Source organism: Ciconia boyciana, chromosome 7 (assembly GCF_034638445.1).
Source record: "Ciconia boyciana chromosome 7, ASM3463844v1, whole genome shotgun sequence".
Taxonomy (NCBI): Eukaryota; Metazoa; Chordata; class Aves; order Ciconiiformes; family Ciconiidae; genus Ciconia; species Ciconia boyciana.
Genome location: NC_132940.1, coordinates 33,317,722 through 33,553,537, shown reverse-complemented (window position 1 = coordinate 33,553,537; position 235,816 = coordinate 33,317,722). Strand labels below are relative to the sequence as shown.

General features: G+C 43.4%; 3 protein-coding genes across 3 annotated transcripts; 1 reads left to right on the top strand and 2 right to left on the bottom strand.

Moving 5' to 3' along the window:
- Positions 1-73,236: 73,236 nt before the first annotated feature.
- Positions 73,237-86,507, bottom strand: TSEN15 (tRNA splicing endonuclease subunit 15). The gene is made up of 4 exons (XM_072867442.1): positions 86,350-86,507; positions 85,429-85,510; positions 84,057-84,192; positions 73,237-73,670 (listed from the first exon to the last, which is right to left on the bottom strand). Exons 1-4 carry the CDS (start codon positions 86,473-86,475, stop codon positions 73,466-73,468), a joined length of 549 nt encoding a protein of 182 aa, XP_072723543.1. The 5' UTR covers positions 86,476-86,507; the 3' UTR covers positions 73,237-73,465.
- A 4,577-nt stretch (positions 86,508-91,084) lies between these two features.
- Positions 91,085-147,349, top strand: COLGALT2 (collagen beta(1-O)galactosyltransferase 2). Its single transcript, XM_072867023.1, has 13 exons — positions 91,085-91,499; positions 126,504-126,614; positions 128,113-128,230; positions 128,990-129,124; positions 133,777-133,981; positions 138,976-139,095; positions 139,575-139,651; positions 141,596-141,702; positions 142,417-142,549; positions 143,854-143,981; positions 144,499-144,705; positions 145,157-147,035; positions 147,122-147,349. The coding sequence occupies exons 1-12, from the start codon at positions 91,234-91,236 to the stop codon at positions 145,431-145,433; spliced, it is 1,884 nt and encodes a 627-aa protein (XP_072723124.1). The 5' UTR covers positions 91,085-91,233; the 3' UTR covers positions 145,434-147,035; positions 147,122-147,349.
- Positions 147,350-150,601: 3,252 nt separating this feature from the next.
- On the bottom strand, positions 150,602-235,159 carry RGL1 (ral guanine nucleotide dissociation stimulator like 1). Its single transcript, XM_072868121.1, has 18 exons — positions 234,768-235,159; positions 233,675-233,785; positions 204,426-204,634; positions 193,487-193,564; positions 176,564-176,748; positions 173,435-173,559; positions 172,549-172,764; positions 168,602-168,705; positions 167,343-167,427; positions 164,783-164,872; positions 162,846-162,932; positions 161,620-161,652; positions 160,123-160,244; positions 159,180-159,269; positions 156,900-157,086; positions 154,734-154,973; positions 153,309-153,423; positions 150,602-152,644 (listed from the first exon to the last, which is right to left on the bottom strand). The coding sequence occupies exons 1-18, from the start codon at positions 234,792-234,794 to the stop codon at positions 152,457-152,459; spliced, it is 2,292 nt and encodes a 763-aa protein (XP_072724222.1). The 5' UTR covers positions 234,795-235,159; the 3' UTR covers positions 150,602-152,456.
- Positions 235,160-235,816: the final 657 nt, after the last annotated feature.

The window sequence follows — 235,816 nt, the reverse complement described above, 5'->3', positions numbered from 1 at the left end:
AATTTTGCTGTCTGGGTATTTGGGAAAGGGTTGAGTTGGTGTGATGGGAGATAAGAGTGGCTATGTAATGGTTCCTTGGCAGGATGGCGATAATACAATAATAGCAGTTTACTTGTTATGATAAGATCTTAGCTGCCGATGTTGAATATTGAGACAACTACATTAGGAGATAAGCATTGTTAAATTCTAAGTAAATCAGTCTTTTGGGGGTCCATAAAAATATTGTTTACAATATTTTTATAAATATTGTAAAATATAAAGCAAAACTGGTGGCTATAACAGTAATTAAGAATTAGGGGATTTTTAATGTATTTTAATGCACCAGAAAAAAAAAAACATTCCAAGTTCATAACTAGTTGAAGGATTGCTTTGAACAGTAAAAGCTGGCTTAGGTGAAGTCATCGTTTGTATTCTACCCAAGCCATTTATCAGCATTGCAGTGAGGAACTGTGCACCATGTGCAAAGTTAAACCTGAACACAGCTTTTATTAGATCAAGGTCTCAGGTCTCAACATCTCTCAGATGGGCAATGATTCAGTAAGTAGCCTAAAGCACAGTGTGGGCCTGAGAAGCAAAGCTACAAGCTGTGGCTAAGAAGCCATGTTTTAACTGCTAGCACAACTTCCTTCTTTTCATGCACTGGAAGTGGGCATTAAAAAGAAATATATAAATGGATTTGTCTGCATCACTTTTCATACCAGGAAGGAGAATACACTGACTTGAGAATACTGCTGTCCATATGGGATTGAAGGTCTATTTCATTGTGCAACATTGTATGTTATTCCCTTTTAATTTCCAAGCTGAGGAAATAAAGAAAAACTATTCTTTGTCATTATGCTGTTATTATGGCAGAGAATTTAATTGCATTCAAATCAAGGCAAAGTTATGATTCCCTTAGAAATTGTAACTTGGTCCAAAACACTGAGCTCTTTTGGAGCGATTGTTGCTACGCACCTTTACAGAAAACATTAAACTGACAGAAAGTGTGTATTACAGATGATAAGGGAACTATTATGTTGAATTTCACAACTTGTATGGATATGTGATTAATCACAAATGCATATTTATTGTAATTTTTATATATAGGTTATGATACAGAGCTGTAGGGTAGGATTTGTCTGCCTTATCCTATGCATCTCAGAGTTAGATGTCCATGCTACAGCTAGTCATCCATGGCTCCTTTTGAAGTCAGTGGAGAGAAATAAGGACCTCCAAAGGCTGATTTATCTTAAGATGAAATGAATGACCTCCCGGAGGCTTGTGCTTTGCTGGGATAACTAGCACGAGCACAGGCACCTAAGTTCTGATGCCTAAACCATGTGAGGTGAATCCATCCTCAGGGGGCAATTCGACGATCTTTAGGAAGGCAATCATTCCATCACCATTTTTGGGAGCTTTCCCTCAATAAACATGTAAAAAGTTTTGCCTTTCTTGCTTGTCTGCTTTGTTAGTGTCTATTTGTCCATCTTCCTCCAGAACTGTCATTGTTCAACCTGGAGATATGTGGAAATGCTACCACTTCAGCAGTAATTAAAAAAGTGTTTTCAGTTCATTATCAAAACAAACTTTCTTGCTCCCTAGGCTGCTCAAAATTTTCTCTCTTGGAGGAAGAAGAAAAAAGGTTAGTAGAAAGAAGGATGTTCCTTCCAAAAAGGCAGGGAGGATATTGCCAGCAGTCTTGTCTTAATTAGCTCTGTAGCTTAAAGGCAGAGAGAGGAATTGGGATAGCAATAGGAGGAATTAAAAGGCAGGTATCTGAGACTACACTGTGAAAAAATCTACAAGAAAGTTGTAATAGACACTCATGGTGATTAAAAATTGAAAATCACTTAGGAGTTCACTCTAGGTAAGTTTAGTTTGGTTTGAGGCCAAATCAGAATTAGTGTTTCCATTGAACTGTGTTAAAATATGACACACAGTTTGGGTGTTATTTACACATGTTTAAGCAGAATGAAAAAATGGGCTTTCCATCATTTTGAGCTAATGTCCAAACAATGGGAACTATTTTGGATCTAGAAATTCAGATTCAATGTCCAGCTCAAAAATTTATACATCCCAGTGAAAGGCCACGGTGGGGCTCATCTTTCATGAAAAATGGCATGAAAGCATTCTGGCCACTCTCAAACCAGTGAAGGGCAGTACCAAAAAGTAGTTCTGTGTTATTTCTTTTCACAACATTCGATTATATTCCTTTTTTTGAAGTCCGAAGATCTCTGTGAAGCAGGGTGGGTACCCAGTGTTCTCACCAGCTTCTTCTGTTGCTGAACAACAAGGACAGGTGAGGGGAAAGCCAAGTTAGGTCTACAGGCTGGTATGGGGAAGGTTGAACATCTTGCCTAGTCTTCCCTGACTCTGTTTTGGTATAACCTGTCTCTGAAGGGCTACGCAGAAGATCTACTGGTGTCCCTCATTCTTGTGCAGGATGCCAAATGGATTGAGGAGGGTGCCCATCTCCTGCCCTCCCCCATCACAAAAAAAGTCCAAATTTGAACCTCCATGAGGAGGAGAGATGCAAGTCTGCATGTGGGTGAACTTGTGCTTTTTGTGGCAAAAAGACAGTGTATACCCAGAAGAATGTCTGTCACCAGTGTCCATGGGGAATGGAAGGGAATGTGACCTTAGGAATAAAAAGGTAGGCATTTCTTCCACAGTCTAAGCCTGTGACAGTCGATGTTATTGTAGTTTTGCAAAACCAGCTGAGGGTCACTAACAGCTTCCTTAAATTGCTGAGCCACAGTGGAGGCAGGAGTCAGGCACATGACTATATGAAGCATGTGGTATTAATACCCATGCAGGTGATCAAGCTAAATATAGAGATAATGCAGCCTTTTCTGGGCGGGGGGTAAGAGATGAAAGTCTTACAAACAGCGATACGGGAGAAGAAAGGAAAAGTGCAACCTTTCTGCATCAGCTCCAACAACATCTGCAGCCTGCTGCTGGTGGGATGGTGTGCTCCAGGCTTCAAAAAATACAGAGGCATCTCTGCTAAGGTGAGTACTGCCCTGGGAGTCTGAAGAAACTATAAGCCAAGCTAAATAATAACCTACCTCCAAGCATTGTACCAGTGTAATTTTTTACAACGTACTGTCCCTGAGATGGTGCAAACATCTGTTACTGGGTTCATTGTTTGTTTTGTGTCTGTGTCTCTGTGTGTATGTGCTCTTCAGAGAAGGGAGAGGGAAAGAACTGCCAGTCTCTGAAGTTCGCCATGACTCAGAGGTCCAGGTGCAATGCTAAAGAAAAGTTGAATTGAGCCAGATTGAAAGAAAATGCTTTAAAGATACTTAAACAAGCCTCTGTTAATGTTCAGAGGTGGAGCACTTCATCTGGAGTTTAAGAAAACCTTGCTTTTCATCGTCTGTGCAGCAGTAAAGGGAGATTTCCCAACTTTGCACAGCTATGATAAAGAAATACAAAGCGTTATTTCCTCCCTCGGTTGCTGTGGGGCTGTGCTCTCCCCCATGAGCTGCTGTTGGCAGTTCAAAGGTGTGGAGCAAACCTGAACCTCCAGCTTGTGCTGTTTGTGACTTCTACTGTTGACCAAAAAGGGGAAGGCAGTTCTCAGTACTCTATGTCCATCCAGCAAAGCCTTTCAAAAATGAAAGAACATTGTGCTATCAGCTTTGTTCAAAACCTTTCTCATGGTCCCTGCGCATCTCTGTAACTCCTTTCCACAAATACGTTTGAGTGGTCTGAAAAATCTGATTAAATCTGAAATGTAAGGATTGGTTGAAAACAGCATGTCTAAAGGTATCTGTCAGCAGCAGGCCTCGATGGTCACTCAGCTGTGGTGTTGTGTGGTCTGAATGGATGTCGCCCTGTCTTCAAATGTCTTCTTTATGCTGATCTACTCCACGGCAGGCTTTGAGGTATCTGGATGAGCAGGACCAGATATTTTATTAGCTCGTTTAATGTGATGAAGGTGGAGGAAAAAGGCTGACCTATTTGTATTCTTTAGCAGACACCAACACTTGTGACTTTAGCTGCAGGTGGAGCAGTTAAGTGAACAAAAAAACAGAGTAACTAAGTGACTGAGCAGATCCCAGTTATCAAGAAGCAGAGGATGAGTGTTTTTCTGTTTTCTGTTTCAATGAGAACCAAATCAGGCTCCTAAATGTCCTAACACACATCCTGATAACTGGGGAATGAAACTACCCAACTCATCTCTGCAGCCACCTGTGTTCCTGTACTTCCTTTCAGAAAATAGCTACCTCCATTAATCTTATTCCGTGTAACTGGATTAAGTGTTATCTAAGTGTTATCCATATTTTGTATACTGTGACCAGAAGGGAGACTGAACGCCATACATAAGCTTGTTATATATTTGTGTGTGCAACTAAAGAAGTACTGGAGGAGGTTCCCCCTTGCCCAACTCCATAGTGTTGGACAGGGAGAAATTTAGCCCAATAACTTCTGAGACAGCATGGGAACACCCCCTTCCTTGTCATGCACTGAAGGTTGTGTTTCTATGGTTTGAAATAGGATTAGGGCTTCTTTGAATGCAACTAACCACTTGCAAAATACAAGGACCCTGCTCGTCGCTCAGTGTGGTGGGGACTGCGAGATGAGGATCAGCTTTGGGGTCCCACCTGGGCTGTGTGCTGGGCTCATTTGGGCACCGCGTCAACTTTAGCCACTTGGTTTCTCAGTCCCCAGTGAAACAGGAATAAATACTTCTTGGTTCCTCACCCAAATGGTGCAAAGTTTTATTTTGCTGTATTTGAACAGCACTTTGAAGATACAAATCCCTAGCATTACGATTTGTTTCAACATGCATGTCCTGCTAGTAAAGTGCCGTGTAAAAGCCCAGCTCTCATCTCAGCTATAATGGTATTAAGAATAATGCAAACAATTCAGAAATGTGAGTGGTTCAGAGCGCATAAAAGATACCAAATGTAAGCGAAGCCAACAAAATGGGCTGGGGCCAATTGTATGGGGTTCAACAAGGCTAAGCGCAAGGTCCTGCACTTGGGCCACAACAACCCCATGCAACGCTACAGGCTTGGGGAAGAGTGGCTGGAAAGCTGCCCAGCAGAGAAGGACCTGGGAGTGTTGGTTGGTGTTCAGCTGCCTGAACATGAGCCAGCAGTGTGCCCAGGTGGCCAAGAAAGCCAATGGCATCCTGGCTTGTATCAAAAATAGTGTGGCCAGCAGGACTAGGGAAGTGATTGTCTGCCTGTACTTGGCACTGGTGAGGCTGCACCTTGAATACTGTGTTCAGTTTTGGGCCCCTCACTAGAAGAGAGACATTGAGGTGCTGGAGCGTGTCCAGAGAAGGGCAATGAAGCTGGTAAAGGGTCTAGAGCACAAGTCTTATGAGGAGTGTCTGAGGGAACTGGGGTTGTTTAGTCTGGAGAAAAGGAGGCTGAGGGGAGACCTTATCACTCTCTACAACTACCTGAAAGGAGGTTGTAGAAAGGTGGGGGTTGGTCTCTTCTCCCAGGTAACAAGTGATAGGACGAGAGGAAATGGCCTCAAGTTGTGCCAGGGGAGGTTTAGACTGGATATTAGGAAATTTTACTTCACTGAAAGGGTTATCAAGCATTGGAACAGGCTGCCCAGGGAAGTGGTTGAGTCACCATCCCTGGAGGTATTTAAAAGATGTTTGGATGAGTTGCTTAGGGACATGGTGTAGCGGTGGTCTTGGTAGTGTTAGGTTTACAGTTGGACTCGATGACCTTAAAGGTCTTTTCCAACCTATACGATTCTGTGATTCTGTGAAAAAAAGTCTGTGTACTACAAAGCAGTATTACAAAAGACTATCATAAAAATATATGCAGAACATAATTTGTATTGTAGGAGAAGTGTTCAGTATCCTCTCTGGCAGAAAATTGTATGTAAATCACAAAATCTTTTCCAAGATGTTCTATAAATACATAAACCTTGTGGGCTAGGAGGTGAGTTGGGGACTGTTACCCAATCTGCCCTGGAGCAGGCCAGGCAAGTAGATCTGCTGCTGAATAAGAAAGTAATTTTCCAAGATTTATAGACTGTAAATATTTTATTTACCCTCCAAAGAAGGAGTCCATACTTGTTGCAAAGAATGTGTATAAAGTGTGTGTAGGGTTGGATCCTCTTTGGTTTTGCGTGACTGTCAAAATAATTTAAAGCATCCTTGGAAGCCAAAAGAGTTCAGGTGTCTTTGGGTCCCACCCCATTCATCACAGGGAGGTACCGTGAGCTTTCTCAGGCACATCTGTCTTGGGAGCACTACAATGTTCTCACACACCTGTGACTACACGGAAAACTTTTCAGACCTTAACTCTGAGCTGAGAAAATAGAGATGAAACATGAATAGAGAGCATTTTGATATCATTTTCAATTCACAAGCTACTGTCCATCATAAACTGCAAGCTGTTTCTGCTTTTAGCTTTCTTATAATGGGGTCTAATCTAGCTGAGATACAGCACATCACCTCCAAACTCTCTGTACACTCTAAGAAATGTGTAAGGGTAATGAACAGGGGTTTTTTGGTGTGTGCATTCTCCAAGTCTCATTAGAGGTAGCACTAATATTTACTTGTTTGCATTTCAAATGATAGGGAGTCTATTTAATAACATCAGCGATTTGGTCAATATTGGCACAGTCCAAGTGCCAAGTGGAGAGCTGGATGACGTTTTCATTAACCTCAGCACTCTCTATAGTGCTGCAGTTTTTCTCGGGAGACTGTGTTTTCTGTCACTGTAGTGTGACCAGGGCTGCAGAGGAAAAGCAGTTAGTAGGGCTGTCTGCTAAAATCTCAGGTTGGTTCCTGAATGAGGTGCTAAAAGTGCCTCCAAGCTTTACCCTTCATCACCATTGGCTCTGTCCCAGAAACAACCTTGTGTGTGCTGGTCCATTAAGCATCTTCTCTTCCTCCTTCTGCTCCACCTTCTGAGGTTGAGCCCCACAAATCCTCAATGCCATGTGGGAGACCTCAATTTTTGCCCCTTACCTGCCACACCAGCCCTGCCTGTCGAGCAACTGATACCTGTTTTGCAGGGTCTGCTTTGTGTGACTATAACTTTCTGTTCCTAAGATTTGGTTAGCTGGGAAGAGAAATGCAATACATTTATTCATTCATTGATAAGCACGCTATAGATTATGTTGCTTACATAGTTTTCTGTGGCAGTCATCACAGTACCTTGCAGATAGAAGTGGGTTTGTTCTTAAAAGAACTCCGAGAAAGGGAAGTGTACTGATTCCCATGTTAGAGATGGAAAAGCAAAGGCAGGGAAGCAAGATGACTTACTGAATGAGTCTGTGGAGGAAGAGTGGGAGGGGAAATCACATCTGCCAAAGAAGGAATTAATCCAGACTACAGGAAGCATGGAAGATGACTCAGTTGCAAATGACAAGAAGGTTGGAAGGCAAGTGAAAGCTGGCCTGAAATCTGGATGGATGCAAGAGAGAGAGGAACTGTATTTTCGGAATTTACTCACAAGAAAGTACCTGTACATATGCAGATGAAAGGAAAACCAGTACCTGGGTTGGGCTAGGACTTATCTGTCAGAAAATAAGGAGACTGTGAATTACAAGGTCATCTCTACTTGGCTTGAGTGCACTGCTGGGCAGCATGCTTGGAGTAGAGCTGCCTGCTTACAGGGAGTCTGAACTCAAACCTCCAAGCAAAACATCCTCTCTTGGATCAATAGTTCTGTTCACAGCAGAGGTTGCAAGATGGGGTCATGAGAAAGAAGTAGTTATTTTGCTACTGAAAATTCTCAGTTTCTGGCTAGTAACCATTGCTGGTTTCCACCTACTGTATGTTACTGTGTTTAAACCATCATTATTGCTCATGTTACTTAACATATTTTAATATTTTTTATTTTTAAAAGTGGTGGCAAAATAGTCCTTCAGCATGCTCCTAATAGTTCTTATCATTCAGATTTTTTGGATAGTGATATGATGGCAGAGATTTAGGTGCTGAGAACTACAGAAGCAGTTAGACTATTCATATGAGTTTAGTTAAGTTAATCTGCACTGGATCAAGTCCGTAATTCATCTAAGATAGTTTTTCACTTGTCAAGTAATTCCCAAGCAAATAATTCCTAAGAAGATTATTTCCTCTCTTAACTCCAAACTTTGTATTCAGCCGCAAAAACACACTTCTATCTCTGCATCGTCTGATGGTCCTTTAGATAAGGACCATCAGTTCTTTAGATAATATGCACATTGGTGTCAGTAGTGAAAAAACTATGTCTAAAACCAAGAATAAAGCCTGTCTTAGTGAAAGGATGAAAATTCCCAGCAATGACTTGCCTCAGCAACTGTTATCTCTCTGGGATCAGGATTTCATGGTGCTCTTAATAAAGAAATATTGTACTGTATGAGTAAAACTCCAGACTTGTATCTTCCAACATCGGAGGAAGTTACCCATGTCTTCCTTTTAGCTGCTGATGGAGCGAATATGTCAATGCAGATAAGTACCCGAAGGTACAGTGAGTCTATAGGAATAAGTAAAAAAAAAGAGTGAAATGTGAGCCAGTATGTTTTCCCTGGGAACATTTCAGGTAGCTCCTATTTCTATGTGGGCTACAGATTGTGAGCAGAGATAGCTTCACAGTAGCTTTGCTGGTCTTTGCCTGAACTGCAGAGTGCAAAGCAGAAGGCAAGTGTCAATCATCAGGACAAGGGAACTCAGTCATCTGAATTTGGAAAGAATCTATGGCTCATTTTCAGGTTGAGGTTTGCAGGGAAGGTTGTTCGACTGACTCGAAGAACTTCCTTGTCAACCTTGTGATAGATCTAAACCAGGTTATTTTTGTGCCATAAGGTGGTTGCGTGTGTTTGTGGAGCTCTTATTTGTACACATGTTGGTGCTGCAATGTGGTGCTGCTTTTACTTTATCTTCTGCTAAAAGTGAAAAGGAGGAACACTTGCCTCCCTCGTCTTCGTGATGCTGTACCTCTCCTGGGCCAGCCCAGACATTTCCTGAGCGCTCTCCTTTATTGTCCCACATGTGCTCGGGCATCTCTTGTGACCACTGCCCAGAATGTGGGTTGAAATGTGCTGTCTAAATAAATGCAGTATTTCTACTTGATGGGAAGCAACTGTCCTTCCTGGTATTCACAGCTTTCTCACAGAGGCATTTACTAATTTTATTAACAAAAATAACTCTCCCTTTTTGGAGTCAGTTTTAATTTACCTCAGCCCTGCCACAAAATTTGCTTTGGATGCCAGTGGGAGGTGAAAGAAACTTCTTTCAGTAAAATATAGATAAAATGTAGCTCTAAAGGATGAAATATTTTAGGTGAAAGGCATCCTTCAAAGCAGTCCGGTGTATAGCGAGCATGATGCCTTCAAAGCTGGCAAGTGCCTAAACCAGCTTCAGCATTTAGATAACTGAACATCCCTCTTTGAAACTTGATGGTGGGAGAAATTGATGCAAAGATTAAAAAATTTTTTTGCAAAGGAAAGATGGACTGGAAGACATACACATTTTGAGACATGAAGAAAGAATTTCTTCAGAAAATTACATACTGAATTAGCTTTATCGCTTCAGCATGCCAAAAAAGTCTTGAATGATATTATAAATGTCCCTGTGTATTTGCAGTCCCTCACTACGTGTTGTGTTAATTGCAAGTCTGTCACCAAAATTAAATGTTTTAATATAGTTTAGTTCCTTTAGTCCTTCAGACAACATAAAGGAAAGGGCCACAACGACACTTTTATCTCGAGGCATTAGCAGCACCCTGACCTTGGTTTACAAGCAGTTAAAATAAAATTTTGCCCTGAGCATGACAAAATCCTGTGTTTTCCTACATATAGGTGAGCTGTAATTCCCACCTCTTTGCAGTGACCTTTGTGTGAAAGCCGAATGGCAAACTTGGGATGAGTGCTGGACAGGTGATGGAAGTTCATTAGAGTGATGGTGCAGGCAGTAATCTTATTACCTAATTTAAATGTCTGCATTAGAAAGCTGGTTCTACTTACAGTCAGTGGAGCTTAATTCACGTGTGCTTCAGTCCAGCTAACCTATGCTTTCTGGTGACGACTTTTTTTTTAGCATCTCCTAAGGCACCAAAGCTAGGTGCATGAAACCAGGCAGCGTGAATTAACCTTCCTGAAGGAGATAGGTACCTTGCATCAAGAAAAAAGCTTACAATACCAGCCTCCCATGAAAGGACAGGGGTCGGAAGCTCTGCTTTTCAGATGGGTACAGTCCCACAGGAGTGAGGTATGAGAAGATGGAGAAGTCAGTGAAAACACAGGAGGAGGTTTCAGAAGGCAATACATGGCCAGGAATGGGGCAAGGGAACAGACAACTGGCTTAATAACTGGGAATTTATTAGTTTTCAAAATAAAAAGTCTTGTAGATTCACTCCTCAGCCGTCACTGAATGTCCCACTGCTCCTCCATACAAGACCAAGGGTTGTTTCTTGCGACAGGCTGAAAGAGCCCGTGCGTTACCGCACAAGTGCAGTGAGGTGGGCTCCAAACCTACCTGCCAGCTATCGCTTTTTAATCCAATGCTGCGGCAATTCCTTACTGGGAAGAAGAGAAAGTGAGTGAGTGAAAATGGCCTTTTTCTGGTAATTCTATGTTCTGAAGCTCAGCTTATGGATAGAAGGATCATCTGGGGGTAGAAGAGAAAATGCAGCTGGCAGTTTGACCTTTTATTGAATATAGTGGAGAGGTGATATGGGACATGGTATTTTAGAAGAGCAAAACAATACATTAGGCATCAAAGAAGATAGCACTAGAAGTGCCTCTGATGTACTTCAGATGCACGTCTGGGTGAGTTTAATGCACGAATGGGGAAGAAGGGGTCGCAGTCTGCTTTGGGGAGAGGCAGCAAATACACAGCAGGGACAGCCTGTGTGAGCCTTCATAGATAGCCACAAACTCTAAGCATGGAGAGGGCAGTACCATGACTAAGCTTCCCACCATTTCGTAGGTGATGACCCTGCTGTGAGCTCTCTTGGTGCCCAGAGGAGGCAAGGCTGACTGGCTGAGAAGTCTGCAATGGCAACTGCACCTCCCCTGAAACCCCACGTGGGATTTTTGCTTTCTGAGAGCAAAAACACACCGGAGTTATGACCTCGTAGGAAGTCAAGTGAAAACAGACCCAGTCATCAACAAGAAAACCAGATCTGGCAAGGAAGTGTGGTGAAGGTCAAAGCACAAGGATGCTAGATAAATTAAAAATACACATAGTCTAACTATAAAGGTGTAAAGGAGTAAACTCCTTTGGGGCAAATGAGGGGAGATTTATAAATCTTCTCTTGATACACAGAAAATAACTGGTATATTAGGAAGAATATATTTGAAGCAGCTTAATGTTACTTAAGGATGTGCCAGCTTAATCATATTCATTTACAACTCTTTGTAACAGGCAAAGTCACATAGATAGAGAACCAAGGAAGAGAGCAGATTTTATGCTCAGCCTTGAAAAAAAGCAAAGAATAGTAAAAACAATGTGGAAAGAGAAGGAACAATTTACCAGTTTGGCCATAAGTAGACCCTTGTACAACGTACGCTGGATCTTCATCTTGGGGAACTCCTTTGGTCTGGTTTGTGTGTATTTCATCGTTTCATTTTCAAACTTCCTATCTGATAACGTGTAAAGGAATATGTATTCTAGACACCTGACACCTACATCATTAGAGTACAGATTTGTTTCATAGAAAGCCAGATGTTTTCGATGACATGTAAGAATGGCAGAGCTAAAAAGCATTAAAATAGCTACAGTTTGTGGCGCATGTTAACACAGAGGGAGCCTACATGAGTACACTGTGCAAATAGCTGTGCTTCCTTCCAGTGGGCCGGAAATCTTTGCTTGTTAAATGGAAAATGTGCTATGCTAAATATATGTTTTTGCATCTTATAGAATTTTATTTTCCCCCTTGAAAAACTGGAGAATAAACTCCTCCATTTTCAATAACACTTTCAGATGTTTTCTGAAATCTGAATCCTCCTCATTGCCCTCCCTCCGTATCACTTTGGAAGGTGGCCTTTAGGGCTTGGGGCGGGGAAGGGATCGGTCAAAGCTCTCCCACAATGTCACGAGTAATTTAAAAAATGTCTTTTTAAAATCTCATAGAAATAATAGGTATTTCTGATTTAACTCTCAAATTTGAAATAACTGTTCATTTACAAACTTCAAAGTGTCTCCACTGCAGAAATGCGGGTTCCTATGAGACAATAAGCAGCAGCTCTTTAACATCATGGACCAACATTTCAGAAGTTTTTGTTAGAGGAGGAATCTTTCAAATTATAGGTGCCAAAGATAGTAATTTTCTGATTTATACTGTATAGATAGATATGTATCACTCAAGTATGAGAACAGGGAAGAGCTGAAGCATCCCTTGTGTGAGGCAAACATACAACTAACTTGCATTATTTTCTGTTTTCTAAGGATATCAAAGAAGACAATATCGTGGCAAGGAGCAGCTCGTTGAATGTATGTAATGATCAGGAGCTTGCCAAAAGCCTCCCAGAGACATGTTTAGTATTGTTAATTCTTGTGATCACATCAAGTTATTCATCTTTTATCAATTCAGATGGCTCTCCTTCTGGGGACAGCCCATCTCTCAGCTGACATTTGATGTGTACTGTGTTAGCATCGCCTCATCTCCAACAATGAAGGAAGGGTACAGTAGATTAGACGAAGCATCAGAAAGATATTGCTGCAGTGCCACTTGTCAGCAGGGAGGGCCAGTGTGGTGACTGCAATTGAAAAAGAATCAGAGACTTGGGAGAGAAAGAGACCTGCAAGCTGAGAGCATCAGTCTGAGCTGTAGCTCCCTTTCGCACATCGTTCTGCAGTACAGTGCTGGCATGTTGCACCAGCAAGACTCCCAGGGAGATCTGTGTCTCCAGACTAAAGATGCATAGATGATGAAATATGCCACGACGTGAGCAGTGTGCTCTGTTGCTCCTAGCTAGCAGGGGCATTAACAGAACTCATTTCCTCCTCCCTTTCGCAGGAGATCAGCAAAAGGGAAACAGCAGTGACTGGCTGGGGCCAGAGGAGGATGTGTCCCTGGGAGAGCAGTGCTTTTCAGGGTGTGGTGTAGGGCTGGCATAGGATCCTGCTGGGGATGTTCTGTTCACATCCCTTGCATCAACTTACATTACTTTCTTGCTATACACACTGGCCCTTGAAAAGACAACTCTGCTGATTGCAACTGCTCTTGCTGCAGTCATTTAACTCTTTCGTACTGAATCCAAAGAAGCTGTCTGGAAGTCTTCTGTAAGTGTATCATTTTCTGTAATTGATTTTTTAAATATACTGGGCTTCCATACAATGACAGCAGGCCTTTGAGCAAGGCCATCAAGAAATTAAAATGAGACATAGCCTTGGCAGTTTCTATGACACAAGTAAGGTATATAGACAATTGAGTAGATTAGAGAGAAATGTAATTTTGTTTGCAGTGGAAAAATGCTAAGGAGGAAATTTTGAGGGCTGAGCAAACCACGCCAGAAATGACTGTAGCTTCTAGATCCAGCTAGGGCTGAATTTTTTTCCTCTTGATTGTATGTGTCTTTCAGATAAAAATTCCAGCTCTATAGAACAAAAGAATTTTCTACCATAAGGATAGAGAAATACTGGCATAGGTTACCCAGAGAGATTGTAAAAACTCTGTCTTTGGAGACATTCAAAACTTGACTGGACATGGTCCCAAGCAACCTGCTGTAACTGGACCTGCCTTGATAAGGAGGTTGGGGTAAAGGACCTTCAGAGTTCCCTTCCAACCTACATGATTCTATGCCCGCAGTAAAGTGATCTTTTTCATTTGCCTATCAAATACTAGTAGAGGTGTATCTGTTCAATGTTTAGTGATATTACCTGTTAATATAACACTTTAAAAGATTATAGGTCCCTTTCCATATTATCTTTATTATAGTCTTAAAATAAGATAAAATACTGCTATGCTGGTTCAGTATCAGCTAGGTGAGTAGATACACAGACAAGTACATGCTGAAAGCCTTGATTGGAGCAGTTGCATGTACAGTCACGGCTCAAGGAGCAGTAACTAGAGCGGTAACAGCAGCTCTGATTTCAGCCCCCAGTTAAATTCTGAAACACAGACCTGCCAGGAGATGACATTAATTTGTTTAGGGCCATGTCATTATATCATATAGAGCAAACACGTGGACACACTGTGTCAGAGGGACCCTGTAGGGCATCTCGGATGACATGTACCTACACCATGTGGATGGCTTCACGCTGAAAGAGGAGGTGAAGGAAGGTGATGAGCATTTAACCCCACTCAGCATTGTCATGCAGGACAGGATGTGAAGAAGGATATGTTCCTCACTCAAAACAATGTGAGGCTTTTTTTTTTATCTAGTCAAAATATAATTATAGAGATTGGAATTTGGCTGCAAAACCTAGGCTAGCCTGTCTACAAAGGTGAAGTAAGCCAAGTTATTGAACCTTGGTCCTTGGAAGTGTCTTTGGGTTTTTAAACCATGAGATTCAGAGGCTGCCCAGTCTCTTTTTGAAGGATGCCTTTATGATTAAGCTGAAAAGTTAGGTGAATTTTTTAAAACTTTATCTACTTATGCTTACATTCCTGTTAAGCCTAAAGTCAAACTGCTTCTACAGGGGTGACAGCTCAGATGTGAGTGAAGGGCCAAATGAAAATTATGTTGAGATCTCATTTGACAAGGCCACTTCAGACAAAAGAAATGTTAAACAAATAGTCTTACACAATGGGAAATGGTGAACTTCTGCTGAACCTTGCTGATGGCTGGGTGCCAAAGGAAAGTTTGAAGCTACCCACATGTTCTCTTTTGGAATCTCTCTGGTTTTAATGTCCGGTGTTTGTACACCATTTTAAATGGAAAATGAAGAGTGTTTAATTATCTTTCCACAGTATGACCGCTGATAAAAATTAAAATGTCTACCCAGAACTCCTATGCTTCACAGAGTGAAAATCCTGCATACTGGTAATTACTCAGTAGATATAAACCTAGGCCATATTAAGCCGTAAATGAAAAATAGGAGAGACTAGATGATTTTGCCACATAACGATAGTATCAAAGAAAATGAAAACATTCAGGTATATCACCCTGGATGAGTGTTGCTTTCAGACTGCAATCTGCTGCCACAACCAGTAAAAGCGGTCATGGTCTGGGTAGCTTTCCAGAATTGTCTACTTGGCTAGGCAATGCAAGGCAAGGGCTGTGGGTAGAAGCAATGTCTTTTCTTAGGGTAGATGGAGTTAGAAGAAGCTTTCCAGCTTTCAGGACCACAAGTCCTTCTTCAAATTTTAAAATGAAACTTCAATTTCTCTACCTAATATAAAATCCTGGCCACGAATATGAACTCTGCTGTCAGGAAAAGGCTCTAACATCCAACCACCTTGTCATTACCTTCTGATATTCCAGATTTTTTTCTTTTTTGGCCATTGCAGAAAAGCTGCAGTCTAATATTTTAAATATTCTGATCATTACTATCTGCAGTAACTGCAAAGAACAAATTACTAAAGGGATCGATCTCATAAAGTAAAATTAACTATTTGAAATGGAAAGCTGCCATCACAATCTGATGACACCAATTACAGTTGCAGAAAATGCAGCTCACTGTTTGAGGCAAAAGAAAGACAGAGCCTGGGCCAAGTTGTTTTAAGGTGTGTGCTGGTCATTATCTTTTTAATTCAAGATGGGTCTGAGCTTCAAATCTGAGATTCAAAGGCAAGTGTCCTGAGAGGCTGGAAGGTGCTTAGGTGCAGTTTGCATCCCACCCCAGCCCCCATTTTTAGCAAGAATATTTCATTCTCCTGGTAGAAGAAGGAGGGATACCTCAAAAGGCTCAGAGCTTTGAGTCAAAGATGCTTCTAGCCATAGTTGGCTGGAGAAGTTCACAGATTTGCTGGAATTACAACCTGTTTCTCCCCATCCCTCTTCTATGATGCCTACAAAATGCTTGGCCATAACTAGAGCTCAGGAGCCCTCAAACCATGGCTTAGTGCGCTAGTGAAGACAGACTAACTCTGCCTGCATGCTTCCTCGTCCTCCCAGGCTTTTAGAGGATCAGGTCTTCAGAGTGAGTTTTCTCATTGGGGTCCTGAGGAGCTGCCACAAACCCAGCTACAGGTAAATGTTTCCCTGGTGAACTTGCTGGGTTTGACCTGTTCTGCTCAGAGAAATGTTTCTGCTCTCCTCACCTGGCACAAGTTCCTGAAATGAAGAAGGGTGGCTGATTACTTGGTTGCACCGGTGGCTGTAGGGGATGCCATTACATTATGGGACAGGGCTTGCTAGTCAGGGTACACCCATGCCAGTGCAAACCCTTCTACATGAAATGGGGATGTGATGTAAATCTAATAGAAATTTTGATTATGTGAAATTGTCCTGACCAGTAGTTTGTCTTCTGAGGAGATGCTGGTTAAAATTTCTTTGTCAAATAGCAGAAGGAGCAGGATGGGTCAGTCCTTCTCATTAAAATCTCCTACGCAGAGAGTATTTGACCCCAAGGAGTTGTAAAAATAAATCGCAAAGCAGCCCAGCCTTTCACATGGGCCAGACTGCAGCGAGCAGTGGGTATTTTAATACAAGATATACCTGGATCCACAGAGTCCTTGCAAGATAATTGCCTACTTCCCATACTTCAGCTGACACCAGCTGAACACTTTCCAGTGCAATGACATACTCAGGGCTGTTTTCAGGAACAAATTATAAACATTTCTAGCTACAGGCTAAATACAAATTGGTTTGCCAAGTGCAGTCTCTTCCCTTGGTTTGTTAAGAGCAGCTGAATATGACATATATTTATGCTGAAGCAGGAAGACCCATGAACAACTCGCCCAGCTTTCCATCCCTTTTCTCTGCAAAAACACTAATCCATGGCACAAAGATTACTGCAGGAGCTAAGCTAAACACTATTTTTCTGCATGAGAGCCTGTTACTTAAGTGCTGTCCTACTCTGATTAATGAGCATGGGCTCTTCCACTCCCTGTCCTTTCTGCCATTTACGGTGCTAAACATGCTCAGCTAAAAGTAAAAAGCTTTGAGGCTGTTTTCTAGCCGCTAGCTTTAAATTTAGTCAGATAACATACTGCTTCTTGGGCACCCTCTCCGTTATAAAGATTGTATCTGCCACATGAGTCCTACCTGCTCTAGCCCATTAGCTTCAGTGCTGGTAAGAAGGTTCAGGGTAGGAGAAGATCCAGCTTGAGGTCTTCTGGCTGACACCTGTTGCTGCTGAGCGTGCTGGGCAAGAAGGGAAAGCATGAAAGTCTTTGTTCTCTTCTCTTCAGGCAGAAAACAACCATAAATTCAGGCAGATCAGATCTGCTGAAGAAGGTGACCTTCAGCACTGAAACCGCACTGACAGTCAGGGCCAGGATATGGCCCTTCCCCACACCATGATCATGGCAAAGTCATAAACGGACCAGAACATTACTGAGCCCAACGCACCTGGACCATCAGTTGCAACTGAGGTTGTGACAGAGGTATGGGAAGAACAAAACTGTCTCTAAAGCTTTGGTGAAGTCAATTTGCTATCACAAGCCAAAGGTTTCCACTCCACCTCTGAATGAGCAGGTGAGCAACACTCACTATGCAGAAATGTTTGTAGCAAAGCTGAGTCCTAACATGTCCTTCCTGAGAAAAAAAATGTTTCTTGAAGTATAGACTATACTAGGAAGTTTTTTTTGCTTTGGAATATGTTGGATAGGGAAAAAAATATCTGTTATGCCTGAAATTGATTTTCTACCTGGATTTCTTTAACTGTTTTTTCATGGCTTTGTACAGTATGGTTTCAGGGGTCAGTGTGGGAACTAGAGCAGTGTGGGGATCCAGTTTGGCTCTCAGTGTCAGCAGGCTCATTCTCTGGCTTCAGAACCGTCCGACACTGTGTGAGGTGGACAAGAAATCTCCAAGCATATTATTTTTCTCCTGGTTAGTAATCAAAGAGCCCAAAATTATATCAGAATCACTTAAGAGACAGATTTAAGCTAGCCAACTTTCTAATCCTCTCCCAAAAAGGGAAAAAAAAAACCCAAAAAGGTTAAAATTAAAAGAAGGAATATTATTAATTCCTACCAAAAAAAACCAATAAAACCCCAAGCAGTTCCATGAAGCCTGGTTTCCTGTGGGCTGTCTTACATTACCACACTTCTTGCACTGCCATAGCCCGTAGTCCAGCAAACCTTTTCTGATACACGGTTACAGGGCCTCCAGATGCTAAGCTCTCTGCAAAACAGCTTCAGCTTTCCTCTCCTCATCTCCTGGACCTTTCCTTTCACCAGTTCCTCTCTCAAGACGCCTGTGGCTCCCACAGCAATCACGTGTCTCTTCTTTTCCTTTAGTGTCACCCAGGCAGAAGGCAGCACAAGCTGTTCCCTGGAGCTTTGTGCCTGTGGATTAGTTGGTGAGTACATCCATGGCCAGCAGCGTCTGCTGAAGACAATATCTAGGAGGCAATTTCTCCCTGCCTTTCCCTCTGCGGCAGCATCAATAACATCACTTTTCTCTACATGCTTTTCTATTTTTATGAAATTTAGAGGACTCCAATTTTTTTAAGATCTTTACTGCAGCTTGCTAGCTGGTTTGGGTTAAAGCCGATCACAATCTGATCGTAACAGCCTCGTTTCCACAGGAAACCAGGCTAAAAGACTTCTCGCCTGTACTTAGAAGCTGCCAGTTTGACAAGCTGCCAGAGCCTGCCTGACAAAAGCAGACCTCTCTGCGCTTCCTCCTGCAATTATTTTCCCATGGAGCCCAAAGGTGAACTGCCAGGCCATTGATCTCACTGCAAACAAGGTATTGGCAGTGGTGGCAGGAGATTTCCGTGGGGATGAAGTATCTGGGAATGACATGCGCTGGCTGCTCGTTACATTGATCTGGTACTAGCTGGTCCCTAAATGAAGAGGAGTCACCGAAAGTAAGCCATAGGCTGTTTGACTTATTTTCATTAGTAGCTCTGAAAAAGTCACCCACTCAAAAGTTAGACAAGGCACATCACAACTTTATTTCAGCTTCAGCTCCCTTGCAAGTTCCTCCAGCTTTTGAACAGAACCCTTGCTTTAATCTTTAGAGGAACACTTAATGCCAAGTCAACATGATAGCCTGCTTCTTCCTCATTATTTGGTGACTGATCCCATTTCTCTCTTTTCAGCACAGGATTGAAAGGCTGATGTGAGACGGAGCTATTCATTCCTGCATGTTCTAGTGAGTGGCATGGCTCGGTCTGCTGCCTTGCGCTGCACCAGCGTGAACTCTCCACCACCACTGCCAAGCTGGGGACTGGCACTGTGACCATCCTGTGGACAAGGAACTAAAGACCCTGAAAGTAAAGGCACAGTTCTGTGTTGGTTTTGAATGTCCATCTGCCTAGGCTCTGGCTCTCCAGAGAGACCCTACACCCCTTGCAGCAGCAGTGACAGAGCTCTCAGTGACTCGAGTTGCAGCTGTGAACGATGAGTATTTCTGTACATCAGACAAGCAGGATCTCAAGCCAGTCAGCAGAAATCTGGGGAACCATTAGCCAGCAGATGCCTCTGAGAAACGTGTTGTACGAAGTGGTAGCGGTGGCAGCTGTGGACTTTCCATTGCCTGGACCATAAGGTCACCACTTGCCTCCCTGCAGACTCTGTCTCACCCTACAGCAAAGAGGATGGGGTCCCACAGGACAGAGTTTCCATCCTCACACAGACCTTTTTACCCTCAGGCTGACACAGAGCAGGTCCATCCTAGGCACTGCATGAAATGCCGCATGTGGGGGCAAAGCCATTCATTTTTAAACCAGGTAATGCCCATAATTGAGCTGACAGCCTGGCCCCACAAAGAGTTGTCCTGGCACCACCTGGGGACAAGAAACTGTGGCACAGAGGAAGTCCTAGCTGGTGATAGCAGGATTTGGGACCATTACCCACTTTTGCAGCTGAAGCCAGTGTCATGTCAAACCACACATTAACCACACATTCCTGAGGTCTGTCTACTCAGGGGAAAAATGTGTGTGAGCCAATGATCAGCAGCTGAGAAAACCAATTTAAGTTGGATATGAAACTTTAATGCTGGCACTTCTGAAGTGCTTGTATTTGCAAATCTAACAGCACCAGTCTAACACCGATGTTTGTAAGTGTTCAGGCTTTTTAAAAGGAAGCTGAGCTCCCCACTGTACCCTGAAATCCCACCCTGTGCTCATCAGAACCTGGATCACCAACAAGGCTGAAATACTTCAACATGCTGCCCAGACCTCTGCCACATGCGCTTGCAGAGTAGCTGGTCGTGGTGGTTGTCTCTCAGAGGAGATGGATGGGCCACTTTGATGTTGGCCCTCACAGCTGCTTGCTGGCAGCAAAGCGATAAAAAGATGCAGTGAGGGGAACGTGCTCACCAAGACATGAACACAGCACGGGAACCAACAGGAGAAATGGGAGGTCTGCGTGAATTGTAGGGCTACGAGCACATTGGTATGATGGGGGCATGGTGGAATAGCTCACTCAACTAGAGGGTGTTTGGGAAGGACACCCTGGGAGGGGGAGTTGCTCCATCTGAGAGGGCAAAGGGAATGGATGGAGATATGCCCTGGGATGGGTGACAAGCCAGTTGCAAGCTTGTGGGTCAGGGTTACTGAGCAGACCAGCACGGGTGATTTCGTCATGGGTGTCAAAAGACTGTGATCAGCAGTGCAAAGTCCATCTGGACGCCAGTCACTGGTGGTGTACCCCAAGGGTCAATACTGGGACCAATCCTGTTTAACACTTTCCTTAATGACCTGAATGATGGGACACAGAGTACCCTCAGCAAATCTGCAGATGACACAAAGCTGGGAGGAGTGGCTGATGGACTGGATGGGTGTGCTGCCATCCAGAGGGACCTCAACAGGCTGGAGAAACAGGCCAGCAGGAACAGCATGAAGTTCAACAAGAGGAAGTGCAAAGTCCTGCCCCTGGGCGGGAACAACCCCAGGCACCAGTATGTGCTGGGGGTCAAGCATCTGGAAAGCAGCTTGGCAGAAATCCTTCCATGGCTTCCACATCCCAGCTGGGGTGTCCTCATTGTACCCTGATGAGGGGAGCAAATGGGTGACCTGCCTGCCCTACGCCCCCCACCAGAAACACCGTGGCAGCTCTAACTGCATGGATATGTGCAGATAACCATGTAGGTAGCTTAGATGTTACAACAATCATTTCAAGAGCTTGGCATGAATTTTGTTGCGCTGTGGAAAGGACTCAGGTTTCTGTTCAAGGGGTGCAAATGGAAACCAACAGGAGCTTGAGCATGATCCAATTAACAGCCTTCTGCTCTTACCTTGTACCTCCAAGTCATTTGCTTATTTTAATTAACCGAGAGATGGGATCAGGGCCGTGCACCATTTTTTGCATGATGCCTGTCTGGGGCAGTGAAATCACAACAACATTTTTTAACATTAGAAACAGAACAAGTTAGTAACTGTGCCCAGAACCCCAGGGAGATCGATTTCTCAATGTCTACAGAAGTCTGCAAAATGCCAAGGTTTCAACATTTTCTTATTGAAAGCTGGGACACTGTGTGAGAGCACGATGGAAATGGCTGGAGAACCTGACTGTTGTCAGATCCCAGTACAAAATGTGACTGAAGATATTTCAGTACATCCCAGTATGCTCTTGCAACTCTGTTTGCAGGAAACTTCTTCGTCAGAAGAGGTGCTCAAGGAGCAGGATGGACAAGAAGAGTGTCCCACTATTGACTTGCATCTGCCTGAATGCACAGATGTCTGTAATTGTTCTTGTTAACCAAAACCTCACTCAGTAGGAGAGATTTTTAACTGCAGCAATTAATTTATTAAAGCTACACATCAAGTTAACCAACAGGGTTTATTCCTAACACGAAGAAGGATGCATGTGCAGAGCTGGCTTTTACCTTTTCCGTTTATCACATGGAAGTGCCTAACCAACACAGAAGACAGAAATCTCATTTTTACACGTCAGTCCCCTCCTACCTGTGCAGTGTTGCCCTCCCCCCTGCCCCAGGTGGGCAGAATCTGCCAGAGGAGCGAGGAGCCTGGGTTGTGCATACTGAAGGGGCTGGTGGCGCTGGGAACAGTCTGCAGCAGTAATTGGCAGGAGAGAGGCTTTCTCCTGAATTATTCAGAGCTGTCAACTAGAAGCCAGTCTAGGGTGAGATGAGACCACAGCATTCATTTTGGTTTAGTTTAGACCTAGGCCAAATTAGTGGTAAATTAATTTTCACTGTCCACACACAAACACAGCTGTTCTGGTATGTCGAGATGTTCAACTTTATCATCCTCTGATACCCTCTTGTCAAAAAAAAACTTGACAAATTAGTTGCCAAAGGTCTCATCATACCATAATACCGATATTACTAGTCTCCAAAGTCTGCATGCACAAAAATGCTTCGCAATTCACATCCTATTCTTTCCTGCTTCATTAGTTTTTGAGTCTGTTCGGGGAGGACAAATTACATGGTCAAAAATTATACTTGGTGGGTTTCATGGCTTATCCAGAAAAGTCTGCACTCAAAACATGGCACTTAGTCCATCTGGCTGTCCTGGTAAGCAATAATCATAAAAAAACTCTGGGGGAAGCAGCTGGCTTGTTTTTTATCTTGGTTTTCTAAATTATGCATCTAAGTCATGTTTCTAAGTTTACCCTCTGTAGAGAAAGGCAGAAGTTTAACTAGCTTTTCCCTCTCTAACTGCTTCAGCCACAAAAGTTTCCACTGGCAGAACAAATTCCTTCCAAATGCCAGTGAGCAGCCTCAAACTCAACAGCCTTGTCTGCAGTCCCATGGGGGAACCTCGCCCCACAGCAGGACCTTCGGCTGCTGCATTTTAGCCCGGTGGTACTCAGGGGAAGGAGTATTTATTTCCCCTGTTCCCCTGGGAGTTTCAGAGACATCACTGCTATTTACAGGCTGATGAAGCTCGGCATGATGCAGGTACGTACTTCTTGGGTTTTTCCACTTGGTCTGGGTGCCTGAGGCACTGCAGTTGTGTCGTACATCTGCCCAGCACAGCAAGTGTTTCTTCATGAGAAAAAAAGGGGGGAAAAAAAAAAAAGTGTCCTCAAGTTTCGTAGTCCTTGGGAAAGATCTGAGCTGTGTGACTATAACTTTAGCAATTAAAATTGTGCCGTGGGAGTTAGTCTGGAGATGATCAAAGAATATAGTTGATGTTTCTCGTTCGTTAGATAATACGATCCCTTTTGCTGGATCAAAACTGGAAGTGAAGCCCAGCTATTGCTAGGGATGATGGCCAATGGCTGGGCTGCAGGAGGTGTTGGTCAGCAGAGGCGCTTGCTGGACTCAGCTGGAGAAGGGGGACAGGGCATCCTCAGTCTTCTCGCTTCCCCCTTGCAGTGATGCTGCTGAGATCAGCCAGTCAAGAAGACCTGACCACTCATTTACCACGGGGTTGTCCAGCCTGTTCAAGCACAGAGGCAGGAGCAGGATGCCTGCAGGGTCCTGTGGGCAGGAGGACAGACTAACTAGGGATGCTTCTGAAAAATCCACCGTGCAGCTTGCCAGCAAGGCATGGAAGACTTGTATTCAGGGTCCCTGCTGCTCCCTGGCTCCTCTCAGGGATGAGATTGTCAGAGTTATTGCTTTCCATTTTTGCTTTTGCTTGCATTTGTAACTGGTGTCAAAGACCCCTCAGTCCATGTCATTGCTATCTCTTTCCCTTGATGTTTCCAGTGACTCTCATGATCTGTCCCTTTGGGTTTGCAACTGAGGTCGTGTTCAGTCAAGGTTTACAGGTGGAGAAGGATGATAACACCAAAACCAGGTTTACCAAACCAGGATCTGCTTTCTAATTTCATCATCAGTTGTTCTAACACTGAGGACACTTGAATTGTCCAAACAGCATGTCCAATTAGAGAGACAAAAATAGCCTTTTGTGGAGCATTGGCTTGGGGTGGCATCTGAGCCATACTGGTCCTCCAGCTCACGGTAACCTCAGCTCAGCATCCCTTCGTTTCAGTAGGCTTCATGCCAGTTTCCCTACAGAGGTGGGCCAGCCTCAGCCCTGCTAGAGCTGAGCAGGGCCAAAAGGAGAGCAGAGGAGAGCAGGAACACCAAAACAGTGCCAGGGTCTGTTTTCCTTTCAGCACAAAGATGACTCCCATCATGGCTAATCATAGAAGTCGTGCCTGCAAAGAGAGGTCAGAACAGACCCCGCTGCAGGTAAAGGGCTGAAGTGATGGCTCAAGCCTTTACTGGTAGCAGCTCCTTGGAACAGTGGAATATCTGGACATGTGACAAGTGCCATTTTCTAGGAGAGCCTCTGAGTCACTCCTAGATTTCACGTCTCCATTCCCCAGGGTTTCTGGAAACAAATGGCGAGTATTTTTCTCGTGATGTTTTTAGCATTCACATGCCAGGAACTGACAGGAAAGACTGAGCACAGTATTTTAATTTTTTTTTTAATTATTTTTTTAAAATCTCATGGAGACTTTGTCTATAGCAGGGTGATGACTCAGGACATGAGAGGAATATCATTTTCCAGCCTGCTGGACGCAGCGTATCAGAGCCCAGGGCGGTGCCAGCATTTTGATGGTGATGACTTGAGCTGCGAGGAGCCTCGGACGTGGCCAGACTCCCCCAGCCCTGCCAGCACCACTTGTCATCCTGACCTTATGTTCCAGTTTGAGGGCAAAAGGGCCTATTTTTTCCTTTCTGTTAATTTTAAAGTGATAAATATAGCCAGTGAAGTGGAAATCTTTAAGTTTAAAGCTGAAAATGTGAAATTTAGCAGTAGCTCTTTTTTATTTATAGGCTGCTCATTGTTTTGCTTAGTGTGTTGTGTGCCTTCAAACACAGTCAATTAGCACAAAGTCAGCTAGCTTTGCAAAACAATGAAACAGATCTTTATTTTGCTAAAAAATAAAAAATAATTTTTTACCAGCAGCAAATAAAGAGTGTTCAATGTTGAAATGTGATGGAATATAGTTTTGAATAAGGTTTCCCAAATAATACATATTTTTGTTTGAATAGACATCTAGGTAATTCTGGCCCCACTGAACTCACTGGGGCTCGGGTATGGATTTCACCCTGACTCTGATATAATTCCCACCAAGTAAGAATCAGGCCTCCACTTTTATCACCCAGGACGTGAGCCACAGGCAAGGAGAAGAGATGGTCATCTATAAGGAAGAAAAGATGTTTCCCATAACAGCAGCTCTGAGGAGGACCCGAAAGAGCAGCGCTGACCAAAAATAGGCTGTGATACAAAATTGGCTTGAAATTGAGACCCTTCCTAGAACTGTCCAAAGCTTTTTATTTTCCCCGTGGTGACTGCAGGACTGCTAGGACACGTTTGTTAGTCTGTAGGAGGTTATTGTAATGAATAATAATGGATGTGACAGAAGCCTGAGGTAACTCAGTGACTCTGAAGCTGCTTTCTGGTTCTCCCATGTTTGGCTTTAGTCCTCTCTGATTTCTGCCTTTTGCCACACACAGAAGGATGAAAACAAAAAATGATTGGGACATTACTTTATGAAAAAAATAACGAAAATTAAACTATAAACTAGACTGCTGTTTAGGAAAGAATTTGCTTAAGGGTCAGGGAAAGGAGCATGGTTATGGTGCCTCCTTGGAGATACCAGCTTTTTCCCAAACCTCAGCCAAAAAGGCTGTGAAAGTATGTCCATGTGCTACAGAAAGTCGTTGGCAACTTCTTTCAAGAAAGTTACAATGATGTTTTTGGATGAAATGAAACTAGTAAAGATCACCACATTACAGAATAGTTGAGGTTGGAGATGTCTCCAGGTGGCTCTGGAGATATCTAATCCAACTCTCCTGCTCGAAGCAGGACCAGGTGGAGCAGGTTGCCCAGGACTACATCCAGACAGCGCTTGAATTTCTCCAAGGTTGGAGACTCCACAACCTCTCCTGACAACCTGTTGCCTTGCTCATCCACCTTCACAGCAAACAAATTTTTCTTATGTTTAGGTGGAATTTCATACATTTCAGTTTGTGCCTGTTGCCTCTTGTCCTGGTGCTGGGCACCACTGAGAAGAGCCTGGCTCCATCTTTACACCTTTCCATCTATTTTTAGGTCAGATGGAGTCGGGTGAAGTATCCTCACTGAAGATGAACCTGAAGGCTGGACCTGAGGAGGATTTATGTGGAGAACCAAAGTTTAGTTTGCTAAAATGGGAACTGTCACTGTCCTTTGGTTGCACTGAAGTGCACAGCTTTTGCTTTTGGTATACAATTGCCGCTAGTTTGTATAAGCGAAAAGGCAGCTTTGCAACCAAAGGGCTGCTTGCTGCCCCTCTGGGTCACTCCTGCGAATCACGCGGGAGGCTCGTCAGGCTGCACCTCGACGCTGCTGCTGCCGGAGAGCACAGTGATATCCTGAAGCTTTAGATCTCATCTGTGACTCCACGAGAGCCCTGATCGCCATCTTTTACATCAGAGGGAAGCACAAAAGCCTGTTTGCCGGATTGTCTGAAATAATGGTACCAGAGAGCTGAAACCTGCTTCCTGTTTCCCCTGGAAAAAGCAAGAGCAGCTTTACCTGAGTTTGGATTCACCCCAAAGCTGCTGCCAGATGGAGGTGATCCCGGGCTGTGACCGGAGATGGGAGGTCCTTGGCCCCTCTCCAAGGGCTGGCGCCTCCTGTTTCCCTCTTCATCCAGAAAAAGGCGATTTGGGGGAGCAGGCGCTCTCAGCACCGTGTGGAGCTGTCAGCACAGCTCGGGGAGGCGCAGAGATGCACGAGGGGAGACAGCAGAAACCAGAGCTATGCAGGGACTCCTGCCAGAGATTGGATGAAAGCAATAGAGGCTGCCGGCTCTTCCCAGGCTGAGCCCACGGAGGGGCTGCACAGCTTGGTAAATGCCTGCAGAGCCATTGCCAACCGTGGGCAATGATGTGGGAGGGGAATGAGAGTCTTTTTGAGGGTACCAGATAGAGGACTGATGCTAGGCTGCAAGTATCTGGTCATGAAAAGCTCAAAGCAATGCCTGCTTGCATACGGTGTCCTGCTACCCCCGGAGAGGGACAGTGTCTCCATCCCTCACCTTCTGAGACGTGGCTGTGCAGGATGAAGGGATGTTCCTGGTGAAGGAGGTTGGATGACCTGGGTGCTGCTTACTTTGCTTTGGTGCTTTCACGCAGGGCACCTGGGTGAGAAAGAAGAAAGGGACCCAGGAAGCTCAGTTTGTATTAATTTTGCGTGGATCCCTGTGTTCAGAGTAGCCATCCTATTTATTCTGGACTTTCATTTCTCTGGGAAGAAAAACATTTGGTTCTGAGATAGTTTTGAGTAGTACTTTATCTCCTGGGTGGTTGCTTTTTCTTTGACATGGGAGGCAGTTCTGTACCCGTAAGTGACGTGCCTTGTTATAAACATAGATTGAAGTTCCATATGTTATGGAAAATGTTCCCTCAGCTACAATACACAGAAAGCATGGTACGCAATTCCTGCTAGACCACTAGCAGAAATGCTCATTTGAGTCATCACAACATCAAGCTTTGAGCAAAGGCTGGAGGGTTTGGTTCCCAAGCTGAAGCACTGGGGCCCCATCTTCCAGCTGGGTGTAATGAGGTACACCTTTCCAGAGCTCATTAACAGTCTTGTGTCTTGCAGATCCAGCTTCTTAGTAGGCTTATCTTTGAAACAGGCTCCACAATGAACCATCATTACTAAACAGACAAAGAAAACATGAACAGATGAATGCTCGTGGTGAAATGGAGTGTAAGACAGTCAAGATGATGCAGCCCTTCCAGAAGGACTCTTTGGTAAGGTAGGAAGTTCAAAGCCATAATCTGCTTGGAGGTGGTTCTCCATGTGAAATTAAGGACTGAGCCAAGTGGTTGCAGACTGAAATCCTCTCTGTAGGTATATGTGCTCTGCTTATCCTGGTGGGGTAGGCCCTAGATGGATGTGCACAACTCAAGCTCAGGTAATTTGTTTCAAGTGCCCTACTGTGAATTCTGTTTTCATGGCGTCACTGAGTGCCATAAGTATGAGCAAAGTGATTACAGAGCCTGGGAATTAAATAGATTCAGATCATCATTTTGATTTCCATGAGGGGAAAAGATTTAGGGGCTGCACCCAGCTTTATGTAGTTTTTGAACCTTTACATGAAAAAATAAATTCCAAGCATGGAGTTGGGCTTGTTCAGCCTTTTAATTAGAGTTAAATTCCACATCAATTGTAGTCTTGAAAAGTCTTTCCCCCCCCATCTACATTAAAGGCTGAATGTACAAATTGTTTCTGAAAATACTTGGTATTTTCAAATAAATTAATTGTTTAACTTTTGAATTAACAGTCAAAATCTATTGAGCAGTGTCATTGTCCAGTACAACCACCCACCGCCTGCAATTTAAATATTGACTCTAGATGGATACCACAGGTCCTTTTAAAATACACAGCATGCTATGATATCCTAAAAGTTCAGATAGGTTTGAGATTGCTGTTCTTGTCCTCTGGAGACAGAAACTAAGCACAAAATGTACCAGCTTGGGATGTACCAAAATCGATCTGTATCAGAAAAATGTTACTTGCTTCTATGACAACATTGGAGACATACAGGAAATAAGACACTATGCATCCCACACATTAAAGAGATGAAACCGCCTGCTATCCTGAAGTGACCATAAAGCTTTCTCATCAGCTCCAGGACTTAAATTCTTAATGTTCCTTATTTGCATGTTTGCATGACTAAGATGGGTTGGTGCAGAGCACCATCAAGTCTGCCATAACTTCTGCTGCAGACTGACATCTTCCACCATGACCCTCAAAATAGGGAGTCTTGAGTTGACTGTAGCTGTGGTGCTTCCGATCTGAATTTTAAGAGCCCTCAAGCACAGGGAGGCTGGGAGGAATGACATGATGGCTGAGGAAGGCTGTCAGCAGCCCTGTCTTCTGCTGTCCTAGTTATATGGGGAATAAGACAATCTCCCATTCTACAAACAAGAATATTATCCATCAATGCCCTGGTGCTCAAAAGTTCAAATACTACCCCTGCCAAAGGTGGTCCTGAAAGCAAGGTCCAACTGCTTGACTTCCCCACCTGGAACACCGAGCCAAGAGTTTTGGTATTTTCCTTTTCCCCCCCCATCAGGGTACTTTGAAGATAAACTGGCTTGCTTGAACCTCGTGTACTGTAAAAACAGTATAATGGCGAGAAGAGCATGAGGTAGCACTTCTGTGCCCATGGAAAGCTTTGGTTTGAGCCTGGCTTTGTGCAAAAACTGTCTGCAATATTCCCGACCTCCACAGGTGATCCCAGCGTCAGGTCAGGGAGACAAAACACCACTTTTGCCTCAACAGTGTGGACCCCAGGCCCCCCAAATCCACCAGCCAGCTTGGGGTTTCCCACCTTGAGGGGCTCATAGCAGATATGACTAGCTGAGACAGCAGGAGATGAGGTTCCTGGGCTGCCTGGACCAGGAAACCTAGCAGCGGTACTGAGGGCAAACAGGGATTCAAAGTGTTGCGGGGTGGCCCGGGGCCAGCTCCACCTGGGACACCACGCTCCCCCGCCCACAGGCCTGGGGGCTTCTCGGAAGCCCCTGGAGCTTCATGGGGGCCACAGGCTTCACAGTGATCAGCTCAGGGCTTGAGATGGCCTTAGCTGATGTCAGGGAGCAGCAGGAGGCTGCCCCAGGAGTGGACATGAGCCAGGAGCTAAGGGTACCCACAGTGACCACCTGTACCCAAGTGAGGTGACAGGGCCAGCTGACCACAGCAACAGGTTTCCAACAGCCCCATAATCGTGCAGAGCAGCAGGTCCAGGCTGAGGTCAATGCAGGAAGGACAGACAGCAAGTCAGGAGCACAACCCATGGCATAGCTCAGCCATGGCCTGGGGGCTCCTGGGCAGACAGATATGTGTCCCAGGTGAGAGTGGTCAGGGCAATCAAGGCCCATTAATGTCCTCAGTCCTACCAGTGGAGAAGTGACTCCAGGTGTAACCCTAGGTGTAACTGGACCCCTAACCTACACACCCCCACACAGAAGGTGTCAGTAGGAATTAAGGATGGAGTCTCACAAGTAAGAAACACTGTGCTTTCCTGACTAGGACCTGTCTCATTAGTTCAAAGGACTAAAAGCTGTCTGCTGCCCTGAAGGTGACTGCAAGCGAGTGCCTTGCTTGGGCTGACTTCTCATTATCCTCTGCTGCTGCCCTCCAGGAGCTCTCGAGATGGAGAGGTTTGAAGGTAAGGTGCTTAATCAGTTTTCTGCTTAGTCGGTGTAGTGAAGTGGAGGGTTAGTTTGCTGTCGCTGTATATCTTCTTAGTTCTCTTCTTCCAACTCTGTTTGAGCCAGTGGGAGCGGTGGGAGAAGCTTCCTTATTAATGGCAGCTCATAATTGTGAGCTTGGCATCTAGTGGATCAGAGAAGATGAAATCATTTGTGTTCCTGTCTGCACAAGGCTAGAAATGATGCAGAGGAGGCAGCTTTAATTAAAACCAGCTGCTGCAGATCATGAAGCAGCCTTATCAACTTGCAGGCACAGCACACCATGCTCCAGAGAGCACCAGGCTGTGGGAAATGGAGATGGCCCACAGCATGAATTGTAATAATGAAGTGTAGGCAAGGACTGGTGATATCTACTGCAAAGCAAACCTATCGACCCTGCTTCTTGCTTCCTCGCCTGAGGAAGAGACCCCTAAACCCAGCCTACTCCGTGATGTGGCTGTCAGCACCGTGCAGCACAGATGAGTCAGTGCTTCTGGGACCACGCTGTGAGGCTTGTCTGTTTGTCCTGTGATCATTGTATGTGGTTAAGGCTTTGGGTATCAGAAGTCCTGGAGGCTCAGCCACTCCCAGCCTGGTGTGTATGTAGGTCTGAAACTCCTCTAGACTCCTGTTGCTTATGCACTGAATGACCTTGGGTATTTGAAGTGGTGCAGAATTATTGCGTACAGAGTACAAAGGATACTATGCTGTGATTGTACTGAAAGATAGTATCCAGTAGTGTAAGCCAATACATATAAATCATTCTTTTTAAAAGTGAAGTAGCACCTTTAAGGCAAAGCTTTTGGCTTTCTGTGTGCTTCAGGCTAAGCCAGGCTGAAGGTCTATATTCTGCTCCTGACGGTGGATTTGCATTGCTGGGATCTGACCTGATGCTCAGCAGACCTCAAGCTGGGAATATGCCTTTGCTTTTCATTAGAGATTTAAATTTGCTGAACACAGCTAGATGTATTATTCATTGGTATCTCCTGTAGAAGTCACAGACCAGCTTTTCCTGGACTGCATTCAGTGAAACAGATTTCCGTGTAGCACGGCTATGGGGTTGAAAGGCTTGTGTGAAACTTCTGTTAGCTATGCGCAAAGAAACTCATGAACGTCCCAATCCACAAGAGACTACAGAATTACTAAGTTTGCTACCTCCAAGAATTTCAAAATCATGAGTCAGGCCTCAGTCGTAACTTTTAAAAAAAAAACAAAAACAAAGAAACCTCAGGGTCTTTATTTGCTTACTGGCTTCTGAACCTTGAGTTCTTGTTCTCAAACACCCAGGCCCTCATAGCTGGGGAAAGCAATCTACTTCTAAATGAAAAGCCAGATTCTCTTGCAATAGCAGCCTTATAGAAGCTGATCTTTAGCTGCAAGTTTTTTAACTTTTTGGGGGGGAACTGAACGCTCCTACAGTCTAATGCTACCACCTAATGTGGACCTTCTCCATATGGAGAAGTGTGTAGTGCAGGTTATCAGCATTGACGTTAGGAACTGGTAGGTGGTTTTAAAAACCTCCTAAACTGAGCTTTCCAAAGCATGTCAGAGGGAATAGCTGCGTGAATGTCTCTGAATAATGTCTGTGAAAAAGGATGTTTCTTGCCTCCTGCTTGTTCAGGAGGAGCCAGACCTCACGCAGTCTGTGCCAGCAGCCGGGGCAGAGCAGCTGGCAAAGCATAGAGGTGCCCTCTGCTCTTGCCTTGGGATGACACGAAGCAGTTATTTTAATCCTAGGTCTGAACTGCTGCCAAGCTTTATTTAAAAAAATGTACATAAAGGAAGGCAAGCATGCAAGTCATGGGAAACTTCCGGGTACATTTTAGCCATGTGAATAATGCTGCTTGTGTTTCCATTTATCCTTCACTTCTCTGGTCCCTAAACCTGATACTTTGGACTGATCTCTTCACTCTGCCAGAAGCATGGTGGCAAGCACATCGAGTGCAAGTGCCCAGGGACTGTGTTTTGCTGAGGTGTTGGATCAGCTGTAGCAGGGAAAAGCAGGTGCCAGCACACATAGAGGACTCAAAACTTCAAATGTAGGAAAGTTTCTTAACAGAAACCAACAGCTACCTGGCTTGTGTCCTTCCCTTCAACCTGGAAGACAACATAAGCAAAATAAGTTATTTAAAAATTCATCCGTTTCTGTGAAACGCTGCCCTTAAAGGTCCTTAATTGTGGAAAATTTTGGGTTGCAAAATGCCTTCTGGAGAAGGTACGTTGCACTTGTCCAGACCTGATGTTGGATCAAGTTCATCAGCTGCCACAGTTGCATTTAACCATCCAACACTTCACCTGTTTTAATGTGAATCTCACTTGCTATTAAGCATTTTGTTTCAAAGCCAAAGATCTCTTGCAACCAGGTCCCTGTTTGCGAGGAAATGGTGCATCTCTAAACCAATGTGAGCTGTACTTTCTCCTGTGCTCACCTGGGCTTAGAGGTCAGTACCTGAGTCTCAGGTTTCACCTAAAACATTCAGCACAGCTTTGCTGACAACCTTTTCACCTTAACGGTTAATCTCTCCTGCTGGCAACCGTTACTGTTTATCTGTCCAAATTGAATGTCCCTTCCTGGAGCGTGTCCCTGCTAGGAGAACCTGGCAGGATGGGGACAGCTGACTCTGAAAAACTGAGTTAGAGCTAAATCTCTGCACCAAAGGCTAATCAGGCTTAACCATCCAATGCTGCAGTCACGTTGTCAAAAACCAGGAGCTGTGTTTACCTTCTTCCAGAAGTAAAGCCCCCCCAGAATTCAGCTTTAGCATTCCTCAGTGCTGAAATAGCTTTAGGAAGAGGATCAGGGTGTGAGGACCAGGAGTGCCACCTCTTTCAGAGCTGGCCTAGGTGTTGCAACTCAGGGCTTGTAAAAACACACCATGGTGGCAGGTTGCCTGTTCTCAAATGTTCCTGCAGCTTTCAGGAAGGATTAAGTAAAGGTGGTGTGTGACAACAGCAGCATCACTTGGCTGTGGGGTTGTGAGCAGCTGGGCCAAGAGGAGCAGGATTAGTGCCTGTGGGAAGCTTTCATCTGGAAAGCCAAGCACTGACTCAAGCAGCCATGATGACTTTGTGCACTGACCTCCCATTGCTGCTGACGACGGGCATTCAACGTGCACGGAGATGCTCCTTCAAATGGGAGATGTTCCCTTCCTGCTCAGGGCAAGCGTGAGAAGAGACTGAGAAAGGACAAGGAGCGGAGAAAAAAGAATGGATGCTCTGTTAGCCTGTCCTGAAGTGCTAAAATGTTTAAAATAAAATTGTATGAGCTTCTTGAGGACTCAGGAGATTCAGGTAGGGTACATCATCCAGGATGAAAGCTCTCCCAGCTCTCATTTGGTGCGGTGGGACTCTTGGATATCCAGAGCTTTTGAGCTGCTGTAGTCTGACAGCAGGCTGAGTCATTGGTTGTTGAGTATTAAAAGTCCTCTGCCTTTCCTTCACTACCTCTATTCATGTGCCTGGCTGCTTCACAGGTGTCTTCAGGACTTTTGATGTAAGCAGAGACATTTATACTGCTTGAGTTCTCTCCAGTGTAGTTACAATTGATTTCTGATTCAAAGGTGGGGTTTGTTTTTTGTTTCCTGGGTTTGGAGGGGTTTTTATTTGTTTGAGTGTTTTTCCTCAGTAAAGGAGCCAAACTTCTCATTTCTTCAAGAAGACAGCTTCTTCAAGAAGATGACAATCATTAAGGTGGTTTCAGAGGTGCTGAGGTTCCTTGCTCGCTTCTAATGGCTCATCTGGCCAATATTTGACCTGTGGTGCTTGAGACTCCCTGCTCAAGCATCAATAGGAGTCACTTTTATGCAATTCATCATAAAGAATAGTTTTGATACTACTCAAGAGGTGGGTGGGGTTTTTCTCTCTCAACGTTTGTACGGTATCAAATGCCCCAGGGGCATCTAAAATGGCATGGATCTGTGTATGCAATGTGTTTCTTAAAACATGATCACTCAGCTCATTTGGTGAGAAATGAAATGTGTCTGTTAGTTACCTCTTAGGGTAGTGAACACTGAAGCTGTCCCATGGTTTGACCTCTGGAAAGAAGGTGAAGAGCCATCAGGAGGAATCCGACAGAGGCGTAACCAGCTGTGATGGCACTGGAGGAGCTGAAGACTGGAAAGTTGTAAGGGATGGTGTTCACAAAGATGTTTTCTAGTACATTTTTACCCAGTGTAGACAACTGTTAAATGCTTCAGCACTGAAATCCTCCATGCTTGAGGTTAGAGGTAGAAATATACTAGGAAACATCTGTGTGCAGACAGATCTTAAAAAACCCCACACCACAGCAATGAACATGAGGTTAATGGAGCAAAATGGAATCTAAAATGGAGTTGCAGCGATCACTTCTACTTCTCTAAACAAAAGATTTTGACTCTCCAGTGGGAAGGCAGTCCTTTTCCATAGGTGTGTATGAGCGAGGAAAGAAACAAAATTATATTTTCTCTTGTGACATTACCCTGCTGACATTAAGAAAACAAAACTGTTATTTTTACTGTCTCCTCAGGATTTTATTTCAAAGATCACCTCACTTCCAGTGCTGAAAGACTCTAACTTCTTCCAGCTTAAAATAATAATCATAATTCGTGACAGCCCTGTTTACTGGAGTGATGTAGCAAAACGGATCCTATCTCATCCCAGCTGGTGAGAAAAATGTCTGGTAGTTTTACCTAACACAAGGTGCAATCCCAATAAAGCTCTAAAGCTTCTAAACATCAAGTTGCAAGGCAGATGGCAGAGGTGCCATGCTAGTGGAAATCACAGTTAGAGGAGGGTCTGTTGGGGGCTTTGGAAATTTGTTGGGGTCATGGTCCATTCCTCCCCCTATCAGGCTTGGTCCATCAGCATGGGATTTGGAGACAAGGGAGGTCCAGTGTTACTTCCCTCCATGGAGTCACAGTGCATTACTCAGTTTCTGATGGTCAACAAGTGATATTGCTTTTATTCAGGCTTTTAAAGGTCTGCGTATCTCTAGGTTTGGTGTGCAAAGTGTTCTGTGTACATATGTCTTTATTTTCTCTTTGCAACCTCTTTCTGGCTTTGGCCTTTGAAGGGCTGTAAAATGAATCTATGTTTATAAGAGTGCTGAGCCAATGCGTAGACACCTGAGTTTTGTTACTTTTTTTTGTTTGTTTGTTTTTTGGGGATTTTTTGGTTTTTTGGTTGGTTGGGTTTGGGTTTTTTTGGTTTTTTTTTTCGGGACCTTCAGCAAGTTGCTTAGTTTCTTTTGACCTCCCTTTCTTCCTTGGCTTAAACACTTGGTCAACTTTAAAAAAATATGCTGTAAGATACTCAATAGTACTGTAAATTGTGAGTGAAAAATGGGAATTACTTAATGATAATAGATTATTAGCATAGTGGGAATGTCTCCTGGAAACTTAATGCAGGATATCAAATGTACAGTATATTTAAAATGTACATAAAATTGGCTTTTTATTCTTGCAGAACTTTTAAATGACTCCTAAGATTAATAAATGCTGGCTGGCTGCGTATGGGGGGCCACAGAGACTTGCCTGGAATTTCTTTAGATTTCCTTGGAGATTGTGCACTGTTCATGAGGCATGAAATCCTGAATCAAATATTTCTAGTGATAAACAGCACATTTGTCTCAATGCATTTGTGACCGATGTAATCATGCTATTCTTCTGCTAAAGATAAATCTAGTGTAGGGCAAAGCAATGATATCATACTCCAGTTAAAGACCTGGATAGCAGGCTGAGAAGGGCAGAGGACAGCCTGTTCTGCTGAGCAGGACTTGCTGCGTCCCCGCTCTTGGACAGGGCTTGCATAGCTTGGTGACATGGATTATAAATGTCCACAACAGGTCTGCCTAGGCTGCTGGGTTTACTAGTTGTAAACAAGTCTCCAAATTCACGTGATGCAAGCTTGGATATCCCTTAAGCAGTTCCTTCAGATTGGGAAATAGATGTTTAATGTGTGACTGTATCCTATGAACCATCATAGCTCACCTCTGCTTGCAGGAGGATGCTGAGCCATCCTTGGGGCAAGGACCCCCAGTCCTGATGTGGCCCATCTGAAGCTAGCTTTTAAGAAAAATAGCAAGGGCTTTCAGATCCAGGTGCAAAAATAGATGTTTCCCATGTTTGCTCTGAGCAGAGCTAGGAGGATGCCATCAGATGCTGAGTATTCATTATTGGAGCTTTGCTTTGCTGGTGCAGAAATTAGAGACGCCTAAGAACAGTCCACTTTATTTCTACCTGCAGGGCACAAATTATTTCGGAAAGAGCTCAGATCTGTGTTTGTGTAATGAAATGCTATCCTGCCTTCATTTGGTGTGAAAACCATGCTGGATGTCCCAGCTGCACTGCCCGGGCAACTGTGCCGTCCTGGAGGGACTGCAAAACACAAGCCACTTCTTACCTCAGCCTCTGAAATTCAGGCTGAAGAGGTGGTTGCATGTATTAAAGATGCTGATTAGGCCTCCAAATAAATTGTCTTATGCAGATGCTAAACAGCACCACTAATTACTAATACATGGAAAGCTATATGGGTGTCAATATAGACTTCAAAGAGCCATTTGAGGCAGATGTTTTATTCCTGGTGGACTCGTTTCCCCTGTAGACATTTGGTGTAAGGACGCTGCTTGTTCAGAGGTTCCCAGTGAGGTTTTTAAAGTCAATATTGATTAGGGACATAGAAGGTGTATTTGATGTATTCATGAAGAGGTGCTCCGTTTGTGATACCCTCTAAAGAGTCAAACAATTATTTCCTGCCTGTGGTCAAACAAAACATTAGAGCAACAAAATACTAAAATCTTAATATGACCCCAGTGCTTAATTGTAATTTAGGGTCCATCTGAAGAAAATGTAAAGACGTCTACCTTTTCATGGACCAGAAGTCATAACTATTGCATTATTTTATTCTAACTTATCTATACCTGCCTTGTGGTCTGTTACTTTGTGTGCAAAAATGGTTCCTTCTGGTGCAAAATTCTCACTTGTAAGCAAATAAATGAAAGGATCATTAACAGCAAACCATCCTGTGGGTATTTAGTTAAAGAATATTTGCATTATTCAACTAAAAAAAGCAAAAAAGAGGTTGGTAAAACCTCTGAAAACTGGATTACTTTACTGGCATCAGTCATCTCTTGAGTTAATAAATCAAACTTGCCAGCTAAGATATCTCATCAGGAGTGTCAGTAGCTAAGGTATGAGGTTGTTCTCTGTCAGAGGCTTGACGTATGTGCGTGGTGGGAATGAACTGATGACTTTGGACTCGTTAAGCATCAGAAGTCCCCTCTGGAGACCCAGATCCATCTCTTTTCCCATCTCTGCCTCATTTCTGTACTTGGTTACGTGACTTCCCCTTGAGAACATTTCCTCTGAATATTGTTCATAAATATTTCCAAGAAACCAACAAACTATTGTTTGGCTTCTGTCTTTTTTTTGTCCCTTTTTTTTTTTTTTCCTGGACAGTTTTTTCAACAGGGAACATTACCGCTGTTGGTCTTTTCAGCAGGTTGGGAGGGAGGGGGTTATTGTTTCTGGGTTTGGGCAGTTTGTTTGGATGGCTGTTGACTTTGTTGTTGCTGTCATCATCTTTCCCCTCCATTTTTGGCAGTCTGGGGAAGTGGGTGGTTCCCTGTTTTGGTTTTTTTTGACTCTTTGTGAATTATTTATACAGGCAGGCTTTTGTGGGGGTGAGATTTTCTTTGGGTTTTGGTGTTTGTAGGGTTTGTTATATCTCAGGGCAAATTTTTTTTTGTTCAGCTTTTGTTATTCTGAAGTTCAGCTTGCTCTTGGTAGCTTCCAAGTGGCTTCTGCAGCTGGTAGCTTCTGTAGCTGTTTCTTCACAGTCTGTTTTACACCTAAAAGTGCTTTTCCCTTCAGTCCCAGGCTGCCCGCTGCCCAGGGAGAATGGGGCTCAGACTTGCTTTGCTCCTTGAGAAAATCATGGAGCCAGTCCACAATTCTGGGCAGTGTAGGTGACTGGGAATAGCCAGCATGCACTTGCTAAGGGTTAATTATGTGTGACCAACCTGATTGCCTTCTGAGAAGAGATGACTGAATCTGTGGATGAGGGAGAGCAGTGGATGTTACTTACCTTGACTTTAGCCAGGCTTTCGATGCAGTTTCCCCCAGCTTTCTTGTATCCAAGTTGGGATGTTATGTTATGGTCTGGATGGGTGGACTACTAGATGTGTGGGAAAAGTGGCCAGATCATTGGGTCAAAGCATAGTGGTTAGTGGTTTGTACTTTACCTGAAGGCTGGTTACAAGTGGGGTTACTCAGAAATCCCTCCCGGGACCTTTCCTGCTCCTGTTCTGGGAAGGAGGTTGACTAGAGACCTCCCGAGGTCCCTTTTGACCTGAATAATTGTGTTATTCAAACAAGCTGGTGTCAATGTCAAGAGCACACAGTGCAGACTGCCTGTTACAGGCAATTATTTTTGTGTAGCGGTCTAGTTGCTTTTCAGCTGAAGGGCTGGAGAAAGACTTTGATTCAGCAGCCAGCTCTGTCGTTGTGAAGAGGGCCATGATGATGGAAGATGCACTGATGGACCATTGTGTACTAGCATTCTCGTTCATTCCTAAAATAAATTCAGTGTACACAAACTGCATACACACTTCACAGCACTTTTTTTACTAAACTATAAGAGCGGAGTTTTGCAGCCATATCTAGAGCCTGAGCAGGAGCAACAACCAGGAGTATGCAGCCCTCTCAATGGATTTCCTCCCCTTATTCACAATTGAAAACAGAGGAGCTTCTGCTTTCGTATGCACAGGAGGGATGAAGGGAAAATACCCTTCAGCTGGTTTCAACGCACTCATGGCCCATTGAGAAAAGCTAGGAGAGAATTTAGATCAGCTCTGAAGCTGAATTTCTGCTTTGAAGCAAACGGTTTGGAAGAGCTGAGCAGTGAGCCCACAGCCAGGTCATGAGACTTGCATTAGCACTATTCCTTGATTTTTAGGCTCTAGGTAAATTTTTTTGCCCGGCTCCATGGTATCCAAGTAGTGCCTCTGAGGTTTATTTCCTGAAGTGCTGATCCTATAAGGTGTTAAAAAAAACAAACCAAAACAAAAAAAACCAAACACATTTCTCCATTTGCTCTACATTGCTACATGTACCTGGTAGACATGCTGGATATTTTGTCCACCTGCCTTCGCCAATTCCCAAAAAAGGCCACCCCCAGAAAGTGTTTTATCCCTAAAACATCCCTTGAAATAGGTTTCTTCCTTTTTCTCCCCCTGCCCTTCTGAATGAGATGGGGGTCTCCAGTGTAATAAGCCAACTTAAAAAGATTGAACAAAGTTTACAACTGGTTGAAAAAATGGTGAAAACTTGTTTTTTCTGGATTTTTAGTTGAACAAAATTTAAATTTGGAAGCTAAAGTATTAGGGTGGGTTTTTTTCCTCATTCCTTTTCATTCCTCCCTCATTCACTAAGGGTTACAAGAGGCAGGGTGCTTCCACCTGCCTTGCTTTCTTGCCTCTCCATCTTCCCAAATCCACCTTGAAGATTTGGTAGGTGAAGATCTGGAAGGTGAAGATACGGACTAAAAGAGTACAGCTCTTGCAAGTCTGAAAGAAGCAGTACCACCTCTCTTGCTGCACCTTCATCCTTGAACTTCCAAGTACAGGAAAACTTGTCCTAGCCTTCTCAACAAAAACCCTGACCTGGAAGTACCAGGCTTATTTAAACCCAAGCTGCTCTGAGGCTGGTTTAGCAACTCTGCCAAAGCCCACAATTCCCCATTGAACTCTTCTCCTAGGTGGAGCCTGTTTTGAGTTTCCTGACAGCTCTGTAAGTGTAGACTCCTAAAGTCAGTATTACAGCTGGTCACAGGCTCTAACAGGAACCTTCTGGGCAATAAAGGATTTTTTTTTTTTTCCTGCAGCAGTGATACCTTAGTTGATAAAAACACTTTTATTCATGTTTATTAGTCATGAAATGGATAAATGTGACACGGTGGGGTCTGCTGGGCTTAGGTAAATCAAGGTTTCAGTCTATCAGTGCTTCAGTTTTGATTCTTTACAGCTTTCAACTCACTTAGACTTGCCTTAAATGGTTTATCTTCTGACTGCTTAATTTAAGATGGCTGAAGGCTGATGTGGAGGTGTTTGATCCCCCCATTTGGGTTCTCTGCACTGGCAGAGGGGAGAATTTTAAACCTTAACATCTGCCTTGGTTCTTCATCTGAATGAAGCCTTCCTCACTTCCAGCCCCCAGGGAGATGGTGAAGCTTTCTTTAACAGCAGCCTACTGAAACCTGCCAGTGAAAGACACTGAGGGAAAGAAAGTGCTTATTCGCAGGGTTTGGTTTTTTTCACTATTGAAATAGCTTTTTTGGTTATAAATGGTAAAAATGAAGGAATACTGTTTCATTCATATACTTCTGGACCGATTGCCAAAGCAAACTGAGAGTCTCTTCCCATCACAAGCAGCAGTTCTTACTGAACAGAAGATTAATTACATTTTCATTTGATTGCATTTGTATCTGTATCTGTGATATTGTATGGTACGAGGGGATTTCTGACCTAATGCTTTCTTAAGGGACTTGCATGAAAGCCAGAAAAGAGGTCTGATTCACTGTTGTCTTAAACAAGGAAAGGTGGTCTGTGTCTGCATGGATCAGAAGGGGACATATGCTTCGAGTAGCACCAAGGGATGAACCTCTGTGTCCCCACTCCAGGAGAACTGACCTTGTAGTGTGAAGATGAAGGATTGCAATGAGCAACTCACTTCTGCAATGTGATGCAAGGAGGGACTGAGGTAGCAAAGCTTTCTTCCCCGGGTGGCTTTGCCTGCCCCCAGCCAGCTATGGTCGACCTGGAAGCTCAGGGTCTTTGTTAATTGAAGAAACTGCTCAGTAGCACCATGGTACTAAAACTTGCCTAAATTTAAAATTTAGCACTAGCAAGAATCCCTTCATTTCTAAAGGGGAGTGAGGGGAAGCCTGGGGTGATGTTGGAGAGCAGAGGAGGCACTGTTACATTAAAGCTGGGGGTTTTTTCTTGCATTATCATAGAATCATAGAATGGTTTGTGTTGGAAGAAACCTTAAAGATTGTCTAGTTCCAACCCCCCTGCCATGGGCAGGGACACCTTCCACTAGACCAGGTTGCTCAGAGCCCCATCCAGCCTGGCCTTGAACACTTCCAGGGAGGGGGCATCCACAACTTCTCCGGGCAACCTGTTCCAGTGCCTCACCACCCTTATAGTGAAGAATTTCTTCCTTGTATCTAATCTGAATCTACTCTCTTTCAGTTTAAAGCCATTACCCCTTGTCCTATCACTCCATGCCCTTGTAAAAAGTCCCTCTCCAACCTTCTTGTAGGCCCCCTTCAGGTACTGGAAGGATGCTATAAGGTCTCCCCAGAGCCTTCTCTTCTCCAAGTTGAACAACCCCAATTCTCTCAGCCCATCTTCATAGGAGAGGTGCTCCAACCCTCTGCTGGCCCTCCTCTGGACCTGCTCCAACAGGTCTGTGCCCTCCTTATGTTGGGGGCCCCAAGAGCTGAGTGCAGTACTCCAGGTGGGGTCTCATGAGAGCAGGGTGGAGGGAGAGAATCACCTCCCTCAACCTGCTGGTCACGCTTCTTTTCATGCAGCCCAGGATACGTTGGCTTTCTGGGCTGCAAGCGCATGTTGCTGGGTCCTGTTGAGCTTCTCCTCAACCAACACCCCCAAGTCCTTCTCCTCAGGGCTGCTCTCAATCCATTCTCCCCTGAGCCTGTATTTGTGCTTGGGGTTGCCCCAACCCATGTGCAGGACGTTGCAGATTTAAACACAGTGTAACTGCCACCAACAGTCACTTGCAGAGGCGATCAGCTCCGGTGCAGGCATGTTCCGCAGCAGAGCAGGGGATCGCAGCATACAGGGGCGTTTCCTGAGCCAGGGAAACCCCATTATGTAGATGTTGAAGGCTGTACATTAAACCCAGTGTATTGTAACACTTTGCAGGTACATGTGCTTATATTTAACCTTAATAAATCCAAATATGAGGCCAGTATGACTTGGAAGAGTCCCCAGAACTTGGACCAAAGCAGGGTTTGAAAACAAATTTATCAAGGTTTGAAAAGAAGAGGCTATGGACTCTGGAGGCTATGGACCTGGAGCCCTGTTCCTGCCTTGCAAGCTGGGCTCATTCCTTTACCCATGCTGAGATCTCCCAGCTGGGAAGAGACACTGACTTTTCATTTCTCTGGTATTTATCAAGTCTTTTTTTTTTGTTGCCCTAAAATACATTTTAAAAAAGTAAAAATGAGCAGGCAGTTACTTCAACACCTCCATGAAAAGATGTAGAACTATTACAAGCTGATTTCACTCCTGTCTCCTTAAAGGGAAAGAAATAATCTGTGGTATAAATATGCAATTAAAAATAGTAGCAATTAGAGAGTCTCAAGAATCGAAATAGGAGTTTGCTGTGAGGTAGAGCTGGTTTCCCTTTTGTCTGTGCTTCTAATTTGAAACTCTTTGACATCAGGATCTAATCTTAATAGTTGATGCTCAACTTCTGGTTTTGTCACACAAGTTAAATGTCATGGGCCAGACTGTAGTGTAAACTCAGATCTGCTTCAGACCTTTGCTGTATGTCGGTGGTGCAAGGACATCCACGTCTGTAAATCCCTATATGCAGCAGTGAATGCTTTTGCATGAATTGCTTCATTTGTTCATGAACAAAGCATGAAGATGCCTCTTATGCCTATAGGTGCCTGCATGCATGCAAAGAGAGGCATCGGCAGGTTAGAAAGGTGTTTTCAAGCCTGCCTGTTCCAGTTATGGGCATTTCAGTATTGCAGGACACAGTGGAGGGTCTGAACATCCGTCTGCCCAAATCCATCCCTGTTGCAACTCGGTGCAAGCCAGCAGATTGACGGCAGTGCTCTTGGTGTGACATTAGAGGATGGAGGGAAGAAACTAAAGTGATGGAAGATGCCCAGCGCAGCTCTCTGGAGAGCAAATCACACATGGGGAGGACTGTGTCTTTGACACTAATCTCCTTTCTGCCCATCTCCAGTTCAGTAAGCGGTGGTTGGGCTTGTTTGGAGGTGTGCGGTAGCCTTTTCCCAGCACTGTAGCCTAGAGTGCTGGAGCTTGGGAAATTTTACACAAAAGCATAAAAATGACTACTGTTTTATGTAGCTACAATGGCTCTTTTTGAAAGTGGAGCCAAGCCCTGGGAAACAGGGATTTTTCTCATTTTATCAGAAAGATTTGTATTGAGTGGAGCTGGTGCTAGGCTGCATCTTGGCCAAGCCTGACCTACCCAGCTGTGCACCTGCAGAACCCATTCTCCAGCCTTTGGGAGGTTCTGCAGTTTCTCTGGCTACACCTGCACTGCTCAAAGACACAGGCCAGGGCCTGGTGGCCAATCCTGAACACAAGTGGTCTTGTGCAGGCTGTGTCCGTAGGACTGCATTTTCCTTCCCTGCTCCCATGCCTTTCTTGCCCAAAACAGGGAGACTTCGTCCCTACTGCCTTCTGGGGTTAGCCCAGGGCTCATGCTCTCCCAGTAACCAGCTAATGCTTGGAAGAGTGATATTTGGTGCAAGATGAAGCCTCACCAAGGAGCTCACTAAAGATCAAACAGCCCCTGCTGTGGCCCTATTCCATTAGAGCTATTTGGTCTAGTACTGACCAGGGGCCTCTGGAGCTGCAGCTCCAATTCTGCAATGTCCTTAAGGCTGTTTTGAACTCTAAGGCATTTCAGTGCAAATACTTTTAAAATGAACCCCCAATCCAGATGCCCAGCTGCACCCCAGTTGCTCAATGTTGGCACTCGGGGCTGCCCCAGTGTTTGTCCACCACTACCTCTATGTCGTGCTTTTCTAGCTGATGTTTCAGAGCATGCTAATGCAGAGGTCACCACAAAGTATATATTTCCATTAATTCTTCCCATGCCATGCTTTTGGACCCAGCTGCTACTTTTGCACCAGTCCTTGTCCTGAGGTGCAGCCATTGGGGATGGGCAGAAGTAACAGTAAATGGAGGTTTCAAGCCCCTGTGTTCCTCAACTAGAGCAGCAGGCACCTAATTCCTTGTGCCCACAGCCGGCTTCAGTCACAAAACTAGAGTGCTTTAAAAACAGTGCATTTTCTTCCTGCTTTCCATTATTTTTGACACATCCTAGTCATATTTCTAGTCTATTTTTGACATATTCTTAGTACAAATCAGAAGCTTAAGGGATGGCTAGAGAGGAAGCAGCAGCCAGGCTCTGTCTTGAGGAGTGCTTTCCGTTCAGGGATCAAAGCTCAGTGCAAAGCATGAAGGTTCCCAGACTTTTTAAGCGCTCTCTCCCATCTGCACTAAGCAATAATATTGGGCACAAACCAGGATCTTGTGCCCCCAACATGTCACTTCCCCTCTGTGGCAGTCTGGAGCAGGGCTAAAGAATTGCTGTTATCAGACTTGTGCCTAGACACTACTGGGTTTTTTGCATTAGTAGTCGTATACTCAGATCCTTTCTAATAATAACATTCAATGTGTGCTTCAGGTACTTGGCTGTATATGGATGACCCTGGGCACATGTATAACTTTGCACACAAGTGGGTGGATTAATAGGAACCGGACAGCCTGGATCCCTCGTTACCTGGGAAAACCCTGCATGAATTTTACGTACCTCGGAGCAGTGTAAATCAAGTTGAGTTTAAAGGGATTAGGTGTTGGAGTGCAGCTGGCTTCTCAAACAGCTATTTCAGTGTACCCATCCCCTACGCTGCGGGCAAATGAATGCTGACTCAACCCTCTGAGCAACCCATGTGTCCATGTCTGTTAGCATCATCATCTTTTCTTAACTTCTGCTGTAATGTCTGTGCTTGTCCCCCAGTGAGATGGCAATCTCCTTGGGGCAGGGAGCGCAATTCACCCAGAAGAGTTTAATTACCCCAAACACGCTTTCCATTACTCTCAAAGGGATTTTGGCTTCCACAGCTCAGATTGGATGAAGCTATGGCTCAGGGGAACAGCTCTACCAACAGATTGTGTGTCTGGGTTGAAGACAGCACCTGCAGCCGTGCTGAGTTCCGGTGCTGCTCCTCACCGCTGACAGGACTGCAGATACTGTCCTCCACCCTCTTGGAAGGAAGAAGAGGGTCAGCGGTGCTATGGTGAACAGAGAAGATACAGCAGAGCAAGCCAGCAGCAAACGGGTCACTGCAATGCCTGGCTGCCAATGGAGCTGAGGTGGGCTGCCAATGCTCTCTGGTTGCACGTTTTTTTGAGTATTGGCAACACAGTGCTGAAGGTCCTTCTGTGCACGCAGAGTAGACGTGGGAACAAAGCAACTTTACGTGCTCCTGTTTTCTCTGGTTGTCCTTATTTCTACTTGTAGGGTGGCCGGTCTTTACAAACAAATGTAGGAGGCAGGCCACCCCAAGCTGGGTCATGCAGGGTGACCCCGAGCATGGGTAATGACCCTCCAAAGAGACGTCTGTCCTCAGCTCCAGCCAGGAGCTGGGAACAAGCTCGTTCCCAGGGCTGCAGCCTGGGACAGAAGACAGTGTGAACCCTCTGCCGTGAGCAAACCCCAAGGCAGCATGCTGACTAATCTTGCTGGCATGCCGGGACAGACCCAGTTAAACCAGGACATCTGGGCATGTCAGTGATTCCTCCAGTCACACTGTACTTGAGCCCTGTCCCTTCTCCAGCGCTCCTGAGGACTTTGCTCCTAGCCTTGGAGAAGCTATGATCCAGGCTCTTGTTTAAAAGCTTGGAAGAAGTGTATATATGTCCTGTTGTCTTGTTCTCTAGAGGGTTGTGTTTAACTGGCCATGAGGTGGGCTAGAAAGCTTGGGAGGTTTTTCCTACTGTAGGTCGAAAGGCAACTGAGAAGAATTGAATTTTTATTTAAAGCAGTGCCTTGTCTTCTGCATTACATCAGACCAGCAAGTATGAAGAGGCAACACAGTCTGAGGTCTGAGACACGAGAGATGTCTGCAAATGGGGGCCCAATCCTTGACGCTACCACCCGTCTGCTTTTTGATAGAGGCCTCCTGCGTCTCCACTTTGCAGCCTATAAAATGCAGAGCTGCCCTATCTGTGGGGTGATTTCACCCATGCTCGCATGCTCTCTAACACTACTCGCTCCAAGAGCACTTACAATGTTTTCCCTAACTCTTCACAATTCTCATGCTCTGTGTACATCTCCGTCAGGCCTTTAGCTGAAAGCACAGCAACATCTCCTGGAACTGAGTGGCTATTGCAAGTTCAGTTGTCAAAGTGCTGTCCTTAAATCGCAATTAATTCGTTCAGTTTGAGAGACTCTGGATTTGTTCCCATTGTACAGGTACCGGGGATGGTGCAGGGTTAGCGTGTGTCCGGCACATCTCCCCACCTTTGTGAGGAGCAGGAAGGGACCATCTATCAGAAACTGCCCAGTCATTATTCAGATGTCCCTCAGGGAAGTTTATCACACCTAATGAGTCAGATTGCCATGTCAGGTGATACACTTAGAGGGAAACCAGGGAGAGAGAACTGGACTGGTGATACCACACCAAAGGAGGCAGGAGGGATTCACCCCACCAACAAGTGCGTGAGCTGCCAGATGTCTGGATTTACTTACCAAGGAGCTGGTCTCCTGTAAAGAAAAGCAGCTGGGCATGTGGACCATGGGTATCCTTGAAATTGGAACAAGAAGCCACCAAAAAAGGTTCTCTGCTCAGAAATAAGGCAAACTGCTCTTCTTGCTGACCTCCTTTGTAAGACAGACAGCACTGGAGGAAGAGGCAAATGCAGAAGGACAAAAATTGCCACCTCCGAGGAAACGTAAGAGACAGCAGCAGTAAGGTTGGATAGGATTTGTCTGTCCAAATTGGAGAGACAAATTGTCCAAATGGAAACTGCATCTTCATTGTTTCCAGTGGCTGCACATCACAGCACACCATCTTGGTACACACAAGCTCTTGAAGCAGAGCAAAGCTGGACAGCAGCCCAAGCCCACCTGCAGGTTCCCTCCCTTCCCCTTCTTACAGAAAAAGGCGGAAAATACTGGAAAGGAGCTGTTGCTCACATGACTTAGAGGAAACTGGAAGTCCTGGTTGTCATATGAGACCCACATATTAAAGCAAAGGACAGTGGGTGAGGAAAGTGTGGCACTATGAGGCAGACTCTGGCTTAGGAAGAAGGATTTTTCCACTTGTGTAGTGAATCTGTCATTTTGCAACATCTCCTGTTGTCATGGAAAACATCTTTTTTCCCTGGCATGGCTGGTCAGTGCCTGACACAAGCTAAAGCCTTTGTTCGTTTGCTTCATGGTATGGCTTCACCCATCATACTTTGGTCATTGGTGATTTTATGTGCGCTAAATGGTCCAACTAACACACTGATAATCCTCACTTTATCCTCACCCTGACCTTATCAGAGAAGCTGTGTTGGCTGTGACAGCTCTTGTTGAAGATGTATACGTTAAAAAAAAACTCACCAGAAACTGGAGATGTCCCCCATTGAATTAGACCAGCACTCCTCCTGTTCTAATACCCTTTCAGCTGCAATGACTAGGACGAAGTATCTCCAAAGTAAAGGTGTCCAGTGGCAGCATCTGTGGGCAACATGTACAGAAGTTCCCACCAATCCCTAGTTAAGTGGGGGATAAGCAAATTCCTGAAGCAGGAGGTGCCAAATCTTTACACCACCTTTGCCATTTAGGGTGCAGTTTTGTTGGACAACTTGGCCAACCTGGGCATGAGAAGGGCAGCAGGTGGCTTTTTGTGAGACCACAGGCTGAGGTGGTTCAGGTGGCTGATCCAACAGGGTTTTTTTGTGAACTGGTGGCAAAGTTGGTGTTCAGGCTATGGTGGTCTGATGATGGGATTCATCATGCTGTGAACGAGCAAATCCTTCTTCCTATGTTGCATCTGAAGGATGGGGAAAACCATCATTGCTTTCTACCTTTCTGGAGTCTTCTCCTTTTTTTTCTCCTTCAAATAGAAAGAAAGGCAACAAAACCAAAATATTATTAGTGGAAACTTTTATTTTCCTTTTCTGCTGATATTCCAAGAAATACATTTCATCATAAAGGCATCGACCCAGCCCAGGTTGCTCCTTGACCAAGATTTCACAGCTTGAGTTTCTTGCTGCTTCTGTGCCCACTGTGCCCTGGGCAAGGGAAAGGAAGGGCTATGCCTTATTTAAAAATAGCTGGGCTTTTTTTGGAGAGAGACATCTTTCCCCTTGTTCTAACAATTAACCAACAGGATCACGTTGCAGAAAAATATAAGAAATGGGACAGGGAGAGCGAGGGTGGACATGAATGTAGATTTCTTGTCTGGTGCCATACAAAGGCGCTACAGCAAGCCCAGCAGCACTAGCAGCCAAATTATTTGCTTAATTTTAACTGCTGTCCTCGTTGCATCTTGACTTGCTAATTAGTATTTTAAGTGCTTGGAAAATAGTTTGGATGTATTCTTTCAGCTTTCACATGTCGCTATCACTATTGCTATTCCTCCCTCCTGTCCTGTGCCATCACCTAAGTAACATCATTTCTGCTTCCAGATGGGTTGAATTCTCTAAAGCAGGAGGAAAATAACAATCTTCTTTGGTTATTCATGCACAGAGTGCTCTTATTTGCATGAGAAGAGATCAGGCTGTGGAGCAGCTCTCCCTAAAGGCTGGGGAGAAGGGAACCTACGCTCACAGGCAGGGAATAATGAGGCACAAATGTAGATAAGCTGAATTTTTTTGTTCTGCAGCTACCCTGGGTTTTTATACCCCGTTTGCAGCATTGAAACTGCTCTGTGCAGCTGATATGCGGAAATAGTGGGCTGGGAACACAACTGGCAATCTCGGTTGGATTTCATGGGGCAATTGCCTTGGTGACATACATACATCGTGATTAGTACGATGCAGAGGAGGACGTCCTAAATGACTGGATTCAAAAAATAGGCATGGATTTCTGAATGAACACTGCGATCAGTGTGTTGTCATGTGGCAGGCTGCTAAATCTGGTACAGCAGTAATGCTGGCAGGCATGGACAAAGGTACAGTGATGGGGGGGGTACCTGTTGGACCTGAACATTAGCCGAGGAATTTGTTGAATCGCCCCTGCAAGCAGATGAACTTTGAATTACACTGACAGGGAACGTTAAACGATGCTTTTTTTGCAAGTAGTATCTGGCAGTTGTACAGAGCACCAAAAAAAACCCCTTATTTCACAGATCTCCTTTTAGTTTTTTGAATGTACCTTTCTGTAAGTATGCAGATAGTAACTACTAAAACCCATTTTCAGCGGTGCCAGTTTTCAAAGCACAAAGTCATCCCAGTTGCTATTTATGAATGGTGTTTGGGAGGTTCTGCAAATGGAAGAACAAATGCATTTTTGTACGTGCACAATTCTGGGTATTTGGTACGCAGAGGCCCTTCCCAAATGTTTTGTGAGAACAAAAATCCCTTTCCCTGGCTGTTTACAGATGACTTGCAAAGAATAACTGAGCAGCTGCTGAGAATTCAAATAAATGGTCTCAAACCCTGCTTTTTCCACAAGCTCCACTTTGGAAGATGCAGAAACAAGACATGTTGCAGGCTCATGCTGTCCATCAAAGCAGTGGTGAGAAGGAAACCTTGTCTCATTTCCATTCTCTTGCCTTGCTCTTTGGAAGCTGATTCTTTAAGCATTATCATTGCTGAAAGCTTTTTAGTGTTTAGGTTCCAGCCGTGATCTCATGGGCTTTGATGAGCTTTTTTTGAGCTGAAAGGAGGTTGTGTGAACAATGAAATGAAGATTGTCGTTTGCATCTGTATGCCATGTGCACTAGGATGTGTCAAACCATATGATGAATAATGCACGTATCAGCACCTTTGATTTTCCCAGCATTGATTTTCATCTCTTGCGTATCCTCAGTGGGGCCAAATCTGAATTTCCAAATTTTCAAGGCTCTCCAGGTGTATCTTCTATAGCAATAAATACTGCGATGAAGAACACAGGATTTCTTCCAAAGCCGGGCTGGCCCCAAATCCCTGTTTTGCCAATATCTGCATCCGAAAAAGCTGACAATAAAGTCACCTGTAATGTGTCCTGTACATCCCCCATCATTAGAGCTAATAAGATAATGCCCCCGTTAGGCCATTCAAGACCATAAAAAGATGTTTTAAATCACAGAAACATTACACTTCAATATAAGCAGTGTTTGTTTGTAAGCTTGTTTTAGTTTTCCTTGTTTGTTCATGAATTGGGAATCTCTCACGTCCTGTTCAGAAGCTGTTTGGGACATTTCTTTCTTTGCAGGTGGGGTTACTGAGCCTGTAGGAATACTTGGCTCAGACTTTACAGCAGGCAAACTGAGTACTCAAATGCTGTTTAAAACAAAACAAAATCAAAGTAAAAATGTACCCTTCTTACGAAGGTGTTTCTGCACAGCTGGTGTTGTAGCATATGCGGAAGCCTTCAGTGATGCTACAAAGTTTTTACAGGGCTCATTAGACTTGACCTACCTCTCTGTTGTGTTTTCAACTTGTGGAGAGAAACTCCTTCAAACGCACACTAACATCGATGTGGTAGAGATGTCTTCCCACTTCTGAAATATGGTTTTGGCCTGCTCCAGGCTTCAGCTTTGCTGTAGTGGCAATGGCGTCCTGAAGGGAGGGTGAAGCAACAGTGACTGCTTTCTCTAACACATAGTTGTGCATCAGTCTCTAATGTAAAATAAATATCTGTGCTGTCAGATGTAAGACATCATTTAATTTTTTCACTGTAGCTTGCTCTGGGGTGTCAGAGTTCCCACTGAATTGTCCACTAGAGAAAAAAGAAAGGACAAGTGGTGGTTGTACTCTACTGCCTTCATACAACAAGGGAGTGGGATAATGAAAATCTTAAATTTGCATCCTTACTGAAAGAGATATTTTTTAAAACAACTTGATTCACTCTACATGAGCTCCTAGCTTCACCCATGAATTTCTTAGGATACAGCAATTGACTAAATTTGGTCTAACCTGACATCACTTGGGTGGGAATGGGTGCCACATCAATCTCTGTCCTGCACAGAACAGGGACATCTTAAGGGCAGATACAAAGCAGGTGTTACTCTGCCTTTTGTGGACAGCTTTGGGGATGCGTCTCTTTTTTTGGTCCCCAGGCACAGTAAATAACCAAGAAGTAGGTTGTTACAAAAACCCTCTGAAGCTTGAGACAAGGTAAGCACCTTTCTAGACTGAAAGGTCAAGTGGTGGTGAAATAACCCTGGGGACAGGCTCAAGAGCACAACTTCAGCTTGCTCATGGGTAGAATTAACTGGGCTGTGGGTAGACAAAACCTTTGTCATTGGTTGCATTTAATTTGTGGACTTTTCTGTAATTTGGTACCAGCAAAAGGAGGATTTCTGACCTGAAAACTTGCTAGGGCTCCTGTCCATTTTCTTGGAGCAAAACCAGTTTGTCCTACTGCCCCCAGAGAGTCTGTGCTCCCATGCACAACAGTTTGCGTCTACTGCCTACACATGGTCACAACTGTAATCAGATTTCTTCAGGAAGATGTGCACATATTCAGTGTGTGATTTTTGAGCTGACAGAGGATAGCTGGGCTAGACTGAACTAAAACCTGCTCACTTGGTGTACGCTCATGTCATCTGTTCTTTGGATCGAAAGACTGATGGCAAAAGTGCATAATAATGAATTAATAGAGACCTAGGGGGACTCAGAAGTCAACTATTTGACAGCAGTGGTCTGCTTGCCCACTTGTCTGACAGTTTCCCTGTCAGGCCTTATTACACAGTCACTTCCAAGTCTGAGGGATGACAAAATGGATTAGCATATCCAAGCTAGATAATGTTGAAAACAAACATCTTTCATTTGCTAAGTATGCCCTTTTGGAGCCATTCCCATCCTGATGGCTGCAAGGCCCTGTTGGAGGCTGTACGCTTTTTGCTGCCCTTCTGCAAAAGGACCAACATCTCATAATGGCATCCCAGAGCTGAGACAGGTACATGCCAGTTCGAGCTCTTATCCTGGGATTGTCACCTCCACTGGGTTTATGCTCATGACCTTGCAGCCCACAAGCTGTACAGCTGGAGATAAGCAGCTTGGAAGTGCTCTAGAGCTCACACATTCCCAACCATGAAGACATGAATAACTCATAATGCACTATAGTGCATTAATCAGCAAAGGATGTAGAGGCTGTTGGAGTCAGAGGGAAGGTGCTCTATGGGCTTGAAATGCTGTCGGATTGCATCCATGCTCCCTCTGAAGTCAATAGGAGCTGGCTTGTTATACTATTAAATTTTTCTTATATTTGTCTCAGATGGACCCTAAAAGAATTGTTTTTAGATATCCATGCTGAGAGCATCAACTTTGACATGTGAAAACTTAGTCTTGGAAAACAGTCACATTCAGTGGCAGCGCTGTGGATTTGTAATAAGATCTGAGCAGATCCACTGTATGTGTCGGTGGTGTCTCCCAGACCTGTCATTTTTATGTTTTTGGGGGTAAAACCTTGCAAGACACAACGGAGGCAGCCAGGTTTAAGGAGGAGAATATTGAGGGGTATTGGAAACTATATATTCACTATGAATATCAAAGAATTCCCATCTTGCACAGCTGTGCAAGCTCACCTGGCCAACCTAGCCTGTTTTGCTGTAACCTTGTCTCCATGCTGAACCCATCTTTCCTTCTCACCTTCATGAGGCTTCAAGAGGATGGCATGATCTGCGAGGTCTTTCTTGCCATTGCCCCTTCCGCAATGTTGGCTGCAATGGTGTCAGTGCCCAGCAGCCTCTCTTGTTGGCCAGTATTGTCTTGTTCTTTTAGTCTTTTGCATTTATATGTGTTTTTCAGCTGGGACTGCCATTTCTTCTGTTCAGACAGGTTGGGATTAGGACAGGTTGGGATTGGTTGAGCACCTAAGAGGGTATGTATGTCAAAAGAAAGAGTAACCCTGCAAGCATTCATGTTTACTCCCTGCAAAATACAGTTTGAGGATTGACATTTGGTCTGTAGCATCTCAGCATGCAGACAAAGTAATGGCACATCTGCCAATGAACTTCACCTTTGGTGAGACGTTGTCTTTCCTAACCCAGCCCTGGTTTGCAGACCAGTCTTCCCCAAGATTTATACTCAAGGGGTCGCAAACAAAGAGCCAGGACCCTCGTCCTGTTCCCTCTGTGCAGGTGGTGTTTTTTAAGTGATCCAGACTTAAACAAGGAAGCCTGCAGGCTGCCGGAGAGCATGTTTGCCTGAAGGGTTGTACCAGCACAACTGAGCAGTGAGTGAGTGAGAGAAGGACCAGCACGACCTACATCTGCCAATGGCTTATCAGATAAATGTTTCCCCACCCCAAGCTGGTGTGTGGACTACATTAGTCATGCTGGAACTTGAATTAGTTCATTGCCAATTAAATTCTTTTAATAAACACAAACGTAAATGCAGACGAAGACCCAAACCCACCTCCAGAGTCCAAAGATGAGCCACCAGTTAGAAGACAAGTTTATCTAAAATGAGATCGATTGTCAGTTGAGGTGCCGTCTCTGTGTTTGCTGGATGTTCCCTGTTGACAGGTGGACTAAATCAGCTCATTTGCAACAGCTTACATCTGCACTAATACCAGGGGCATGCTCTCCATCCTCTGCAAAGTACCCCAAGCAAATGAAGCTTAGAACCTTGCCTGCGGTAATTCAGTGTAGGTCAGCAAGAAGTCAGCACCCACAGATCTATGAATAGAGATTTGGAGCATGAAGCCATAAGTGCATTCATGTTTGTTAACACAATCTCTCCACAGACCGTCGCCACTTCTTGTGTTTCTGCTGTGACCTGACATGTATTTGCAGGCTTGTGAGCTACGACATGAGTATTCCACTGCAGAGTGCTTGAGACATTTCCGATACCCAGCTCTGTACGTGTGATGCCAGAGTATCCCTGTGCGCTGGCAGCCATCGGGGTGGAAATGCCATGCTTGTGAAAGGGCTGGATTTGACTCTTGTGTCAAGGTCTCATGTCCTCCCCCACTGCCTGCACAGATATACCAATACCATGTTGAAAAGACAAAGTCATCCAGACGATGTCTAACACTTGCCCATGACAATGCTTCTCAATACTGCTATCCACAGCACCTCAGCTGGGATCAAATATCATGGAAGCTGCATTTCAACTCACTTGAACAATCAGGCTTGTTCCAGTACCGACAGTAATAGTCATTTTTCTAGACATAATTGACATTATAAATTGAGTTGTTGGTTAATTTGCTGCTTTCTTAACATTATTGATCCTATAGCTATGTCCGTAAGCAGCAGTGCCTGAATATAAACTAGCCAGCAGTAAAATTATAACTCCATTTGGATGCAGAGCACAGCCTTCTTATCACCAGACTTTCAATGCCGTCAAGAGTTTCAGGGTTACTCATGCAAAAATAGCTTGTCTGCTTGAGTGAGCGTACGAGGGCTGTTCATCAGCATCGTACGCAGAAGCATAAGCACTCGCCATCATGAGCTGGGGAGCAGGTTAGGAAAATCTGTCTTTTCAGAGCCGTACAAACCCATCTCACAGGGAACTCCTTGCAGAGCTCAGTGATGCAAATGAGCCCAAACATTAGCCCCATCTCCCATCAGCAGCACTGGCTTGGCTTGGTCAGACCCTCACCCTGCTCCAACGAGACAGAGCCAAAAGACATCCAGATTTGCTGCTTTTGATAAAGTCATCCAGCAAATATACGGCTAGTTTAGCATTTTGAGGAGGACATTAAAGTAGCGCAAGTTTTAATGCTCATAGTAGCAGGACCACGCAGGTGAGCCATGAAGATGCTGGTCTTCAGCTCAATGGGTTTCAGTCTCTCTTTAAAAGGCTCTCCTCCAAAATTTGGGCAGCTATATTTGATTATACCTGCTGCCTTTCCCATCCCAGCCTTATGGAAATGCAACCTATCCCTATGCAGGCATTGTAGAGAGCTAGTCTTGGCAAAGCTTCTGGGCAAAAAAATTAAGGAAAGTGGGTAAAAAGTGAAGGAATATCCCTCACAGGGGGAGCAGCCATGCAAAAAGCCATGGCGCCCAGCCATGCAGGGAGCATGAATAGTAAACCTGGACAGGGAGAAACAAGCCAAGAGCCCATGTCGTGAAGCTGCTGAAGCAGATAGCAGAGTGATGTTTTTTTTCCTTAAAGAGTTTGCCTTGCTCTCCAAGGGAGAGCATAAAGACCTTTTCTCACCTTACTGTGACAAGTTACAAATGGAGGTTAAGAAGAAGATTATTAAACTTGGCCACTCATGTCCACTTGAGGAATAAAAAAAAAAACTTTAAAACCAAATTATTTCATGTAAGTAGGACAGTCCAACCTTTTTTCTTTCCCAGGGGCTTCGTTAAATAAATGTTTTTCTCTGGGTGAAAAAATGAATCTTTACAGAAGAATCTGTCAGCCAGAAATTACTTCCAGTGGGCAAGCCACTGAGCAGCCATAGCGAAACATCCCCAGATACTCAGGTATACTTTTTTTTTTGCTTATTAATAGTCTGCTTTTGATATAAATAACCCCCTCTCTCACCTATACCTGTGTGTTTTTATGCACACCCACACACAGATATATATATGAATATAGAACTATTTACTCCTAAAACTTAAAGCAACTTTGAAATCATGTGATGAGGTGTAAATACTCATCTCACAGGCTCATACCTATGGCTGAAATATCAGGTCTGCTCCCACCAGTGTGGATGCAAATACTGAAATGCACCTGGCTTGGAGCTGGCGCTGGACCTATCAGATGGCAAGCGAGGGATGTATAGATCTTGGTCCTATACATTTCCAAGTCACTCTAGCTAAGATATGTTTCCTTGGGAGCTGAGAAGTGGGAAAATAAGATTTCTACTCCAAAGGTACATGCCCAGAGCACCAGGCCTTTAATTATGCAAAGAACTGGAGCCAGCTTCCTCCTGCTTTTTCAGATAAGTGGTTTCACCAAGAGATTACAGTAAGCAGAATTTGGCACCTGGCTCCTTTGGCACAAAGGGGCTTTTTTTTTGCCCACGTAGACTCCTGCCATGGAAATTTGTGCTTATCCAAGGATCCACCCAAGTGGATCCAGTTGCCATGTCAGCAGATTAGTGCCTACAAAAGACCAGCAATGCTGGGCAGAAATTTAGCATCTCCCAAAGCCTGTGAGCTGAATCGTAAGGATGCTTATTTGTCCTCTTCATCCCACGTGGGAAAAGTTGGCTCAAGCCCCATTTCAGTCCAGTCCCTCTGGCTTCGGGAGCTTGAAAGGCAGCGAGCAAGCCCTCCTCCTCCTGAGCTGGATGTTGCTGGAGGCTGTTTTACTGAAGAACAAACTGGTTATGTGTGTGCGAGTGATACCTGGGCTGTGGCAAATTGCGGAAACCATCAGAAATTCAGCAGGCGCTCTAATACTGACTTGGCAGCCTCAGAATAACTTTCACTGTCTGATAATTAGACAAAAATACAGCCTTGTTTTCCTCCTTTGCAATCTTGTAGTGCCTGGTTGTAGCAGGGCAGATGGTAATCAAAGCAAGGGGATCTTACCCAGGGAGAAGTAGGACAGGGATGCATCCGGACGCAGGCAGCTCCCGCTTTTGAACAGTTTCGTATCCAGAGGGCTGAATTTAGCTGAAATCAGATCTATAAAAAGTGTTTTTAAGTTCCTAGGGATACAGTGAATTGCTGCACTTGCATGAAATGTGCAGAATATGGCTTCGAAGACCTTGGGAGAAGCAAAACCTAGTAGCAGAAGCTTGGGTGGAGGCTTGCCTCGGTGTTGGGTTAATGCTGCTAATTGAAGTGAATGCTAAAGCTAATACAGACTTCAAGGGGAGCGGTTACCCCAAGGGTAAATCTTGAAGATAACTAGGATACTTTCTCTGTATTTCAATGTTTACACGGAGGAAAGACTTCATAGCTGTGTATTTACTGTGACTGTACAGGAGCGAGAGTGACATCTGAAGAAACATATGCAGGCTTTCTTCTCCAAAAAGAAAATTGGATTGAGACAAAAATGACCTAAATAAACATTGGAAGATCATAGGAAACTATTCCTTGGAGGCAGAGAGGAGGAATATATATATGCAGATAAGGATTGTGTGCAAAAGTTGAGTATTGCTCTTTGGGGAATTTCAGTGCATCAAAGGAGCCTGATATCGGTCCTGGAATAACATCAGAAGAAATGTTGTCTGAGGAGAAGAAGTAGAGGGGGTGAAAGAAATTTATCTGGGCAGGAGAAGGTACAATGGAGTCTCCAGCATTAAATCCTGAGGTGGTTTCTGGTTTTTCCATGTTTTGCTCACTAGGCTCAAGAGAGCATGACTTCTCTCTGCTTGGATGCTTTTGAGTGATGGAGAGATGGACAAGTAGACTTTGTAGTGGGTCCAGGAAATTTGACAATAATTTATTGGGTCTGTATGGGCTCAATTTTCCATTACAAGCAGAGGCCAAGGTAACTGTGCTTATACCTGCTCTATCCCTATATTGGAACGGTCGGCTGCCATCAGCCCACTGTGCCGGCTCTCCAGGAGTGATGACAGACCCCTTTGCACGAAAACCCAGCACTGGGGAGAAATGAGGGTATTGATGGGGCTTCTCCAGCCAGCATGACCTGCTAATTCCCTGGGAAGAGGTGCAAAGCTCTGGGCTGTAAATACACTTTGCAGATAGGGACGCATATCACCTTTCTGCACCCAGGAGTGCATATGGTCTATTTTAAGTTTCTAAATTAATATTTTAGCTGCTTTGCAGCTGAAACATTAGGTTTTGTGGACATCTTTAACCATCAAGATACCAGGTGGTATCTGCAGGCTCTGCGTGGTTTGCTTGAGATCCTAGATGGGAGAGCAGCCCTGAGCCTGAGCACAGAAATCCCAAATGGAGCTACACCAGACAGGGGAGCTGGTTGTCTGCCACATGCGAGCTGGTTGTGGGGATACTGGAAAACACTGGATCCCGGGGGTGTTCGCGCTATGGTTGTTCTTTGTATGTGCCCTGGGCCCTGCAAGGAGTAGGAGATGACAGAAATGTTCATAAACCCGGAGGATAATTTAGGAAGGAAAAAGCCACTGAAGCAAATAAGTGACGGACTTTAGGAATATTTAAAGAGTATGTACACCACAGAGCACTGATCTCAGAGTGCAACTGAAAAGGATATCATAACATGCCAGTTTTGGGGCAGAATTTAGGGTTTATTGCAAAGAAGAAAGAAAAATGCAGGGCAGAATTTGCTTGCTCCTCCCCACCTCAATTTTTTACTGCAGGTAAGCCAGATTACAAGAGGGAACATGCAGATTCTGAAATTATTGCAAACCATCAATGAACTGCTAGAAGCTGGTGATCCACTTAAGGCTGAATTGCGGCAGAAGGAAGACAGCATCCTGAGCAAACTGCTTGTCCTCATGAGCACGTTCCCGTGTGAAAATGGTGTAAGAACTAAATATGTCTTCAAGACAGTGCTGGGTTAAATACATCATCTTCAGAGGCACCAGTGTGCTTTCTATGTGAATGAATTTATGCAGCAAGTTACAAAGAGCAAATCAGCTTTTAAAAATAGACTGATGAGCCTGAATTCAGCTTGGCTGCTTCTCTCTTTCAGCTTGGCTGGACGCTAATGGCACGTCAGGCAGTGGCTTGTTCATGTGTGCCGGTCCCCTCAGTCCAAGAGGGCTTGGAGTAATCGCTGAGTTGTATTTTTAGCTTCAGGTTCCTCCAGTTCTCATGCCCAAGCCTGACAGCACCACTCTGTTTGCATACTTTGGGTGAGTCACTCGGTCATACGGGCTGAATTAGCCTGCTGTAGGCCAGCAGTATGGCTTCAAAAAAATGGAGGCAGAGAGCAAAATCTGCCCTGCATGGAATTTTCTTTCTTCGTGGCAATAACCCCCCCCCATTTCTGTTCCCGTGCTAATATGCTGTGATATCCTTTTCAATCACGGTCTGAGGGCAGCGTTCACTGGCATACATCCTCCTCAGATATTCAGAAAAAACAACTCCAGCCTAAAGTGTTCGGATGGCAAGGGGGTTTGGGTGGCCCGAAGTGTTTGGATGGCCCTTTTTTGTGCAACTGCAGCTCCTGCTTGGCCAACCCAAGTCACTGAGCATCTCTCTAAAAATCTCCATCTCTTTCTTCAATTCTATCACTTGTGCTGGCATAGCTAATATATAGGAATATTTAGGAATACCTCTGATGGTGGGCGAAAGCTGTTGCAGCCTGGAAGACCAGGTTCAGCCCTGAGATGCTCTTTCAGGTAGCTGCTGCCTGTTGAACACTAAGAAAGGGAAAAACAGCCTTACCTTGAGCACAAAGTACTAATGAGAGGCTCTCCAGGATACTCTACTGATCTGGCCACAATCTGTTGACCACAAGTTCAAAGAGATAGGAGGTTTTTCTCAGGCCAAAGAGATGCTGCACTACAGAGAAACCCTGCAAGGACCAGGTCGGACCCCAGAGGTGTGTTGGTGTTTTAAGCATCACTTTTCTCCTTTTCCTCTCTCGGTTTCATTTGCTGCAGCTGCTTGCAGGAGTCCCACAGGGTCTGGGTCTGCCAGGGCATTCCTCGACACTTCTCACAGCAAAGCCTTCGAAAGGCTTTGCATGAAAGATGTGGAAAGAAATGGGAGATTTAGGTACTTTTACAGCCTGAAAGACTAGCTGAGCATGTTGTGATGTATTTCAGGGCTGTATTAGGCTGACACATCACACAGTCATAAAAGGGCTCTTCACACTAAAGAAAAACACAGTAAAAGTCTGTTGCTGGAGTTACTACCCAGGGAGAAAGCTGAAAAACTGCCTTCACTGCGAGGTGGGAAGGTGCCCAGAGGGAGGCAGGTACCTCTGTGCTTCCCTGGGGGAAATTGTCCCAATCCCTCTGGATCTCATGCTGATGGTCACAGGGCCACAGTAACCAGTCATCATCTTTCCAGGGGACACTGCTGCTGGTGGATGTTTTTTAAGGTGTCTAGGAAATAACCCTGTGCAGCCTAAAACTCTCAGTCTGCCAAGAAAAAACTCAAACAGCCATGTGAATGATTTTTGTACAGATATTCCCATGCTGGATTTATTTGCTGTTGTTTCCCCATTGCCTTATTGTGCTTTTTATATACTATCTTTGTGTTTAAGTGCTACCTCCATGCAACCCCACGTGGGCAGAAAGTGACTGCTGCAATGGAGTACGACCCAACCTCGAGACCTGTAGTGCCCTAGCCCATGCAGACAGTGTCCAGATGGGCAGCTGGAGCAGGGATGGCATCAGGGAGGATGCCACGGAGGAGGAAAACCTTTCCACAACTGATTGCAATGGGGGCATGTAGGCAAGGAGGAGGAAAACCTTTCCAGGTGCTACAGGGGCAGGGGAATGGGCTGTGCATCGGCAGCCCAGTGGCACAGCTGCAGGCACAGGATGGACTGGCATCGGCACTGGCACTGGCACACCGAGCTGTGCTCAGGCCAGGGGGAATCACCCCAATCTCTGTGCAGCAGTATGGATGCAATCATCCACATGCACAGCAAAAATACAGCTCCTGCCTCCTGGTGCTCACACAGATCGGAGGCAGCTCAGCGTCTTTCCCGGGAAATGGCATTTACAAAAATAGAAAGCTGGAAATGCTGCTGTACGGCAGCTAAATATAGCCCCACCGACAGACGAGCCGCAGCACTCACTCCAAAAACAAAGGCAGCAAAAGGGGACACCCAGCTCCCTGCCGGAGCGAAGTGGGGCTGGGGGAGAGGTGGTGGAACCGCTGGCCATGGCAGGAGGCTTTGCCAGGAGGACGTTAGCTGCAAGCATCAGATGCACAAGCAAGGGAGTTGCTTGGAGATGAAACCTTGGCTCAGTGTGAAAAAATGAACTACAAGATGTCTCAGCTTTCTATTACTGTACTCTATTCAATACTATTTTTTTCCATTCAGTAAATGGGGAGTCACTCAATAGTCCTTATCCTTCTCATCAGCATGTTACTCTATATGGTATTAATCGAAGAGCATCCAGATACAGCACTGAATACGGAAGTCCTGCCTTAGGAGTGTTTCACCAGAATATCAAAACGATGCACAAGCATTAGTGAGCTGTAAGCATTGTAATCCTATATAATTAGATGAGGAAATTAGACAGGGGTGATGCTGCTCCCTTTTGCAGCTAGAGATCTGAGGAACAGAGATTAAGGCTGTAAGTGTCTATTAATTTCCAGTGCTCAGTTTCAGATAATGAGAGCTCAACTTTTTAATTTAATTTAATTGCTCATGCCTAGCAATTCAACTGCACTTCATTGGTTCAACCTGCTGTGGAAGCGATAGCTAAACCAAAAACTCTCCACACCTTGAAGTAAACCTCATTTTAGGGGACTGAACTGGGAACTGAGAGGAGAAGGGACATGTTCACGATTCGCATGTGCTCCCACCGCTTTGGGATGCAACGTGGTTCTTCTCCTGAAGACTCAAGAGTCGTTACATCCACCTTGAAATAATTAATCACACCAGTAAAGCCCATCACTGCCTTATTTTATTTTTTTTTCATCTCGGAGACAAATCATGTGCATTAAGCAATGTAAAGTTAGCTACAGGTCAAGGTCTCCTGGCTAGGGCTAAGCACAGCTTCCCAGCCCTTGATGTTTCCAGGACAGGGAGTTGGGCTCCAGCTGAGCGTTGCCTCTCTCAGCACTGGGCACCTCAGCCCAGCAAACTGGCAAAAAAATCTATTTTTTTTTTCATAGGATTGTTTTTCTGCCAATATATTCAAATCTTGTTGGGTTTTTCAACACATTTCCAGCTCTGCTGGTTTTCTGTTGGATTTTCTGTACCTTTCTCAGATGGTGGCTGCTCTGGGCTTTGTGTGCACAGTTTTGCTTAGGTCTGTTATTGCTTCTGGTCCAAAAGATCCCCTGTCCACGCCAAACCACCTTATAATGTCCCAGTGGGGTAAATGCCATTTGCTTTTCCCTTTCCTTCCATCAAACTTGCCTGACATAATGACTGCGCAAGGGCACAGGACATGGGCGACACACAAGGCGAGCAGGGAGTAGCTTTTTGCAGTAAGCTGGAGCAGAAGTAAAACAAAATATCCCAAACCCCAGCCTCCATCCAAATAAACTGTAACTTCAGACATCTCCGATTGGATTTGACTTCTGAGCCTTGGACTCACCTCTGTTGGTGATGTGCATTGCTTTGATATACATCTTTATACATCTACACGTGTATATATAAACCCTGTTCTTTAATACCTCCTACAGCAGCAAGCTGTTTCTCTTTTCCCAGAGTTTCCAGATGGTGCTGAAATCTTCAGAGCTTTGGGGGTTTATTTGTTTGTTTATTTTTAGATAATTTCCCACACTTGGGCCCTAATCAGGATGCCTCAGCCTTTCCATTTACCAAACAATCTTGCTTTTAGCTTGGTTTTTGTCTTCGCTGCCGGCCCCCTTCCCAAGCAGGTCTGCGACAAATTGTCATGGTTTATTATTAGTGCTGATGCTGAAGTTCATTTTCTAAATCTCTGTTGTTCTTCCCCTTCCCAAAATAATTTGCAATTTCCTCTGTGTTACAATCTCAGCTATTTGCTTACCTCCACACTGGATCGAGACCGAGTTTTGCAAGGAGGCTTGGCTATTAAAAAACAAAAGAGAGAACCACTGATCTCATGTGCTGCTGGAAGAGTACTGCATAAATTCATGTATTTCTCATTCTTTATTCTTTTTAGTCTTCTTTTTTGTTTTGTTTTGTTTGTGTATTTTCTGAAAAAAACCCATAACCCTATGTTGTTGAATCTCATTTTGGATCTCCAGAAATAAGTTGATCCCACCTCTGCGCTTGGGGTGAGCTGGGATGGGTTTGAGCAGCTCCTCCAAGTGCGGCTGAGAAAAAGTTTTCCTCAAAACTTCCTTTTAGATCAGATGCCCTTTGGGTTTGCAATGGATCTTCCTTTTTCTTATTGAGTTGTTAAAAAGAGGTAGGAACTCACAACCCCTCATCCTTTAGTATTCTGATTTGTCTTGCTGAAGGTATATTCCCAATTTTTTTCACACACCCCATTAAAGTTTTTGCCATGCTTTCAGTTACATCACCTCCTTTGGGATATAGCAATGATAATATATAACAATAAACACCTCTGTTGCATGTCATCCCCCAAATTTTCGCAAAGGTTGTTTCTGCAGAGGCAGCCTAATAACCAGTTCCTCCTGTTAGCCTTGTTTTTCCTTGCACAATTTTTGGCTTGTGATCTGACCTTAGTTTATACTGGTCCTATTTTAATTTTATTCTTACCCATGCTGCTAATTTGAGGGGAAGCTAGCCACCTACAAACAGTAAGCTGATTTTTGCTCACCGTTTGCAATGCTCACAGTTCACAGTCCAAACCACCGCACCATGCTGATGAGAATCGGATGATGATGGAACATCTGTCCCTCTGGGAGGTCTCTAAGGATGAAAAGCAGTACTTCAAGGCTGCTCGGATGCTTGGCCTGTACCCTCCTTGGGGCCCCGGCACCCAGCGGACCCTAGCTCTGGAGTGGGTGATGCTGGGTGACTGAGGACAGTCCAGCTGTGCCACAGGCTGCCCAGTGAGGTTGTGCCATCTCCATCCTTGGAGGTTTTCCAGACCCAACTGGTTCAAGCCCTGAGCAACGCGGGTGTCCCCAGAGCTGACCAGCTTTGAGCAGGAGGCTGGACAGGGAGCTCCTGAGGTCCCCTCCAGCCTGAACATCTTATGCTACAGATCTATTACCTGGCCAATCTGACAGGTGATGGACAGAATTTAAAGCCCTCACACTGAAAGGATTCAGAGGAAGTTTGATTTGTACAACTCATGGGATGGCTCCTACAAAAGAGCTGCAAACTGCCCTGCAACCTCCAGCAACGCTCTCCTGTGCAAGCTGCAGCCCCCAGCTATCCTTAGTGCTGGCTTTCTCCCAACTGAGACAAAAAAAACTATAGAGTTAGTGAGGGGGCAGGTTTCCCCAGTTTTTGTTCTTTAATGAGCATCCATGGAGAGAGAATTGGATGGGTACTCCGGATGAAGAGGGGCAGTAGCAGAAAAGGACTCCATCCATTGCTCTGCTCTGCTTTTCTGTTGGATTTGTTCAAAGTTTCAGGTCTTCTCCCCAGTGCCTTTCCTAGGGTGCCCAAGGTGCTGTACATTAGCATCAGGATTTTTCTCTCATATTCCTAAAAAACTGTGATTTTGTGGAATGGGAGAGAAATCTTTCTTTGACACATGCCAACAAAATTCACATCTCCCTGAAGCCAGCAATAGAAGCTGCAACGCCTGCACAGCACAATGCCAACACCCTTCCTCCATCCCAGTTCTCCCTTCTATCAACCCACTAGAACAAAATGATTTAACCAAATAATAAATGTTGAAAAGGCCAGTCCCTGTAGACTCACAACAAAGGTGAAAAAAATGCTAGGCTAATTATTATCTTCCTTTCCTTACACAGGCCTTTCTGTGAGGCTCTAGCAATTAAAGATGATGCTGGGGAACAAGCTAGATGGGAATTAGTGTGACTTGGGGAAATTATCACCCAGAGGTTTTTAGGATTTTTGTGCTGCTATGTAAATTCCCTTTGCTCAGCTTAAACTCTTTTGACCAGATGCATTACTTAGACAACATATTTTAATAGCTGGTTTTAAAAAACACACTTTAAAAATGTTTCCAGCTAGCTCTGATCCTAGCCTGTGTTTCTCCTGGTGGTCTTGAAACCAAATTCCTGGATGCAGATACTCTCCTGACCCTCTTTCTCAGCTGTCCCAGCAAACCTCCCTTGTCAGTCACGTAGAGCTCCAACTGAGACGAACAAGCCAAGAGGATAAATCATTTGCCCAATTATTCATATACTCCAGTCGTTTCCTTTCCTGTGAAAACAAACCCATAATCCCAACATAATGTTCACGCCATATGAAGCAGCCTGCATGTGGGAGCTGTTTTCTCTTGCTCCCGCCACAGTGCAAAAGTTCTCTGTGTGTAGCCCTCCAAGTAACCATCTCCTCCTCCAGCGGCAGGAGGGGCCAGCTGAGCGTTGGCCGACGTGACATTCCTTGCTATGGTGTTATACAACACCTGTGCTTCGATTTCCACAAGAATTGGTTTTGATCAGATGGTGAAGAAGCCTTTGAGCATGTTCAGCTCTCTTCCAGGAGGCATCCACTGTTACCCAGCTCGGCTAATGGAACCTGGATGACCAACATTGCATAGGGTATCCTAGAGATAGGGCAGGTGCCTTATTCAGTGCTGGTACCTACTGGATTACACATCTCTGCTGGAAATATTTTGCCTGAGAGGTCCTAGAAATTGCATTTGTCTTTTCACGGCCACATTAGTTGGTGGCATTTCACTGAGAGTGGCTAATATGTTCAGAGTCTGGTTTCCATCAGTCCTAACTGGTAAGCCAAAACTTGTACCTGGATGTGCAACACTGGAGGTTGGGCAGGGGTATCTCCCCCTGGCTCTCAGTGTCATTTGCTCCTTCCCACATAATATTCTCTTCCTCTTTCATATTTTTTGCTGCCTTAATTAACTTTGTGCTTGTGTTGAGTCTAACACCATCAATTAAAATAGCAAACAATAATAGACCGAAGATCAACCCTTGAACAAATCCATGAGTAACCTCCTTCCACCCTGATACTGCCCTTGATATATGCAACTCATGATTTCTTTCTGAAACAGTTTCTCATCTATCATAGTATCTCATCTCCAAACCCATTTTACCAGTAGTTACGATTGCTCTCTATTTTGATAATTTTGCTTTAGCAATAGCTTGGTCAGAGTATCAGCTGAGCCCATCCCTTCTTAGGACAGTGATGATTATAAATGTAGGAACTAGTAGCAACCTGGTTCTCAGGAAAATAAGCAATATGTTTTAAATGCCAGACTTCAAGTGATTTAATACTTTCCTTCTACTTGGAATTTTGGGTTTTCCGTAGATTAAATTTTCCTGTGAGAATGACCACTTTCTCTTTTGCTTTACTGTTTTCTGCAGAAGGTACCATGTTTTTAAGCACAGCAAGTGCTTCTAGTCTCTCTCGGCCACTTCTTCCATATGATACTATATTATTTATGTAATCCTATGTTTTTTTATATTAAATATGATCTTCTATGGCTAGTTTCAAGCTGGATTTTTCCCTCTAGATATTTATTCTAAGCTTTCAAAAAATACATGTATGAATCTAGAAGGTAGACTGCAAGGTTCCGTGCAGGAGGTGGGCAGCTGGGATTACCATCATGCTGGGGTCAACTTCCTAACACAGCAGATATAATTTTGTATCTTATAAGGGGGAATTAAATGGGAAAGAGTGAGGACTGGGGCAGGTTTTGAGAAAACCACCATGCTGGCTGTTTAGTTAGAGGATACCACAGTATCTAATATATGCAGACAGCAGAGGCGAAGCACGCTGGCCAGCTAAAAGACTCTTTTGTGGTGTTTTGCTGTAACACTTGGCAAGGCTGCCCTTGCTTCACATCCTGCCTCTCTTGCTGAGGCACCGAGGTGGAAAAATCAGCTGCGGAGGATCCAGACAGTAGGGAGGAATTTAAACACCCCAAAGTCTTGTTCTTGTGTTTTCTAATAGATGGGGAAGTGGGCAACAATCAGTGTCCTGAACCCTCTACCATTCAGCCTCATTAAGTCACGTAATGCTATTAATAAGCAGGGAGGCTTAGCTGAGCCTCTGGGGAATGCCAAAACCATATTCTCTTTCACTCCATTATTTAAAAATCCGTCACGATGGAAAATCACGCCCACTGAGTGGTGGTATCATAAAATGGTCATATCAGACCAGTTTGCAGAAGGGATGCTCACCTGTCACGAAGAAGGGGACACCAGAGTAAACATCTCCTGATCTGACTGTCCTTCTGAGGCTGGGCTGTGCTGGGTTGGGTGGGAGCACGTTAGCAAGGGAGGATGGGGAGGGCAGGAGGGCCTCAGATCCATGGAAGGATTTCGTACCCCCTGCCTGCAGAAATCAGTGGCATGGGTGGAAAAACACCTTCAGATGTATTTCGTTTCCATGATTTTCAATGCTTCCCTCTGTGAGAATACAAAATTACTACAGCAAAGTCACTTGCAGACTTCAAAATTAATGAGAAAAACCAAGTTATTGTGGCCTGGATAGCTCAGAGCACAGAATTTCACCTCACAAGACAGCATCACACTGGGGAAGGGACATAAACACTGTCCCCTGCCAAGGACGTTGTGTGTGTGTCCCAGCTTCCAAGCAGGAGGGCGAGGGCAGCCCTGGCCTCCACAGCCCTTTGGCCAGTTCTTTCAGGAGATCCAGGACTGAACCTGCCAGCATCCGTGAGTCCAAGTCTGGTTTTCAGACTGAACCACCATTTCTTTAGCCTCAACCCAGGCTAGCATTTTTGTAGTATCATTTCAGCGTTCAAGAAGGGAGGATTGCCATCACAGGGGTTGCTGCTTACATGGGGCTTTTTTCCTCCTTTTATCTTTGAGAACCAGGCAGCAGAGTGAGAGGGGAGTTTCGCAAAGCTCTGGCTTTCCCAGAAGAGGAAGGCTCCTGCTCAGCAGTCTGTAAGCGCCCTCTGGTGCAAAATGCAGCCGGCTGGCTTCGGCCAGCTCTGCCCTGCAGACTTACCCAGCAAACATCCATGACGGGTTTTAATTTGTGTCTTTTGGATGGTGGAAAGGGGGGTGACAGCCACCCTCCACCATGAAGGCAACACTCACCAAGATAGAGAGCCTCCTCTGGAGGCTGGACATCGGCACAGGGCTCGTGAGACCTTGCTCCAGATTGTACCAAGACTTTTGGTGGTAAATGGGATCGGTCTGGTGAAATTGAGACACCCAGTTGGTACCTGGATTAGGACAGAGAAAGGCATAGATGGCTCTTTGGAGACCATCTAGGCACCCCAGCAGAAGACAGGGTGGTAACAGGAAGGTTAGAAAGAAAGGGGAGCTTCCAGATAGCATGAAAAGATAAATTTAAGGGTAATTAAGGGATGGGGTGCTATGTATGAAACATGGGCCAGGAGGGCAGTGAATGATAGTAAAAAAATTGCTGGCAAGATGACTAGAACAGTGAGAAAGGGGGAAAAAAAAAAAAAAGCCATGAAAAAGATAAGAAGAGCCATTCAGGTTTGGCAAACTGAGCTTGATGGCCAGACAAGAAACATGGGGAGAAGCTTGTAGCTAGGTGGGGATGCAAAGAATGATTAATGAGATGATAAACCATCAGGGCAATAAATTATGTCAGTTAGGTGCTGAGAACACAACACACAGCATGTAGCTAATCAGGAGTTGGAGCGCTCGTTAATTCACTCCAGCAAATGGCTGTCAGGCAGGTTTGCTGAAGGTAGTGGCTGAGTCTGGGGTTCCTCGGGCTCACAGTGCCACCAAAGTGGGAGCATCTGAGAAATGAGGGAAAGAAAATGGAAAAGCGATCGACTCCCTGGGATACCCTGAAATCTGAGGTGCAGCTGCAGATATTTTTGAAGAGTTAGGAAACCCTAGTGGCTCATAATTATCTTCATTTCTGCACAGGGGTTACTTGCCAGCATGGCAATTTGCTGTTGGTTGATATAGTCTGAGAGTCTTTGCAATCCTGGCCAGCGCTGCTTCACTTGCTGCACATCTGCTGTAAGCTGGCAGTGCTGAGGCAGGATCCGCACCAGGGGTGTGCCAAATTCCTCCCAGTCCTGCAAAATCAGGGCACGCCAAGGTGTGATGCAGCAATATGAAAGGCAGTAAGAAAACGGTTGAAAAAGCAAAACAGGAGGGAGATGAAGAAAAGCACACATCTCTTAACAGAAGGGATTGAAAGGGCTGAAGAGTTCAATGCTACTGCTTTAGCCTTGCAAAGTTGATGGGACAATTAAAATAAAAGTAGAACAGGAATAAGGAAAGTAGAGGTGAAAGGCTATTTGGTCTGAGAATGTTCAGTTAGTAGGGCCTGAATTTATCTCAGTTTATTTGCTTTGGCTAATGACTTAAGGAAGTTTTAAACTATCAGGTTATAATGGAGGACTGAAACATCCCTGGAGGACCAGACGAGATTAACAGTAAACCCATTTATATAAAGCAGGACTTAGAGGCTAGCTGATGGATTTTAGACTACTGGGACAACCTATTAAACATGTAATTCCTATGGACCTGCAATAATAGTAGGATGATTAATAAATTCATACAGACCGTTTATTAGAAAAAAATGGTTTTAAATTAAACAAAAAAGCTTTGTTGGGTTGCTGACCCAGAAAAGAGAAAGATTAAGATTGTTTGGCTTTAGTAATATTATTTAGTATATTATTGATAATAATATTTAGTAATATTATTGATATGTCAATGTTGTGTCCAAGCAAAAGATCCTGTGGAAAACCTTGCCCAGCTTGAGAAGGGGTTAAAAGAGGAGACCATGTCTTTAGTCTTCTATTGATGTCTGAAAAACAGAACTGTTTTGTGGGGATGCTGAGGGCCATTTTGTAGGGGACAGGATCCTGCTTAGGGTGTGGTTTGGAAGCAACACCACTTCATCTGGTCACTGCTTGCTGGGCAGCACTACCAAGGACTGCATCGCTGCCACACAGGCATGCCCTGGCAAGCAGGGACAGATCATGAGCCACACAACACACACAGAGCCACAAAGGCGTAGGTGATTCAAATGGGAGGAGCCCGCTGCCCAAACATACAGACATGCTTCTGCTTATTCAGCATAGAGAAGGGGAAAGTTGCAGTAGTCGCTCACTTTCGGCAGCTGTCTGCTGCAGTACGTGTTTCTTGGCCACTTCTTGCTACCAGAGCTCCTCTTTATGCATCTGACAAGGCTTCCTGCTTCTTGACCGGTGTTTTTTCGCATAAAATGTTCTCTGTGTGTTGCAAACAGTCAGGCTGAATACAGGACAGTTCAGGTGACGATGCCAGAAATGGCTCAAGGAAACACAGTTTGCATAAACCAAAGCGGACGCTCACTTATGTAACCAGGCATTGATTCTCGCTGTCAAATCCATGCCAAAACATCACTTTGCTTATCTATCATTCTTTACTCAGTGGGGAAGCTTCAATGCAAATATCTCTCCAAAGAGAGAAAAGACTTGAAACAATAATCTACCAGAAAATTATACTCTTAAGATTTTAAAACATACCTTCTGTTGGTCAAGGGTGATCAGTAAAATAAATCAAGCTGTGCTTGGCGAATAAAACTTGGGAAAAAAAAAAACAACCAAACTTAAAAGATGGCAAGGTGTATCCTGTAAAATCTTCTGGAGTTAAATAAGAGATTAATTTGCAAAGGTGTCGTGGCCAGATGTCACGGCTCATGCTTCCACAGATGTCTCACAAACACTTAAAGGAGAGGAATGTTTGAATACTTTAGGCACAGCACCAAGATACTACGGGTTTAGGAATGTTAATGCACTACTGCTCTGAACTGATCCACTTCTAAGGGAAGTCTCTTCCCATCTTTATTCAGTGCCTGGAACACCAGAGGCTCTGGTCTGCGTGTTGACTTGACACAGAAATACTTCAGTGGAATGTAAAGGAACAGCACAGCTGGCTCTGAAGTCATTTAACATCCCCTTGTTTACATTGTAATACATATGGGACAAACAGTGCAGCAATATTATTTATTCTTCTATATTTTTTCCTTAGAAATAAAGAACCACCACAATCTAAGGAACCTGGAAAAAGGCCTATATAATCATTTCTCAATGGCACATACGGCAGAAATCAAAGCCTCCGGACACAGTTTCTCCAACTCAGCTTCTGAAGACTGGGTAAGCAGCTTTTAGTGTATAAAAAAGGAGGCTCAGGTTATGCTCCTCTTTCTGTGCCTAGAAATAATAAAATGAAGGAGAAAAGCCAAGCATCAGTCATGCAACAAACTGCAAAATGGCAGTATTTCCCAGAAATTGAAGCAAATGCCAAAGAACTTGCTTCTGAGGTTAAGCGTGTGTCGCTTAAATATAAATTCTGCAATGTGTAGCATTTGTTACAGCCTTCTTCACACAAAACCAGCTCTTTTCCAGCACATACTCACACTGGGGCTGAAGTATTTAACAGCGTTATAAAAAGGACAATTTACCTGGTGGTATGTAGCCTAGCAAAGTGTAAGATTTACTTCATGGAATAAACAGTAGAGTACATGAAACATCGATATTAAGGTCAAACACAGCATGTCAGGAGTCAGCACACAGCTACCCTTTTAAGGCAGTATGGCATCGGACCAAAACAAAATTACATTTTTCCTCCATGAGGGGAACAAGACTGAGAAAGAGAGAATTTTTCTTTGCCTTTCTCCATGACCAAAGCCCACACACCCATGGTCTCCTCTTGCTGTAATGGGAAAAAAACAACCATTTGTTTCTGACTGCATCAGAACATACAAAGCCTCATGCATGGCTTGTCCAATTACTCTAACAGATCAGGGTACCCATCCATACAGGTGTAACCCATACAAACTCAGCCTATGCAGGATCAGGTTAATAGCTGAAAGCAAAAACTGCCAGAAGCAAACCTTTCTGAATTGGTATTAGCTGCCAAAACTCTCACCACAGTGAACCACAGCTCATGTGCGAGGAGCTAGTTGTAAGAAACAGTACTGTCATAATGCACAGCAGTAAGAAGTACTACCAATAAAAAGATGAAAAAAAAATAGCACTAGTGCAAGGGACAATATCAGAGTTGCTTACATGCTCTGAGTAGCTTCCTGGATTGGAGACTAGGATGGGCTCAGCAAAGCACCTGGGCATGCACAGCAGCCTGTTCCCCACAGATTAACAAGTTCCCCAAGTCAACTTGATCCCTCCAGGCAATGGCATTAGTAGCAAAACTGATAAATGCGCTCCCCTTTGCCCAAAGGTGCCATACACAGCTCTGGGTGACAGTGCACCCTTCTCCTCCAAGTTTGTGCTGGGGAGGGGTTAGTGTGTGCTGCAAGCCCAGGAACACCCTGAGAGGCTTGAAGTCTGAACAAGCCAGAAAGCAGTTGCCTCCCTTACCCAGGCTAGGCGCCTGCAAAACACTTGCAGGATCAGCACCCAAATGCAGTGCCTGACATCACTCGGGGTGCCAGGGCCTTCCTGCCCTGGGCTCTCCCTGCTAGATCATTCTGCCTCCCAGTGTATTTGGCCAAACTAGGTTCAAACTCCACAACCATGAAAACATCCACTCTAGTCATAGGGATAGTAAAGCTTAAATGGTCCTTCATTTCCAGCTTGGTTTTTTGGATTCTCTCCCATTCTTATACCCGTGCAAAAAAAGAGCTCTTGTACTTCAAATTTTGAATGCGTGGCCCTTGGCCACACAAATGTCATATGGACATTTTTGTACTCAAGAAGCTGCTTCTGGGATGCTATTTGATTTCCAAGAAACTCTAAGTTTAACCTGAAGAAGATTTCTATGTGAAAGACATGGAAAATTCCTGTAAAAGAAACTGAAGGTTGGGTTTTTTCCTGTTAACTTACTCCTAGCTGAAGCACCTCTTGGGCAGCCAGTTTAACTAGCAGAAGCTATGCCAAAAAAAAAAAAATCCCAGACATTACAATGGGTTTAGAAACCTGCTTTCTGAATGAAACAATTAACAGCTAGTGTCCACTCATAGCATAGAAAATTACATACTTTGGTGACAGATAAAAACATGCCCCAATGTCATGCTCCTCTTGAGAGAGCTTTAAGCACTAACATCACGGTGAAGCACTAAAAGCAAGTCAAAGCTATTTCACACAGGAAACACAAGGAGAGGGCAGGTCACCATTTAGACAACTTCACCACACTGGGATGTGAACACAAGGTACCTCTGGTTCTTAAGACAGTCGTCCAACACTGTACGTGGAATGAGAGCCTGGTGGTGTCCCTGGATCGTGACCCTAAGCACGGTGTGCGTTCAGCTACACGGGTAACACTACCCTGGGTCAACACTTTCAGGTGTGGTTGGTCCAGTCATAACGTGAAGGGTTACCTCCACGTGAAGGGCTGGCCTCTGCTCGTGGTTCTTCAGGCAGATCAAGAGACCCCTCTTTACCAGTCTACGCTTTGTTCTAGTAGCCTCTGGTATTGCTATAGTCAGTTTTCCCTCTGCAGAGAAAAATTTAAAATAACGTATTTCTGTGGAAAAAGTCTCTTCTCCAAAAGCAGGGGAAAGAAGGTAAGAGTTCAGAAATGTAACCTGGGAGGCAGCATGAGCACTTCTGACGGTGTTAAGACAAAGACACTCTGTAAACTACAAAGCCCTTAACTTAGTATCAGTATTCCTGCCAGAAACCCTTAAGATTTACCTTTAATCAATATTTACAGTATGGGTAAGGATGTGTTTATTCTGTTATGTACCTGAACAGATATAAAGGAGAGACTAGCTTTGGAAACACCTCACAAGTATATTTATTAGTCAGGAGCAATCTGTCTCAAAAGTATGACCCATTTCATACTTTTTGCATTTGATTACAGTGCAGCTGTACAAGCCTCCATTCTCCCTGAACAGATGCTTGATATGCAGAAGGCAGACTTTAACACACTACTTATTTACATACATAAGTTCCTGGATTTGTTTAGGTTTGAGGACAGTAGTTCAAGAAAAGTCTGTTTGTCTTAATCATTTGAAAAGCTTCTTTCTTTTCTTTCTCCACTGTTTATTGTCCACATCTTCAGTATCATCAGGAGGATCTGGTATTACAAAGCCATCAGTCATTTTATAGTAGACTACTGTGGAATCTGACTCAACTATGGCCAAGGTAACTGACAGCGGGGTGTCGGGATCATCTTGTGGGAGAGACGCTTTCTTCAGGATTTCTCTTATCCTAGAACAGGAAACAATCGGTTAGAAAGGAGTCCACAACCACCTAACAATGGCACAAAAGTAGAAGTGCACCATTGCTATTTTTATTCAGCCTGGTTTTATTCTGCAAATTTGTCTTCACTAAAGAAAGCATAATATCTGTTCTAATAAAAATCCAAAGTTGTATAATCAAGCAACAAAATCAAATAACAAAGAATCTTATTAAAATATACTCAGTTACATACATCTCTGCTGGAAATGGCTCAATACATGCTTCTAAGCTTTGCTTAGATATACTACTGTGCACAGGCCTCGACCATCCTTCAACTACCACAATCACAGCATGGCAATCTCCAATGGCCTTGTTTTCATTAGATTAAAAAAAAAAAAAACACCAAACAAACAAAAAAAACTATCTAATGGAATAACAGATGGTGTTCAATTAGAGAACAAAATAATTAAGACTTGTTCCATTTGTAGAGTCTTACAGTCTCTGTGCTACAGTTCTCTGCCAGTCTGTGGAAGACCCAGGAAATGAAGCCAGGTTTCTCTACCTCCCTGTCTAGACTAGAAGCCACAAGACTAACGTTCTTCTTCAAAGCAGTCAGCATAAATAATGTCTTCCTTAAAAATCCAAGACAAAGTTATGCAATTTTTCCTGTTCAGCTTATTTTAAGAATAACATGCCAGTTGCTTTTCAGTTCAGAGCTGAGGACAACATTGATTCCTGGAGTCCTTGTATTACTGTTCTGACCGGGGAGCAAGTACTGAAGGAGTGCAGTGCCCCAGGGCAGAACAGTAACTCTCCCCATAGCTCCCTGTGGAAATGCTTGCTTTCTCCTTCACCTAAAGCTCGGGTGCAATAGGGCTCATCTGGGATTGCCAGGACAGGTTATGCTCTGGGGAGAGGTCAGCTCTGCAGTGGGAAAAACCACTCCTCGCTTCATGCGCCCCCGAGATCTCATTCACCAGAAAACATGCATTTCTGAAGCTGGGCACTGTAGTTGAAAATAAGGCTCTTTCTAAATGCATCAGCTTTCAAACTTTAATCATCATCTTTCTTCCAAACCTCTTTGATCCCTTAATAAAAGCCAAATGGAAAGCGGCAGAGAATAAGCAGCATCCTGGAAAGCCTGTGCTATTAAGCCCGTGACCCTCTTAAGTATCCATCTGTGTTCTGAACTGTTCATAATTCAACTTGGCTAAATTCAGCAGTGCCTTTTCTTTTGCTTTCACTACTGGCCCATATATTATGCAAGGCAAGGCAATACAATATAGTTAGTCATTTCATGCAACAGACCTAGTAAGGCTGTGAAAAGCCATATTCTGGTCCTACCATCAGCACATTTCATAACAAGAGAACAAATAAGCAAAGAGATACTGTACTGGCCACTGTCAGAAGAGAGACACCTGCAAAAGACTTATACTTCAAGCAATTTGACATTAACTTCTCTGCTCCCTGCCACCTTGGCACTGCTTTGTCTGCATGTTTACTTGGCAGGTGCCTCAACCTCAGGGCCTTGCTGTGGGAACACTAACTGCACCGCGGGTATTAAGGAGAGAGTAAACACAAGCCTGCCTTTCAAAGCTGTAGGCAATTCATGGATGGAGGTGCTCTACAACAAGAAAGAAATGAATCCCACTATGAGCAATGCCTCAAATACGGCAAAGCCTTCCAGTTAAAGCACTACCTAGTGAGAGGGGTCATGTGCCTGCTGGAGTTGCACCAGTAAGTACCAAGTGAATCACAAGTGTACAAGCAGGCACCAGGACTGCAGTAAGCAAGGACAAATGAACTGAACGTCTAAGGCACAGCAGTGAAGCACTGTATCTCTGTGCTGATGCTGGGCACCTTCTGCTCTTGTCACTTCCAGCCCTTCTTTAGGGTTACCTCCAGCACCACAAAGTCTTGCCATAGCTCTGGCAGGTGACAAGGACCCAGGAAAGGATTCCAGATGTCCTTCCAGACATGCTACACATGCACAGAGCAAGAATCCACTTGTCACACCTGGGTAGCTTGTGTCCAGAGGAAGCTCTGAATAAGTCGTCAATGGTGAGGCCAGGCTACTGGCAGAGACCCAGTAAGGAAACATCTGTTCATGGCTTTTATAAAGAAGTGGATATTAATCTCTTTCTCCTGGGAATGTGAAAAAGAAATAACAGTGAAAAGCCAAATAAAACGGAACAGCTACCCAGGAGAGATATTTTGGGACGCAAAGAAACCAAACTTGTGTTGAGTGTGGACAGTCCCATTCTGGAAGCAGACTCAGCCAGTAGCCTGTATTCACCTGTCAGCCAGGGCAGAAGCTTCTCCGTATTTTCCTTAGTAACTGTCACTGTTTCTCTTCCTAGCCTATTAGGAGGATGGGTGTAACAGTGAGGCCTTAGATCTAGATTTTCCATCACTCATGATTTCTTCTTATACTGTCAAGCACAGACATCTGAACCTTTATTTCCCCTCATTTAGCACTTAGACTTAGAAGACGCACCATGATCCCAGAAGCGGACAGGTCCTGACAACAGATTAATGACATTTCTTCGCATCCCTGACTTACTTCTCAGGAGACTGAGTTTCAGGCTTTACATAAAAGAGCACAAAGACATGCCATTGCCTCAGGATGATCTGCTAAGCCCAATGCTTTCCACTGCACACAAGGAATCAGCCTCTATCGCCATAGAGAATTACAACCACAAATGCAAGATTCTCCTCTTCTCCCTTTTCTCAACACAGGCAGCCCCAAAACAAGAGCTCTCATTCATGCATACCACAACTAGCCATAATGCAATGCAGCACATCTGCAGATTAGTGAGAGGGTATCTTTTAAAAGAATAAGCTTCGGAATTCAGGAAGTCTGTATCAGACGCCTGCGTTTCTTTTCCTCCCCTGAAGGCATCACTGTTAGCCTCTGCATCCAGCATGTTCACAAAGTTTCTCTGCAGCAGCGCACATTTCAGAGAAGGAGTCAGAGAACATCTGGGTTTGTGCTGATTTCACTGCACTTGCTACCTGCCACAAACAGAAAGATGAAATATTGTGGGAAAGGTATCGGGGTTTTTTTAATCCTTTTGATGTATCTAACACTGCCTATGGAAAAAAAAACCAAAAACCAAGAAGTGTTCTTGGCCTTCTGAAATTCAAAGGAATGCATGTTTGACCTCCTAAACAGGGCAAGAAGCCTTTATTTCAAGAGATACAGCCCTCTAGGCTGCCCATCTCACACAACAGCTGCATTCAATGACTAAAATGAAGTCCTAAACAAGAAGCCCATATGTAACACCTCCCCCCAACAAAGCTAGCTGACTTCATTTACTAAGTTAATGGTTACAGATAAGCTCCTTAATGACCAGTATGTCTGCTACACCATAAAACTGATGTCAGTTGTAAAAGATGGCTTTTGCTTAATTAAAAGTGGATTTAATGTTTCTGCAAGTGTCAAATATTAGAATCGTCTGGAACAGGGGAATTCAATACATCCAGTACTTTGGCATACTCCACCAACAGTCTTGATAACCTCCATTCATCAGCATCCTGACCAGCCTTTTCCTCATGAGTCACAACTACATTAGGACATATTCTGCAAACATTGTTCCCATTGATACCAAGGGTCCACAATGACTCTGGTTTTGGTTCCCCAGCCTTTACAGGCCATGCTCCAACAGCGTGAACCCCACAGAGGCTGTGGTGTCAAGCATTTGGCATGGGCTGGCTCTACCTTGTTCCTCCTTTGCAACAGGCATTCAGGTACGCCCACTCCACTGGCTAGATAGTGGGTGGCGAGGCACTGGAACAGGTTGCCCAGGGAAGTTGGGATGTGTTCAAGGAAGTGTTCAAGGCCAGGTTGCATGGGGCTTTGAGCAACCTGGTCTAGTGGAAGGTGTCCCTGACCATGGCAGGGGGGTTGGAACTAGATGATCTTTAAGGTTCCTTCCAACACAAACCATTCTATGATTCTACGACATCAAGTGTTAAGCAGAATGTAGAGACTTAACATAAGAAAAGGCACAGCTAAGAAACAGTTAATACTGTTCTGCAGTGTCTGAATAAAAGCTTACCATGTTTTCAATACAGTCTCAAGTAAAGCCTATGTTGGAAGAATGCACCATTTCACTTTGTCATCTCCTGAAGGACGCTGTACAACACAATACTCAATCACCTTAGTACATGTTCTTCCATAGGCTCTATCTTGTTCATTGCCTCAGACTTGTTCATCCACAGGCCCAGCCTGGCTAGGAAGATCGGGGACAGTCAACCCTATACATGCTGCCTTCTCAGGATTTATGCCAATGACTACCTGGTAAAAAAGCATGTAGAGCCCCAGGAGAGCACACAGAACGATCAAGACTGTGCACTGCTGCAGGCACAATGAGAAGTCTATGAGTTAAAATATCCTGCAATCACTCCCTTCCCTTCTCTCCCCCTCCCCATGAAGAAAAGGCATCGAATGTTAAAACAGGCAACACAGAAGCTTTAGGTTTCCCACACAAAAAGGTATGTCTCGAACAAAGCCACTGTGAAAGGAAAATAACATACATAAGCTAGGGGAATACAGACACCACAAGAAACACTGGAAAGTTTTATTTAAGTCCCATAAATAAATAAGACTATTTTTTTAAATAAGAATTCTCCTCTGTTGCAGATCATACAGTCCAAAGTTTTCAGAATAACTTGAAAATCCATCTTTAGAAACTGATGGTGTCTGCATGTTCGCTGCCAGCTAGGATCTGCTCCCACCGAGCCAAATGCAAGTAGGATAAAGCCCTCAGTTTCCACCTAGGAAGCAACCTCACATTCATCTCACATTGCCAGAGATGAAAAGGATTTCATGTGAAATCACATCTCAAGCACGTGAAGGAAACACTGTTATACAAAAGTAAGAGCTGGAATTTCTAAAGCCCTTTGCATCAGAAAAAGGGCTTTAGAAAAGGCTTTCTACATACCTACAAACTACAGTCAGTAGGGATTGCTTTTTTCCTACCAGAGAATTAGTCATAAGAGCAGGTTTAACTTACTTAACATCATGCAAGGACCACTGCAGCTAAGGTAACAGCACTATGAACATCATCCTGCATCTGCCTTTACTGCTGCATTCAAACTAAATGGTGACAGTGAACTTACCTGGTCTTCTATTACTGTTGGAATTAATAGCTTAAAAACAAAACAAAGAAATCCATACAAATCCATCCAAAGAAAAGAGGGGAATTTTCCATCTCTCCCCCATCTTAATTTTTTATTAACAAAAGACTTTCGTACTAGGTAGGCCTTCAACACACATCAGAAGTCTGTACCACGTTTCCTAATTATCAGCCCCTAACAAAATGCCCTTTTCACTCCAGAAAAAGAAACTGGTATACAACTGGTGAACTTCAGGCAATTGTAGCTTGAGGTTTTAAGTGACTGTCCAAAAACTAAAAAACAACAGAATCATAAAGGACAGGTAACATGGGCAGAAAGTTTTTTGACAAACAAAAGAGTATTTCAGTGATATATCCCATGCAAGTACCTCTGAGAAGCAGCAGAAACACTGAAAGCTCAGAATAGTTTTATGGAGGTTGCATAGTGCTCCATTGAGCTGAAATGGAACTACTGCCTTCCCTACCATAAAAGCCAAAGGCTTTCAATCTGCCCTTTATACTTGGATGAATAATTCATTGCAGGCTTGGCCAGCCCGAACAGCTCCCTCCCCTCCATGCAAGGCAGGGCTGGAGGGTCAACACAAGTTGGTCTCTGTACCGCTACAGAGATCATTACTCTGTGCAGTGGAGTGCGCCATTGTACCAGCCTTGTTCAGATAGGCCCCATGACAAGGGAACCAAGGCAGAGGAAACCTCCCATAAAGCACAATACCTTGAATTTAGCCAGCACTACAAAAACAGTGCAGCATGGCTCACCATCAGGAATGCTGCTCCAGACCTAGCTGCAGGGCAGGCAGCAATGTTAACTTAGTGCCTTGAAGTATATGGGAACATGATGGCAGTGGGAGATGTAAATGGACACCACTATTTCTTGGGATTTGTTTCCAAACTACAGGAACAGGGGATGCTAGAAGAAACTCATGTTTTTGTCATGGAAAAAAAAAAAAAAACAAACCCTAAAGAAAACACCACGTGCCTCACTGGTCAGGAAAAGGAACTGAAACCCCAAGGAATATAAAGTTCTTTTTTCCATGGAAGTTGAAAAAAGAAAACAAGACAAATTATGCAAAAGGGAGGAAGCAGGATTCAGCAAAGTTCTACAAGATACACCAACTATAGGACGTTCACTCATAGTATTGCATAACCAACTCAGCTGTATGAGCCACACCAATCACTTTTAAACTATTAATAAAGAGTTGCATTTAGAAGCCATTAATTACATTTTCATTGTGTGATTTACTGTATGAGTAAACTCAAATAATGCTTATAGCAGAAGAGCTACTGACAAAACTGTGAAGAAGATGCAAGGCAAGGAACATGTCACACTTCCAGTGCACTTAAAATAACAGTGCTTCTTACAAGCAAAACCACTTCAGATTAGAGGAAGATCTATTTCACAAACTACAGATTTAGAAGAGGATAAATCGCCTCCAGTCCTCAGATTTGCTTTTAATGATGCTTATCAGCTTTAAAATGAAACATTTATGTATTCTTTTTGAAAATTAAGTTACCATTTTAACAAAATAACCCTTTCCCTCTTAGCCTAAAACAAACTTTGCAGTCTCCATAACCTCATGCAACTGACTTCAGCCTTCATTTCCAGCACTTGCATACAAAAAACAAACAGGGCAGTGACATATCATTTAATCTGACAGTTTATTAGTAACATTTTGCTTAGACAATGTTATTTGTCTAGGACAGACAGCATGTAATTCCATTAGATCTGGCATCTAACTCCCTGGTCCTTATAAGGACCAAAGCTTTCAACGCCATCTAGAAAATACAGCTGTTAACACTGTGAGCTCTCCTACACTTGCTAGGCTTGATTTACACAAGCCATTTCTGCCAGCTTTGAAGTAGGACTACCTGTATTTAACTGCTTCATCTCCTTTGGGGAGCCACAATTCTGGAATGTACTGACAGTTAGGTACTCGGTGTGCACCAAGATGTCATCTGCAGTACTGAACAGCAAACACATCCCAGCCAATGGACCTACGAATTCCTCCTGCAAGTATAAATCACTGCTAAATTCAAAGGTGTACAAACACAAGGTTCTCCAAACCTCAGCCAGCTGTGTGTGGTCAAGAGAGTGGTCCAAGACAGACAGAAGTTGCCTCTTATTCTCCAGGTCTTTACTCACAGAAGATTCAACTATCTTCATTTTAAGAGCGTGCACACACAGCATGAAGCCACTTCTCAGATTGTATGAGACTACCGTTTTGCATCGGTGGTCACTTTGCTCCAGACCCCGTTATTTTGTGATTCAGTGAGTTACTATGCAGCCTTACACCAGCAGTGCAGGATGATCACCTTCCATCAAGCTGTTTGTAGAAGTGGACAGTGAGCTTAGTAAGCAGAACAGCTTTTGCCTTAAGCAGTTAACTGTCATGCCTACACTGGACATGATGAAATCTTATAATAGGCTAAAAAACTGCGCAGATTTATTTTTGTAGGGCACATCTTCATCATTTGCTTAGGTGTCTTGCTGGTAATTTCCACAGCAACTTTACTACGGCCTTTTAAGGACACAGTCCTCTGAGTGTCAGCCAAGCAGGAATCTTCATGAAACACTTGGGAAGGCAGGGCTTGGCTGAAGTGGCTTTGAGAGGAAAACCACCCCTGCAGCCCCTACCGAGGCCTTACTGGTTAAGTAAGGAAATGCTGCCCATAAATGCTGCCATTTGCTAGCTGCTTTTGCAGTCAGCACATTTCCAGGCCCAGCAATGAGGACAGAACGTTTTCACCTTCCTAACCCCCTCCGATAGCTTACTCGCAACATTAAGTGAGCTGCATTCACTTGTACTCATACCTCTTCCTCTACCTTTAGCAGGTAACACAAAAACCCAAAGCATTGCTTTGAACAAAAATGGCAAAGTAGCTAAGTATAAAAGCTTTCCTGTCCACCTATAGCTTGGTGAGTCAAGTGAGAAAATATCATTTAAAGACATAAGATACCTAACAAGCCTCCTGCTATCAACAATCACAATAAAATATTCATCACTGTCAGAACAAAGAGACAGTAGTACTGTAATACTGTTTCCAACTCCTGCTGTAGAATGCCTTTTTAATGGCCTCCCTCTATGCTACATAACTTTGAGCTACAGTTATTGCCTATACCCCCTGTTTTATGCCTACTGTTCCAGCAAAGGAGCTGAGGAGTTGATGCTGTCCATTCTCTACAAAGACAGACCAGGCCCCTCTGATCAGTGGTGACCTGGTAATGAAATGCCAAGCATGCATATGCACATGCACGTTCAATAACACAAATACAAGCATATACGATCTTCCTGCCTGACAACATCTATGGGTATTGAGCACACACAGGCTTTAATGGACTCACCCGGCATTACAGCCCAGTATTCATCTCACATTAGTGACAATACACTCTATGTAGTTGCTCTGTAGCAAAACCTAGTCACAAACTGTACTTTTAATCAATGTGATGCATTCACTCTTTGCTTCTCTAACACACATCCTTCCAGTAATGGATTCCATCCACACTGGTGCCAGAAGCAGAGCAAACAGTATCACCACAGTACAAACAAGTTCAGCGGCTCCAAATGAAAAGCCCCAATGAAACAGTAAAAGATAGGACATATATGCAGTGCAATATTGCACTGTCATTAAAAGCCAATTATAACATACTTGCTGGCATTGATCCAATGCCAGGAATCAAAGTTTCCAACCTAGGTGGAAACCTACTACATTAAACAAGCACAACAACTCAGCACATACGCATAATTTCTCAAAGATCCCATATCCTAATTTGCTGCCTTCTTTTCCCACCTAAAATCTAGTTTGAACTGTAAATAGCAATGTATCCCTTTCACACACATACAGTGATCTGCTTCTGGCAGGGAGGCTGAATGATACTCAGCATTTCATTCTGCAAGACCTCTCAGAAGCTTTCCTCTGTTGTGGAGATCACGCTATATTTCTCTATAAGACCAAGCCCACAAGAGTGATTGACCAATATTTGCAAACAGAAGATTTTTTTCAGCACATAGATATCACTCAAATCCATCAATATCTAGTAAGTAATTTTCTTCCCCCTCACAAATTAATTGTTTCTAAAGTTACTGTTTTAGGAAAACACAGCAAAATTAAGACGGAAGTCTGTTTGCAAGAGGCCGATCTGTCACTTCTAAAACGTAAAAAAAAAAAAGGGCAAAAACTATAGCATGTCCAGCATCATTCCTAAAGCATGCGCACACACGTCTGCTAAGTGCAATTCATTAGCTACCTACTACCGTGTCAGGCTGCTGCCAACAGGGCAAGAGGAAAGAGGAAACACTAGCAAGATCCGTAAAGCCAGCCCTGAGCACACGCTCCTAGCAAGAGTAGGAACAGAAGAAATTGGACAATGTACTACTAGATGATGCAGCTGAAATAGTTCAGGTCTTCAGAGGCATCATAGGAAAGAATGGCAAACACAAGCAAGAGAAGGCAGCCATTATCAGAGAGTAAATCATACTGTGTGTTTGAGACTGGTCTAAGGGCCAGTTAAAATATACTGTAAAATTACTGAAGTGGAATTTCTCTAGGCTGCAAATATCTGTGTTGTCCTCCTCTTGAGAATTACTTAGTCTTGCATGTGTAAGGAAAGTAAGTCAAAATCACAGCTCAAGGGACAGTTACACATTAGACTCCAGATAACTAAGAGGAATTTTCGGTTGAAAGTAGCCAAATTATACTTTCAAAACAAAAAGCAAACCAAACCAAACACACCGGGCTTATCCACAGATTCAACGATTAAAAAACAGTTTATTCTTAGACAGGTCCGAGAGGATTTCTTTCCTCTTAGGTACTTTAAAGCCCAGTGACACAAAAAGTATTGCTAGATTTCCCAGGCTGCAAAAAAGCAGCACAGGAATGTTCAAAATATAAGCTGTGAAGGTCTTGTTTTCTAACCTTGTCTCTCAAACACACACTTTGATATCCATTGTTATTTCCTAAAGCATATGCAACTTCTAAACAATATGAAGCGTTTAACAGCAGAAGGAGTCAGTTGCTGTGGGAAGCTGACATCAAAGGCGTACCACTTTCAGGGAGCGAGAAGCAGAGACTGATGCAGCTTAGAAAAGTAAAGAAATCTCAACTTTGCATGTATGTTTGCAGCACCCAAAATAACTCTCCTCACAGGCTGAGATACTGCTTTCCTCCTTTGTTTCCTCCCCCTTCCCCTCTTGATCAAGTAATAAACAGCCTGTTAAATATATCTATTCTTCATTTGATCTTATTGGTAATGCGAGCCAAACACTGACCACATCCTCACCTCTCATGGCTTAATGATATGTGCACAGGTACCGGCACCATCACTTGGAGACTGTCCTGTTCTCTTTCACGTGCATGTAAACATACGAGTTGCAGTTCTGATACTCCGACATGCTTCACTTCATGCCAGTTTCTCCCTGGAAAGGTTCATCATTGATGAGAAGGAACAGAACACAAAACACAAGTTTTAATCATTCAAATACCAAATTTGGTATTTAAGTTAACATCTTAGGTTCCGTTTTCCTTCCCTCTCCTCACAGGAGATTTCCCATGAGAGACAACTACCCCATTCAACTGTCAAGTTCCCCTTCTGAGAAACAATCCTGCTAAAAAAACCCACAGGAGCAATACTAGTCTGCTGACTCCAGAGCTACACTGATGGTGAATAGGGATCTGTCTGGCAAATTGTTTCAAAAAGGCAAAAAGAAGACAAAAAACATCTTTGGCATCTGCAGCATAAAACTGTAATCCAAATTTGAACTTTTTTCAGTACCTTAAACTGTGAAGGAGCAGGTGCTAAAAGCATGATTATTGATGATACACAGTTCTTCCCTTCTGCTTGAAAGGATAAGGCTAAAAGTTTTCACTGCAGAACTACAGAAGCCTTCTCTTAAAGCCTATTAAGGCATTTTCTTCAGAGGTGTAACAACAACAGACACAGTGCTTTCTGGCCTGTAAAATCCCTCCCTTCCCTGACCCTGAGAACCACCAGCCTCCAAGAGAAAATGAAGTATTTTTATTAGGCTGGCTGCCTGCCTACACACAGTCCCATTTCAATAAAGCCAACTTGGGAGAATCACAGGCAGAAGTTTATATATCACATAACTCGTTCCACTCTTACAAGACACCAGCAGACTACACTGCATTTGTCGTAATTATTGCCACCAGACTTCCAAATTATCTTCATTCCTATAGCAATCCTGCCCTTTCCAGAAAACAGCATCCTAATGAGGCCGGCACACATCAGCCATTTGCTAAATAGTAATCAGTAACTTTGACATTAATTTACAAATTAGGACTCTATTACCAGCACAACCACTGAACTTGTAGCTTCACCTTTCCATGTTCCTTTTCCTTCCCCTACTCCCCTTTTGCTTTTTTTTCCATGCCGAGTGTCTGTGCCCTGAAATGCCTGCACCTGTAACTGCTGGACAAAATGGGCCTTAATCTTTGTAAAGGCTCCAGGTAGGCACAGGATAGAAATTTTCAGTGCCAAAATACTATCTGTTTCTTAGGTAACCATCACTGCATAAAGCTTCAAAAAGAACATCAGGGAATTCTGTAGGAAAGGTCCTGCTAGAGCACAAACTTCAATAGCAGCTAAAGGCGAATACATTTGTTGAGTTGTCTATCCAGTCACTTCATTGAATTACCTTCTAAGAGGTCCAGGTATACCACAAACGCAGCATAGATTTGAGCACTGTCAGATATATCAAGAGACATCATTTCTGTGAACTGAAACCCAAAAAGTAACGTTGGTGAAGGAAAGCAGAAGTTATATTAAGAATTAACAGACTAAACCCAGAATCTGTACAGCTATCTAAGCCACTGAAGTCTGAAACCAGTTTTAAGGACTAACAAGCAATTAAAAAAACAGGAGTTGTTTTCTGACAGTATCTTAAGAGCTCTTTTTTCCATATTCCCCCTATTTTGGCCCTTAAGAAAGCAAGCCAAATAAACAAATAAGTGAGGAAAAGCAACTATTCCTGGAACAGATCTAGCTTTGTGGAGAAGGGCTATGAATTTTACCTATTTTTGCTGCAGTACCTCAACATAAGATGACGGCCAAATTAAATACCTCCATGTTTTCAGTATACTAAAAATTAAGATGGAGTCAAAGTTTAAGACACTTGCGTTTCCCAGCTGTGATTTCAGCATTTACAACCTCGTTCCCTACTGAAAGCGGCATTCCCCAACAATCCCACCGGCTCTCCTCAGGGGGCGGGAGACGAGCCCCCTCAACAGGCCCAATATAACGAAACACGTTATATTAAAATCTCCTCCTCGAGCACTTCTTCTCGGGGGGGACGACACCCGCTTCACGGGCCCTCGGCCTCGGGATGCCCGCGATTACCTACGTGCGCCGAGATGCTCCTCAAAGCTATGGTGGGGGGAAATCCTGTCAGGGGCCGGGGCAACGGGCACGGGCGGGAGAGCGGGACGCCCCCCAAGTGACTGAGGGCCCTTCGCCTCAGCAAGGTGGGCCCTAACAGTCGTGTCCCCCCCCGCCCCTCAGCGCCCAGGCAATGAAGGGCCGCGGAGCTCCGCGCCCCCCGCCCCGCGCACAGGCCTACCGTGGGATGAGTCGCCATCCAGTTGCCGCCAGCGCCCCCCGCCCAGTCCCCCGACTCCCGCCCGCCCGCGGAGGTGCCCCCCGCCGGGCCGCAGTCCCCCTCCACCGGGCCGCCCGCCGGCTCCATGCGCTCCGCGGTGTAGCGCGACTTCGCTCCGGGCGGCGCCACGCAGCCGAGCGCTCCCCGGCAACTGCGGCGCCGCTCCCGTTCCGCCTCCACTCCGTTCCGTGTCCCTCCCCCCGCCCGAGCCAAGGCTCTGCCTCCACAGCCAGAAGCGCTGCATTAAACCCTATTTACGGCCAGGATGACATATATACCTTATCACAGTGGGTCCTTTTGTAGCCCCTTTTTCTGATTGCAAGGTCTTATCTCGCAAGGAGGCTTGGGGATTTCAAATAACTACCTCAAGCAGGAGGAGGGGGCAGCCCAGAAAGCAAGGCCAGAAGCTGCCCCTTCCAGTGTGGAGACTCAGCAGGAGAGAGGAGGCCATGAAAGAGATGTGGAGCCTGGAGAAGAGAAGTTTTAGGGGAACAGGGCACAAATTTCAGCCTGTTTGGGTTTAGAATGTTTTCTATGGAAGGCAGGGAGCACTTCAGAAATACTTCATGCTACAGGTTTCTGTAGAGTACCTCCACACTTAATTTTTTTCTTTACCACTCAGCAGGTGCCACACAGACACCAAAGGACTGTCCATAGATCCCCCAAGCCACACCTGGGGGCAGTGGCTTTGCCATCCTCACCACAGGGCCAGCAGAGCAGCCAGCCCTGCTCAGCCTTCCTGAGCGGGGTGGGCCCGTGGAGCCCTGAGGTGGGAGGGAGACCTGGGGAGCTGGCGTGAATGGGCGAGAGGCAGGCAGCGAGGGGAAAGCAGCCATGTCCGTATTGCTGGAGGGCGGATTTTGGATTGCTTCCAAAAGATGGAAGATTTTAATCTCGAGGGAAAGAGGGGAATATAATCGTGGGGAGAATAAATGGCAGATGAACATAACAAAACCTAATCTGAGTGAAAGTCCCCTTGGAAAGACAGAGAAATGCCTGGAGAGAAAGTATGAAGGGAGAAGAAGAGTAAAACAAAAACAAAAGCAAAGAATATGTTACTAATGTATGGTGTCCAAAGCTTTTATAGACTGGTTAAGAGATATCTATTCAAGGTATTGCTATTAAAAGCACCTTGGACTGCTTTACTTAGAAATATCTCTGACTTACAGTGCCAGTACAGTTTGCCTAATGCAAAGTGTCCCAGGTCTGGCTTACCAGCTTTGTCTGTCTTGGCACCTTCTTTGATACATTTCAAACACTGGCTTAAACGAAGTCAGGCCTGTCTCTTACAGCATTTTGAATAGCTTCAAGCTGGTGTCCATGCACAAAAAAAGCTGCGTGCTGTTTTTAACAGATATACAGAGCATACTGTAACACGGGATGAGAGAATGCAAAGCCCTCGCTTGTACGCTGTGCTTGTTCTTGATCAGGCTACACCAAGAAAAATCTGGCTGACATTGGAAACTGCCAAACAGCTACACTGAATAGAGGAAATACCAAGTATGACCTTGAGACAATCAGGTTGATGCAGGGCCTAGTGAAAAATGAATACTGTTGTCTTTAACACGTCTTGTTTATAGGCTTAAATGATTATTATATAATAAGGCATAAATGAAAATTAATCTATATGTATTGAGTACATAAATTGGTGTGTGGTTTGTAGCCACAGGAAGTCATATTGGGTCAAATCTTATTCAAGCAATTTTGAGGAGGTTGGCCAATTTAAAAAGCATTGTTTTAGCCAGTACTTCAATTCCCTGGCCACAAAATAAATTTAAAAAAAAAAGAAAGAATCCAGTCTCTGAGACTTTCGTGGAAGAGTTGGCAACAGTAGCTCACTTGGCTGCTGGGAAAAGAATTGGATGGATTTGAGTCCTCAGAGGTGAAGGACCAAATGAAAGGAAATAGACTTGTCTGTAGATTCTTGTAGGTCCATATATACGATATGCTTTATTGAAAGGATGGATCCTCTGTTTTCTACCGCATGGGAAACAAGTCTAAATTAGAAGAAAGCTGCCTCTGAGAGAATTTGTTACCTGCCAAACCAAAGCAGTAGGCCACTGCCAGAGACAGTTCTTACAGCTGGACTGTTCTTGTTTGGTGTGGATATTTAGAAGAGACTGAAACAAATGGCCTAAATTTATTTCTGTGGGGCTTACGTCTGCAAAAAGCTGTTTCTTCCTCAAAGCTAGAATATTTCACCACAGCGTGGTTAATTGTCCTGTCGCAGCAGGATTGGGTCTTGGCTTAAAAAAAATACAAGATATAATTTTGGCCACTAATAAGGAAGTAAAAAATGTATACAGATTTCTTTGTATATGCACATAAAGATATACGCATTTATAGATCTAAGAATGACGTGAATTGTAAGGGTAACTGTTGACCTGAACTTTCCAAACTTTCACCCATGCTGTGTGGCTGGGAGTAAGAAATAAAGCTGAGTTGACTCCTTTCTCTTACGCATGGAGAAACATCTCATGTTTCAGGCATCTACTGTTTTCTCTCCAGGGTAAGGACAGATTTTTTCTTTTGTGTACCAACATAAGGCAGCCAGCAAAGCGAGTTGTGTGAGTGAGGGGAATGTAATTTTGAAGAGAAAATTCCCATTTGTGGGATGCTGCTGGAGGCATTGCATTTGCCCCCAGCAAATCGTTATGGTTCTGATGTTCACAAAGCAAAAAGAAGGGAGTAGTCTGAAAAGAGCTGAAGGCACTTTGGATTTCACTGAAGACATCAAGAGCTGCACAGGCTAAAAAGCACACTCAACCTTCTGCAAACATGCTGACTGCAATAACGCATAACTGGATTGCACTTTTACACTTTGCTTTGCATGTAGGACAAAGCCATGGCTTTGCAGTCTCTGCCTCCTAGGTCTTCCTTTGTTTCTGGGGGGAAATAATCTCTGCCCGGCTCTGACCCTGCTCTAACTTGGCCGTGCTGGCTCTGGGTTAATGGGGGAAGGCTGACCCTGCATTTGCTCATGTGAGCAAGGGAGTGCTTGGTACACAGCCCGTGTTGTTGCACCAGCATCCACAGAGGAGGCATGGCAAAGAGGAGTTACAGGAGGTGCATATTTCTCCTGAAGCTGCCACATAGCCTCCTAAAAACAGGATTGTGACACAGCTTGAACATCCAGTGGATGGAAAAAGCTGGCTGCCAGCCCTCCATGTCGAGCATAGTTCAGTAGCTTTAGTCTCCATCCTCCAAATGCGAGTGGTCCTGTGGACGACAGCAGCATTATATGCATGTGGATTCGGCTGGCTCCTGCAAAACCCTAATCACTTCATACAAACTACAAAGCTGTTCCTTCTATTTGGTTAATGAATCCAAGCATAAAAGCAACATGTGGCAAGCTAACCATGAAAGAAAAGCCTCATTAATGTATCATTCTAGAAGGACAATTATAAAGGTGTTGTGAAAGGCAAAAAGGAGGAATATATTTTCATTAATTGTTCAGGAAGATGCTTACAAATTGCAGAAGCTTTGCAGATTTTAGTGCAGATACTTCGACCTCTGGAGATTCTTTATTGAAGTTTACTGTTTTCCTACGATGTTCCTTTTTGCATTATTTTTTTGGGGAGTCATCTGATCAGGAAAATGAGGCAATATAATTTGGTGTGGGTGATAAGTTACGTTCTATAAACAAAGAACACTGCAGACATGAAAAAAAAAAAATATATATATGCTACCTGGGCTGCAAACAATTCACAATGAGATTATGGATAATTGATAAACAATTACTCAGTTGCTAAATGTTTCCTCCTATTTGAGTCTTGCAAGCACACAGGCAACAGTGCTGCCTGCTTAAAGTGGATCTGTTCACATTGGAGGAACTACCTACCCACAATAAAAACCGGATATGCTGTGATGGGGCCCTTAGAGTTAATTAGAGATTTCATCTTGAAAGGAGTTTAACATGCCCAAATCCTATTAACTTCTAAGAGAGCTGTGATTACTGTGCCCCTTTTAAGATCATGACCCAGTAATTTTAATTGCTGTAACATGTTTTATTTATTTTGTTGTTAAATTGTCGTGGGTCCATTCATGGGAACATTTCTGTGGAGGGTGAGTCAATGAAATACAGTCAGATGAAATACTTCATCTTCCTGCCACGTTCCAGCTGGAGCAACTGCACTCTGTGCATCCCTCACACAGTGTGGGATGGGTCCTGTGTGTGAGGGTGGGTTAGGGTTACCCATCTCCCAGCGTGGGATGGGTGCTGTGTGTGAGGCTGCTTCACACTGGTATCCCGGGGATGTTTGCAAAGCACTTTTTGACATAAAAGCGCAAAGTAAACTTCGTTCCCTAATGGGTGGGAAGGTTGAGGGGCGAGATCTTCACGGAGGCAGCAAACTAAGAGATCTCTCGGCGTTAGCACCAGCACTCGGACGGTAGGCTGTAACGGGAACTGCCAAACGGCTCTTTCAAACCCCAAACTCGGGTGATAAATGCATGCTCTGTGACTCTTGCTTCTACCGGCTCTAAATGTAGGCAGGTGCGTACAGGCTGTGCTAACTGGAGCCATCCAGGGGATGAAAGGATCCCACCCGGCTCACCCCACCCGCGCCGCGCTCGCCGCCCCAGCGCTCCGGGGGCGGCGGCGGGCAGTGCGGGGTCGCGTCCTCGCCCGGCAAGCCTGCTGTGGGGAGGGCCGGGCCGGGCCGTGCCGTGCCGGAGGAGGTGCGGCGAGCCGTGCTGCCCACAAAGGCCGGATTTGGGGGCGCTGGGCCGGGCGGGCAGGCGGCGGCGCTGCTCCTCCTCCTCTTCCTCCCCGCGGCGCCGGGCGCGCTGCAGCGGCCGCCCCGCACAGCCGGCGCGGCTCCCCGCGGCCGCCCCGCGCCCATCATGGCTGCGTGTGCCGGGCCCCGCGCCCCCCGTCCCCTCCTCCTCCTGCTGCTGCTGCTGCTGCTGGGCGGCTGCGGGGCCAGCCTGCCCCCGGAGCCGCCGCCGCCGCCGCCGTCGAGCCCTGAGCCCGAGCCCCTGCCCGAGTCGGCTCTGCAGAAGCCCACCGTGCTCCTGGCCATCATCGCCCGCAACGCGGCGCGCACGCTGCCCCACTTCCTCGGCTGCATCGAGAGGCTGCACTACCCCAAAAGCAGGATCGCCCTCTGGTAAGGGGGGGGCGATGCGAGGCGGCGGGGACCACCGGCGCAGGGGCTGTGGCCTGGCCGCGGGGAGTGTGCGGCCCCTCCGCCCCCAGGGTGCCAGCAGAGCCCGGCTGCGCCAGCCCCCGGTTTCCACCCTGCTTGTTCCCGGCGGGGGGCTCCCGCTCCCGGCGGGGAGAGGGGGTTCTGGGGGGAGCTGACAGCGTGGCCGTGCCCGGGAAAGGGGATGTCTCCGCTCCTCCGGCCGCCTCTTCTCGCTCTCTGGCGGGAGCGGAGGGCCGCCCAGCCTCCCCGTGCAGCACAGGTAGCCGGGGATCGGGCACCTCTGCCCGGCCAAGCCGGCGGAAAGGCACGGAGGGAAAGCAGCAGCGAACCGAGGGCGCAGCTCCCACCGTTGGAGCCGAAGAGCCGGCGTTTGGCACTCTGGGAAGGAGCCCGCCCGCCCGGCCGCGGGGTGAGGGACGCGGGGTCCCCCCAGGGCGGCCCCACGACCGCGTGTTCGGGGAGAAGGGTCCCACGGCGCCGGGAAGGCTTTGCTGTAGCGAAGTGGACAGCCGCGGTAGGCGGTGTGGTAGGGAGGTGAGTTTTCCGAGCGAAGCTGGCCTGAAGCCTGGGAATATTCACCGCCTTAGCAGTTGTCCAAATCCACAGACACGAGGAACTCGTGTCTCGGTACGGAGAGCTGGAGTGGGAGCGTGGTGTTTCGCTCCCTGACTGGTAAATACCAGGCTTTGTGGGGAGTTGGTCAGGGTTTGCCAGGGCTGGGGAGCAGACGTGCTGAGTAGGTGCTGATGGGCATTGAAAAGGAGCATTGTTGCAAGGCTGTCGTCTGAAAGATGGACTCAAAGATGTATTCAGAAATCACAGCATGGGGGCAGCTGTGGCAATCAAATGTGTGTCGGGATGGAGGAATCGGACCAGTTTGGGAACTGGTCAATCTGCCTTTATTTATAAGGGTGAAAAAAAAAATCTTTCAACCTGACATAAATGTTGGGAGGAACAGGAATTGCTTGGAATGACCCAAACCAGATTTTCTTTTTAACTGTGGTAATCGTGTAAAATAAGAAGTCGTGGTATAGGGCCTGATCCAAAGTTCACTGAAGTCAGTGGGGAGATTACCCTTAACTTAAAAAGTCAATAAAGTAAAGTTTTACTTTCTATAAAGGGATGTGGGGAGGACCCCTTCCCCAGTCACGTCACTGATACTAAAGTGTCATTAAGCAGACACCATTAGATGTTTCTGTGTGTGCTTCAGGAACGTGGCTGTTACTTGTCTTCAAGTGCTCTACAGGTCTTTGCAGAAAATCAGTGGCTGGTATGATCAGTGCATGGCTCTTTTTTGCCTTTTTTTTTTCCCTTTTGAATTTAGGGTGCACAAAGCAGATAGTGATATCAGCCCGAATGTGGCACGCCACACAAATGTGGCTGTGGAGTTACAAGCTGCTGTATGGCGGTGGGTGAATGCCAGACTCATCTGGGTGTAGGTCCATGACTCTGCTTTCATTTGTATCAGTAGGAATTTTGCTGTTTTGGATTTCATCTTAGCAGATGTGTGTTAAGAGTAGATCTTACCAGACCCTACATATGGACTGTGATTCAGCTAAGCTTAGTGTTTATAAAACATAGTGGGAGTTGAAAGTGCAGACCTGATCACCAAAGCAGGGTGGATCCTGAAATGCCTCTTGCTGTAGAAGTGCAGAATAAGTTTGGGGTTTTTTTTTTTAAGTCCTGCAGAGCATTGGTTGGCTCTACAACTTTTTTGGTACATTGCTTGCATTATCCTTACTTTACATAAGGTCTCTGCAGTATTGTGTGAAAGTATTTGTGGGGACTGTTCATGAAATAACAGTGCAAGATAACTTAAAATATGCTAATATTATAAGAATATCACTACATTTTTAAGAGGATTGTGCACAGACACAAGGCATGGTTAAACTGGAAAATCTGCTGTTGAAAATGTCAAGCTTTATAAAATGAGAATGACTAAAATGTCATGGCCACTGAAAAGGAAGTTCTGTAGATGCTCTGAGTTGCCACAGGGAGCAGTACCTGTAGGCTGGCAGCGATTCCTTGGAGAGGTTTAGTCCTGTTCACTTTGTCTCCTTGGTAAGACTTGAGCTTTTTCAGAGCTGGGGATGTTCAGGACGCAAAGTACCCACCAAGAAGAAGCTCACATACAGTATCTATCAAGTCTCTTGAGAACAAATGAAACAATACAGTCCCATTTCTGGAAGCATCTTGCATTTCAGACTCTGTGCCTGACGGAATCCTTTCAACAGATAAATTCCAGGATTTACCTGTGTCCCTGTGCCGTTGTATTACTGAGGTAGCTTGGTGTGAAGGGCGGTGAAGTGGTGGTTGTCAAAGAGTTGCATTCCTTCATTGCCACTTATATTCTACTTCAAAATTTTCTTGAGTAAGTCGGCATTTTAAAATGCCCAAATGTAGGTCTTGAGAATTAAAATTAAAAACATATATCATCTCTCAAACTCCCATATGCTCTCTGTATTGCTTGAGGGCTTAAATTCAACAGTGGATTCCTCAGACAGATTTCTAGGGTGGAAGTTTTATGAGTGACAGTTAAGGTGGGTTAAGAGACAATGAATGAGTTTGAAGCAGACACTGAATTTCCTTTTCATAGCCTATATCAATTAATCTCAATCTTTGTTAGCCTGATACTGAGCAAAAGATGTACACTGGACAGTCTCATACTCCCTTCTTCCCTTTGGTCTTAATTCTGATTTCTTCAGTTGCTGTGGTTGTGAGCAACCTTGGAAGGACTTGCTGGCTACTAATGACTCAAGCAGGCCATTTGGTCTGAGGCCAACTGCCACATTGTGACCCATGTCCTTTCAGTTAAATGCTTCCTTCCTTTCTTTCTTCCCCCTCCGAGAATCAGGAAGCTGCATCTAAACTGTCTCCTGGGGATGGTCCCTGGCCTGTATTAACCCCAGCCATCCTTGTCTCAGAGAGTACTGTTGGGCACAGGCCAGATCATCCCAGGATCACAGTAATGGCATAACGGTGGGGATTTCTGTGAAACAGTGCTCAGGTCTTTGCTCCTGGCCCTGCTTAGCTTGCTGGGATAGACTTGGCCATAGGCAGTCTGTCCATGAGCCTTTGGTGCTGGCCACCGAGGTGGGAAGTCTCCCCACCTTAGCAGCAGAACCCAGCTTCCCTCTCTGCTCTTCAAGCTGGTGCTTGTGTAGCCGTGGAAGGGTAATGCTGGAGATGACACTTGTCCCTTCTTGCAAAGGAGGAAAGGGTCACAGCCCTCCCCGCAGGTGCTTGTGGAAAGCCTAGCCAGCATTCCGAAATATGTAACATTGTGAGAAACAGGCTAGTGCCCAGCAACAGTAGAGTGCCTTAAAACATAGCTATTGGATCTAAGTCAATCTATTTTTTAGCTAGGGAGTGTTCTTCTAATACACTCCTCATGTGGCTGCGCTTGGCATGTTTACTGGGGCGGGCTGAGCTTTTCTCAGGGCTGTGTCAGTGACGCTATGCTGCGAACCCAGCCTAGCTGAGTTAGGAAACTTGGGCACGTTAGGAAGACTTACTGCATTGTTTGCGTTGGTGTAAGAGAACTGCAAAGGGACAGAAAAATGGTTGTCTTTCTTTATCTTGGATGAAAATGACCCAGAAGTTACATAGTCAGCATGCCCCAACCCTCTTTTGAGTGGTTTGGGGTTGTATTTCTTGTTTTGAACATTAGAAATGTTCAAAGCAATTAGCAAAGACTCTGTTTATTTGAGATCCATTCAATTATAGGTTAGGAATGTTTGTTTGTCAGACAGGTTCATCTTGGCTGTAGTGGGCAAAGTGAAAGCATGTGTATTCAGCAGTTTATCACACTGGCTTACACTTTCCTTAGCCTCGAATTAAGTGACGGTATAGCAAAGAAAGTTGTCTGTAATTTCATCTTTAAATACCTGCTAGTTCATATTTGTGGGCCATCTATTCTCCCATCTTTTACTAACCTGGGGATTAAGTGCCTGCATAAATGAGTTGGTGCTTGGAAGCAATAATTAGGTTCTTTTGTGCTTGAAAATCTGTGCCTGCTTTGCAGATTAGAGTATGCTTATATTTCAGAAATGATAACATGAGCCATAGGTGAGATTGGTGGAAAGCTGGAATAAATCCTAGATGAGAGATCAGTGGATATACTGTAACACTGGCTCCAGTAAGTGAATGGTTTCAACTTAAAAGAACTAGTTGTAGCTGAAAATAGAAGCTGATGAGATCAGTATAATAATTAACTTTCATAATTATATATTATTAGTCTAGAACTAGTTGATGATACTCTATCTGAGCATTTTCTTATTCTTCAACAGTTTACTTTTCAAATGTGAAAAATTCTACATAGAGGACAATTTCCGGTAAGGTGCAGGGATAATTTGAAACTTCAGTGGGTGTTATTACTCACTGGGAAGTGTTGGCTTTCAGATGCGCTGTGTTTTCTGTCCTTGTTTCCATCTGTGCAACAAGGTCACTTTAATCTTCATGGTCAGTATTAATCACTTAGGAACGCTGAAGTTCCAGTCTGCTGGCTCTGGCTCTGTTGCTTCTGTCCACTGGTGTTTTGCATCTATTTAAAATTTGCTCACCTGTGCTGTGACTTCCACATGACAATATTAAAACTTAAGTTTTAGAAATTAAATTGACTTTTCACTTGGTTTGTTGTTTAAACTTGTGGGATTTAGCTTCCCATTCATATTTGTAGATATTTTAAATTTATTTATTATATAGCTTTTATAACATAGTCATAGACTAAGTGGGGCTGAGAGAGAAATGGGACTTGCACAGCCTTGGAGTTATGATTAAGGTGATACTCCTGTTGTGCAAGATGTTGCATAGAGTCTTTCTTCCAGAGAACTGGCATTTAGATGACTACATCAAAAGAAAGAATGGGAGTAAAATACTTCAATTTACTAGCTGGGGAAATTGGGGAAGAAAGGTTAAGTAACCTACACAAGATTCTTGAATTTATTAAGACCGGAGATAGAGTTCGTAACTGACATTTGAGTCTTTGTTACTGAGGTCACTTTTACACTGAAGTGCAGTGAATTTACATAAGAAATGGAAAACCAGGGAAGGCTAAAGAAATGATCCCATCCCAATATCCACAATAACTTTTTTTTTGTTCTTTGGGTCTGTCTCCCTCATCTAAATCTTGGCAAACTTAAGCAAATGACATAATGAAATTGTTCAGTAGAAACATTTGAAGGGAAGCTGAAAATTACTACTGTGCCTCACTGAGGTCTACATGGCAAGGCTTAAACTGCTTTTCAGCTAAAAACTTTGCAGTTCTGCAGAGAAGCGTTAAAAGAAGCATCAGCTGTGTGATGGCAATTTGCTGGGTAGCAGTATTTTCTTTGTTTTTCCTACTGTGCTCACAAATTGCCAGATTCTGGTGCCTTTCTGATGTCATTAAAGAGCATCTTGTCCCACACTTTATATTAGGGTCTACTAGACATGAATGTGAATATTGGGATCTTTCATAAAATTAATAAATAGCCCTCTAGAGATGAGGCAATTATACTGTAAAGATGAAGTCTTGAAATGTGTAGGAATTCTATGAGACTAGTGAATATAATACATTGTGTGTGTTAGACTTTTTTTGTTTGGTTAGTTTTTGTCTGATTCCTGCATGCTATGTATCTCTGGGACAGAGCTGGGAGGTATGGCATGGGCCTGCCTTAGGAGAGGAAAACAAGGAGTTTTTGCTTGAGGGACCAGCGAGGGAATAGCAGGGCAGCTAGCCCTGTTGCCTGTCAGGATGTACGCTGAACCATAGATTGAAGGACATTTTTGATCTTTTATGTAAAGTATTACAACACCTGCAATTATTTATCTGAGTCCCCTGGGACTGAAAGTCTTCACATACTGGGTCAGGATTCTCTAAAAATAGATCCGTGATACACATGGTGTGCAGAACACTGGGAGCTGCCCATGGCCAGCACTTACTGTCATTCTTTGGTCCTGGGGGACTCCCTGAAAACCATATGAGCTACAGGGTAGAGAGAGACGACTGAGATGATGCAGGGCGCTGTCTGTCGGAACCTGGAATTTCCTTCCTGTGGGATGATGTCTCAGACTTAATATTATTTCAATATATTTATGTGCATCTCATTTCCTTTACTTTAGTGAAGCATAGTGTACGTTGATGATGCTCATCACCAAGGGTGGATTACAGATAAATGGGGCCCATATGCATCAAAATTTCAGGCTAAAGAAAGATAGGAATAAAAAATCTGTTAGTGTTCTTTACAAGGTGGATTTTTGGCCATCTTCTGCCAAAATGCCAGGCTCCTTCAGATGAGCACGTGGCACTGCTAATAGGCTCATCGCTACAGAAAAAAGGAGGACTTTTTTTTTTTTTAATTGAACTGCACAATTTGCGTCATTCAGTGCCTGAATCCAGTTTTTAAACATAGAAATGATTGGTTTTGGTTATGTGTGTATGCGCACATGCATATCTATCTATATATCTGTATCTGGTGTCCTTGGACCGGAGTACTTTTGTTACTGTAGAATGACTCCAGTTTTCTTCCTGGAATGTTAACAGGGGACCTGACAAATATGCGGTGATTTTAAACTTTTGCCAGCTGACTGTGGAACTGGTATATGCTTTCAAATGGAGTTTAGTCACCAAAGCTTTCTGACAATCACTTTGGTTGTGATAATGTTTTGTAATGTAACATGTTGATCCTCTTCTTGACAGGTGTGGCACTGCTAAATAAACGGCTTAATTTTTCACCAGAGACCCAATAAGGAGTTTTACTGCACAGGACTGGAATTATGTTAATGCAGTACTTCTTATGTTTCTTTGGGAGAGGTGATTGCCTGTTCAAGGTAGCTGTAAGACATGCTGGGAAATGAGACGTCCTTATTCAGGAGTGAAGGCTGGTATATCTTCTGCTTTCATTCTGACCAATTATTTACACAGGCAATATGTCCTCCCAACTTACTAACATATAACTATACTATCAGGTAAAGCAGCATGAAAGCTTTTAATGTTGTTTGGGGATGGGAATACATTTTCGCCAAAGTCTGTCGTTGCTCCTTTTCCAGAGACTCTTAAAACACTGGCACTGCTGGATGTGTCAGCTTCAGAGTTATCCCTGATACTCATGGGGTTATGATACATGGAAGTGAACAGGTTTCTAAGTGTTTCCCTTTCATTCTGTCTGCATGCGCTGATAGGAATAACGCACCTCTTCTAAAGATAAGCAGATCTTGATCTGGACCAGAAAATGCATTAAGCTTGACACTGTCCCCGCTGGGCCCTGGGGCTCGTGAGGATCTAAATTGATGCTGAAGCAGAAGATAGTGGGAATCCGTGTAAACTACAGTGCCATGGTAGGGCTCTCATAAGCTCTTTCACATTAGTTTTGGAAGGCTTCAGCTCCAACAGGGATTGATTTTTTTTTTTTTAATAATTTTTTTTAAAATATTTTTTTCCTGTAAGGAGGAAAAATATCATTTTTATTTATGCTTTTTTTATTCCCCCCCTCCTCCCCCCCGCCCCAGACAGAGTATAGGCTTCCCTTGATTCTAAAAGGATTGTTTGCTTATTTTTGCTCTTTGATCCCTCTGCAGAGGAAAGGTTATGTGTGGCTGCAGTCTGGTTTGAATTTTGCCCAGTGGCAAAAGCTAGGTTGCATTAACTGTGAAGTGTTAGTTTATATTCTGAAGTTGATAGCAGGTGGTTATCTCTTCAGTTAGAAGATCAGAATCTTGGTTTTGCTACTTGCTCAACAGCTGCTCTTAAAATGGATACCGCATTGTACCTTTGGGGATAGAGTAGGAATTTAAGGCTATAGTTTGAATTATTTCCTCAGTATTTTCATTCTTATTCTTACAAGGTACTTAGGAAAATTGGAGGAAAGGGCTGTTTTCCAGCATTCATACTTTGAACTGCTAATTGTGATGTAGAAGTTAAATGTTAAACTCTGACAAATGCAAATGCTTTGATTTTTTTTTTTCTTTTTTCTTCTGTTTATTGGTTGGAATCCATGAATTATTCTCCACCAGACTTCAGCCAAGTGAACTTAAGCAAGTTCCCCTAGTCAGACTAATATGCATGCTGTGTCAAAAGCCATCTTGCGAAAAGTCCTAGAAAGAGGTTAATTAGGAGGTGTGAGCTTTAGACAACCAGGAAAAGCTATGAGAAACTTTTTTGGTTCCTATAGTTTATGTCTAGGAAGCAAAGAGGAACATGGACTATAAAGCTTTGCAGCAAGACTCTTCTCTCTCCTTTAATCATCAGCACTTACCAGTTTATGTAAGGATGCAGGGATGTTATGTCATCTTTGCATCAAAAAAATAAACCAATGTGTTTAAGTGAGATTAAAAACTCATTAGAGAGGAGTCAGCGTGGTTTAATGTTTGCTGCAGAGAGGAGAACAGGTGCATAGCATTGACCTTGGCTGCACTGCCTCAGCCTGTTGCAGCTAGTTAGCTGTTTGCCCTGATGCATGCTAGAGTGTGGTCCTTGGCTGCTTCATCTTGCTACCTGCCAGTAGGGAAGTGACTTTCTGGGGTAGCTGTGTTTCCCAGCTGCAGCTCTGTGTGAGAAGATAAATAAATGCTGCAACAGAGGCACAGACCATGGAGAGGAGTGATGGAGGGCAGGCTGGTGTACTGACTTTGTAATGTCTCAGGGTGCCTATTTTCAGTGCCGTCTTACGTGTGAAATCCCAGGCTCCTGAGATTTAGCTGCAGATTTGCTACTCAGTGGAGTTTCAATGCTGGAGTGCATATTAATGCTATTAACTCCCCTTGAGGTTTATTGAGGGGTGTGCTTTTGCTCTTGAAAATTCTCCCTAAATGAATAGTATCCGTTCTTGTAGTCTAACCAGAATTCGTAATTGGCACCATAACCCGTAAAGGCAGGGACAAAAAGATTTAAAGCTAAGTGAAAAGCACAGCAGCTACATGTGCAAGTCGCTATGCTAGAATAGCAAGAATCCTAACAAAAAAAGACATCTTGAAATATGAGAAGTGAGAGTGGGAATTGTATAACTAGGGCAGAGGTGCTTTTTTTTTTTTTAATTTTGGAAAACAACAGAAGCCATGCTATTTCTCATTTCTGCAAACTGAGGGGTTAAAAAGAGTTCTGGTGTCTTCAGGAACTGATGGCCTGCGATTTTATTTTTCCTTAATTCTTGTCTAGAATTACTGGTAAGGATTGGGAAAAGGGGGATTGAAGTGCCTTGTTCATTACTGGATTCACCAAGACTTTGTTTTGTATTGCTCTATAAATAATATAGTATTACATTGGTATTGACCTTGCCAAGAGGTGTGCTCTACTTCAGATGCCAGGTAGCCGGGTGAAAGAGCAGTGGGAGGAGGTGAGCCAGCTGTGTGCCATTGGGGAGGAGGAATGGGAGGAAAACAGGGTCTTCAGACACTCTCCAGAATGAAGATCCTGAATCCCATGTTAGAAGGAAGGGGGAATGGCTAGACACTCCCTCAAAGGATCGGTGGATGAAGACTTGCAAGGGAGAGGCTGAAAACTTGGCACTCTGGCAACGCTACAAAGGCTCCTTGTCTGTGGTTCTGCAATTGCAGAATGGGTATAGGACTTGGAGAACAGCTGAGGAGGAAGGTGTCCCATCAGAGACTGCTGAAGCTTAATCAAGTGTCTGCATGAAGGAAAGAGGGTGATGGTTATCAGAAGCCATCTCCTGTGGAGGATGGGGGTACCTATCTGCCAACCTGACTTGATGTCTCGGGATGTTGCAGGGAGATTGCCGAAGCTTGTCCAGCTTTCTGTCTATGCTGCTCATCCATGTGGTCACCAGTGATACTGCCAAGGTGACCCTGAGTCCTGAGTGTAACAGAAGTAATGCACTTGAGGGGCCAAGTGATGTTTTCCTCAGTCCTTTCTATGAGAAGAGAGGTGGTTTTATTTTTATATATATTCCCCCTTCACACACACCCCCCTACCTCCTTTCAACCTATGTGATTCTGTGATGTTGACTAGAATCAAGGTTACAGTACTGGTAAAGGCTAAAGTTTGGGGTTTTCAGTAACCCACTTTATTTTCAGATTCTATAGGGCCTGCAGGATTAGGAAAGAGTCAGTGTTGTATGTTCTGGTTTAGTGTCAGGTTTGTTCCCTCATTAAGGTTACGGTCTGGGGAAAGATGAGTTGACGGGCCATGCTTGTTACACTAGTCTAGATCAACCACAGTGATTGGAAGGGATCAGAGTTGAGATTGAAGTATATATTTGGGAGAAAAAGGCTTGAGGAGGCAGTTTTAGGTGGCTTCCGGATAGATGAGAGAGGCTGTTGCTCATAACACAAGACAGATACGTTGGTTCTTAATGTAGTTTTGGTTCCCTGGGCATGGTTATGGTTAGAGTTATGATCTGAATTAGGGTCTGAGGAGAAAAAAAAAAAGTGTAAAGTGTTGGCATTATTGTTGTGTTCCGTCCTAGCTGTGAGAATTAAGAAATGAGTTGGTGTCCACACAGGCCAGTGCCCTATGTTCAGTTTTCTCTACAGATCCATCCCCTGGCTATGATTAAGGTTAGTCCCTAGGGGTGAGATGAGTTTAAGGTTTAGGAAAAAAGGATTGGGAAGTCTGTTTGCCTTGCTAGGGACGTAATCGTTTAGGGATTAGTCCCTGACATCAGTTATGGTAAGGTTAATATTTGGGGAAAATGTAGCTTTGGATCGATGTATTCTGTTTGCTTTTATTGTGGGAATTCCTCCTGCAGGAATAACTGAACTTAGGGTTGGCATTAGGATTTAGAAAAAGAGAACTTGAAAAGGCACTATAAAACAGAGGAGTTGAAGTTCAGATTTTCTCTAGAAATCTCTGTTGACCGGGGCGGGGGGTGAGGAGCTTGTGTGCTCTGTTACAGCAAGGAGTGCTGCTGTAGCTGGCACTGGAGATGGTACTAGGGTTTGGAAATCCAGCACTTCAGAAACTGTGTTTATTGCTGAATTGTGCAGAGCCCACAGGTTTGGGTAGGAGGCTGTTGCCATTTGGGGACCATGCCTTATGGTATGTTTTACTTTAGAGATTGCTCTACTGTGTGCAAGTAGGATTATGAGTAGGTCAGGGGATTAGATACACGATTGGAGAATGTAGAGTTTCAAGGCTGTTGAATTCAATAAGGCCTGCAGGCTTGGAAAGGAGTCTGTGGTCAGCAGGAGGGCAACACCTTGTTTTCTCCTTTATGGTACAGTTTATCTGTTATTTCTGATTATGGCTAGGAAATGTAACAGTTCAGGCACTCAGGTCACTGCTGGATTCTGCTGCTACTGCAAGTTAAGAGGTTTGTTGTCCAGGGGAGACTGAGGCCTTATGCCCTTCTTTTACAGTTTGGAGGGGGTTTCTGTGTCTAGAATACTTACATTGGAAACTCCAACCAAATCCTAGTTTGAGAGTCCTGTCTTGCTGCTGGATTTTACAAGCAGTAGCCTTTCTATTTATTTTAGTTCTGCATTTGTCAATGCAATGTGTTCTTTTTTGAATGGGTCTACTAGTTATAATTGAGGCTAGTGTTTGAGGCAATTGCAGATCCTGTAAAACCCAGCAATAGGAGGTGGGAAGAGGGTTGGTTTCAGTAGGCAGCAGTGTATTCTGTTCTGATGCACAAGGGACCTCTGTGTACCACAGCTGGAATAGCTTGGAGCTTAGCTTTCAGGTTTTGAATCTAAATGTTCAAGGACCTGTTTTACTGATGGATTGTACAGGCTTAAAAAGACAGGAGAAGGAGTGGTGTCAGGGGCCAATGTCTGATAATCTCTTTTATTATGGAAGTGATCCCTTACTAGGTGAGGGCTTGAACATCTTGGGAGTGGAAGACTTTGAGAACTCCAGTTACTTCTGACCTGTGCAGATCCTACAGATGGAGGAATGGGGCTTATAATGGTGGAGTGCGTGTATTATGATCTGTTATAGAGTGATCCCCCTGGATTGAACTGGGGTTCTTTAGGGGATTGTGGTTAGGAGTAAGATTTGGAAATCTGAATTTGTTGCTGGATTCTACGTGGCTGGCAGAGTTGGGAAGAATGTTGGTGTTGACTTGGGTGCATGGCATTTTATTCTCTGTTAGTGTATGTATGGGGTTTATGGTAATACTTTTACTAGAGTTAATGCCTGGAACTCTATAGCTTCTATAGTTTCGCTTGGTTCTGTCTTCTTCAGGGCCTTCAGATGGAGGTGGGGTGTTGGTAGAGGTGAATTCCTTCTGTTCTCTTTTGCTGTATGGAACAGCTTAGGTCAGGGTTAGGTTTTGGGAGTTTCAGGCTGCTGCAAGCTGAGATATGAGCAGATTATTCAGGTCCTGGAGGTTTAGAAAGAGACCTATTGCTGATAGGAGTTAAGTGCGGCATGCTCTTCTGTGCTGTTGTTGTGTACCCTGTTTGTATCTGGTTTAGGGGCAAGGATGGAGCTGACAAAATGAGGAAGAGGCCAGGGGTTGGTATGGGCTTAGGCCTGATGTTCCCTTCACAAAGTAAAAGGCTTGAAATTTCCTTGGGCCTGAAATGAAACAGGCAGTCCTGGTAACCATTGGGAAGAGGCACCAGCATAACCAGTTCTTGTAACCAAGCAAGGAACAACAGAGTAGTATACCAGCATTACGCTCATTTTTCCCAGTCTTATGCCATTAGATTTTCTTGACTCACTCGCATAAATCAGTTTATTTAAACTCGCAAAGTTTCTGGATGCTGCTGATGTTTGCTCCAAATGATACATGCCTCTTCAGTAGGAAGTTCTGGATGGAGTTTGCATTTAGTTGTCTGTGTGATGACTGGCTCCAGGGTTCTGGAGGAGCCTACCCAGACTCTTCTAAATAGGTTAGCAGAGAATAATAATTGCTTTTGGGTCTTTTGCCTCTTCAAATATTTTTTTCCTCTGACTCTGGCTGTCAGAGGCTTTGGTTACACTCATTTTTCAAAACACTAATCTGAAATAAGTTCAGTGTGTGTGACTGGAATATGAAAATGTCACTGCTGCTAAATACCTTGTCTTAATTTATGATTTTTTTAAATTTCATTTTTTTTACTTAAAGCAGGATTTAAATGCAAATTATAATTGTTAAGCCATGGGGTGGGCTTGTGATACAGGTTTTATCACTCCTAGCACACGCTCACTTCCCCTTCCCCCCCCCCCTTTAGTTCTCGCACAAACAAGTTAGTTGTTGCTTCCACAAAAAGTCTTGTCAATGAGTTGTTATTTCAGACTAGTGAGCTCATAGCTGTCTGCTGGCAGAACTGTGTTCTGACTTCATACAAACTAAGGCTGTTGCCAGGATTTTTTGCCTAATACCTGAGCCTTGAAGGAAGCGCTCTTTTACAGAACAAGAATCAAGCTGCTATCAGTGGTATTTCCAGCAGCTTTGACTACAGACATCACATCTGTCTTTTTGGATGAGCCTGTCTTTGTATACATGATGCAAATTTAAGTGGGGAGGAATATGTGTTCAGAGCTAGACTGGGGCTAATGAAAGCAGTAATTTCTGTTCTACACTCAAAAAATTGCAAAGCCAGTGCAATGGTGTCGGTTGATCCTGCTACCTGTGGAGAGCTTAAGTCACCTTCAGGTTTGCGATACTATCTGCTGCAAGGTGCATCATTTGTTGCTGCACTTGGATTACAGACTGCATCCTTATTTGAATGCAGGTTGCCCAACCACTGCAGAGTAGATGAATCTAAATCCCAAATGATAACAAGCATAAATTCAGTGTACCACAGAGGAGATTTGCTGAGGAGAAACATGGTTCAAGTCTCTCAATTATTTTTCCCTCTCCAATGGGGTGAGATCTCTAAGGGAAAGCAATTGTGTATTACATCTAACAGCAGTAATTGCCCGCCTGACAAGTCTGACCAGCTCCTGTTGCTGCTGCAGAATGTGTGGCCAAGTTGGTTACTACACATACGCTTTTGGAACAGCCCACAGATAAAGCAAAACATCTGGTTATAACAGTTTGAGCACATAGCTGGACCAAAAAGCCAGCCTTTTCTGCTCTGGAGGATGTATTTCTTCCAGATCTACTGAACCGACAAAGGCATATATATTTCTTCCAGGTCTCTTGAACTGACAATGCAGATGGAGCTATAAAGTCGTGCTAACTCTGGCATAGAAGTTAAGAATATACTTGGAAGAAACCAACTAAGGAGCCAAAGAAACTGAGATTTTAGCTTGTTAGATCTTGTATCATGTTACATGATCTGAAATGGTTAATGAAACACTTTAAAACAAAAGTCTTACCCAACTGTTACAGAGCAGAAATAGTTTATGCTGAAATGGTCTTTTAAGGTGTCTGCCATCCGTCCCGGGTGGTTAGGTTTGGAGCCTGAGAAACAGGGGCTGCTGACTGAAAGCATCGTCAGTGGCTGTGCTGGCTCAGGAGCCCTCTGTATGCTGCTCTGTTGGTTCTCCCAGGCAGTGACTGAGAAACTGGCAGATGTTTAAGAGAGAGCAGAATGATTTCTCAAATGGGACAGAAGTAGTCTCTCAGTTTTTCCATGAGGAAATTAACTGATTACCTTTATTTAATTTATTTAATAAATCCCTCTAGTGGCCAGTTACTTATATGACACATTGGCTGTTTGGTTGCAGCTGATCTTGCACATCAGTTGCTGCTGTTGTATGGATCTCGAAAGAAACGCATGATTGATTATTTGAAAGGCTTCAGAAAAAGGGCCTGAGACGGTTTCAGATGAAAACCAAAAAAAGGAACTTTTTTTTTGGGTGGCAGGCAGGTGATGCTAAAAATCTTTGAATTACTTATGGGGACATTAAGTGGTGCTTTGCCAGTGGTATACAGTAGGTCAGATTAAATCATCTATTGGACACCTTTGAATATAACTACTAAGAAATTTGGTAGCTTCAGCAAAGAAATTGAAATAAGGAATTAGGTTTCATTTTCTATTTGTCTCTTTATACGTGACATCTCTATGTAAAACCCAAAGTCTCCAAAGACAGCCTATGCTATTTTATGTGAAGTGGATACATATTTTGTAATATATGAAACAGTTGTCACATGTCACCTGCCATTCCCTATTGTAGTACTGGGATTGTGGTTAGGATGGTGTTTATCGCTGACAAAGGGAGAGCCTGGGATCGGTTTCCTATGTGCTCAGCTGAGGGACCGTGGGTTTGTTGAAGCTGAACTGTCACTTTCTTCTCTGCTCTTTCATCACTACCACAGCAATGCCTTGTGATGGGTTTATCAGGTATTAAAAAAATCCAGTTTTCCAGCCTTTGAAATTGCCTCAAAGGGGAGCTCAGATGTCCAGGCATGGGAAAGCTGCTGGACAAGTGTTGGGATGTGTGCAAGGGCTGTTTGGGTCAGAGCGTGTCCCTGTTGGGACAGGCAAGTCTAATGCCTGCAGATGTGTGTGGGAGTCTCTCCACTGAGGTTAGAAAGCACTTTATCCTGTGCACTTCATCCACTGGCAATGGCTATATCTAGGCTGTGAATCTTTCCCGTTGGCGATGGCATAGTTGGGAACCACGTTCTGCAAAATAAGGGCACATATGTATTTTATGGGACTTCCAATTACCCAGTCAATTTACGAGGAAGTGGCTACTGAGATTAAGTAAATGCCCAGTTCCTCTCTTCGTTTACATCCAGGCAATGAAGGGGAAAAAATTAGCTATCCTCAAACTGCATGTTTGTGGTCAGGATTAAACCTTAAGTAGTTAAAATAAATTGTGCATTTGCATTCTTCTCCGCTGTGCAGTTACCACACTTGCTGATGCAGCCTTCAGTGCTCGGCTCTCCCTGAGGCTTGCACCTCTCCAGTGACGCTCCCTGACGCCTGCACAAAGAGGACAGACCAGCAGAAGTGAGAATTGTGATGTTGGAGCGGGGTTGTGTAGCATAACAGAAGCAATCCCATACTTTGTTTAAATGTCACTTTGTTTCCATGATCCCTTTTCCTCAGTTGAGGATGAGAAATACACAGCATTACTTATAGAAGGCTGCAGAGCTATTAGCTTATACGATTAGAGAAATGTTGAGAACTCACTGTTTTTCTTTCTTTTCTCTTTAATCAGTCATCAGCATAGCACCAGTTTTCCATCAGTTTGAGTCCAGAGTCACTCTTTTCCAAGAGAAAATGTGTTCTAACTCTGGCATCTGTAGTATGTCACATGTGTTCACCAAACAGTAGCCATGTGTCCCGCACATGTGTGCGCATGTCTCCCTCCATACGAGAAGCCGTATGGATTCCTGTATGCGTGAGTGAAACATGAGATCACAAATGAAAGGGATTCAGAGTCAGAAATTTTAGCTAGCCCAAAGTATTTGGAATTTAAAAGTAGAAATGCTTTGCTTACACATAGCTCTGTTAAGTGATGAGGATTGTGTGGCGTTAGTTCAGACGACCATGTTATTCTGTGCTGTTGTCTGTATGAGATGACAGAAAAACATCTTTTTTGCCACCTGAGTGCTGAGTTAGGCAAGAAAAACAGAGGTTTAACTGCCCAGTTTGACAGCTTGCTTAGAAGCACACACTTCAAAGTACAAAAAGATGAAAGGCACTTAGTAAACCAACTCAGAATCACAGCCCTCTGTGATCTGCAGAAGGCTGCTTGTGAGGCTGGAGGTGGGGAGAGATCACCAGGTCAGCAAAGGAAGTGGTCTGTTGAGCAAGGAACTCGACAGATTTGGCCCTAATTTTGGGATACTCCAACGGCGGTAAGTCATGTTTAGCACTGTGGAGGCTGGAGTCTGGGCCTGAGCTCCTGGGTAGAGTTCATCTACTTGTTTCTCAAAAGTGTGTGCAAAGTATTTCTAATCCTGGAGATGGTTTTGGTTTTTTTGTTTTTTTTTTTTCTTTTTATCCAGTATGAGTGCTTCACTGCTTTAAATAATAAATCTAGAACCACATCTCCAAAAACTTTTTTTTTTATCAGTGAGGAAGGCAAAATACTTGGACAGGAAGAGAGACTTTGACTTTGAGCTTTTGAGAGTTTCTTAAAAACAATACAGAGGAAAAGTTGTTCTTGAGATTGCCATGGCCACAAATTTACCACTAGGCTGACAAATACTCTGCGAGTGTGTTAAGTAAACTGCTCTACAAAAGCTGAATATTTGTAATTTATTTCAGTGTATATTTTAGAAGGAGTGTAGGCTTTTTATCATTCCCAGCCCTTACACCCACTCCTTTTTTGTGACTTGTGAAAATCCATTAATCTCTTTGCTTTTGTTTCCCTTCCTGTAAAACGAAGCTATAATGTTGCCTCAATGCAGTGCTCGGGGAGGTTGAGACCTTTGCCATGGATTTCAGGGGCCTCTGGGCATGCCCTCTAACCTGTCTGATTCATATTGCCTTATTCCCAGAGGTACTGTGAAGATGAGTACACTTAGCCATTCAAAGCGAGAACACTGTAAAATCTTTCTCTGGTAGAAATTCAGAAAATTTTGATTGATAAGTTGACTATTTCATGCTTGCAAAGTGTTGTTTGTGTCCCGTGTCATCCATCCCCCATACTCAGAGCCCTCTCAGTATATAAGGTGTTGTCACCTTTCTTAAGCTGAAATGTGATGGACAAAATTACAGATGACATCCAGGAAAACTCTCTAGTTTGTATGTAAAGGTTGAGTATTTTTTTTCCTGTTTGGCTGCAGTGGTTGTTTTTCTGAACTCTTACTTAATTACGTATAAAACATTTTCAGCCATGTGCCAGCAAATATGACATAATCCATTTATTTTGAAGCACTGTACCATTCCATGCAATTCAGAGAACCTCCTTTTCCAGTATAACTGGCCACTTGAGAAAGGTTAGGCCAAAATTATGCATTCTCAAGTTCCATGCTGGCTTCAACAAAGTCTAACTCTAAAATAACTTACTGTAGGGTTTAGCTTAATATTGGTCAAAGCAAAATTTGGCATTAACTGCTTTAGGCCAAGTGAAACCTGTGCTAGTGAGAGGATAATGATCTTAAGGGTCTTTTCCAACCTAAATGATTCTATGATTCTGTGATAATGAAACCCACTATGTTTGTTTGCTGCAAATTTGCAATAGATCAAGAGAAGTGTACAGTCTGATGTCATTAGATGCTGCATATAATTAACTTCATCTTGTAGGTTTACAGGAATTATGCATTGGTTGAGCTATTTAAACTGTTTGGGGGGGTTGTTTATTCTGGGAGGGAAGGGCTGATTGTATCTCCAGCATAACACTTTGGTTTTGCTTATTTATTGCTGATTCCTCCATCCTGGAATACAGGAAAGTAAATGACTTGCATGTTTCTGGCTGTGTTCCTTTTCAAGGACTCTCTCTGAAGCTCTGATAATCCCTGAAAAGGCAAAAATCTTTTGTTCCTGACCCTGTGACTAACTAGGGTGCTTTAGCCTTTGGCTGTGCCACTTTGTGGAGTGTTAGTGGAACAAACTGTGTCCTGGCCATAGCCCTGGCTGGGCCCTTGTATAACCTCTGCGTGGCTGGTGGTGGTGGAGACCAAGTTTAGAGCAGGTGGTGAAGAGGAGAGTCTGCTAACCATTCAGAAGATGAACACAGAGGGAAAGTCAGGCCCCAAATGTCAAATTTAGCTTAACACTGCAGTGAAGACTTGACACAGCAAAGACTCTGAGCTTCCTGGAGTCACTGAAGTGCTTGGAAATGGAGACTGAATTAATTAAGTCCATGAAGGTGGCATGAGTAAGTCCCTAAAGCCTGGATGGTGAGTGCAATGCAATGTATGATGTAGGCTTATCCATGTGTGGGTACTGAGCAATAGGTAAAGAGACAACCTGACTCCCAAACCTTCCCCTCCTATGGTTACCCTGCTGATTGGGTAGACCTCTTCTCTGCTGCAGAGAAGAAAGCTCTGTAGCCATTTACTATTTTATCATTTGGAGACAGTAACTAACCGGTTGGAGCCATGTCGAACATTTGATTAATTTATTTTTAATTTTCTTGCGTTACCTTTTCTATATGGTTCTTTATAACGTTAATGCAAACTGTAAAGCCAGCGCACGTGCCTTGCCTTGAAGACAGATTGTCCTGGCCTGCACCCATCATATCCTTTCATTTCCTTACCATATGGCAGGCAGCAACATCTTAGGATGTAGGTTTTGTGATCATCTTTTAGCTGTGTGTTCAGCCTCCTTCATGTGGCTTCCATCAGCAGCAGCTGTTGTAAACACCTTGGATATCTTTGGAAGAACCTGGAGATAGTGTTGGGTGGATTTCATGCCTCAGTCTTCCCAGGAGCATCTGGTACACATCTAATTTTTGCTATTGTGTTTTGAAGTTTCTTTGCTTGTTTTTGATACTATGGGTCAGATTCAGACCTGTTGTAAAAAGTGGAAACTCTTTTCCTTTGGTGGACAGAGGTGTTAGCCCTGTGACTTCTTGGAGGGCTGTGACATTTCCCACCAGCTGTGCACCTGAGTGGCTGAGAATGTGCCTCAGCACGTCGCACTGTTATATGCTTCTATACCATGGGCTAAATAGTGCAAATCCTGTATCAGCTCTGATGCAACTTGCCCGTGATATGGCATCTGAAGCTCTTGTCCTAGCTGTGGAGCTGTGCTCTCTCCAGTATTCATCTAGAGCTATGAGCTCTTAGGCCACATTTTCTCCTGGTTTCTACCAGTGCGTTCTTGTTTGTGCTCTTGGTGTACAGGCTGACTTGGGGGTGCCCAGCAGTGCTGGGACATCTTGTGAGGAGGCAGGCTGGCAATCTGCTAGGCACAGCCTGGTGATGAAGATATCATGGTCCTTTTCCTTGTGTCACCTCATGCTGTGCTAGACAAAACCTTTAATTGACATGTCTTCTGGCTGTAAAAGCAAGGATAACATTTCCCTCGCCTGCAGACTCAAGCCTGATCCTTCTTAAAGGTCATGCTTCCAGAAGCATTGGAGTCGGTTGCCCCTTAGGACAGGTCTGAGGCTCAGTGCTTTGTGGTCTGTGGAAGAGGAGGTGCTCTGCCAGCAGGAGGAAGGCCAGCTTGCTTACAGATTTGCCTGTGGTGGTCTGTCGTGGGGACACTACATAGACGAGTTTTCTAGGCCAGTGCCTGGATCCTTTGTGAAGTACAAGACAAAAAACATGGCAACTCTCCTCCTTGTGAGGAATTTGTTACAGGTCCCTGGTTGACTTTTACTTGCTGTACCTCCTGGCCTTATTTTAAAAGCAGATTCTCAGTTAACACTTTCCATCCCAAAGGATGCTCACTTGCCAATATGCAGGCTGTAGAAGAAGCAGCCAAGAAATTTACTTCTGTTTCTACTCCTCTATGTCTGCACTAAATGTTATAAGTACCTGGGGTTTTATCATCCTTATGCTTGCCCAGTTTGCCTGTAGGCACCTAGTAATTCACTAGCCCTCCTAGGAAAGCAGGAGTGTTTATTATGTGCCTCTGCCAGCCTTGATCCTGTTATCTTGCACTGTAAGAATGAACTCAAGTTATTGTTAGTGTCAAAAGTTATATGAGCTTCTAAGTGCACCGATGGCTTATTGTGCTGCCTGTTGAGATTGTGCTGGGGATCACATGGTAAAGTTTTAGATTGGGTATTGATTCTGATGAGGGCATTGGTACTTATCCTTATAGCACAAGCAAAAGGGGAAAGGTATTCTGTCAGCTGAGCATAAACCCAACACTTTTTTCCTGTGGGAATGCAGATGCCTGCCTAGGAAACTTTGACTTATGTATGCTAGGCATTTTTTTAAGTTACTTTTCACAAACAAACTAGAAATAATCCACAGGTGTCTGCTGATCACAGTTTGAAAACCACCATTCTCAAGCCATCCTGAAGTTGAATTCCTTTGAAAAAGTCTTGCTAACTTTGTCTGCTTCTGTTTCTGAAAGTCTGATACCTGGTACAACACACCCATGTACCTGATATTGATCTGCTCTGGTAATTGGGAAGGAATTACCCTTCCTGGCTGGGCTTAGATTTGTATTTGTATTCCGTATCATCCACTTCTGGTGGTAGCATTGCAAATCATCAGAGTGGAGAGAGATTCACATGCATAAGCAATGAGGAAAAACTTATTCAGTTGTTGTAACTGCTTTTGCCTGTGCAAGGCAAGCCTGGAGCTCTATCTCGGGGTCTAAACCTTTAAACTTGGCAAAATTCCCTGTGTGAGAGCATGGCAAAGAGAGCTTTGCATCTGACAACAATAATCTCTGCACTTTGACAGCAGTGCTGAGATTTCTCCATGTGTCTCTAATGATCTATTCATCTGGTACATGCTCCTGCCACAGCCCTCTCCATGCCCAGACAGTGAGTCCTTTCATGAAGGAGAAGTGCAGAGTCATATTTCTGAGTGCAAATCAGCCAGGGGATTTATTTGTAGCGTAGGCTCGGCCAAGCTAATTTCTCTCAACAGCTATGCTGCGAGTGAGCCACTGGGAGCTGGAACTGGGAAGGTGTAAGCGAATACCAGTGTGTACATTGCCAGCAGACAGAGGAGCTGAGGGCTGGCCCTCATCTGTTGGAGGGCAGGTTATGCAGAGGGCCAGGAGTTCTTCAGCCAAATACTGAGCATAGTCCACTTTGTCTTGGTGTCTTTCATGATTAGACGCTTCCATAGGATGGTGCAACAGAAATACAATACTTTGCACCAGGCTCATTGGCCTGCGTGCCCCAGGAGTGCTAAGAAGAATCCCAGCCCTCTGGAAGCTGATGGTGTTGCCACTGGGAGACTCTCTTCGGTTGTGCTGCTGCACTCTGGCAATCCTGAACTTGGGATGGTGGCTGAGTCCAGACTTTCTTCCTGCCTGCAGCACCCCTTTTCCAAGTCTTCGTGGGCAAAGCCGTATTGTTGCTTCTAGTGGAATGGATGAGTACCCATGGGGCATATGTATGCCTCAGCTTTTTGTAACTCTGTGCAGGTGTTGCTTGAGGGAGCCTTCTCAGGAGGTGGGCACTAGGGTTGCAGAAAAGCATGAGGTCCTCCATTAAGCTGTGCAGGTTCAGTACAGAGCACTGTAATATTTCACTGTTGTCCAAAAGCCTACAGGGGTGGTATTTTGCAAGCTGTTGCTCATTGAGTGTGTACCTGAATCCTCAGTCTTCCAGACCTGCTGAACTGGAAGATATCTCCTAGCATTTGTGCCACATTTTTCAGAAATCACCTCACATACACAAAATGTTTTGCAGTTGAGGTTTTCTTTGTGATGTCTCTGTGCACCTGAGTATGTAGGCAGGTAGCAACTTGTTGGAGACTAGGTCTGGAGGGCTTGGTGCTGTTGTCCTATTGACACTCCTATTCAGCCTGCAGCAACAGCAAAGGAATTCCTGGTCCACTGGAGAGGCGCAGGGTCTGGATGGAAATCTGCCCTAAATGCCGAGCTGACTTCAAATAGATACATTGAGGTGGCAGTCCTATTGCCTGGTCTGCACAGGGGTTTTGTTGAAAGACTGCTAACAAAAAGTAGTGACTTTCCTGTAGAGTAGCCCTGGTTTCTTTAAACCAGGCTAGAGGCTGACCAAGTAGCAGGGGAGGTATGTCCTTGTAGTTCAGGGGCATTGGGGACTCTCATCATCGTGTTTGCCTGATGGCTCTTTCATTCATTCTTGCTGGGGCGTGTTCCTTGTCCTCTGACTATCGGTTTGGAAACCTGCACGTCACTCGCAGAAAGTCTGCAGGATGCTGAGAGCACTTAGTGCAGCACAGCTCGTTTGACCAACCTGCCAGTCCTGTTTCACGGGCTAGTGGGAGTCCCAGCAGTTTGGTTACATTGAGTTTATACCTGTGCTTTCAACAGGAGAAAGTCTGATTTGAAAATGAATGCAGACCAGGGACTTACTGATGTGTGACAGTGACATGTCTTTATTACTTATGCTCCACCTGCATCGCTGCTTGAAGGGAAAGCTTACACTTTTGGAAAGATAAATGAAAATTGTAAACTACTGAATAGAGTGAATGGCTTTCCTCAAATATCAGAAGGCCGGTGAGCTGTAATCTGAAGCTCACTGGAGGTGAAAGAAATCCCCTGCGTATTTCAGCAATGTTTGTGCCAGGCTTTGTACAGAGGTTGGAAGTTCCAGGGAGTCTCCTGCTGATGTGAAAATATGAAATACCGTTGATTTTCAGTGACTACTTAACTTTGAGCATCTCCTGCCCTTCTAAACATACCTATTTTTCTCTTTCCAGAAGCAAAATCTTTCTGGATAGCCAAGTATCCTTTGCCACTTTGCTCGTAGGAAGAACAGCTTATGGCCTGTTCTTACATTTCTCTTGCAGTTCTTCCCTACTTTGAAGCAGACCCCTTCTTCAAATGCTAAATTTGGGGTTCATCTCAGAGAACACTGTTGCTAGGACTTATTGAGTTCTTCCTCGGTCTTGTTCTCTTTTGAGATGCAAATCATTGTGTTCCTATTTTATATTTCCTGTGGCCTCAAAGAAAAGCTGGCTGAAAACCTTTGGGAAGAATGTCTTTATTGTTGCATATCAGCAAAGTTTTCACATGAAATGGTCAATTATTGTTTAAAACTCACTCTAGTGTTACATGAAACATCCTGCAGGTTTCCAGGTCACAGAGCAGATTCTCAACTGGTAAAAAATCTGAATTTTCCTTTGCTCCAGAATTACCTCGGTGTGTTTCTCATTGCTGCTCGAACTCCTCCTAATTAGTGACATGATTTAAAATACTGTGTTTCCATTTCCTATTTTTTTACATTGTTTCTGTCAGCCTGCACTGGACAAGTGACAAAAAATCACTTTTATTTGTAGCCATTTAATTGTACAGTATTTGGATTACAATAAAAAGTGTTTCTATGTGTGTTAAAATGACTTGATTAAGTCTTGTAGGATATGATTAGAATGAAAATCCATTCATAATGGAAAGGAAGTAATGTTTAATATTTTAAGCCAAGAGTTCCTAAAAATGTCTTGTCTGGAAAGGTACATGCTTAAACACTTTGGAAGAATGGAGCGTACCTGTCTGAACCACATAACTTGGTTATGTTCAGCTAATCCTGTTCTCTTCAAGTTGGTATAATCCTGAGGTAAGTATTCCATTATTCTTTGCCTGCTTCAAAGGAAAAGAAGTCTGTTGATCCATACCAGTACTACAGTATGGACAATGGCTTTGTCCTCATCTTGGCAAAAGAGAGATCTAGGTTTGCAGTAATAACAGCAAGCTTTGGACCTTTATTGTAAGCTCGGGAAGGAGGTGAGGTTCAGGGAAAGGCGGGGAAGGTAAAGGAAGATGTGGAGAGGTATTAGGTTTTCTTTCCTGGCATGTTGTAAAACCTACTTTTACATTCTGAAAGTCTCAATGTTGTATACGTGGAACTGCAAAGAGTGTAAGATACACCTCTGGATGAAAGCTCTCATTGGGTGGTGTGGGGGCTGGGAGGCAGGCACTGTGTGCTTACGGTTATAACTGTGGGCACGGTTATAACTTTTGGGGGGAAATAAAAAAAGAAAAAAACAAACCTAAATTTAAAAAGTAAGCCACTGAGTGGAATGACTTGAGTCTGCCTTTCCCTCCAGTACTGGGCCTCTAGTGGTCCATGGTCTGAGTCTTCTTACTGGAGGCAAGGCAGTCTGTGGGAACCTTGCAGTCATTCTTCTGTGAGCTTGGTACAATGACTGACAGCTCTTCAGATGTTTCTGTTTTGGGGGACCCTTGGTAATGTGGTATGGGCCCATATTCAATGTGTCCGTTGAAAAATCTGTGGTACTGAGCACCTAAATTTGAGCAGATTCTGCCCTTTAAAACCTATCCATTTTTGGTTACCAGAGCCAAGAATATTTCTAAATACCAGCATTCCTTCCCAGTGGCCTACACACTTTCATTAATCTTGAACAGCTGCATTAGCTGGTGTCTCAATTAGCATTGGTGGGAACAAGCTATCCCTTCAGCAATTACAGAACTGTTGCAATTAATTCCTTGTTTGAGCAAATTGATTTCAGAGGCTAGTCACAGCCCTGATCCTGTGCATATGTGATTTCCTGGGCTTTCCTTATGGGAGTTGTTCCCTTGAAGCCAAGTCTGCTTGGAAATATTCACAAGGCCAGATGCAGATGGTTTTTTTGTTTCTTTTAAAGCTTTGTCTGCAGTGGGGAGACCATGGGGAGAACTAAAGCAAGATGAAGAAGGGACTTGGGATTGAAGTGCCAGGAACCTCCTTTGCCCTGCAAGAGAATTCCCCTTACACGGATGCTAGAGAAGCTGTTAAACATGGATTTTTGACTATTGGCATGAGGCAGCCACAAGCAGCCCTAGCCTGATGGCTTTTCTGGGGAGATGTTGATTTCCCCGTTGTGTCTGTGCCCACTGGGCTTAAGCACAGACCTGTCATGGCACTGTACTATCAGAGACAACCTGAGGATCTTGGGGATTGAGAGACAAGAAAGTGAGAGATTTCTTGAGGTAGTGTGGAAAGACCAAAGATCCTGGTGTGTACGAAAGTATGTACACACTGACATACATCTGTGAATCATTCTCTCACTTGGGCTTGGAAGATCAAGTTTTTTTATGTTTTAAAATCGCTGCCGCTGCCAGCAAAATCCATTATCCACAAGCTGCTGAAGGGCACGGGGAAAGAGTTAGAGGAGAGACATATTTGTTGCATTCCTGTACTGTGAGGTCCTGTTCTTGTATGGCTGCCCAGCCTGGAGAGTGTCGCTGCTCTTGTTACTGGCTCCACACTCCCACACAACTCCCTGCCACTGGTCTGGGCTCAGACCGCCTCTCCGCTGGGAACTGACATCTTAGGGACCAAGTTAAAATAATTAAAAAACAAAATAAGGTGCTTCCAAAAGTCTGTCCTTAATTAAGGAAAACCCTAGAACAAATGCCAAGTCCCTATGAAGCCAAGAAGTCTTACACATACGTTAAGATTTTAACACCTTGTTTAAATGCTTAAACACTTCTTTGAACTTGGGCCTGAATGTTCAGGCCTTGTTAATGAAGTGTGTGAGCATAATTGTGCTAAAATAAGTGGTGGCAAGGAAGATTTAAATCTGTTCACAGTCTCTGAGCTGCATTGTTGTGAGCTAGCTCGGTGACGTCTCATAATGTTGTGATCCTCTGATCCCATTGGTACCTGTGAGATTTGAGGTATCGAGTCTCAGACTAATAGATGCAAGGTAGGGCTGGCAGTCCAGGGAGCAGCACAAATACCTACAAAGCAACAGCGTATTTCTAATGAAAAGAAAATTGTTTGTTAACTGAGTCTCCTCAGTGCTGGGTGAACAAGAGCCATACCTGCCTGTTGGTGGGGGAATGCTTGAAAAGATACAGTGGGCCCTGCATGGTTTGCTGCATTTTTGAGAAGCTCCTGAGCAGGAGACGGTGAAGTACGTGATAGTAACAACTCCACTTGCTCCCCTGTGGTAAAGAAGGACGTTTTCACAGCTGAAATGAAACACTAGAGTTTGGGAAATTGGGGTATACTGCCGAAATGGGTGCTGAACACCTCTTTACTTGTGTGTCAAGCCATGCTAGAGACAGTAAAAAAAACTAGCCAGCTGCTTTGGGGTGGGTAGTGTGCTGTGGTCCTCAGGGGAAAGGTGGTAGGGCCATAGCTACAAAAGCTTTGTTTCAGGCCGTTGTAATGGTGCATCTGCTTTCTGGTAGTTCTGCACTGCCTTGGGAGCCTCCTTCTCACTGGGTTTCAGAAGTGTTTTGCCTCCGTCTTGTTTTGAATTATTTTCTTCCCTTTTAGGATCCATACCTTCTCTTCCAGTCTCTCCCAGCTGCACTGTTTCCTAGTCAAGGTAATTCATCACTGGTTCACAGTGGAAACTGCCAGTTTGGTGGTTTTTATGTTTTGAATTGGTTTTCTAAGTTTGGCAGCATTCAAACAAAAAAGCAGGGAGAAATGACACGTCTGTTACTTTATTTACTACTTGTTTTGGGAAATCTAAATCCAAATTTGTATTTGACTCATATTAGGACTCCATTGCTGGATTTTATTTTTTGTTATTTTTGGCAGGGCTGAATTCACACCCAGAATAAGCAGAGTCATCAGTCAGGGTAGCCTGTGTGACACTGAGCTCAGTTCTCCGCTCAGACCAGGGAGCTCTTTGAGCTGCCCAAAGTGACTGAAAGCCAAAGGCTTTTGCTGCAGGATCTAAACAATTCGGAGGCCTCTAGCAAGCCTTACAAAGCTAGAAGTACCTTGCTGTCTTCCCTATTTCTGCTTTCTCTTTAGTTCAAGTTAAGTTGTTAACTTATACTGTACTCTGTTCATCACATGTCATTAGTGCTGTGGTAAAAAACATTGGACTGTTGTAGCAGCTTGTTAGTGATGGCTAGTGCTGGATGAAGTAGCATGGCCTTTCTAATGCTCTGGGGTTTGAAATCCCTCCTGGTGTCCCTCTGGTTTGAAATCCCTCTGGTGTTTCCCCAGAGCATCGGGGGAACTCTCTGTGCAGTGCACCGTGGCTGCTAGCTCAGGGACAGAAGGTTGTCATGAACGTGCTGAGTCCTGCTTTGAGGGCTGAGCTTTCCAGTAACCCTCTCGAAGCATCTGGTGGGGCCAGCTTTGGCTATAGGCCTTGTAGCAAGAGTGGGGGATGCAGCTTTGCTGACTCAAAGACCAAGCCATTTGGTGACAGCACTTTTCTGTCTCCAAGGCTTCTCCGGAGAGCCCAGACTAGCCAGATTCCTGATGAGGGTTTATGCTTGTGGGAGGTAACTTCCTTAGGAATAACTGTAGAATTCAGCGTTTCTTAATAAGCTGGAAGGTGGCAGGTCAAGTGGCCTTGCCAAACTTTAACAAACAGTAAGAGAGTTGGGTCTGAGCTGCCTTATTCCCCATGAGTCTGTATTATCTCTAATAAAACAGGAAAGATAGGGCTCTGCAGGTGAACTCCTTCCCATTCTGTCTCACTACCTCAAATGTGTGAGGGCATGGAGGGGTTTTAGGTTCAACCTGAGTATTTGGGCACTTCGGTTAGCACAAGTTGTGGAACACAGCATACAGAAGTATGCTTCCACCGTCCCTGTTTGTTTCGAGATGTAACCTCTCTCTGAACACTTTATTACTGCTCTGTTCTGTGGAAGATGGCCAAGGTGAGCTACTGGTGCTTTTGTCACCAGTTTCTATGTTACAGTTGTTAAGAGTGATCTACTAACAGGTTTTCTATTAACTTTGGGCTTCGCTTTGGACGAGACCCTGTGGCTTTAGGGCATGTGGCCAGCCTATGGCTCTTGTTTCAGCAGAACTCAACATTGGACTACATCCCATAGTAAGCTTTGTGGGTAGACTGAATCCCTGGCTGCAAGTGGAGAAAGCGCAAGAGACACAGCTAAAATGGATATCTCTGGGTTTTCCTGGGACTTGGTTACATGCCCAACTCGGTCCTGCAGTGTGCAGAAGCAGCAGGAGCCCTGGAAAGCCATGGACATCCTCTTCCTGTGAGCCATTCTCAATGCAACCCCAACCATCAGCAGCATCCTGACTGTTGTCAGCCGTGGTACATGCTTGGCAGAGCGATGGGAAGGGCCCACTTGAAGCTGGGTGTCTGAGTTTGGCTCTCATAGCAGGAAAGGGAGAACCCAACACCCTCCTCTAGCCCTACAGTCTTCAAAACACTGACAGAAAGGGAAAGGGTCCTCTTGTAGCTTTCAAAAACAAAAGCTATCTGTCTCCAGTTCTGACTCTGCTTTGCAGTATACACTTCTTGAACATGAAGTACTTAACCCTGCTCGAAGTCCTCCCTCCCTACATGTTTGCCAAAGGGAAGAGTTGGTAAATGTTAAATTCAGTAGGAAAATCACTGCAGGGCCCTGGCCATAGAGTTTCCCACATGTGTTACAATGTGACCCGTACCCTGACAAGCCAGGGGCACACGCTGTTGGTTTTGTCCTGTAGTACTTTTCCTATACAGATGGTGAAGGTGAAAATTTTATCCTCTGACCCAGTGCCTGCGGTAAATAAACTCTAAATAGTTTGGAAGAGCAGGCTGGGATGTGAAGAAGTGAAAAATGGTGATTTCTGGGGGAGGAAAAGAGGAGGACAGCCATCAAAGCCTAAATTAACTCCCTCTTGCAAACATAGTTTGAGGAGACATTATCAGGCTAAAAATATGAGCGGTCTGTAAAAGAAGCAGTTTTCCTTGTACACTGCTACTCACATGTTACTTAATTAAAACAGTAGTTGCTTAATGTTGTGCTTACTTTTCCACTATTCATGGTACTTGAGTTTTTTTGGGAGGGGGTACTTTGCTGAGCATGGACAATGAGGGCTTGTGTCCATGGTAAGACTACTGGTTAAAGCCAAAGTAAATATTGAAGTGGTTATAGTTGTGCCGACATAAGCCCCTGTATGAACATTCACACTCAAACTCTTTTTTTAAATTTAAATTCTATTCATTGGAAAAGGGTTTAAATCTGAGTGGAAGAAGCTGCCATCTTACTGGAATAGGAGTGTCCATCTGGAGGCCTGTTCCAGTTTAATAAATTAAGCTTTCTTTTCTAAAAAGAGTGGCAGGAGTTTAAATTTTTTCCTTGTCACTTCACCACTCTTTCCTGGCTGTGTCACACAGGCTTCAGATTGTAAATCTCACAGGAGAGCTTTTTTTCTTAAATTAAATTCTAGACATTGTTAATCAGCTCTTGAAAATGAAGTTGCCTCCCTTTTAGTGCAAAGGTTGTCGATATAACCTGCCCCTTTTGAGAGAAACCTGCTGTTTAAGTCTTCTCCCCCAATTACTAGTCCAGGCAGTGTTCTGGCTTTGCGTTGAGAGTTGCCTGCAGGGAATCTCTTGAATTTCATCAAGTCCCGCACCTGGGAAGGAAGAACCCTTTGCAATGATGCAGGCTGGGGAGCAGCTCTGCTGAAAAGGCCTCAGGGGTCCTGTGGACCAGCAACCTGAATGTGAGCCAGGTGTGCCCTGGTAACAAAGGTCAACTGCATCCTGGGCGGCATGAACAGAAGTATAGCCGGGAGATCAAGGGGAGGGATTATTCCCCTTTTGCTAGGCACTTGTTTGATCACAACTGGAATACTGCATCTGGTTTTGAGCCCCCTTGGTGAAGAAAGATGTTAACAAGCATGAGAAGTCCAGCAGAGAGCCATGAAGATGATGAGACCGTGAAGTTGATGAGACATTGGGGAATGACAGGTAAGGATTGTACTCCTTGCCAGCCAGCTCACCTCTCCTCTTCTATGGCCTTGCACTTAGCGTATCTTCTTGTAGCTCCTGCTTGGTCTTGACAGCAGGAATGTTTCAAACTGATCCACTCAAAAAACTCGATTGGAACCTGATGCTGGGCCAAGAGTAATGCTGATGGACTCAAACTCAAATAATAGTGCTGTGCTCACCACCCTGCTTTCAAAAATACACCAAAAAAAAAATCTAAGCACTGCCTTAGTCTAAGGGCCATGTGGACTGCTAAGCTGTGTTCTTGGTGAGCTAAGTGGAGCTGGGTTAAGATGGCCCACTCTCCTCACCCTATCAAGTGCATACCATGGACCAGTAAGGATCAGAGGATGTAGTAAAAACACTTTTCCAGGAGAGGCAGGTGAGGAGGGATGATAACATCTCTTAAGTGGCATGCTCTCACCATCAAACTTACTTGTGGGACATGCAGAGAAGACCTGTTGGCCTGTGCTGCCTCTCTCCACTGGCACTGTTGTAGGAGGAGTTTGGGCAGACTGAAATTGCTTTTCTGCAGGTATTGGAGGTACTGCTTTACCTCACCTGCTGTAAGCCTTTTCCAAGAGGAGTCAGCACAGGACACTGCCAGCACAGTGTCTTCCATGTGATGCTTTCTTACCCTCAGTTTATCACATGAACAGTCTCATCCCATGGCCATGTCTCACTGTACCAGACATGACCCAAGTGTTGGCTGCTCTGTCTGTGTGTCTCAACCCTTCCTGACTGTCATCACGCAGGGAAAAGACAGCCAGTTTTCCACAACTGGGGAGATGTGCACCATGGGCAACAGACCACCAGTGGTGGTCGTGAGATCTGCAGCAGAGATGGCCTTAGCATCTTGAAAATGGATTAAGAATGAACAGGGTCCAACTGGTCCATCCAGCTGAGTTAGAGCACTGAAGTTTTAACTGTGTACTCGGCTTCTTGAAGTCCTACAAACTGTCTATCACAGAAGAAGCACTTATAATGGCGAATATCCTGATGTGCCTCTTATGGCTTGAGGAGCTCTTGCTGCCAGTGGGAAGTCCTGCTCATATTTTTATTTGCCTGTTTTTCTTGTTCAGGGGTTGTTTTTTTTCTTTTTTTTTAAAAAGGGCCTGTTTTCCCATACAGTGGTATTGCAAACAACATAGCTGCTATTTTTTCTGGGGGGATAGGTGGACTGGTTCAGATATTACAACAGGAGTAAGTGCTGATTTTGTTTGATCTTAAATGTGAATTGTTCTGAAACTAATAGTGATAATTGCTTTTGGGAATGGCTTGGTTTGTTTGGGGGTTTTTTTGGTGGTTTCTTTTTTTGAGGCTCAAAGCTGGAAAAACAAAGGTTTGCCAAATTGCTAGTCATAGGGCATGTTTCATCCAGGGCGTGACAAACTTTATGGCCTTTGAGAACTTTTGGGCTTAGAAATGCTGCTGTGTGGATAGTCCTGGAGACTTCAGTCCTTTATTTTTGCCAGAGCTTTGTCTCATCAATGTCTTTGTAAAGGTGTACTGGGATGTGAATTTACTTTCTACATAACAACACCATTATAGTCTGGGCAGTAAAATGCCATTTTCCTTCTAGCAGTTTCCTTGTGGGTAAATCTAGAGGTTCCTCCAGGCTCCCATTCATGTGTCTCACGTCTGTCTGGAAGTTGGAGTCTTCTGGGGTGAATTTTGTCAAGGCCATGCTGCCCTACCAGGAGCAGGATGGAGAAGCCCAGGTGTGGGGGTCTGATGGGCTGTTGGGAAGCTCTTTCCCTAGGCAGCCCTTAGCACAGGGCAAGATCAGGTAGTAGCAGTATTTGGTGTACTGTGCCCTTTTCTCAGGATGGTGGTGTGTCCATGCAGTGACACTTGTGTGGTCTGACCTTATAGGAACTGGAGACAAAGACATGACAGGAGGAGCATCCTTCAGCGCCCTTGTCTTGCCTGGGGAAGTAAAGAAGGGCTAGCTATTGAGGGCAGCTAGCTTTTGATGACAGAGTTGCAGTAACTGTCAACCACTGTCTTTCAACTTTAAGGTTTCTTCTGCTAGTCAAAGTTTTGGACTTCATGAAGCAGCCCTGAGCAATTGAGGAAACAGCCTTCTATCATGTTAATAATTTTCTCTGAGGTTGAATGACTCTGTTCTCACTTTTTTTGTCAAGGAAATTGTCTTCCATTTGTGAACTTTGGGTTTCCATTGCACATGCCTGCAAGCAGCTCCCCCACTAATACATTTTGGGCTTGTGTGTGTGCAAAGCTGAATGGAGAAAAATCTGTCTGAGTCAAGGGAGCAGCCACCATAACACCAAGACTAACTTGACATGCACACAGCTGAAGCTTCCCCTTTTCCTCCCCAGACTGTAGCAAACCCCTCCACATCTTCCCACTGATCTTATGCCAGGTTAGAAGGACTGGGATGAGGCTTGCTGAGGGAAATGGGCACATGCACCTGACTCTGTGGGATTTGTGTGCTTACTTTAAGGGTTTGCAGGATCCTTAAGACTAGCTTGGACCTGACAAAGAGTATGGTGTGAGATGGACTCCGGTGTTCTTCAGGATGGCCACCATCATCTTCGCTTGGTTTGCATGATGCCTAATTGCAGTGTGGTCCCACTGTATGCAGGAGCTTCTTGGTGCCACTGCAGCTCCAGTGATGACCATGAACAAAAAAATATTTTCACAGTTGTCTGGTATTTTAGGAATTTTGCAGCTGTTGTTCACAGACTGTGCAGCTGGAGTGTGGGAGGAGAGCAGAACAAGACTAGTGAAATGTGCAGTGGCTGTGGGAGGCCCAAGCAAGTGTGCTAAAACAGGGGCTTGAGTGAATGAGCTGCAATCTATAAAATACATGGAGCAAGTTTGACTTAGTGTCTTCTACCAAATCAGCACTATGACTGTTTTAGTCCAGTTAAACATCCTTGCAAGCTAGATTTGCAGTGCCGTGCGACCCAGGGTCTTGGTCAAAAGCACACCCTGAAGTTACGACTAAACCCAGCCTTGCTCTGTCATAGGAGAGCAGTTCATAGCAAAGAAACCAGTCTCCATTCACTTGCTGAACTTTCATTATTTATTGTTTCAGTAGACAGGAATAAATATTCAACAAATAAGCTTCCTGTCCTTAAGTGATTGTGTTTTTCTGATTATAAATAAACTTAAAATCTGAATTCTTGATTCTTTGTTAATTTAAACCAGGCTAGACCCCATGGGATTGATATCTTCTGGTTGCATGAACTAGAAAGGGTTCATGCCCTGATTCTCATCTGGAGTATGATACAATGACTTGGGCTGAAGGTATTTTCCTGAAATAGCTTGGAGTAGCTCTAGGGTTTGGGATGTGCCCCCTTTGTCCCTTCCGTGTGCCTTCCCCTAACTACAGGTATCTCTGGCTTCAAGTAGGGTGGAGGATGCTGTGGGAAGTGCCTTTGGCTCTCTGGAGCTGGAGGACAAAATAGGCAATTTATAGCAGTTGATGGAGGCTTAGCACAGCCTTCCAGCGCCCTCCCGTTAGGGATGTGTTTCACACCATCTTTGCTATCTCTCCATGGGACCTTTTGGGAATATTTATACTCCCAGAGGAATATAAAGGGTTGTAAATTCTCAGTGGAGCTTGCAGAGCTGTGGCTGCACAGGCTGTGTCCTACAATGGGGCTGTGCTTTCCTGCCTTCTGGACAGGAAAAATGAGCAGCCCTTTGGCTTAAGGGAATTTGCTGTGGGATCTGCCATGACCACGTGAGTGGCCAGGTGTTGGATGTGCAAAGTCCTGGTCCCAGGGAAATGCATGCTGGAAAGGAGCAGCTGGGATGCGACTTGGCTCGCTTGCCCTGTAACCCGAAGGCTTGAGGATCCCAGGCAGAGATGAGCTTGTGGCTCCTTAGGGAGTGTTTCCACACGATTGCTGTCAGAGACATGGATCTCTGCATTCTGTTCCAGTTTGTGCAGCTACGCTACTCCACCCTGAGGAAAAAACATTATTCAGATGGTGCTTTCAGGCAGGATGGTGGAGGCCATAGAGGAAGCAGGCGGGTTTCTCCCACCCCATTGCTTGAGACTGAGTGCTATTGCAGTGTTTTAACAGAACATAGCATCTCTGCAAAGCTCCTCTGCGTGTTTTCACAAAGTCATAACCTCTGTGTCAGGAAACCATAAGAAAGCAAGCTGCCTGTCTCTGAGCTGCAGTCTTGCTGCTTGCTGGCTATAGTAGGGTAGGGGGAAAGAGGTCTGATGCTGATCCTGGTGTATGTTGAGCATCCCTGCCTTCCCCTGCCACCTCTGTGCTCAGCTTGGCCATACAGAGGGCAGTTTTGAGAGGCTGTGCTAATTGCATGTTGCAAATTGAAGGCAAGTGGCTTTCTAGGCCTTGGTTATAATTATCCATGCTGTAGAGCAGTGAGTGAGGTGTTCCTTCCCTCTGCTAGCAGCGTGTTAGCAGGGGGTCCTCTCAGTGTCTTAGCAGAGCCCTCGATCCTGGCACGAGTGATTCCTGGGCCGTAGGGTGAGGCAGCAGTGTACGCATGCTCGCACCCGGGCTGTGCAGCTTAAACGGTGGGCTCACAGGACGATACAGCAAGCAGAGCAAAATCCTGGTGCTTCTAGAGATAGGACCTTTGCAATTAGCTAACTTTGGGCCATTCATCTTGAGATGGCCTGTCTTGTCTTTTCCAGTGGATGAACTGAACAGAGAGTTCAGTCCTGCTTGATGATAAAGCTGCTGTTATTCCTGTGAGACAGGAGGAGATCAACGAGAGCGGAGCGGTGTGTAAGCGTGCCTGCGGTAAGGGGGTGCTCTGTCTTTGTGGGGGAGTGGGGCTCTGCTGCGTGCCTTAGCAAGGACTTGCACATCTGTGGAGCTGCCCTGAGTTCTGCCAGGAGCTGGATGCGCCTGTAAGAAATCAGTTCTGCCTCTGTTTGACTCATTTACCAGCTAGGAAAAGGCAAAGGACCTAAATCTTGTGTTAACAGGCTTCCTTTGTGCTCTCATTTTCCCAGGGTGGCCACTGACCACAATGTTGATAACACCACAGCAATCCTTAGAGAGTGGCTGAAGAATGTGCAGAACCTCTACCACGATGTGGAGTGGAGGCCGATGGAAGACCCCCAGTGAGTACTGCAGTGAGGGGCTGACTGAAGCTGTTTGGTGTATACGTCAAATTTTCTAGGTTTTCTGTGTTCAAACCAGGAGATGTACTAAATGTCCAAGCATTAAAATGTGGATTTTTTTTTTTTTATGGGGTCTGTCCCATTAAAATTGTGTTCTTATGGAGCCCATGAAAAGGTCTCTGACTTCAGTGAAGCAACTCACACAGAACGTCGGAGAAGAAAGCATTTTCCATTCAGTTATTTAGCATCTGCAGCTGCTTTCTTTGCATGGTAAACAAATCACTTAAAAAGCTACAGGGAATAAAAACTGTCATTCTTTATTTGCAAGGAAGCAGAGCAATCATAGCCCATTCCCATAGTGTCTATGAAAGTTCTGTCCGGGACATCAAATATTCAGTAAGTTTTGAGCCAGAGAACTAGATTTAATTCAGTTTATTATGCCTTTGCATGACTTGCAGAATCATTGCTTTGAAATACAATGTTAGGTGTGTTGGGTTTTTATTGCTTTATTTTATTTTTTTTTTTAAGGTCAGCTGTTCCTTGTTTTGTTCTGTTTTCTATTTCTTCCATTGGGGAGTACCTCAGGTTCCCCTTTCTTTAGGCTTGCTTTTACTTTCAAGGTCCTCAGTGCAGTGGTGGAGCATTTGTGGTACAAACCCACAGGGAATGCTTGTTTTATTGACTTTTTAAATCCTTTAATTGGAATTGAGTTTTCTTAATCCTTGTCAAGGTTGGCTTTTTTAAGTTCTGTAAAAAGTTTTTTAAATTCTTAGCCCCTTCACTGGCCTATGCTGGCACTGTTTCAAAGTCCTGAATTTTTATTCCACATAGGGATCTGTCCCTGCGTTTTCTTCCATCTTTGTTACGAAGTGTTTGCTTTTGGACCTGATCCTGAAAACAGACACATGCGCATAACTTTGCTCACATGATTGGACTCGTGGGGTTGGGTGTTGGGTGTTTGTAGATTTAAGAGCTGTTATCAGGATGTGTTAACAGTTACTAATAATGCCCAGACCCTGAGGGAGTCCAAATTGCCTTCATCTTTACGTCCTCGGCTCTGTTGATTCTACTGGGCTCAAGGAAGCTGCATTTATAGTTTTAAACTTGAACTTAAAGCCTAGCAGAGGACAGATGACTTTTTACCAGAGGGTCAGATGAGGTAAATCAGTTTTAGTTCATTTCAGTGGGGTAACTCCTGCTTACGTCAGGTGAGGACCTGCCTGCTGCAGAAGAAACTCCGGGTTTTGATAGTGCTATTTTGCTTGTGGCCGCTTGGTTGGCAGGAAATGCTGCAGTGCTGCTTGTTCTCCAGTGCCCTGTGTACACATGCCAGCACGAAACTTGGAATCGTTTTCCTCAAAACCTCTCTTGGGTTGCCTGAGGTGACTCCAACACTGTTTTTCTTTTGTAAGGAAGGCAGCAAGGGAACTCTTAATTTTTTTCTTAGTGTAATAGGGCCCAAACATGGGTTGCAGTCACTTTTTTTTTTCTTTGCTAGGTCTTACCCAGAAGAAATTGGGCCAAAACATTGGCCAAGCTCCCGATTCACTCATGTGATGAAACTCCGACAGGCTGCCCTGCGTGCTGCACGAGAGAAGTGGTCAGACTACATCCTGGTAAATACAAGGTTTGATTTATTAACTGTCCTCAGGCAAAAACTTCTCAGGTAGCCACTCTGATACTTGAGGCTGTCAAAAAGTTCCCTCTCCATCGAAAGACAAAGATCTCTTGCATTGAGATGCTGTGTGTCGTTTCTTGGTCTGGTGAGCAAGAGACTTTGCAGCTAGGGGGATAAGTCCCTGGGTAAGCCCAAGGCTTTCTCCGCAGGGGTCAGGATTGAATATAGTCCTGGTGGTGGGTTGGTACCTTCAAAGGTCCCCCAGATTTAACCTCCACCTGTTATTGATGCAATGTAAGGAAAATAGTTCAGCAAAACAGTTGTGGAAAGGTGTGTGCCTTTGGTCACTACAGCAGCAGTTAATGGTGGTGTTCCCACAGCCTCTGAACAAGGTGAGGGTGTGAGGCCATTTTTTAAGAGTTCTTCTTGATCCTCTTCAAAGTATAAACCTGCCCTGAATTTTCAGCAATGTTATTTTTTCCTCGCAGCTCCCTTGCCCCTGTGGCAACGTTCTATGGAGTCAGAGGGAAGCTCCGCATCTTTTCCCATCTCATAGCTTTGTCGTAGGGGCAGCCACCCCTGGGTTTACCTATAACAGTGATGTGCCCTATGGTATCAAAACTACCAGCTCAGTGCTTTTTGGGTTTTTTGTCAACTTCATGCCTCTGGCTGCCTTGTTCCCAGGAAAGTGTCAGGGGAAGCATATTGTTTAATCTAATAACAAATTTCTTTTTCTTTTTCCCTCTTCCTTCTCTAGTTTATTGATGCAGATAACTTACTGACCAACCCACAAACCCTGAACCTGATGATAGCAGAAAACAAGACATTGGTGGCACCAATGCTCGAGTCTCGCTCTCTCTATTCTAACTTCTGGTGTGGCATCACCCCCCAGGCAAGTGACCCCGTGAATGGTGCTGGGTGACTGTGCAAGCTATGTTTTCAAAGGCCTCCTGCCTTGTGTCTGTGAAGCAGTGGGCATCGTTTCTGTTCTGTGGGCTTTCCTATCTGCTTTTGTAGTGTCCTTCTGAAAAGAAGCTGCTGTAGCTCTGAGGCATGCAGAGGTGGTGTTAGCATGTAGTGAGGATAGCGGTGTCATGCAGTCATCTCAACTTGCGCCTCTCTCAGTGGCAGCATCCCAAATCTTGGGTGGGTATCTTTGGGAAAGGTCTGTACATTTATAGGGAATCTGAGAATAAGGGTAGAGAGGACATTGCAGTCTATAAGTGTTTTTCAGGCTTTGTTTTCTAATCGAGCTGTAGGTATGAGCAAAGCAATACATGTCCTGCAGGGTGTGCAGGCACATAGCTGAAACTTGCTTCCTTATCTGAGATTCCTCACTTGAAAAAGCTGAATCTGGACAAAGCTGAGCTTGCTTAGCCAGAAGTTCTGGGAAGTGATACAGTCCCACTAACTACATAAGAAATACTGATATATGCACCAGAATTTATCTGAGGTGGTTCTATATGTTTGTGTAATGGCCTTAAAACTTCTTGTGTAATTTTAGACTAGCTTTTCTGTATAGACACTAGTTTGAGAGGAATTTGCTTTTCTTTCTACAGCTCTCTGTTGTATATAGGTTATTTTTCTCACATACAAACAAGATTTATGTAGTGGGGCAACACCCTTTGCTTTGTAGGGAGTGTGTGTGCTGAAGTATCTATGTAAAGGGTACTGGTGTAAAGGATGGAAATGCTGAGCCTAGACATTAGAGTTTCATGTTACCTTTTCAAATCACATATACTGCAGAAAGTATCAGATACAAAAATGTTGTGTAGTAGAAATAGCATTATTTTTAGAGCCAGAACAAGGTTGAGCTATCACGTTACAAATTGATCCACATCATTGTGGTGTGTTGACCCTGGCTGGTAGGTAAGCCCCCACCCAGTCACTTGCTGGTTCCTGCCCAGGAGGATGGGAGAGTAAATTGGAAGGGCAAAAGCAGAAAAAAAGAAAAAACAAACCCAAAAGCAACGCTCATGGGTTGAGATAAAGACAGTTTAATAAGTGAAGGGGGAAAAAAAAACCCAAACAAACAAATGATGCAAAACCAGTCACTCACCACCAGGAGACCGATGCCCAGCCATTCCCTGAGCACCAGCTACTTTGGAAAAACTCCCCCCCAGTGTTACTGCTAAGCATGATGTTATATGGTATGGAAAATCACTTTGGTCAGTTTGGATCAGCTGTCCCAGCTGCGTCCCCTCCCAACCTCTCACCCACCCCCAGGCCTACTTGCTGTGGGGGACAGAGTGAGAAACAGAGAAGGCCTTGATGCTGTGCAAGCACTGTTCAGCAGCAGCTAAAACATGGGCATGTTATCAACACTGTTTTGGTCACCAGTCTAAAACACAGCACTGTATGGGCTGCCATAAAGAAAATTAACTGCATCCCAGCCAAACCCAGTACAATCACCTTGTCCATAAAAGGATTTTAGTAAGAGAATCAAATATGTAGAAGGGCAGATCTATTGTCACAGTCATTTTTTGCCTTTTTTCACTATTTTCCTTTGAAATGTTCTTGACTAAGCTCTAGATGGGCTTTCCAAGACATTCAAGCTGAAATGGGGACTGTAGTTAGTGCTTTTTTCTCCCAGTAAGACTCGATAATGAGCTTTTTGACCTCCAGTCTGCTGCTGGCATGTGTTTTGTCATCCTTTGGGGAGGCAGGATCCTAAGCTGCATGTCTCCTAGAACAGGAAGAGGTTTACTGTTCTCTTGAAAAGTTTCCCTTTTTGCCCATGTTTGCTCTGGAAAGCTTCAGGATTTCCTTTTTACTTCCATGCCTGAGTCTTATGTTTCCTCCTTCATAAAGACAAGCTTGTCCTGCATAGACAAATGTGTTTCAGCCTGAGCTGCACATACATCTTTGAGCTTCACTGGGGCATGTGAATAGGAGAGGCTTTAGAGAGGCTCCATGGTCCTGCCCTTCCCTACCCTCTTGCTTTATTCCAGAGAGCTACCAGATGTTAATTGTTGTCATTATTGCTGGAGTGAAATGAAGAGCAAACTCCGTTCCCCCTTTCTTCTATTTACCTGGTGTAAAACATCATTCTTCCTTCCCTGTATTACCAAGGACACAAGTAGGGACCACAGGCATGGTGAAAACATAACAACTGCACTGGGTTGGACCAAAGGTCCATCTGATAGCAGCGGTTCCTAGCAGATGCCTAGGGAATAGTATAAGAACATGGCAAACAAGTAAGTGAATGATACTTCCCCAAAATATTGTTCTGTCCTCTGGCAATCTCTTTCTCTATGATTTCTTGAGGAAGGTCTTTGTCTTTAAAGCTCTCGGTGATTTTTTTTCTTTTACATAAATCATTGTCTGAATCTTTTTTTGGCACCCACGCCGTCTTATGGCAAGGAGTTCCACAGTTCAGACTAACTAATTGAATAAAAATAGCAGAAAAAGTTCCTGAACTTTTCAAATTCTTGGGAAGTCAATATATAGATAAGAAAAGGTGTGTTTGTGGGTATGTTTACTTGTTTCTTCATAGAAACTTCATAGCGAAAGCATTGCCCTTTAAGTTTTTAAGGTTAAGTCCTGAGACAGCCAGGTTTTCCACTGATGTAACTGATTTTGCTCCACTGATTTTGCTCCACAAGCTGAAGTGGATCTTTGCCTGTGTGCACCAGCCTCAGCCCTGGCCCCTAGTGTTACCTCTCCAGTAGTAATTTTCCATCATTACTAGCATTAGCTGAGAAAAGGAGAGGGAAAATGCAGCAGCAAATGCATCTTGCAGAATTTGGTGAAAAAACCTGCTCAAATGAACAGGAAAGTTCCCACTTTATTTTTTCTTTTCTTTTAGTTGCTGCTTCTTGTTTCTGTGCTCACAGTCCCACAGCGTCATGCTCTCAGCCTTGCTCTCCCTGGGGACTTGGGGAGGGAGTAACAGCTGGAGCACGCCCTGAAACACAGCTTCCAGCACTGAGCAACAGCAAGCCAAACCCAGCTCCAGACAGCTTGACATTTAGTTGTCGTGAAGCTAACCTTAGGAGAGCACGGCAACAGTGCTGACAAGTTGGAGTCTTTCTTGACTACACATGATTTATGAGCAGTGAAAAGCCCCAAAACCCCATGGTGAGTGACTGGAGGAGAAAAGATTAGTTTCCAGCATCTTTCACCTGTGGGCATTCTCAGATGTCTGTTAAAGGTTGAATGTCTTAACCCTTCCTTCAGTGGGAATGCTAGTAAGGTCTGTACCCACTCACTCCTTTTCATGAAAATCAGACCGGCTGTGTTTGAGATACCTTCTGACCATACTGTGAGGGCTAGGTATCTGAAGGGCGCAGGGGGGGATCGACAGATGCATAAACAGACAAATGCACCACACCATGCTTCTACACAAAACCAGTGTAAAGTGGTTCTGCAGTGATTTGCTCAGCTGCTGCTAGGATGATTATGGAAAATATAACGTAAAAGTAACTTTAACTTATTTTAGTGACTCATCATTTCTGTAAAGGCCAGAATCTGCTCTGGATTCAACAGTCAGCCATGTCCGGATGTCTAATTCATGTGTTAGGACTTTCTTTCTGGAGGAATTCAGTGTATTTATTTCCAAATCTGATAGCTTTAGACATACTGCACCTGCAAAACCAGCTGTGAGCCGCACAATGTGGGTGTTGCACCCACAGTGCTAGAAGGCTAGCAAAGCTGGCGGTTACAGAGAAATGAGTTGACTGAAGTGCCTCCCCCATATAGGCTCTGTAGGGAGAGCTCAGGAGTGAATATTAAACCTGCTTACCCTGGGATGGAGGAAGCAGGGATTCTTACACAGCTGATGGAGTCTGAGGTGTTGCCTTTGCTACAGTGAAGCAAATTTGTTTTGTTTTTTTTTAAATCATGGTCAGAAATAATTTGCAGGTCCTATTCTGTGAGACACTGCACGTCCTTTGTGTCTGTTGAACTTGGAGGATGCCATGGATGCTCAGCAGCTTCCAGGGTCAGACCTGAGAGTCTATGTGCAAAAAAAGGTTTCTGGAGAGCCAGCAGAAAAAAGTCTGAGGTTTGAAGCTCTATTGCAAGGGAATTTTGCAGTGGAAAGGCTTGGATTTCCAATAGCTGCTAAAAAGGAGAGAGAAGGTCAAGCAGGACAAGGAGCAATGGTTTTAAACTAAGGGAGGGCAGATTTAGACTGGATTTAAGAAAGAAATTTTTTACAATGAGGGTGGTGAGGCACTGGAACAGGTTGCCCAAAGAGGTAGTGGAGGCCCCATCCCTGGAAACATTCAAGGTCAGGTTGGATGGGGCTCTGAGCAACCTGATCTAGTTAAAGACGTCCCTGCTCTTGCAGGGGGGTTGGACTAGATGACTTGTAAAGGTCCCTTCCAATCCAAAGCATTCTATGATTCTTTAACTTTTGGGATGGAGATTATTTCTAAATACTTGACTGAGCCCTTTCCAAAGGGGGGGACATTTCAAAAATCTGAGAATTGGGCACTGATCCATCTCTGCTGGGGATGCCTAAGGGTGAGAGCTTTTGCTAGGGAGCACCTATGAAACAGAAATCTCTTGTAACAAGCAGCCCCCTCCTTGTGTTTGCAGGGCTATTACAAAAGGACCCTGGATTATCCCCTGATTCGGGAATGGAAGAGGACAGGCTGTTTTGCTGTCCCAATGATTCATTCCACATTCCTCATTGACTTGAGGAAAGAGGCTTCCACCAAGCTGATGTTTTACCCACCCCACCAGGACTACACCTGGAGCTTTGATGATATCATGGTCTTTGCCTTCTCCAGTCGCCAAGCAGGTATGTCTGGAGCCTTTGCTGGGAAGGAGTCACTAGCAGAGATATGCAGATCTCTACTTTGAGTTCACAGGCCAAAAGTCATGTGTTGGCTTCAATGGTGAGTTAAGACTCTGTTCCCTTTCCTCTTTTGGATTTGGTCAGGGGTAACCAGCAGCAAGTGAGTGGCAATGCAGTTTTGAATCACAGCTAGCTTCAAAGGACACGAGAGCCATTCTTGGGACAGGGGCAGTGTTTCAGAGACAAAATATGTGGCATCCACCCTTGATTTGTGTCACAGCAAGACACAGGTGAATGCTGTGAGGGTGGAAGGTATTTTGAAGTCTGTAGGTAAGGTATCTGAAGTCACCACTTCGCGGAGACTCCATGAGGAAGGGGGCGAGGGCAAGAGACTCTTTTTAGATGTAGCAGCCCTTGTGGAAAACAAAACCCAAGTTGCTGACCCACAGTGCTGATGAGGCTTTGCTTCATGGCAGCTCAGCAGGAATTGTCTGTGAGGTGGGGTTTTTTGGGGGTTGGGTTTGGTTTGGTTTGGTTTTTTGAAAGCAAAATCGTTGCAACTTTCAGGGAAATGATGTGGAGTCTGTGGGCTGTGCTGAGAGGAGATCTCTTGCAGGCAAGAGCAGGTTAGAGCTGGTGTATGAGCAGTAAAATCTCTGCGTACTTGACATTGTATCACTGGTACTTTGGGAGAACCAGTTGAGCACTGAGCTGCCTTGAGATCCTTGGGGCACAGCAGAGAGAAAATATGTACCACTCCAGCTGATACTGGGATCAGTTTCTACTGGACAGTGGGAGGACTTCAGTTAGACCTGAAATACAGGAGTCCTTTCAGGCCAAGTCACAACCTCAGTGTCCTCTTCCTTTGCCTGGAATGGCTGTTGGTGTTTGCAGAGAGCTCCATGTGTCTCAGAGAAATCACTGTCTCTTAAGTGCATGATACTTCTGCTACTGCTGCTTGTACTTGTAGTGAGGATGTTTAGTCCCATTTATTTTTGGAGAGTGGATCTGGTGGGTATTCTGTCTCCAGCAAAGTCCTGGCTGGCAGATCTGTATGTAGCAGTGTCAGAGCTGAAAGGAGCTCCTGGGAAGGATATGGTCCTAATGGCCATCTGTGTGGTTCTTTGCCATGCTGTGTTGAAAAGGGGAAAGATTGGGGCCTTATAAGGAAAAAGGGACTGATGAAACCTCAGCAGCACCAATGAAATGCACTTCTGTTCAGAGCTTCACAATTGGTTTGCTGGCTGACTAAGGAGAATTAGTAGGGAAAAGTTGTTTGTGGGTCCTCTGAGTGATGTGCAGTTGGTGTTACCTGTCTTCTCTTTGTAAAAGAGGCAAAGTTAAGGTGAGAAGGAAGGGCTGTTCTTGGGGGATAGACAAACAGAGAGAAAGTGAAGAAGTATAGCTTGTTGTTGTTGGCAGTCACTTCTGCAGAAGAGACAGGCTGAGAAGACTGCCTTTCCCACCATTTCCAGACCAGCACAGCAGCCACCAGCTGTTTGTAGCTTTCCTTTTAGTGATGTTTCTGGTTTGAAGTTTTTGACAGCACTGAAAAAGATGGTGTTGTCTTGGCAGACTAAGCAGGGCTTTTTAAAACTCAGCTATGAGAGGATGAGGGGTATCAAATGAGAAAGACAAATGATGGAGGAGAGGCAGCAAGAGCTGAAATGAGAGCCCTTGGGAGACAGAGGCAAGATGTGAACTTGCAGGGCACCTTTGGGGCCCTGACTTTCAGAGTCAGGACATCGGTATATTGGCTCCAGAGGAGAATTGTGGTTTAAGTCTGGATAGCAAAGCAGGTTCCTTCAAATCTACCTGCCCCACTTGTTCCTTCTGACAGCTCTCCCAGGAATGCAGTATCCAATGAGTGTGGTAACTGCATTGCATTAGCTCCAGCTGCTTAAGAAATATTTCAGGGATTCAAACCCATCATTTTTTCCTTCCATCCTAGAACACTTTAGCTTTTTCCAGGACTGACCCATGACACGAAAGGCTTTGCTTCAGCAGTCTGGCCCATTGATCTGCTCAGATTGTTGGCTTGTGTCCTGGGCTGAGTTTTGTCACCCAAGATAAAAGGATGACATCCAAATTCAGAAATGTGAAAAATGTATGGACTTTGAGGTAAATTTATTTTAGGAGTAATTTCACATACTTCCCTGAAGTAATAAATTATGTTGGCTTTTGTCCAGGCCAAGTACTGCACTTAATGCCTCAAATCAAACCATCAGTTTTCAACAGTGAATCTACTGCTCGAAGCAACTGTTTTCTGATGCTCCAAAGAGACCGTCCCACTTCTGCTGAGAGGACGTGGCCTGTGGTGGGAGTACTGACTCCGAACAAAACTCACTGTGGGTGTTTTGTTGACAAAGGTGGACTCTCTAGAGCCCCTTGCACTCACAAGGTAGCACTTAGCCAGCAAGATCTCCTGAGCTTCCTTTCAGCTTGAGGCTCTGAAGCCCTAGAGCCAGCCAGCAGGAAGGTCTGGTCACAGGGATGTGGGGGAAATTTAGGTTGCCTAAATATGGCTGTGGTTTTAGGGCATGGCTGTGAATCCTGGTCACTGCCTTACAAAGGCTAATGATAATACAAGTATCTATAGCTTTTCTGTCCCTTGCAGCAATTGTTTGTTTTATTATGAAAACAGAGCTGGAGAGCAAGTCCCCCTCTCCATTTTAAAGTAGCTTTACCATTTTAAAGTGGCTTTTATCCCAGAAGGAACAGAAATACTGGTGTGAATCTATGCAGATTAACTGTGTTTAAGCCAGTGGAGGATAAGAACAGAGATCAGTGACCCAGATAAGATTAGTTGATTAGATCAGTGCCAAATCCATTAATGTCAGCAGGTAGTATTTTTTATTCTGCCATTTACCTAAATTGTAGCTGACAGCTGAATGTGTTTTGGCAAGTAGTGTAGCCAGCAATTTTACTTGCAGAAATTAAAATGGTAGAAACACCAGGGTCATTAATGCAGACAATTCTGCTCTGCTAAAAATACCAGGGATTAGAAGGACTAATACATGAAAGCATGAACACACCAGGTAGTGTCTGCATTTCGTTTAGTTCCTAGAGGGAGGGGGGTGGTTGTGCTTGTTTCATTTAAACAAAAAAAAAGGGGGGGGGGGGCAGAAAAGCTTGTAGGTTTGCATTTTTCTTTAAATCTGGCTGGCCAGTTGTATGGGTTCTAGCAGCTTTCAGATTGTGGTTAATTAATGAAGGATCTTACCAGAGCTCAGTGAAAAACAACAGAAAAAATTTCCCTTGGCTTCTCCAGATGTAGCTTTTGAGTGTGTTGCCTGACGTGACATCAGGCCCAGTGCTGCTGCAGTTATAGCCGATAATGAGCAAATGCTTGGTCAGTCCAGAGGGAACAGCATTTTGCTGATCACACGTTGCTGGGACATTCCCAGTGAACAAGCTCAGCAGTGGGTATTGCAAAGGCATCTGCTCTGAGGAGAGGCTTTGCATCTTCTCTTTGTTTCGCACCTTCAGATTCAGCTCCTTGAACAAGCAGTTGCAAAAGCTTTTGAGTAGAAAGATGTTATGTTATCACCTCTTTTTGAAAGCATCTGTTCTCCTTGCTGGTGTCTCTCTAGGATTTTCCTTTGATCTTCAGGGCACTGTAAAAACTAGTACTGGAGAGGAAAGGACCATGTTTGGTGGTAGACTAGGCACTTCCAAGATGGTTATCCTATATATTCCTCAAAGTCCTTTGCCAACACAGGTGAAAATGTTTCTTTATTTTCTAGCCAAAGCAAACAGAAGCAGGAAGATGCTTGACTGCAAAACCCGGAGTGAATCCCTTGCTAGGCTAGTAACAGACCCTGCAGCTATACCGATGCCTTGGGCCTTGCAGCTTCATCCCGTGTGATCCCAGGGGAGCTGAACTGCCTGGGCTCACATTTGGCCAACCGTGTGCTGTTAAAGCTGAGGATCAGACTTGGCTCCTCCACCCTGGAAGAGTCATTCCATATTTATTGCGGTGTGACAGAAAAGCCTTGCAAAGCTCAGACAAAAGCTTCCATCACCCATGCTGGGTTTGTCTGAATTTTTCCCTCTCTAAGGCTCTGATAGACCTGCACCCCTCTTTGTCCAGCATGCGGGGCAGGGCTTCCTCTCCCCACAGAGGTGTGGGGTATCCAGTAGGACAGCTTCCTTTTCGTCTGAACCACTTCACCCCTCGCAGGTGTGTAACAAATGCAGCCTTCTTGTGTTGCAAGGGGGAGTCCTGCCCACTCATGAATGGAAATGCCTCCACCCTTCACCCTGAGCTTTGAAACCTGTGTGTTTCCCCCACCTTTGAGCCCTGTTTTTCCCCCCACTGGTTGGGAGGCTGTTGCTGAGCCCTGGGTCCATGCAGGGAGAGAGGCCCCATGTCCCAGGGTCGCTGCTGCTTCTCCTTCAGCACAGCTGCAGGTGGAAGCCCATTTGGCTCCTGTGCCAGCTGTTGCATTGCTTGAGGCTGGCTTACTCAGAGGGTGAAAACCTGTTCCTGCTTTTGGCTCTGGGTTTGTGAAGGGATTGTCAGGTGAAGTGCCAGGTCTGAACAGTGCAGGTGGGGTTTTGGGGATGGGGGTTTCTGCGGTACTCCCCAGTTATCCGCAGTAGTCCTGCTGTGTATATCAGACACTGCTTTTGGTAAAGGCCGGTTCTGCCCTCTGCTGTAGGATTATTTTCATAGCATGAAGGCAAAGACCAAAAAAGACCCTTTCTCTGGTCTAAGAGGGGGTTTCCCAGTCTCTCTTAGGAGAAAACTGATTGCAGTTAAAAACCTGCTGTTAGGGAGCAAGTAGAAATTGGTTTCATAGGAGAGGCCACTTGCTGCCAGCCAAATAAAACAGAAAATGTCACTGGGATGTTTTTGAATTGTTTGCTTATGAAGCAGAACTTCTTGGGACTGAGGTCCTGGCGTAAGTTTGATTGTGGCTACATAGCAACAGAGCAGTGAAATTCGCTGGTAAAAGACCTGAGTCTAGTTTCTGTTTTTCTGTGATCCGCAGGAATACAGATGTTCATCTGCAACCGTGAACACTATGGTTTCCTTCCCATGCCCCTGAAATTGCACCAGACGCTGCAAGAAGAAACTGAGAACTTTGTGCACACACTAATCGAGGCTATGAGTAAGTTGCTGTACCCTGCCATGATGGACCCCACCAAGTTAATGTTTGTAGAGCTCTCCTGCCAGCGGCCCAGCTCTTTTTCCCTTGGGAGTCTGCATCCTGATCTGACTGCTCTCATACTGTTTTGATATGCAGTTTTCAATTTTCCACTGCTTTTGTACCTAGGGATGTAATCATTTCACAGTCAGGTCAAGCCTATTCACAAAACCCCTTAACTTCCCCATATTAAATGCAAAAATGCATCTTTAATGTGGAAAGGATGCTGCAGAATCTTGTTTTTGTCATGAGGTCTGTCTGGCACATGGCTGCTGGCTTCTGCTTTGCAACATGGACGCTTTCTGCTACACCCACTTCTGCACTGACTTCATATCGCAGCTCCCTGGGCCTTTTTATGCCCAGTGATGAAAAGACATGGGGATACATTATATCAATGCAGCTTGTACGTGAGGGTGATGCTTGGGATCTCTCCTCTCTTTCAGTCGATCGTCCTCCCATTGAACCCTCTCAGTATGTCTCTGTTCCTCCGAAGAACCCTGACAAGATGGGATTTGATGAAGTAAGGAACCTATTTTACTGCCGTTGTCTTGTCTTGTCTTCCTGTTTATCACTTGGAGGACCTGGGTTCTCCCTGTAGCTTAGCTTCCAGCCGTTTCCTTTGGAGTATATTATCTTTTCACATAGTTAGCTCTTTCCCAATCACTCATCTTTTGGACTTAAGCTTTTTGCAAGCAGAAAATAGCCATCCTTATTTGGGGAGAACTGCCAAGTTCAGGGAAGCAGATGGGAAAGGGCTCAGGGAGCGTTCTTTCCCTCTGGCATTTGCTGTGGAGAAACAAGGGCAGTCAGGTCTGCAGGCACTTAGTACCTGCTAGAAGACCCCTGATTAGAAGTGCAGGTCTGTGTGCAAGGGCAGTGCCCAGCAAATGTTTGGTCTTCCTGTCTTGATGGTATGGACGTTTTAATCCAGCCAGGACGAGATGGCAGAAGTGAGGCTGAAAAACAGGTTATTTAACTTCCCAGTTCTTGTGCTGTTTCCTCTACATCTGACTCTGCAGAGCAGCTTGGCAGTCCTTCCATTCTGCGACAAAAACTGGTCTTTTGGAAAGCCTCTCCTGCTTTCCAGTGACAGAAGGGAACAATTTCTTTCACCTGAGGGAGACACTGGAGAGCCTGGAGCAGCTGGGGGAGCCAGGCTCGCAGCTGCATTCTAGCTCAAGCTGGGTACATCCAGGAGTGATGAAAATCATGAGTGCTGTCTCCTTACTGTGGCAGCTCTCCCCCTGCCCTGCTTAGTCACTGCATTTTTCTGCTATGGCCTTAAGTTAAAGTGAACTAGAAAGATGGTTGCTGACACTGGTAGTGCCCCAAGACCCAGCAGAAATTCCTCTCCCGACTCTGCCTCATGTTGTGGAGGGAGCAAGCATTGAGGGGAGAAGGCTGGAGAGGGATCTGCTGTGCTTTAATTAACCAGTGTCTGTGTTATTCACACAGCCAGCAACCCCTGTGTATACAGCTGCCAGGGTGGCAGTGGCACCGTGACCAAGGGAGTTGTGGTGATCAGGGGAGCCTTTGTTTTCTTGGTGTATTCTGCTACATCTGTTTATATGACTCGTAAAGTCTGAACCTGATTTGGCTATGTGTGTTTGAGCATCTGTGTTTAGGGGACAGCTGGTGTAGGTTTTTTCCATGTTGTCCTTTGTGGCTGTGCTTTATTTATCCAATTTATTATTTTTGCATTTGTACTGACCTGGAATTTGATCCACTTCTTATTGGGATGAGGTTTTGCTCCACAGGCTACAAGGCTGCGCTTGTACTTGTCTGCCTGGGACTGAAAAATATCCCTGACCCTCTGCAGTTTACCTGCAAATGAGGGCTTCAGTCCTCTGCCCTCCACCAGAGAGTCTGTCTCCTCAAGGCTTGGACTGAGCCCTGCCCAGACATCTCTGTTCCCGGTCTTGGATCTCTGCTAGGCTTTCTGCTCTGGCAGGGGTAGCAGCGGAGTTTCAGCGCCCAAAGTAATTACAAAAATCCTCTCTTTGCTGTGTCCTTGTACTTGGATGGTGGCCCCACTGCTAATCCTAAATACAGGCAGCGGGAGCATTGTGGGGAAGCATGTGGGTCAATGTTGCTCTCGGACTAGAGCTGGAGATGGCCATTTTACTCTGTGTTTAATACAAATCAAAACATCCTATATCTTTGGAAATTACAGACTTGGCTGTAACTGGTCTCTTCTCACCTTTATTCATCCTCAAAGAGCAACTTTCCCTGTGACATAAAACATCCATAAAAAGCAGTTGTTAGACAAAGAATGAGCCTCTAACCTTTCAACTCAAAACCAACTCAAATTTTTTGACAAATTCTAAGCAACCTGGAATGAAAACACACCCGGTATTTTCATAAGAACTGCTTTTCCAGCGGGGCTGCTGGAGAAGAGTAGATCAGGACTCCATTTCTTCCTCGCTCCCAAGCCGGGAGGCTGATGTCTCTCTCTTCTACCCAGATTTTCATGATCAATCTGAAGCGTCGGAAAGACAGGCGGGATCGGATGCTGCGGACTCTTTATGAGCAGGAGATTGCAGTCAAGATTGTGGAGGCTGTGGATGGAAAGTGAGTTTTGGCTGGGGTTGCTGATGTTTGCAAAGAATGGGTTGTGCATAACTGCTTAACACCATCTCTTTGGATGCCTTGACCTCCCTTCTGGTGGGGAAGGGTGGGCTGAGGAGAGAGGTGAATACCACTTTTTTTCACCTAGCAGTCTGTTTGGGGCAGTTTTGCTCTGTTTCTTTCCTCTTTTGCAATTAGTCAATCTCCATGAGAGAACCCATGCAGTGTGGTTCAGACTAAGATGAAAATCAGGTTAAAATCATACTGATTTCTGTGAACTGTAACACTTGCACACAGTTAAAAGGAGTCAGCAGGTGTGTTAAGGTGTGTTAACACCTTTTTATAATGAGAAATCAAGGCAGAAATTTTTGGTCTGGGAGTTGCAAAAAGGCCTCGGGGAGATAGGAACCCACATGCCACCTAGTGGTCTTTGAGACTTGGGTACCCATCAAGACCTCTTAGAAAAATAATCTAAGCTGAGCACCTAACAAGTTGATGGTCCCACAAGTCGTTGGCAGAGTTAAGGATATGATTTGTCAGCTTGATTTAGAAATGTAAATGTTAATTTTTCTCTGAGTTTTTGAGCAAAACAAGTGCAGGAATTTCTTGAGATACGGCTTTTCTCTGAACATCAGCAACACTTCCCATGTTGCGTCTGTGTCTGATTTGAATTTACTTTTTTTTTTTTAATGGTGATAGATATTCTCTCTTTCTCAGAGCACTGAACACAAGTCAGCTCAAAGCTCTCAGCATCGATATGCTCCCAGGTTACCGGGACCCATACTCTTCCAGGCCACTAACCAGGGGAGAGATTGGGTGCTTCCTTAGTCACTATTACATCTGGAAGGAGGTAAGGAGTTTGTGGGTGCCTCGGGGTTCCTGCAGGAAGGTGCTGTGGGCAGGTGCAATAGGAAGGCACACAGCCAGTCCTAGGGCAGAGCATCAAATACAGTGCAGGTTTCTGGAAGTGTAGGATGGAACTGTTTTCCGTGGTTTGTAGGGGATCATGCACAGGGGTTTTCTTGAACGCAGTGTTCAGCTTTCTCACTCTACTTTCCATTTGCCAACAGCTCTGAGTGATTTTTATCAGAATATTTTCATTACTGTTTTTGCAAACCGTCCAATAGCCTGCTTGGAGCAAGTTTGCTTAGGAGAAAGGCAAGAAGGTTTTGAAGAAAAAATGGTGTTAAAAATACCTCCTGTTTTTTTTTCCCTTGTTCTGCATCTGGACTGAAGCAAGTCCCAGTAACTCTGCTGGTTGGGTTTTTTGAGTTGGCATATCATAAATACTCTTAACAGCAGGGACCTGAGCTAAGAGATCTGGTTTGGGTGGTAAAAGCCGTAGCTTCCATCTGTCCCTGGTCACCTGGGGAGTGACACTTGAAAGGATCTGGGCTGTGCTAGTCAGAGATGCTGGAGTTACACAGCCCAACATCAGCAGGAGGGATTATTTCAAGTAAGGTGTGGTGGAGGCAGGGAGAAAGACTTGGTACTAAAAGAAGACTGAGCAATGGCAGTGGTTACCCAAGTACAGACAGTCCTCTGCCTTCAGAGGTGTTAGTTGCAGCACCTCTCGGCAGGGCAGGGCACTGATCCAAACAGCCTAGAGCCAGCAGGAGTGACTTCAGTACTGAGAAGTCAGGCTATGCTTTTGGGCGTGAGACTTCTAAATCACCAACAGTCAGATGATAACATGGGAACTTACGTGCAGGATGCCTTTGCATGTGTGTTCTCTAAGTTGTTAGGGCCAGACTTTGGATATGCTAGATTGTCCTCCTTCCCAGACTTCAGGAACACGTTCTTCTAACAAAGAGGTTTTTCTGAGCAGCAGCTTTGGCATCAAAGGCTGCTGCACATTCCTCTGAGGAGGTGGTTCTGTAGTCATGCTAGATGGTAGCTCATGGGTTCTAGATGGTGCAACATCAGATGGAGGGTTTTTCTAGGTAGCAGATGGTCGGCCACAAGGTATTTTCAGGACTCTTCTCACTGGCTCTTGCAGTCTCTCCCAGCTGAGCTGTGAATCTGGGAGTGGTTCGCCTCCCTACCTGCATGGTCTAGAAGGCAGTGCCAGGTCAGGATGACCCCAACAATTTTGGGGTGCAGGGAGTGGCCCATGTGTGCCACTGTGATCACTTCTGAACCCTCTTGTTTCAGGTGGTGAACAGAGAACTGGAGAAGACGCTTGTTATTGAGGATGATGTGCGCTTTGAACACCAGTTTAAAAGGAAGCTGATGAAGCTGATGAATGACATTGAACAAGCCCAGCTAGACTGGGAGCTTATGTAAGTAACTGGCCCTCCGCCATCTGGGAACTCCTGAGCACGCAGGGGAGGTCAGCAGCACTTGCTGTATCATGATAGAGATGCAGGTTAATGCTGGAGTGCAGGGGAAGGTGGCAGAGACTTCTTGGTGGCTCTTCTCGTCAGAACAGATCTGCTCTCTGTGGCAGGCTGATGCTGGAATGCCCACTGGGTACTGTTACTGCCCTTTGTGGGCAGTGTTGGTTGATCTCCACAGTGTCTGGAGATGCTGCTGTGACAGAGGAACTGACACAGCTCAGTCCTGAGGCTTGAACCATGTCATCTTAGCTCCTTTATAAAGTCTTTCACAGCTATACCACCCACTGGGCTAAGACTTGGATATCTGGGAGTGGTGCAGGATAGAAATCTGTGAGCCTGGTCAGGGATTACTTCTTGGATTGACCCTTTGCCCTTCCCTGATTGACATGAACAGTCTTGTGGTCCTAATTGCTGCAGATTCACTTTGGTTCCAATTTCTGTGGTCTTTTCACCCTTTAAGCTACATTGGCCGGAAAAGGATGCAGGTGCAGGAGCCTGAGAAAGCAGTTCCCAATGTCATGAACCTGGTGGAAGCTGATTACTCATACTGGACCCTGGGGTACGCAATCTCTTTCCAAGGGGCTCAGAAACTCATCGGAGCTGAGCCTTTCAGCAAGATGTTGCCTGTAGATGAATTTCTACCAGTCATGTACAACAAGCACCCTGTGTAAGTAGGATGCCTTTGTTGCTCAGGTTGACATGAGCTTGGTCTTGCTGAATGATCTTAAGACAGATCATGTTGGTGTGTCTCACTTCTGTAGCCTGGCTGGTGGGGGACAGGGCTACTCCTCGTGCTTTTTGGTTGTCTGCAGCAGAGCTCCTGACACAGCTCAATGGAGGTGACAGACCTGCTGCAGAGGGGTTATTGTCCCTACCTGGTGCAGAGCTTGTGGGCTGGTTCTGAGACACTTGGCTATCTCTGGTGATGGAGGCTTTGGCTGTATAGGTTGTGTGTGGTTTTAAGGCACATGGTTCTGGCTGTAGAGAGTCAGACCCCAGCAACTACCTCCACTCCCAGGGACCTGTTTGCTCGGTGGATTGGCTTGTATCTCACAGTCATAAGCAGTGGCACTGATGAACATTCACTCTGTTACTGATGATTTTTCTCCCCTCTTTAGAGCAAAGTACATGGAGTATTATGAGTCCAGAGACTTGAAAGCCTTTTCAGCAGAACCCCTGCTTGTTTACCCCACCCACTACACAGGGCAGCCAGGCTACCTCAGCGACACAGAGACCTCTACAATCTGGGACAACGAGACCGTGTCTACGGACTGGGACAGAACACACTCTTGGAAATCCCGGCAGCAGAGCAAGATCCATAGTGATGCCCAGAACAAGGATGCCCTGCCTTCCCAGTCATCTCTCAATGCGCCATCCTCCAGGGACGAACTATGACTGCCCAATTCCCCTGGGGCTCTGTTGACAGCTGAACCTGCCTCACACTTTAGCTTTTCACCCTTGAAAGTTGTAGAGCAGCTCTTCATGTGGTCTCCTTCCCACTGCTTCAAATGGCAAAGCACAGTGGTTGGACCTGACAACTAACCAAGCCACTTAGGACTGGGTGGGAGATGAAGGAGGAAAAAGAACAAGTGTTCCAGACTGGCAGAAAAAAGGCAGAGATCTGAACAAAAGCCCTCATAAGCTTTTGTAAAAAAACAGCCTAGAATGATGTCTTTCTACAGTTCCTCATGTAGAATACTGTATTTATAAAGATTAATATATAGACGTGTATAAGTGTTAATACCTTTCTGGATAGCTGTAACTGGGCTGCTGTGTAACTGTTACTCCTTGTAGGTTTGTAGGCTTTTATAACCCTATTCACTGAGAAAAGCTGCAGGCAAGCGTTTGGGTTATTTGACTTTGTTTTTCAAAGGGATCCCTGTCAGAATCAAGATGGTTTCCAAAAATGTTCAGTGCACTGGAGCAGTGCCCCTCTATAGTGTCTTCTCCCTCATCACACTTCTATAGAAAACTATTGCTGGCTTCCCCTCTGCAAATTTCAAAACGTGATAGATCCCATCTAAACAGGCCTTCCAATCCAGAACTGATGTCTTGGCATGCCTAAAATCTTGGAAGCTAGCAGAGGAAGTGGAGGTTGCTGGTTTTATTTGTCTCTGCACTGCCTGAAGGGAACACAGGTGGAGTTAGTCCCTGTCATGTCCTGCTTCACTCCCTGCCCCAATTTATTCCTTCAGGAAAACAAAGCCTGACAACCTATTTGCAGGCCTGTTTAATTAGGCCATAAAACCAAGTGCAGGACTTCTAGGAACTTAAAATTTAAAAAGTTTGTTTATGAACTGCTTGACACTGTCCTTATAAAACCAAAACAACCTACAGAAATGTTAGTGTTGTCAACTGTACTGTTCTCGACAGCCTTGATGATAGAATTGCGTGTTACAGGACAGAAAGACAACTTGTCTTGATATTTTTTCATGTGAGGAGCAAACTTGTCTTTTTATTGGATGAGTTCTGATGTACTTGCTGTTGGTTAACATGTCAGCAGAGTATGGTGTTTTTTGTTTTTTTTTTTAAATGTTTCTCAGAGGCCAGGTGATCATGGACTACACTGCTTAGGTTAGCTGGCACAGACCTCAGCCTGCAGGCTGCTGTTGCAGTGGGAGGATGCCCTCCTGGACTTGCAAACTACAGACTCACCTGCTGGCAGATCTGTGCAGTTGAGTATGTGTGGCTGTTTTTTTCAAATTTTTGTTTGTTTTTAATAATTACTGATAAATGTTGTGCTTTCTGCTAAAGAAGACATGTTATTACCTGTCAGCCGGTCTGATAATACATAGAACCTGGTGCAAGATGAGCAGCTGTGTGTATTCTTCATTGGGTGGGAGTAGCCCTGTCTGGGAAAGGCCAGCTCAAGAGTTTTTCAGCTGTGTCGCTCTACCATGGAGTCACTGGCCGTATAAACTTGCCTGTTCTGCAACTACCACCTGGAAGCCAGGTTCCTTCTGCTGTCCAGGCTGGAGCAGGTGCCCATGCGACATGGTGAGTATGGAGAGCAGGTCTGCTGTTGGCCACCGCGCACAGCCTGGGTCATTCCTCTCCGACAAGCCCTCTCGCTTCATCCTCAGGTCTCGCTTTATGAGTGGCAAGTCTGACCTGTCTGAAGCGGCGTTGAGCATGGCAATCCCAGAGATGTGGTAAGAAGCTTGGTGTGGCCTTCAGAAGCAGGACATCTGTGAACTGGTGAGCATCCAGCATGTTGTCAGGTGTCACTGTAGATACGGTGATGTGCTTGTGCATCTGAGTCTGGCAGAACCGCAGGGATGAGCCAGCACTGGGTGGGTGAGTCCCTTTGGCCTGGTATCGTTTCTCTGATCTAATACTGTAGCTGCCTCGCCACCTAAAGGCTTGTTATGGTTACGCTGTGTTCATATACATCACCACTGCGTATCTCTTCCACCCTCATGTGCTTTTTGTTCTGTGACAGGCCCATCTCTGTGTCTACGAGAGATGTCTCTCTTTCCCCCAACCATGGGAGTGATTTACCTGTGTCAGCAAGAGCTCTGGTTTTTCCAACCCTTCCTCTTCTGACCTTTCATGATCATATTGAAGCACTTTCTCAATGAACATCTTGGCTGAAAACGACCCGGGTGCTCCTCATGGTACTACTCCCCGCTTTGTGCTGGGAGCTGGAGAGGGAAGGGACTGACACCCTCCTGAGGGGGAGTGTGCCATCCCAGCTCCCAGAGCTGCTCGCTGTGCTCGGGTCCTGCCAGGCTCGTGGGTGGGGATGTGGTCTGTGGCACAGCCTCACAGCTGCCCCTTTGGGCTCTTCCCCGGGGAGGTGAGGAGCACCGCTGTATTGGCCATGCAGAAAATACATAATGGATTTAAAAAAAAGAAGGGATTTGAGTCGCCCTGCTTTTTTAACCTTAATGTAGCTCATTCAGATGATAAAAAGAAAAAAAGGTCTCTGCATCACCTGCACAGCCTTCGTATTGGAGCCACTGGGCTACCCGGGCCTTACAGCAAGTCCCGCAGATGTGGTGAGGACAGGGGTGTGAGGCTGGATGCAGCTGGCACTGACCAACAGGTAAAGCTGCTGTACGGCCACGTCAGCCCGGTCGCCTCGTGTGGAACAGAACTGGCTGACAGTGGTCTCGGGAAATGATGCTGTCGGTGGAGCTGCTTTGGCTGCTCAGGGAGGCTGAATTTTATTTAACTTGATTTCGTTAAGTAGAGCAGTAGCAGTTTATTGAAAATATCTTGACAACAGCATTAGGGTTTTTTGGTTGTTTTTCTTTATCTGTGTTTTTTCTTTTAGTTGACTCTGGAAGCAAGTGGTACAAGTGGTTTGATGGCAGTTTCATGGGAGGGAGAAACAAATTAAGAATAAAAATGTAATGAATTAAATGCATGTGTCCACTTCAGAGCAGACACAGCCTCAGTCTAGCTGATTGTTCTTTTACCTATATGCACGTGTGTGTGTGTGTATACGTACACAATTTTCTATTTATTTACATACGCAAGACCTGGTGGATGGCCAGTGGTTCTATCTGCTATGACAAGTGCTGTTTTTCCCTGTCTGTGTTTTCAGTTCCTTGGCAGGTGTTGCCCAGGGTTTGCCCTGCTCAGAATTAACTGTGTTTTGGAAAAGTAGGAGCCAGCTGAAACACTTCTATGTTTTTCTGATATTTTTCCACTTTCCATGTACATATTTTTTTTGACTCATCTAATAGGCTTCAAAACTGAGTGCAAGTAGGAGCACCAGCCTGAACCAGCCTTTTGGCTGTGGCCGAGAGGGCTGTTTGCTGTGCCCAGAGCAGGGACTGTGCTGTCCTGGGGTATGGTGCAGCACAGGCACAGAAAAGGTGTCCCTGCTGAGCCTCCTGCAGGTTTAGCACCCACAGCCCAAATGTGGAGGTGCCTTATGCTGTGGTCATGCATTTGGTCATACATCATGAAAATGAGTTTCTGTTAGCAGAACTTAACAAGTGGTAAGTAAGAATTTGCCAGGCTGCTTCATGAACCACAGAGGGCTTTTTTTTTTTTCCCTTCTTCTTTTTTCCTCCTTTCAGTATGGGGTTTTTGCTCTGCTGTGGAGCATCTGAGCTAAGCCCCAGGAGCCCCCAACTGATGCAACAAGTGAGTGTGGTGACAGACCAGTGGAAGCTAGGAACAGGTTTTACAAAGTACAAGTAGCAAGCCAGCTGAAAAGGCAGCTTGTTCACAAGAAAGGTTATGGTGACAGGCCCTGAAAATGATTATCTGCAGTAAGACTGCTTGTAACCTAACACCTCTGTCTTTAAGAAAGGAAAAGTGCTGTTGTACTCTCAATATGGCAGTATGCAACTCCTAGTTCACAAATAGGTTGTATTTATCCTGAAGGAAATGGAGTAAGGTTATACTGTTGTGTTTGTTTTATCTCCCTAGGTAGTTTAAGTAGGGGGAAAGAAAAGGGGAAAAAAAAAAAAAAAAGGCAGGAGGCAGCTTAAATTCAGGGTAATCTTTCTTTTGCCTTTGTAACACGAGAGGCCCTTCAGTAACAAAGGCAACTGCCACAGTTCAGGGACTCATGGTGTGACTTTTGGGAGGCTCCCCCGATGCTGAAGTGACTTGTGAAATGGCAGGTCATCTGTGGAAGCGGTCTGAGGGGAAGAGGGACTGTGCTAAAAGGTAGAAGCAACTGCTGTGGTGTGTAAGCTCCAAATGTTTGTATTGTTTGCAGGGGAGGGGGAAAAAACCCAACAAGCTAATGGTTGTGAGGCCAGGAGGAAACGTGTAATGGTGGAGACAATGGGGAAAAGATGGAAATGCTCAAAACAATTTTTTTTTTAATTGACCTGCTGCAGAAATCATTCAGTGACCCAAAAGAGAATGATTTCATGAAGAGGTTGTAAGATCTGTGTATAATTTAAGTTACCCAATTAGTTAAATCATTAACTGAATCATTAAACTGAAAGCTCAAAAAAAGGCACTAAATATTCCATAGCAATAGCAGGTTGGTGTGCATGACTGATGCACTGGGATGGCTTTTGCTTTGCTGACATTTACCTTTAGCTCTCAACAAACTCATTGCACTCCTGCAGCGTGCGACTGGACTACGTACAGCTTGTCATTAGCTGCTGCCACTCGATGGGTAATGTAGGTGAGAGACTGGTTTACTTGGACAGCCCTTCCAGCCACACCGCTGAAGAAAGACAGAAGTCATCCTCATAAAAACTTTTAGGAATTAAAAAAAAATGCACAACAGTAATGCTGACAGTGTTACAAACAGTACAAAACTGTTACTGGATGTGATGTTGAAGAGTAAAACAATGCTGAAGGAAGGTTGTAGCTGATGGGCTACAGCTGAAGAGAATACAGCTAAAATGTGGTGTTTCAAGTTCTCTGGATGGCAGGGAAGATGAGTTGTGGGAGCTGGAAGAAGTTGAGAACAGTTAAAACAGTAAAAGTAATGAAGTAGAAGAGAGTGACGGTGAGGGAAGTGAAGAGGTGCAAGGTGTAAAAAAAAAAAACAAAACAAAAAACAAACACAACTGACATGCAGTAATAAAGTCTAAGAGAAGAAAATAGATTAACTCCAGGCAAATATTAGTGGAAAAAAGTTTATATACTTATTGTATAAAGATTACAGGTAAGCAATTAAAAAAATCTTTCATATATAACCTTTTGGAGGATGTAATTTTAAAATCAAGAACATTCACCTTTCAGTTTAATACAGACATACAACCTCTATACTATACTTTACAAATGATACCGTACAGACATCAATGAATGCTTACACTGAAATGCAAAGAAAACTGAACTTCTGTTTTAATCTTGCCCTAAGTCTGGGCAAAGGTTAAGGCTCAGTTACAAACTCAACATCTTCACCCTCTCAACAAAAATACAGTTGGAGTTCTTAAACTATTCAGACTAGGACCTGCATGGTGCTACTTGTAAACAGAGGTGATAAATCTTCATGTAGTGTAAAACGTAGTACAACCCAACATTATTTGCATCAAGAGTTTATCACATCATTAATGTAATCTGAGCCCAGTTTTGAAAATTTGTGCTACAGAACTGGTGGGAAAAAAGGCCAAGGCATGTATAAGATTTGAGTTTATTTTAACTAATACTAACATATCTCAAAGACAGCCTGTTCAGTAATGGCTGCTTACAATCCAATGTCTAATTTATGGCTTTTTAAAATAAAACCTCTAACTATCCTTTCAAGGAAGGCTGTGTTCTGGGAAGAGACTCAAGAAGTATGTTATTTAAAGTTTCACAGAGAACAGATGATTAAATTCTTTATTCCAGCTGAATTCTTTATTCCAGCTGCAAGGATGTACCATGTCAGGAAATTCATGTAATAGATGTATATAAAGAGCAAGGGAGGTGGCTGTAGCCTATGCATAATAATGCTACAAGTATATAAAATCTCTGGTTGTTTGGGGTAATGCTTAAAACCTGGCTCCCTCCTCTCAATACCCACTTTTAAAATAAAAGGTTATGTAGTTGCTCCTCATGAATGAAAACATGAGTTAAAAGTTCTGCTCTTGAAGAGTGATTGCACATTACAAAGAGGTACATCAGTCATTTCAGAGTACATGCAAAAGGCATTGATTTCTGTTCAATGGGTTAGCAAAGGAAAACCACCCCGTAGTGGCATTAAGACAAGACCTAAATCCAGACAAGTAGTGTTTGTTTGCCTTGTTCATGAACAAACCATGACATTCATCCAAAAGCAAGTGCAGTCCATTCTTTTAAAGTTCTTTGGAAAAAAATCCAAAATAGGTAATTTTCTGGCGTGGAACAAGTGCAAAAATAAGTTTGCCAGCTGTGTGAAAGCAATACACACACTTGCAGTTTCTGCTTTCTCCAGCGATGAGTGCTTTGGGGACGTACCCACCCTGCTTTTTTGTGAATGCAAATGCCTCCTGGAGGCAGCAACTGCTAGTGGCACTCAGCTCACCCACACCTTCTGCAAACCAGTGCTCCCGTCAGTCAGCCGGAGGGCTGGCTGGGACCTCCTCCTTGGTTCAGGCAGAATTGTATTGAGACTTTTCTTCTCCAGTTTTATAAAAATAAATTTAGACATTCTTCTTCTGTGTAATACTGGCACAAAGGGAAAAAGTTATCTCACAAAAAGAGTTGGCTTGTGTGGTGTTCTTAAGACAAATGTTGCAGTCCTGTTTTCCCCTCTAACTGGGGCTCTCACCTTCCTAGGCTAATGTGCAAAACAAAAAAAAAAAAACAAACCCTCCAGTCTGTACTGTCCCGTAAATCCATGTCTGTCTGTCCATATCCAGCTGCAAGGGAGCAGAGACACAGCTCCGGCTGTAGTTCTACCAAACGCTTACTTTGCATTTCAGCCTCAAATATTTTCAAAGTTGAATACTGACACTGTGATTCTGTAATACTGGATGGTAGCAAAGGTACAGTTCTCAACCAGTCCTCCTCGCTGTGGCCTTGTCTCCTTTACAGTGTAATTTTGCTGGGCCTGTTGCTCCAGCACCCCCGTTTGGCAGTTCTGGGGAGTGTCAGACTGCAACGGCTCCTCATTTTCACCTGCGTGTTGACTGAAGCTTTTTTCCGCAGGATGAAATCAAAGTTCACGTGGCTGTTCATGGCGTAGAACACGTTGGCATTGCCAGGGATCACCAGCTCTGCAAAAGGGGGACCAGAACAAGTGTTAATTGGCCGAATTGCACGTAGCAGAAGGAAAGCCAGGAGAGAACAGGGACTGGTGTGAACAGACTGAGCGTATACAGCCAGGCAGTGCTGGGTCCCTTTCCTTGTTCTGCTGTGCCTCTTCAGCCAAAGCTGCATCGGGTGGCACCACAGCAGCTGTCCCACAAAGAGGGGGAGCCGGGTTGCAGAGGAGAGGAGATGGAGGCCAAACCCAAACCACGTCCAGCCTGGCAGCCACTCCATGAGGAAGCTGTGCTGAAAGCTCTGTTTGCACATCCTGATAACAGCGGTAGGATCCGGGCCTGCCCCGGTCCCTGGGGAGATCGTGCCCTGCCACCCAACCCCTGTGGCAGACTGTGCTCAGGGAGAGACAGCAGCTGCTCTTCGGTCAATAACTCTACAGTCGCAGTGCACATACGAAGGTCTACCTGGCAACCCACGAGCGAGCTCTGCCTGTATAAAGCGATGTGCTGACAGGCCGTGATAAATCATCTCTGTGCACCAGTTATCGAAGGGGGTTATTCTCACTGGCAGCTGTGACAACATGTCCATGGCATTTCTAACATTGCCTCACATTTTACTCTTTCCTTCAAAATCCAGCAGAACTTTTCAAGCAGCAGTAGAGTTGTGCTTCCCTACCTTTGTCCTCAGAGATGATCTGTACAAGCTCATAATCCTCAGCTGCGTCAGATTCCAGGTTGTGCTTCAACATAGCTCTCTGGATGACAGCAGGAGTTTTGTCTTGGCTAGTTAGCTGGAAAGATAGAGTTGCAATGAGAGATTCTGCTTATTCACTGTATATAATGATTTAATAATTAGCAAAGGCCTGCCTTTCTGCAGACCGCTTGGTCTTGGAAAAGATTTCAGAGAACTGAAAAAATATGATGAGTCAGTAACAAAGTAGTAGGTACTGCTAGGTATTAAAACATGGTATTTATGACATTGAGTGGTGGTGGTTTTTTAGTTCAAGACAACAGATACTGTACTAGAAGAGACAGCAGTAACTCACAGCGTCTGCTCTCCTGAGCAAACACTTTGAGAGATGAGACTTTGTTCTCACTAGCCGTAAAAGTCCACATAAATAGCTGCCCCATCTGTTGTTTGCAGACATCAATTAATCTGGAGTCTCCTGTGCTAAATACTTTCTTTAACGTCCTGCAAAGATTTTTGGCCTTACTGTCTGCTGTGGAAGTGCTGTGCATCCGGAGCAGACACAGGGCTCCCTCCAGAGCCTTATGTAGTCAAAAGGAAGATTTGTCTCACCAGTAGCCGAATTTGTCAGGCCCTCGGGGAACGGCTCTTTGCAATTTGGGGAGGTCAGACCATTAAAAAATCATAAGGTAGCTAAACGTGCTAAGAACTACCCCCCTGTGTGTTTGTTCCCCCCAGGCTCTGAGGGACCCAGAGTGGTTGCTCAGCAGCTGAGTCTCCGTCAGGTATCTGCAGAGATTGCGTGCTGCATCACCCACGGACCAGCACAGGCCCTGCACTCTCTTGGCCATTGGCCCAGCACTGCCAGAATCCCTCCGTGGAACCAGCATCGAGGGAAACACCTGAACGCTGGTTGCTGCTGGTCTGGCAACCTTTGCCGCAGGGAGAAGCTGCGTAATTAAAGGCCTTGTCAGCTTCCTCACGTATAGCTCCCTGTTTGCAGGAACCAGCTCCTGGGAAAAGCTTCTCCAGGCAAAACTTGGCATGTGGCATTTTGTATCAAAACTTGCACACAAATTCTGAGCTAGAGAAAAAGCAGCTAGCACTAGCAGAAGGGCAGGAACAGCAAAGCCTGCACTTGATCAGAATGCTTCACTTTGAACTTGTTGATAAAATAAAAACTTTAATTTCAAGACCAGAAACTTCCAGAAAGATGCTATTTTCAAACCTCTCGTTCATCCCGTGCTCCACATATTTTGAATTGTAACATTTGTCACTTTCTCTTTCAAGCCAGGTTTGATTAGTTGCTTCAGTGAATAGGTGTTTTCAAAACTAAAAGCACCATTTGTTTAAGTCACTCTGGATGAAAACGTCACCAACAATAACAGCATTTTACTGTTCCACACCACTCACCAGGATGCTCTTGTACATATTGCCGTTGTTGTCTTCTATGCTGATCCGGATGATGCATGTATCTTTGTTCTGCTGGTTGTAAACAGGAAGCAGTACTTTTGAGGTAATGGGTGTCACAGAGACAGAGCACTTGTCATTGGAGGACAGCAAGGGAGGGGATGAGATTAAAGATGACACCCCCGAGGAAGATGTGTCCATGGAATGGGTAGAGGAACAGGAGGAGGAGGAGGATTCAGAGAGCTACACAACAGAAAGAAAGAAAAAACACTGTTACAAACTGGACATTTGGTATCTCTGTCATTCTGGAGGAAGAACTTGAGAAAGCAGAAAGCACATAAAAAACCTCGGTCATCCGCACTCTGTCCAGCAGGCTGGCAGTGGTATTCCTTGCCTCCAGAAAAAGTGAACTTCACTTGATTAATTTCACCATTTTAACGAAAACTTATTTCCAATTCGGTGTGCCGGACACTGTGCGCTGCTTGCTCTTGCCTCTCAGTAAGAGCAGGCCAGGAGGTGGCAGCAGATACAACGAACAGAATCAGGTTGTGGGCAACCAGCCGGGGACTGGGGCCGAGCGGCGCGCGCCCCGGGCACCGCGGCTCCTGCACCGGGTCGGAGCCTTTACACGGGGAGCTAGACCGGGGTGAAAATACACATACGCCTCCCTCTCTGCCACTTCTCCTTGATTATTCTTTCCTCGATGGAAACTGCCCCCTTACTTCCCCTGCTGCTCAGGGTTTTGCCTTTCTCTTCATCTGCCTTGCTCAAAAACTGCTGAGAGGATCTTCCCTCTCCAACTTGCTTATCGAGATCACCGTAACAACTGCTACAGCTAAACAGTTTAAACGATTTATGGATGCCAGTGTCTGGGATCTCGTGCTTCATTTGGTTTAAGAACATTTAATACTATTTAATTTAAAATATTCATAAGCTAAACCCCAATATAACACTCTTAAGCAAAACATCCCTAAAAAGGGCTTCAACAACACAGATAACACAATTTAGTTCAAAAGGGAAGAGTCTGTAGGAAAGACGTCTCTGTGGATCCCCCCCATCAGATCCCTTCTGCTGGTTTCCTGTCTTTATAGTTTGTCTCTCTGGATGGTATCGGCACACACCCAGCCCATCTGCTCTCAGCACGAACATTCACAGCTTCAGCCTTAGACTCATTTTGCTGTGGGGTGTCTTGGCTGCCAAGGGTATGCAGGGTGTAGGGCTTTGTCTTCTCTGCAAAACAAGGGATTTCCTGGCACACTGGTTCAGTGCCTTTGTGTAAGACGCTGGCTGCGTGTGCTAAGAGTGAGCTGGCGTGCAGGAGGAGGTGCAGCAGCACAGCACAGCACAGCACCGCACACCGACTTCCCCAGTGGAATTAAACTGAGCCAAGGCAAGGTGTTCATCTCAGCAGCAGGGAGCTTATGGGAGGTCAAACCCACAGGGCTGACGAGCTCTGACTTCACCTGCCTATCAGTTGGTCAACTGCAGCTGCTCTGCCTTCCCCAGGATTTTGCAGTGCTGTCACTAATGCACGCAGCTGATTGAGCATGATGGACATGGCAGCAGGCCGCTAACAGCAGAATAACTCAAACCTGAGATATTCGAGGAGGAAACGAGTAGCTGTTGGTCTTACTCCTCTTCAGCTGATCCTCTCCCCCATTTCATTTGTTTTCATTTGTGGGAGCTTATAAATCCTCTTGTCCATGTCACTGCTAAGGTCACACTGCTGTGTGCTGGACAGAAGCACTGCCATCTGCAAGTGTGATGCTCAGGCTCCTCACCCCACTTCCCACAGGCTCCAAGGCAGAAACACCACTAGCTTGCCCATCTCTCTCAAAAAGTACAACGAGGGACTGAAGGAAAAATTAACCTCGTGCTTCTCCAGGGCCTCACCTAAACCAAAAACACTGCCAGGCACCACCCCAAAAATCTAGTTTCAGGGAAAGAGAACTTCAGTCTGCCTTGTATCTTGGCAACATAGAAGAGATTGTGCAAAAATCCTAACTGGATTGCTTCCATTTTTACACATTTATTTCTAGAGTCTCTCAATTCCACTAAAAGCAATGTTCTAGTCAAGACCAACAGGCTTGGGCAAGCATCTAGGGCCTACCTCCAGTGTCAACAGTCTCTCACAGGCTATTTATGCTGGCAACAAGGCCCAGACCATACCTTTTTCTGAGACTCATCAGGAGTGCCTATGGGAGTGATGCAGACATCTTCAGATTCAGAGTGATTAAACTCACACGACGAAACACTGGCCGAGTCCGTGCTTTCACCAGAGCTCCCACCTGGAGTAGATTTGGGTTGCTCTTTGATGGGTGTGCTATGGGCGATCACCTCAGAACCTAGAAACAGCCTTGTATAGAAAAGAAAGCGTAACAGCCAGTAAGCAAAAGCAGAACAGAGCTGGGCTGAGCAAAGCTGTCACTTGGTTCAAAAAATCTTACGTATTGTTTTGTTTTCCTATCTTGAGTGGCCTATTGTTTTCATTTCCTCTATGTTGTTTATACAGTTTGTCAAGAGAGTTTGTTACACACTAACACAATACCTTCTTGACCTAGCATACCCACCAGCTGCAAGGCCAAAATCAGAGCTAATGCCCAAGTATCACAAACGAGGCTCCTCTTCAGTCTGTTAAATTTTCAGACTCACTTGCCAGGAAATGATTGATCATAAACCTGATGTGTTTACAAACCAGGGGACGAGGGGCAAGTTAAAGGCATGGCAGCTGGCTTTACCTTACGCACTCCTGCACACAGCTGTCACAGTGTGGTCCCTCTGACAGAAGTCAGCTCAAGACCTACTCAGTTGCCAAGAGTAAGGGGGAAAGTGCGTGAAAGGCAGCGCATGGCCATACACCAGACAAAGGTCTTCAAAAGGCAAATGCGTCCCCGCTGCAAATTCTTTCACTCAATAAAGGTGCCACAGATACCAATTGCTCTCTAAGCATCTAAACAGACATGTACACAATGAGGAGATCACAAGAAAGTGTAAATTATAGGCTCTCCCTCTCCGAGACTCATTTCTAAATGCAGGTCAAGTAAATTTAAAGGAGTGTCAAAGGAAACAAACTTGTATAATATATAAGGTAGAGAAGCAAGGTGAATTAGATGCTATGTCAGCCTGCAGTTAATGATTTAAAACAATTTAGAGAGGTGTCACTCACTGTTTCTGGGATGAATTATGCCAGTCTTTTCTACAGTATTAATTTGCAAAATACATTCAGAGTGCAGATGAAACAATTCTTTAGACAAAGACTGCATAGTGCAAACAAACTCAATATAGTAAATTACAATACTACAGCACTGAAACGCAGTCAGAAACAAGAGAATAAAGCCTGTGCTCCGCAGTGACAATTCTTATGCACAGTTTAGGCATGTGCAAAGGGAGACACAAATGAGAGGCCACCGAGAGTTCAGACACTGTCATCTTCGAAGTTCACGTTCTCATAATGTATAACCACCAACTCGGACGGACTCATCAAAACACTTTCCAAACAGCTGCATGGATTTTTTTGCATATCAGAACTCAAAACTCTAGATTGAAAATATGTATTCTTCCTTCAGACCCTAACTTGCAGGAGCGCTGACATGAAGTGAACAGCTACTGGCTGTTCTGAGGAAACTAGGTACAAGAACCAAGCAGTAAAGGAGGGTTAAGAGCTGATAGTGCTGTTAAATTAATCATTTCCCCCCTCATCTTGATCATGCCACTGGTAACGTGGGACTCCCTTCATATCTCCTCTCACATCAGGTTCAAATTTCTCACCTTTAAGATATTTTTACTTCGGTCCTTGATCTCTGCTTTCATTCCCTGCAGCTTTCCCTGAATTCCTGCTAGCGTATTCTTTCCTGTGTGTGCTTAGCTGCATGCCCTGTTCTCCACCCACCTCCTGTTTGAACCTTTGTGGTATTAGACTAAATTGGACCATGTCCCTATGATTTTTTTCCTTCTCTAACTTGAAGGCAGTTAGGCAGATTGTTTCTATTTTCAAATGCCTTTTTGCTAACCTTGATTTTCATATTAAAATCCTGCAAGGAATTTTTTGCATGTGTATAGCAAATTAGACTAATAATAGGCCAGACTTTATCCTCATTTACTCTGTTTTGCTACTGCATTTGGGGAAGTAAAACAGATATTGAATTTATATTGCAAAACAGATATTGAATTTATAATCCAGCACTAAAATGGTTCCTTTTTCTGACACCTTAGGAAGAATTGTTTGTTTTTAATCTCTTTCATCATTAATAATCCTCTTAACTACTTAAAACAACAGAAAGGGACAGTTTCAGACAGAAGTATGCATTTCTAGCTGATGTTGTCTCCTTAAAGTAATGCAGTGGTCTGGAATCCCAGCCAGGTTTTTCAGCTGGTGAAATGAGTACTGCTTGTTTGATTTATTCAGGTTCATATTAACACACCAAATGCCCCTTGCCCCATCATACTCACAGGCTGAACCTCTTCACCATGCTTTTCCGAGATTTTGGCGATGTGGTACTAGTGTCAGCAGCTGCTTCAACCTCACGTGAAAGGCTGTAACTGCAGAACAGAGGCCACTGGGTTAATTTTTACAGACAATACTATTAGTTATGTATCTCAACGTAGCAATATTCAAGAAATTCGAGAAACCTTCAGTTGTTCCCACTTCATAGAGGGTTGCAACCCCACAAAAAAGAACATAGCTCTGTCTACATTTTACCATGGTGAAGGGGATATTTCACTTCTTTATAATAGTTTTTAAAACTAGTGCTTTTTTGGATGACATTCATCATTTTATTTAAAAAAAGAAAATACTTAACATGGAAATCTTGAATAAGCTGACTTTTTTTTTCACTACAACTCAGTACAATGCAGTGTGTATCTGTGCTTACACTCTTAGACAGTGCAGCAGAGCTGTATTTAAATACCTAGTGCAGATATTAAAATGCTGTATATAAATTGTTTTGGGTTGGTCTGGCAGCATGTGCAGTAGCACAGAACTCAGCAGGGCTGCAAAACCCACCCCAAATTCCCCAGGGGACATTTTTCTGGTGAGTGCTCAGCGAGCTCTGCGTTGCCTTGGCTACCTGCTGCCCACATCCACCAGCCGAATGCTCAGTGACTGCATCTTGACATCCCTTAGGATCGACTTCTGGGTGTACAGACAGCCCAGACACAACAGGCTATCGTATTTCAAAGTCAGAAGCCTGAAGTCCAATCTCAAAACTAAACCCTGCTAAGTGTTCAGTAGGTTTTCTACAGCCTTTTAGCAAAAGGCAGATGTATTTCCACTCTCCTTGAGCAGCAGTATATGTAAGTTCCTGTAAGAGGATAGCTAAAGGCTGACATAATCTACCTGCAGGTGGATGTGGGGTAAGAAAAGCTTGCTTTGCCAGCTGGACTGAGAACCTACCTCTCCTCCTCAGTTAAATGCTGCTGTCTCCAGAACCACTGGATGAATTTTTGGTCTGGTGTCATGCAATAGCTGTTACATGCAGATTGCAAGAGCTTAATTTGAGCAATTACTTCAAATTCCTAAGAAAATAAATAATCAAATAGGAATTCTAATTAGAAAACATGATAAAGCCAAACAGACTCATTCATATACTAAACATATGCAACAACAGATCCAGGACAAACTTAGTTTGACTTGAAGTTCAATTTCAGTTAAGTGACTGACTATATCAAGAACCGTACTAACCAAAGTGTAATGCTGGTGCAAACCCACCCAATGGCAGCACTGCTGGTTGTTCCTCTAGGAACAAGGGTAGCAAAGGGTCACAAGTTCTTCAGATTACCCTACCCGCTCACCCCTGTGCTGGCCAGACCAGCTCTGGCAGAAGAATCATGCTCTGTACTTAGGTGGTTCTCAGGCAGCAAGCAAGGGTAATAATTAGGAGTGCCTGCAATGAAAGCAGAGAGTCTGATCCTCCCCAGCTTTGCACTTTGTGCACTCACACTTGCACCAGAGGAACATAAAATGCTACGCTTAATACGTATGACTAGAATGGGCTGTTCTTCTGTACATACACACTTTGCCAAAATAATTCTTAAAACCCCTTTGTGTTAGAGCAGGTTATAGAATCAGGATGTGGGAATGGAGCTGGGTACTCAAGATGGTTCAGAGGGCATCTTTGCCACTGGTTTGTATGAAGCTGGACTGATGACCATGGAAAAGCTCGTGTATCTCATTATTAGTATCTTGAGCTGTGCAGTTATACATACAAGGCAAGTCCAAGAATTGGTTTGTAGAGCTGGGACCAGTTAAGGGAAGGAAATGGCTCCGTCATAGCCAAATCCAAGTCTGCTTTCAGACCCCAGGACAGAGATTTGGCACAACTTCATTCAGACACATGTAACCCTAGTACCCTTACTCCTACATAGTGTTACTTATCTCTGACCAACAAGGATCAGGCTGAAAGGAAAGACTGATAGCTTTGATTTCTCAGTCCCGTGTACCTAGTTCGCTCTCTGCAGCCTTTTACCTACAAACAGTTTACTGCAGCAGAAGGAAGATGTTTACAAACTGTATCTTCTGGAAAGCAAAGGTCTCATGCCACAGGTCTGATTCAGTCTCAACACATAGGACATATGCATGTAACATATTCCCATGAACACCAGATGGAGGGAATGTGCATGCCCCAGATGTAAATGCCATGGAAATAAGTGGCCTGCAGCTCCTCTTCCCTTATTGCACACATCTAAAAAGTAGGTTCTCTTCCTGCGCCACCCCTCACAGTTTGGCAGAGGCTCACAGCATTTCAAGGATCTAGTCTTTCCTTGCGTATGAAAAACTTGTATTAAAATTAGAGGCTGTTGTATATGCCTGAGCAAAGACAACAGGCCTCGCCAAGAGAATGCTCTAGAAGAGGGCATCAGTAAACTAAAGATCACAGAATATTCAACTTACCCTTCGCCTCTTCTCAAAATTTATCAGGCCACCCTGTTGGAAGGAAAGAGAGGGGATCAGAGTAGAAGAGCACATCCTCAGTTGAATTTAATCACAAACAGGATGAAGTAGCAAGGCTAATGTAAAGCACAGACCTGCCCTGAGCAAGGACCTTCTAAAAATACCTGTTTTCTGATCTGGTAAAAACCACAGCACTCATATATCCGAGTCTTCAAAGGATATGTGTCGTCATGGCCTAAATGGCAATCTGCCCAAGAAGAAAAGCCCAAAAGTGCACAAGAATGCTTATAAAAGCTGTGTCGAGATCAGGTCTGAAGAATGCTAGCAGGATTTTGCATGCAAGAAACAAACTCAGCTTTTGCCTGTGCTGTGAGTTTAGCAGTGCTCCCCGTGAGTTTCAGAAACACCAACTGAACACAAAGCATGGACAGAAGGGAAACTGCCAAAAAGAAAATGGATATATAGCAACCTTACACAGGCCTGCTTTAGCACAGTTTTGCAAAACAACCACCCACCAAACAAACCAGCAACCATTACCAGCCCAGGGAGAAGTATATTTGCCCATTCTTATCATAAATACCAACACCAGCATAATGAAGGCTGAGTGCCTGCAGCATGGCTCCTCAAGTGTCTCCATTAATGGGGCCAATTTTCAAACGTGTTTGAAAACCTCTGAAACAAACACCTTTGAAAATTGGTCCCATCCTCAGTCTCTGTTAAATGATCAGACTCTCTTGCAATCCTTTTTCCCTTCCTATGCGAGATTGGTTCCCCCTGCTTGTTCAGCTAAAGAGAAATTAAAGTCTTTAACCACTTTAGGGCTCAGACACATCTGAGTCAATACTGAAGCACTTCAGTGATCAGTCTGAAGAGCTGAATTCATGATTCTGTGTATTTTACCAATTATTCACAGAAATCTTTACACCTAAAATGTTGTTTTCATAAAAATAAAACAGAATAATGGAAAGCCTACTTTCTTCATGTTTTCTAATGTAAGAAAACAAGACAAAATACAATGCTAAGCTTGTCCCTTGAGATAACTGCACTCAAATTCACACAAGATAATTGTTACGAATAAAACTGCATATTGCTTCCTTTTTTTTGAAAACAGGTTCCTCCATTTTTAAGAACTGCACAATAACCCAGTAGAAGATACAGGAACAGATACACTCAGTGCTGGGAAGGCAGGAAGGATATTTAGGATTCAAAAAATTGCCCCAAATTACCTCGATATAGTCCTGAAGGGCTGTGTCAAGCATGATGAGATCAGTGAGGAAGGTACCAAGATAAGGTACCGTGCCTTGCATTACGCCCTGCAAATCATCAGAGCAATGTTGGATTAATTGACCGACAAATGGTAATAATTAGAATGCTAGAATACTCCTGTATAAGAAAATGAAATAAAAGCAGTCTGCTTAACCAGTGGTCTTATAAATTATGTTTTCTTTCATTACACCATCCTCAGTATCTAATCTAGAATTTAAATCAAATTCTAATGGGAGCAGGATGCTCTCACAGGTATTGCCAAGTGGTTTTATATTACAATATTGCCACCATACACTGATTTCTAACAGTGTGTCTCCAGGAAACCCTGCTGTGGAAGAAGCATTGAGCATCAGGGGCAGGGTCCCCTGGTTACCTGCTATAAGAGGAAGAGCTGGGGAATGGTCCTGGCTAGCCTGTGTAAGCAGTTTCTCTCTCTGCTTCATTCCAGTGGATTTTTACTTAACGATGTTGTTGTACCATGTGACAGTCAAGTCAAATCAAGTCACAGTTTTTCCTCCAATAAGTGACCATCTTCCCCAGCCATTCACTGCAGTTTAATAGTAATTATTCAGATTTTAAACTTTCTAGGCTGCTAGCAGTTGTAGAGTTCAGCCTGTTTCTACACTTGTGAAGGAAATGCTTGTTTCTAGCATCCAAAAGGATCTGTATTTTTTCCAGTCAAATAGACAAACAAAAAATCATATTCAGCACTTTTGCCTCCCTATCCCAGATTTCTCTCCCCCGTCCTTTTAAATCTTTGCCTACTTTGAGGCAAAAGTCATTTTCACCAGCAGACTGGAAACCAGACACATTTTACAAAGCAATCTCTGTAGAAGTCTCTGCAACTTTCAAGCTGGTATGTCAGAAGCTTCGTGAGCTTGTTTAAAAGTAAATGAGATTTCTGCTCTGGCCAGAGCTAATTTTCTTTATCACAAGAATTCCAGTATTTACACTATGTATTTTACTACATGAAAGTTGTGGGGCTTTCCCCGTATTTCTCTCTAAAGGGTAACAAAAGTAGTTAATGGAATTCTTTCTTGTAGGACAGAAACAAGACAGGTGAAAATGATGAACACATGTTTATATTCATCAATCATTTATTACCCTTTAATATGACAGGTTTAGTAAATTTCTGGAAAACTTGAAAGTAAGGCCAAACCCTTCGCTCAGCATCCATCCTGAACAGCTGGTTGGGATGTGAAGCAAATGCAAGTGGGGACAGGAGCAGCAAGCTTATACACTCAGTTATCCCATTGCAAGGGACAGGGGAAGATTGGTGCCAGGGAACATAACGTTGCCCCTGTGTACGTTCATCGAATCCTGAAGTCTTAGAGCGTTCTCAGCATCAGATCACTGAACACACAGGCTCTACTGATGCTTTGCATATCTATTTCTTCCAGCATTTCAGAACACAGATGGGTGTTACTGGAGTAAAAGGACAGCTGGTTTGCACTAAAAACCATAGCTGTTGCAGCTTGGCAGCTCAGCATAGGCCGTACAGCTTGAGCTGGGTGCAGCACAAATCCCACTTTGTAATTGTTTATATATACAGATGATTGTTTATATATATATATGCACACTACATATACACACACATAGTATTACCTGCTTACTATGATCCACACCATAAGGGAAATACAGCTTTGGACATATATTTACAGGGACAAACATTCTGACTGCATATTCAGTCTAAACCTTTTGGTTCACTTGCTTTATATCAGCTAATCAATAGCATTGATGTGATGGTTTTGCTTGACAGAGGGCACATTCAAGAGCATTGCCTACGGCACACTCGCTTTGTTAAATACCTTTCTAGATTTTGCTTCTTATATATTCACCAATTAGGGTTAATCATGTTACCAGTTCAAAAAGGGTAGGTAAAGAACCCCAGACACACCATATCTTTTTGAAGTTGCAGTCGCCTCTGTGTCCTTTTCTGATTTTCTTTCACACTGCTGTCCAGATTCGCAAATTTGGATGTTCCTTCCTGCAAGGGAATTAAAAGGCAATTAATGGAAGAGCTCAGTGGTAAGCTGGCAACTACGTTTGTATAAAATAATTGCAAATACATTTAACCAGGCAAGCTAGGTCAGCAAAAATATTTGCTGTGCAGGTATATGCATGTATACATACAAGTGCTAATTTTCTGGGACTCATACACTGATTGGGAATTTTGGACAAAATCCCACAAGATGACCATAAAGGAATTTTTCTGCAAAATAGCTCTACTCCGGCTAAAGCTAAGTGCTGCTGAAAATCTCCTGAGAGTTTAAACCAGAGAAGCAATATATTTCAGGTGTCCAGATGCTTCTCTGAACTCTATCCTGACACTCTTGACCTCAGAATTTCTGTTTAATTTCCTAATCAGGACTGCTACATGTAAATATCTCTATCGTATGTAATGCTTCGTTGTTTTTCTTATGCCACAACATAGAGATCCAGCAACTACGCTCTGTGGCTTATTGACTAATCCAAAACCACGCAGGAAATGGAAGTAATGGGTTTTCATCTCCACAATTCAAGCTTTCCTATGAATGGATGAGCTTTTTCACAATAGATCTGTAGCCTTTATTTCCCTGGATCCATACGGGTGCTGGGAGTTACTGTTATTTTTTCCAGTGGCCGGTTACATGGGTCATCAATCAATATCAATGTCTTTTTAAGAGACACAAAACAACAGCCTGCACTTGTAAAGATCCTCTCATTACAACGTTTACTTCTCCCAGTCGCAGTTAATGGACAGATCACTCAAACTCTGTATTTCCTTCCTTGGCTGAAAAACAGGACCAAATGAAAAAGGAGTGTTGTCTCAATATCTTCAAGATGCTGAAAGGTAAACTCGATATTCCCTAACAGCAGCCGGCAGGCAGGCACAGAAGCTGAAACTGCAGCTCGCAGCAGAGCCGTTGTTTGGGGAGGAGAGAACACAGTGCTCCCTCTCTGTGCCGGCCAACCTGTTTCATATGGTATTTTGTCCGCTCTGCACTTAAATTTGCAGGATGGATAGGCAAGGTCAAACACGGCTTCCCTAGAGAGACTATTTATAGTGAAAGAAAACAAAGACTTTAAGGATTCAGTGGACATTAATCCTCCAATAATTACAAAATGGTCCAAGACAAGAAGTAGGAGAGAGGTTCTAGCTATTCTGTTGAATTTTTCTCCTCTCACTGCTTTCAAAATGTTTTGCAAATCTACTTACAGCAGCTGGAGAGAGTGATTTGTTGGGAGCCAGAAGGTCTGGGCTCGGATTAAGTTGTTGTTTTGTCTTTTTAATGTTTAGTTAAATAAGCTATTCTGAACACCCATTTCCCCTCTATGCTTATTATTGTCTCACCGGCTTTAAAATTTAGCTACAGATGTTGATAAATGGATGGTAAAACCAGACAGGTTTGAATGCGCTCACCCATCATTCCTGAGCAAAACACCGTGTTTTGGATACCAAGGCAAAGGGGTAAGGTACAAACGCCAGATAGACTGGATAGAACTGCCAAAAGCTAAACTGGTTAGCCAGTTTATAGAAACTTTTTATGTAAACAGAAAAAACTGCCACAAACATTCCTTAGTTTCTACAGAATATAACCTTTTCCTCCATTCTTCCTCACTCCTTTCAAGCTCCTGAGCTTGTTGGGGTTCGCCCAGGAGAACGTACAAGTCAAACTGTTTCAGACAGAGCCTGCTTTGTTGTCCATCTGGCCACACACAGAGCAGGAAGCCTGTTCCTTCGAAATTCCCAGCCCTATTTTCTAGTTCCAAGAAAGGTATGGGATAGTTGGATAAACATCTTTGTTTAATTCCTCAGCTGAAGCTAAGTGGCATTGTTCCAGTGAAGTCAAAAGCACTACAGTGGTGCAGCCCAGTTGAGAATCTCATTTGGAGCTGCTCTGCACTCAGCAGTGCAAACCTGGGCCTTTCCAGGTCTGCTCAGAGGGTGCACAAGCTAGCGGTTCATCTCTCTATACAGAGCAGTATAAAGCCAAAGTGCTAATTTGTAACTCATCTCAGTAAAATTACACTGTGCAGCACCTCGTCACTCTGGTTGTGGCTCCAGCACTATCACAGGGACGATATGGTGCACCCAGCTATTCTTGAGCTAGACATCACCATGTCCAAGGGAGCATTACCAGTTACCTAACTACAGCAGTGTGACATTCAACTTGAGGGGCTCCAAGGGTTCCTGACCTGCTATCTTGTGAACAAGTCCACACAGAATCTGTGCTGCTGCAGCCTGCTGTTTGTGGGTATCCAAGCTCAACAGGCTAATGCTACTGTAGGTACTTTCAGGAAGAAAGAAATCGCCTCTCAGCCCAGCAGAAAAGCACAGGTTTTACAGACCTATCTTCCCTGAAGCACCGCATCCAGTAGTTCAGGGAGAGATGAGCTTTGCCAGCTGGTTAGAAAAAGGGCTAACCTCAGCTTTGACTGAGACCACAAGCCTTGCAACTCAAGCTAATTCTCACCTTCATTAGCAGCTCCCTACTTGTCAAATAATTGTCATGGTCTGAGAAGATATCAGACAGCTCTTCGAACATCAGCATTATGTCCCTGTACAGGAAAAGATTAAATCATTTAGGTTATTAGTAAGCACTCTAAATCAGATCAGATTACTATTCAGCTTTTTTCTCATGAATCGTTAACAGCTGCGCACATAAAAGATAACACCACCAAAATGCATCCAGTGAGATGTTGCACATCTACTAGGAGCCTTCCTGGGATCTTCTGGTGCTCCCAGTAAAGTCAGGCCTTATTTGACAGCATCACAAAGAAATGCCATAGGTATGCAGACCCTGAGCAGGGTTTTCAATCACACTGCAGGGTATGAGATTCTTGTAAGAAAGTGGATAAATGGGTGCAAAGGAAAGAACAATAGCTGTGAGAGGTATCCTAAGTACTTCTTTTTTGCCCTGTTCCATGCACTCTGGAAAGCTAGAAGCGTTTAAGTGTACGAGTCCCTTTGTATTACCCAACACTATAAACACAAAATGGCAATATTTTGATCAGGAACATGGGACAGTGGAAGGAAAGACCCACCTCTCTCTAGGGGAAATGCAGAAGTATACAGTGTGGCAGAGTGACATTTTTCTTTGTTTATCAAAGGCAAAGGAAAGAAATCTATTCTTCCCAAACTGAATGAGCATAACACCATCTGTCCTACACGGAGATTTCTGGTGTCTGTTTGGCACACAGTAAATATGCCAGTTGCACAAAAAGGTATTCCCCTGTAAGAAATATTGTCTTCAATACAGATTTGGATTTTGTAGTTTGGGGACATATTTTAAGGAAATGTCAGGACCAGGAGAGGATTACTGAGGGTTTGTAGCAACCTAGACCTCCTCCAGCTTCACAGGAGAGAATACCACAGGCAAGTATCATGGTGCCTTTTTGCTGACCTTCCAAGAGCGGTGTGCATGAGCTGGGCGAGTAGCTAGTCCCATAGTTTTCAAAATAGGTTGCAAAAGATCCAATATGCTATAAAGGACAGAAGACACCCAGTATCCCTGAGGGCATGTTGTCCCCTCAATATGAAAGAGGAGCTCACAGCAGTCAGACCCAAAAAAAAAAAGGTCTGAGCCTCACAGGAATGAGAGGTTCTTTTAAGAGAACAGATGTCCATGAAGGAGCCGAATAGGAAGACTGAGAAGAACAAGATGAAAAGAAAGAGCACTGAGCTTTTTGCCTTTGTTTGGGGCTAGCCACAGGAGCGGAGGGGGAAGCTTACTTTGGAACATACGCCCAGGTCTTCTTTAGCCGATAGATGGAGTTGGACTGCAGTGCTGAAATGATGGCCCTCAAGGAGGAAAAATTCTTCAGGATCCTACATTCCTGTGAAAGGAGTGGTTAAAAATACAGGAGCATTAAATGTCAGCATTACAAATACGTTAGTGCTCTTCTGTTTGACTGGTGTCATGCTTGCTACACATTCTCACTGCTCAGCAGGCAGCTGTACAAATATTGAGCATCAAAAATATCACTCCCCCCTCCATCCACCAAACACTTCATGGGCTTTGGCACTTATATCTTGTTTTCCTCACTTTCATGTATTTGTGGTGATGTTGCAGTGTTAGAGCTTCCAGTTCTAGTAAAAATAAAAGTGGACCTGAGTCCATGAAGCCAGGCTAAAAAGCACAAATGTTACACTTCTTAAAAAGCTCTTTATAGTTACCAATCCCTTTTACCCTTTAGGGGAAAAAACAGGCTTTGCCTCTTTGTATGTGGTATTTAAAATGTAAACCCTCAATCATCTAAGTGTCAATTAAAAATAAAGACATGCAAAGGAATAACCTGTTATTCAAGTATGTGCACACTGTTAGAGAAAAACCTTCCCAGCTTTTCCAGAGTTGGCATCAAATCCTAACAGAGAGACTGGTTCATAGACATTTCTTATGCAGCTTCTCTGTGGCAAAAGCCTTGACGGAAAAGGATGCTGAGAAACTTAATTCTCAAAAAAAATAGCACAGATTCCTGGTAAAGCAGATAGAAGCAAGGAGGATGGGGAAGTCTGTCCTGTGACTCTTCAAGGAACTCCTGTAAATCTGTTGGTGGCTCGTGAACTAGAGCATGGGCACCACCGACTTAAGAAACTCTTGCAAATACAAGCTCTCACAAACAGGTGTCTGTGCATGCAAATTAAGCAGACAAAACACATGCCAATTTGACTGTTGCATGTAGATGAGAATGTATTCAAACTACAATTCCACTTATGCAAATTTTTATGGGGCTGATTATTACACTAATAATGCTGATTATGTAAAGGATCCTTACAGTGAAAATAGACATAATTTATTTCCTTTGTAGGACTGAACAAATGTAAAGCAACCTTAGCATAAACAAAAGTCAGACCTTTATATATCAGCAACTCTGTTCATGAGTTGCATTAAAATTGACTGAACAACCAAGACAAGTACATTTACTCCCATTTATTTACCTGAAAAAAATATCTCTGTGCAACTTAGGAGGCTACATTTAAAGTGTGGCTTAAGAAGACTGATTGGGCAGACAGCACTTGAAGCAGGTTGGCAGTTAGGCTAGATAAAGACCAAGTTCAAGATCATGTGGTAGGACACGCAAGACCTGAAAGCTATTCTTGCATGGTTTGGGGCCAAAGAAGCCACATAACAGCTCTTCTGCAGAGACTGACACATTTAAGAATGAGACCCTTCTTTCTTTATGTTCAACTTGAAATTCAGGCTGGGGAGACCACGGATTTAGAAGCACAAATTCTCAGCATTTCTTTTTTTCAAATACAACAGGAGTTTGGACTGGAAGATTCAATTTGGAACCGTCTTGACTTAATTGCATGTTGCATAATTTAAAGCACATTAGGAATTCAATACTGGATTTTGTGTTCTCAATGATTTAACTGACTGCAGGCTAAACTTTAGCAAGCTTCCATTTGTATATAAGAAGAATTTTTGAGACTGGTTTGAATAACTTTGTTTCATGCTGTGTCCTTCACAAAGGGAAAACCAGAGAGAATCCCATGCAGAAGCAACTTTGATTTTAAAAAATTAAGCATAACAGGATAGTCATTATTTCATTTTTACTTTTTATTTTTAAAGAAAATATTGTGTGAGTGAAATTGGCTGCTCCTGCTCAGGAACCTTAGATCTAGGTGGAGTAGAGAGGGCTGGCAGTTAGAAAAAGTATTCAGTTTATCTTGCAAACCAAGAAACTGGATCCAAAAGTCACAAACAGATAACAAATATGGAACTCCATGCTGCTAAGTTACAGAGTTAGTTGTCAGTGAATAACTGCACTTCAATGAGTGGATTATTTTCTGATTCAGGCCTCTAACTATTCAAAACACTCATTTGCATGCACAAAGCAAGCAACTTTCTTCAGAAGTGGGCAGCTAAGTATATATGCAACTAGCTGTTCTACACGTGCAATTATTTTGTAGAGCGTGCACATGCATTTTTCATGTGCTTAGCTAAAACTGGAGTATTTAATTATGTGTATGAATTAAGTAAAGGGAGAAGTACTGAATCAACACAGGTGGAGAACAAAGTTCTCCATCCACAGAACAAGTATGATGAGAGTGGCGCCTGTCCTGGCTTCCACAGGCCTCCCTGCTGCCCCGTGATGATCAGGAAGCTGCTTCATACTTGCTCACCCAGATGGCAGAGCAGTCTGCCCCATAAGGGCCCCTTTAGCTGGTTCCCTCTGCAACCTAAAGATCTGCACACAGAAAATAGGCATCAAACTTCCTAATCCATTCACACGGGCTATAAAGCAGCCATCAGATGATAACAAAAACGAATCGATGTAAGTGCCAAAAGAGAGGTGAAAGACTACTTCCCCATACCAGTTTCCTGAACCATGCAGTTGCCAGAGCTTAGGTGCCAGGACTAACAATACTGCCTCTGGAAGCACAGAAGTGCATTGTCAAGGTTGGAAAGCCTCTATTTGGCATGAGCTTTTTATGACTGCTTATTTTGTATAGCTCGGAAAAAATCCATGTGATTCTTAAAACAAAAGTCAGTGCAAGTCCATATGAAAGTGCTTTAATGTTCTCTTTAAAAGAGACATCTAGTTTAGTGCCAGCTGCCCAGTGCTCTGAAGGGGAGTTAAAAAGATTACAATAAAATATTAAAGATAAAATCTAATAAATTAGCAAACTAGAGTTATGTAAAGGAGGCATGCAAAACCCTTTAACGCAAAGGTTAAGGAACACCTAATCTGCTACAAGACAAAGGAATGGAAGCAAAGAGTAAAAATGTGTTAAAGAAACACGTGAGACAATGATAAAGCAGAAAGGTAAGAAGATGAGGAGACTAATACCATATTGTAACTCGACTTATTTCTTCTGGTCACCGCTTGCACCTCTCAACCCCTCCAAACCAGCTATTTTGTGTACCTAATGTAAACTGTGAATAACTCAGTAGGCAAACAACTTTTCAGCCTCAAAAATTTTTCAAAACAAAAAACTACAAACAAGAATTTCATTTTTTCCATGTTAAAGAGGCTAGTACTTCCTAGAATTAAGTTAGCTTTGTCTGCACTTACTTAAAACCTTGTATTTACTTTACGTTCATATATACGCACACATATATATAAAAGTATGAAAACACAAACAGTTGTGCTGTCTTCCACCATATCTGTTTTCAACTCCCATGGTGTTCATAGGTGCAGGAGAAGGAGCATGATGCTCATTGACTGAACATGAATGGCCAAAGGCAGGTAAGTGCAAAGCTTATTCTGACTGCCAGTCCTACTCCATTCTTGTTAAACTTTCCTCTGAAAACAAGTCTAACCTTTGGATGATATCAACCATCACTTCACTTTTTTCACTGATATGAGCAGTATTTTCTTCCTAGGGAAGTGAACTGGCTGAATTTATACCTGTCTTACCATAAATGTTACATTATCAAGTAAATGGCACTCCCCATCTGCAAGACACAGTATCTGCCTTATCCATTAATTAGCACTCCCAACCCTGTGAAGAGATAAGCATCAACCCCATTTCCATGGTGGGGAAGAAACTAAGGAGAGGAAGGGCAATACTTCATCTGCTATTACAAAAAGTCAGTCAAAAATAGAAAGAATTAGAGCTAAGATGTTCACTGGCCTGGAACCAATGCATACAACCCCTCTCTCCCCTCCCAACTCCCTCACTCCAAGGCACCCGCACAAGAAACATTAAACAGTCTAGAAAAAATGCTTTACATGTGCAATATGAATCCACTTCTCAATGATCTTGGCTCTTTGCTGTGTTTTGAGTTCTTTGCTCCTCAGGATAGTGCTGACAACACATTTGGTAACCGCATTGAACTGAGAGATGGTGGCTCTGATGGTAGGTGCTAGGTGCTTGTTTTCTTTTTTATCCCTTCGAGACCAGATGCATCCTAAACAGTGGTAGGGCACAACTTTCTTGAAGAGTTTCTAGAGTGAAATAGAGGTGTGTCAGTCAGCAGGATTCTCCTAGATCTCTATTGTCCACAAGAAGAAATGCATGTTTACAGTACAAATTGGATCTAAATCTAATATGGTATTAAAAGGTAAATATTTGTTTTCTCTTAGTTTGAAAGATACACTTTGGCATACATTTGATGCCTTAAAAGAACTGTCAGCTATAAAGTCCTCGGAAAATAAGAGACACCTTTATATCAGTTTCATAACCAAGGGGAAATTTTTTTTATATAATGATATTTTGAAGGAGATTGATACAGACAAACCAAATATCAGAGCACTACAGTTAAAGAGTACCTATACATCTTTAGGCCAGGTAACAATACAGTCAAAATGTGCTATTTCTCAGGTGTCAAATATTAAACTTTGCAAAAAAGGCTACACAGTATACATTCACACTTTTTAAAACAAAACAAAACAAAAACCTTCAGAATGACTGAAGGAAAAAGCCCAATGGACGAAGCAAGTTTGGATAACCAAGCAGAGCTGTGTTGTGTCCCAACAACAGACCTGTTCTTACTTACAGGTAAGTAGTTAACACTTGTACTTACACTGTACTTACATTGACATAACTTTAAAAAAAATTTTAGAAGCCCAACACTATTTCGCCTAGCATTTCAAGTAGTACGTATACTCTACATACTGCATCCATGTATGTCAACTGTTCTGCCACAAGGTCTTCTTGGAAAAAAGAGAATTCTTCTGGACTGCTGATTTCCAGTTCCTCTTCATCATCTAGGTTACAGGGGGAAGTGTTATGGAACCCATCTGTCCAGGATGGAAAACACGACTTAGTAAATTTATACAGCAAACAGTAAATCAAAGGGTCCTGCCTGATGTACTGGCCCCACTGTGCTGCACATTTTAGTGAGAAAGATGATGAGCAGAAGATTAAATTGGCAAAGAAAAGGTGGAAGAAAAAGAAATCTCCCATGCATGGAAATAAAAGAAGATACCATATTTTCTTGGCACCATTTGTGCCTTCACAGGACTACATGGACTATATTGAAGAGAATTTATTCCAGCATCCCTCACCTTCCCTCTCTGGGAATTTTTCCCAGAAAAGGGAATACAGTGAGCATCTACAACATTCAGCTGAATGCTTCCTCTAAATTTGCACTGGGCAGCAGTGAAGAGGTGAGAGTGGAGAGCTGTCCTCATCGAGGGACCCAATCCAGTGCAGAAGGGAAGGGGTTTCACAGGTGTTCCCATGTCACCTTTTGGCTCCCACAGGTTGGGAACAAAGCCACATTAAAACACAAAGAAATATGCCCCTGTTTCCCATGGTAGAGGAAGTCAAACAGAAAATCCCTGAAAATAAATCCTCTTCCTAATCCCTTTTACTGTAAGGCAACAGTAACTCCAAAAGAAGGGAGGGAAAAAAAAAAAAGAGGGCTTGTTGAAGACTAACAACGAAAGTACTGAGTTTACTACTAGTAAGATTTCATTAACGAAAACAAGCAGAGCATTTCAGAGTATGTTATGCAATACTTCATATCCAATTAAAGCAGAACAGACATTAAAGCAACAAAAGCAGATAAAGTGATACTTCATAATTGTTTTTCGAAATACTTTATTTTTCCTTTCTTCATTAATTAGCAAAACCTAATCATTAATGTAAACTGCTACCGTTTTGATGTAACAAATTGTAACTACAGGCTCTATCAGATTTCCGTCTGTATGTTCCAATTGCACAATTTATTGACAGAGCTAAATGCAATAAATGGAGACGTCTGTTCCAGCATTATTTTTCTGTGGCTGTTTTGTAACAATACACATAATTAAATGGACTTCTATTGAACTGTTACAAGAGTCACCTTTTTTCTCTCTCTTTTTGGCTATGTAACTGCTCATTTTCCTTTCAGCTCTTGAAATTCAACTGAAAATCCTCATCACTGAGTTGCAACCCTGCTCAAAAGCTCACAGTGCCCTTAAAATCAGGTCCTGGAGTGCAACGCAAGGTTTTCCTTTTCTTTTTTCATGCCTCTTTTTCTCCTTTCTCTCTCACCTTCATAAATGTGTAACCAGTCTTCTCCCTACTCCCCAAGAAGCTGGAATCCTCTTGTACTCAAGTATCTCATCATCTTCAAATCGCTCTGATCCATTTAGCCTTCTCAAAGCCCAACTGCCCTCTTGACTTCACTGAGAGCAAACACGTGCCCCTTCTGAATTTGTAGTCTCTGACTCACCTTGCTTTCTATTGCTCAAGCTGCAAGCTCTGAGGCCGGGGAACAGCTTTTATCTATGTACCTGGCACTGCAATCTAATCTACTGGCATGGCTGATGGCAGCACTGAATGGAGATCTGATTACACAAATCAAACTGTAGGATTAGGACCCAAATTTGTAAATTCATAGCACAATACGAATGCTTTAGAACAATAATTATCAGCAAGTCTTGATTGCAGACAACACATTAAGAGTTTTGAAAGAAATCTCTGAAATGAACAAAGATGGAGCTCTGATAAAGTAAGTGACAACTCTAAAACTCTTCTCTGCAGACCCTGCAGGTTAACTGTGTTCTCCTCCTCTTATTTTATTCTAATTAACAGCCTCTATTCTGCCACAATTTGGAAAATGTTATAATTCAACTTGACCCATCTATAACTCAGAAAAGAAGCTTTTCAACTGTTACTTGAGGAAACAAATACAGAAGCAGGGCTGCTGGGAACTTCTTCTCACTTCGAACAACAGATGAACCCAAATATAGCTCTCGTGAGCTTTCTTTGTTTGACCTGTGGAAACCAAACCCAGGAAAGGGCATCAATAGGCACATATTAGCAATCTTGTTCGCTTACTTGCGTTCAGTAAAGAAAACGCCTGGGCTCTGTGCAGTACTCCTTTTTATGTATGTGTTAATGACTAAGTTAATCTGGCATTTCACAGTATTATGCATTGACATGGTATTTCTGGAACATCTGGCAGACATGATTTTTATGGGATGAAATGTTTTTTTTCCTGTCATTTCCTTTATCCTTTGTTACATGAATTATTCCCTCTCACCCTTCTACCAAAGCTGGAAGTTGATTCTAGTTCTCATTCACACACTACATGAGCTCCTATGACTTTTCAGCTTATGCCACAGGAAGCTTTCTGACCAGGATAAGGGTATGTGTCAGGCTTGACGCTGCACACAGCATATTTGTGTTACTACAGTTCACTATTGTTTCAGTAGATTGTGACCCCCATTAACGTAAGTTTTTCCTCTGTCCTTGGATACCAGCAGCCGGCCACTCAAATAGGAAAAAACAGCCACAGACACTTCCTTTGACATGATGGTAACTAGGAAGAAAAGCTTTATGACAACAAGGCTTGTGACTCAAGCTGTATTTTGTCACAGCTCTGTATTTTGCTTTTTGTTGGTTTGAGCTTTTCTTGGGGGAGGGGCGGGGGGGGGGTGTTGAAATGAGAAGACCACCTAAATAGCAGGTGTGTGTTTTAACTCAATGACATGGGAAATGTGCTGACAATTAACCACTTAGCTGCTGCAGCAATCTCAAAGCTTTGGCTAAATATTAGAGAAGTGCTGGATTTCCCAATCTACCCCAGAATGAACAGGCATAGGCACCTATACTGTACGACTATTTAATCCCACACAGAACCTGCGCCTCATACAGAGATTATTTTTTAAAAAAGAAACAAGAAAAAAAGTCACTGGTAAGCCTCACAATATTGTCAATTAGCATGAGAGCTGACAAAATGTACTCCACATAAATCCCTGTGGTACTATACAGTCTGGGACAACAGAAAGACAGAAGGGAAAGGCAACTTACCATCGTTTTCCACTTCTTGGTTCTGGAACTGCTCCAAGAGGTTCTGTGCCCTCCTCTCCGGGTCAGAGCCAGGTATATTCTTCTTCAGGTAATCCAGCAACTTCAGCAAACACAGGTAGCTGGGTGGCTCTCGGAAATCCTCAGAGCACTGATCGAGCCAGGCTCGTAAGATTGATGCTATTGCACTAAAAGCAAATACAGAGAACGCACTGGTTTTATACAGCATGTATTGATGCAACTGTATGTATCTGTATCTAATATAACAATAAAAACAGAGACATTCATATCCCACATGAAGGCAGTATGAAGACTTTCTGAGAAAGGAATTTAATTTGTTCTTTTTATGCATAGAATCTTTAAGATTTCACTCAGATTTTGCCAGGTACTTCAGTGAAGTTGCTCCTGATTTGCACTCCTACGAGTGGATTCAGTTGTAGCCCCAAAATGCAAACTAATAAAGAATCTCTGTTTAAGCTATATTGAGACCCTTCTATTGAATTCAGGATACCAAATGATGATACATAAAGCAATTAAGACAACAGAATAGAATAGACTATTTCAGTTGGAAGGGATCATCTAGTCCAACCACCTGACCAATTCAGGGCTGACCAAAAGTTAAAGCATGTTGTTAAGGGCATTGTCCAAATGCCTCTTAAACACTGGCAGGCATGGGGCATCGACCACCTCTCTAGGAAGCCTGTTCCAGTGTTTGACCACCCTCTCAGCAAATAAATATTTCCTAATGTCCAGTCTAAACCTCCCCTGGCACAGCTCTGAACCGTTCCCACGCATCCTATGACTGGATACCAGGGAGAAGAGCTCAGCACCTCCCTCTCCACGTCCCCTCCTCAGGAAGCTGTAGAGAGCAATGAGGTTGCCCCTCAGCCTCCTTTTCTCCAAGCTAGACAAGACCAAAGTCCTTAGCTGCTCCTCATAGGACATGCCTTCCAGCCCTGTTACCAGCTTTGTTGCCCTCCTCTGGATGCATTCAAGGACCTTCACATCCTTCTTAAATGGTGGGGCCCAGAAGTGCACACAGTACTCAAGGTGAGGCCACACCAACGCTGAATACAGTGGGATAATCACCTCTCTTGACCAGCTGCCCATGCTGTGTTTGATGCCCCCCAGGATGTGGTTTGCCCTCTTGGCTGCCAGGGCACACTGCTGGCTCCTATTGAGCCATCCAGCACCCCCAGATCCCTTTCTGCAGGGCTGCTCTCCAGCCACTCCTCTCCCAGTTTATACTTGTGCCTGGTGTTACTCTGTCCTAGGTGCAGAATCCAGCATTTGGACTTGTTAAACTTCATCCTATTAATCATAGCCCAATGCTCCAATCTATCTAGATCCCTCTGCAAGGTGTCCTGTCCCTCAAGAGAGTCAACAGCACCTCCCAGTTTGGTATCATCAGCAAACTTGCTGCTGGTGCATTCAACTCCTGCATCCAGATCATTGATAAAAATACTGAACAGCACTAGCCCTAGGATTGAGCCCTGAGGAACACAGCTTGTGACTGGTTGCCAGCCAGATGTAGCCCCATCCACCACAACCCTTTCAGCTCTGCCCTTCAGCCCATTCTTCACCCAGTGCACCGTGTACTTGCTCATCTTGCAGTTGGACAACTTGGCCAGAAGGATGCTGTGAGGGACAGTATCAAAAGCCTTACTAAGAACCAGAAAAACTACATCCACTGCCTTCCCTTCATCCACTAGGTGGGTGACCTTATCATAGAAGGATATCAAATTACTTAAACAGGATTGTCCTTTTGTGAACCCATGTTGACTGTGCCTGATGACTGCATTATTCTTTAAATGCCTTTCAACAGTACCCAGTATAATCTTCTCCCTAATTTTTCCAGGGGCTGAGGTTAGACTCACAGGTCTGTAGTTCCCTGGGTCTTCCCTCACACCCTTTTTGTAGATTGAAATAACATTGGCTAGCTTCCAGTCAGCAGGGACCTCCTCAGAATCCCAAGACCTTTGGTAGATGATCAAGAGGGGTCCCGCCGTAACATCCACTAGCTCCTTCAGTACTCTGGGGTGAATCCCGTCAGGCCCCATGGACTTGCAAACATTCAGCTGACACAGCTGGTCCCTTACAATTTCAGCATCCACAAATGGAAGATCACTGTTCCCACAATCATGGTCCTCCAACTCAGGGGACCAGGCAGCCCAAGGTCTATCAGTATTATTAAAGACTGAGGCAAAAAACGCATTGAAAGCCTCCACTTTTTCTTCATCCCTATTAGTCAGATGACCATCTTCAACCAGTATCGGTCCAATGTTTTCTTTAGACCTCCTCTTGCTATTAACATACTTAAAAAAGCCCTTCTTGTTATGTGAAACAACACTGGCTGGTTTCAACTCTAATTGAGCTTTGGCGTTTTTTCATCTTCTTCCTGCATAAATGAACCACAGCTCTGTAATCTTCCTGCGAAGCCTAACCTCACTTCCAGAGATCATACAGTTTCTTTTTCCTCTTGAGGTCCATGAGGAGTTCCGTGTTCAGCCAAGCTGGTCTTCTGCCCCGCTTGCTTGACTTAGGACACAGTGGAATTGCCTGCTCCTGTGCTTCTAAAATGTGGTTCTCAAAGACTGACCAGCACTTGTGGACTCCTAAGCCCTCAAAAGCAGATTCCCAGGGTACTCTGCTAAATAGCTCCCTGAATAACTTAAAGTTTGCTCTCTTCAAATCCAGGGTAGCAACTCTGCTGTCCTTTTTCTCACATTACACCAAAAATTTTAAACTCAACCATTTCATGATCACTGTGGCCAAGACAGCCACCTACCATCACATGCCCCATGAGTCCTTCTCTATTCACAAACAGCAAGTCTAGAAGGGCATCTTTCCTAGTTGGATCACTGAGTACCTGTGACAAGAAGTTATCTCCTACAGACTTCAAGAATTTCCAAGACCTGCTCATCACAGCACTATAATATTCCCAGTTGATGTCTGGGAAGTTGAAATCTCCCATAAGGACAAGGGCTACCGATCCAGACATTTCTCCTAATTGTCTATAGAAAAACCCACCAGTGCTTACATCCTGGCTGGGCAATCAGTAGTAGACACCCACTACAACATCTCCTTTGTTTTCCATCCCCCTAATCCTTACCCAGAGGCTCTCAAACACATCATCACTAACGGTAAGGGCTGTGCAATCAGACCTCTCCCTTACATATAGTGCAACACCTCCACCTCGCCTGCCCTGCCTACCTCTCCTCAACAGCCTGTAGCCCTCCATCCCAGCACTCCAATCGTGGGACTCATTCCACTAAGTCTCACTAATACCAATGATATTGTAGCTCTGGGAGATGACCAATGCTTCCAGTTCATCCTGTCTGTTTCTCATACTGCGTGCATTGGTGTACAAGCATTTCAGATATGCTCCTGAGCCCTTCGAGCTCCCAGGAGCAGTGTAAATGTTTCCACTAGGATTGCCACCCTCTGGCAATGCCATGTCAACCCTTGGCTTACCTACTGCAATCCTATTGGTATCCCCCTTTCCCCCATCAATTCTAGTTTAAAGCCCTCTCGATCAGCCCCACCAGCTTACACCCAAAGACCCATCTTCCCCATTGGGACAGATGGATCCTGTCAGGCCTCAATATACCTTGTCTCTTCAAAGGCTCTTCCATGGTTTAAAAACCCCAAGTTTTGGCACAGACACCAGTCCTGGAGCCACGTATTGATATCCTGGGCTAGCCTGTTTCTTCTGAAGTCTCCCCCCATTACTGGAAGGCTTGAGAAAAACACTACCTATGCTCACGAATTTTTTAGCATTCTTCCCAAGGCTCTGAATTCTCTTTTGATTGACCTCAGACTTTTTGTTGCAACCTCATTTGTACCCACATGAAAGACCAGAAATAGATAGTAGTCTGAAGGTTGAACTAGGCTCTTCAGTCTTGTGGTGACATCCCTAATTCAGGCCCCAGGAGGCAGCAAACTTCCCTGAAAAGAGGGTCCATTCTGCAAATGGGTGCTTCCGTTCTGCACAGGAGGGAATCGCCAATGACCATAACTTGCCATTGTTTCTTCTCAGTGCTGGTCTTAATGCAGGTCTTGTTGCAAGTGGTTGGTGTCTCTGATCTTAAGACTGATTGCGCAGGTCCCTCCTCTTTCTCATTACCGTACCCAGGGCCTTGTACCTGTTCTGTAAGGGTATCGTAGAGGGTAACTTAGAGGGTAAGGAGGTGTTTCTCTTACTGCTCTGTGCTGTAACCTTCTTCCACCCCTCCTTATCCCTTGTGCAACTGCCTTCCTCCTGGCACAAAGCAGATCCAGGACCTGCCTCCGTAGTGGCCATACTGAGTTGGCTTCTATGCATCACAAGTGGCAGAGTGCAGCTCCATTGATCAATCTCCCTCTCAAACTCTCAAATACTCCTCAGTCTGCCCACCTCCTCCTGCAGCTCAGCCATCAAGCAAAGCAGTTCATCAGTCTGGTCACACCTCCTGCAGTCTTGCTTGCAATCACTTTCCACCTCTAGGAATATCACTTCATACATCCCACAGCTGGAAACCTGGGTGATCGCATCCTTGAACAGGAGCTCTGTCTCTGTGGCTGCATTCGTTCTACCAAGCACTAGAAGCTCAGGAGAAGCAGGGGATACTGCTTTTTGCTGGGTGGTCACCATGCTGCCACATGCCTGCCCGCTGGGAAATATGTATACTCCGGTGTCCGTTGCAATCAGCTAGGCTGATTGTTTTCACCTGCTTAAATATCCCACGCTGCCGGGTGCAGGCTCCATGCCTTGCTGTCTCATCCAGTCAGCAGGTCTGGGGTCAGTTGCTGGGGGAACACCCCCTGTTCAGTCAAGCCTCTACTTGTCCAACGTGTATCTCTCCTCATGTGTCCCGCCATTGCTTGCTTGCGCCACTGCTGGTGCTCCTCACACTGCTCCGGCATCCATTGCAATCAATAATAATAGAAATAGCCCTCTCCCAAGTATATAAAGCCAGCACCTCAGATAAAACCAACTCATTTTCTATTACTGGCATTCATTGTAATCCTGCTTCCCTGTATTGCACTGTTTGTCAAGCTAGCAAAGCAAGACTTGCAAATTACCTTGGAGTTATGCTTTGTTTAATCAGTTGAAGTATCTTTGCTTAGCTGTACTGTGACCACGTTTGAATAACTACCAGACATTATGCACGCAATCAAAAGCAGAACATAATTTCTTAATTCCTTCATGTGCCAGTGGGAAAAGCTGTGGCCCGGCGGGGCTGCAATGTTTGCTCTATTACCACTCCCAGGGATGTTGTGGGAAAACATCAGGCAGGAAACAAGGTATTTGTGGCTCCTTCAGGGTAGCAGCTTCCCAGTGGAAGTGCTAAATCAAATGCTTCCTTTGGTGCCCTTCCTCTCATCAATTGCTGCTGTGGAGTCTGGGGACTAAACCGAAGTTGCATATTCCTCCACACCATATTACTCATTATCTGCTGTCTTAGTAGAAAGACTGCCCATTCATGAAACCTCGGGTTCTGTAAAAAAGCAATCTAAGCCTGAACCTAACCCCCATGAGCACACACAGTTAGTGAGATTGCCTCATTTATGAAGATAAAACCCTAATTCTGCACGTGCGGCATGGGCAGCACTATGCTTCCAGTGCCCATTATCAAGCCTGAAGTGCCAAGATAGCTGAACCCAGAAGACAGATTGGTCTTGCTAATCTTAGGATGAAATGCATAACAAAGACACATCAGCAGAATCTTGATTTTACCCTTAGCCCAAAGACAAGGAGGGGCTGTCAAATTGTACCATGCAAAAAGGTATCTCGATCATGCTGGCAGTGCAGGGAAAGGATGCTTAAGGAGTTATAGGACCATTGGATCTCGTTCAGGAAAGTTATCCTGGACCTTCTTAGACACATGCAGTTAGCTAAAAAGACACTAACTGCAGAGAACTGCCCGCAGGCAATCCTTCTACAGACTGAGGGGGATGAGGGGAAACCAGAGCTGATGAATCAAGGTGGTTTCCACCCTGCCTGAAATGGAGGGAAGTGATCTGTTTATCTGCTTTTCCTGGTTTACGTAGGTTTTAATCCACACTCACCTATTAGATTGGAACTTAGATACTGCACAAATGTATGCTTATGGCAGTTTCTTTAAAGCCTGTCTTTGCAGGGATTTTTCATCATTTCAACTTGATTTTGTAAGAAAATAAGACTTATAATCTATGCTATGGTTTTCCAGAATAACTTACAACGTTGTTGACAAATTTCAACTAAGTGTGGAAAAACTGGAAGAAGTCTGGAAAAATAACCAAATTTCTTCAAGTTATAAGAAAATTCAATCCTGGATAAAAAATGACGATCAACTTATTTTTTTCTGCTGCAGGAAAGACTGAGATCTTTGGTTCTTCATAGCAATGTGCCGGTAAATCAGCATATATATTTCAGTGCACCAATTAGCACACATCACATATTACAGGCTGGGAAGACACAGATGGCATATCAAAAAACTTTTTAAAGATAATTTTGTTCACCTGAGCTGACAGAGACATTAGGGAAAAGGACTTTTGTGTGCAGTCACATAACATGACACACTGGTCATGGCCGCTGTCTCGTGATCACCTACTGTGGTGTTCAGAGTAGGACATAACATGAGAGACATAACAAACCCCTTGGTTCCAGAATGAAAGGCACAATAAACATCTAAACTTCCTGAGAAGAGGAAATCCTGAAGATTTCCTCTGCGACACTGAAACCATCCCTGTATTTCAGATCTCTTCCAGCCAGTAGCCATAAATGCTGTGGCAAGCGTGAGAGGTGACTTACAGGTATTGCTGTCATGGAAAGCGGGCAAAGATGTTTAGGAGACAAGAAACCCAGTTTTGTATGGAAGCAGATCTCATGAGCTCCACTGCCATCAGAAAAAGAGCTGAGATGACCAAATGACAACAGCCCTGGTTTGCAGCAGGTCCTATTCAGTTCTGCAAATGCTTAGGACTGTGTTGTATAGTTAGGTGTGAGAGCTTAGCCCTCCAATGACCATATTTTACACATCTACAGAAACCTTCCCTGATACCTATTCCAATAACCCCATTCCACAAGACCCTCATGCAATAACAATATCCCATACTCCCAATAATTTTCCATGAAGAGAAGGGCCATGCTCTCAGTAAAAACCTCTAACCACAAGTATCCAGTTAGAGACACTAATATGTCAGCTCAAAGAGCATCTGTGCTCTGTGCTCATGACAATCAGGCACTTGGCTTTTAAAGTTCAAATCCTCAAAAACACAGTTGTAGTGGCTCTGGGTCTATCGTGTTAATAGCTGCAAAATGGAAAGGGACAAGCATGCCAGGAGGATCTCTCTTTCCTCAATTTATGAGATCATGAGAGGAGTTCAAATACGAACATAAATTTCACATGTAGTCAAGGAGAAACCCAAAAGCCAACCCAGAAAGCTCTTGTATCAGAGCTGCGTACAAATACTGGCACATTTGTTCTGCCAGTACAGGGAAACTACAGCAGTATCTGGTTAACGCAGCTGCTCAGTGGCATTCAAAATAAACCAATAGTTAAGAAAGAGGAAAGATAATTTCTCCCGCTCTCCTTGTCTCATCTTAACCATATTGGTTTTTCCTCAAAACTCAATTAACTTTTAATCCCATACAGACATCATTTTACAAGTCCTATCCATTTGTCTGTTGTTTCTTCTGTTTCTTTCCCTGATAGTGTGGCAACTTTGAATTTCTAATTAGAGTATTTGGAAATCTTTCAGTAATACTGTTTGGTTAGGCTTGCTGATAGGAGGAACTCTGGAATTACAATTTTAGAGCTACAAAAAGTATTTACAAACAAAAATGAACATGCAAACACGTTCTGGATTTCAGGTTTCATTGCAAACATGAAACACACAATGTGCAGCTTGGAAGATTCTCTTCACATTTGAAAACTCTTTTGGACCGAATTTTCACAACTCTGCTCAGACAAGCTTCCACTGTACGTGCAACAAGTATGGCCTTCACAATTTAGACCAGTGGCGGCCAAACTTTTTATCTGGAGCTTCAGAACCATTTTTCCTCAGTCAGGACAGGTGTCCTACAACAGCCAGTGCTCCACGACCACCACGGCAAAGCCGACAGTGCCAGCCCAGCTCCACATCCCAAGGCTCAAGAAATGCCACAACAGACAGATGCCCACAGTGATGCTCCCAAACTCTCGCTCCACCCTCCCCTCTCCTCACATTTTTGATTGTCCTCTCTAGCCCCGCACATACCCAAAACGCTGCATCACAGCAGTGCTTACAGTGACAAACACCGCTGTCCTATATCCACAGTATTTTAATTTCTTTTCCACCACAGGCAGGGGAACACTGTGCCTTGCTCCATACCCTAATTGTGTATTTCCTCCTGCTCTGTGCCCCTTTTCCCCATCCACATCACAAACACACCACCGAAAACTAGGTTGGGTATTCTTTTCTTATGGGCATTTACCAGTTCAGCAATGATTTGGAAGAGCGAGCCTCTCCACAGGGTAAGTTCTTATACTAATATTGTTCACACACTCTTTATACTAAGCTCAGTTTCCAGAGGCTTGGTTGATAGCCACTTTCATAAGCTGAAGAATAAACAGAGTTTAAGACAGACCCCATCTCCCAGAGCAGGGTGAAGAGTTCACAGCTGTTACAGACACTGATTTTTGCCAGCAAAATCATTTCAGTCAAGAGGGGAAATAGGAAAGAGAAAAAAGGTACACTATGCCCTACTGACCTCCTATCGCCTGACTGTTTAATTGGTGTGTCAGGGAGGGAAGCTTTCTGAAAACGGGCTGGAGAATTGCCCTTATCTTGCAGTAGCTTTACATTTGCTGCCCTTGAGAAGAAACTCCCTGTACTCAATAGGCCCAGATAGGAACGGGAGCCTTCCAAGATCTCAGACAGGACAGAAACATCACAGACTACATTTTTCATGGGTTGATTATGAGCTATAAATTTTTCCTTTCCTGCCTAAAAGAAAAAAATTTTTAATTTAATGTTTAACTTTAATTATTTTTAATTAATTTTAATTTAATGTTTAACTCCTGTTCTGCCAACCACAGACTCTGGGCTCTGTTCAGCAATGCTTTCAAGTTTCACACCTATTAGAAAGTCGTCTGATTTCCATACCAGCTTTGCCTGAAGCCCATCTCTGAAGGTTTCAGTCTTCAAAATCCATCTACTGTTAGGTGGAAGAAGTGTATCTGATTCTGTCGTTCATGGGAACACAGAACTACTCATCCACTCCCATTTGCCCATGAGCTACCACAAAACGTGATGAGACTGTGGCAGCTCCAGGTCTAATATCCCTGTTAAACTGAGTTAGCAGGGCACAGAGGAGGTGGCAAATGAGGCCTTCATATCACATAGCCACAAGTGATTCAATAAGTTACATGGAAATTCTGCGTAGTCTTTTCTCAACTGGGAACAGCTATAACACTGGTCCTGAAGAGGTCTGCATAGGAATTAAAGAGATCATTTCTTGCCCAAAAGGCAAAAGCAGTGTTTTCTTTCCCACCACAATTATTTCTAAAGAATGAATAGAAGGGATTCTCAACAATTAAGGAGAATAAGGAGAACTTCAGTTGCAAAAAGCGATTAAATGACTGATTTCTTATGAAATTAGACAGGAACATGCACAAAACTATCTGTAATTTGCCAGATGCATACTTAAGACCATCAGTGGAATAATCTTTACAGAGGGCTATTCCCTCTCCTCCACCGTCCATGCAATAGCTTTCAGGCTTGCTCACACCGACTAAATTAAGCCAGCTGTATTTTCTCAGTTTTGCTTATTAAATAACAACATGGGCAGTTAAATCTCAGCTTTGAATTAGGGGTAAAATGTATGTAAACCACAAGCAAAGGGTGATGTAAGGGTAGCTTCTCACACCCAGTCCATTTATAAATAACATGCTGATGACTTCCAGCAAAAGATCTGCTCTTCTTTTGATTTGGGAAGAACTGGTTGAATAGTGTATGGGGAGGCTTTTGCTGGGATGCATGTAAAGTCACTAAGGGAATAGCTCTGCTAGTTGTTCTTTGTTTTAATTGAGATGCCAATCATTATTTTTCTTCGCTCTTCTAATTACTCTTTTTTGCTTGGTTCTGGTTGTTTTCATAACTCTCCCACTCTTCCATTGCTTATACTGCCCTGTGTTTGACTCCCCTTCTCATGTAACCACATTGGTTTCTGCTGTTGTTTTAACTTAATTGGCTTTACTGGAATGAATGCTGATTGTTGCTCTCCCAAATGCATCTTAACTGCTTCCCACCATGGATTTCCCAGGCATCAGAAACTTCCAGCCAATTTTCTTCCATTTGTCTCACATTCCTTTGGTGTCTGTTCCCCTGAGTACAATGCTTCAGGACCAGTTTTATTTCTGCAGTACTGTAACTGTGCACATTGTTTTCCAGCAGGACTGTTAACTTTGGTAGGAAACAAAAGACAAGTTTTCTGTCAGGAAGGTCTAAATGCACAAGAAGCCATGGGACAATGGTTATTTATCACTATGAGAAACTCCAAATGCTGCAGTATTACATGCTGCAGTTTTGGTATTTGCTATTTTAATGCAGAAGAGGAGGGGTAAACATGCAAGACATGCCATGTGGTAACTGAATAGTTCCTTAATTTTCTTTATTTGAACTGTTTTACCCAATTGCTGTGGAATGAAACAAGGAGATTTCAGTTTATCTTCAAGTTGCTTTGTCTGCAGTATTCAAGTAGCGCCACATTCCAAGTTTTAATAACAAGTAAATTCCACATTTTGATAATAAAGCAGATGCAACTAGGAGCTGACATTCAAGACAACAAAAAAAGCCCCGAGTATTTTGATTCATTTCTGTGGCCTGTCATTCATCTGAGGGAGAGCACCACCAGTCTACTCCAAATCAGCAAACCGAAGCCAGTAGCAGAAGGAAACCACAACCTTACACTCCAAGAGCAGGCTTGAAAGGACTTTTACTGTTACTCAAGCTCATTTAGGATTTAGAAGCCTCAGGATTCAGCTGTGGCGGGGCTTGGGACTGCAGAAGAGGAGAGTTTGAGGGCTTAAAGCTATCTTACTTTTGTACTACATAAACTGTTTCTGCTTCTCATTTAGCTGGTCCAACTACAGTAAGAATCCTCCTTTTTACAGCACTGGCGATATAAGCATATAATGTAGCCAGGAAAAAAAAAGACAATTAAAATCCCCATTGAAACCGCATACTGCAACCAGTTTTCCGATTCTACTGCTTTCTCTTTAGTAACCTTGAGAAATATAACCTAAACTAGGATTTATAAAAGCTTTTAAACTTTCTTCGGTTTAATCAGGAGAGATGTAAATGTTGGGATCGGAACACGGGTCACTGTTTACGGCACAGCATTTCCTTTTCATCACCTTTGCCCTGGCTGTGGAGTCTCTTACTAGCTACAAACGCAAGAGTTATTTCTACGTACAGAGGGAGACGGCACACTTTTTCCTCTCTCCATTATATTTACCAACATGCCTAATGGGTATCTTTAAAGAAAACATACCAATATTAGACCTCTGGAAAACAAACAAAAAATCATGGTCCAAGTCCATGGACCAATATGGCAACATTGTCTGCCTCTTGAAAAACCTCTTCCACAGGTAATCTCAGGTTCATACTACTATATCTTTGAGTGAGGTCTTCAAGTAGCTAGATTTAGTTAACATTAAACTAGTTTTCCCTGAAGTCAATCATTGCAGGCAAGCCTGCACCACCAGGCTGGACATTTTTCTGTGTGCTGAACAGGAATGAATCACTTCTGGGAACTTCACTGACAGAAATCTTTTAAACTTATAGCAACAAGCTCAGCACCTTTTATCCATGAAGTGTGATGTGCTGCATCAGCTCTCCAGGTCTCACACGCCTAGCAAGTCACGTCAGTGACATGGCCCCAGCACTGCTTCAGACCCCCACATTACTCAGAGGCACCTCAGTATCCAGTGAAGTTATTGACTTCCAAAAGGTGCAAGCAGCTATGATATTTTATACTGCAAAGCCTTTATAGTTCTTTCTCTGTCCTCAGCCTGCTCCAGCCATGTCTTTAATGCTTATATTCTGGGAAAGAAGTGTTCTGCTCCTTTAATACATCACCTCTTTAAATTCCTAAGTCTGTGGTTTGGGTATAGTTGTCTGCCAGCAGTGGATTGCCCAGAGATCAAAATTAACACCATCTTTCAGTAGGGGGAGGGAAGTAGGGCACAAGTTATTTCACAGATCATTCTGCATAGAAAACAGTCTTTTAACAGTGAGTTAAAAATTAACTGAGGAACTCTCCTGCTCTGAATAGAGATCACAGCGATCAGCTCATATCACCAAAAGCATTGTTCCCAACTATCTTGTAGGCAATACACACAACCATTTCAGTAGAACTGAAGTCCTCAAACAGCATTAGTTCTTTGGCTTGCTGATCCCCTTCCAAGAATACGTAAAGGTGCTCGAGATCTCTTGGACGTGACTATATCATTGAAGTTTCCCATGACTCATGGCTGGGAAGGTGCGTAGAGTCTTCACATCAGACACAAGAAAAAGTACTTTATTTCTTTTTGCTCTACTTTCTTTCCTCGGTTGCTTTTTGTCAGGTGACATGTACCAAATGACACATTTGAACTATATAACCTCACTTAAAAAACAAAAACATAATTGAATTATAGTACAAATTCTCTACAGACCATGTAAGGTATACTATCATATGGATCTTTACTTCTTAATGCTACTCATCATACTGATAATTTTTATGTTTAGCATATGTATGGTTTTATTCTGAATGGACATGTCTTGGTGTGTTATATCTACTCTTTTCTTTTTGAAAGTCAACAGAAGTCCTAAGCTAAAAAACATGTAGTGAACACAGAAAACTCCGAAGACAACGACTACCTAAGATGAGGAGGCAACTCTGTCACACCTCAACACAAAAACATGCAGAACTAAGAAACAGCACCAGGCAATCTTGTTTATATGATGCAAGGAAGAGCAAAAAGAATTGTTTATAGCAGGAGACAGAGGGTCAAGTAAGTTACTCCTTACAATTCTCTTATCAGACAATTGAGAGACATGGCATCATATTTCTGGAAACACAGGCTGAAGTCCATCTAACTCAGAGATTTGACTGGAATATCTGGCCTTTTCTGGACTTTATTCTTATGTTACTTGTGATCATGAACTTTGACTGACTGAAAGTAGCGAGAACTGTGGAAAGGAAGCTACTGAACATGAAAAGCTAAGGTGGGTCCTGGTACTAAAAAAAAAGAAAAAGAAAAAAGCTTAGAGTCATGCGTGGCAGGTTTTTTTAAGCTCACAAAACTTTTGATGGTGTTCAGAGCTTACTCATAACTCTGAGGTCCAAACTGTCTGTGTATTTTTAAAGTTACAAAATCAAAGTACCTTTGTTTAAACTGTGTATTACTGAATGAAGTTTAAAAGAAAAGGGCAATAATAATAAAAAGCCCAAAAGATATTTTGTATTAGATGTAATTAAGTCAGATCCATGTTGAAAGATGATTTTTTTTTTGATCACTCCAGCAGCCCAGAAATGATAGGAATGATGCTTAAGCGAACAGGAGAAAATCCCCTTGGCAGAACGGATCCTTAGAAGGCATGTTTCCGAACATGGCTGAAGTGATCTTGGGTCAGTAACAACTATATGTCACTGCAACAACTGTGAGAAGTAACTGCTGGCTCAGACCCAGAATTTGGAAAAAACAAGGGTAGGTTTATAGCTCCCACAAGTCTCTCAAACGAGGCTGTGCCACAAGTGCGCTCAAGCCCTAGTGTAGGACTTGCAGGTCCTGAGCTACATGAACACTGGGTGGAATGCTAAAATAATAATAATAAAAAAATATTTACGTACATAAGGCAATTTCCTTCTCAAATCATGTCACAACTCTATACTACAAGTACAAAAAGCACAGAGAATTTCAACGTAGAAATTAGTAACCTGTGGGCTTACAGTACACCACATACAACATAATATTCCTCCCATACGTACCTAAGATTTTGCAAAAACCCCTCTCTTCTTTAAAGCTCCATGAGACATGTGAAGAGCCATAAATTCTTCTCCCGCAGTTGTTTTTAACTTCTGTAGCTTTTTTTGTGTCAAACCAGTGGAAATGCTTTAAATTGCATCCCCATTTCTAATGCCCCAAATGGATTTTTAAAGCATTTGAACTGTCACAACAGGAGTCTTATGAATGCAGATCTCTGGCCACAGACCACGGGCTTCCCCACAAGATATTTTTCCTCTGAGAAACACAGAGTTAATGGCAAGAAATAACATGGCTCTACTGCTTCTTCCTCTTATTTCTCCAAGTCATGTAAAACTGAGATCACAATTATATCATGTTTCTGTTCTGTGAGAAAAGAGGGTAAATGCAATTATATTGGAATTATCCCAGACAAGAGAAAACCTGAACTACTAGAACTACGTGTTTCACAACAGGACTACAAAGCCAACCTCTTTTCCAGATACCATTAATCATATCTAAGAGACAAGTAGCCAGAGCAACTGAGAGCAATAGAAATTTTTAAGGCAGGAAAGTGAATTCACATTTGCACAGGATCTGTTAAAACACGTATACCTGACAAATTACTTCGTTGACAACTTCATTGTTGAGCTTTCTACAAATAAGTAGCTGGGTAACAGGTATCAAATTCAGACATAAAAGGTATCTTACAAGGGCCAAAGGATTAAAATCAGCTGTGCCGACTATATTCATGAAAATTATGTCAGATAAACTCATCAGAAGTTGTGCTACCACAGGAACAGGACCACAGACTCCATCCATTTGTCAGTCCCTGGCTGTGCAAAGGCATTACATGATGATTACATGCCAAGAGGGAAGACAGCATTGATGCAGCAGGATGCAATTAGGCAGGGGGTATATGATAAACTATTTGTATGTCAGTAGGAAAACTCCATTAAAAAAAAATACATGCTCCTACTAAATGCTATTTCACTTGCATGCTCATCTCTAGGTGTAACAAAAAATTGATGCATTTTGCCCAAAGCCTGAACGACACTAACATAAAGATTACTGTCACCCCTTTTTTCTCCATCTCATAATCAAGCTCCTTTGGGTCCATGAAAAGGTGGTGGTGGGGATTAATCCCAACATAATTCATAGTGGTGAAATTATCTTCCTCATCCCCAATATAAATCCTTAATCTATTTTGCAGGAAGGGTACTGCTTTAGCTCCTATTTTATGGCTGGACTGACTGAGATAGGGGGAGGTCAAATGGTCTGCCCAAAGCTGGAAGACACCCTAGAGCTCATTTTGAATGGGAGTGTGGGAATCTGGTGGTTGCCTATTATTGCCTCTACCCACTACATAGTACTGCCTTCTTGGTGCTTGTGACCAAGTTTTAACTACCAGCTGTTCTTTGGTGAGTTCTCATGGCAAACAGGGGAAAAAAAACAAAACCATTGATAGCTCTCTGTTACATCAGCCAGGAGAACTGAGCTCCCATGTCAAGTCTCATGGGGCAAGAGGAAAAGCCCAAATCATCAGAGCTTGTAGCTTTCTGTCCTTGCGAAGTGCTAAAAAAAAAATAAAATTAACAAGTGATAACATTTTGTTTCTAACTAAAGCCTTTGAGAATCCTGTATCATTTACAGACATTAATTAAGGTCTACATTTCTTCTGCAGTCAAGCAAGCATAATTCCTTGTGTTTTCAGAGACAGCTATTGAAACACTCAGCCAAGAAGCTTGTACCAATTTATCTCTGGTGGCTAAATGAAACAGTTTCCGCATGGATGACAGAAGGCAAAGCGACCCCACTGTCTAACCACTCCATTCAGACAATGGAGGACAGGAAGGTGTTCAGTATCTTAATGGCACATTTCTGTACTGGGGATATTTGAACCATTTTAAGCCAGACTTGAAACCCCCATGTCCCAACACACAGACCATCAGAAAAGCATGGAGGTAAGCAGTGGGAAGAGCAGGACCAATATTGTAGAACAGAATGTAATTTGAATCAACAGTCTGAATCCCAGGAATGAAAAAACTGCAGTGTATTTCTCAGTCTTGATTGGACTGTGTATATCATGACAGAAAAGTTCAAAATTTTTCTTCCATCTCAAAACAAAAAGAAACTAAATGTGGCTTCTTCAATTACACCTTGATAAATCAATGCGCTGATTAAAAAATCTAAGGTTTTCTTAACTAGTGGAAGCTGAGATAAATTAATAGAAAAACAATCTTCAGTAATGCTGACAAGAATCAAGCATGACCACATACAGTAATCAAATATAATGATGCAGCTACTTTTTACTGTCACGATGCATGCAAACCACACATCATACAGATGTCAAAGTACAAATGCAAAGTACAATGACGTAAGGCACATTTTACACCCAATGTCTAAAGATAAAACACAGTTTCATTTGATGCCAGGAGGATAACCAAACCACTTTTTTCCCCATTTAAACTGCATTTCAAAACAGCTTTGCTATTTATCTCGCAAATTAGGATGACTTCAGAATTTAAATTTCACTCTAAAAGCAATGCTGTAAATCAAAGGGGCACTAATGGAAAAGATACATGCATACACACGGTGCCTGAAACAACCTCAGCTTTGGTGTGCAGACACTGTTGTAATGCACAATAAAATCAGTCATAAGCAATAACCAGTTACTGCTATAGATAAGGCAGAGGAAACAAACACTCCTTGTTTGTTTAATCAACAAAATGTTGGCCTAGATGTGTTCATCTCATGTTTAATTCTGCGACAATTTCTCCAACGGAAAGATCTCTGGGTTATATTATTGGATATGTTACAAGACAGTTGATATTTGGCCTTTACACAAACTTGTTTGAGCAAGCAAACAGTGTTGTGAATTTTCAAAGGAAACAACAGCTATGCTGCCCACATCCTCCTCCAATACTGAATTCTGACTAGGGCTCGCTGTACAGTGCAAAACCACACTTACATCCTGAGTACTGTTTTGGATTCGGAGGAATTCTGGCTTCCAACTTCTTCACAGCTCGAGGTCTCCAGGTTTCCATACCTGAAAAATGAGATGAGTGTTTAGAGGAACCTCTACTGAATAAAAGCAAAATCCCAAATAGCATAATTCAAATACAATTATCATAAACAACTAAAAAGTGTTTCTAGCTCAAACTACAAATATGGAATCTAAAAGTTGGGCAAAATTAAGGAGCTTGAAGATTATTTTATTTAGAAGGAAAAAATTCCAAAAGAGACAGCCAGTATCTTCCAAACTAATTTGTTAATTTATATGAAGCAGCCTGCACACAGGAGGAATCAACCAAAACAGTTTCTTTGCTCACAGCTCCAAGACCCTTTCTGCCCGTTTTCACTCCATCCTTTCCCAGAGCAATATTCCAGTGTGCAATGAGGCTGTAACACAACCTCTTTCTCCAATGTAGTTTCTGTTTCTCTAGTATTTGTCATTCCTTATAAGTCCAAGTGTGATTTTACACTAAGTTTTCCAGGTGGCAAGTGCCCACTTGTGCCAAAACTACTGACACAGTTGTCAAGAGCAGGAATGGCCCGTGGCACTGTGAAAATGCCACTGGGAAAGAGGAAATCGTAGGCACAACTCTAACAGTGCAGAGCAAAATCTCTTACCTACATAGGCAACGCATGTGCCTTGAAGGCAGGATTATGCACTTCATTTTCAATGGGAGTGCCTATTGTTTCAGATATACAGCTCCATAAAGAATTCCATGGTTCCTTACAGGCAGCTTCAATGAAGGCAGACAATTACTCACAGTCCGGAATAAGGCAAGCTGATTTTACACATTCTGTGCTCGACTAATTGTGCCAGGCACCTGCAATTAATCTGAATAGTTAGGAGAACAAGTGCATCTTTAAGTGTTTGTGCCACAACATCCTAGTAACCTTAGATAGAGAAAATACCGTGGGCTGTTGGTTTGTGTCCAGAAGGTTCATGTCAGAGCTGTAACAAATTAATACAAAATGTTTCAAAGGATAACAATAAGAGGTGGTAGTTTCATGCTCCTCTAAAGTATCAGTCTGAGGCTTCATACGTAAGAATCCCAGATCCGTACAGAAAGTCAATTAGTCTATAACTGAATTCAAGCTCACTCTCACCAGCAGATCTGCTAGATTGTAAAGAACATGTTTTAGCACCACCATTCACCACTCTCATATTGATATTCTGCCCTACCATGGCTCACAATCTCAGAACTCCACAATGCTTTAAAATAAGAACTTAAGTTTCAACAATCTTATGACAAGTGCTTAATGTTGGACAATTCCTCTGTGGATGGGGAAGCTGCAGCAGAGAGAGATCGAGGGTTTGCATACGTTCCAGTGCACTGCAAAGTAAACCCAGACTAATAAAGGCAAACAAGTAATCCCTCCAATAGGAGCAGCATAGCCACAGTCGTAAGGAGGTCAGTTTGAGCTTACTTAGCCTTGAGAGTACTGCGGTAAGACCACTTGCATTATCTGAAACAGCTCATTTAAAACCAGATCTTGCATCTCTGACTACACCACAGGTAGACATAACAAACAATTATTTGCTCCAGTTGTTACCACATATCTGTGACAAAGCTGAGAACAAAATCATGACTTCTTGGCCCCAGTAGCTTAATCTGACCAATACACTGTCTATCATTCAACCTGAGTTCCCACATCAGTGGTGAAGACTTCAGAAATCTCAGCATTTTATCTGTCCAGAAAAAAAAAAAAAGGCATAACACATGCATAAAAACTTGCAAACTTATGTTTTAAAGGGTCCAAATTCTTCTTAGTTATCCTGAAACAATCCTGCTGGTCCTATAAGACAGCAGAAGTATGACAGTAGGTTTTAAGGACTTCTTAAAAATGGAAAGGGTCCTTAGAGATTGAGGTAGATACAGGATAACCCATTATGCTGTTGTCATTTCACAGAGCTAATCCAAACCTCTAAAGAAAAATATGTTTAGCTAAACTGACAATGGGGTAAGATCCACTTCTAAACATGCTGAATAGAATAACACCTCGATCCCTCGGTGGTCACAGTGAATCACAACAGGAGCCTTCACAGAGGAGCCACTGCTTGGTACAAGAATAGCTGTCAATCTTTTTCTGAAATTTTTGGTGCATCAATGGCCTCTGTGCTTTCTCCTATATTCTCCCAAGCAATTTCACACCCTGCCCGTGCTCCTTTTATTGGGATCAGCACTACTGAAGCTGTAAAATTGAATAGATACCTTCTTTCTGACTCTCAGCTATGCCCAAATTCACCACTTAATCCTACCTGGCCTCTCTCAGCTCTCAGTCATACCCTAAATGCTCATTACTAGCATTTGCAATTCAAAGTGAATGCAATTAACTATTTGAGGTACTTCCCACTGCTTTACGCAAGGATGGAATAAATCAGAGAAGCCTTAAGAACAATACTGCCAAACACCTCGGTGAATTCCGTCACTTTACTAAGCTGAAGTGTAAATTTTAACCTATTTTTATTTAATTTGACTCTATTGGTTTCAATATTTGCTCTTGCAGACCTGTAGATTGTCCTGCATTTCCAAATAACACTGGGTAACATATCATCTCACCAAAAAGATATAAAAAGAGCGTAGTGGGGATATTTAGAGAACTATGCTGATGCCTTCTCAGTGGAGATTGACCAGGACAGAATCAAGACATGCTGCTGTTATAATGACATTACACGCTATGATGGCTGCTCCTGTCCTGTTGCTAAAGGGAGAGGATTTCATTCTCCACTGCCATCTGCTAGGTAAGATGACTAAAATACATCTTAGCCAATAGACAAAAGACATTTTTCCCCGAGCTGGGAGAAATATGCAAAGAAAGCTTCAGTTTTTGAATAAAAATTAAATTTTTATATTTATTTTTCAAAGATTGCCATTAATTCTTAGAGCAAAAATTATTGAGATTACTCACAATATCATTGTCCTAGTATTGTATGAAATATAAAATATGTATTTGCAGAACATTTGCATTTAAATCCCACTAGAGAGATACATGCTGATTTTTATAATATAAATCCATAACACAGTAATAAAAAGCAGGCAATTTTCTGTACAAAACTGCAGAAGTATATAACTCTGTTATATTGCCAGATGTAAACCTCTGCCTATCTCTCAACACAAGAGCTCTGCATGAACAGGCCATTAAATACAGGTTAGAAGGAGTTAATGATACATCTGATGTAAAGAACAGCGTTTCTGCAGACTTCCACTGCTCTGTTCTCACCAGCTCCTGGACAAAGAGCCATTCACTACCCAGCCTTGTACGAATGCTTTGCATACAAAAAGAGACATGAGAAACAAAAGGATCCTGTAGCCCACAGAACTTTTCAGCCTTGCTTGGCGTTTGGAAGGTTATAGACTCCACTCAAAGGGACTGACTAAGCAAATGAGACCAGAATGTAATGGGTAGTACTGAATATTAAAATACTGGAAAAGAGAGTAGAAAATGCACCCTGCATCTCTATTAAGAAGGAAAGGGAAGAAGACAAAGGAAAATACTATTTGAATTACTCAGAAATAATAAGGAAAGGTGGTTCTCTGCAAAAGCCCCCCAAAAAACCCTAAATAAGGCTTATAAGCATCAAAACAAGTGACTGGAAGCATAGATAAACAGCAAGAATTGTAAGGTGTTTTGAATTATACACACATAGAATCATGGAAATGAAGTTGCTTCTTCAGTTGAGTAGACAAACCACCTGGTGTACAGGAAAACAACAGAGGAAAGAATAGATGCTACAGCAACAACAGTGAGCCAAGTGCTATATAAAGCTACTGTCCTAAAAGTGTAGTCTGCTATGAGGGACACATTCCTTCTATGTCCCCTCTCTGCCCTTCTTTTCTTCTCCATTTACCCTCTATCGAGCCATCCTCCAGCAGAAGAAATGAACTGAAAATGTAAAACTAACTTGTTATTTACTGTCATTATCCAGCTCTGGCTCTTCCATCAAACAGTATCCATTCCCTTCTCTGTAAACTCCTTGAAATAGGGACCGGGTGCTACTTTATATGTGACTGTGCCAAGCACAGCGTGGCCCCACTTTTAAGCGCTGTTGCAAGGAACACGATTACCAGGACAAAATAAAATACATAAGAGAGGAACTTGACCCGGTTCTGCTTTCATCTGGACAGCTAAACATCTTTGGCTTCCATCGCACTTGTGAGTATTTAATTCCACAGCGCACTCAGCAACACTGGGGATACCGAAGGATCTCTGTGGAGGCATCATGCTGTATCCCCACACCCAGGGGCAGGAGGAGCTGGTCTCCTTTTCCTCTCTCCAGGAACTTCCATCGAGATTTTTCACATCAAAATCCCAACAAGATTTTTTCTTTTAAATCTCCCTACCCACTTCTACCAAACAAAGAGAAAATATCAGAACATAGAGTGTTAAAGACTTGGCATGTTTTCAAAGCTGTCTGCTGCATTTAGATGCCAAACTTCCATGAATACTAAAGGGATGCGGATGTCCAATTACTCTTAAATAGCTCTGAAAATACAAGTCATCCCCCTCACTTTTCAACATACCAGCTTATGCCCAAGATTTTGTTTAGTTTGACTTCTACTCTGTGTGAAAAGAAAACCTTTATAGGCTGAATCCAGCCAAAAGAATGAATAGGGCTCCAGTCTCAAATTTAATAAAAAGCAAAAGCTTAATTTGAAGTCCTGGAGGAAAAAAAAAAAAAAAAACACCAACAAAAACCACACAAAACCCACAAACAAAACCAAACACAAACAACAAACAAAAAAACCCCCAAACAACCCAGATTTATTTGCAATCTCCAAGAAGTGTTAAAATTTACTCAGAGACCAAATAGCACATCTCTGATTTTACTAAAGACAGAAGTTATCAAAGGGCCCAATTTAAAATCCATTACAATAAGTAGCATAGCACTGAAAATCCAATAAGTATCTTCTGACTGAAACATGGGGAACTGCATCAGTCTTAAAATAGTCTAAATTGTACATTAACAATTTAAACCTTTTCATATGCCTTGTTCAATACTTTCTGTGACTCCACTCACTGCACTGGATGTATCGTAGGGCAGAAACTTCCTTTAGAAACATTCCTCTCTACCCCGTTGGTTTGTGCATTTCTGTGATGACAATACCAGAGTGGGCTGTGGGAGTCAGAAACACCGAAAGGACTAGCACCGTGCAACAGTGCGATTCCTGCTGTGACATAACTGAAGCCATGTGTGTTTGGCTTTGGGAGGACTTTCCGACATCATGTGAAGAGGAGTAAAGGCAGTCTAAGCAAGATGCGTGTCCCTTTAGTCCATCTCTCTCCCACACTGGGAGAGAGAAAACTACCAACTCCTCCACAGCCATGCAGGAAATGAAGATTACAGTGTGCAGCCCAGAAAGGCCTCCTAGGAGCTACCGATGGCTGCAGAGCCTCACACGCTCACAGGGCAGATCACAGCTTATTTTAACAGACTAAGGCCCAAGCCAGGAAAAAGGTTTTGCCCAGAAGATTTCACAAAACCTCACTGCAGCACGGACTGATTTAACAAAAGCACACATTATTCTGAATTATTCAAACCTTTTGAAAGTTCATTTTTTTCTGCCCTAAGACTTCAGTTCCTCTTAAGTACAGCATCTGCTTTTTTATTTGTCTCGGTCACTCAGGGAAGAGCATCTTGCCTTTTTCGGACAGGATAAACGTTTCATGCCTCGAATTCAGTTAATGCTTGCACTGCTTGGACAGGATACTCTGCAGACAACATCAAATGACCAATAGGTATCCCCACACACTTAGGATACAATATATCCAGATTTCCCAGGACACTTTTCCAAGAGTTCCAGGACTCTCTCTGTCTAATCTAGATTTGTGTATGTCTAATGCATACATCAGACAATTCTGCAGCAATCACAGTGAGGGTTGTATCCACGGCAAATCCAACATAAACTGAATGCACTGGACTTGAGGGTGATCCAGCTTCCACATATACTTTTTGGAGGAAGTTTGTCAATGTGTATGTTCCTACAAAAAATATGTCCTACAACACGGAGATGCAGATGCTGTTCCCTCCTGCTCTATGTCAAGGAGCTGCTCACCTGTAAAAAGTTGGAAGGGCCTTTTTTGATCTGGCCACACCACTCTTCTCCCTTGGACCAAACAACAAGAGCTCAGCATTACCATTCACTGTTGTTCCCTTACTCTACAGTCCTGCTTTATCACCAAGAATAAGAAACAGGGCTCAAGCTCTTCACATGAAACTAAAATTGACAATTAATGCCAAAGTCTTACTTGTTTTTTTAAAAGATTGCTGTTTTCATTACTTTTTTACTTCACTGGAAAACAAAATACAAGTACTTATAAAACACAGATTATGCACTGACACCCACTTTAGTCTCTGTACTGTTGTTATTAACAAGTACCACTAACAAGAAAGTTGCAAAAATGCAGACTCTTTGCTACTTATTCTACACTAATGTGGACATAAAAACTAAGCTGGTTAAATTAAATTACTATCAATTTCTTTTTTTATTTTTCCTTATAATGTCTGCTTTTCTTCACAAGTCCATATTCCACAGCTGCATGTAAATCATTCTAACTTGTATTGCTTAAGTTTCATCTATATTTTGTCCCAAGCCATAAAATTCTAGATTATCCACAATATTCAAAAAGCCAAGAGAAACATCCATGGATTCTTAAACACTACACTCCTAAGATTTGTGAGAGGGGAAGGAAGTGGTGACCTCCTAGGATTTCTGGTGGATTCTATCATTTATTATAAAAGGCTGGGGATATTGTTGACAAGGTCAGGCAGCCTATGTGCCCTTCCTCTGAAGGAGATGTTATAACTTGCTCTGAGAGGTACACAAGCCAGTAAGATCAGAATCGGGCTCTGAAAAGAAAGTTCTGTTCTATGGAGACTTTTCCCCTGTGCTTTCTTGCCCTCTTCTGACATTTTTGCTTCTTTAAAGCAGCATCAGAGGAGGAAGGCAGGGCTGACTTCCTTAGAGTCATGTATGCTCCTGACTTGCTGCTGCTCTAAACAACCGGACTACCCAAACTTACTTATCTGAGATAATGCTATAAATATAATTTAGGCTATTTGTTTGAAGCAAAACTGCAGTATCCAAACTTCCCTTATTCTCCCATCCTACCCTCAAAGCCAACCACAAGAGGATGTCCCTCCTTAAAGCAGGGCTTCTACCATGCCAGCACATTACCAAAACCCAACAGGGCAGGAACTCAATCTCTTTAGGACCACAGGGACACAGCAGTGCACAAGTCTGGCCCAAGATCCTTCCCCTCAATCAGCAGCCAACGATGCAGTGAATAACAAGCATATCATCTTTAGAAGAGGACACCTATTTTCCTGGTCATTCCTGTGTGAATGCTCAAATGAAATTCGTTATAAACTGGCTATGTACACATTTCAAAGCTGAGTTAGTCCTGTCTGCTCAATTTCTTTTCCAATCAAGGCTGGTTTTCTTTCCTCTGATACACTCCTGAGAAAAGGTAAGAAAGACTTGTAAGTCAGACTTGCCACTTCTTTTGTGCTGCAATCCACTTGTAATATTACAGAGGTAATTCCCAGATATGAAAATATTAAGAACTTAATTGCAGAGTTAACTGAGCTAAATTGCACCAGCTGTACAATTTACAGAAGTCTTTACTGCATGGAGCTGGCATTTTCACGGGAGCCCAAAGAGTTTAGGTGTCTCATGACCAATGATTCTCAGAGAACGAGTAATTACTTTCTTCAGGCTGTTTTTAAAATCCTGTCATTAATACCTACATTAAAGAAAACAATACGGAAATAGAAACTAAAGCCCATGATGGTGAACTTCATAAAGATCTTGAGTTCTTCCCCCTCTCAAATTTCCGATCTTTGAGTATCTGATTTATAACTTCAATGTTTCACTAGTTTTGTACATTTCTATTTTTAGGTTGCTATGATCCTTTTCGCTAGGGGAAAGTATGGAAAGAAAACAGAACCGTTTATCTAGAGGACTCTACAAACTTCAGTGCAAAAGCAAGATTCCGAAAAGACTTTTTCATCATCCTTATAACAGTGCAGCCTAACAGAGTTTGAACATTTTAATGGCTAGTGATGAAACATCACAAAACAATCAGAACCGTAACAAGGCTAATTGACTGTAGGATGGACTGCTGTTTCAATGGATTATCCCTTTGGCCTCAACCCCAACTTTAAAATGCTTCAATCCTCGATTACAGAGACACTTAATTATTTCAGTAGTCATTGAAGGGCTGAATTGACAATTCTGGAGAGCAATACCCCTATTAAGTGCAAAGGGGGAAAAGCACAAGCAGGGACACTGCAGCTGAATGTGCCTGCCCATGCCTCAGTTCATCCAGACCTCCAGCAGCACCCACAGCTTGCCTTCTTGGGCAGAACCACCTGGAGCACCCATTGAATCCAGCTGGGTGAGGTTACCAAGAGGAAAAGATCCAGACACTTGCACAGAAAATAATCACCTGTCCCATACAAGGGTTATACACACAAAGTCCTCTGTGCAGAAGCACACAGGAGGACAAAACAGCCCAATAGCTACAAGACTCCTTTCCTAGTCCTGCTCAGGAGCTTTGCACCAACCAAAGAGCCAGCCCACCACCAAGGACCCAAGGCAGCCTCCCAGCACCAAGAACTTTTCTCCAAAAACATCACTTTGGCGATCACCCAGCTTAACAGATTTGATAGTAGATTCTAAACTTGCTTGTCAGATACATGGGATCTTTTCTAATTATTCAAATTTAAAAAGTGCAATACATGAATTGCTCTTTGCATAAGTCTTCTGTCTCCTGAGGACAGCAAAAAAACAACCAGATATGTCACTGTGAGTTAAACCCTTACTCTCTCTTTGCCTCAGTATGCTCCTCCTAAGTATCTGCATCATACTCTATTCCTCTCACTGTTCTTTTTTATCATCTGTTGACCGTAGAGGGTCTTCAGGGTGGGGCCTGTTGCAAACAATTCTAGGCATGCTTGTACAGTGATTTGTAAAATGAGGTCATAGTCTCAGGTGGGACATTTATTTGCATTACTGAAGTACCTCAGTAAGAGAGAAATAAAAATGGGAACTGCTAAAAATCACAACTATGTTGAACAGGGTGGGGAATGCACATGATGCTTTCTGGGCATTTAAACAGGACATATGAGTGTACTTTAAGGCAAAATATGTTGTCTTAAGAGAGCGTAAGAGCCTTTAATTGAAAAGCGAGGTGAGTATCATCGGGTTTAGAGCCACCTTTGACTGACTGATTCACATTATTTGAGCTACTCACAAGTTCTCATTGATGAAAGAAATCAGAATCAGAAATCAGAAAACAGAAAGAAAATTTCCCCAGATACATGTCAATTAATATATAAGAACCCCGAAAGAGCAGTCTGGCAACCCACCAACACAGAGCAACAAAAACTGCACTGTTAGGGGAATTATATTTAAAATAGCCATTTTGGGCAAAGCATCCTTGCAAAGGCTACTATTTAATTTATTCCAACTTTTTCTGTTAAAAATGTATCTTTATGAAAGTAAGTAAAATAAATCATACATGAAACATTACTGGCTGAAAGTGACAATGTATATGCATACAACTATTGGTTTCTCCTATAAATTTGTGGCTCTTTGGCAATTTACATGCTTAGGAAGCAAGAGATTCTCATGACACACTGTCACTTGGCAAGTCAACTCCTCTTTAAATTTACTAGAATCCACACAAACTTGGTGTCCTTTCATATATTATTCTTCAAAGATATGTATGTCCAAAACACAGAATCCAAAACTGAGGGTATAGAAAGAATTACTTATTCAAAAGAAGGAATTCCTCAACATTTTTATATTCTTGTATATATGCACTGACAATTTTTATTGCTCCTCATGTTCTATGTCAGAATTGGTATGGACTGAGAGGTAAAGCTCACAGTAGTAAATCTAACTGTACAGTCTGCTCCCCAGGATGGCTGCTGTTTCCTCATCTGACTTCTTATGTGGCTATGAAGCTACTGCACTTGAGCAACCACAGCTATTATTACAATCACAGCAGGCCTGGCAGCTAGGCATTTCAACATCATTATTAATTGAGCCACATAACATTCCTACATAGCAAGTAGTATTATACTCCTTTTCAGACACAAAAGAAAAGCACAGATAACTTATCCATGCCTTGTTCCTCATCTACCTAGTGGGAGAGCCAAAATTAAAACCTAGGAGTTCTTATACTACTCCTCTGTTCCAGTTACTACATGCCAGAATAACTGTTTCTGTACATCACTTGATTTTGAAAATGCAATAAATACGATACTCCTAAAATAAGATCACCTGTGACCCAGTCATGTCTCCACTAGAATTTAGGGTGAGAAAACTAATGTTGCGTGTTCTAGCATTTATACAGATATAGCAGAAGTGATTTAACAGTCTTACCACAAAAGCTATTCTTATAACATTAAGTGGTTCTTGTGCTGTCTGCAAAAATTTATGACTGCATGCTCATGTGAAGTAATAGAAGTTTGTACAATCCTCGTTTCAAATCAGCAGCCCCCAAACAGGAGAGTTAGGGCTGAAAATATCAGTATCCAGCAAAACGTAGGAATCTATTCTAGGTATGACTTTGCAGCCCATGCATTCTGGTTCTTTGGCGGGAGGAAAGCTATATTAATTTTCTTGTGTTGGTCCCAGTTTGATTCCTTAGCAGTCAGACACGGCACACTTTCCCTACCTGGTGACTATGCTTTAATGAGACTTGGGATGTGGGCAGCATGCATTTACACATTTTATATTTATGCTGAAATTCTGAGTTTTGCAGTATTCTTGACATCTGTCCATTGGGTTAAGTCCATGTCCACTAAAACTAATAGAAGAAATTCCTGACAACATCCCCTTATCATGTAAATGATGGCTCAGTTTCCATTATATACTGGCTTTTACCTGTCAAGGAGAAGTTCCAGTACTTCCTTAGTAGAGGCAAAGGCCCTGTATGTTGAGAGAAAGATACTGATGTAGGTAAAATCATTATCCCCAAAAGCTGTCAGAAGGTTCTCCACAAGTTTCTCCAGAGTTCCAGCTTTTATTGTCCTGATTTTGCATGTTTCATACTGGCTGACAGTATGTTCTGGAGGTAACTGGTCCCCTTCAACCTACAAAGTTGAAAGAAAAACAAAGCACAAAAATCAGATAGAAGCCAGATCCCTGACACAGCTTTCACAATGAAACACAGATTGAACTCCATCTTTTCACAGGAATAGTCCATCTTTAGTTACTAAATGATTTTGTCAATTTTGGCTCTCCAAACACAAATGTTGTATCAAATAACGGAGATTTTTAGTAAGTTTATCTTTAAGATATTTCTCTGACATGCTCCACAAAATATTTTATAGTCTGACTGCTATCAAGTTATCTTATGATCCCATCATATATTATTATCTAAAAGAAAATCCATTATCCCACAAAGAATGATATTACTGGAGGGAACAACAGGGGTAATTCAGTGTCTCACTTCTAAATAAACATGAAAACTGTCCACAACTTTAGCATCAGCACTTGTGATTCCTTTGCTGAAAATACCAACTTTGGGTTGCCACACATAACCTAAGGTCATGAACACATTTGGATACGAAACATTTCATGATACTTTTGCAAAGAGGGTATCAAAGTCATCCTGCAAACACGCCATTATAACATTTCGGTTTTCTCTTACAGTTTCCGTTTGGCACAATACTTGTCAACAAATCTAGGGTTTGGTGTTGGGGGCATGTGTTTTTTAAACAGCATTTGGTTTCAATGCTTACAGCCTGCTTTAAGTCTGAAATAACTAGAAACATTCCCTTAAATTCTGCCACTACTTAGAGGACAGTTCAGAAAATTATTTTTGTGACCAGTTTAAATACTTATTTGTTAAATATGTGTGATGAAAAGCTTTAAAAATTGGATTATTAAAAAACATCAACAAGAGCAATCTAACAGAAAATTTCTTCTACCTTTTGGGTTGTCTATCTCTGGGAAGGAATGTTCAGACCACTAACATAAGGCAGGCTGAACTCTACAGAGGCAGCATGGGGAAGCATACAGTTCCTCTTCTGTTGCTGCTGCTTAACAGGGACCAAACCGATTGACATACTGCATCCTCAGCTTGAGGAAAATGTGCTGTGACACACCTGCTCTTTTAGCTTGATCGCAGTTATATGACATGCATCATCACTATTTAATCACTATAATCACATATCACCAGCACTAATAAAACTCCAGTAACAAAAGTAATTTTCCTTAAGAGAAAGAAATGGTTTGAGCACGTTCAAGTGTCTGCAACCATGACTGAAAAGAAAAACCCTGTCAAAAATCCCCAGACATCACTATGATTTATGTAAATAAACTATTGGAAGGTCATCTGAATGAATGAAACGTCTTTCTGAAGTATAGAGTTACTTTTATTCACATTTACTGAGTTTAGAAAGTATTTTAAGGCAAGCCTTATACCTAGCTAGGATTAATGGCATTATGCAAAGGCAAAATCAGGCCATCATGAAATATTTCAAGACTGTGAAAAAAAAAATCCTAAATCTTTTTAGGTTAGATTATATATACCAGTAGAAAAATACTACAGGAAATAAACTTGTACTGGGCATGAACACACAACAGTCTAGCTTAGTCTTTGCATCATCAATTCTCCTGCAATCTCAGGATAAAAACTAAGGAGTTCAACCCATTTTCATTGCAGCATTATTCCGCTGCAGATTTGCTCCTTACATAAGCACTCACAGCAAACTTTCAACTGGGACTGCTGTGATGGTTCTCTTCCAAATCACAACCTTCCCCTCCTGGGCAACAGCTTCTGCTGTATCATGATACCAGATAGTAACAGTATATCATTAGGTCAGATTTCCCAGCCTTACAGTAATATTTTGTAATTTAACAGCTCTTCTGGGTTTTGAATATTGAGTCAGTATTTGTACAGGTTGAGATGCTCCCCTAAGTAACAATACAATCCATATTTTGGGTTTCTCCATGGTTCCTTGACAACGCATCTCAAATTCATCCTGACAAAACATGACCAGGACTGAATATGAAGTTCAGACACACAGACAGAAACTGGCCATGAGACTCCAGAAACTGCATACTACTGCATACTTTGCTCCAGAAACTGCATACTAAGGTATGAGCTAGAAACAACAAGGCTAACAATATTCCAATGTTAACACGACACCTTTGCACTAGACTGAGGACATGAAGGCAGCATGTTAATGGCTTACAGTCACTACCAACTCTGGCTTGGTATACTGACAAAACAAAAAGAAAAAAAATTAATCTAGTCATAACATAATTAGGAATGGATAACCCACCCACTTCATATTTATATCACTACCTTCCATTGCTTTTGAATTATTTATAATAAATACCCCTTTTTGTTTTAAACAATCACAGAATCGTTTAGGTTGGAAAAGACCTTTAAGATCATCGAGTCCAACTGTAAACCTAACACTGCCAAGTCCACCACTAATCCATGTCCTTAAGCACCACATCTACATGCCTTTCAAATACCTCCAGGGATGATGACTCGACCACTTCCCTGGGCAGCATGTTCCAATGCTTGACAACCCTTTCGGTGAATAAATTTTTCCTAATAGCCAGTCTAAACCTCTCCTGGCACAACTTGAGGCTGTTTCCTCTCATCCTATGGCTTGTTACGTGGGAGAAGAGACTGACACCCCCCTCGCTACACCCTCCTTTCAGGTAGTTGTAGAGAACAATAAGGTCTCCCCTGACCCTCCTTTTCTCCAGACTAAACAACATCAGTTCCCTCAGCCGCTCCTCACAAGACTTGTGCTCTAGACCCTTCACCAGCTTCATTGCCCTTCTTTGGGCATGCTCAAGCACCTCAATGTCCTTCCTGTAGTGAGGGACCCAAAACTGAACACAGTATTCAAGGCGCAGCCTCACCAGTACTGAGTATAGGGGGACGATCACTTCCCTAGTCCTGCTGGCCACACTATTTCTGTACAATATAGATGTCTTCAATATTATTCTAAAGCTCTGCTACTCTTGCACAAGGACATCTCATTTTCCAGCTTAACGAGGTCCAACATTAAAATATAACCTGCTGTCTGTATTAAAAAAAACAGACTAGACAGGGAAAGAAAAAATAAGAATAATAGCAGTACCCCACAATGTTCTGGACTTTCTAACAAGAAGTGGGCCCAGGCACATTTTTTTGGCAGAAAAGTGCCTCTGTCTGTAGGATGCCCTGGAAGAGCCAGGAGCATTTTGTAGGATCAAGACACAAGGACCTGCCAATGAACTGTAAAGAGTGTAGACACAGTAGGTAAGCAGAGGTCCTAGGAAACTTGCAGCCACATCTCAACTGCAAAATGGCACCATTTCATATTGAGTTTAAGCCACTGAAAGAAGCCATTCCAAGAGGCCCCACTCGCTACAGCGAACTGGGCTGGAAAAGTGGTCCAGCTAAAACAGAGCCCTTCATTTCACTTGGTGGGGTCAGGTTTAACCCAGACAAGTTGCGCAACCCTGTTCACCCCACGACTGCAGAAACACACAGGCTGACACAGAGAAAACAAGCTTGGGTGCAAGATGTAAGACAATTTCTGGGAGTACTGCAGCTTTACATCTCTTCAAACAGACTGCGAAATTACAGACTGGGTAACTTGGTCTTGTGTCATGAACCCATTAATGCCTTTTATAAATAGATAAGGCAATGCACAGTACTACTGCACCAAACCCCACTGTTACCCCAATGCAACCCCACAGGGAATGAACAAGATTACACCAGAGTAACTTGCAAAATTTTGTTCCATGGATCTTATGGCTGTTTTAAAGGCGTATAATTTGTTATATATCTGACTTAAAAGTGTATATAGAATTATATATGACACCGTCATTACAGAAACACTAAAAGGATATGTTGTTACTGCCACTATACATCTCCTCCATGAAAATTTTCCCTAAGCAAAACTTGCTCGGAAAAAAAAAAAATAATTAAATTTTCTCGCTGACTTTTCATCTTACAATTAAAATATACTTTTGAAAATAACTAGTTACACAATACAACTGTGTTCAAACAGGGAAGAAAGTCTACACCACTGTATTTAACTCTTAATTTTCTCTCCAGCAGTTTCCCCCGCTCCACAATGTATTGACTTCAGGCCATATTCTACTCAGTATGTGTAAAAATCTCTCATTCACTGATGTGACTGTGTACCAAACAAGGGCAGAATCTGCTTCCAAGATTGATACGTGCACAAAATTTTCCGTTAATTGCAACACTACAACTTCCCCAAGACATCATGTTGGGAGAATGTTTAAAAAAAAAAAAACCAACAAAAACCCCAAAACCCAAAAAAGCAAAGCAAAACAAAAAACAACCCCAAACCCTGAAAATCTAAAACTGAGTTTGTCAGCAAAACATTAAACTGCTAGAAATCATTGTAAGAGACTTTTTAGGCATTGTTTGTATTTGTATTATTTTAGCAATTGTGCCTGTAAGTTTAAAAGGAAAAAGGACTTGGCAGGCAAGCTCAATAACAGACTTTCAGAATAAGACATTGTGGGCTGAGTTAGCATGCTAACAGGAAACTACTCAGTCTGGATTTAATCAAGAGGCCATCTCTTCACTGACATAACCAGGCTACCCAAAAGCAAAAGTTTTCATGTTTGCTTTTGTGCTGTCTGCTCAGAAAAATACTGTATCTACTGCTATCAAAAGATGTTCCTAAAGCTCTTTGCAAGTTTTGCAGTGGTACACAGTGATCATTGTTATGTGGTACCAATTAAAGCCACTGGAAGTTTTGCAGTGTTTTGTGCATCGAAACAACAAAAAAGGCTCTCCAGCTCCTTCCGTTCGTCTCCTTCAACAACGTGTCCAGCAGTCAAACAAAGATGCTAGACCCCAACATCTCAGGGCTTCAGTAAGATTTTCTTGGTCCTCTACAAGGCTAAAAATAAACAAACATATATGGCATTTTATAGTCTGATTTATTTTATGTTTTTTAAACAGTCTCTCTGATTTTTCAGGCAATGGATTATGGCCTTGATAATCTGCAAGTGTAACTGATGAGAAAATAGATTCCTACCAGATAGACAGCGTCTTTCAAAAGCAAATGTAGAAAGATTGAACTGAGGTATATTCTTGCAAGTCCTTATTTTTTGAGGTTGCGCGGGTACTAGTCTAGTGTAATTCTAACATCTTTACTAATCCTCTGCAATGCTGTACCTTCAGAGGTGGCCACTCTTTTAAGGAGATCATCTTACAGCTATAACAGCACAAAACATTACCCACGTATACAGTTCTTACTGAAACAGGAGAGCTTCACGCAGACTAAAAAACATGCAGGCTAAAAAGTTCCTTCAAACACAAACCAACCCCAAAACCAGCTGCAGATGCCCAGTACTGAAGGAGCTATAATTTGGTTCCAAGCTGGTTACAATTAAGGTCCTGACCTTGCCCCATACAGCCTGGCTCCTGAACCCACACACAATCTCACTGACTCACCAAGGCATTTTGAAAGTGCAAGATAGCCACACGCACAATTCCAGGATGAGGAAGAGATACAAGTATCAGCATAATATCCAACAAACATAATCTTTCTGCAACAGCCCCCAATACAGGGCTTGAATAAGCAAGTCATAAGTTAGGAGCAGCTTGTTACCAGCATAGCTTGTCACTGGGTGTGTAAAAGCAACAATTCTTTGAGAGACACCATGTGCAACCTTCAATACCACAATCTCCATTTCCTATCAGTCCTTCTCTGCAAGAACTGGCCAAGATACGCTGACCTCTTGACATTCTGCCTACTGATGACAGGAAAATAAAGCAAAACCTCCACATGCCCCAAAGTTGCCAGGTATTTCACTCAGTTTGACAGCCAAAATACAGATCTGGATCCCACAGCCTCATCGGCCAAAGGTACAAACGCTACCTGTTAACCTTCAATAGGATTATAAATTAATTATAAACTCCACCATCTCCTAAATTAATGATACATCCTAGCAAGAGGGAGTAAAGACTCAAGGTAAAAAAAATAGTCCAAATTCTGAACAGTACAAAAATAGGCTGCTACCCAAATAACAACATACAGAATTGTAGTCATTATTTCAGAATTATCACTGGAAACAATTGCTTTTACCCAACAAAACACTGATCTGCCGTTTTTTTCCAATGCAAATATCTGTTGAGATTCTTAAAGTGAGAATCGTGGAATGAAATCAATGTAATTGTTTTTCATTAGACAGAGTGGAAAAAAATATCAAAAGAAAACAACTGGGATGAACAATAAGTAAATGAGATATCAGATGTTCTTCAGACTTAGTAATTTAAAACATTACCACTTTACTCAAGACTTGTTTTATTTAGAAATTCTGCAAAATTATTTTCAAGAGCACCAAACTAACTAGTGTCTCCTAAACGACATTTTTACTGGTTTTGACAGATTTTTAAATGCTTTTGACTTTCCTTGAAACTTACAGCTTTTCCAGATGGGGAGTTTTCCACTCTACCTATTTTTAACAGCTTACTGCACAGATACCCTATGCTGGAATAAAACTGCCTAAAGTGCAGTAACATATAAGTTAACTAAAAATAAGGCACTCTAATCAAGAATGACTGTTATTTCACTGTTTGCCTAAATGTGAATCAGCTTTAATCTTCTGAAAGTAGGAATAAGATGCTTTTTGTGATTTTGCCCTTACTTTTTTTGATACTGCTTTCTTACACACAGGCTCTCCAGCATAAGCCTTTAATATCTACACTCATCCTTGGGGGGGTGGGGGGAAGGAAAAAAAAAAAAACCAAATCATGGGGTGATTAAGCTTCAAAAGCTCCAGAAATACAAGCATCCACAACACCAGTCTGAAAGAAGAAAAATCTAAGGCATCCTTCACTTAACATGCAGTCACACATCACTTAAAAGAAAGTAGCAAGACAGATGAAACAGAGTTGTTTGAAGAACAACCAGATTCCATGGCAAAAACACACAGAACTTAATATGTCTTCAAGATGTCTTCAAGAAAGACTCCTACTCACTTTAGTCAAGTATTTTTGTAAAGAACAACTTGCAAAGGTATTAACAGCTTATTTGACCTAGCGTTTCCTTCCAACAAAGATCTTAATGAACTTTATAATTGAGCCTGCTCCCCTTAAAAAGGAAGAAAGTAAGATTGTCCCGTACGTATATTGACAGATAAAATCCACAGCAGCTGACAGTCATGCTGAACTGACTCAAACTTGCACACATTGTGCTGACTCCGTCCCCCGTCCCCCGTCCCCCCCCCCCGTCCACAACACATGACCATTAGTAAAAAAAAACCAACCCTGTGAAAAGTGGTAATTTTGCACTAACAATACCACATAACAATGCACATTAGAAAGAGCAGTGACCGGACTAAGCTTATCAAATGAAGTCACAAGTATTTCAAGTGTTGTTAGGGTAGGCCCCCGGGTGTACACATCCATGTTTCCTCTTGCAATCAGTTCTGCAATGCTGGCAGTACTTAAGAGCCTTGCATCCCACTGCTCTCCTCTCTGTCCTTGTCCTCCACTCTGCAGAACTGTCAGCCTGGAAAACAGCTTGCATGAGATAAGACTTTGAATTTGAAGCAGAATTTACAGTCTAGGAAACCGTGGCTTGAAATGCAGGATTTGGGTGGCCAGAGGTGGGATCTCTTGCAGCCTGCAGACTCCAGGCAGCATAGATGCTTGCCTTTGCAAGAGCGGCTGCTTTTATCGTACAGTGCACTTGGAAATAAAATTACTATGGAGCTCTCCACAAAGTTCTCCTCACTTCGCTAACTCCCATTTCCTCATTTTGCATGCTGCTGAAAATCAGAATTCTGCATGTTGACTGCACCAAACTCGGAAGCCAAAATAACTTTATGAGCTCTTTCCTATGATCTGACAGCTAGGGATATTCCTGGATTTCCAAAGCTCCACCCTTTTCCTTTCCTTTCTTACCACATAAATAACCTTTCTTGGCAGCAACCCAGAGTTTCCAGGACCAATTAATTCCATGATCATTATACAAAAGGCATTCTCATTTTCTCCTATCCTTAGAGCTCACAGCCTGGCTGGTATCTGTCTGAAGAGCTGGCAAACAGTAACAAAAGCTGTGGGTCAGATTTAGAGGTAAAAAAAAAAAAAAAGAAAAAAGCCTCTTACGCAAATGCTGTTGCTCAGTTAGAACCCTTTCACTCAGGCACCTTGCAGCTACTTAAAGCCACTCTGGGGAAAATAAGAAACAACATGCATACCATGACGCTGAGCTGTGCATTCTCACACCTTCTGAAGTTATGCAAATTTAGACTCATTTGGATATCAGTGAACTATGTGGGACTAGCTCTAAATGAATCAAAGCAAAAGTAAAGAAGCCTAATTTACACATCACCTCTCACTGCATGCATCTAAAGGAGTTTAAGCCAGTGATTAAGAAATTCAGTCTTCAAAGAGGTCTACATTAAAATGGCATTGTCCAGCTCTTACAAATGGCGGAACTTATTCAGCCATGGGAACATATAAATTACTCCTCTGATTTTGGCCCACTTCTTAGAAGCATCTGTGCAGCAAAGGAATGTAGCCATATTATTCAGTGAGAATCAAGTCCTCCGAGGGGTTCACTATGCAGCATACAAGCTTTTTAGAGACCCAAAATTGCCCTAACAGCTTAGCCCCAAATCTCCGTCTCTAGCTGTCTTGTATGATTTATGCACTTACCTCCTCATTGCTTCCTACCTACAAAAAGTTCCTGACTCTCACCTCTCTTGCTAGAAGAACTTTTAACAAGATCAAGACAAACCCTCCCACCCTCTTCTTTTGTCTGACTTAGTCTTCATTGAGTTAATTGAACCTGAAACATCAGATTATTTAAACCCGTTTCATTTTTGTTTGTCGTGTTTCCCAGTTGTACAGTTCACCACAATCTTGTTCTCTCTTAAGCATGCCAGGGACATATTATTTTCATAATAAGTCAGTATGTATAAATATTCCTTGTCTTGGTTTTGATCAGACATTGAAGCTTAGCAAGTTCCTAATTTAAAATAGAAAAGCAAGAAAAAGAAACCAGTAAGTCAGGTAAGACTCTTAGTCATGTGCATCTTACATTGTTTGAGGAATAGCTGTCATCAAATGACAATTACTAGAAACACTTCTAACCCAGCAAACAAATGTGTCCCATGTTAAATATCTTTCCAAAGCCCTTCTGTATTAAAGGAAAATATTTCTGTAAAACTTAGCGTCCTCCTCTCTTCAGTGCATAGGAACACCAAAATGTCCAATCACCAAACTGAGCAGTAAATACATACTCAAAATAATAAACCAGTAAGCGAGTAGGGCACCAGAATGAAGGCAAGGAAACAGGTTTTATAGCCCATTTGGGCAATAAAATCAGGCCATTTTGTAAAATATTTTTACTTCTGGAGACAGAGGAAGCGTTACATAGTGTCTCTATGAGGGAAGAGCTCTACAGAGAGTCTTGGGACTAGCATAAAACAGTCACTGATTAACTGTCAAAACTAATAAAAGTTTTTACAGGTATAGATTATAGAATGTCCCTAAGAGAGGGAAATAGGAAGCTGGGGCAGTTCCCCTGTGCCCCAGAAACAGTAAATAGTAACTAACTGTTTCTGCTAACAACCTTTAACTTCTCTTCCTCCCTCCCCACACTCTCACTGCTTCCAGTCTGTCCTGCAAATTTGTAGGTGCCAAAGCCTGCTTACAGTTCCCAGGCTGAGTTACTTACTAGGAACCATAGAGGAGAAAGGAAGGGGTGTTGAGGGGGAAAAATAGTACAAAAGGTGGCAGACAGCTCAAATATTTCACTTGACTCTGAAACAGCTTTCAGTAACCATGACTAATGATTACAGTGATAGGTATACTGTGCCTTCCATCTGAGGAATACTTAAGAGGTTCAAGCTCACAGCACAGCAAATATTGTATTTACATACAGAATGCAAGTCTCAATTATGATTATCTGAAAACACAGCATAATCAAGCAGGATGTTTCTACTGTTCACCACCCCAGAAGTTAATATCATCCATATCTATAAAATGTTAGATAAATCAGATTACACAGCCAAATACGCGTTTGGCCACCACTAAGTCTAGCCAGAGCTACTAGCCAACCTTTGCAAGAAATGCAACTATTTTATCTGCTCACAAATTTTAACTAATTTCAAAAATTTTAGCTGCACAAAGTAGAACATCAGTTAACTGCAGATGGTAGGGAGTTTGGCTCTTCAGATGACAGTCTAGCAGGAAGAAGAGTCCCTCCTGGGAGGTCCTCAAAGGTGGCTCAAGAGACTCTTAGCACTCTGGAAATTCAAGCCATGGTAATATTAGCCCTGGGTAGAGCCATACGCAAGACTTCTGTGTGCCTCAGTTTTTCCAGCTATGGAAGGGCAGATTAATACTGACCTCCTCTATAAAGTACCTCAGAGTCCATAGATGACAAGTACTCTATAAAACTAAACAATATCATTTCTACACTGAGTCCATATGGCAGATGTAGAAGACCACCAAACCAGCCCAGTTTTGTTGCAACAAGCAGACCACAGAAGCTAAAAATGGCAACTGAAAACATGACAAAACGATGCATTCAGGTTAAAAAGCCAGATCCCAGCCCAGTTCTTTGTAGGTCTACTGAGAGCTTGAAAACAAACTGCCTCTTATTGAAATGAAAACTTCTCCCCAGTTCCTCCTCACCCATTTTACCATCTTTGGAGGAGTCACCTGCCAGTGTCATGCAATACCAGTCAGTCTAGATCTTAATAAAGGGTTGAGACACCAGAGTGGTCAACAGAAGAGACCTTCACATGGCCTTAGCTTTCGCACTGTTACCGAGCAATTGCAGAATACTGTCATGAGCCAACAACTAAGGGCACAGCAAGCAAGGAGCAGTACAAACCCAGGTATGAACAAAGACTTTGAAAAAAGAATACTGTCAAAAATCATTGTGATATTTTCGTTAAATGACATGATACACTGATACGCATCGTAAGCAGCCAGGTTGAATACACATAATGGAATTCACTTATTAGTGTGTAAGCCTCCTACAGAAGAGCTAACTAAACTCTGAAAATGTGGCATAAATGGCTAAGGCCATCAAATTCCCAGCTTTAAGAGCATTTCTAACAAACATGAACACACACAGGTAATAACCTACCTTCCTTACTTCAATAAGTTAGGCAGCTTAGGCTAAATTAGTGACCTAAAAGCACATATTAGTCCCTTTGTGTCCTTCCAGGACTCCTTTTGTATGCAAATATTAAAGAACTTTATACAAGGCAGACTGTATAAGCTAGTAGAAGTCAGGTTACCTGATTCAAGGACATGTGACAACACTGCAGCCTCTACACAGAATACTTTCTCCTATTTTAAACTAATTTAGATTTCAAAGGCCTACAACATTGGACCTTTCTCCTCATGTCACCCACATAAATATCCTTCCAGATATAAAAACTACAGCTGCTAAAGTCATTGTCCAAGCCCATAAATAAAATAGTCTGCCTTGAAATTGAAAGCCTTGTCCTTCAAGTCTTTGTATGTAACCCTGTTCCAAGCCTCATCTCCTGGTCTCATCCACCTCAATGCTTATGCTGCAATTACTGTATGACTGTAATTTTAATATTGAGTCCCCTCCCATCTCCCTAATTCCCTATTTTATTGTTATATGACCCTTGATTATTTTGACATAAGGCTAGACATCACAGGATTATTTCCAGTACAACTGAATTTTGATGCCACTTAATACTGCTATGATATCAGCCCAATGACATCACCTCCACACAGAAGTTGAAAATTCTCAGTTATCCTCATAAGCTGCCTGGATGTTAAAGATGACAACAATTCTATGTCTACCCTAAGAAATATCAGGGGAAAGCTATTATACAAATTTTGTTTGTGAAACACTGGTCAGTGAAGCCATTTGTCATCCTCCTTTCATGAAAAATGTTAAAAAAATATGCTGTCATTCCTATACTTGGCATTTATTAAAAAAAGAGAAGGGATGACTGATATTACCACTAACACAAATTTAATATGGCAAGAGTCACACCATTTTATGAAAATTATAGGTCAACATGAAAAAATTGTATTTTGACCATTCAGAAATGTAAAGACCATTTTTCACCAGTACCTATGTTGTTGGTAGTCAAAAACTGTGATACTTCTCCTGTGAAAAGTCACTATTTTTTCCCCTTCCAGGAATGTAATGTAATTTAATTGTAGAGCTCATCATCACTTTCTGCTCAGTCAAAACAAAGAATGTCCTGTATGAGACAGCAAGCAACACTGCTGAACTCAAAATGGATTTAAGGATGCCACAAGTAATAATTCTGTTGCATAATAGTAGCATGAATGCACATTACATAACCCAAAATGGTTTTATTCATCCTGATTGTGTTGTTGGCTTTCCTTTCACACTGTAAAGCTTGCTCAAACAGTACACAGAAATTAAAATTATACTGACTCAGGAAATCACTGTAAACTGCTACTGCACTTGGTGTAAACAACAAGGCAAGAGTGATAGATTTTAATAGTATGAATAGCTGGAAAATAAAACTGTAGGTGTGGGGAGATTAAATACATGCTGACAGAGGAGAAAATATTTAGCAGAAGACTGATGCAGATTTTAAAATAAACTGAACTTGAAACATAAGATTTCTGTGGAAGAAAAAATATTCAGGAAATGTTGTTACATGTTCCATAATAATTAATGTGAGCAATCTCTATTACCAAGTTTTTTTAATCTTTTCTAAAAGAAATAGGTTAGCAGTAAGTAAACCATTTTTATGACCACAGCATGAATACACACCTAAACTGCATTATAAACTTCATTTCAATGGCTGTGCTTTTTACTACCCTTTGTTTTGAAACGAAGAGACCTCTCCAGGGTGGGGCCTAGTAGAAAAAGCAGTAATAGAGTAAGCTAATGTTACCTAATATTAAGAGTTACCAGCTTGAACATTTATTTAAGTGCTGAAAGAGTCCAAAAATATTAGTTCAATCATTAGTTCAGGCCAAACTGCATTTTTACTACATTATCTAAGGGGATCAGATTATGGAAGCTCTTAGGATTCTTCTCTTGTATACATACATGCACATAAAGAGAAAGAGAGTGTCTATGTATGACTACATGCGTGTCTGTATGTACCATACCTGTGATGGCAACATCCTTGTGCCAATTCTATAGGTATCTTCTCTATAACAAATTCTGCATTTTGTATGACAAACTGCATAAGCATATGGCAACTAAACATATTGCATACCTACACAAATTACTGCCTTCTTGTAACTACAGCACCCGGCCATTAACCCATCTGTTCTGACACAGCAGAAAGCAGCACGGGTTGCATGAGCTGGTGCTGAACCCGCTGCAGACATTTGTATTTCAGTTTAAGAATACTATGTTGTAGTTGAACTTAAATCCTTAGGCAATGGACACAAATCAAAACACACACATAATTATGTGGAAGTATTGAGTCAGAATGCAAAATAAGTATAGCTTACAAGTAAGGGGGAAAGAAAGAGCAAAAATGTCAGGCTGTAAGATAAAACAGAAATCGTCCACGTTTACTGTCTGTTCTTTTTTTTTTTTTTTTTCCGGTTGTTGTTTAAATATCCATCAGGAGTTAATAGCATACCTCTGTTCTTCTCTGTCCTGTTCTAACTCTATGGCCACCTGATGTTTTCCGAACAAGATGACTGTTTTTGCACAAAGAAGAATGCAAGCCTCATGGTTTAAGTAAGTGTGCAAGAGTTCATTCACATTTTGTATGCTACAGGGAGCCAGCAGACCAAAAGCACAGCCAGAATCAATCTGAAGCACTCAATGGGAGGAATGCAAAAGCGTAAGATCTGACTTCCAAATGAAATACGTTATTGTTACTTATGAAACATTTCCAACAGCAGCACAATGGCTGCCATGTCAAAACGTAGGACACCATCCCTGCCCTAAAGGGTTTCTACTCTAAAAATATAAAACGTATTGCAGGTAGAGCCAGAGATTACTACAAACCAAGCAAACAGACAAAAGGATGCGTAGGCATATCTTCATAATAATTTTCTTGTTGTATTTGCGTGTAATATTTAAGCTGGCTTCCAAATGCAGCTCAGGAGCATTTAGTTAACTAATCTCTTTTGCACTGAAGACAACAGTTAACCCTGAAGGGTGTAGCGACTTCTCATTTGCATCCCAACACCAACAAAGCTTTGAAATGTTACCAACCTCATCTAGTAAGCTTTATCCAGGTCAATACTATGAACAACTGAAGGACATTCTGCACTTGATTCGAGTCAAAACAGAAACTCAATATGATTCCATGCATGCAAGCTTTTATGCAAGTTTACGTGGGGCATAGGAGGAAATAAAACCCTAGATAGCTCTTTAACATGTGATGGCCTATTTCTGCTTTAGGATATATAGATACTCAGAAATTTAGATCATTTATTTTTAATAGTCAGGAGGAGTCACTGAGATCGGGAAGTCTAAGCTACTACATGAGATATATCACAAGTCTCCAGCTGAAGCCCAATAGCTATGGTACTTTGAACACATCTCAAAGTATTCAGTCATTCCATATTGTTCAATCATTCTGAGACCTTTCAATAGAAAATGCCACTTTATAATAAAAACATGTTGTTTTACTTGCACAAAGAGCCCATGGACTCCCTAGAAAGGAAGAAACAACTATTGACTGGGAGAAAGGTTGAGCCTTCATAAGGAGAAAGGCAACTGTACAAAGCAGCTGAGGGGGTAGGAGGGGAAAAGAAAATAATCCTTTAAACTGCTTTCAGAACAAAAAGGTGGGAAGAACATAAGAGGAAAATAGATGAAAGAATAGAATATAATAACAGGATCACTACGCAAAAGCATTTTAAATGCCTACACTTTATTAGTGCCATTGTGGCCCAGTGGCAGCATTGCCAGCTGTAGTCCACAGGCCATGAGCTGGAGACCCACGCAGCACTCGAAGCCACTGCAACCCACTGTGATACAGCAACCCAGTCCACAGGGGAGGCACTCCTCTGCATGCTGCGTGGCACACTCCTGGGGTCCTGCTAGAAGGTTTTAGGAAGAAGGAGATGAACCCTGGTGTCTCATCCAACACACTTTCTCTTCACAGAAGGGATTAGAAGAGCCAAGGCTCAGCATCCGTAAGTAGAAGAATATATTGCTCTCTAACATTTCAATGGTAAAGATTGTACAACAAAGTCACAGGGCATATCAGGAGGATCTTGCTCTGCTACAGAACTTTTCTTGCATATCTGGCACAGTAGAAGAGTTTTCTCTCTCATAGGTTTGAATGCTATACAGTTGTATTAAAGCACAGGAGTTTGCCTCTACACTCCTTGGATCACTAAATCTCAAAATTAATAGTAAGTATATTACAGGTGAGAAAATTAAACCCCCAGAAGATAAGTTGGTCAGTTCAAGGCCCAGGGTGAGTCATTAGCAAATGAATACTGAGCACAGGACTCCTGACTTGCTGTGCCTTTCTAAATCCGGTATCACAATTGTCCGCAAATTGGTACGACAGCACCATTACACATAATAATTCATGTGCTCAATATCACATACAGCAAACAGTTTATTCTCAGTGAAGATTTCACATTATTTCTAATTCATGGGAGACAAGTGGAGCAGCAGCAGCTAAGGGACCACAGCAGCAGCAGCTAAGGGATCACAAGTTTCAGTGGTGTTTACAGTTTGCAATAACTTCTGCACTGTTGCAGGACTGAGATACACAGAAATGATTGCAAAAATTTGGACGTAAATTGGTATTTGGACACAAATTGGTGGCAAAGAGAGGCAAGTTAAAAGCTCTATCGAACTGTAAGCCAGTAACCTGACAGAGCAAAAGGTTAATGACTGCTACCATGCAAGATGGCAGAAAGCTTCACACCTAAGGTAAAGGCTGCCAAAGTTTCATTTTGATTGCCAAAGCTGTTAAAGGGCAGCTACACTCTGATGGGCAACAGATGGCTTATGCAACTAAATGTAGAGAAATGTAAGAGGCCAGCAAAAAAAGTCTGTTGAAAGTACTACTCTCAAAGGTCACACTGTGGCACACAGATCAGAGAAAAGATCTGAAGGGTTAGAGTAGGCAGAACATTAAATCTTTCAGCACAACGCTTGGAAGCAGCAACAAAAAGCAAACAATTCTGCAAAGTATAAATAAAGGGTACCAAAGCAAGTCAAAGGACATTATTCTTCCACCGCATAAAAGGTCTGATGAGGCCACATGTAGAGTGCCATACTCTGTTCTAGCTGCCTTATTTTTAAAGCGGCGATTAAGAAGTTGAATGGGGTAAAGCAAAGGGCAACCCACACGATTCCTACATTTGCAGTCTAAAACAGCAAGGATGCAAACTTTTGTTTTACTCAAAAAAAAAAAAAAAAAAAAAGCAGGATCTGAGCACCCAGAGTTCCCATTGACCAGGAGGAGGCTGCAGGACTGCTGGAAAACAGGCCCACAACAAAATCCCATACTATGCTGCAATATGGCCCTGACATATTCTGGACATAAAAGTTCTCATGATTCTTTTTATGAGTGCCTGTGTTCAATTTTATTCTGCCTCGTTAAATATTTGCTGCAAACAAATTGAAACCAGAACTTTATCAACAGCAACACATAATAATTGTCATTTTAAACTAAACTAGAGGTTTTTTCCTCTGACAATGGCCAGATGCTATAGAGGAAGGTGAAGAAATAACACCCATAACATATAGAATAATGAGTCTAAAGGTAAAGACTCTTCTTAACTGCAGGAATTGTTTGTTTTATACCTAAATCACAAAGTATTACGTGTCTTGTGTTTTAATTATCATATAGTATTCACGCATTTGTTCTCATTATTTATATAAATGTCTAATCCTTTCTGAATCCTTCTAGACTTAGTTAGACTCAATTACTTCGTCCAGCGGTGAGTCCTTCAGGTTAATTACATGCAATGTAAAATTACACATTTCTTCCCCCCCCCCCCCGCTTTCAAACCCACTAAACACTCCCTGGAGATAAAGCGTCCCTTCTCCACTTCACTGTTTTAAAAGCCTTCGCTATATCCTCCTATTTATTGCCAGTATCGAGCCTCAAACCTGTGAAGATTTAACAAATGTGCTTATCGTTAAACCTGCACATCAACCCTTGTTGCACTAAGATACAAATTTAACAGTCCTCACCTTCTCAGTGTCTCCAAATGCCAGCAATCCTTTCCCATCTGTGGATCCCTTTTCTAGTTCTCTTATCTTTGAGATGAGGGAACAAGCATCAGGACGAGTGAGGTGCTACTGTAATCTCCTTAGTAGTATTTTCTAAGCTTCACTTCATTCCCTGCTACAGCTTAATATTTGAGCTTGCTTTCACAACTGCTGTTGCACGGTGGGCGAATGCTTCCACAGAACTCTGGACTCTCAGAAGTCCAGGTCTTCTCCCCAAGTGGTTTTAATTAATTCACTTCTGGTCCTAAATTGTTTCAATGTGCTGCTGTACACTGTTAAGCAGCTGCTCCTTGCAGCATATATGCCACATGTGGAGAAGATATCCATGTGATAACACTATGAAGCCACTAAATAAATATTACCATGCAACTTTGATAGCTAATCCACCTCCCCTAGAACTTTTTCTAACATTTCAACCTCTTCGGCAACCTCAAAAAATAGCCTTTTTGAAGTCACATAGACCCAGAAACACTTTTTTCTCCTCTCTTTCCTACCTCCCCAGACAAAGAGGAATTCTACCAACTCCCAGGCAACAGCACTGCTTCTGAATTTTAAGCTCCACCCAAATCATACTTTTGTGCTCTGTTACATTACAACATATTTCACATAGTCTGTCTGGTGAAAATCTGTGGCCATGCTTTGAAAGTCATTTGGATGAAAGATGCTGTAAGAACTCAAGATCATTGTCATTTTACTTGGATAAGTTTTTACTTTCCTTCTGGTCCTTAAATTACTGGTGGCATGGTGCTGAACTGAACTATAGGTGCTAGCATGAGTTCATTTTGGTCTAGGGTAAAGTGATTTCCTTAAACAGTAAATGGATTTCTATGTCCAAAATGGAATTCCTCACTATAGCTTTAAAACTTTATTTAAAAACAAAACAAAACCCCACAACCAAAAAACACCCCACATTCTCTTACATCTCAATAAAATTCTTATTCCAGAAGGTGTAAAACCATAACACAGACTTTATATTTCAGCCCTAAATGCTGGCATACCACCCATGAAGAACTACAAGTCACGTCTCAAAAGCTTGTATGGCCACTGAACATGAAAAGAGAACATTTTGGGGGTGAATCAAGGGCAAAAGAAGTTCTGTGAGACTGCAGGGGCAAACCACGATGACTCCCTGGAGAAAACTACTGGTCAGCTGCTCAGCCCTTAAGGAACGAGGTCTAGATGTATATGTGTTAACTATGAGGAGATACAGAAAAGTATGCAAATAAAACATATCAAAATACCATCCCAGGGTTCAAAGAATGGTCTATCAATGCTGTCCACATCCACTGGACAAAAGCAGCTTTGCTGCTGTCTAAGCAATCCACTAAGAATATAACATTCCAAATGCAAGAGAGAAGCTTTGTTTTTCTGGTGTTAAAAAAAAAAAAGAAAAGGTCTTATGCATAAAGATAATGTTTTATAATTTCTGATACGATCTTACTGGGATGATAAACAACACTAAGACATCACACACATTTTGCCTCTGGTTTACAAGAAACTACACACCAGCTACACAAAGACAAGAAAGAACAGGGTTCACAATGAGTTAGCATTCATTTACCCCTTTCACACAAGGTAACCCCATTTTCTTCAAGGGCCTAGGCCATGATCTGTCACTTTGTGCTTGTATCTTCACACAGCTGTACCCCCTTACAGTGCTGGCTATAGGAAGCTATATATTTAGAAAATAGATTCTTACAGTAGTAGTAAAAGATGCAAGTTCAAAGCATGCATTTACACACTGTCACTAAGCATATTTTTAATTAGCTTTACCAAGGCTAAATTTAAATCCAAGCGTGACTAACATGCTCGCAATGCTTCAGCCTGTTTCTTAAATGAAAACATCAAAACCCAAACTGTAAAACTAATGGTTTCTCCAGGGCTATTCTCTTTACAGCATCTCAGTCCAGTTCATATGCTGCTTCTCCCAGGCTTTCCGATGACACATAGCCACATTCCTTGCCAACACTTCTTTAACCCAACAAGTGACCTAAATCTTCTAGCATTCAGAAAGAAAATGCCAGTTTCTTTGCAGAGCGAGCTGATTTTTTTGTTATTCCTTCCACTTATTTCTTCTTGAAAAAGCAAGCAAGGTAACATTCAGTGGTGTTAGCAGCAAGACAGTTAAGATGCTACAATTCAGGGAGAACCTCTACCATGCAAGAAGTATATTTTAAAAAGACGGGCATTCTGGCTATCAGATTAATTCCCAGTGGAGATCAATTATAGTACAGGATGTCGTTACATTCCTACATGTCACAGGTAAATTGACAGTATGCCAAAAGCCAGTTTTCGTACATAAGCAGGCTGGCTGTGAGATTTCCGAAATGCAGTCACACACAACCAGTGCAAAAACAGAACAGTGCAGTCCCTACCAACGTTTGCTCAAGAGGCCTCCCTTACCTCTTGCTATTCCACTTAAAACGATCATTAGCAAGAGATGCCTCTGCACAGCCCTATAGGAAGGGAGGCTGCCTGTGTCTCCCTCCCTAGTTCCGTGTGGCCTTGCAGGACTATCCTACAGCCTTAACTCAGTGTTAATAACACTGCAAGATTAAAGCACTGCCATCCTGTCACCCTTTGACAGCTTGGAATGGGAGGTTTTAAACTCAACTGAGAGCATGACACTGTGCCACAAAGCCAGTTACCCTTCTAATTATGCATTTTGTATTTGAAACTGGGAAAGTAAAAGACAGTGATCTTTCAGGCTTCCATTTTAAAACTCATAATAAGCTCAGGTTTCATTTTTGAGTGTCTGTTCCACGCACAGCCTTTAGCCAGCTGATGACCACATCGAAGAGTGCTACTTGGGATATCCCTGGAGCAGAGATCTGTGCCTGAACCAGGAAGCAAGGAGAAAAATATTCCATAAGAAGTCATTAATAAGGGCTACGATGCTATGCCCACAACTGAAGGAAAGGACAGGAGGAAAGAGCCTACTCAAAACCAAAAGGCAAGCTGAATGAGATGCCAAGGATTTCTCTTTGATAACTATGTACCTGTCTACAGGTAAAATCATTCGGTTCCCTCTGAAATCTCCTATCTATCTTCTTTGTGGGTCTCCAGCAGTTGACGGGCATCTTCCACCACGCAGAATCAATGTCAGCACACACCATCTTTCTTTATTCTCCATCTCCAAGACAGTTCCTTGGAGAAGATGGCATTCGGAGCAGACAATAGTGCAACCCGGTTTCTGTAGGGAGCCTGTCAGCTCCTTGGGAACTGCTTTTCTCCTTCTGCCAAACAGACGGTCAGAACTACACACTGGCCTTGGTCTGGGCGGTCAGGACAGGCTGCAGGAACCTGATTCCAAAGAGTGTGATTTAGCCAAAAGGGACCAACATATGGTATAAATGAAGAGACAAAACAGCAAGCTGCAGCAAGGACAAAGATCAGCCAAGTTCTTGCCTGCTGCTTGCACAGGAAACTACACTTGACCAGAACATCTGGGACCCAAGAGTAAGATAAAAAAGAAATCACAGAGCTGGCTCAGAAGGGCATATGGGAAGGCAGGAGCAGACTCAGAGAAAATTTGAGGTTTTTCATGTTCCAAAAATGTTGATGGTTCCAGGCACCATTTAAATCTCAACCCATATTTAGGAAGTCAGCGTTGGAAAGAAAAAAATCCAAACTAAAACTTCTTTTCTGACATATTGTTCGAGTCAAAGAGAAGATTATGTCCTAGGTCCTAACTGGGATACAGATTAGTTAGACAGACGTTTTTGTAACGTTTTTCTGACTGAACTCTGCAACACAAGCTTCCTGCCAATGTATGTGACTGTAGAGGTGTTTAGAAGCCAAACTTGTGGTCATATGCAGCGTGTGGTGCGAGACAATCATTCAAAATTCATTTTTAAAACACCACAAAATTCTCAGAAAAGGTAGTTATCAAATAATATCAGTCTTAAGAAAACACAAAAATATTTAATTATAGATTTGGTACTTTTCAGCTTTTCCCCTTTCAGAATTTTGAAGGTATTTAAAGAACCCTTCTACAGCAGTTTGTTTATAGTTTTGGAATAACATGTTCTGCTATACACCCAATGTTATAGCATTAAAGACACCTTGAGACAAGTAATGTTTTGAATCAATCTCTGCCTGAACAAACCCCAGAGCCAGAAGTTCAGCTGTGGCCAAAAAAAGAAAGCAGAAAGAAAAAAGCACATATCTAAAATCCTCTCTAGACATGTAACCAATGGCTAACTAAACCAGGCAGCACTGGCCATGAGGGAGCATAGTATTTCTCTGTTATCTGGATATTTAATACTTAAAAGGAAGAGCAGTCTGTGCCATCCATCAGTAGAGCAAGAAACTTGATGCTTGAGGACTGGCTCTGAAAGCTTAGCAATCATTTCAGATGTGGAGATACAGTCTCTGTAGGCCTCCTCTGGTGCACAGAGGCTTGGGGGGAACTCCCATTCCTGGCTGCATTTCCTGTGACCTGCCCCAATAAAAACTCCAGAGGCAGAGCGCAGGTCTCTTCCTCACTCCTTCCCAGATAAAGGACTCCAATAGAAAAAACATTTGCAAGCATTAGGGAGCCCCTTCCTGTCTCAAAGACTCATTCCTCTCTGCTTCCCTCAGATTCCTCGAGGGCTGGACACCGGTCACCCACCCATCCCTAACCCCTGGAAGGGTGAGATAAAGCACTCTAGCTGCTTAACAGGGAGGTCTACAAAAGTCACTTCACAGCATTTTAAACACTCTTGTTTGCTTTTCATTTTGTAATCTTCTTGTCCATCTGCCCATGCCACACCCATGCCTTTCACCACTCATTTTCTGCAGCACTGCATCTGCTCTATTCTTCTTACACCACTGTTCCCTCTCCTCCAATTCCACACCAACATTTTCTAACACCTCTCTGCTACTTTTCTGCATCCACTTCTCCATATTCTGTTTCCCAGGGTGTATGTAGACATCTGCACAAACAAGGCACTCTCTTCATCCATCTCCCCCCCCCCCCCCCCGCTGTAGTCCTCACTCCCACCTGCCCTTCTCTTGCTGCCTCTAGAACAACAACTTCAAATCTAAAATTTGACAGCGACCTCCTCTTTGCATACTGGTCTCTCCAGCAGCAGGATACACCAGCATCACTGTCTACCTTGAGTTAACCAAGGCTTTACAGCCACACCTTTTCTTCATCAGCCTGGATAAGACTACGAGGGACTTTTACCACAAAGTAGCTGCTCCCAAATGTTCCCCTCTGCAGTCTCTTTTCTCCGGACTCTCCTCTTGTCTTCATCTCTTACATACGAACAGCTCTGCACAATCAACTTCCCTCTCTCTGATTATACACCTGGATCTCTCTTTTTCTCATCACAAACTCCCACATTTTTCCCTCAAAAATGCAACTTCCATATCAATGATCTACCCCAATCCTCTCCTTCGCTGCACACTTTCTTGCTCTTATATTTCCTCTTGGCTTAGGAACATACAATTGGAGGATGCTGTGTTCTGTTATCAAAGGAAATTACCTTATAATCCTCTTCACCAATTGATCCAGCTCCAGCGTTGATGCCGTTGGGTTCTTTGCTTCCTTCATCTTGCTGGAATGCCAATGCCACTATCTCATTGCTCTGATGATTTGAACCTTTCTTCTAATTTCTAACAATTTATACACCAGTCTGTAGCTGATGTGAATGGTTCTTTTCCCTCCCTTGTGCTTACTTCATGTTTTGTTATAGGTATTAATCATATACTCCTGAAATCTTGATTTTGTTAACCTAAGCTGTAGTCTTCAGATTATAATCAGACATATTCATCATTTTCTTGATGATGCCAAAAGTCCTCTCGTCAGCTTTCCAGTTTAAATCAACTTTCTCAAAAATGACCAGATTTACAGACTGTGAGCCAGGACACTCTACAAGGGGGTTCATGCTTCCCATCCTGCTGGCAATAATCTAAAACAACTGAGCATCACATTTGCTTTTTCTGTTTTGCATCATGCTGGTGGCTCACATATCCTGTGATTGACTAATACACCCCAAGTTGGAAGGGACAAAAACAAAAAATATCATCCTATAGCAGAAATTATTTTAATTCATTCACAAACATGCCTTTGCATTTTGTGCTACTTAATTTCAACCCACTTCAGTTACAGCAATCCTGAATGTCAGCCTCTAGGGTATTTCCATCCTCCAGGTGTTTTCTTACTCTGCCAGACCATCAGATTTTGTCAGCATGCTTCTGCTTTTATGTCACTGACCCTAATGAACACATGACAGCAGTTCAGTCGCAGGACTGATGCATGTAGAGCTCCCGTAGGCACCTGTCTCCAGACCAACAGTCCCTCAACAGTCTCTTTCAGCTTGAGCTGCAGCAGCAGCTCTTCTTCAACAGGTCCTTCACATACCTTATAATTCATCAGTCCTCTCCAGAGACTAATTTTTTAGAGTGATTTCAAGAGTAGACTTTCAAACAAACAAACAGATTAAACCCACAGCCTTTTTAAATCCAGAAGATCAGTTATCTTTGCAAGACAAATATCTCCTACCTACTTCCCCCACCCCAAATACAGGCACCACTGCTGTTCCCCAGTCATACAATGTCATTTCTGACTTGACAGATGAATTAAAACTCCCTGCTGCTTGACTATAATTTCATACACCAGTTCCTTTGTAGTTCTGGGCTGGACACTACCAGCTGCCCAATGTGGACACACATCAAGCTCTTAGGCAAAGACAAAACATAAAGACATGTGAAAGTCCCATATGCCATCATTACCATCAACCTCCAGGTTCACCTTTGTCATCTTTATAGAAAATAGGCAAAATTTTTTTCAATTTTTTAGGTTATATGTAGATTAACTTTAATTTCTATCTCATTCTCTCTGTGAAGCAGACTTATTTTTTTGTTGTTCTTACATGGCTGACAAACCTTTCACTGTTTGCTTTCATTTGCTTTGTAAGGCTTGACTTTTGGCAACTCTTATTTTAACTCTTAGATACAGCTTTCTCTGCTGACAAGAGCTTTTCTCTGTTTGTCAAAACCTAATTCCTAAAAAAAAATAATATATTTTTCAGATGATTATTCCTGCACCCTTTTCTGGAAGTTTTTTCCCTTATTCAAACTAGAAGTCAAGGTAGTTTTGACTCGCAAACTTCCAAGTTCACACATTCAACTATCTGAACTTCCTACTCTACTTGACTTCACAAATACTTCCCAGTTTCCAAGTGTGCCACTGTAAAGCTAAGCATCTCACAGACCTACTCTACTTACCTTTCTACAAAATTTAATCATTTCCTGAAAACCAATTTAAGGCAAACCCCACTGACACAGCATCACCTCCTATTGGATCAGTCATATTTGATGAAGGAATCAGCTGGCAATAGTATCTACTGCCCTGGTTCAATTCTTGTCAATTGCCAAGAACATTCACCCATCTGGGTAGCCTTAAACCACCCCCTCACTTGCCAGTTTGCTATTTATATGGTCATTCATTTTCTTCCTGCCTTATTGTCTCACACCATTCATTCTTTTCTCTTTCCATCACTGTAAGGCCCATTCTGCTAGCCCCTAGCCCTGGTGCATCTTCAGCATATGTATCCACTGGCATCTGGCACAAACGCAACAACCAGGCCAACTATCTTCACTAGAAAGGCCTTTTTTTTTTTTCCTTCCCCTCTTTCTTCAACATTGTCCACTCCACAGTCAAGCAATTTCAGTATTTCAATTTAATGTAATTCAGCTCACATCTTCAGTCCCAGCTCCTCAACTTCTCCAGCCCTTGTTCCTCTTTGCAAAGGACCCCTTGAACAATTCCCATTTCTACCATTTGACAAGTGCAGAAGTTTCTTTCCTGTGGTCCTCCTCTGATCCTTTCACTTGTCCAGTGGATCCAATCCCACCTTATACTGCTTTCTCTTGTACCTTTTGCCTCCTGTAGTCCCATCACTCTCCTGGTCAAAATCTCTTTCAGTCTCTCACCTCTTAAACATTCCCCCCATCTCTCCACTTACTTCTCTACCTGCTGCTTTTTCCTTTCTCTTTCAACTAACTGTTTACTTTTCCATTTACTATTTACAAAAAATCACTGCCTAGAGTTCACCTTTACCAATGCCATTCATACTCCATCAGCATACTGCTCCTGGCAACAGAAATTCAGGTGTTCAGCAGCTGATCTACTTTTACAGCCACTGCTTTACTGTTCTTATCTGCTTCTGGCTACGGTATGATTCAGCTTGTCTCTGTTTCATTTCATGGGTACCTGGCTGTCAGTTCAAGATCAAAAAACCCTATAGAACTCTAAACTTTTCACCTGTCTTTTCTGCTGTGTTGTCTTTTCTTCATGGACAATAGCATGATCCTGTTTGACACACAGGGTGCCAGCCTCCCTATGGGCTGTCTTTACATTCTCAGAGGTAAGTTGAGTCTCATTTTTCAGGTTCTTTCTGTGTCACAGTTTTAAAATACAACCTTCTCTTTCTAGCCACATCATTAAAATTCCTTGCTGCACTCTCAAACCTTCTATTCCAATTACCAATATGCCTTTTTCTCTAGCCTGATGTAATGCCATTCAAAATGATGCTGAATGTCCACTCAAAAGCCTGCTGCAGAAAGCATTCTCCTCATCCCCTCTTTTGAGCGTGCCATCCATCTATACAAATCTCCATCCTTCTCTCTGACACAGAAATTAGGCCACGTATCTCAGTTTCCATGGCCTTCATGGCTTGTTCCCAATCTCCACATCATCTTTCTCAAGATCCTGGAGAGTTCTCAAGGTCTATCCTGGAAACACCAAAACCCACTTCATTTTCAAATAATGCCTTCATGCTTTCTCTTCTTGAACCTATCGTGTTTGGGAGGTATTCTCTCCCAACATCTCCAGAAGTTACATTTGACTTTTGAAGTTTTCTAAAGACTCTCCATTGCCTTGATGTCTACAAATAACTTGAGAAAAATCACTGTTGCAAAATTTGTACCACTGCCTCAGATACCAACCATCAGCTGAGACAACATATGTATAGACAAGCCTCATTTGATATTTAGTCTGTAAATTCTTTTTAGTAGGATAGTGCTTTTGTGCATCTGTCACAATACTGAGCTACTACTAGGGCTTTTAATATTTAATGATACTGTAGTGCCTAAAGTCTTAAGCTTCACTAAATATTTAGTGACTAAGTATTTAGTGACAAAACCAGTAGCTATTATTGGCATCCTTTGATGTCTAATATTAAACTTAAAGCTAAGAAATTTGGTGTTTATACAAAAGCTTACACTTTTGAAACGTATGGAACTGCTGATGACTGTGTAAGTCACAGCCTGTTTGTTGTTTTCTTTTATTAATTGTAGAAGTTTGAAACACAAGACAGACATTTCTGTATTTAAACAGGCAAGAGTTTACAGTGCTTAAGCTGTAATCTTATGAGTGGCTTTTAAACAGACCATTCTCTCATAACAGAGCCCATCATTCAAGAACCCTGGATGGGTTCTTAGGATAGAGAATTTTAAGAAAGGTTTATTAGACTTCTTGAAACAGAAAAGATCTAGGTTCATTCACTTACTGGTACCTGTACAAGAAGGTATTTAAACAAGTTTTCAAGCTTCTCTGTAATTAAAGGAATTGGTAATAAATCCCAACACACTCAGAATAAACAAGACCTTTTATATTCCTTTCAACACAGGTTCCATGAAATTTTCAGTTAGATCTGCATTTCTGTCAGACACATCAAATAATTTACCATCTAACGCTTTTCAGCTGAAAAGCCTCTAAATCACTTTACAAATGCAGCACTAAGAACTAACCACTCTGGAACTGCTGGATCAAACCCCTGCTCTGATACCACACAATATTTAATAGCCACATGCAACATTGAGGTTTTAAAAGACTTGGGCTTTTCGAGTCACAAGGAACTTGACCTGCAGCAATAAACCACCAGAAGTTCAGTGCCTCGGAGAAGGTCAAACTGCTAGGTAGACCTTTACAAGACACAAACTGACACTGAAAAAGTAACTTTTAAAAAAGTAAATCCACACCTGCATATAATCAGTAACAGAGTTACAGCATTTGTTACAATGAAGGCTCAATACTTGCGGATGTACAAATAGGTTGTTCCCATACTCTTCAGTTGACCTTGAGTCTTCAACCTAAGCCTGACTTAGAGCACCATAAAAAAAAAAAATTGACACCAACATTGGTAAATCCAACTGCTTATTAATTTAGTGCTATGAATTTCAAAGCATAGAAAAAAAATTATCATAAAAGCCTGTAAGCTCCAGATTAAAAAAAAAATATCACCTGATGACAATTATAAAAGAGATAATTATGCTTTTCAAGGCAGAACTGTTGGGCTCAGGGATGGCTATTCATAAATAATGTTCTGGGTTAGAGGCTATTTATTGACTTCAGGACCACAGTAAAGCCATTAATAAAACAAGATCACAAAAAGAGCTTAAAATATTTTATGTTCTGAAGCGCTTAAGGGAAAAAACCAGCCCATATGTTTAAAAATATTTTTAAATAATATGCATGAGATTTTTTTGCTTGTGAAAGACACCAGCCTGGAAGCTGAAGTCACCAATTTATGCCCGGAACAGGTGCAGACTTCTGACACACTGCCTCCTTCCTCACAAACAGGGCTCAATTCTGACCTGAAAAAACTAACACTAGCCACAGAAAGCCAAAAGTCACTTCCATGACCTTGTCCTCCTATTAAGATCGGCACCATCAGTTGTGGTGATGATCTCAGAAACACATATGCACTCTTCTTTCAAGAATATGAGCAAGACCTGGCAAACTCCTTCTACATACAAGGAACAACACAGCCAAAACAGGATAAAATTCTACTTTTCTAAAGCACGTTTATGGGACACAAACACATTCAAAATGATCTCCACCTCTTACACAAAACCACCAGCTGGGAAATTTACAGGAGCTCAAAAATACTTTCTAATATTTTTCCTGGTAAAAACAGGAGGCAGAGATGGGAAATCTGCCATTCAAAGGAAGCAGATTTGAAATTATCTGTTCTGATTAGAACTCTATGTACTTCTTGGAAACAAGGGAAGGGGAGATTCTAAGCACTATCTGTATGCAGGACAGAATTTGCTTATCTTTCTTGACTGTGGTTTCAGCACTGCTGTATTGCCTTATGTCATGGAACTTCACAAGAAAATTATTTGATATAAATCTCAGGGCAGTTTTAAAAGTCTTTAAAATACCAACCTGGATACTACATCAAACCAAGCTCTTATATTATCGCCTTTGATCCCAAAGTAAACATAACAAAATAATATTAAAGTTTTAGCCACCTCCTGAAGATCTGGCTCAAACTGCCACAGCTGCACTGATTCCAATGGAGTGAGGACATTTTATATCAGCTGGGGACTTGGCCTGACAAAGGTGAAGGCACTCAGCAGCATGCCAAATTGAGTGTATGTGCATTTAAGCTCATTTTACTTACCACTAAAGCCTTCATGCTTTGAAAAGCAGTACAGAGCTGTAATTCTTGCAGAAATGCAGACAATTAATTTCTCATCTGGCTGAGAAAGCAATACGAAAGTAGGACCCAAACCTACATTCACTTAAGTTTTGAGGAAGTTTCTGCTAACTTTTGAGGGACCTTCAGTAGTCAAAACACTGTGACTATTTGTTTGGGAGACCTGAGATAGGTTCCTAACAGCAGAAACAAGCCATAGCCCAATCTGAAATAACTGTTAAATGTTCAACTTCTCAGGCCATAAGCTAAGATCCTTGTTTCTGCACTAAGTATCATCTGATCTGTGGCCACAACTGGTCAAATCTTTTTTACACATCAAGAAAAAAGGAAGAATCAACAAAAGGAGAGAGTTATTTCAGATGACCCAGGGAGACAACTTCAGTGTTTTGGTTTATTTAAATAGTGAGACCAGTCAGTGCTAAAATTTAACATCATAATGATTTGTGTGGAATTCAGCTCCCTGGTGTAGGCTCCAAAGTCCATGAGCAGCCTTCCAAAATGCCACCGCGCCAGCTTTACTTACCCCTAGCCATCTTGCTCCTTTGTTGGCAGCCTGCTGAATCTGCACTCTTTTCAGGGTGACATGGTAAACAGCTCCCTCTTCTACCTCTTCACCCCAGTCCTGAATTGTGCTCTGCCAGGAAAAGGGGAAAGAAAAAAAAGTATGAGAGAAAAGAACATTTTCCCTCTTTTGCTAACCACAATCTATGCCAGGTGCTCTACTGCTTCAAGCAGAGCTGAGGGCAGAAGATGGGCTGCACAAAGTAAATACAACAATCAAAGCAATACAGGACACTTTTAGATTGAGGGAACACTGGAGATATTCTTGGCAAGCTGTCCTTTCCTGTGGTATCAAGATACCCTGTCTTTCCATTTAACTATTTTTCCTAGACTAGCACATATTTTAAATAGTTGTATAAAGTCTTTTCTAAGGAAATAGTTTGGTTTTGATTAGCAGTCTTCTCTTCCCTCTCCCTCCCCCCTTTTCTAAAGCAATTAATCTCTTTGGCCTTTCATTTAAGGAAGGAATTGCGCTTTTTAAAACTGTTGAATTACTTAGGCAGACAGCCTTTAAACTTTGAAGCTAACAAGCATTTAAAATACAGCAATCCTTTATTTCTTTTGACAGGAGGGATCTAAAGCGCTTGTGGTTTGCTTTTCCAAAACCTATTATTTCAAGCTACAGAAAACTTTACAGAGTCGAGGCTTTAAAACTCACAAATAATAGAAAGCGGATGAAAAAAAAAAAGTGCAACATCTTCCAAACTTTAACGGAACATGTGCTGCAATGATTCCTCATTTCCTACATTATTAACCGTACAAAAGAGCGCAGGCTGCTGCAACGCGGACAGAAAACATGCATCTGAATTTCTCCAAAGGGTAACTAACTTCCCTCTCTGGAGCACTCTCTTCATCCTCTCCGTGTCAGGCACACACACACAGCTACTCGTGAAGATAAGCATCAGTCGGCAGCGAGGAAGAACAGAGAGGCGGTAACGCACAGCGTTTCCAGCGAGGCTCCGGGAAGCAGCGGGCAGCGCGCCCGGCCACCCCGGCTCCCCGCGGACACCGGCACCCCGCGGGCAGGGGAAGGGGGGAACGGGACACCGGGTTACCATTTTAGCTTTCCACAGCAATTTCATTCTCGATGCCTTCTTGGGCGCCTCGACGGGGCACGCCGCCGCTCCGCCCTGTTAGCGGCCGCCGCCGCCGCCGCGGGCCGGGCCGGGCCGAGCCGTGCGGCCCCTCGGCTCCGCGGCGCGGGAGGCAGGAGGGCGGGCGGCCGCGCCAGGCCCCGCCTCGGCCCGGGCCCGGCCCCGGCCCCGGCCCCGCCGAGGGGCTTCCTGTTTATCGTGGGCAGCCCCGGCCGAAAAGTTACGGCGGATTCAGTCGCCCCTGCCGCGAGCCGCGCCAGGACCGGCAGCAGGGCTGCAGCTCCCCGGGGGACGCCGCCTGAAGCGGGGCGTTCATCCGCCCCCGCCCCGGTGTCCCTGCAAGAGAGACAAGGTGCAGCGCGTCTTGCTGGGCTTCCAGCGGGGACGGGGCACGAAGGAAACGCCTCCTCCCAGCCTCCGCCCGGGTGTAGCCGCGCACCGGCGCCCTGTCACGGCAGAGGGGAGCGGCGGCGCCCGGTGCTTGCGGGCAGCCGCGGGGCAGGTGCGGAGAGCAGAGGGCCGCGGGACCGGGCGCCTAGCCGCCTTGGGGGCTCCCTGCCCGCTGCTGACGGGTTTTGAACTGTTCTAAATTAAAAAAAAAAAAACAAAAAACCAAAACACAACAATGCACAAAGGCAGGAATTTTAAGCCAGGCTTAATTTTAAAAACTTATTTCTACAAGTTTGAAAGTGAGGAAATTAAACGTTATAGTAAACCCCAACACCGCTGCTAGCGGCGGCACTCTACGTTGTCGTAGTCCTGCTCTGCAGAGGCGTGAGGAGCCTGCCCAGCACTCGCCCACCGGGCAATTCAGGTGGCTCACACAGGAGCAGGGAGAGGGCCTTCCTCCTCCTCCTCCTCCTGCCCACACCAGCCAGGCTCTGCCAGGGCAGGCAGCCCCCACCATGCTGACTGGGGGGCAGCCGCAGGCTCCCACAGCCCTCTGCAACCCCATCCTGTGACCATCAACAGAAAACCTCCTCCTGACAGGGAGATGCAAAGAGTAAGGA

Coding starts and splice junctions, on each gene's coding strand:
- TSEN15 (XM_072867442.1), bottom strand. CDS start 86,475: ATGGAGCCGGCGGGCGGCCCGGTGGAGGGGGACTGCGGCCCGGCGGGG. Junction 85,511..86,349: donor GGATGGCGACTCATCCCACG/GTAGGCCTGTGC, acceptor TTTGGGTTTCAG/TTCACAGAAATGATGTCTCT. Junction 73,671..84,056: donor ATATCATTAAGCCATGAGAG/GTGAGGATGTGG, acceptor TTCCTGTTCTAG/GATAAGAGAAATCCTGAAGA.
- COLGALT2 (XM_072867023.1), top strand. CDS start 91,234: ATGGCTGCGTGTGCCGGGCCCCGCGCCCCCCGTCCCCTCCTCCTCCTG. Junction 126,615..128,112: donor AGGCCGATGGAAGACCCCCA/GTGAGTACTGCA, acceptor TTTCTTTGCTAG/GTCTTACCCAGAAGAAATTG. Junction 143,982..144,498: donor CAGCTAGACTGGGAGCTTAT/GTAAGTAACTGG, acceptor TCACCCTTTAAG/CTACATTGGCCGGAAAAGGA.
- RGL1 (XM_072868121.1), bottom strand. CDS start 234,794: ATGAAATTGCTGTGGAAAGCTAAAATG. Junction 164,873..167,342: donor GTAGGGAGCTGCTAATGAAG/GTGAGAATTAGC, acceptor ATTCCCTTGCAG/GAAGGAACATCCAAATTTGC. Junction 157,087..159,179: donor ATGGTGAAGAGGTTCAGCCT/GTGAGTATGATG, acceptor TTTCTATACAAG/GCTGTTTCTAGGTTCTGAGG.